The sequence below is a fragment of the Balaenoptera acutorostrata genome, chromosome 12 (genome assembly GCF_949987535.1).
Source record: "Balaenoptera acutorostrata chromosome 12, mBalAcu1.1, whole genome shotgun sequence".
NCBI lineage: Eukaryota > Metazoa > Chordata > Mammalia > Artiodactyla > Balaenopteridae > Balaenoptera > Balaenoptera acutorostrata.
Window position 1 is genome coordinate 32342860 of NC_080075.1, and position 271050 is coordinate 32613909.

Here is a 271050-nt window from a genome sequence, read left to right on the forward strand (position 1 = left end):
ACAGCATGGCTGCAGCACAGGGGAAAAAATGGGGCTAGAGGTAGGGATTCCAGGGTCAGTAGCCTCTAGAGAACGACCAAAGCCACAGGAGTGGGTGAGGCTGCTGAGGAGGTGCAGAGTAAGAAGTGAGGGCCAGGCGCTTCCCTGGTGGTGCAGTGGTTGAGAGTCTGCCTGCCAATGCAGGGGACACGGGTTCGAGCCCTGGTCTGGGAGGATCTCACATGCCGCGGAGCAACTAAGCCCATGTGCCACAACTACTGAGCCTGCGCGTCTGGAGCCTGTACTCTGCAACGAGAGAGACCGCGATGGTGAGAGGCCCGTGCACCGCGATGAAGAGTGGCCCCCACTTGCTGCAACTAGAGAAAGCCCTCGCACAGAAACGAAGACCCAACACAGCCAAAAATATAAATAAATAAATAAATAAAATAAAATTTTTTAAAAAAGAAGAGAGGGCCAGGCCAAGGGCCCTGGGGAACACTATAGACCAATCAGAGAAGGCAGGGCCGGACAGAAAAAAGGAATATTGGGCAACTGTGGTGCCATGGAAGCCAAAAACTGAAAGTGTATTAAGAAGCAGAGAACATTCAGTGCTGCCAGCTGCTGCAGAGAGTCGGGAGGATCAGCGTCCACGGATTTAACAGCCAGGGTAGGTGGGGTCCTGGTGTGAATTAGAGAAAGGTGCCCCTTCCTCAAGGTAGTTTACTTCTATCAGAAAACCATAACACACTGATTTTATTAGAACAAAACACTTTACTGCCATCTGTGGGAAAATTGTTATAATAAAGAATAAACTCATGATGTCTTAGATGTGGTGCCTGTACACAGCGCCTTGGTTATTGGCAACTGCAGTGAAAACAGTAGAATGAAATCTACCAACGAAGATGCTTTGAGCTATGGGTAGCACACTACCCAACCAAAGATGGCTTAAACAATAAGGAATTTATGATCCCACATAACAAGACCTCTGGAAGTAGGGAAGTTCCAGAGTTGGTTCTTTCTCAATAGCTTCCTGGAGAATCAGGTTCTTGCCATCCTCTGATCGACTTTCTTCCTCAGGCTTGTCCCCTCGTGATCACAAGATGGCAGCCATGGCTCCAGACATTACGTTTTTTCCACAACAAGAAGAAAAGGCAAAAGATGAAGATGTGTCTCCCTGTGTGTCCTTTGTTATTGGGGATAGAACCTTCCTAGAAACTTTTCAAGCACCCTCCCCACCCATAACCATCACCACCTTCCCCTCACATCTCATTGGCCATAAATGAGTCACATGCCTCTTCTTAAACAAATCACCGTCAAGGGTAATGGCTTTACTATGGTTGGCTTGATCTAATAAGACACCTTCCCTGAGGGCTGGGGCAGGGCTCTTTTCTCAGCACAGTGCCACAGGGGAAAAGAGAGGGGATGGCTGTTGGAGAAGACGACCCACTGAGTCAGCCACAGGGATGAAGTCAGACCACAGTGGGTGGAGGAGTGAGTGCAAGGTAAGGGCATGGAGACAGCAAGTGTAAATGATGCTTTCTAGAACTCTGTGAAGAGAGGAGAGACCATATTAGTAGGGAGACATGGAGGACAGGAAGCGTATTTTGATGGCGCCCTAAAGTTGTCTGAACTTTCTTGTCCAAAATGGACTTCATGAATGGTCCCACCACTCATAAAGCCAGGCAAGTGGGAGTCATTTGTAATTCACCTCCCATCCCAGCACCCCACAGCCCCACCCCAGCCCTAACCAGTCAATTCCCCAGGCCTCTTAGTTCTATCTGCTCAGGGTCTCTGCACTCCACGATCTCTATGCCAGAGTTTCCAACAGCAGCACTATCAGTTCTCCGGACTGGATAATTTGGGGTGGGAGGGTGTGTCCTGTGCACTGAGGGATGTTTAGTAGCTCCTGGATGCCAGTAGCACCCTCAGCCCCTCCACCCCAAGCCAGGACCATAAAAACTGGCTCCAGACATTGTCAAATGGCACCTGGGGGGCAAAAATCGGCCCTGGTTGAGAACCACGGCTCTGTGCCTTGTGGAGATTCCTACAGATCTTGGAACCATTTCTGGTCAGTGTTTGCTCTCTCTACTGTCTTTTCCACTCCCTGCCCTTAACTCTGTAACCCTTGCCCATCAGTGTGTTGTAATTACCTATCTACTTGTCTCCCTCCGCTACTCAATTGTGAGCTCTGGGAGAACAGGAACCACTTTTATACTTTTCAGCATTGTATCTCCAGAGCCTAGCACCTTGTCTGGTACACAGATGTTTCTCCGTGTGTGTGTGTATGTATGTGTGTGTATGTATTTCTTAAATGAATGAATGAGTGAATGAATGAATGAATGACTCCTGCCCTGCTTTTCAGAGTTGGCTCCTGGACTAATGGACCAGCCTTCTAGAATGGCCCTCTGCAACTGGCCACACAGCATCCTGAGCAATTGTTCTTCACCACTTGTGATCACAGACCTTATTGCAGAATTGGGTGAGATCACTGGACCCTCACCCCCTCGAAAGCCATAAGGCTTATACAGCCTGAAGCCCCACCATGTGCTCCCAGAAGACTCCTGTCTCCCAAGATAAGAACTAAGAAACCACAACTCTGATCAAGGCCAGTCCAACTTTAAGTCTTTCCGTGCTTCTTCCTTACCTCCAGAATGAAGTTCAAACTCTTCAGCTGCAGATACAGGCCCTTCAACACCCAGCCTTGCCCTGAAGGAGCCAGGCTCTCTGACAGCTGGAGATTGGTCTCTATCCCAGCTGCTCAGCACAGCTTTCCCTTCTTAGCCACTGGGCCAGTCCAATGCTCCACTCAGATGACATCCCTTCCCTGTCCCAGGGTGTCCTTTCTCTGAAACTCTCACAAGCGTTCAAATAACCATTGTTTCCTGATCCACCTTTCCCCCCATGCTGGGAGCTATGGAAGGCCAGGAGTCATATGTAACTCACTGCTATATCCTCAGAACCTGCTCTAGTGCTGCCACGTGGAATCTCTCAATAAACATGTGCTGGACATGGTATCTCCTCACCATCCGTTCCTCATTCTCCCTGAGTTTTGCTTGGTGGCCTATATGGTTCCAGGGAGAAGCTTTAACCCCAACCCTAGCCTGACAAGGGCAGAGCAGAGAGAGAATGCAAACTCTTGGTGACCTAACTGAGGAGCTGGATCAGCCCTCACCTGAAGCCAATCCCTCTGAAAGTTTCATTTCTGTAAAGCCATTATATTCCCTTTACTAGTTTAAATAATGTTTCCTATGATCTGCAACTCAAAGCAGCAAGAAAAAGCAAATGATTAAAGGAAAAAGTTAATAAGTGGGCACAATGTACCCCCAAACTCATTTAACCCAGCTGATAGTTGCACAGTATGCATTTATTTCCTCCAGCGTTCTTGTACCTGTAAGAAAAAGAGAACTTTCTTTCCAAAGCTAACACCATCCCCTCCTTCTCCAGAAGCTGGTTCCATTAATTATCCCATTTTCTCTCTTGTATCCTGGATCTATCTTTCCCTCCTCAGTGTCTTCCTCCTCCCTGCCTTCAAATATTCTCAGGTCTCCCCAGCCTCTAAAGCTCTCTCAGAACCTCCCGAAGCTGCAGCCCCAGTTCTTGCATCCTTTCACCTCCAGCCCTCTCCATGGAATCGCCAGCACATGGCCTCCACGCAGGCGGGCACGGTGGGTATTCAGGGAAGGCTCATGACCCAGAAGAGCTGGGTAACCCCAGTCCTTGCTGCCTGTTCTGTGCGAGGTGTGGCCACCCGGCTCCAGGTGTCAGGCGTCAGAGTCTCAGGACTGGCCACCCAGGTTCTCAGGGTCCACACGGAGTTGGACACCGAGGCCGTCCTCCAGCCAGAGCCTCTCCTGAAGAGAGGACCACTCTATGTTCAAGATGCAGCTCCCTCACCCAGGAGGGTTCAGGTCCTCAGCCCTGTGCCAATCAGCCCCCAGTCCTGCCAGTCAGGTGGGGACGAGGCAGGGCCTCAGTCTGGGTCCCAGCATGCAGTGAAGAGACAAGGGGACTGGAAGGCTCACTCGGGGGCCTCAGGGCCTGGGCCACGGGAACAGGCTCACAGCAGGAAATGGGAGAAGCCCTCCCGCCAGGCTGTGCTCCAGAGTTCCAGCCCGTCAGCCAACAGAGGCAGAGGCCTCTATTTCGGAAACACGATGTTTTCGTGCTCTTTGGTTTTTCTCTAAGTATGTTCTTGCTGCTCTTGTAGATGAAGCCTGACTCCTGCGAGAGATGTCAGCCCGACAGCTAATGCGATGCTCAGACCACAAGAAAAGGGTGCGTTTATCCAGTCCAGATCGTTAAAACAGGGTGAGGAAACAGAAGGAGCGAACCCCAAGAAATCCCAAGAGCATGGGAGACAAGGTCACAGCCAGGGGTCCAGCAGCCCTCCCAGCCTGGAGAGTTTTTCCGAGGGGCTCCATGTGCATAAGTAGAACCTCTTCCCGGGCGTGGTACAGGGAACTGCCCACCCAAGCAAAGATCACCGTGGGTGAGGAGATGCCTGAGGAAGGAGGGCACGGGGTGGAGGGGCGTCCCGGAAGCAGAACAGGCTGGGTCTCCAGGCAGGCCAGACATCAAGCCTCCAAGCCCCCGCCACCCCTACCAGTCTTACCGAAAGATACACAGTCCCACCGGGAACGCTGCAGAGATGGCAAACACCCCGCACACGCGCCCACCCAGACATTGCCTGCACAGTCACCCCATTCAGGTACCACAGAGACACACACACCAACGCCGCTTTGTGGTTAAAACTGTTTTATACTGAAATACACATGGGCTGATCCCCAAAAGGGTTGGGTTGGGGGAGAAAGAAATGATGAAAGCGGGGTGACCGCAGGGCTCGATGTCGCCAACACTTGGAGCACGTGCCAGTCCCTCTCTCTGGCTGCCCACCCTGGCAGGACGGTGAGGCCTGGACATCTGGAGACACCCGGCTGAGCAGGGCAGAGGAGGCAGCCAGTCCTGGGCCCGAGGGTCCTCAGCTGAACGGCTTCACCAGCTTCATGGCAGTATAGTTCTGGAGGGAGGGGGGAGAGGCAGGGACAGGTGGTGACAGCTGCCAGGGAAACGGAGCTGGGAAAGGTGGCTGATCCACTCAGCCACCTGCCTGCACCTCTCCCCCATCATCCCCCAGGCCACACTCAGCTCAACACTCCGCCCGGCCAGCGCTCTCGCTGTCACACAAGCCCACACTCTTGCCCGGGGGCCACAGCGCCTGTATTGCTCTGGCTTCTCCCCCAGTCACTCCAGGGCCCACTCCCAGGTTCTGCCCAGCTACCAAGAGGACTCTGCCCCTGGCCAGGCCAGGCCCGGCCTTTTCCATCAGACAGGTGGCCTGAAGGCACGGCTGTGCTTCTCCCCACCCTCCTCCCACACTCCCCAGCGCGGGAGCCCGGGGCTCGTTGGCCACCATGCTCCCGTCCAAAATGCAGAGAGAGAGTTGGGGCGGGGGGTATAGAGGGATGACCCACAGCGCGGGCTAGCCCTAGAGACGGGTCACCCCTGATTAAGCCCTGGCTGCTGCAGGCCTGGCAGGAATCTCCCCTCCCCACTCCTCCCCCCAAAACCATGAAAACACATACAACACAACACAGGGCTCCTAATTGGGACAGTATGTTCCCCAGCGCCGCCCAGGAAAGCCAACTCTGGAAACAAAGCCGCCGCTCCTTCCCTGCCAGATCGCCTCCTGCCTCCCCACACTGGCCCTGCTCCCGGCTGCCTCTAGGGCAGAGCTGGGAGGAATCAGACAGGCTGCCCTCCCTGTCCCCCTCCCAGGGGAATTTCCAAGAGGGTGGGAGATTAGGCCAACTGGCGGGGAGCCCCTCTGCACCCAGGCCTCTGCCCCGCAAGGCCTGAGAAGCCAGGTGATGGACGGTCACAGGTCTGGCATCCACCAGGTGACTGGGTGACTTGGCTGGAGGCAAGCAGGATATGCCCAGCTTGTAGCAAAGGCCTGCAAGCAAAAGTAGTCTGCAGTCTCAGACCCAGGCTGCCCTACAGCCCTCGCCTAGGATCTAACCCCACATGCCAGCTCTGGAGAGAGAAGGCAGGGTTGGTATTCGAAAGAGGACAATTCCTGAAGATCTCAAAGGAGACTGATGCCGCTGCTGGGGACTCAGGACACAGGGAAGAGGCTCTGATCAGGGCCTGCCCCCAGGGCCTTGGGATAAGGCTGCCCCAGGGACGAGAAAGGACCACAGGCTGGAAGGGACTGGAAATCTTCCGTCCATCTCCCAGCCAAGCAGCAGGGCCTCCTTCCCCAGGTCCCTGAGGCCTGGTCTGCAGCCCTAGTGCCTTGCAGGGGCGGGGCCCAGCTGGCCAGGGCACGGGGCCGGGCACAGGAAGGGTGGTGGTGTTGTTACTTTGAGCCCGCCCCTGCCCTCCCCCCAGCTCTTCAGCAGAAGGCTGGCTTGACATGCAGCCCCCCCCGGGGAAGGCAAAATCGCTCCCCTATCCACAGTGCTAGTCACAGCAGGTCAGCGCTGACCTATCCCAGCCCCTTCCTCACGCGACGGGAGGGCCTGGCCAAGGTCACCGGGGAGCCACTGACAGAGCCAGAACCCAGCCAACGGCTCCTGACTCCATGTGGCGCTCTGTCCCGCACAGCAGCGATGCTCAGACCTTGATGTTCCCGAGGCAGAGTCTCCTCGGCAGGCCTGGGGCCGGCCCAGGACTCTGCATTTCTTCCCAGCTCCCTGGTGCTGCCACTGCTTGCTCCTCAGACCACCTCCTCAAGGAGCGAGGGTCTGCACCAGCTCCCCTTTGCCCGCACTCCCCGGCCTCGCCTCACGGTGCGGCGTTAGGCTGTACCCTGTGCGCCCCCTCGCCCCTGGCTTCACTGTGTCTCCTCGTGGACCGACAGCTCCCAGGGGCACGGGCCCCGCCAGCCTCTCCCTCACCCACACAACACGCCCTCACCTCCCGGACACACTTCGCGCGCTAATAAGGTCTTCGCCTGAACCGAACAGCGGCTGGGTGTACTCAACGTGAGAGGAGGTATAAGCCTGAGGACAGGCCAGGTGAGGGCCACTGCGCCTCCCCAACTCGGCCACTGGGCCCTGCCCCAGGGGAGGAGACACAGGGGACCGGAAGGGGAGTCCTGGGCCCACCCCCTGAGCCCAGGTCACTGCCAGGGCAGCTACACTCCCGGCACCACACTTGCTCGTGCCCTTCCAGGGCCCAGCAGCTAACCTTGTACTTGTAATCTGTCCTCCTTTGCTTCAGGAGGGCCCCCCAGACCGAATGAGCTTCAGGCCTCCCCAACCTGGACCCGCCCCTGGGCCTCAGGCATGTCTGGCCAATGGGCCGTGAGTCGTCTTGCTGAGCCTCAGAACGGTCTCGGCCTGGCGCTGCAGGCGACACAGTCAGCAGAGACGAGGGCCCGGCTCGCGGCCCAGCTCATGGTCCTCCCAGCTCTAGACCCTCCTTTGTCACTTAGGGTCCAAGGGGTAGCCGGGGCCTGGACGTGCAAACCTCACCATCCTTTCTGCTGCTCCCACAGTTCATGATATTAGGGCCTGCAGAGGACTGTTGCATGGTTTTAACCGTCCTCCTCGTAGGAGGCGTGCTCTGCTGGTACAACGCCTTGCCAGCTACGGCGGGAGAGCGCTCTCGGGCGCCTCCTCCTCCTCCCGGAGGATGCACGAAGCAAAGAGCTCACAGGTGAGTGATTCCCAGAGCGCACCGCCCGCTGTGGGGACCGTGCGCTTGGCCGGCGGCCTGGTGCTGACCAGGGCTGTGGCCGGAACCCCAGGCCGGGAGCTGTACACAGATTGCCATGCAGCCCTGAGCTGGTCCCTCTCCTCTCTGGATGTCTGTTTCCTTCCATTCAAATAAGGGTGACATGGAGTTGAGCACACCATTCCTCTACTTGTATACGATTTTGAATTTTTCGTATTAAAAAGTTTCAAAAATGTAAAGAATATTAAAAATCAGGTATCAGCCTGGGGACACTGTGATCCCTTCAAGGCCTGAGGTTCTAGAGACACCGGGGGTGTTGCTGTGAGGAGCAGGGAAGCACAGGCAGGGAAGGGAGCTCCCGATCTTCCTCCCTTGGGAGGGGCCCATGGAGCCGGGCACAGCAGTCCCCACGCAGGGGGGCCCTGGCCACTCTTTGTCAGGCATCAGCTGGCTTCTTAGCAGGTGAAAGGGGCCCCAGTGTTTACTGTGCCCAGTGAGAGGCTCCTTGCCCGCCCCCTCCTCGCCCACACCTTGCCCCACGCCCACCCCACCGCAGCAGGCAGGACACACTTTATCAGGTCCCCGGGGGGACAGTGACACCCTCTGCAGCCCCAGGTCCTCAGCAGGTGCCATCCTCCCAAACAGAGGGCCTGCCCCTCTGCTCTGCCATCCACACCTTCCCTTCCCTTCCTGACCCAGCTCCACACCCTCCTTCTAGAAGGTTCCCCTGCCCATGCCTGCCCAAGGGGCCTCGCCTTCTGCCAACCCCTTGATTACACAGCCCCTCAGGGGCTTGCTGAGCATGCTGTGTCTCCCCATCAAGGGCAAGAACTCAGATTCCCTCACTGGACTAAGAGCTCCCCAAGGGTCTCCTACCAGACTGGGGCCTCCCCAGAGTAGGGCCTCTGTCTCCCTCACCAGACCATGGACTCCCCAAGGACAGAAGCTACTTCTCTCCATCAGACACGGGGTGCACTTTGAGGACAATGACAGACTCCCCTGAGACCAGAAGCTGCTGGAGGTCAAGGGCTGTACCTCCCACGTCAGACCAGGAGCTCCTCCAAGACAAGGGTCTGTGCCTCCCCACTCAGGCCTGCTTACCGGGAAGGAGTAGACGAAGATGCCCAAGAACAGCAGGAGAATGAAGAGAATGATGAAGAGGACGATGGCGCACCGGAACCGCCGCCAGAGGATGAACTTCATAGTCTTGTACGGGGAGGTGAACCAGAGGAAGGAGGTGTCAGGGCGCCTGTGAGTGAGATCCCAGAGGTCAGCAGGGTACCTCCCACCAGGGCTGCTCCCTCCGGGTCCTGCTCACAAATCACCCTGGCCCTCCCCAGTCAGCCCCCCAGACCTGCCCAGCCTCCAGGCCCCCAGCCCCTGTCCGCACCTGCATCCCCCTCTCCTCCCAGCCTTCGCTACAGTGTGAGCCCCGCCCGTGTTGCCCTCCTCTTGGTGCTGTCAAGCCCCGCACACCCTCAGGGACCCAGTTCTCAGCCACTCTGTCCAGGTCACCTTCCCTGCCACTCTCTCCTTCCTGACCCACGACTTAATCACAGACTAGAGATTTGGGGACTCGGCAGAGCTTCAAGGGGCTCCACGTTAGGTGAGCTATGGTCCATGAGCCCCAGATGAGCTAAGCCACTGGCCTAGATGCACGTGGCTGGTTCACTGTCGGGGAAGGATGGCAGGGAGTGAACCCAGAAAGCTGATTGTCTCTCATAACCAAGAACCTCAAATCCTTCCCCTAGGTCAGCCTCACAATTCAAAGAGCGGGCAGGATTTTGTGTCTCAGTAATGGCCGTTTTAACATCTGCTTGCGTGCTGCTGGGTCTCCTGGGTCTCTCTTGTCTTTCCACCCAGAGCCCAGCATCCTTGGGCAGGGCTGCCTCTCACTGCTCTGCCAGCCAGTGGCACTCAGGATAGCGCTACAACAAAGTGGGCTGTCTGTGCTAAGTGTGACTTGAGCTGAGCAGGCCGTGGAAAGGGACCCAGCAAATGCAGCCCCTCCCACTCACCCCCCCCCCCCCGCCCCAAACAGCCATCCTTCAGGCTCCGGTAACTGCCTTCAAGGCTTCTGCATCCACTGGATTGGGATGTAGGCCCCTCCCTTAGAGGCCTGTGAGGTAGGGGAGGCAGGGACTAGGCCCCCATTTCACAGATGGGAAAATTAAAGCTGAAAGGCCTTTTGAAAGCCACATTGACACAACAGGAGAGCCACGGAAGGCAGCTTGGTCAGGGAAAGACCTTGGTCAGGCTCCGGGGCCAATCAGACCAGGTGTGAGAATTTCAGCTTCGCCACTTTCCTTGGAATGACCTTATTTAACTTTGCTGTGATTGTTTCCTCATCTGTAAAGCGGGGATACTAATAACGACTCAGCAGGGAAGGTTCCATGACACAACATATACATGCCATGTGACAGCATGCCTGGCCTACGACCAACAGCTACCCAACAGCGCCTGCTTCTGGAACTAGCTGATGAGCCCAGCGTGTCCTGGAATGATGTCTGTCACCTGCCCCCTAACAATGTGTACCCTTGGATGAGTCACACCCCTCTCTGGGCCTTGGGACCTCTGTGCGGCTATACAGTGAGTGCCTCCTGTACTGTGGATACTCCTCCCCATCCCCTTGGGCATCAGGGGTCAGGGGCTGGGCACCAACCTTGGGTCCTCGAGCTTGGGGTTCATGTTGGGCTCATCCCGGCCCTGGCCGGCCGGCCGCTCCTCATGTTCACTCTCGGCTACAATCTCCAAAGTCATCTCCAACTTGCCCTGAGGGGACAAAGGGGACCTGATCAGAGACATAAAGGCTTGGCCCCATGGCTTGGAGAGGAGCCAGGCCAGGACAGATGTAAAGGTCACTTTATGATTTTTTTGAAAAAAAGGTACAGGGTGATCTGATCATAAAAGTACCTGCTCCTTGCAGAACACATAGGAACTACAGAAATGTATAAAAAAAGGAGACTGTCACCCATACTTCTACTATGTAGAGACAAGCACTCTTAATATTCATTCATCAGAGCTATTTTTCTTTGCAAGTATATGAAATATCACACTGTGTATATATGGTTCTATAGCTTGTTTCTTTCTTTTAGGAATATATTTTATTATATAATTATATACTCTTTAAAGTTCGCTTTTAATGCTGTATCTATGCAATGGTTGACGATAATTTATTTAGTAAACCAGTTATTTTGGTTCGTTTAGGTTGTTTCCAACTCTTTGTTGTTATAAATAAACCCTAAATTTTTAATTTTATGGGATTATTTCTTTAGGGGAGATTTTAGAAGTGGGATGAAAAATTTCAAAGGCATAAATGTTGTTAAGTCTCTAGCTATATATTACTAAATTGTTTCCCCAAATGGTAAAAATCATTAGCCTGCCCAATAGAGGTAAATGAGAGGGCCGTCTCTCTGCATCCTCACTAGCAATAAGTGTTTCTATTTTTAAAAAATTCTAATATAATACATAAAAAATGTTTTCACATTTTAAAGCATTCCTTTATGTAATTACTAGGGGAAATGAACCTTCTTAAATATTTAATGGCCACTGTACTGCTTTATGTATTATCTATGTATGCCCTTTGCTCATTTTTCTTTTGAGATATATTTCTTATTAATTGTTATAATTTGTTATACAACATGGATATTTTATTTCAAGGGCCACTTTAGGGATTGGCTGGCTGCCTGCCATTTCTAAGTACAGTTGACCCTTGAACAACACGGGTTTTAACAGCACAGGTCCACTTATACACAGATATTTTCAATAAATGTACAGTTGGCCCTCATTTGCAGGTTTCAGATCTGTAGATTAAACCAAACACAGAAGGTGGACTATGAGACTTGAGCATCCATGGATTTGGTGTCCATGGGGGCTCCTGGCACCAACCCTCTGCGGATACCAAGGAAGGACAGTAAACTCATTTACTTCCTCTGCAGAGGAAGGATGATTCTCCATGGTCCCCAGTCACACCCCTGGGCAGACCTCTGGGCAGGGAGAAGAAGACAAGGACAGTCCCTTATAGGTTCCTGCTCAAATGGGAGTGGCGTGACCCCTGTCCTCCACAGGAAGCCCAGCCAGAGGGGAACCCAGGATACAGATCACTGTGAAGGCCAAGGAGCAGAGTATAAATTAAACAGGGTCCACAGGAGATTAGGGCATCTTTCGATTTAGATAGGCTTTCCTGGGATACGAGCCTCGAGGAGACGAAGGCTGGGAACTGGCAGGGAAGAGAGACAGTGTCTTGGGAAACAGACAGGGAGGGCAGGAGAGAGGGAGAGGAACACGTCTGTGCTCAGCGATTTCTATGGACGAGTCACTCCCGCGTCTCCACCAACAAGAGGGAGCAGACTTACCGCCAGTATCTTCTTCTCACCCTCATCCGCCACACAGGGCCACCAGCCCTTCACTGTTTTCTGTTCAAAAAGGGACACAAACCACTCCGGGTGGAAAGTGTCATCCAGCTGGTCCAAGGAACACTTCTCAGCTGTCTTGGCAGGCTTGGGCATGCGGTTGAGGTCCAGCTGCAAAGAGCCTGTGGCAGAGGAGGGTGCTTTGGCCCACGCTTTCGCAGTCACTGCCAGCCTAGGGCCACCCTGGGGCTGGGCAAGTTCAGCCTCCTCAGCTTCTATCCATGGTCTTAGCCCCATGGCTCAAACTCCACTCCCCACCCACTGCCTCTCATTCCATCTGTACAGCTTCCTATCCATCTATTCATGCATGCATATGCCTGCTACTGTGCCCTGATTGATTCACCCTTAACAGAACTTCCCACCTGCTCAACTATTCATCTTACTATGCACAAATTCACTCATTCACCCATCATCTACATCCATCAACCATCAACTTTTTTAACTGTTTTTAGTGCAGTAAAATATTTATAGATAAGATAAAATTTGTTATTTTAACCATGTTCAGATGTATACTTCAGTGGCATTAATTACATTCACAACATTTTGCAACCATCAGCACTACCTATTTCCATAACTATTTCATTCCCCGCAAACAGCAACTCTGTACCCATTAAGTAATAACTCCCCATTCCCTTCTCCTCTCAGCCCTGCTAACCTCTAAATCTACTTTCTGTCTCTATGAAAAAGCCTATTCTAGACAGTTCATATAAGTGGGATCATAAAAATTTATCCTTTTGTATCTGGCTTATTTCACTTGGCATAATTAGTTTTCCAGATTCATCCATGTTGTAGCATGTATCAGTACTTCATTCTTATTTATGGCTGAATAATGTTCCATGGTATGTATATACCACATTTTGTTTATCCATTCATCTGTTGATGGACACTTGGATTGTTTCCACCTTTTGACTCTTGTGAATAATGCTGCTCTGAACACTGGTGTGCAGATGTCTTAGTCCCAGTTTTTAATCCTTTTGGGTACATAACTAGAAGTGAAATTGCTAGGTCATATGTTTAGCTTTTTGAGGAACTGCCAAACTTTTTTCCAAGCAGCTGTGCCATTTTACATGCATACCACCAATGTACAAGTGTTCCAATTTCTCCACATCCTCTCCAACACTTGTTATTTTCCATTTTTTATTTTTGTTTTTGCTTTTTTATAGGTATAAGTGTTATCTCATTGTGGTTCATCCACCAATTTTTTCATCTGCCCGCCTAGTTATCCAAGCAGCTACCTTTCTATACTGCTTCATCTACTCATCTATTTTATCCATCTTCTCCAAGAATAGCTCCATCTACTGGGTTGAGCTATATGAAAATTCTGGTATTCAACTATCTTTGACATATAAAAACAGCAATTTCATGCAGTTTCACCTAATCCAATTCCAACAACACAAAGTCAATGGGATTGGAGCATAGGTTACTGAAGGGATTAAGTGAGAGAGGTAAATCTAAAAAATATTTTCCAAGGGCAAATTGAAGAAATTCTGTAACAGGGAAGAGCCAAATCTGACTACATGTTGGATCTGTTTCTCTTACTTTAACCTTTGCTTTCCGCTGCTTTTGTTCACTAAAAGGATACTGTCTATACATAATGGCCTGCCTTGGGGAACCCTGCCCCTCTGCCTGAATGTTGAACCAAAGTGCCTTTGCTCGGGGAAATATCCGGAACCTGTCCACCTGTGGATGGCTATAAGAAAGAAGAAATTAACACATCCCCTCCTGGAGGCTGGCCATTCCAGGTGATGTTTGCAAAACTTATGGCCTTTTTACTTTACTTCCTCATCTCCTCCTCCTCTTTGTGCTATAAAAGAAACTGGCATCCAAACCCCAATAAGATGGTTATTTTGAGACATTAGTCTGCCATTTTCTCAGTCTGCCAGCTTTCCAAATAAAGTCGTATTCTTTGCCTCAACACCTCATCTCTGATTCATTGGCCTGTCGTGTGGCAAGCAGAGTGAGCTTGGACTCGGTAACAAATTTGGCAAGCCAGCCAGGAGGCTTGCTGCTTTTGGCTAGCCAGTCCCGGTCAGGGAACATTGTGGCAAGGCCTAGCAGATGCCAGGACCATTTGTCCTGAGGATCTTCCCTTCAAACTTCCCTGAAGCAGCGCCAGCTACCGCAGCACTTGGCAGTTGAAGCAAGGAAAAGACCAACTTCTACGAGTCCACAGACTCAATTTTGTACAGTTAGTCTACCCAATTCGGTAACCAGTTCATCTGTTTTGGTCTTGGTCTTGTTTTGCTTTTGTGTATCCTTTTGTGTTGCGAGTCAATGAACTCGACTTTGTAGGGTAAGTTGCTCCGGCGTGCACACTGGGAACATATTTCCCTCTCAATTTGGGCTTTTTCTTTACGGGATAAGCCAATTTGTTTGATTGGGGTACCCTATTGGAGGGGGGAATTGTTGTTGGACTCTACCTGATTTGGAGCCAGTTCGTTGGGAACTAGTTCGTTGGTTTTGTAGGGTAAGTCTACCCGATTTGGGAACTAGTTTGTTGGTTTTGCAGGGTAAGTCTACCTGATTTGGGAACCGGTTCGTTGGTTTTGGTCTTGGTTTTGTGTGCACCAATGCTAGAATTTGTTTGGGCCTTTTGTGTTGGAATTTGTTTGTGTCTTTTGTGTTTTGGTGTTATCAAACTTCTAAAAACTGGAAATACTCCATCTATCCTGAAGGAGATCCCTTTGGGGTGTATATTAGATAAATGGGCAAAACATAGCCATGAGCCTATGACTAAGAAAGACATGATGTACTATTGTAATAGGGTGTGGACCCAATATATGTTAGGATGAGAAGAATGATGGTCCCTGAATGGCTCACTCAATTATTATATGATCTCGCAGTTAGAAGTGTTTTGCAAAAGAGCAGGCTGTACCAGCAGTTTCTCCAACTGCTTCCCCCCATGCCACCAACATATTCACCGCCTCCTGTTTCCCCTACCCACGGGGATCAAATAGAAGTTCCTATGATAACCCCCAAGGCACAGGGACCTGGTTTAGTATCACCATCTAAGACCCAACAGGACACCCAATTTGGACCAGGGGCCACTTCTACAGCAGGGCAATTTCCCTTGTGCCGACATCCTGTAAGAGGCCAGGGGACTCCCTTGGACTTGAGGCATCCGATTCTAATTTCCCCACAGGAGTCCCAGATAACTTTGACAGTGGAGAACAAGTTGATTGACTACCTTCCCTATTTATCTTAAGAGGCTTGTAAATATTAAACAAAGGGGAAACAAAGGCATCCTAGGGAAAACTTGACTGTATCTTTGAGATGTAAGTGTCCTATCTGGTCTTCTCAGGAATGCTCATCTCTGCCATCTTTTTAAAATGCAAACTTTGAAAAGAGGGCAAAGTAATTTAGAAATTGACTTGTCAAGGATAAATTAAAAACCTAAGTGTCTTTTCTGTAAAAATTCAGCCATCTAGACAAGTGAACTTGATTTGTTCCATCTGCCAGAAACCTGATTTTAATCCAACCTCTTTTTGTAAACTGATGGGTTTTATGTTGCTGTACATGACTCAGGGCTGAAATTTTGAAATAAGAACTATGATGTCTCTGTTTGTTTGTGTCCTTGTATGTGTCTTTGTCTTTGGATAACATTGCTGGGGTTGATTTGCGGATGAGCTCTATTTAATTGGCTTAAAGAAGAGTAAGTTCTTACAAACCAAACAATTCTAAATACAAGAAAAATTAAGCTAAATGAATTTCGGGTTCATGTGAACTGAGAAATATTCAGTATTAATGTTTGTTTGTTGATCTAATTATTATAGACATGTCATTAGAGTCATCAGCATTAAGTATAATACTTTCATTATGCCTAGGTTTAATATAAGCTAAATAATAACTTGTTATATCTGTTGCAAATTTGTCAGCAAGGAAAGTAACTTGATGTAAAGAAACTTTTAAGGAAAGAAAATGCAAATGAGATAAGAGCTTTAGATGCACTTTTTAAAATAATTATCTTTATCTAAAATTAATCTCTCCAGAGCTTCCCTGGTGGTGCAGTGGTTAAGAATCTGCCTGCCAATGAAGGGGACACAGGTTCAATCCCTGGCCTGGGAAGATCCCACCTGCCATGGAGCAACTAAGCCCATGCACCACAACTACTGAGCCTCCACTCTAGAGTCCACATGCCACAACTACTGAGGCCTGTGCTCCACAACAAGAGAAGCCATGACAATGTAAAGCCCATGCACCGCAATGAAGAGTAGCCCCCGCTCACTGCAACTAGAGAAAGCCCACGCACAGCAACAAAGACCTAACACAGCCAAAAATAAACACAAATAAATAAATAAATTTTAAAAAAATAAAATTAATCTCTGCAGATATTCAACAACTTGAAAGTTAGAATTGTGCCAAAATAAATTAATTCATGGAAGGTTTATGGGAAGTGGACCCCAAGAAAAGAGTTTTGTACATGGTCAGGATTGACTAAGTTTAAAATAAATTTAACTGAGTAAATGAATTTTAAAAGTAAGCTGGTGAAAAACTTGAATTTGGCTTTTCTCTCTGTTAGGAAGACAAGGTTTCTTAAGATTCTGAACTGCCTCTGATAACAGATTTTAAGTTTTTCTACCTTTTAAGTGATCTGTTCTGTATTTGCCTTTGAAATCTTTTATCGTTACTTCAGCTAAGTGAATAACTATTGTTTCACAGTGACCTGCGATCCTATCTGACTGTTTAAACACTTTTGATATTTTTTTGACAAAACTTCACAAATCAGGGGCTTCCCTGGTGGTGCAGTGGCTGAGAATCTGCCTGCCAATGCAGGGGACACGGGTTTGAGCCCTGGTCTGGGAAGATCCCACGTGCCGCCGAGCACCTAGGCCCGTGAGCCACAACTACTGAGCCTGCGCGTCTGGAGCCTGTGCTCCGCAACAAGAGAGGCTGCGACAGTGAGAGGCTGGCGCACCGCGATGAAGAGTGGCCCCTGCTTGCCGCAACTAGAGAAAGTCCTCGCACAGAAACGAAGACCCAACACAGCCAAAAATAAATAAATAAAATTTTTTTAAAACTTCACAAATCAAATTATAATGAAGTTCCTTTGAACTCTAGCTAACTTTGGGATGCTTCAAAGGGCCCCTGAAACACCCCAAAGAGAGATATTAACTAATTAGGTTCACTTGGTATGTTGAATTACATGGGAAGTGTCAAATAAGTAATAAATCTTCTTAGGTTATACCGTATGGCAAATGATACAGGTATTCTAGAGATTATGTGGAGTTCCTAAAATTTGATGTGTGCTGGTAAAATGTTATCAGTCATAATTCTAGCTATTATCTAAATGTGTTGCATGTCACAGCACTAACCAAGTTACTTTGTCAATTGCATTGTAATCAGATTTAAACGTGCCTTCTTAAGTCTTTCGTCATTATAGACAGTTATGGCTTCACTCTGATGATGCCTTTGTAAAAATGCTTCCTCTTCAAGAAGATTTATGGAAAGGACTTTGGATAAACACAAGTTTCTGGCTTTCAGGCCATAATGCTGAACTGGCTAAGAAATTGAAGAAATGGGAAACCTGATGGCTTCATAAAGCTGTTAACAAGAAGGATTAGTTACATAGGACTCAGTAAACTGGTGAATATGGTTATAATTTTTACGGTTTCTATCTGAAAAATGACCGGTTTAAATCTGTGTTTTCCAGGTGTAAGGAAAACCTCCCCCTTAAGCTAATTATGACCCACAGTAATTTGGTAAATTACACCTTTGTAAGCCAAATTGTTTGTACTTTGTGTCTCCCTGCTGCACCATGTCTTTGTCAATGTTACTAGCTGCATTACTTATATCCTGTCTATTTTATAAGACTGTTGTCTCTTACAGTACCCAGTGTGTAACAAGGCTTCCAACAAAACTTCTATGGCTAAACATCTTGAGGAAATAGATGACATTTATAATGTAAAATAATTGTAATAGTGTGATTCTAGGTATGGGAAGAAGCAACAAGGGAAAATGTCTCCTGGATCATAATTAGATAGGGGATCCAGAGAATCTTTAATTATCAATAGGGCCTAATCCAAAAACTAGCACTTGGAGTGGCATAACAAGAATTTTCACCTGATCTGGGATGAGCTTCCCAGCGCTGTGGGACAAAAGTTGATCATGAAATGTCTCCCAAATATTGGTCAAAATCCTGACCAAGAGGAGAGGATCTGAGAAATTGAATATTTCCTGACACATCAGTCATTAGCGATTGCAGCCTTCCAACATGAGCCGGTGAACCCTGAGGAAACTCAGGATATGAGAATACAGGATACAGGCCCCAGATAGCTAAGGTGCATATCAAGGGAGTGATTTCAGTGAGCCCAGACTCTTGCATTTTCCCATACATAGAAAAGCGCTAAATTCCTTAACTTGAAGTGCTCCCTCCCAAGCTTGAAGCCCTCAAAATTCCCACTGAATACATCATAACTCTCAACTTTTAAACTGTGAATATTTTTTAAGGCTACAGTGTAAAGGAGACACTTTCCAGAGAGGAACAAAAGAAACAATGTTTGGAACACTGACACCGATGGACACTCCCAGAAAGATCCATCTGATGAAGCAATTAGAACGGCCATCACCCTTTCTTCCACAAGATTGTGGAATGGATATTGACAGTGGGGAATTGTAACAGGGAAGAGCCAAATCGGACTATATGTTGGATCTGTTTCTTTTACTTTAACCTTTGCTTTCCACTGCTTTTGTTCACTAAAAGGATACTGTCTATACATAATGGCATAATGTTTATACATACTATCTATTCTCAGGGAACCCTGACCCTCTGCCTGAATGTTAAACCAAAGTGCCTTTGCTCGGGGAAATATCCGGAACCTGTCCACCTGTGGATGGCTATAAGAAAGAAGAAATTAACACATCCCCTCCCGGAGGCTGGCCATTCCAGGTGATATTTGTAAAACTTATAGCCTTTTTACTTTACTTCCTCATCTCCTCCCCTTCTCTGTGCTATAAAAGAAACTGGCATCCAAACCCTAATAAGATGGTTATTTTGAGACTTTAGTCTGTCATCTTCTAGGTCTGCCGGCTTTCCAAATAAAGTCGTATTCCTTGTCTCAACACCTCGTCTCCTATTCTTTGGCCTGTCGTGCAGTGAGCAGAGCAAGCTTGGACTCGGTAACAATTCTTGAATACCATACAAAGGAGATTAGGTTTTTTTCAGTGTGGAATGCTCAGTTACTGCAAGTATTCATTGACTGGATCTATTTTTCTAGCTTTCTTTCTTTCCATACATCTATCTGCTTTGACTTAACTATCTACATCCCTCTAGAGCTACCATTTGCTGAGCACTGTATCTATCCATTAATCAGGTCATTATTCTATCCAGCATTTGTTCAACTCTATCAGCATTCATCTATCTATCCACCCATCTACACATCTCTCCATCCCTCAACTACAGACGAATGTTTATTTCCCATTTTAAATATGATCCCCAGATAATATTAAGTAAAAATCAGGATATTAAACTATATATACTATATCTACATAAAGACTGTAAGGAAACATAGGATTATTTCCTGATGGCAAAATTACAGATCTTAACTATTATTTTTAAAATAAAAGTAATAAGTACTCAAAAGAAGTAAAATATGTAATTAGAAAATACATTATGAAGGGGGAAAAAAGAAATCTCTTAATAATACTGTAAGTTGCTAAAAGAGTAGATCTTAAAATTTCTCTTCACAAGAAAAAAAAATTGTTAACTACGTAACTTATTTTGGCTATCACTTCACAATATATACAAACATCCAATTAAAAAAAAAGAAATCTATGGAGTTAAAAAGTAGTAGTTTTATTTTTAAAAACAAAAGATGATCCTGTTTAATTTTATTTTGGACACTGTTTTCTCATTCAATAAAATGCAATTTTTTGTTTGTCTTTTTAAAATTGATTTTCTAAAGCCTCACCTCATAAAGGCAAGATTGATAGACTGATGCTAAAAAAAATTATTTAGTCTGTAAACAAAAAAAAAATTCCATAAAAATGTGAAAAGCAATTGAAAACTGGAGAAATTATTTGTAATGTGTCCTTACTATATAAAAAGCTCTGAAAATCAACAATAAAAGAGGACCATCCCAAAACCATAAAAAAGAAAATCCCATCAACAATATGGATAACAAACATATTTTTAAAGTTGTACCTTACAAGTAATGAAGAAATGCAAAGAAAGATAAAAATGAGGTACCACGTTGGCAATTTTTTTTAAAAAAAGATAACACTGGCAGCAAAAATTTAGGAAAAATGGTGCCCTTAAGGCAAACAGGGCACAGGTGAGAATATAAAAATGTAAAATCTTTCTAGAGGGCTATTGAACAAAATGTGTCAAAAACCACTAAAATGTACAAAGACTCTAAAAATCTGCTTCTTAGAGTTCAGGAAAGATATGCACAAAGGGTCCAAAGATGTAAACCTAGGCTGTCACTCACACAGGAAACCCTAGAGATGAGCCGAGTACGCACCTAGGGGGGACTAGTGAGGGTCCGATGGGACATCAGGCGGGACGTTAAGCACCGTGATGCAGATACAATGCAGATGGATAACTTCTGACAGAAAGAATGTTTTTAATATATTGTTTTCCCCAAAATCAAGATCTAAGACAGTATGTGTAACATAAACCAATTTTGCTATCTATATGCCATATATGCATGTGTATTTATATGTATAAAATACACATATAACACATATGTGTTTGCTTGTATAAGATACATGCCAAAATAATAATACACGCCAAAGTGAAGGTTATCTTAGTTATATTAGTGAAGGTTATCTCTGGGTAGTGAGATTATAATAAAATAGGAAGGGGGGCTTCCCTGGTGGTGCAGTGGTTGAGAATCTGCCTGCCAATGCAGGGGACACGGGTTCGAGCCCTGGTCTGGGAAGATCCCACATGCCGCAGAGCAACTGGGCCCGTGAGCCACAATTACTGAGCCTGCGTGTCTGGAGCCTGTGCTCCGCAACAAGAGAGGCCGCGACAGTGAGAGGCCCGTGCACCGCGATGAAGAGTGGCCCCCGCTTGCCACAACTAGAGAAAGCCCTCGCACAGAAACGAAGACCCAACACAGCCATAAATAAATAAAGCACACAGGGGAATTAAAATATGTATATATGTGTGTATATATATATATATATATATATATATATATATATATATATATATATAAATAGGAAGGGGAGGCATTGCTTATCTCCGGTTTCTAATTTTGCCACAGGAATTATGTCTTCCAGAATAACAAGTCAAAGAACAAAAGTCCAGCTTGGTGCTATGATTTTGACACCCTGAATCTTTTACAGGGAAGCTGTGGAGCAGCTCCCAGTCCTCCAAGTTCAGGGGACCAGGCTCGGGGCCGGGGGGAAGTGGGGTGAAGAGCAGCCCGACGGGCAGGCAGCCCTCCTCCCCATTCCTGCTGGGGCTGCTCCTCAGGGCATCCTCTGCCGGGGCCCACGAGCTCCGTGACTTCTGCAATCACGGGCCACCCAGGGAGGGCTCCAGTGATTCGTCCAAGCCCGCCCTGCCCCCAGGTGGCAGAGCAGAACTGCAACACAGGACTCGTGACTTCCTGGACCACCTTTCTCACAGGTTCACTATTTCTCTACTGAGGTGAAATCCATGTAACAAAATGCACCATTTTAACCATTGTAAAGTGTACAACTCAGTGGCTTTTAGTATATTCACAGGGTTGTGAGACCACCAGCACTACCTAATTCCAGAATATTTTCATCACCCCTAAAAAAACACCAGACCCACGAGCAGTCGGTCCCCAACCTCCTCTCCTTCCAATCTCCGGCAACCACTTTCTGCCTCTGTGGATTACGTATTGCGGACATTTCATGTAAAGGAATCATACGATATTTGTACTTTTGCGTCTGGCTTCTTTCACTTGGTGTGTTTTCAAGGTTCACCCCTGGTGTAGCATGACCTCATTTCTTCTTGTGGCTGAATAACATCCTATTGTAGGGATAGGCCACATTTTCCCAGTGAACATTTATAGCTGTGATGGAGCTGCTACTCAGTCCAGCCAGCGGGCCCCACACCTCACCCTGTGAAGGCACCATCTCCACCTCGTCCTCCAGCCCAGCGCTCCCTGTTCCGCAGTCAGGGTTGCCGCACACTTTCCCCCAGCAGAGTCCTGGCCCCAGGTGTGTTCATTTGCTCAGTCTCTGGGGCACAAGGGCGAAGAGAGCCTTGAGCCACTCACTCACTAGACTGAGGTGGCAGGGATCCTGTCACGTGAAAGGCCAGACAGCCAGTGACGGAGCTCCTGCTTGCACTGCCTTCACCCTGCGCTCCCCTCTCTTCCTTCCCTGGGTGCAACCAACCAACATGGCCCAGCGTTCAATGCCACCTCAGCTGGCAGGCCACCCTGCTGGCCACCCTGATCACCCTGGCACTACTCTGTGTCACCGACCTCACTAAGCACCAGGGACCAGTGACCCTGAGCTCCCTGATCCTCCTGCCAGCCTTCCCACAAGGCTTGAGAGAGGCACACAAACATACAGCAGGGGTTCTGGGGCAGCCCCGACAGGCAAAACGGTGCTGACCGGAAATGGTGCTCACCCAGAAAGTCATCAAAGGAGAACTTGTCGTTGTCCCAGATCTGGAATACCACTCGGGCGCGGATCTTGCTCTCTGTCTTGTCCAGACTCCAGAAAGCATCCTGGCCCAGAGGAGAAGCAGAGGAGGAAGCAGGAGAGCAGGATTAGAGAGGAGCAGTGGTCCCTTTTAGCCTGGAAGGCTGCCTGGAGGAGGCAGTGGAGAGGGACGTCCCTTAGGGATTTGCCAGAGCCAGGTCCTGGCAGGAAGACTGCTGAGACCCCAGAGGGCCATGTTCAAGGGCCCAGGAGGGGACCATGCAGGCTCACTTGACATAAGGTAGCTCCTTTAATCCTTGCAAGTCCATGAGTCAAGGTTCTCATTGCCGTTTTACAGATGATGTAACAAAGGCTTGGAGAAGTTAAGAATTTGCCCAAGGTCTGACAGCTAATAAAAACAACATTAATATGCACTTCTTAGGCATCAGCCTCTTCGCACTATGAAATCATTTATGCTTCCAACGACCTATGAGGAGATACTATCTTGAGGAAACAAGAGCAAGTAATTTATCCAAGTCACCCAGCTGGGAAGTGGCAAGCTGGATTCCAACCCAGTCAGTCAGGTTCAAGAGTCTCTTAATCCTGCCCCTGTGATCTTGGGGACAAGGTGGGCTGGCTGGGAACCTGGGTGTCAGGGGGGATCCCCCGACACACCACTGTAAGGGGCTGGCACTGGGGGCAGTGTCCCCAGCCCACCCCACCTTCCCCTCCAAGAGCTTGCCCCGGGGCACATCGAAAGCTCCCGGCGCTGGGAAGTTCACCAGCCCACTGCTGTCCCCTCCCCGCTCCCTCAGACCAGTCAGCCTGGAACAGCACTGTCTTGGGCTTCTCTCCACCAAGGCCTCATGGAGCCGCTGAGGGCTGGGGACGGGCACGCTGAGGCCTGGATCCGCCCCTGGGTCCAGTCACTCTCAACCCAAAGGACCGTCCCTGGGGCTCTCCCACTCACACCTATTCTCTGTCCTCTCACTGTAGCTTTACCTGAGTGGCTGGCAAGGACCCACTGACCATCCCGCAGATGGTGGGTGCCAGGTCACAGCAGGGACCTGGACCCAGTCTCAGGGGGACAGACTCCACGGGAGTCGGGGAGCACTGCTGACCACACAGGGTTTGTCTGGGCCCAGGTGCCCTGTGTACACAGCCTTGGTGGCCACTCCAGATCACGCGGACCCCACAGAGGTCCCGTGACCAAAGACCGTGGCCAGCGCCCCCTGAGGAATGATCACCTTGTGAAGCAGTTGGCTGCAGCCTGGACTGCTGCCTGGGTGGGTGAAGGGGCTCAGGTCCCCACCTGGCCCCTCGCTCCCGACCCCCATCTGGTGCCTCCCCCTTTTCCGGGCCCCAGCCCTCCTGCAGGTGCCTCCCTCCTCTGGCGGGGCTTTTATGGCCAGCTCTGCAGGCCCGCCTGTACAGGACGCCAGCATCCTCCGTGCCTCTGGCCGGCCCGGTTTATGGGCTCAGTAATGAGCCAGAGGTTCAAACAGCCCCTGGTGGGAGCAGCTGGGCTGGGGCTCCAGCCTGGGGATGGCCCCCCAGGTCCCAGGCACTCATTACGTTCCCAGCCTGGGCCCTTTTACTAGCTGTTTATTTGCAGGGTGGGTGCCTGACGCACAGGCTGGCTCCGGTGGGTGTGCTGGGCTCCAGGTGGGGAGCCGGCCGGGGCAACCAGCGGTGGTTCAAAGCAGCCGGATGAAAGGAGACCTTGTACTTTACAACAGTCTCGTCTGGTTAATGGGGTCCCTGGAGGGCCTGCCTGCCAGAGGCGCTGAACCCCTCAGCAGAGGGCTGGCTCTGCAGCAGGACCAAGGAGCCCAGAGGCTGTGCAGTGCCCCTGCACTAACCGCCCCCAGGCTTAGTCCCCTAGCCCAGACCAGCTAATTGGTGCCCCACTGTGGGCACGACTCCCTCCTGCCTCCCAGGGTCCTTTCTCCCAGAGGGACCCGATGGCCCCGTCTCGGGTCAAGCCAGTTCCTCCCTCATGTTCCTGGTTGACTTCAGAACCCCTTGACTGTTCTCAACCTCCTCTTCTGACCTCTGCCACACCCCCCCTCCAGCCACCCTCTCCGGAGCCTGGCACCAAGTGGGGGGAAGTCCCGTTCCCTCAGCCCTCCCCACGCCGGGCGTGCCTATCCCAGCCTCCTCGACGCCTCCAGGCTCAGTATCCCCCATAGCCTTCTCATTCTCCCAAGGCCAGCCCAGGCCTGCGGGCCATCGGGCCAATGGGTCGGTTCCCTCAGCCCCTCTCTTCCTCTGGAACTCCACTGTGGGTCAGCTCAACTCTCTCCCTCCTTGCTGGTGTCTAAAGGGCAGAGATGAAACCCCACTGTTGCCAAAATGGAGCGCCCTCAAATTCTTTATCAGCAATCCCCGTTGGGCCCTCAGAACTGCTGGGTACCACCAATTAGCTCCCTCTCCCTCTGACTTTCACTCCCCCTTTCTCTCCTTCACTCAATAATAGCTGCTTCCCGCCTTTTGTCATTTGTCTCAAATCACCTGCCCCAGTGCCAGGAGAGTCTCTCTCTTCCTACTTTGTAGCAAGGACAGAAGACGCTGCTCCCTGCGACTCCTTGCACCCATCTCCACCTGTCACACCAGAGAGGTGGTCCCGCCTCCCATGTTGGGCAGATTGGCATCTCTCAGCCTCGGTTCCCCAGCCACGCCTCACCCCGTGCAGGGCTTGTTGAGCACGGGAGGTGGCCTGAAGAAGGGCCCGGCCGCCCTTCCCCATTCCCTCCGTCCACAGCAAGGACAGGCACTGTTTGTTTGACTTGGAGCTCTCCCCAGCAAATGCAGCATTTGGTTTGTTATGGAAACACCTTTTGATAGACAAACATGCTGAACAAAGGCAAACAAGATTAAACCTACAAATAGGCTAGGCTTTCCTTGACTGCACAGCACCCAGGGCTGTTGCTAAACTCTGCTTTCTGGTAGGCACCCCTGGGTGAAAGAATTCATTTAACCTTATTTAACCCATATTTTCTTTTGTTTGATGGTTTCAGAGTGTTCAGCGGAACATTCTGGTTTCTCTGAAGTGCAGATGATTCTGTCTGTTGGGTTAGGAAGGGGTCATGGGGGAAGGATGTAATGAAGAGAATAAAGAGGACCTAGGCAGCCGAGGTCCATTACATATTTCCCTTCTTTAAGCCACACAACCGTTCGGGACAGAAAGAGGAGTCACAGAAGCTTTGCCTTGAAGCCCTGCGCCACCTCTGGAAGGAAACGGGACCAGCAGGACCCAGACCTCCAGAGAGGCGTTCACCCTGTGGAGCAGGAGAGCACGTGCAGGTGGAACTGATTCTAGGTGGGACGCGGTAGTTAGAAACTCCAACAGAGGGGCCCTCCGCCTCCAGAAGTTGACTGCCTCACTGTGCTCTGGGGACTGCTCCCTAAGGGCAGGCTCGGGGCCACCACCCGCCTTGGGACCCGCCTATTTCAGGAGGAAAGAGTTCACGGCCCAGATGAGGCCTCAACTAGAAGATGCTAACCCACAAAGAGCTGAGGTCTCTGGAGCTGCCCCTCCCCCCGGCTGATGCACCGGGCCTCCCCAGGTCTGAGAGATACTAGCCTGGACAGTGGTCCCAGGCCCCAGGCACAGAAATGGGAGGAAGGGGGAAGCAGCAGGGACTTGGCTAAGCAACACCCGATCCTACCGGGTGGCCAGACAACCCAAACCGCAGGCCAGACAGCCCTCTGGGGCCGCTCTCCCTAGGGGTTCTGCCCCACCGCTCTCTGATGGCCGTGCTGGGTTTCCCTACCAATGTTCTCCCCACTCTGAGCCCATGGCCCTCCCTGCGGCTTGGTTTGTTAGGATTTGGACTTAGCTACATACAGTGGTTGCAGAGCTGGCGTGGGGGAGATTGTGGGACGGCAGCAATGCTAACGACGGCAATGATGGCAGAAGTAGGAGGAGTGGGCACGGTGGACATGGTGGTGGTGGCGACACTGGCAGTGATGGGACAATGGTGGTGGCTGGTATGCAGCGATGGCCGAGGTGCTTCCAACAATGGTGGGGCAGCGGTAAGAGTATGACAGTGACACGGCTCTAACCGTCATCAGGCTGATATTTGACAGCCCTGGGACTAGCGCCACTGGGGACAGGAATGACACTCACCTTCTTGGAGACAGTGCAGACTTGCTCAGCTGGCAGGTAGTCAAAAGGGAAAATGAACCTCCAGTTAAAGTTGCCTTCACCTCCCAGGGACCGATAATGCACATCTGTCTTCTGCTTGTGTTCTTCAAAGCCAACCATCCAACTAGACATACACATTTTAGAGAACATGGCTAATGAAGGTCTCCACCACAACACACAGCCTCAACTTAAGCAAACCAGGAATTAAGAAGGCCATTGAACTTGGTAAATGATAAAGGAAAAATCAGTTGATGTACCAAATGTGCCATAAATTTCAAAATGTTCTAACTTCTCTCTCGAGGGACATCCTCAAACCTTGTACGTTCAACGCAAAGCTTAATGTGGAAGAAGAAATCTGGTGGGGGTTGACCCCCCAAAGGCAGAGACCACTCCCATAAGGCCATCCTTCCTTTCTTGTTCTCCCCCTTCCCTACACCAGAGTTCCCCCTTTCCCAACCAACCACCACCCCCGAGGGAGCAGGGGCGGCACCGTGGAGTCGGGACGGGTGGGAAGGAGGGCGACTTCCTACCCTTTCACGTAAATGTCGCTCATCTTCTCCCCGGTGATGCTGAGGTCGTCCAGGATCACATCCTTGGTGTTCCAAATAATACAACGCAGGAAAAACCTGCAGAGAAGGATGACTCAAATCCCCGTGGATTTCCCACCGAAGGGTGGGCAGTCCTTGTCCGAGAAGCCAAGAAGTCAGCTCACCCAAGACTCTGCCGCGTGCCTGGCTGGACGCTTGGCCAGGCCCGCACAAGAGTGAGGCCCGAGTGGCCCAAAGCCTGGCCCAAGAGCCACCTCCTGCTCCCACCCGCAGCAACTACTCCACCACCCTGCTCAGCTCTGAGCCTGGGCTGGGGTAAGTCACCTTCTGGCTCTCCGCGGGGTGATGTTGAAGGGAGGTCCCGGCCGCCCCAGGGCCTTCGGAAACAGGTCGATCCACATCTGCAGCTTCCCCTGGGGAGGGAGACACGACCCTGCTCTCTCGCCACCCTTTTCATTCAACCAACATCTCCTGACCACCTGCTCTGCACTGGATACTTGGAGCACAGGACAGAGAAACCCCAGGCCCGGCATGGAGAGGCTCAGCACCCTGTAGGGGAGGTGCCCTCAAGGGGACTATAGGGCCAACCACAGGGGTGAGCCCACTGCCCCACAGGCCGAGGACTGGGGTAGCACCTGGGGATCAGGGGTCAGGGCAGCTCTCTGGAGACAGCGAAGTTTGCTGAGTCTCACTGTGCCAGGTGGAAGAGGGCGGGGGGCGTTCGGCCTTGGGGACGGTGTACACAGTTGTGGAGGCTCAGAGAGCATGGTTTAGTGATCGGGGCTCAGAGGGTTTCCACGACAGGAAACCACTCTACCTGCCACCCCTTAGCTCCCTCTTTCTCTGCGAGCCGGCTGTTACCTCTGTCCCCATCTTACAGAAGAAGGAGCAGGGATTGACCTAACTTCTTCTGGTTCACATGAGCATGAAAGAGCTGACATTTCCAACACCTGCAGTGACACTCTGGGGAGCTGGTGGCCACGCCGCCAAGGGGAGGAGAGCTCAGCTCCAAAGAGCAGAGGGGAGGTCCTCTGCATGTCCACAAAGGCACCTTAGTGCCACAAAGGCTGCCTCGGCCCATCTCTGCCTGCAACCTTTTCTCGCCTCCTCCTCCTCCTCCAATCCCCTCCAGGAAGCCTCCCCATGTCAGCCCTGGGCCTGCTGTCCCTCTGCCCTCCCCCGCACTGCCTGGGAGGATTCCCCTGGCCTTCCTGATGGCTGCTCTGCCTCTCTGTCATAGGCTCGCCCTGTCTGAACTACCCCCTGCCCAGCACAGGGTTGGCCATTGGGATGTCACTGACTGATGGCAGGGGAGGACTCCCTGTGGCCAGGCTGAAACAGCGAGGCGTCAGAGTGACTCGTGGGCAGCCAGAGGTCCAGCCTACACGGGGATGGAGGAGGAGCCTCATTCCCCAGGCCCTGAGGCCTGCAGGCAGCCAGCGGAGGCCAGGCTCAAGAGGTCCCCTCGTAGGCCAACAATGGTAACCATTCAGGCTGTGCAGAAACTCCACAAGGAGAGATTAGCCAAATCCCGAGGTCTCCACTGGTGCTTCTGGGATATCCAAGCTGTCCTTGGGGCGGGGTAGCTGAGGGTCAGGGGCTCTGGGGCCCGAGGGTAGAGGTCCTACCTGCTCGATGTCCGGCTGCAGGGGACTATAGAGGGGCCGGGACTCCACGTGCTCAGGGACCAGGCCCTGCTGCTGCAGGACATGCAAGGCCAGACGTTCCTCCACTGGGCCCAGGTGTGGGTTCGGGACCCTGCCAGCCTCTGCCCCAGAGAGGAGACAAAAAAGTTGCCAGGACTGAGTGAGCAGGAGACGGTAGGGGGGCCTGAGGGCCTCGGGAAGCTGCTAACCCTGCAGCCTCACCCCTAGCCCAGACACACTTCTTCTGGCCCTCACGTCTCATTCTCTGTAGGGGAAACCTCGTTGTCCACAGGCTCTGGGCTTAAAATCCAGATTCCCCATTGCCATCAACTCTACCAAGCCTCTTCTGTAAGCTCTCCTTCCTTTTTCCTACCCAATACAAATTCTCCCCACCCTCCAAAGCCCACCCCTTCCAGGAAGCCCTTCCAGATTGCTCTCAACTCTGAGGCTCCACAAGCTCTTCTCCCAGATTGGGCATCTAAGTGCTCTCAGTAGTATTCTCTGTTTCATGCAATCTCTTTGATTAGTAGCAGTAGCTAAAATAATAGCAGTAACAGAGAACACTTATAAAGCAGGAGCCAGGCACTGTTCTTCATAAATATTAACAGGGCTTGATCTTCAAAGTAACCCTAAAAGGTAAGTGCTATTATTAGCCCCATTTCACAGATGACAGACATGAAGCACCGGGCAGTCACACAGCTGGGTAGCAGGGCAGCTGAGATCACACACTCATTAGGAAAGGCGCATGACTGGATGTGAATACCCCTCCCTTCCCCTGCGTGCTTCCCAGGTACAGCTCTACCTGCCAGGGGTTGGGTCATGGACTGGTACTGTGGGTGGGGTGAGGACACGGGGGTGGCTCTGACCCTGACAAGCCTGGCCAGCCAGCCAGCAACATGAACTTGGAGCCCCCTTGACAGAGACCTTGACTGGGGGTAGGAGGGTCCACATGTGTCTATACACACGTACACACACAGGTCTGTGCACTCAGGTGTGCCCATGTTCACCAGCACAGCTTCTAACGTACACACACATACACACGTTCATCCATCAAACCTGCCCTGCCCACTTTAATAGTTGCCACTAAGGAAGCAGCATAGTATTGCAGAAGGACCACCGGGCCAGGAACCTGATTCTGCCTCTAACCAGCTGGGTGACTTTGGGCAGGTTGTTAACCACTCGTGGTCTGAATGGCCTCATCTGCAAAAACAAGGAGATGTCAGGCCTCACCAACTCTAGCTTTCTGGCTTTCTATTCCTATGAATTTATGACCATGAGCCCTGGTTCCTGTGCTTAAGCTGCTCACAGACTAGCAGAAAGAAATGAGACCACCCCTAAAACAGATGCATGTTCTAAAGGAAAAGAGACTGGGGGAGGGGTTAGGGCCTAATGGAAAGGAGCCTGGCTCAGCCATGACCTCAGAGAATCAGAGAAACGAAGAAGGAGGAGGGGGATTTGAGATGAGGGAGCCAAAGCCTCGCTCCCCTTTTACAACCTCAGCACCAGCTCTGACATCAAACATCTCTGAAACCAGCAGGAGGCGAGGGGCCAGCTGGGCCTGTAAACACCTCCGGGGAGTCTGAGCTGCTCTGGGTGGGCCGTGCAGGCCTATGAGCAACTCAGACACGCAGGGAGCACATGGCAGGACCCTCGGCATGAGCGTGAGGCAGACCCAGAGAATTAGGCAAGACGGGGGCTACAGGGCTTCCTGCCACCCTTTGGATGTATCAGGTGCAGGAGTTGTGACTGGGGGCTCAGAAGGTACCGTCAAGGTCAAGCTGGCAGACTAGTATGATTAAGTAGAAAGCTTTCTCAGCGGTGGGCTGTACCCAAACTCTGACCAGTCTGCCCACCCAAAGCCAGAAGCAGACTGATCCTAACCATGACCCTGACCCTGGCTTCAGACTCACCCCTCATCTTGTCCTTAGACAGGCCCCAACCTGGTCTTAGACTGAGCTCTGACCCTGACCCACCCTGACCCTGGTCCCACCTTGACCTCAAATTTTCACAATGGTGTCCCAGGTAAGTACTGGTCTCAAGAATACCAAGCGCAAGTTTAGTCCATCTGTGCTGCCCTGGAGAGACTCAAGACCACACCGTGCTGGTGTGGGTTGTGTCCAGTGGTTACATCCAGCAGGAGAGGACCCACAAGAGAGAGGGCGGTAGCGGGAGAACTCACCTATTTCTTCGATGGTGTATTCTTTATCCTGAAACACTACACGGTCTGTCCGGTACACGGGGGCCTTGACTCTGTGCTGCTGGCAGAACAGGTGGAGGAGCTGGGAAGGATGGAGCTGATCCCTCCACTGGTTGGGTCCAGAGCTGAGGCCCAAACACAAGACAAAGATGAGACGCTCCTGGACACTGACGGAGGCAGAGGTGTGTGCAGTGACCTATGTACCCACACGCATGGCATCACCCACCCTTCACTTTGACCGTGGGCACCCTGTGTGATTGTTCATCATGACCAGGGAGCCCATTTCACACACAGAGAAACTGAGGCCCAGAGACAAAAGGACTTCTTTACATACACATGGAATTGGAACTGAAATGTTTCCAATTTCCAGCTTTAGAGAATCAGACCCAGACAAGACCCAAGTTGGCAGGAAGTGGGTGGGGCTGGCCACACGTGAGTTCACCTTGGGGCCCAGTGGGGCTGTGTGTCCCATTGTCTGTCTCCCTCCTCCTTCCCCTCTCCAGGCCCTCAACGGTGCCTTAAGGAGAACCTGATTATAATGACCTGAGGAAGAGCTGGGTTCTTAGAGTCAGATAAGCACGTTCAAATCCTAATCCCACCACTTACAAGTCCAGGTCTCAGTTTCCGTATCTATGGAGTGGGGATAAGACCTGGGCTGACTGAGAGAGACAGTGTCTGTGCCGTGCTAGGCCCAGGCTGGCCCACAGTCAGGGAAGCAGCCAGCGCCCTGCACCTACATGCAGTAGGTCTGGGGGAGTCCGCAGCGAGCCCCAAACTTGGACAGCAGCCTGTTCTCCAGGTCGATAACCGTCTCCCCGATCTTTTCGTCTTTGGAGAGGAGGTCGTAGTCATAGAGGGTAACCTTCAGGTCCTTCTCCAGAGGCAGAGTGCAGGTCAGCTCGAACATCCTATTGCGGGGTGGGGGGTGGGGGGGAGGCGGGGGCAGTTGTCATGACGACGCTAGCTCCCAGAGGTCACCGGACACAGCGCAAACTCAAGTGGGTGGCAAGGCTGGAGCAAGAGCTAGAAAGCCACCCCTGGCCTCCTCCTCCTCTCCCGGGACTGGCCTGCAGTCCACCCTCCTCGAGCCTCCTATGGCTCTTACAGCACACCACCCACAGCACTCCCGGTGCTGGGCTTGTCTGAGTGTGTGTGTGTGTGTGTGTGTGTGTGTGTGTGTGCGGTTTTCCCAAATAATCTGAGCTGGGCATATAGCAGATACCTGCCTGATGGACCACAGAATGGACGAATGAAATGGAGCACAAGGTTAAAAATGAAGTTTCAACCGGGACACCTGGAGACAAGAGATGTGAAACTCCAGAGCCAGGTGCCAGAGCTCCAGAATTTACCAAGGGCGTGGCCTGGGATCCACTTTCCGCACTCCTGGGGCTTCAACACTCCTGCTGGAGTGGGATGAAGAGAGGATTTGTGCGGAAGTTTCTTTGAAGAGAGCTCCTGCCGTGCTCTGAGACCCCCCGCCACCGCCCACGGAGGTCAAGTGTACAAGTGCTGTCCCTTCTCCCCTGAAATGAATTCCCTGCAGGAGGGACACACAAGCCTGGCACCCGAGCTGTGGTCGAGGAAGCACAAGCAGCTTGTAGCAGAGAGGAGGTGGGGGGTACGTTCCGGAGGAGCTGAGCTCCCGTCCTGGCTGGGCACGGAACTGCAGTGCTGCCTGCGGAGAAGGGGGCTGCTGCTCTGAAGCCTGTCCCACGGGACCTGGGGCTCCAACAGCGAGAGACTGTGGGGCGGCCCATCTGAGAACGGGTTGGGGGGAATGGGAGGGGGACACCCGCTACAGGGACCCAGCACCTGCCACATCCCAGGAGCTATGTGAGGAGGGCTCAGGGGGTGTCTCTGAAAAGCCCACAGGGAAGCAAACATCTGCCACCCAAAGGGTGCCGGATGGGGCGAAGTCAGCACTTGAGATGAGCCCCTCCTCTCACACAGGCTCCCCAGTCCTGGCCCTGCAAGTATGGCGAAGGACGGCAGGAAGGGGCAGGGGGGACACTGGGCAAAGACCCTTCTCCCCTCCGCACACACCCACAAGGCGCACACGCTGTGCCCAAAGTGGACGCAGCTGCGAGAGGGAGCGACTGCCCTCCAGCCATCCGGTGCGCTCCTGATGACACATGAATGCGCGTTCTGGTTACCAACTTGAGACGGTGGGCGGACGGCAAAGTGGACTGTCTACACCTGAGCGGGAAAGTGGCCTGCCTGCCACAGTTTCCACTCAGGGAGTGAGGAAGGTCACCCGCACAGAATACATGTTTACGGGAAACTGGCAGACAAAATCAAAGTTGTGTCTGATTATGTCCCATGCGTTCTGCTGGTCAACACACGGGTGACAGAAACAAAGAGCTTCTGCTGTGGACTCACAGAGGCTTGACACCCCAAGCAGAGCAGGTGGCCGTGATCTGAGGGAGACGGTGAAACAGAGAGGGAGAGGCGTGTTTCTACACTAGCGCCCCTACCCTGCCCCGGGCCCTGCACGGTCCCGTCAGCCTGGGGCCCCATGCTGGCCACTGGGGCTCACCAAACAGGGTTCTTCTCTTCCACCCGCCATCCTCCCCACAGCCCTTCCCTCCAGTTCCAGCTTGGCAGTGGCTCATCATTGGCCAGGACTGTTTCCCCTTCAAAAATGGCATTTCCCCTGGCTGATTGGGTCTCTCTGAAGGGCCAGATGACTACAACTAACTCAAGAGACACCGGTTCATGAATCCAGTGTGTCGCTTGACAATATCGGTACATGCCTTCTCCTACAGGTGCTAGAGAAATAGCTGCCAACCTCCCTCAAGGTTCTCCTTTCTCTGCCCTAAATACGCTCGCATCCAAACAGCAAGCAAGTCAGGAAGCCTGGGAACTACTCCCGTGCAATGGGCCCTGCTTCTTCCTTCCCTCGTTCTTAGATTTTACGAAGCATTTTACCCTCTTGAGTCCACATCCTTCCACTATCTGCCACAGATGAACGTGCAACAGTAAAAGAGAATAACTAGTAAATGTAATAGGAATCCTGGATTAGATCCTGAAACAGTAAAGGGACATTAATGGAAAAATTGGCAAAATCCTAAAAGAGTCTAGAGTTTAGTTAATAGTAATGAGCCAACATCAATTTCTTAATTTTGATACATGTACCATGGTTAGGTAGGATGTTAATGGCGGAGGAAACTGAGTGATGGGTATACGAAAACTGTACTATCTTTGTAACTTTTCTGTAAATCTAAAGTTATTCCAAAGTAAAAGTTGATCTAAAAAAAAGAAGAATTAGCAAATGCACGCTCTGGGTTTCCATTTAGATTTCTGATCTTCAGGGTAATTGTTTAACTAGGAGCTTCTGCCAGGACTCGAGCCTTTAGCGCTTAAGGAAGCGCTAGCTGAGGTTACCCCCCTACAGACACGCGAGATTTAGGGAACACAGCTTCGCTCCAGGAGATGGGGACCTCCCAGTGGCGGCCACAGCGCTCCCGCTGGGCTGTGGGTTATCCAGACTGGCACCTCCACCCCAAGACCCAAGCCACCCCAACTTACTTTCCAAACACAGGCTCCAGAGTACAGGGGATGTAGTTGTCCTGGTCACTCACCGACTTCTTCCCTATGGAGATCCTGATGTAAGGATCACACTGGAGAAGGAGAAGGAAACACTTCAGCGACATAACCTTCCCAACACGCTTCTGAGGCTCCTTCACTGCTCTGCCCCTCAAAGGGGCAAGGGGGCCCACCATTCAAGAAGCTGCCACCTGCCAGGCCAGCAGCCCCATCCTGCACACCACCCCCGACGTGGGCTTCTAGCCTCGGCTCTGGCAGTGGAAGCTGGGCGCCTAAGTCCTCCATACTCCCAATCCACTGCCCCACTGGGAGAGGGCGGGTGGGGGCCAGGCCCATATCCTCAGAAACATGCCAGTTTGTGTGATATATGTGACTGGGCCAAGCTGGGGTCCTGTCTGTGACCTCTGCTTCAGCAGGTGGAAAGGGAGAGAGATGGCCAGACTTTTTCAGCCCAACGCAGCCTCCTACAAGCAGCAGCGTTCCCTCAACTAGCCTCTGGAGCAGCAAGGGCCAAAGAATGTTTACGGTCAGTCTCGGCACCAGGAAGCTTTGAAGTATATAAACTTGACCACAGCCACGTCTTGGAGGCCATCGGTGGTGCCTGGGCGGGGACTGCTCCATCCCGCCCTGTGATCTCCCAGCAGGGCATGGGCAGCTTTTCTCACCTTGAAAAGCAGGGCACCAGGGACAGGACACCAGGTCCCTACCCACAACCTAGGACACAGGCTAGGCCCGCACCTGTCTAAGGAGACAAGAGAAGACCCTAGCCTCGTACCTCTGAAACCCACTGTCCCCCACTCCTGCCTCGCCTCTTCCTCTTTCTCTCTCTTCCCAACTTTACTCTGCTCCTCCCCCCATCTCCCGGTAGCTCCAGACTCCTGCCCTCCCTCAAGCTCCCCTCCTTCACTCAGGGTCAGGACTAGAGTAGGTCAGTAAGGTACTCGCCTCAGGCACAAAATTTAAGGGAAAGACAGAAAAGCTTAGTAATCAAAATAAACAACATTTTAATGTGATATTTTAAAAATTAAAACCAATACCAACAGTCCATGATGAACAAAATATCAAAAATTTTAAATAAAGACAGGATCAGGATTGCTGATTTTTCCTTTTGCCTCAGGCTCCACCGTGGCCAGGCCAGCACAGTTACCCATCATGTTCCACCCCTCCTTCTTCCCTTCCCACCCCACAGAGTCCTGTCCCAGCCTACACCATCAATGTCCCTTGTCCTTATGCCTTATCCTTGTGCTAAACCTACACTAAGGACTCTGCTCCCAAACCTTTGCCAAGGTTTTTGACTCCTCCTAAAATATGGTTTTCTTCTCCCTCCCAGCCTATCACAACTCCATCAATCCTTAAGAATCCTATTCCTTCCAGGAAGTCTTCCCCATTATTCCAAAGTCTTGTACTGACTTTGGCCTTTTCTGACCTCCTGGAACACTTGGCCTTGATAGAACTCCAATGCAGTCACACCTCAGGTTTGTACATGTTTGTCTGGTTTCCCCACTTACTGTGAACTCCTTGGGGCAAAATGTGTATCCAAATTCTGCAGCCTCTTTGTACCCCAGCCTATCATTTATTCCAGGGGAGGTGAGAGCTCTAGGAATGTTACCTTCCCATTGGGGTCCTTGGGTTGCAGGCCAAATGCTCGGATAATGTAGATGCGGACCAGGCATTCCTGGGGCCCTTGGGAAGCCAGCTGGTGGAACTGTCTTGGGGGAATGGGGATGGCCGGGTCTTCTGGGAGGGGATAAATTTTGAAGAGGCCCTGAAAAGGAGGGGTCAACTTCAATTTTCATCCTCAGTGTCACCAGTACAATCACCACTACGTCCCTTACTCTCATGTCTGCCAGAGTCATCACCACAGCGATCACTAAGCCCAATGCCATCCCATCACCCCCATCACATTCTGCATCAGCAGCATCACCGTCCCCGCCACCACCTCCATCACCCACATGGTCACCAACCGCGGCACTGGGGTCACTACTGATGTTACTACAGTACCTCTGCCCCCACCCCCTTCACTCATTGCTGCCACTCCAGTCTTGGGCCCCCCTGGGTTAGAGACGTGTCCTCAAGGACTTACCTTAAACTCCCCAATGACAGATGGGTCTTCCATCTCCTCCTGAGTCTTGCCCCGGTAGAGCTTGAAGGTGTTACAAAAGTCAGACAGGCCCTCAAAGTCCTTCACATTCTCCAGTGCTGTGTCATAGACCTGCCATATGGGGAGACAAAAGAGGGGGACAAAGGAAAGAGAGAAAGAAGAGGGAAAGCAAGGAAAGAGGAAACATGACAGTGTTCAAGTAAAGAAAGGAGAGAAAGGACAGAGAAGAAAATGAGGGGGAAAAGCCATAAGCAAATTAGAGAACAAAGGCCAAGAGGAAGGCAGGTGGGAGAGGTGGAGGTAAGAGAGGGGGCCAAGAAGGAAGAGAGGCAGACAAGAAGAGAACAAAGGCAGACATAAAAAGGATGCAAATCATGGAGATGAGAGAGAGAAATGGGGGGGGGGGGGAGACCAGAGAAGGGAGTAAGAGGGGAAGACATTTGTTCAACGACGTTGGAAAACAGGGTTTTCTGATTAATCCAATACTCTAGATACCCGAGAGTCATCAGATACATGGTGGTGCATTTTTTGCGAATAAGATCACAGTCAAACAAATAAATGAAAAGTTAACTGACTTTTTATTTGAAGATCAAGACAGAACTCTAGAAGATTCACAAGTCAGCAAAATACTTACTGTCCAGGATGTCCAAATGGCAGTGGATCAAATACTGGGCTGAGGAAGTCTTTTGAGCACCACTTTAAATTTGTCAACTCAATTTATTTGTTTCTCTCCTCTCAAACAATGACTTTTACTTGTTAGAGCATTGCTTAGACTTAAACGAAGCAGTAGTCTTCTATTATAGATGATAAAATGTACCTAATTAATAGTGATATTAACCCACTTAATATACATGCTAAAATTGGTTATGTCTGAAACTGACTGGCAAGAGAGTCGGCCCTCCATATCTGCGGATTCCATGTGTTGAATCCGCAAATATGCAACCCGCGGGCACAGAGGACCTACTGTACTTCAGGTAAGTTCCTTTCTCATCTCGTTAAACATTTTTTCTCATTAGGCCTAGCTCTAGTTCTATCTCTTCCATGAAGCCCAAGTTCTATCTCTTCTAAGAAATAATTAATTACATGGGTGATATAGGTTCATTATTAAAAATTAGAAAATGTAAGTAGATATAAAGAAAATATTATTATTGCCTTAAATTCTGATCTCCAAAAATGACAATTAATTATTTGGTTAACATTTGGTATGTATCATTTTGAATATTTTCTTGCCATATTTATATAGTTGCATCATTTCAATCAAAAGACCAATTCTTCGAGGTGTCTATACTACCTTTTTCTCTTTTCTAGTTTCTTATTTCTGCTTCTATTTCTATTATTTTCTTCTACTATTTTAAGGATTTTTTTTCTTCTAAGTTCTTCAGTTGAAATTTTAATTACTTTGTTCCCTCTTTTCTGATAAGGAAAACACTTATTGCTATGAAATTGCCTCTGCTTACTACTGCCTTAGTATTGCCCCATTTGTTTTCATGTATAATATTTTCATTTTTCTTTTCTTGGCATTCCATAATTATAGTTTTATATTTACTTTTTGATCTTAAAGTTAGATGTGTAATTAGTTTTCTTTCTTTTGTTTTAACATAAGTTTTTAAGGCTATAAACTTCCTCTGAATACTGCTTTAACTGTAACCAGTAAGTTCTAAAAGATAGGGTTTTATCCTTGCTTCCCAGATATTCTGCAATTTCTCTTATATTTTCTCTTTCACCAAGAATTGTTAAAAGAGAGTTGTTGGTTTTTTTTAATTTTCCAGATAGAAGTTTTTTGTGCTTTTGAGCTTGTTATTAATTTCTAACTTTATGGCATTATAATCAGAAAACATTGTCAGTGTTTTGTCACTTTTTGAATTTTATTAAGATTTTCTTTGTGCTCTATCACATGGTCAATTTTTGTTTTGGGGTTTTTTTAATTTATTTTTGTTGGGGTATAGTTGCTTTACAATGTTGTGTTAGTTTCTGCTGTGCAGCAAAGTGAATCAGTTATACATATACATATATCCACTCTTTTTTAGATTTCCTTCCCATTAGGTCATCACAGAGCATTGAGTAGAGTTCCCTGTGCTATACAGTAGGTTCTCATTAGTTATCTATTTTATGCACAGTAGTGTATATATGTCAATTTTGTAAATGTGCCATAGGGGTGTCTCTATTTTCAAGCTACCAGGTTCAATCAGGTTAGTAATTACTTTAGTCTTCTATATCCTCTCATGCTTTTGTCCCCTTGATCTGACATGAACTGAGAAAAGTGAATTAAAATCTCCCCCACAAACCAGTATATTTCTGTTTCTTCTTCTATCTCTTGTAATTTCTGTTTTGTAAATATTGAGGTATTATTTAGCACATAGATATTCTCATGACCGTCATAACTAGGAATTGCAGCATTTAGCATTGTAAAGTGCCAAGCTTTGTCTCATCTAATTTGGGGGACCTGTGTATGCTCTCATCTAATATCAAGATTGTGACTTCTGCTTTCTTTTCATCTGCATTTGCCTGGCACACATTTTCCCAATCTTTTATTTTCAACCTTTATGAAGCTTTTTATTTTAGAGTTAGATTTTGCTTTGAGATCTGATTTAAATTTTGTGATTAATAAGTGATTGATATGACATGTATTGATATGACAGATATGTTTGGTCTGGTTTTACATTTGTATTATATTTACATAGTCATGTAATATGTTTATATTATATTTTCTAGTTTCATAGGGTTTTTCTAAAAATCTTTGCATGGTCTGTGTGTGTGTGTTTTAGTTTTTCTGAGAGCTAAAATGACCTGAGTTTATGCTTTAATATTATTATGTCTTTAGGGGCAGTATTTATGGGTTCCCCACTATAGCAATGATAAAATAATCAAATTTTATCTTCCTCCCTCTCCCTCTCCATCATCTAGTTTTAGACAATATTCTCTATCTTAATGTTTATATTTGTGCTGTTTGCTTATACTTTGCTTATATGCCTATTATTTGATTTGCCGATTTTATTTTTTATATTTATATATTACATATATTAATAGCATAAACATACCTTTTTAACCACTTTAAGTGTACAGTTCAATGACATTAAGTACAGTCACACTTTTATGCTCCCATCACCACCATTTATCTCCAGAATTTTTTTCATCCTCCCCAGTTGAAACCCCAAACTCACTAAACAATAACTCCCTTTCTCCCCCCGCCCCCAGCCCCTGGCAACCATCATTCCACTTTCTGTCTCTATGAATTTATTACTCTAAGTACTGCACATGAGTGTAATCATACAGTATTTGCCCTTTTGCAACCAGCTTATTTCACTTAACATAATGTCTTAAAGATTCACCCATGTTGTAACATGGGTCAGAATTTCCTTCCTTTTTTTTTTTTCCCCCCTAAATCTTTATTTATTTATTTATTTATTTATTTATTTATTTATTTTTTTGGCTGTGTTGGGTCTTCGTTTCTGTGCGTGGGCTTTCTCTACTTGCGGCAAGCGGGGGCCACTCTTCATCGCGGTGCACAGGCCTCTCACTGTCGGCGGCCTCTCTTGTTGCGGAGCACAGGCTCCAGATGCGCAGGCTCAGTAATTGTGGCTGACGGGCCTAGTTGCTCCGTGGCATGTGGGATCTTCCCAGACCAGGGCTCGAACCCGTCTCCCCTGCATTAGCAGGCAGATTCTCAACCACTGCGCCACCTGGGAAGCCCCCTAAATCTTTTTTTTTTTTTTTTCAAACATCTTTATTGAAGTATAATTGCCTTACAATAGTGTGTTAGCATCTGCTTTATAACAAAGTGAATCTGTTATACATATACAATATGTTCCCATTTCTCTTCCCTCTTGCATCTCCCTCCCTCCCACCCTCCCCATCCCACCCCTCTAGGTGGTCACAAAGCACCGAGCTGATCTCCCTGTGCTATGCGGCTGCTTCCCACTAGCTATCTATTTTACATTTGGTAGTGTATATATGTCCATGACACTCTCTTACCCTGTCACATCTCACCCCACCCCCTCCCCATATCCTCAAGTCCATTCTCTAGTAGGTCTGTGTCTTTATTCCCATCTTGCCACTAGGTTCTTCATGGCCTTTTTTTTTTTTTTCCCTTAGATTCCATATATATGTGTTAGCATACTGTATTTGTTTTTCTCTTTCTGACTTACTTCACTCTGTATGACAGATTCTAACTCCATCCACCTCATTACAAATACCTCCATTTCATTTCTTTTTATGGCTGAGTAATATTCCATTGTATATATGTGCCACATCTTCTTTATCCATTCATCTGTCGATGGACATTTAGGTTGCTTCCATGTCCTGGCTATTGTAAATAGAGCTGCAATGAACATTTTGGTACATGACTCTTTTTGACCTATGGTTTTCTCAGGGTATATGCCCAGTAGTGGGATTGCTGGGTCGTATGGTAGTTCTATTTGTAGTTTTTTAAGGAACCTCCATACTGTTCTCCATAGTGGCTGTATCAATTTACATTCCCACCAACAGTGCAAGAGTGTTCCCTTTCCTCCACACCCTCTCCAGCATTTATTGTTTCTAGATTTTTTGATGATGGCCATTCTGACCGGTGTGAGATGATATCTCATTGTAGTTTTGATTTGCATTTCTCTAATGATTAATGATGTTGAGCATTCTTTCATGTGTCTGTAGGCCATCTGTATATCTTCTTTAGAGAAATGTCTATTTAGATCTTCTGCCCATTTTTGGATTGGGTTGTTCGTTTTTTTGTTATTGAGCTGCATGAGCTGCTTGTAAATCTTGGAGATTAATCCTTTGTCAGTTGCTTCATTTGCAAATATTTTCTCCCATTCTGAGGGTTGTCTTTTCGTCTTGTTTATGGTTTCCTTTGCTGTGCAAAAGCTTTTCAGTTTCATTAGGTCCCATTTGTTTATTTGTGTTCTTATTTCCATTTCTCTGGGAGCTGGGTCAAAAAGAATCTTGCTGTGATGTATGTCATAGAGTGTTCTGCCTATGTTTTCCTCTAAGAGTTTGATAGTGTCTGCCCTTACACTTAGGTCTTTAATCCATTTTGAGTTTATTTTTGTGCATGGTGTCAGGGAGTGTTAGAATTTCCTTCCTTTTTAAGGCTGAATAATATTTCGTTGTATGTAATTACCATATTTTGTTTATTCATTCATCAGTCAATGGACATTTAGGTTGTTTCCACATTTCGTGATTTGCCAATTTTAAATAATATCTGTCAATTCTATTTATTCTGTAATATGACTATCAGTGCCCTTACTCTGTATTCCATCCTCTTTCCTCCTTTACCTAACTTTTGTCAGTTTTATCATTTCTACATTTTCAGTATATATGGTATTTACATTCTGTCCAGTTACCCTAACCCTCCCATTTGTTTCCATCTTAGGCCTAAGGTAAAATATGCTCACAACCATTCCTTTTGTTATGGTTTTCCCAATTACATCCAAGTTGAGACGGCTCCTAGATGAGCTCCAATTCATCCCGTAGGAGTCCCTCAAGACAGGCTCCTGGGAGCCATACTACCTGTCTCCTGAATGTGAATACCTGTGTGTCTGTAGCCTTTCTGCTTGAAGGGCAGCTTGACTGAATGTCAAATCCTTGGGTCACCCTTTCTTTCCCTGATGATCTTACACATGGTGCTTTATCATCTTTGGGCATTAAACGTTGTAGAGAAAGTGAAGTCACTTTGATTTCTTTCCTTTTTTAAATTATTTAAATTTTTGTGGGGGAGAATGTATGACTACCCAAAGAATTTTTTCTTTATCTCTAATGTCCAATAACTACACTAGAATATGTCCCTGGGTTGACCAATCTGGGTCAATTTTTCCTGACACACAGCAGACCTTCTAATATGCGTACTCAAGTATTCTTTCATTTCAGTGAAGTTTTATTAAACTATCAACTGTTTGTTTTAGTTCCTTGTTTTGGTTGTCCTCCTTGCAGACTCCAATTATGCAAATGTTGGATCTCCTTTCCCCGACTACTATGTTTGTCATTTTCTCTTTATTCTTTTATAACTCTTTCTTTATTTCCATTTCATTCTGTCCTCTATGCCCCTTTCTGTGTTTTCCAATGTGGCCATTCTGTCCTGTGCTCCTTCCAATTTCATGTTTTCTTCTCCTTTTTTCCTGAATCTTACTAGCTCATATTTCACATCTTCTCATCTCACCATCCCTTCATTCTTTTATTTCTGCTTGCATTCTGACCACCCTATTTCTAAAAAGTTAACAGCAAAATCTTTCATCTCATCTGTTCCTTGGAGAAATTTTTCTGGTGGGTATATATCCTCTTCTTTTGGTTAAGTTTTGTTATATATTCTCTCTTCTTTTTTTCATAGTATTTTAAAATTAATACTGTGCTATTGTTTTTTATTATTACTTGTCACTAAATGTGTTGGATTTCCTAGACCAGTTATTTCCTTTGTTCCCATAACAGAGGCAGGCTGTTCCCTACAAATATGGTTCATCTGTGTGATTCTTGTGTAGTTCCACCTTCTCTGTTTCTCTGAACCAAACCAGGTCTAAGAGGCTTCTGTCACCAGCCTGAACCTGTCTCCAAAGTTCCCATGTCCATTGTTGTGAACAAAGGATATATTTTTATATTTTACAGTGAAACTTCAATTTCGGGAATTATATTTTTAACTATCTGTTATGAAAATTTTCAAGCACACACAAAAGTAAAGAGAATAGATAAGAAGTCCCCATGAATCCATAGCCTGTCTTAAATAATTATCAACATTCTTTTATTAGGAAGTATGGGGTTTGCTGAGATCTGCTACCACTATGACCTTTCATCATTTTCATGCATCTTCTCTTCATTTACTGCCGAGTGGCTTCTACCCAATCTCAGTTGCCTTTGGACAGCCCTTACATGTATTTTGGAGTCTGCGGGTTTTATTTGTTTCCAACTTTTACTGAAAATGAAGTTTGTGGGTTTGAATGATTTCCAAAGAGAAAAAGTGAAAAATGCTGACTTATGCAGCCATGTTCATACTGGAAGTCCCAATAAAATACTTTTTAAATTTCCAAGTGGTTGGTCTTTTTGTTTAAACTTTTGTTATTAATTTCTCGTTTTATTGCATTTAAATCTGTCTTGTATGATTTCTGCTTTTGGTAACCTATTACTAACCTAATATGTGATCAAATTTTGTAAGTGTTCTCTGAGCATTAGGAAAAATGCATTTTCCATTTTTAAATTATTTTTATTCTCTATTTTAAAGCTACTCTTGCTGTAGCTTAGAAAATATTTACCTTGTTATTCAGATCTTTTATTTCCTTATTTATTGGTTGCCTGTTTCATCTGTCCAGGAAAGAGGTGCATTAAAATCACCACTGCAACTTTAATTTCTGTAATTTCATGCCTTCATTTGTGTGGGGTGTTACTTTATATATTCCTATCCATTTTTGCTTTAAGGATTTCTAAGCTTTATTGTTCCATACATTAATGTTTGGGAGTTTTTGCACTGAGATGTACATCTTTTATTTATACAAAACACTCCATTTTGTTTCCTTTGCTTTTTACTTTATTTTCTATCTGTTTCTCTTTTGTTTGCACTTACTTTATTTTGTTTGCCTACATATTTACTTTTTTAGCCATTCTAAGTTGTATTGTCTTAGATGTGTCTTTTAAAGACATTATAATGAATTTTGACTTTTGATGAAGTCTGAGTCCTTATCACTTAGTAAAAGACTGTAACCCAGTTTTATTTATTAGGAAAATTAATATTCTTTTTCTATTGTGTTTTTCTATGATTTCTGCTTTTCTATGCTTTCTTGCTGTATCTTTGTTTTCTATCTTTCACTATTGTGACTATGAGTTGTCTTTTTTTCCCTATGATAGCAATTTCCAAAATATGGGGTTTTCCCCCCCACCCATTGTGTACTCCATTCTCTCCATAATACTATAAGCTATTTTTCAAAGACCCATGTTGGTGGTGGTGGTTAGTGATCCCTAAAGAACCAGCGTTTCTTCCAGATCTGCTTTTCCCCCCAGAAACAGGTTGAATGCATTTTGGTTTTAGACAGCCCATTTTCACTTGGAAACTGTCACAGATCTCAGAGAGGTCAAGCTGGTGGGCTGGGCGCCAGTTCAGCATCCGGCATCTGAGGGAGTGGCAAGGGTGCCAGGGCCATGGGCCACCCTGGCAGGAGTCCTCATTCTTACTTGGCTTTTCTCATTTTTTGGCAAGGCCACAGTACCACATGCCAGACTTAACATGTCGGACCTTCTTCCTGGTACACAAATAGTTCTGTCTCTTTGCCCAGCCTCACACACCCACCTACCAAGTCAACAAAGAACTTGCTGCCTGGGGAGGCCTGAGCCTTCTGACTGCTGCTGCCTGAGGCCTCATCTCTGCCCCTCCAGGTCTCCAGGTACAATGACATGGGGGCATCCAACGTACCAGAGGCAGCTCTGGCCACCTTGTGAGATCACCTTCTATACTGGTCACCCACCACTCCAACAAGCCTCAAGCCCCCTTCATCTAGTCCCTGTTAGGGAGCTCCTTGGGCTTTTCTTGCATGTCTGACAGCCTTGGCCCCCTCTTGCTCTCTAGGTAGGGCTGCCAGGTTTAGCAAGTGAAAATACAGGACACCCAGTTAAATTTGAATTTCGGAGAAACAACAAATAGTTGTTAGATAAGTATGTTCTGTGCAATATTTAAAGCATATTTACACTAAAATATTATTCATTATATATCTGAAGTCCAGTGTAACTGAGCATCCTGAATTTTACCTGGTAACCCTCTCCACGACACTATGTAACTCCTTCAGGGAGTAATTTTGAGTCACCTCTGGTTATCTTTTTTAAAAGTAGTCTGCTTTTAAAAAGTATAACCGTATTTGTGGAATTTCCTCAAAATACCAGAATTTGGCTGACTCATCCCTGGTTTTGTGTTGTTTTTCAGGCTCCGGGGTTTTTTCCACAGAAACAGAGTCTACCATATTTTTATATGTGCTGGGTAATTTCTATCCCAGTTGCAGAGGTGGGGGAATCAGAGGTACATTCTCACATTGACTTTCCTTTTAATTTTAATGGAAAATTTTTATAATAGAAAAGTTCAAATAACTTTAAAAGAGACAGAATAGTATAACAAATCCCTAAGTACCCATCTCCAAGCTTTAGCAATTTTCAGTATTTTGCAATTTCAATCATCTTTAATATTTTGAACATCTATCAGAGGGTGACCCACATCATCTAAATAATTCATCCTTACTTTTCTTGAGCAATTTAAAACAGATCCCAGGTATCATTTCACCCATAAATATATATGCATGTACATATATGTATACATATATTCTCTTTCAGTTGCATCTCCCGCTGCCCAGTGCGCATGCCCAGGGACTGCTAGACTGAAGAGGACATTGTGAGGAGGGCTCACCTTTAGAGTGTCAAAGTCCTTCTCCAGGTAGGACCCGCACTTTTCCCTCTCCCCTATCGAGGCAAAGAATTTGCTCCACCAATCAATGAACTCCTCCTCCTGAGTGGGTAGAAAAAAAGAGACTGTTTCAGAAACAGAATTTGCTAAGCAAGGTTCTTCTGGACCAACACCAAGCAAGGCTGATGGGCTGGCCTGGACTGCATATCTCTCCTGCTGGTGTGAGTTCGGGGGAGCAGAGAGCTGTAACTCCCTGCCTCTCCAGGGGCTAACTGTACAGTCAGGAGAAAGGTCTTCACACCTGCTTGGTGTTGAGAGGCAGAGGCTCTCGCCCTGGCCCTGCCTACCTTCACTGTGTGATTCTGTTAAGCTCTTGGGGCCTCCCTTTTCCTTTCTGTGAAGTGGGCATAATCATCACAGGCCCCCTGCATTCCAGGGGCATACTGAGGCTAAAATCAGAGGATACATAGGATAACTCTTTGGGGGGAAATGTCAATAAAGTGTTATTTATTAATAAAATACAGTAGACCCAGGAAAACTCAGACCCCAAAGGGCTATCCTGATCCCCCCCGGACCCCAGACAAAAAAAAGCTTCCAAAATCAGAACTTAGTCTCCTGCAAGGTCAAATCAAGGCAGCGTTCCTGAAATTCAGCACTTACTAAGTGCCCATTATTCAAAAGACACTATGCTCAATGGGGGAAATTAGGTGAGGAGAAAGGAAGTTTGTGCAACACACTCTCTGCCCCTTCCTTCCTTCGCTTATTCATATGTGTGGGCAAAGGTGGACGGGCCTGTTGGGGTACACACTGGTCTCCCCGCCTTCTAAGTGTTCCTGGGCAAGGCCCTCTGGCTCTTGTGTCTAGAATGCTCCTTCAGCTGTGTTCTGTGCAGATGTCCGGTCACCCAGGGAGTCAGCAAGCTCTCTGAAGGTGGGATCATCACTCTTCCCGGCCTCCCCCAAAACCCACACAGGCCCAGGCACTGGGTCTGTGCTGCCCGTACCAGTAAAGCTCACCCAGTTCCATGGGAAGGGCCCAGGACAAGGTGTCAGGAGACCCCATTCTGGGGCCCGCTTTCCTCCTCTGTATGAGGCAGTCAACTAGGGGATCTCCCTGGAGCTTGCTCTGATTCCATAAAATGAACTGAACCCCATCATGAGTTTCTGGAAATGCTGGTGCTTCCTTTAGACCAATGCCCAGTTCGTCAAGCTCCACCTTAATAAGGGTTAGCACATGCTGCAGGCAGACCAAGGGAACTTGAACAGGTACAATGGGGAGAGCGTGGACTGAGGTTCTCAGAGTCTCCACCCATCCTGGAAGTACGGCCCTAACACCATCTGTGTGGCCAGAATATGGTGCCTAGACAGAGCACCAAGTGGGTGCCAGAGTAAGACTGAGTCTACAGAGAGTCTCTGTCTGACCAACTTACCAGGAGGATCTTCTGCAGCCAAAAAGGGGAAAAGAGGTTCAGGTGGGTTAAGATACAGGGTAGCAGAGCTTTCTGAGTTGTAATGACTCTCAAAACAGCCAGCAAGGCAGACACCAGCCGTGATGTTTTAAGTTCAGTTTGAAGAAAAAGATGCCACAGATGAATAAACATACACAGACACACATATCAAACTCACCCAATCACGGACACACAAAAGAACATATTTACACAAACATGCCCAAGAGAGATGTATATGCTGAAATGCACATATATCCCCCCAAAGTACACACGCTAACACACAGGCAAATATGTACACAGAGGTAGGAATGGTTAGAATGGAATTCAAGTTAGTTGTTTGATTCCTCTTAAGTCTTTCTTTTCTTCCTCAGCTCAGATACTTAAAGATTTGAGTTTATGACTCAGGCTCAGAGTCAGGCATAAACAGGCAACAATCAGTGTGTTTTGTACAAGGAAATGACAGGAACACGATAGCTGTGGGAAAGTCATTACATTTCCCTCAGTCTTGAAAAACCAAGTAAATTTTTTTAAAAAAAGAATATGGAGACAGAGACTCTGAGTAATATGATTAACAGTGTCGTTTAAATACACAACCATCAGGTAATCTAAAAACAGAACTTACACCTTCTTTTCCAGCACAATTTGAGCACTTAGAAAAAATTAAAAGCCACAAAGCCAATGTCAATAAAGTCCAAGGAATAAACCCATTACCAGTCACACTCTCTGACCTCAATAATAAAACTAGAAACTAATGAGAAACTCAAAAATCAAAAATCCCAACCTTTTAGAAATTTAAAGATGTACTCTTAAAACCCTTCTGAGTCAAAGGAAAAACCAAAACTAAAATCACAGATCCTTAGAAAATACCAAGAGTAAGAGGGCTATGTCTTAAAATTTGGTAGCCAAGTCTGTACTCAAAAGAAAATTTAGTCTTAAATATTCTTGCTTTTATACAAAAAGAATGAAAATAAATAACCTGATAACTCAAGAAATTAGAGAAAAGTAGGAAGATAATTTGAAAATGATGAGTAGAATTATGGAGAATATTACAACTGATAATTCAATCCCAGAGCAAACTTTCAAAAGACCAATAAAATAAACATTAGATTATTTACCAAATCTAATGTTAAAAAGTAGGTACACCATTAGGAATAAGAAAGATCAAATAAAAAGATATTATGGAGAGAATAAAAATATTAAGAGATTTGCTACACCCAAATCAATGGAAAAACCTTGGAAAATCTAGATGAAGTAGGTAACTTTCTAAAAATATATATAAATTGCCAAAATTGATTCAAAAGTAATAGAAAACATGAAGAGATCACTTCCTGAAAGTGGAAGAGATCTCAAAGAACTACCTCCAAAAAAGACATCAGGCCAAGATGGTTTCTTTGGTGGCAGGTTCCATCAGTCTCTCAAAGAATAAGTCATTCTTTGTCCCACAGCATAGAAAAAAAATGAAGTTTCTCCCTTTCATTTTGTGAAGCCTGACCAGGGGACACACACACACACACACACACACACACCCACGCACACACACACACACACACACACAATCAATCCTATTCCTGAACAGAGATATAAAGGTCCTAAATAAAATACTAACAAATAGATTGCAACAGTAGATTTTGCATGGATTAGACTGGATTATTCCAGAATGCAGGAGTGGCTCAGTATCAATAAGCAAGGAGAGAAAACCCAAATGATCATCTATAACAGAAATTTGCAAACTATGGCCCGGTAGCCCGCCACCTGGTTATGTAATTTACATATTGTCTGCCTCTTAACTACAATAGCAGAGCTGAGTAGTTGTGACAGAGACTTTATGTCCCCCAAACCTAAAGTATTTACTATCTGGCCATTTAAGAAGAAGCTTGCCAACCCCTGATCTATATAGGCAAAAAAGAAGGGAGTGTGAGGGGTTATAAAATTGTTATAAAATTTTTAGTTATTTCTAAATGAAGCTCTCATGAATTAAGAATAAAAGGAAACTTTCTTAGCATTGTAAAGACTATCTTCAAGCAATAGACAGCATTGTACTTAACAGTACCAGGCTTTCTCCCAGAAGGGAGTCTGTCTCAGGGTCCAAATCCTGCCACTCCTAGCTGTGTGACCTTGGGCAAAACTTAACTTCTCTGTGCCTCAATTATCTTGTCTGTAAAATGGAAAAATACTAGTACCAATTTGACAGAGTTACAGTGAGGAATAAATGAGTTGTATGTATAAAGTGCTTAGAACAGTGCCTAGCACAGTGCTACTGACAATAGTATTGCTTTTTTGTGTGGACCAGGTTAGCTTCTGGCCAAGGGCTGGCTCTCTCACAGACTGCCAGCAGGAACGTAGCTGGCCACAATCTTTCCAGAAGGCAATCTGGCTGCATGTTTCTACAGCCCCAAAAATGTGCCTACACTTTGACCCATCACTCCCATTCTAGAAATCTATTCAAAGAAAGTACTTATAGATATGCATAGAGATTTAACAACATTTATAACAGGGAAAAACAACTTAAGCATCTGACAATAAGGAACTTTTTGGGTAAACTGTACATCCATGTGATTAAATGTTGTACAACATTAAAAACAATGATGTAGAAATGTTTATTGACATGGAAAGTTATTCACAATGGATGAGATTTACAACAGGTTAAAAACTGAATAATGAGAATTCTTTTTAATTAAAGGATCAAACCCCAAATGTTCACAGCAATTATCTGTGAATGATAAGATTACAAATGTTTTGTTTATTCCTTTCATTTTTGGGTATCACTCAAAGTTTTCTAATTTTTCATTGTATGCATGTATTCCTTACATAATTTTAAAAATGAAATATTTTAAAAATAAAGAACAATAGGAGGATACTTCAAAACACACCACCAAGAAAATGAAAAGGTAATTCACTGAACAGGAGAAAATATTTGCCCATGTGTATCTGATAAGGTGATTTGTAACCAGAATATATAGAGAACTCACACAATTCAATAATAAAAAGATGAATAACGCAATAAAAATGAGCCATGGATTAAAACAGACATTCCTTGAAAGAAGATACACAAATGGCCAATAAGCACATGAAAAGATGCTCAACAAGATGCTCAACATCATTAGCCATCAAGGAAATGCAAATCAAAACCACAATGAGAGAACATCTCACACCACTAGGATGGCTATAACCAAAAAGTCAGATAATAACAAGTGTTGGTAAAGATGTGGAGAAACTGAAACCCTCATCTACTTCTGGTGGAAATGTAACATGTTGCAGTCACTTCGAAGAATAGCCTGGCAGTTCCTCAAAAGATTAAACAGAGAGTTACCACTTGACCCAGGAATTCTACATCTCATTATATATCCAAGAGAAATGAAAACTTAAGTCCACACAAAAACTTGTACATGAGTGTTCATAGCAGCATTATTCATAATAGCCCCAAAGTAGAAACAATCCAAATGTCCATCAATGGATAAAGAAAATGTGATGTACCCATACAATGGCACATTATTTGATAATAAAAAGCAATGATGCTGAATTGGGCGATTGGGATTGACATGTATACAGTGATGTGTATAAAACTGATGACTGATTAAAAAAAAAAAAAAAAAAAGCAATGAAGGGGCTTCCCTGGTGGCACAGTGGTTGAGAATCTGCCTGCCAACGCAGGGGACACGGGTTCGAGCCCTGGTCTGGGAAGATCCCACATGCCGCGGAGCAACTAGGCCGGTGAGCCACAATTACTGAGCCTGCGCGTCTGGAGCCTGGGCTCTGCAACAAGAGAGGCCGCGATAGTGAGAGGCCCGCGCACCGCGATGAAGAGTGGCCCCCGCTTGCCGCAACTAGAGAAAGCCCTCGCACAGAAACGAAGACCCAACACAGCCATAAATAAATAAATAAATAAATAATTTTTTTAAAAAAAAAGCAATGAAGAACTGATACATGCTACAACTTGGATGAACCTTGGAAACATTATGCTAAATGAAAGAAGTTCATATGTGGTCACAAAAGATCACATTGCATGATTTCATTTATATGAAATGTCCAGAATAAGCAAACCCATAGAGACAAAAAATAGATTAGTGGTTGGGAGGAAATGGGGGACAACTGCTCTTGGGGTACAGGATTTCTTTTTGGAATGATGAAAATATTCTAAAGTTGATGACGGGTGATGGTTGCACAACTCTGTTAATAAACTAAATGCCACTGAATTGTCTACTTTAAATAGGGGCTTGTATTTATGTGGATTATCGCAAAAAAAAGCTGTTAAAATAAAAAAGAACAGATGATAAAATACAAGCATATAACCTCTAACAGAAGAACAAAAGCAGAAACCTCAAGTATTTATTTTAAGGAAATTAAAGTTTGTTTGTTTGTTTTTTTAAAGAACTAGCAATTGACCACCAAATAGGACTTAAGTCTTACCACACTCAACTTTGCCCAGGAACTCTCAGGTGTAATTTCCTCCCCCCTCCAAGTTCCAGGTGATTTCTATGGCTGGTTCTCCTTAAGCAGACACACTGGTGAGGAGCAGGGCTGGTGACTTTCCTAACCCCTGGTAACCCCAGCTAGCCGGCTGGCTGCTCAGTGATTTCAGTCCCCCTTTTCTCCCTGCATCCTGCAGGTAAGTCCTCCTCTAATCGTCCTCATTCTCGACAGAAATGATACATGCAGCATAATCATAATTTACATCCTAGCTAGTTTATATTTGGCCTCTTTGCCCTTCCCCACTTCTAAATTCCCTTGGCCCTCTCTTGCTCCATTGTATATCTGGCCAACCAAACCTAGGTTTAAACCCAGCTCTTCCCCATCACATCCAACGTGGCTGAAAAATAGCAAACCAGAGGCTGGTCTCACTCCAAGTTCATGTCACAGCCTCAAGTGGGTCCATTGCTGTCGTCCACTCCATCTCAACTCCCTGGTCCTCTGCTCTCCCCCCGCCGGACATGAGCATTCCACACCTTCTCTTTTCCTCTCAGCCCTCTAACACCTCCTCCCTGTCGTCACTCTGGGCCAGTGACCCTGCTTCCTCTTTCTCTTAGAACAGAAGCAATCAGAAGAGACCCCACCCCCTGCAAGCCCACCAGCACCGGCACCACACCTGCCCTCCCTCTTGTTACAAATGTGCTCTGCTTGCACCCCGACCCAACGCCACCCCTGCACTCATGCCCTCTGACCCATTCAAGGACGTGATCCTCTTCCCCCTCTCCTGTGTCATCACGCTTCCCTCTCTACTGGATCATTCCCATCGGCGTTCAAACATGTGACACTAGTCCCCCATCATTTAAAAAGAAAACTTTCAAACAGCACTTTTGGCTCCCACCTACTTTCTTTTCTTCCTTTTACAGAAAAACGCCTAGAGTTGTCTACACTTGTCTCTAATTCTTGTCTTTCCATTCTCTCTGCTCCACTGAAAGTTGCCTGTCAAGGTCACCGAGGACTCAGGTCTCAAAAATCAACCAGCAGCAGTATTTGCTAGAGGCAGTCACTTCCTGTCTTTGAAACATCCCCCTTGCCTTACAGAGCATCACGGCTGTGGTCCTCCCACCCTACTGACCACGCCTTCTCAGTCTCTGTTGATTCCTCCTTGTCACCTGTGCTTTGATCATCTGAGTGGCCCGGGGCTCCAGGCTCAGACCCCTTCTCCTCCCCATCCACTCTTACTCTCTTGGGGTTCCCCTCGAGTCTGATGTCTTTAAATAACATATACACTGAGGAACCCCACGTGGAGCTCTCTCCAACCTGCATGACTCCTCTGAACTCCAGCTGCCTGTTTAACATCTCCGACTAGACATCTAATAAGCTTCTCGAATGTGCCATCTCCAGAATCCAATTCCTACTCACACCTCCCACCCACCCACCTGCTCCTTCCACAGTCTTCCTCTTATAAGCAAGTGCAACTCCGTCCTTCCAGATGCTCAAGTCAAAACCCCCGCAGTCACTTTGGACTCTTCCTCATGCCCCACATTCCATCCATCGGTGAATCCTGTTGGCACCACCTTCAGTACATACTCAGAATCAGACCGATTCTCCCCTATCACCACGGGCCTGGTCCCCATCGTCTGGATTGTTTTTTGGGTTTTTTTTTTTTTAACATCTTTATTGGAGTATAATTGCTCTACAATGGTGTGTTAGTTTCTGCTTTATAATAAAGTGAATCAGCCATACATATACATATATCCCCATATCTCCTCCCTCTTACGTCTCCCTCCCTCCCACCCTCCCTACCCCACCCCTCTAGGTGGTCACAAAGCACCAAGCTGATCTCCCTGTGCTATGCAGCTGCTTCCCACTAGCTATCAATTTTACATTTGGTAGTGTATATATGTCCATGCCACTCTCTCACTTTGTCCCAGCTTACCCTTCCCCCTCCCCGTGTCCTCAAGTCCATTCTCTACATCTGTGTCTTTATTCCTGTCCTGCCCCTAGGTTCTTCAGAACCACTTTTTTTTTTTTTTTTTTTAGATTCCATGTATATGTGTTAGCATACGGTATTTGTTTTTCTCTTTCTGACTTACTTCACTCTGTATGACAGACTCTAGGTCCATCCACCTCACTACAAATAACTCAATTTCATTTCTTTTTATGGCTGAGTAATATTCCATTGTATACATGTGCCACATCTTCTTTATCCATTCATCTGTCAATGGACACTTAGGTTGCTTCCATGTCCTGGCTACTGTAAAAATAGAGCTGCAATGAACATTGTGGTACATGACTCTTTTTGAATTATGGTTTTCTCAGGGTATATGCCCAGTAGTGGGATTGCTGGATCGTAGGGTAGTTCTATTTTTAGTTTTTTAAGGAACCTCCATACTGTTCTCCATAGTGGCTGTATCAATTTACATTCCCACCAACAGTGCAAGAGGGTTCCCTTTTCTCCACACCCTCTCCAGCATTTATTGTTTGTAGATTTTTTGATGATGGCCATTCTGACTGGTGTGAGGTGATACCTCATTGTAGTTTTGATTTGCATTTCTCTAATGATTAGTGATGTTGAGCATCCTTTCATGTGCTTCTTGGCCATCTGTATGTCTTCTTTGGAGAAATGTCTATTTAGGTCTTCTGCCCATTTTTGGATTGGGTTGTTTGTTCTTTTGATATTGAGCTGCCTGAGCTGCTTGTAAATTTTGGAGATTAATCCTTTGTCAGTTGCTTCGTTTGCAAATATTTTCTCCCATTCTGAGCTGCACCAGTCTTCTAACTGGCCTCCCTGCCTTCACCCTTGTCCCCAAATCTATTCTCAATACGACTGCCACACACATCGGAACATATCGCCTCTCTGTGCAAATCCAGTGATTTGCCAACTCGCTTGGAATAAGGCCAAGGCCCTTACAACAACAGCAAGCTAAAGTCTCTTGTGATCAGGCCCTCACACCTCCCCCACCTCACGTCCTTCCATTGTTTCCTCACTCACGCTGCTCCCGTCCCGGTGGCCTTCCCAGTCCGCGAACATCGAACATCGCCAGAGCCCTCATGCTCCTCCCATGGCAGGAAGTCTATTCCTCCCCTGGGTCACTTCATCACCTCCTTCAAGTCTTGACTGACTACGATCTGTTTTCCCCTCCTTATTCACCATATTTTAAATCACCATCCCCCTCCCAGCAATTCTCATTCCCCCTTCCTTGCTTTTTCTCCCTAGCAATTATCACCATCAGACACTCCATATATTTCATTTAGGTACTTGTTTATTATGTCCCATGATGGCAGAGATCTTTATCTTTTTTAACGCTATACCTCCAATCCTTAGAACATTGCCTGTCACATATTGGGAGGCCAGTAAATATCTGACGGATATATGAATGCCTAGACAGCGGGGGTAGGGGAGGCAGGATCCTTGGCTTTTAAATTTCCTAAAGCAGATAATATGCCATTAAAAAAATAGGTTTAAGAGGATGTTATTTCCAGCCCTTCTCCCGCTATTTACAGAGGAGGTGAAAGAGTAGAGTGGGAGAGGAAGCAAGAACCAGCGTCTGTGAGGGTTTCTGGTAAGGCACCCCCACACCCTCCGCCACAGGTTAGCCCCAAAGTGTACATGGCATAGACCCCTCCGTAACCTTGGAGATCTGGTAAGCAGCAGCCATCCAGAGATTGCCAGAGAATTTGGGGCATATGGCACTTGACAGAAGACGACTGCATGGGAGTCATGGGAGAGAGAGCCTGAGGGAGTCCTCGTCATTTCCTGTAGACCCCGGAGTGTCACAAAGGAGCTGCCGAATGGTACCGTGCTCCCCAGAAAGGCTTGAAAGGTAGTCGAGAGAGAGAGCCAGGACACCTGAAAGGGCCTTCTGGTCGAGTTAATGAGATATAGTCTGTTTGGTCTGTGTGCCCAATAGATCCAGGGTGCGCACACACTAGTGACCAGGGGTCCCTTCCTGTGGAGGTCATGACCTTATGGAAGCCCAACCCAGAATTCAGCTGCCTCCCAGGCGTGAGGACAAGGAAGAAAAATCCAAAACTAACTAAAGCTTAAACCTAAACGGTTGAAGTTACCAGGACTTTTCTGCCAGGAAAAATGTGAGCTCAAAAGAGAGATTAAGTTGAATTACAGAAAAATAAAGTTATATTTTCAACACGCTCACAGATGTGACTTGAAAATATCATTCCTGCTATTTCACTAAGCTGGCTTCTGATGGAGTTACTTCATGCCCACTTCTTCCTTCCCTTCCTCAAGAAGCCTAAGAATAAGTTAGCCCCCCATGAGAATGAGCCCCACAGAAACAGGACGGTCCTCCCATGTCTTATCCCAGATGTGCCAAAGCCAAGCCACCCTCTGGTGTTAGTGGAATCCGATAATCCAAAGCTCCAAAAGGGAAATGGTCGTACACTCTCTAATTCCAAGTGTGCTCTTGACCTCATTTTGTAATAGCTAAGCATCTAGTCTTGGTACACTACAAAGAGGAGAAACAAATGCAAATGGCTTGATTGTTGAAGTGTCACCTCAGGCTTTAGCAAGAAGTCTGGCCATTAAAGCTTTATTTCCCTGTGCCCAAGGTTCAAGGTCCCTCACCATTCAGCCAGCCAAGCAAGTAAGTCTGATCAAGGCACGGACTGGCGGCCTCTCCAATTTCAGCTAATAGCCAACATTCAGTTCCTGAGCAACCAGAGCCATGTAACAAAGACATGCTTCTCCAGGCTTGATCCAGTCTAATGGGCACCCTAATCCCTCCGAAGACCCAAATCAGCACGGCACATTCAGACCATTTAATCTCCCATTTTCATTCAGTAAGCCTGACGCATTTCATGAATATGGATGGCAAAATTGACAACAATCATTCCAAGCCTGACTTTCTGTGAAGTTAGGAAAGTTGGGGAAGGCAGGGGGTATCGCTTGTGTTCTCTTCCCAGGATGACCACTTGAATCAAAGAGAAAAGTTCATGGTCAAATTCCTTTATCACCAAGATTACAATGTTGAACCTTGGAGTCACTATAGGGAACTATACACCCACCTCCATTTTTTAAAACTAATTTTAAGCAGGCCTTCATTGCCTACGTCAACCAGAAGGTAGCCATCCTAGACTGTGTTGAAAGTAATTTCTGTCTTAGCACAAATCAGCATCATCAAGATCGTAATATTAGAACCCAACACTGGGATTAGTGTAGGCTTCGAGTTGGTGTCTGTGAAGATATTTTGTGACCTATAAAGTTCACCATGATCAACGCTCTTGTTGATATTGTCAACATCACCAGTTTGACCCCCAATGCTGCTGTCCCATAGCTCAACATCTGCAGAACTGGAATAATGATGTGATGATTCTCTAGTTCTTTAATTAATGTCTTGAGATTTAAAAACTGAGTCTGTTTGCTCACACACACATCAATACAAACACAGACATAACATATAAGTACTCACACCTCCATGTAAACCAGACAAACCCCTAGACGTGCAACGCCCCGACTCTGAACCTACCCCACCCCATGCATACTAAAAGTTTCATGCCCCCCCAAACCACACAGACTTATACCCACAGTCAGCTACCATGTTGATTCAGCAGAACTCTACACACTAATGACAAAAAAAAATCACTTAACTATCCCCACGAGTGGAACACTGGGCTTTCAGTCTCGTGTGGACACTCCCTGCAGTTCTGCCTCCATGTCTGTGGAAGGGATCACTACTCTGTTTACTCTGACTTCCAGCTGGACCAGCAGAGGTGGGAGGAAAAGGAAGACCTTTAACCAAGATGCTGAATTGCTTCCAAAAGGCCCCGTGAATCAGTGTGCCTGAAATCTGGCAAAGTCAAGCAGATGGCGAGCAGAGAAGGGTCAGGACCTGACAATTTGACTACTGGCCTGATCCAGATGGAGGGCCCAAGTGAGGTGGGAGACCTGTGGAAAATCTCTTCCAAACTCAGAAGCCTAAGGTATGTATGGGGGCCCCATGACTTGGTCCTCTGAGGACAGCATGACCCCATAACCCATGCAGAAAGTCCAAACGAATGGAATCTATCCAGCAGGGTGAATGAAAGAAGAGTGTTCAAACCTATGAAGAAAGCAATGAGACATCGCTCCTCAAAATCTGTGATGATTCCAGTAGGGCCTGAGCAAAAACTTGCCTTACCTTCGTTCTGCTTACGTAGACAGTTTTGCTTGACAGGAGTTCCAGCCATCTACTTAAGAGAAAAACTATTTTTGAAGGCCTTCCCAGGGCTGCAGAAGCATTCATCAAACTACAGACACTAATCTTAGCTATCTTAAATTCAATTTTAAAAGTATTTTGGGGGAGCCTACTATGTGCCAAAGTCAACCTACTTTCTAGTTACTGTGTGAGTTTTCATACACAAAGTCATATTACTTTTCAAATATTCTATATTTTGAACTTGCTGCTAATTCAGGCTGGTTTCCCATGCCTCAGTAAACGTAAGAGAGGTGCTCACGTCACTGGGCAGGTTGATGAACCAAGTTCCAAGCACTGTTTTGACCCAGGCTGGGGAGCGGGAGGGGACAGGGATGATGATAGGACCATCAGGGGTAGGAAGGCATTAAATTAGACCTCAGAGAGAACTTCCTGTCCTGTAGATTTTCAAGGAAAGCCGAGAATTTCCCTCTGGGAAGAGATGAAGCTTCTTCCTCGTGGACCAGGGGAAAGACCTCTTGGGAAGAGGGGAGTACGGGGCGGAGGCAGGGAGGGCTGCTAGGTGGGGGCTGGGGCCTCTTCCTCCCTGATGAGGCCCTGGAGTTCGCCAGACAAGTCTCACCCTGGGCTGTCCCCCCTGCAGTGCGCATCGAGGGAGGAGGGGTGCACCCCCGAGGAGACCACAGGAATGCCAAGCAGGGGAAAGGCGCCCGGAGCCAAGGGCTCCGGCAACGAGGATCCAATATCGGCGGGTGACTCCAGCCCCCGTAACAGGAGAGACCGTAAAGTATGTGCTCTGCTTCCCAACCAGCAAACACAGCAAATAACCAATTACTCCAAATAGCTAACAGATTTCGGCTCTGATTTCCCTCCCCTTGCCTCCCCTGTGCCTTCACTTGTCATTGGATGGGCGATTTGTATTTGCTCTGAGAAAATGAGAGAAGGAATGACTCACAAAGGAAGGTCCAGATTACACACAGTGACAGGCATCAAACCTCCCTAATCAGAACTAATGGGAGTGGGGGGAGGCCAGGCTGCACTGGCAACACATCTGAACCAGAGATATTTTTAAAGAAGTAAAGTTTTGTTACTTTCAAGCGCATACAATAATTCTTGCTAAACCAATAGTGCCAAATACATGTCCTTAGGAAACCTGCTTTAAGGAGAAGATAAGTACTTTCCTCGTTAGCACATCTGATATGTACAAAAGTACAGGTAAAAACCATTCATGTTATTAAGGTGAAAACACTGCCCCTGAAACTCTCAAGGTCAGAGGTGCAAGCACGGTGCACTGAGACAAACTGCCTTGGGCACCTTCTGGAAATACTTCCTCACTTGGGAGACACACCCTGTCATTGATTCCTTTGCTCAGAAAACCTTTGCTTCCAAGTCTTTCGATAAATTGTTGTTGGTACCCATAAGCTGCAGTGAAGCATTCCCCCCAAAACTTGGAATTAAGAGAAATAGGGCTGCCCTCGGAGAATCAGACCATGAAATCAATGCAGAGGGGTTCAGAGCAAGGAGAGGCAAAATCATCTCAAAGGGAAAGGCAGCTTCTACACTGAGCCTTAACCGTAAGCGGGTAGATTGTACTAATACATCTAGAGAAAGACTATGTCAGGAAAAAAAGGAACTGATAAGTCCTGGAAATGTAAGAGAAGAGGAGTTAGAGTTGACTGTTCACACCAGCATCATCAGGGGCAGGATCCCGGGGTTAGGGACTAAAGCTGTCCCTTTCTTTGGAGATGGAGGTATCAGTCTGTTTTGGACAGCTGATACTCAATTTCAAATCCCAGAACTCCTCTCTCCTCATTCTGATTCTTCACTCATCTCCAGTCACAACTTGGCTTCCCAACTGCTGAGCCTATAGAGAGACCACAAGCTGGATCACTATCCAAGGTCACATCCCCCAGGCAGAAGTATTTCTCACTGTAAACTCATACATTGGTAACCTTGGTTTAGAAACTTGAAAAATATGCATCTAGCCCTAAGAAAGTTGACCCATCAGGTGTCTGAGCTCACAAGGTTGAGGGTCCACACAGCCAAGACTGTAGAAACTTCCCTAGAGTAACACCCCTGTCTGGAGCCAGCTCTCCTTTATTTAAGAAACTCCTATATAGGGTTCCATAGGCAAGAACTGTGGCTCGGACCTAGCCAGCCAGCATCTGACTGCCGCAACAAACATAGAAAACAAACTCTTCAGCCCAGTAGAAAAGCCTCTGATCCTGTTTTCCTTCTTAATTCTCCCACCCTACTGGATTCCTAACTGGCAAGATAAAATTACAACAACCTTAGACGGTTTCCTTCTTCCTTTTACCTGAGTTTGAGATTAGAAGGGGGCCTATGCACTAATGGAAGAGCCATTGGAGCTCCTGGTTCTTGACAAGCAAGGACTTCCCTCTGTAAGGACAGAAAGAAAAGATTAAGGTTCAAAAGAAGGGGGACAATATGAGGACTAAGATAAGTGTTCTGTTAAAGGGTTGAGTAAAAACAAAAGAAAACAAATGACCAATTTATGGTCACAGGAAGTCTCAAGAGGATCCCATAAACAAGAAGTTAGAGCATGTGGTCCTGAAGGAACTAGAATCTGCATGAAGACATCATGACTGTCAAATTGAAAACTATAACAAAGACACTGATTTCCAGCAAAATGGCAAACTAGAGGACCAGAGAAACCCTCCAAGTAAGAACACCTAAATTAATTAATAAGATACCTTTAAAATTCTTTTTAAATGCATGACTGAGCTGATAGGAATGTAAAGAAGATCCTTGGAGGCAAATGAAAAAGCAAAAATCCAAAGAAATAAGGAGCCAAAATGCAAACTAACAGTGGGGCCCAAAAAGCCCAAGCCAAACATTTAGTTTTAAGTGAATCTGAGTTTGTAGTGTTTCCAGGCATCTGGTAAAAGTAAACACGTGTCCTCTCTGAAAGAATGTGACTTTCATCCAGGCCTCAAAGAACTCTCAGATAAAGTTCCAAGGAACACGAGTTCACAATCGAAAATAGTGAAACACATAAGAAACAAGGCACCATGAGTGAGAGTCAGCTAGAAACACCAACTGCAGATCAGACCTGTCAGGACAACAGAAAGCAGAATTAGCAGAAATAGGACTTTAAGAAAAAAACTGTTTAAAAAATAAAGGCATTAACAATATGGCAAAAGAACAAGACACTTTCAAAAATAAACAAGAAGATTTGGAAAAAAAGAACTTTTAGAGATAAAAATATTAATACTTAGGACTAGAAACTCAATAGACAGGGTTACATAACCTTTAGAAACAAGACTTAGTGAACTAGAAGACATATCTTCAGAAATTAGCCAGTGTGTAACACAAAGAAACACAAAATATGAAAGAAAGTTGAACCGACATGGAGAATAGAGCAGGTCCATTGTAGATCTAATCAGGATTTTAGAAGGAAATGAGAGAATGGGGAATATGTAATATTTGAAGAGATAATGGTTGACCATCCAGAACTAATTAAAAGTAAAAAGGCAAAAAAACAGTCCTCAGATTTAGGAAGACAACAGCACAATGGAAGCCAGAAGATAGTGAGATTAGTGAGATAGTATCTTCAAAGTGATGACTGGAAATAAGTGTCAGTGAAACTAGTATTTCTAAAATAAGAGTGAAATAAAAATATTTTCAAACAATAATTAAATAGTGAGACATGCCTGCTGCCAAACACCTGGAAAGCCACCCCCCACACACTGGGGCTGACCCTCACGCACCTGCCGGGCAATAGGAATGGCCATCATCAAAAAATCTACAAACAATAAATGCTGCAAAGGGTGTGGAGAAAAGGGAACCCTCCTACACTATCGGTGGGAATGTAAATTGATACAGCCATTATGGAGAACAGTATAGAGGCACTCAAAAAACTAAAAATAGAATTACCATATGACCCAGCAATCCCACTACTGGGCATATACCCGGAGAAAACCGTAATTCAAAAAGATACATGCACGCCAATGTTCACTGCAGGACTATTTACAACAGCCAGGGTATGGAAGCAAAATGTCCATCAACAGAGGAATGGATAAAGAAGATGTGGAAAAAAATTGGAAAAAAATTAAACAAAGTGACGACATTGCCAACTGTTACACGATCTAAGAATGTCCAAACAACGGCAGCAAATGAGTAGCTGGAGAATAAGGGAATCGTGGAGTGAAAAGAGTTTTGGACTAGGATTCGGGAGATTTGGGATTAAATATTACTTTATTTATTATCATTATGCCAATTTTAAATGAAGGAATAGAAGCTCAGAAAGTTAACTAAGTCAGCCAAAGATACCTAGCTTCTGAGTGGCAGGAATGAGATTGAAATGCAAAGCACTGAACAACTCAACTGACATTTCTCACTGCAGATATCCAACTGCCTTCTTGATATATCTTTTTAAAGTCTAACAGGCATCTTAAACTGGACTGGACAAAATAGAGCTTTGAATTTCTCTGCCTGCCCTCCTAATTCACTTCCCCACAGATTTTCCCAATCTCAATTATGGTATCATCCTATCCATTCAGTTGCTCAGGCTTCAAACTTAAGAACCATCCTTGATTTCTTCTAATTCATCTAATTCATTGGTAGGATCTGCAAGTTCTATCTCTAAAACATATCCTGCCATTAATACTGTTCAACTATCATATTTTACCCCAACTATGGCAACAGCCTCTAAATTGGTTTTCTAGAAAAACAAATCTTTAAGTAGGGACATCAGGTGCTCCTGAGAACACTTGCCTCCTTTATAGTCCATCCTGCATACAGAAGCCAAAGTGGACTTTCTAAAGTGTGATTCAGACCCTGTCATACTTCAGTTTAAAATCACCCAAAGCCTTCTCTTTATAACCAGAAAAAAAATCCACTGTCCTTGAAGTGCCCATGCACTCATTCCCCTGCTCCCCACTCTCCCCTTCATTCCCTACTCTGAGCCACGTTGGCTTTTCTGCCTCTTAGACAGCCAGCTTCTTTCTATCTCAGGATTTTGACATCAGCTTTTCCTTATCCACATATCTGCCTCCTACTCATCATTCAAGTAACAATCAAAATGTAATGGCAAAGTGACTACCTTAGTTAAAGCAACCCCCTCACTCACTCTGAATGGCGTTTCCACATTTTATCTTCTTCTTAGTGCTATCACTTCTTGAAATCCCAAGAGATTAAAGCCTCATTGAAGACATAGACCCTGTTTTACACACTTTAGTATTTCATGCCCAGAATGGTACCTGTGTATGTTTGGTGTTTAATAAACATTGTTTGATTGACTGAATTAATGGGTTATTTGCATCCTAAGGTAGCCTTTCAGAAATGGTGAACAAACTAGTGAAACAATAGAACATTCTCTTTCTAAATCCAGGCATATGGACACATTGCAAGTTTGGTTCCAGACCATCTCTATAAACCAAATATCATAATAAAGAGAGTCACATGAATTTTTCAGTCTCCAAATGCATATAAAAGTTATGTTTACACTATGTTGTAGTATATTAAGTGTGAAATAACATTATGTCTAAATAAACAATGTACATACCTTTAAAAAAAAAAAAGATGTGGTACATTTATACAATGGAATATTACTCAGCCATAAAAGGAACGAAATAGTGCCATTTGCAGAGATGTGGATAGACCTAGAGACTATCATACAGAGTGAAGTAAGTCAGAAAGAGAAAAACAAATATAATACCACTAGAAAAATGGTACATATGAACTTATTTGCAAAGCAGAAATAGAGACACAGATGTAGAGAACAAATTTATGGATACCAAAGGGGGAAGGGGGTGGTGGGATGAATTGGGAGATTGGGACTGACATATACACACTACTATATATAAAACAGACAACTAATGAGAACCTACTATATAGCACAGGGAACTCTACTCAAAGCTCTATGGTGACCTAAATGGGAAGGAAATCTAAAAAAGAGGGGACACAGTATATATATAACTGATTCGCTTTGCTGTACAGCAGAAACTAACACAACGTTGTAAAGCAACTATACTGATAAAAAAATTTTTTTAATAGAAAAAAAAAGTGAGAGTGTTTATAATGAATTGATCCCAATTACAGGAATTTCTATAGGCTCTACTTCAGGAATAAAGATGATCTCAGGAGGAGGAAGACCAGTCTACAAAACAAAACAGTCAACGTGGGCATAGCTAAAAGAAAAATCGATTACTTAAAAAATAATATTGCTTTAAAAGTGTCATTTATAGAGGTAGAACTAAAATATTGAACAAAAGTTTGTAAATTGGTAAGTGACTGGAATTAAAGCATCCAAAGTTCCTTGTAATATTTTGGAGGAGGCTATAAATACCAATTAAATTTAGACTTTGCTAAATTGAATATACGTGCTAAAGTTTCTATACTAATCGCTGAAGGAATAGAAACAATGTATAGCTTTGAAACTGAAAAGGGAAGAAGGAATGAAAAGACAGGGTGGGGGGATCTTTCAATCCAAAAAAATTTTAAAAAGAGGAAAAAAAGAAAGAGGCAGGACAGTAGAATAAAATGGCAGAAATAAATCCAAATATATGAGTAAGACACAATTAATATATTAGACTGTCCAACTCTCTAATTAAGAGCTTATGTCAGAATGTACTAAAAAAACCAGAATCCATCTATTTGCTGTTCATCAGAGACACCTAAAACATAAAATCACAGAAAAGTTGAAAGTAAAAAGAAAAAGATATACCAGGAAAACACCAAGCAAGAGAATATGGTATAGCTATGTTAACATGAGACAAAACAGACTTTAAGGCAAAACTCATTAGTAGAGATTTTAAAAGGCAAGGAGTGGGGGTTTACTACGTATCATTAAAAGATTCAATTCTCTAGGAAGATATAAGAAATCTACAGTTGTTTGTGCCTAAGAACACAGCCTCAAATATATAAAGGAAAAGTAGGCAGAAATAACAAGGAAGAACAAACATTACATCAAAGCAGGATGTTTTAATATCTCAAAAATTGATAAACCACACAAAACAAAATCACAAGAAAATAGATTTGAATAACACAATTAACATGTCTGATCTAAATGGACATGCTATATGTAAAACACATTGGGAGAATACACATTCTTTTCAAGCACACACAAGATCATTACAAAAATTGACCCTGTACTAGGCCATAAAGCAAGTGTCAAGAAATATTGCACACAGACCACATTCTCTGAACCATAGTACTGTTAAGCTAGAAACCGATAAAAAGATAACTTAAAACATAAGTTAGGAATTCTAAAACATACTTTTAAACAATTCAGGTGTCAAAAAGAAATATGACAGAAATCAGAAAATACTCAGAACTAGAAAACAACAAAAATACCACTTACCAAAACCTGTGGGATGCATAAAGCAGTACTTCGAGGGAATTCTATAGCCTTAAATGCTTACATTAGAAAAGAGGAAAGTTTGAAAATTGATGAACTAGGCATAGCACTGAAGAGGTTAAAAATATAACAAGCTCTCTAAAACTTGAAGGAAGAAGATAATAAAGAAAAGAACTAGAAACTAGAAAACAAGGAAACAACAGAGCTAAATCAACAGACATAAAAATTGGTTCTCTGAAAAAACTTTTACAGATCTGACAAATTTTGGCAAGAATAATAAAATATAACCTTAGGAATGAAAGGGAACATAAATAGAAGAAGAAAATTTTTTGAAACAGTAAGAGGTTATTATGAAAAACACTATGTCAATAATTTTTAGCAAGAAATGGATAAATTCCTAAAATATAAATCACCAAAAACGACTCACGTAGAAACAGAAAATCTCAAAGGTCCTATAAACATTTTAAAAATTTTTATCAGCAGTTTAAAATATCCCCAAGAAGAATGCTAAGTCTAGACAGTTTTACAAATGAATCTACCAAACCTTCAGGCAACAGATGTCAAGCTTTTATCATTTATTCAGAGACTAGAAAAAGAGCAAATATGCCCCAAGTCATTTTATAAGATTAATAATACCTAGATACCAAAACCTGAAAAGAACAGTATCAGAAAAAGAAACTCCAGGCCATTATCACTCAAAGATTGATGCAAAAAAATTCCTAAAGTAAATATTTGCAAACTGAACCCAACAATGCAGAAAAAAGACAGTGTAACATGACCAGGATAGATAGTTTCAGAACTGTAAAGTTGTTTCAGCATTTTAAAAAAATCTATTAATGTAATTCACCACATTAACAGATTAAAGGAGAAAAATCATATGATCACCTCAACAGATCCATAAAGAACACTGAACAAAATTTAACATCATTCATGATAAAAACTCCTAGCTAGCTAGTAATCACTCACCTGATAAATTTCATACTCAGTGGTGGAACATAAAAATATTCTATTTTATGGATAAAGAAGATGTGGTACATATATACAATGGAATATTACTCAGCCATAAAAAGGAACAAAATTGGGTCATTTGTAGAGACGTGGATGGACCTAGAGACTGTCATACAGAGTGAAGTAAGTCAGAAAGAGAAAAACAAATATTGTATATTAACACATATATGTGGAATCCAGAAAAATGGTACAGATGAACCGGTTTGCAGGGCAGATATAGAGACACAGATGTAGAGAACAAACATGGACACCAAGGGAGGAAAGTGGTGGGGGGAGGGAGGTGGTGGTGGTGGGATGAATTGGGAGATTGGGATTGAAATATATACACTAATATGTATAAAATAGATAACTAATAAGAACCTGCTGTATAAAATAAATAAATAAATAAAATAAAATTCAAAAAAATATATTCCATTTTAAATTAGAGCAGATAAGAATACTCTCTATTATCAGTTACATGGAATATTAAACTTGTGGTCCTAGTCAGTGCAGTTGGGCAAGAAAAGGAAATAATAAAAAAGAAAAAGAAATTAAAAGTACACAGAAGAGGGCTTCCCTGGTGGCGCAGTGGCTGAGAATCTGCCTGCCAATGCCGGGGACACGGGTTCGAGCCCTGGTATGGGAAGATCCCACATGCCGCGGAGCAACTAGGCCCGTGAGCCACAATTACTGAGCCTGCGCGTCTGGAGCCTGTGCTCCGCAGCAAGAGAGGCCGTGATCGTGAGAGGCCCGCACACTGCGATGAAGAGTGGCCCCCGCTTGCCGCAACTAGAGAAAGCCCTCGCACAGAAATGAAGACCCAAAACAGCCAAAAATAAATAAATAAATAAAATTAAAAAAAAAAAAAAGTACACAGAAGAATAAAAAAAATTTAAAGAGCTGGTTCTTTGGATGAAAAACAACCATAAAATCGATGAAATGCTATTAAGCCTAATGAAGTTAAAAAAACAAACAAACAAAAAACATAAATTACGAAATTAGAAATGAGGATAAAAAACAGAACAGATACAGAAGGGTTTTCTTTTATTATAGTAATATGTATACATCTATACTAATGTAATAAGCAATATCTGAAGACATCTAAGGCACTAAATTGATTGAAGAAGTAGAAAATGATCAAAGAATCCCCTTCCAAAAATGGTGCTGGGCCCAGTCTTACAAATGAGTACAGAGCAGATGCATCTTATACAATTGTATAAGGTATGCATTCCTGAAGATCTTCTAAAATTCAAAACTCATGTCATATAACACCATTTTCAAGAAAAGATGATGGGTATCCTGTTTACCAGCTAAATCATAAATACAATTCATTTGGCCACCACCTTTTAAATTACATGACTGTTAATCATTTTTAAATGTAAATTGATTCACATTATTACACATTTTATACATAAAGCAAGACTATTAAAATGTTTATATCACGTAATTTTCAACTTGCATAATTCATATTCATAAAGAATGGCTCTCATGTGTTTTCAAACCTTTAAACAATCATTCTCCTGCCACAGAGACTGTTCAAGAGCACAGGAAATGAGAGTACACTTCAAAAAATATTTTATAAAACTATTATAACCCTGATATCAAAACCTAACAAAGACAACCTAACAGTAATACTTATTAATAAAGATGCAAAAATCCCATATAATAATAACAAATCTAACTCGGTAATATATACTAGAAGTTCTCCTTACAAACTTCCCCTTAACCAGGATTAACAAACGCTACCCATTCTCTCTGCTAACGATCTAAGGTCCAGAGCAGATGAAAGCCTGCAGCTAATCTAATTTATCCACTGCAGCTCCCAGCAGATGAGCTGTATGTTTACCGAGAGTTAATTGTTTGTTCCCAAATCTGCTTATGCCAGTTGTACTAATATGGTAATTAGATCAATAAGTAAATATTATAAAAATACATAAAATTTGAATTTAAAAAGAAAGGGCATTTTATCTATGAAAATGAACTTAATGCTGTTGATTTTTTTTTAATTATGAAAATTAAGTATGAGTGAGGTCACAAAAAGGTGAGGGGGATCTTAAATGTTAAAAAAACTCCATGTTCAGGGTCTTTTGCAGCTATCATTAAGAGCTCATCAAACTTTAATAAACCTAAAGGAAAAATCATAGCTAATGCATTATGAATGTGGTTTATACTGGAAAGACAACATGACACTCAAATAGCAGATCCAAATTCAAAGAGGCCTTGGCACATGTCAAATGATTGTCAAATGAAGATACATGGATATGATTAAAAAGAAATGTTCGTGGTACTTATATCTGACTTTTAATGAGTCCCTATTTAACCGACTTTAATTAGCCAACCAACTACCTATCTTGATTGACTGCATAAGAGGACTTCAATTGTAGTCAACTATAATACCATGACCAATTGACTGATTTGGGTTTACCCCAGGAATGCAGGACAATTATACATACATATATATGAGTGTGTGTGTATATATATATATATGTGTGTGTGTATATGTGTGTGTGTGTGTGTGTATATATATATATATATATATATATATATATATATATATATATATATATATAAAACGGACAATGGAAAACAAAATGATCATCTTGATAAATGCCAAATGCCATCGGATAATACCGGTCGGCCATAAGATGTTACAGGAAAACCCGAACGAACTTTCTGGCCAACCCAATAGTAAACTCCCATATATAATTTTTAAGTTATTAATAAACTAGTAATATAGGACACAACCTGACAAAATCAAGAATATCTACCTGAAACTACCAATCATTATCATAATGGAAAAATGACAGAGACCTTCTCATTAGAATCAGTAACTAAATAAGTTTGCTCACTAGCAACTCCATTATCAAATGTCATTCTGGAAAAAGGAATAAGGTATAACTATTAGAAAATGACATGTTTATTATTGTTTGAAGAAGACAATCTTATCTACCTGAAAAACTCAACCGAATCAATTAACCACTGTCAGAAGTAATAAAGGCACTTAACAAAGAGTCTGTTTCAAAGTAAATATACAAAAATATTGTTTTTCTATATTCTAGCAATAGCCAGTTACACAAAGTCATAAGAAAAAAAAGATATTCCATTCAGATAGCAACAAATACTATAAAATGCCTAGGAATAAACTTAACAAGAAATGGACTAGACCTATTTAAAGTAAACTAAAAATAACTCCTCTAAGGGACAAAAAATAAGACAATAGGGGAAATTAAGAAATTAAATGTCCAATGATAGGGGAATAGTTTATGGATGTCCATAAAACAGAATGACATGCAACCATTTTTTAAAGAATATAAAGATATGGAAAAACAGTCATAATACATTTTAAGTACAAGAAAATGCAGATTTTTTTAAAAGTACAATATGATCTTGATTTTGTAAAAAAAGATAAAAGTATGTACATGTGCGTAAGAGATATCTAAAAACGTAGGCACGGCTTCCCTGGTGGCGCAGTGGTTGAGAATCTGCCTGCTAATGCAGGGGACACGGGTTCGAGCCCTGGTCTGGGAAGATCCCACATGCCACGGAGCAGCTGGGCCCGTGTGCCACAACTACTGAGCCTGCGCGTCTGGAGCCTGTGCCCCGCAACGGGAGGGGCCGCGATAGTGAAAGGCCCGCGCACCGCGATGAAGAGCGGTCCCCGCACCGCGATGAAGAGTGGCCCCCACTTGCCGCAACTAGAGAAAGCCCTCGCACGAACCGAAGACCCAACACAGCCAAAAATAAATAAAAGATTTAATTAAAAAAAAAAAAAAAATGCATTAAAAAAAAAAATAAAAAAAAAATAAAATAAAAACGTAGGCACATCAAAGTCTTAACAGTGCTTATCTCCAACTGGTAGGAACACAGGTGGTTTTAACTTTCTGCCTTACACTCTTTTGTGTTTTCCATATTTTCTACAATGGATAAATCAGAAAACATTTAAAATGTAGAGTGCCTCTGCCTAGAAGCCATAAAACACCCAACACAGCAATGCCTCCTCTTGGCACCAGGAATGGAGTTTAACTTTCAGCAAGTCCTATCTCTTATGTCCCCCCCTACAAGTCTGGGGCTCCCCTTGACTTCATGAGTGCATGTTGAAGGACCCTCGACCCGTAAAGATAATACCTAAGGAATCAGCCCAGGAGGACAGAAGCATCCCTCCTGGAAACTGCAGGAGTGAACTGTGGGCCCCAGCAGAGCTCTCAGAATCTGCTGGGGACAGCCAGGGTTCCGCAGTCACACACCTTTCATGCCTCTGGGAAGAGTAGAGAAAATTAATCTGCCTTTGCCCACAGAGGCCTCTTGTGTCCCACGTCCCAGCGGTCAGGGTCTAGAGACTTCCCTGTCTCCACTGGCCCATGCTACCCCATACAGGGAAACAGGATTAAGGTAAATCCCAGGATGCACCAAGAGATAATTCAGGAATGTCTGTTTCTGCAAATCTTCCCTCAGCTTTCTCCCTACCCCTCCATCACCACACAGGACAGGTAACTGTTTTCTGCCAGGGCTCAGAAAACTTCTTTCTTCCCCTCCCATCCCCACCTCCTCTGTTCCCTTCCTAACTCCTTACCCCCACTCAGCCGCCCCGGGAAAATCAAGGTGCCCACAAATAGGTAAACAATACATACATGACGACTGGATGGAGAAGACGCCATGTTAGTGGGGGTGAAGCCCGACAGACCGTCTGCAAGCTACAAATTAAACACGCTGGTTAGCAACAGGATTAGAGAAACCACTTCAGGGAAGACTGCACGGTCCCGAGGAAGTAGAGCTCTCCAACCAGGCACCCTGTGCTCTCTCTCCAGGGAGGCAGCAAAAGTTGTGGGAGAAACGTGTGCTTTGGAGCTGGACAAGTGTGACTCCAAATCCTGGCCCCATTGCTTTACCAGCTACGTGACCTTGGACAAGCCCCCTGACCTCTCTGAGTCAGCATCTCCATCTGGAGAATGGGAACAAAGCGGTTGTGTTGTCACAGAGCTGCAGCGAGTATGGATGAGGTGAAGGCCATGCACACCTAGGACAAGGTGAGGCACGTGGGAGGGGCTCAGCCAATACCTGTCTCGTGCCCGCTTTCTCACTGCCCTTGGCACCACTGACTCCATGCCACTCTCACATGCCCTCCCTGCCTTTCAAACTTCCTGACCTCAGACATACTCCAAGCTCCCCATCATCCCTGGTGGTTTCTTCTAACAGCTGAGCCACACCAACCCCTGCTTGGGCACTATTCCTAAACCAATGCAGGTTTCTGAGTCTTCTGTCCTCAAGGACAAAACCCAGGGCATCATATGGCTTCCCCAAAACCAGGGGGGCTTTAAGAGTCTCATAAACACACCACCCCTATAGTACAGAAACCTTGCTGCACTCTTTTCTGGCATCAGATCCTTGCCTGCAGTCTCCTAGTACGGTGAATCCATACTTTATAGGCTGCAGGGTCCAGGAGGGCCTTGATGGGGGTCAGGACTGAAGGCAGGGTGACTTTTTCAGGGGCCACTACAATAGTCCCAGAGGAGGTGATGGAGCTGTGGGTGGACGAGTACCAGTCTAGGTGGATGAGGCCAGGAGATGCCCTCTAGGCAGAGGAGACAGCAAGTGTGAAGGGTAGAGGAATAAAGCAGCACTGCCACTTCAAGAGAGAGCAAATGGTCCAGGAAGGCAGGCTTGGGGGATATGGCTGGAGGGATGAGGAGACCAGCTGGGACCCAGGGCTGCCAGCGTGGGACCCTCTCTTCCTTTGAGTCTGGGGCAGAGGGCTCTGGGAGACTCCCCAGGAGGCCGAGCCCCTGGAATCGACCAGATGAACTCCACGTGAAGCCCCCAGCTGCCCAGAGACTGGCCCAGCCAGGCAGTAGCTCTGCCCCTCTGGTTCTCATCCTGAACCTCACAGAAGCCTTATTGTTATTTTTAATACAGTTCGTTTTTAGAAAGGTGAGAGGGAAACCGGCAGTTCACCAGTGCAAGAGGGAGAAAAAATAAAGCTAAACATAGTGCTCCAAAGGTCTGGGCCAGCTTCCGAAATTACATGTTCCCCTTTGGGATTCGGACATAATTTGCCGCTCCGGTTCTGGGAGCACGTTCCCACCTTCACGGCGTCCCAGAGACTAAAATCGGAGCAGGTGGCTCAAAATTAGCCCGAGCTGGGAGCCGGGGAGCAGCCAACCCAGCACCCCACCCCACCGCACGGGTGTGGGGATCAGGCCTCCTGATGCCTCCTGCACGCTAGCCTGGGGTTCCCCTACAGCCTCCCAGGCCCATCAGACACACACACACACACACACACACACACACACACACTCAGTACACCATCAAACACATGCAATCAACACACATGCTGTCAACACACACACACTCAGTACACCATCAAACACATGCCATCAACACACATGCTGTCAACACACACGCACACACACACACACTCAGTACACCATCAAACACATGCCATCAACACACATGCTGTCAACACACACACACACACAGTACACCATCAAACACATGCCATCAACACACATGCTGTCAACACACACACACACAGTACACCATCAAACACATGCCATCAACACACATGCTGTCAACACACACGCGCACACACACAGTACACCATCAAACACATGCCATCAACACACATGCTGTCAACACACACGCACACACACACACTCAGTACACCATCAAACACATGCAATCAACACACATGTTGTCAACACACACACACACTCAGTACACCATCAAACACATGCCATCAACACACATGCTGTCAACACACACACACACACTCGGTACACCATCAAACACATGCAATCAACACACATGTTGTCAACACACACACACACTCAGTACACCATCAAACACATGCCATCAACACACATGCTGTCAACACACACGCACGCACACACACTCAGTACACCATCAAACACATGCCATCAACACACATGCTGTCAACACACACACACACACTCGGTACACCATCAAACACATGCAATCAACACACATGTTGTCAACACACACACACACTCAGTACACCATCAAACACATGCCATCAACACACATGCTGTCAACACACACGCACGCACACACACTCAGTACACCATCAAACACATGCCATCAACACACATGCTGTCAACACACACGCACGCACACACACTCAGTACACCATCAAACACATGCAATCAACACCCATGTTGTCAACACACACACACACACACACACACACACTCAGTACACCATCAAACACATGCCATCAACACACATGCTGTCAACACACACACACACACACACTCAGTACACCATCAAACACATGCCATCAACACACATGCTGTCAACACACACACACACACACACACACACACACCTCCCACCACCAAGCCTTTGCCCCAGCTCCTCTGCCCACCAGGAAAGGCCTCCTCTCCCCTCTGCTGTTCTAACCCCTCTCACCAGCCCCCTCGGAGAAGCTTTCCTGATGACTTAGCCCACGCTGACCTTGTAGGGCCCAGAGTCCAAGATCTTGGTGTCCCTGCTAATCAAGCATTCATCGCTTTGCTATCACTCTGTTCATCTCATCTGGATCTGCCACACAGCCCTCCTCTCTCTGTCAGCCAGAGGGGAGACATCCGAGAGCGCTCTTCCTCTTTATCCCTCCTCAACACACACATGTTCCCCACCCCACGGCCTGAAGACTTCAAGAGGAGACTCCTACCCAGGGTGATCTCTCAGAATGATAGGCAAGCGTCACCCTTGACCTGAAGGGTGGGTGCCTGAAGGTAGGTGATGTGTGGGATGGGCAGGGGGTGTCACCTCTACATGAGCCTCAAGACCCTCTAGGAAATGGTGGGAAGCCCACTCTGGGTGGCTTCCTGCACTGCTTCTCTTCCCATTTTCATCATCAGAACACCAAGACTAGTCGACAAAGACCCCAAGTTTGTTTGAAACGTAAAAGTAGAGCCTGATTCATACTCAGAGGCAGAATCAGAGACAGAGAGAGCAGCCTGGGGGGGAAGGGAAGGACAGAGGAGGCCACGTTGGGAGCAGTTCATTCACAGCGTGTTCCTGGTTGGAGGCAACACCTATCTGTTCATTATTTTTCTATATTTTCCAAACTTTATATAATGGACATATATTTATAATCAGAGAAAAATGAATATATCCTTTATCTCAAGCAGAGCACTACACGGAAGGAAACACCTCTGTGCCCCTCTCTGAGGACACCCCCAGCCTGCCCTCAGCAGGTTAGGTGTCAAGGCCATGATGCTTGCAGCAGCACCACTACGCTTGCACACACATCCGCTTCCAGCCCCCCACCCCACCTCTCACGCACACTCATGTGCACACACACCGCACACACCCACACTACCCCCATCCCCAGACTACGGCTCTAAAATCTACACGAAGACAGCCACACAGACCAAGAATACACTGTGGGGTTGCCATGCGAGAGCTGATCTCATCCCAGCCCCCCTTCTCTTCCCAGAGAAGAGTACAAGAGGCCAGGCATCTCCTTACTCCCAGAGACAGGTGCCCACCTACAAGTCCTAGAAGGCCAAGTGGACGGTTCTGCCTCATACATCCATTTCAGGTCATCTCTAGAACTGGCCGCTCTTGACGGACACCGAAACATTTCTCAAAACCTGAGAAATGCTTGGCCGTGGTTGTCAGCCAATGGCACAAGCATCAGGAAAGTCTGGGGTATCTTTTTCTAGTGTGTGGCAGCCCATCCCAGGAACTGGCGGATGATGGCGAGAAGGTTCTTCAGCAGAGAAGAGGCAACTGAGCAAGGAGACGGGAGGGACCAAAACAGAAGCCGAATGTGGCAAGAGAGCATTTGGAGCTGGGGAGGAGCCCTCTGCTGGGTCCACAGCCAGAGCTGGTGAGCACAGCGATGGGGGCCGCGTCACGGGGGGAACGAAACGGGCGGCCTAGAGACACGGGCTGGACAAACGGGAGCCAGCGAAGTCCAAATTCTGCCAGACTTCTCATCCCTCCATTCTGCAGAGACCAGGGCCCTCTATCCTATCTGCACTGGGGAAGGGGCGAGGGGACAAGAGCCCAGCCAGAACTATCTGGAAAACCACTGGATCTGGAACCCACAGCCTCCTGGATCAGCCCCGGGATGCCCGGTCCTCCCAAGCCCTGCACAGGAGATGTGCAAGACAGAGTGAGGGAAGGATTTCCCGGACCAGCCAAATCGGATCAATGATCTCAGAGAAAAGCACAATACAAAATTGCTTTTTCCCCAAGCCCCCAGCAGACCCCATCAAGACAGGGCTTCCCGAAGACTGGGACTGATCTCCCTGCGGGCCTCGGGGCTCCTTGAGAATAGGGTTATGTCTCCTCCATCAGACAGGGAGCTCGATGAGGGCAGGGTCCAAACCTCCTCCACCAGAGCAGGCGGATCTCACTTCCTCCTCTCCCTGTCGACCTCTGAGGTCCTGTGAGCCCAGGCCCTCCCCGCGCGGGCATGCCTCCACCAGCCCTAACGCCAGCTCCCCGCCCTCTGCCTGGCCAGCAGCTCTAGCCGTGTGCTCCCACCAAGAGTGCAGCCCCTGCTCTGGCTCAGACCCCGGGCCCCGGTTCACTCATGTCAACGCTGTAAGGACATCCAGCCTGGGCCTCCTTACCGTCTGCCTCTGGCTGTGCTTGTAGCCAGCAGGACCCAAGAGAGTCCCTCCCCATCTGAGTCTGTAGACATTTTGAGGGCAGCACACACAGAACGGAAATCCTGCTGGGCAAGCTCTACGCTTCCCTGCACAGACTCAGATGGCCCGCTGACGGTGGGGGTGGGGGGAAGCGGGAGCCAGCACTAGGCGCCCGGAGCTTGGGGCTAATTAGCTGCCTCATTCAGCTACGAACACCCACCCAGGCCAGAAGGTACTAGCCTTGAGTGTAGCTGAATTCTGTGTATTTGCAATTTCCATTTGGGAAAGTACTGCCTACACAGGCTGGGGGGCTCTGCCTCCGGGCAGCCCAGAAGCTCTGGGAGCCCCAAGTGCCAGGGGTGCGGCCAGAATCAAGAGAAGCTGAGAGGGGGGTGACAACCTGGAACAGAGGGTGACAACTTGGAACAGAGCTATTCAAGGCTGGTGCCCACAGTGAGGCCTTTTTCCACCTCCACTGCAGGAAGGACTGGGAGGTCTCAGCCGTACAGGACGCAGAGCCACCCCAGGGCCCAAGGTGAAGAGAGCGCTCCCCCCTCAATAAGAGATGCCACAGACCTCTTGCCATGCTGTTTGGCACTGGTGTCTGGGTCACCAGCTCGCCCTGTTGTGGAGCACATAGCCAGGGGCTGCCTCTTACCTGCCGACAGGGTCGGACACCCTTGCAGTAAGGCCCCTCTCCTGGCCCCCTTCCTCTCCTGCAGGTGGAGGGAATGGGGTGAGAGGGACCACTGGCTTGGACAAAGACCCCTCCTTCAAGCTGCCTGCCAGGTACCACAGAGCACAAGCCCATAGATGAATCTCCCCCCCAAGGAGGGTCCTAGCTGGGTAAGGCGATGGGGCTGGGGCACCCCAGAGGCTACCGGTCACTCCCCAGCCTGTCCTCCTTCTCTCCCGTTTGCTCCTTCCACCCTGATTTCCTGGGTGATTTCCAGGAGAGAGCCCTCAATGTGGCCCTCAAGGTAGTGGGGCCATTTTTCTCATATGCTTTGGGGGAAATGATTGGGTCTTGACCAGAAGACCACACACAACCTCCCCTGCAACCCCCAACCTGCTCCCAACCGGACTGAAAGCTCCTAACTGGGGCCATCCATCTGTAAGGTGTCCAGCCACCAGGCTACAGAGAGAGTGTCCTACGGAAGCCGCGTGATAAGGAAGGGAGGGCAAGGGGCAGGGAGAGGGCAAGCAAGCCAGCTCCTGGAAGGAGCCAGTGTCTGTCCCCGGGGACCCATCGTACCTGGATGGGGATGAGGGGCTCCTGGTCGTCGATGTCAATCAGCACATCTTCCCCAGGACTGAGTAAGCTCACGTCATCTGTAGGGGGAGCAGTGTCCAGGCCTGAGAGGGGGCTCCCTCAGGGGCTCTCCCCTCCTGAGCCACAAGACTCGGCCCTCGGTCTTGCCACACTTTTCACTCCGTGTCTTCCTCTTCCTCCCACCCATCCTTCCCTCTCCCGTCTCCCTTCGCTCTCCCCGTCTCCCCAGTTCTCCCTCTGGCTCCCTCCTCATCCCACTGACCCCTGTATCTCCCTCTCCCTCGGCCTTTTCTGCACCACGCCCCACCTCAGCATCGACCCCCCCAACTTCTCCTGGTGGGCCCAGCCCAGGGCCAGACGATGCCCTGAGGGAGACCCGTCCCCACCCGTCCTTCCGGTCCTCTCATTCAGGGCCCGGTAAGAGGAGGGCTTCAGGACGCGTCTCAGCTGGGAAGTCCACCTGTCCCAGCCCCCTCTGCCTCCCCGCCCCCTGTCAACAGCCCCTCCCCTACCTGGGCCGCCCTGTGGGGACGGACTCTCCTCTGAGTAAGGGTCGCACAGGAAGCTCTCCAGGGAGCGGATGGTACACTGGCCCACCACAGGCCGGCGGCCAAACTGGCGATTATCAATTACCTTGATCACGACGGGGGGACAGTAGAGCTCCTCCCTGGGCAGCATCTGGGGGGAGGGGGAGGGAAGCTCTGAGCAGCAGCCTGACCCCATCTCTGGGAGGTCTCAGAGGAAGGCGAGCCCTTCTTCCCAGGGCAAGTCCAAGGAGCAGAAAATGCTCTCAACCCACACAGAACCCCCAAGAGCCAGCAATCCAAACGGGTGGTTTGCAGGAGCTGGCCAGGGGAGAAGCCACACGCCCCTTCTGTCTGCCTCTTGAATGCTGTACGCAGAGGCCGACTTTCCCCTCACAGTTTCACCTTCCAGACACATCCAGCTCAACCTAAAGTTAAAACAAGTCTACTTTCCCTGAACCCTCACTGGCCGGGGAAGCAAAGAAGGGAGAAGTTGGCCCGGGACTCAACATTTCTCGCAGACAGACCCCCCCAAGCGGATACTCAAGAGTTGGCTTCCAGCCCCAGATTCTTCTCCCCCCAACCCTAAAAGCACTTTGAACACAACTTGAAATAATTTATATGCTCTCCTTCGGTGGCGGCTTTGGCTCAGCCAAGAGGCGGCTCCTGTTGACAGCCACTGGGCCTGGAATTTCTATAGCACTTTCATCCTGCAAACCATTTTCCTTTCCTCAGACTTGCCTTACTCTGGTCACTAGGCCCAGGCAGCCCAGGTTGCTGGAGAGGGCTGAGGCCTGCGGGCCGTGGGGGTGAGCCCCTCTGCGGGGGCCCAGGCTGGGGCAGGACCAGGTCCTGGAAGGTTTGGAGGAATCCTGGAAGCTCAGAGCCCTGGCAGGGAGCACCGGGGGACTGAGGCCGGCCCTGAGAGGGGAAACAGCCACGGATGGGTCCTTGGGAGTTCCGCGGACTCCGGATCTGAGGAGGAGGGGCCGAGCTGGCCCCCTCTGCGCTGCTCGCAGGCTTCGTCTCCTCCAGGGAGGAGACAGCATTTCCTCCCATTCTCCGGTGAGGTGGGAGCGATGCCGTGACCCACTCAGAACCCCGCAGGGAGCCAGACCCCAGGCCGCCTGGGGCCGCAAGGAAATTCTAACCACCAGGACTCCAGAAGGGGACGGCGGGGAGGTCGGGCTCACCACTTCCATGAAGAGGGTGCAGATGTCAAAGTTGGGGTTCTTCCGGAGGTTCTTGATGACACAGGACTGCACGCTCTGGCCCCCGCACTCCACCACCAGGCTGGGGGAGGACACGCTGGCCAGCTGGTAGCTCTTCATGTTCCGAAGGCCCCACGCCAGGATCTGGGGGCACGGAGTGAGGACAGCAGCTGGGAAGGCCCCAGGCCCCAGAAAGGCTGGGCCAGGAAGAGGAAGGGCCCAGCTGCCCACAATCCCCACCCCGCCACGGGGGCGGGCTCACCTCGATGGCGGTTCGCTGGAGAACCGGCTTGATGTTCTGGGGGACCATGTAGATGTTGGCCTCCCTCTGGGGTGGCGGGTAGGGTAGGTCCGTGTCCTCCGACTGCAGGGCAGCAGGTAGAATGGAGGCAAAGGCAGGAGGAAGACCAAGGCGGAAAGACAAGAAAGGAGGACAGACAGGATGGAAAGAAGGACGTGTGGAGAGACACAGAAACAGAGTGGCGAGGACACAGAAGTGGGCAACCAGGCAGACAGAAATGAGAGAGCAAAGTCAGTTTCCCAGGCACCATCTTCTCCAGGATCACAATTCTAGCACCTTGGCCCAGGGTTCAGGTGATCCTGTTTCAGATGAGCCCCGGGGCACCCCTCCTCCCACCAACGAGCTGCTCAGGGTGACCCCGTCCCTGTCACACATACACGTGTGCACACACACGCACACACATGCACTGCCCCGTCCAACCTGACACGTCCACTTCAGCCCCTCTCAGTCCCGAGAGGACCACGTGCCCTCCTGCTAGCCTGGTTCTCCTGCCTCCTGGCTCAGACCCTCCCAACCTACCACCCGCCCTGGTGTTCCGTCTCCAGCCCCAAACTCCCACCTCTCACACCTGTCCTGAGGTGTGACACATCTGAACAGAACGCTTGCACCGTGGGCCAGAAGGGGTATTTACAAATAGGAGAAGGGGACAGAAAGGCCCACCATCCACGGGCACCAAAGGGCCTACTGGGGAGGCTCCTTCACACCACAGACCAGGGATGAGCGTGGCCCGTATCAACCCTACCTGCTATGGGTTTGCCAAAAAGACTTGGGCAAGAGTCCTGTAGAAATACATAGGGAAGCAGGTGGGGCAATGGAGGCAGGTATTACCGTGGATTAGACAACTACCAAGTCTGACAGTGGTTAGGAACACGGGCTCTGTGTATGGATCCTGACTCCACTACTTACTGAGTTAAATAAGTTATTGCACTTCTCTGTGGCTCAATTTTTTTCATCCATAAAATGATTATTAAAAACTATCAACCTCCAAAGGTTAGTGTGAGGCTTGGAGAAGTTAATACAACATTTAGAAGAGTGCCTGGTTCACGTAAACTCTCAATAGGAGCCCACATGGCACCTCTGTGACAACTAGAGAAGGATGACCCTTTCTTAAAACTCTTTACTTCCACGTCAGAAAATCATCACAGGTTACTAGTTTATTAGAACGAGACACTTTACTGCCACCTACTGGAAATTGTTATAATAAATAAAAATACATGATGTCTGCACTGGAAATCGCACCCCCTTAGACCCAGTGCTCTTCTGCAGTGCACAACCTGCACATCCATACATAGAGGCCCTGACACTCAGGAAGTGTTAACTATAAATAGAAGGGCTGTGCTGCGTGCTTTACAGAGCTTGCCTCATGTAATTGCATTAATAAACAATGAAATCATTGGATTCATTCTCCAAGTGACTTGCTCTGGATTCCATCTCAAAGGATGGTACATCCATCTACAGATGCTCTGACGTAGATGGTGGGAGCAGCTGGAGCATTGAAACACAACAGCTTCCTCCCGCCTCATCACTTCACAGCCAATCCCAGCTGTCACTCCTGCCAATGACACACTGATGATGCTATGCTTCGTGACCTGGGGTGGTAAGAAGCTCATTTCTAGAATCAAACCACACCTTGGTCCTAGTCCTAACTAGAACTGAATTACAAAACAGAACAGAGTCACACATTTAGAAAACACACTTATGGCTGCTTAAGGGGAAAGGTGAGGTGGGGTGATGCATAAAACAGGAGTTTGAAATTAGCACAGATACCGTTCCATAAACCAAATATGTAATAGACAAGACCTACAGCTTCTGAGCTATTTGACCTCGGGCAAATTATTCAACCTCTGTGACTCAGTACCCTCATATGAAAATCCGGGATAATGAAACTCTTACAAAATTGGTCTGAGAATTTAACAAGAGAACAAATATAGTTTCTGGCACACAGGAGGTGCTTAATAAACAGCAGTGACTAAAATGATCATTGTATTGTTGGTGGTGCCACTGTTTTCATCACTAATGTTGTTGGTGATCCCCCAGTGACTTGAGCGGAGCTGAGCCATCAGAGGCACCTCTCAAAACAACGCCAGCTGCAGAACTATCCCTACGTCCCCAGAGCACAGAGTGAAGGAATTCATCATTTTCCTCCAGACCCACAATGCAGGTGACATGATATTTTTAGACTGGCTGAGCACCGGACGCCATCAGGAGTAAGAGTGATGAGCAGGGCTGCCACGGGCACAACTCCAGGGGGTGCTGTGCCCGTCACAGTTCACCTGAATGGTGCCCCTGAAGGCTGGAGGCAGAGCCCGCGGTGGCCTGGCTGCTATGGGGACGCCTGGCTTGGTGTCCACCCTTGGCACTCCAAGGCCAACTATTGCAACAGCTGTGCAGCAGGGGTCGCCTCTTTTTAAAAAAGGTTATGCCTGAAGGCCTGCTGGTGGCCTGCTCAAGGCTGATGCCCAGCCCACAGTGGGCCCAGGGCCAAAAGCCCATGACGAAAGAGACAAATAGAAGAGGTCAGGGAGGGAACAGCCCCGGGCTCCTGGGTGGGGAGGCGGAAAGACCAAGCCTTTCTCATATGGCTGCAATGTTGTCCTGAAATCACCCAGGAAAAGTCATGAATGTACTTCCCCCAGAACATTCCTCTCCAGGTCCCCAGACTCTGGGCAGTGTCCCTTGGATTCCTTTTTGTCCCTCACTTCCACGTCCCGCCTTCCCTCTGGGCTCCTCCAGCTCCCCTGTGAGGCTATTCCTCTCTCTGTGCAGACGCCCAGGCTCCCCACCGCAGGAACCTGCTTACAGAGGAGGACAGGGACCAAGAACCTGGAGAAGACCGGGCTCCAGTACCGTTTGCAGGAGGCCCTGGAGGAAGACGGCGGGTGCACACAGCTGTGGAGCGCCAGGCCCGGCCAGCAGGAAGGAGAGACAAGCAGAGACAGCGGTTAGAGGCGCATTCGCAGGGCAGCTTATGAGGCACAAGGCCCCCAGTCTCATTCCCAAGGCCACCTCCATCCACCATGCCGTCCTCAGGGGTCCCAGGACATCCTTGCTCCCTGCACCTTGTTGCCATTCCCCAGAATCCCTGCCTCTGCGGGGGCTCCCCTCCGCCTGCCAGCTGCCACCAAGTCCTCTGTCCCCTCCCCACTGTGCGCACCGCCCCGCCTCTCATTATCACTGCACATCTACGCCGCCACACGCTCTGGCTCCCTAACCCGGTCTCATCCAGTGCGCCCCAATTTTCCACACCATCTGCTGGATTTTTTTCCTTCCGCATTTAAAGACAGTCTCAAGATGGTATCTCGGGTCCATCCACACCTTCTCTCTGTGTCCTCTCCTGCAGCCTGCCCCCCTCTCCTCTCTCTCTTCCTGAAAAAGGCTGCCTCCATCCCCTGCCTCTCCCTCGCTTCCACACCGCCCTCTCTGCCCAGTGCACTCGCTCCACCCCTTGCACCCCCTCCCTGGAAACTTCTCTCTCCAAAATTAACAACAACCTGCTTGTAGCCCAACCCAGAGGAAACTCACAGGCGCCTATCTCTCGCCCTACCTCAGCAGCATCTGGCCAGCTGACCTCGTCCTCCTTCCTAAAGCCGTCTGTCTAGCTCCTCGCCGCTGGCCCCTCCGCCCTCTCTACCCTCCGTTGGCTGTGTCTCCCTGGCAGCCTCCCCCCGCTCCTCTGCCCAGCCCTCCCCTAGGCTTTCTGCTCCCAAACGTCTCTCCTAAGCCCCACACTCACATTCCAACCTTACCGCTACTTCATCCATGCGTCCTCCTGGCCTCTCACACTGAGCTTGTCCCAAACTGGATTGTCTAAGATCCCTGCTCTCTTCAAATGTCATCTCAGAAACCAGCCCCAAAACCTGCTCTCTTCAAATGTCATCTCAGAAACCAGCCCCACCATCCACCCAGATAGCCAAGCCAAAAACGCCACGCCACCCTTGGCTCTCCTTCCCCTGGATTGATCCCCAAGCCTTAGGGCTCTGTCTCCTAAATCTCTCCCAGGCCCACCCACCCATCTTCTTTCTTGGGTCTGGGTCACCACCATCTCTTGCCTGGATTCACCAGCATCATCCTAAGTGATCTCTTGCATCTGGTTTTGCACATCCCCTTCCAATGAATGTATGCTGTACTCTGCAGCCAGGGAAGACTTTCTAAGAATGTCACTCTCTTTAAAACCCACCCACTCAGGATGAAGTCCAAACTCCTTGACGCAGCCTCCAAGACCCCTCATCTTCTAGCTCCTGCTGACCTCTCCGGTCTCGCCTCTCACCACCAACTTTCCCCTCCGGGCCCCCAGGCAGTGATGAGCTGCCTTCCCCTTCTGAACGCCAGCAGGCTGCAGGAGGCCTCACACTCTCTTTACCTGTGAGGTTGGAGCTCACTGGTCCCTCTGTCTGAAAGGCTCTTCTGCCCACTTCATCTGGCTACCTCCTACTTGGACTTCAGGTCCACTTAAGTGTTCCTTGGAGCCCCAGGTTTAAGTTAAGCACCCCACGGTTCCCAGAGCAACTGGTCCCACTGAAAGACACATCAACCTGGGTCATTTCTGTGTGTTCACTTGTCTGTGTCCCTTGTCAAACCAGCAATTCTGCACACAGGGACAACAGCTAAATCCCCTGTCCAATAAATAAAGGTTTACGAACAGATAATTGAAGGCAGGGAGGGAGGGATGGCAGAGGGCGAATGGACGGGGGGATAGGGGGACAAAGAACCGACTCCAACATACTCTCCCATCCTTCCCAACGCTCTTGCCTGTGTCAGTCTTGCATTCTCACCAGCCCCTCCTTTCCCCGTGCCTGCTCATTCCTCCCTCTGTTTGAATGGGCTTCCTTTGCCATCTTCCAGAATCTACCCCATCTTTCAGGGCCTAGGTCAAACGCTACATCCTCCAGAAAATCTCCCCAACCACTCCAGAAACTCCTTACAACCCTACTCTCTGACTTCTTTTACCTCTAATTAAGCGACCCTGGGCTCCGGTTGCCCAAGGTCCTGACTGGTCTCCCACGTCTCACGCTTGGGAGTCCTGTGGCACCAGCCAGATGGCCACTCCTGTGCCCAAGTTTCTCAATTTTTTTCTGGTCCAGCCCATCTGAGCGGCATGAGATCTCCTTCCAGGACAGTGACTCTCCGTGGGGTGGGCTGCAGCGACCCCTATCAGCACTGCCAGGCAGGGAGGGGGTGGGCGTAGACTGAAGGCACCGCCAGGACATCCTGATTCACCGTCCTGTGTGTGACGGGGGGCTCCGAGGACCACGCCACACAATAGAAGGCTAATAAGATGACCCCTTCCATGGTGGGGTCCATCCCTTCCGTGCTCCTCCGCACCCACCCTGAATGCAGGGCAGACGTGGGGCTGCTACACTGACGGGGTTCTACAGGTGTGCAGGGCGCTTACCGAGACAGCTCAGACCAAGAGGACAAGGACACAAGGACAAATGAGGCTCTCTCCCCACTTTAAGCAGAATCCACCTCCTGCCTCCTTTCATCTATCCGTCCTGCTGGCCAGTTCAGTACAGGGAACTGAGGCCCTGAGCCATGAGGGGGGCTTCCTCTCCCAGTCCCAAGGGCCACCACACTAGACAGAAGTGCATTCCCAGGGCTGGGGCAAGTGTGGGCAGGCCCCTCCAGCCACCTAGGTCAGTGTTGTCACCAGTAGCCCACAGACCCCCTCCTCACACAGCAGGGCACAGTCAGGTGACCCTCTGGACACTCAGATCCTGGCTCCTCGGGGAGCTCCATGCGGGCGCAGCCGGGCGGGCTGGGAGGGCTCCACTGTCTGCCTGCCCCACCCAGCTCGTTAGGAACAACATGCTGCTCTAATTACACTTCCCAGGAAAAACAGTGTTTTAAATTAAAGCCTTGGGGGAGGGATAGGGGGATGGGGGACCACTGGGCTTATTTTCCTGATTGCGAAACACCAAATTTTTCCTTCTGGAGGATTTGGGGGTGCAGGAGAGTACCTCATGTACATCTCAGACTAAAAGCCATAGCCTGTTGCCTGGATTAGGAAGGGGATGGAGTGACATCTGGTTGGCCCCCAACTCTCAGCAAAAAAGCCACGGAGGACGCTCTCCTTTCTACCAGGGCATGCCTCCACGGAGCATGACAGGAGCATCAGAACCAAGGGCGATACTCCGAACCACGCCCCCTTAGGTGCTCAGGACCACAAGCCCCTGCTCCCACCTCAAGGGTTCCCAGATGGGATCTTCCTCCGCACAGGATCCACATCCTAGGAGCCCTCAATTATTAAGGAATCTGCCATCATCTCTTCTGCTGTTTGTGTGTGTGTGTGTGTGTGTGCGTGCGTGCACGCGTGCATGCTCTCGTGAGTGTACATATTTGCACACACTCACACATGCCTGTGCACTCTCCATTTCTCAGGAAATCTAAAATTGCAGTTTCTTTGAACTCATTCCCCTTGGCAGCGAAGACCGCCTTTGTTCTCCAGACAAAAAGGAAAAGAAACGAGACAGAGGGCTCAGAAGAGGCGGGGAGAAGGAGGGAGAGAGGGAGCCTGGGCCAAGGAGCAAACAGAGGAAAAGGGAAATGCGAAGGGAGAGCAGGACAAGGGGAAGAGCAAGGCTCAGGAAGAGGGGAAACAGCAAGCGACAGACAGAAAGACAGGCTGGGAGCTGGAAAGAAACCCTCCCCTCCACCCGTGAGGACCCAGGTCTCCCAGACACCAAAGCCTCAAAGACACAATGCAACAGTGCCCCTTCCCGACCAAGAGCCCCTGGAGAGGGATGCTCCAGGTGGGCAAACAGCCTGGGGGAGGGGAAATCTTGTTGCCCACCAAACTGGCCCCACGCAGTGACACGCACCCCCAGCCCGAGGCACTGCCACCTGGACCCCCAAAGAGAGCTCAGAGTCACCTCTTCCAGGAAGCCATCCCTACCGTCCTCCATCTGCTCTAGGAACGCTCAGGCTGGGTAGATGCCTTTCACCTCATTCATGACACTGTCTCCCACACAGGCGTGGGCTGTGCTGGCCAGAAGGCAGTCCCCACCGGAGAGGCCGTCCTTACACCATGCTTCAGAGTCACTTGCCCCTCTCCATTCCCTCTCTAGCCTAGGCCCCCATCACCACATCTGTCTCAAAGGCCTCCTATGCTGATCTCTCCTGCCCCTCGCTCCCCAACCCAAACGTCTCCGCAGCCAGACGGCTTCCTAACACACCCATCTGCCCTCTCTGCTCCCAGACTTTTGAGGGCCCCCGTGGCCAGTGGCCCAGAAGCTAAGCTCCAGGCATGGCTTTTCACAGCCCTCCGGGATGGCTGGAGCGCTCTTCACAGGGGTCAGGCCGGGAGTCTGGAGGGGGCTGAATGAGGGATACCAAGCAGGAGCTCGGCCGCAGCAAAGAAGACAGAAAAATCTTGCTAAGGCGTCAGGCTTCCAGCAGGACCAGCGGCAGAGCAGCAAGATTAACCTGCCTCCACCCTGCCCCTGGGGATTCTTAAAACCAAGTAGGACCCAGGACCTCGGCATGAGTCTTAGCCTTCAAGTGCAGGGGAAGAAAGAGGCAGAGCTATGGGCCCCAGGGCCAGGGCGGGAGACCTCTGCGGATGAAGGGGTCACAAGGTCACCTCCTGGGGTGGTTCCCTGGACCAGCTGATCCTCCATCCATCCTACTGGGCCTGGGACCCTTTGAACGTGCTGGCCCAGCCCTGTGCCCAGCAGACCCCCAGGACTTGCTCTCCTCTGGCCCTGCTGACCTACCCCCGCGCCTCAGCCTGTGGCCGGCTGGCCCTGTGGCAGGGCACTTGGCCCTCGTCAGGCCCTGGCCCCAAAGCTGCAGATTTTGATTTGCTTCCTGACAACAAGACCACAGCCAGATCCCTGCTCTTGGAATCTGAGCCTTCACTGTTATATATTACAAATCCAGTTATTAAGGATTTTAACTTTTTTAATAACTCATCCCTGGGCTGGGTCTTCTTCAGAGCAGGCTGTGGGTTTTGGCCACAGAACGCTCTCAATCAAGAGAGAGGGCTCCGTGCTGCTTCCCTGGACAGGACTCTGGTCCCCTTTCCAAATCGGCAGTCTTTCGCAACTGCAGCCAGAAGCAGGAGGCTGCCTGTCAGGCGCAGTTGCGGCCAGCTCGCTTGGCGGACCCCACCTCGGTCTGGGAGCCGAAGGAAGTGAGGTAAGGGGCGCGGGGCCTCTGCGGATCCCACATCCTGACCCTGAACTTCAAGTCCAAATTGCACTGCAAATGTCAAATGGTGTTCGCTCGCAGCCTGGGGATTCCCTGACGGCAGGAAGTGGCTGCCCTTTTCCCAACCCCCATCTGACCAGGGCTCTCCTTCCTGTCTCTCTGCCCGGGCCTTTGCCTCAGCTCACTCTTGAGGACCTGCTCACAGATGTGCAGGAGGCCATAAGGAAATGTGCTCCTCATCCCGCACAGCAAAGGGCATAGCCTTGCTTCATTTGGATGCAAACCCCAAACTTCTCCCAGAAGCTAGGAATCCCCAGCCTGTCCCGTTCCCTAAAGCAGCCAGGCCCCAACCTGGTGCTTGGTCCCTTGGGCCAGAGGCACGTTCCCCACTTTCTTCCTAAGCACTACAACAATGTTTGGCTAACGCCACCTCCACCAGTAAGGCTTCCTTGACTACTCTGGCCCCCTACGAACATTTTATTCTTGAAAACATGCCACTTGGTACTCAGCCAGTTGAGGTTCTGTACTGCTGTCCCGGGTGTCTGGGCAAATGTGGCTTCCAACATAGCAGCAATCCACCTAAGAGCCAGACTCACACCAGGACACACCCTAGGCAGCCCTGGATCTACGCAGAGTGTGGGAAATTAAATCCAGACAGGGGTCCATGTGACAGAGGCACACTGGAGTACCAGGAAACAGGAAGACTCCAGGGCATGGCCTTCACCCTCCCTCTGTCTCTGCCCACCTATCCCCAGCCACAGGCCACAGCTGTGAGGGGCCAGCTCACCTCTTCCAGGATCCCTGATGTATCCTGCACCTGGACCACACCATGGGACAGTCCACATCCAGGAGACGGTGGAGGGAGGAGAGGACGGAGGGTAAAAGTTTACCGTTAGTGACAAGGACCACTAGGCTGGGGCAGAGATCAACACACCAGATGTCTCCCTACAAGGAACAAACAGAAACCACTTCCCATCTAGGGTGAGGGTGCTGTGCTTCCCAGACGCGCCCTCTACGTGGTCCCTGAGAAAGAAGGTACAACAAACGTTGATGCAGAGGGACTGGTGGGAGAGGCCAAAGCATAAACCTGGAGCCCAGGCATCTCTAGAAGTGACAGGAGAAAGGAGACTGACTAACAGACAGGTGGTGGGAAGGTCCCGGACCCTGTGTAACAGTCCCAGGAGGCAGTCAGGCCTGAATCCCTGGAGCCGCTGCTGGAGATGTGGACTTGGAGAAGCAAGGAGAAGCAACCTACATGCCCAGGGCTGGCAGAGCTGAGAGCACAAGCTTGGACTGAACAGGGAGCAGGGGAGGGAGAGGGAGAGAGACTAGAAAGGGTGGGAGGAGAGGCAGAGGGTGGAGTGGGGGCAGGGGGCAAGGAGGGCGTGTACTGTCAGAACCATCTGCAAATTGCCTGGGCTCCCTGCCTCGTAAGGGGAGAAGCATCCAGACAGAGCCCACACGACCACTTCTCAAAGCTGCAGCTGAGCCTGGTCGGGCATAGGATTCCTGAATCAAATTAGCCTGGGTACCAGTAAAAGGTTTACATTTTTCATGACCCCCAGGAGAAGGAAGGGGAGCAGGGCAAAGGGAATGAAGTCCCCATAACTAGTAGAGGAAATAAAACCGGGTCTCAGTGGGAACACTGAGTTGGGAACTACGGTCTAAATCAGAGCTCCTGAAACGTGAGCACGTGTCCAAATCCCCTGGAGGGCTCGATAATACTCAGGTTGCTGTGCTGCCCTCAGAGTTGGCTTCATAGGTTTGAAGTGGGACCCAAGTTTGGCATTTCTAACAATACCTCGGGTGATGCCACGCTGAGAACCACTGGCCTAAGTCGATGGTTCTCAGCCCAGGCTGCACATTCAAATCTCCTGGGCAGCTTTGAAAGATACCAAGGCCTGAGCCACACCCTGAAAGATGGCATTTCATTTGGTCTAGGGTGAGGCCTGAGCACTGATGATTTTTAAAGCTGCCCAAGGGATTCCAACGTGCAGCCCAGCTGAGAGCCCCTGGGCTGGATAACCATGAGGTCCCTTCCATCTGAGTCTGTGATTCTTGGACTTCTCAGGGGAGAAGGGCAGGAAAGCCAGAGCTGGGCAGGGACCCCAGCCCCTACCCACCCTGCCCCTGTTGCCCCAACTGAGCCTTGCTTGGCTTGAAGGCAGGATGGTGGTAGTGTATGCCTGCTCCCCTTCCTAGCCTGGGAGGGGGCTGCAAACACCGGGAGGGGGCAAGTTTGAAGAAGCAAAGGTAAGAGCAAGACTTACCTCAAAACCAGGAATATGGTGGATGGCCGGCTAGGGTGAAGAAAAGGAGCTTTGGTTAGGTGCCTGTCACCCAAGGCCCCACCACCTTTCCGCCCTGGCCAGGCAAACACATCTCCAAACACAAAATGACACTCATGGAATATGTCTGTGATCAGACAGTCCAGGGCTTTGCAGACTCTTCCTTGGCGGACTAGGGACTCCTGGGAGGTGCCTGGTAAGTGGGTGCAGGGGAAGCCAGGTTGGCAGTATGCCGTGTCCCGTCCAGACACTTCAGCCAGAGTAGCCTCACTTCTAGCCGGCTTACATATTAGGGTTCACATCACACTAAGAGCAAGTTTGAAGATGTGGCTCTAATCCAAATCCCCGATTTAACAGCAGGGAATTGGCTGGCTGAGGCCATGGCAGAGCCAACACTGCAACAGGGGCCCTGCCCTCACCTGTCCCTGGAGTCCCCTGCCCCGGACAATTAAGCACCCTAGCCAGATCACAGAGGTCCCCCCTTCCAGAAACCACGTCAGGATATAACCCAGAGAAAAATACATCCAATGGCCAGAGGACTCAGACATAGTAACACAGTTCAGATTTCAGCTTTCTGCCCCAGTGTTAGATTGTGTCCTGATTTGGGGCTCAGAAAAGATGGGCAAAACCGGTTCCAGCAGGAGGCCTAACATCCAGAGGTGGCCCTTCAGTGCTCTCCACTAAGTGCAGGCCCTTGGTGGGGGAAGAAGAATGTATCTAAGCCCCCTCCCCTCTATCAGACCATCCCCTGCCTGGGCCCTCACCCTCCAGCACCAGGAGCTCCCTGCCGGGCCCCCTGGATCTGGATGTGGACCAGCCTCACCTTCTCTCTCTGGATGAGCTCAAAAGAGGCCAGCAGCTCACCCGCCGGCTGGTTGCCCCTAGTCAGCGGGAACCAGGCCAGCCGGGGCATCCGTTCCAGACTCGGCTGACAGATGCAGCGTCCCATAAACTCATCTGCACCCTAGACAGAGCACAGAGAAAGAAAAGTCAGCGTCCCCCAGCCCAGGGTTCTGGCGGCCTCAGAGCAGTCACCAGACCTACATCTGGCCTCCCGAACTCGGAAGGGCCTCAGAAGTCAGGGCAGTCCCTGGTGCAGACGGTGAGCTCTGCTTCCCTTAGGGGGATGCAAGGGCAGCATGAGAGTGGCCTCCTGCCACTGTTGCTAATGCTGAATTCCCATCATGGTCCAGAAGTCCCTTTGTATGTCCAACCAGCGTTCACCTTGCTTTAATTTAATCAAGCTCTAAGCCCACTGGAGGCGAGAGTGACAGCCTCCTAGCATTTCTTTAATGCCCTCAGCAGGAGAGGTGTTTGACATTCCCCAGGAATTTGTATCTCCTGTTCATTTCACCTTCAAATCCCCCCGGTCTCCACATGGGGAAACTGTGATCATGCTCATCAAATTAAATGAGTCTTGTTAAAATGATGTTTTCATCTTATCATTCCTTTACTCATGAGCCTTCCATGGCTCCCCACTGCCTAGAGGATAGAGTGACCTTGCTGACCGGTGAACTCCGACCTCGTGGTTAGCTTCCCCAAGGGCAGGGGCCGCAGACAGAACCTGGGTCTCAGCCAGATGATGCCACAGCTGTCACAAGCCTTGGTGGCTCGCCCAAGGCACTCATCGGGAGAAACCCAGGCCAGGACCGGGAGGCACCCTACCTGCAGTCACATCACTGCTGGGGACATTGCCAAGAGCCATTCTGGAGTGGCCACCAGCTTCTGCATAAACGGCCACACCAGCGGGTGACAGTCCAGCATAGACCACTCAGAGTGGTCACCAGCCACAGCACAGGGAGGGGTCCTGGAGGCTCCTCTGGGCCCAGTGTTGCCCTCTAGTCGCTGGGTCATGGAGAGGCTCGGGGAGGGGAGTCCTTGCAGAGCCCAGGCAGCCAGGACAACAGGAGCTCAGGGCAACGCGTATTTGCCAACAGGTACAGCCCCGTTTGACTATATTATCAATGAGCACAGCTCCGCTCTCGTCCAGGACCCTGGGGCCCACCCACCCAGAAGAGGCCATGGCTTTCTCCCCAGGGAGCCCTCCCGGGCACTGGCCCGAAGGGGATAGAGTACCATTTGTGAAAGAGGAGGTGAGGTGCCACTGGGAGAGCGAGGCTGTGTCCTGCCGCCCTCCCGCCCGCCCTGCACCAGCACTCGCGCCTGCTTCTGCAAAGTCCCCTGGCCCCAGCACCCTCCAGGTCCTGCCGCCTCCCGCCTCCTCCTGCCCCAAAAGCTCCTGAGATCTTCCCCCCAAAATCCCCAAAAGACCCCTCCTCCAGCTGCTCGGCCCCCACGGAGCCAGCTTTTCCTTCTAAGGGCAGAGCTTACAGGTCAGCCTCCCCAGCCCAGGCCCGCATTGCCCACTGCCAGCCAGTGGGGCACCCTCATCAGCCTCACCTTCCCCCAACCCCTGGTCACCACACCCTCCCTTCCAGTCATGGCAACTCTTTCTGGAAGCATCTGTGAAGCCCTATCCCCTCCCCTTTCATCTACTGCCACCCCCGACCCAGGCAGGGCCTCTTGGCCACACACCCCTCGGCTGACACAGTCCCTCTCTTCCAACAGCATCCCACCCCTCCTTTGTAAAATGTCGCCCTGACCCCGCCACTCCCCCGCTCCCCTGGCCTCGTACTCCTTGCTCCTCCTTCCCTGCCTGCCTTCCCCGCTCTTCCATCTCCCACTGGCCCCCGTGCTGTGCTAACACCCCTGCCTCATCCCAACACCCCAATCTCACATTTCCACCAGGGCCTGGGTCTTCCCACAGCCCCTCACATTCCAGCCCACAGCCCTCTCCCTCCTGGGAGCCTTTCAGAGCTGCGCTGTCCAATACCGGGGCCGCCAGCCGCCTGTGGCTACTTAAAGTTTAATGGATTAAAACTAAAACACAATGAAAATTCGGTTTCTCGGCACACACGGCAAGTGGCCCTCGTTTGGGGGGCACGACCGCAGAGCCTTCCCGCCAGCACACGAGGTTCTGTGCGACAGCCCTGCAGAGAGGGCCCCGCCTGTGCCTCACACTGGCTCCCTGGAGGAGACCCTGCCCGGTGGTCCCTGAGCCCCGGCTCCCACCTAGCCGGGGAACCCCACGTGAGGGGCCACCCAGCCCAGCACAAGTGCTTGCTAACTGTGTGTGAAGTCAAAGCAGCCCTCTGATGGGGAGAAGGGACCGACCTGGGATCTTATAAGCAAGTTAGAGACAGAGAAAACCCAGGCTCCTGACCCACAGCCAAGCACCCTTGCCAGATCTGTCCCCTCTCTCTGCCGTGGGCACAGCACACATGGTGGCAGTTCATTTTTAATTACTCTAAAACAGTTTTCACCACTGCCTGTGGGGTTGGGGGGGAGGCCATCAGCCCCAGCCTTGGGGAACTCCCATCTCGTTGGGGACCCATCCCTCACAGCAGCATCTCCCCTGGGCCCTGGAGAGGGTGGGCAGTGAGGGTTCGGGGGAGGAAGGTGGGCAGACTCACATAGGTGTCGTGGTCGTACAGCTCCACCACGATGCTGGCCGGCTGCTCGGCGATGCTGGCCAGCTCCCCGAAGATCTCGATCTCGTAGAAGATGAGTGTCTGGTCCCAGGTGGGGTTCAGGGTGTTCTTCACCACCACCGTCTTCTGGCTCTGGTGCAGGAAGGAGACGATTGCGTAGGGATCTGTGTGGGCCGGGCACAGAGAAGGGAGACGGGACACAACAGAGACCGTGAGAGTCACCCGCTCAGGAGTCATGCAGCCACAAAGCTGGAGCAGAGCTGTGCCTGCCACTCAGGAGCACCGACGTCCAGGCTGGAGCCCTATCCTGGGGGTACCCCCCACCTCCATCCTCCATGAGGCCAGCCGGTGGCCACCGTGGGAAGACGGGACCGAGGTCCCGGAGAGTGGGCGCAAAGATCCAGAGAGCTTCCCTTCTGGGCTCTTCCCTGGGCTGGTTGCTGGAGGCAAAATGAATAGATTGTGCATTCATTCATTCATTCATTCGTCCAACAAGCACTTACTGACTGAGTGCCTTCTGCATGACAGGCCGGGGGCTAGGTGCTAGGGGCTGAGGATACATTTGGAGCAAAACGGTAATCTATACAAACAAACATAAAACTACAATTTTGATCATGCTTTGTAGAACACATATGAGGTGCAGTGGCGTGTGAGAGAGGGATCTGGCATGGCTGAGTCTGCATTTCAGCAAGCTCACTCTGGCTGCCACCTGGAGAAGAGACTGGAGGGGGCAGAAGTGGGTGCAGAGAGACCAGTTATGAAACTACTGCAAGGGTTCAGGCAGGGAGAGTGGTGGCTTAGATGGGTGGGGGCACTAGAGAGAAACAAAGGGATTCAAGGGCTATTGAGCAGTGGGGGGCGTGAGGGGAACCCTAAGACCGCTGCAGCTCCCTGATGCCCCCAAACTACTTTCCAGCCTATCGGCCCCGGCCATGCTAGCCTGGGACCCACCCAGGAGGCATTCCCTCTGCCTGGTCCCAAAGTATCACTAGAGAAGATTCTAGGGCAGTGGTTCTCAAATGTGAGCATGCAGCAGAATCGTCTGGAAGGTTGGCAGAGACTGCTGGGTCCCACCCTCAGAGACTCCTTCATCGGGTCTGGGGTGGGGCCTGAGAATTGACATTTCTAACAAGTTCCCAGGTGTTCTTGATGCTGCCTTTCAGGACCACACTTGGAAACCAATGCCAGAGAAGGTCCCATGGGACTGAGTGCATGTAATTTGGGACAGGAGCAAAGGGCTTGGAGGAGGGGGCTCCTCCAACTTCTCTCATTAGGGGGCAGGGTCCAGTTTGCTGCCGTTTTGTAAGACTCGACGTGCCAGATGCTGAGGGCATGTGGACAGGGAAGTCTGGGGATGCAGGAGGCTGGCAGCTGGATGCTAGATGTCTGGCAGGGCTGAGCCCAAACGCTCTATCACATGCCCTATACCCTTGGCGGCTTCTCCATCCTGTAGCACCTTGCATCCTCTGCCCCCTCCAGGGCAGCCCCCACGTGACTCAAGAGGGCCTCAGCGCCAGACATCGAGAGCCGGGGTGTCCAACTGCAGTCCTGGGGCTGAGATGGGGAGCTAGCTCTTCCCCACAGAGGGGAGGGGAGCAGGCCAGTCTCTCCCTGGCCATCAAGAGTCCAAGTGGCATGCCACAGCCACTGCACAGGAGGTGGCAGACAGTGACTATCGAAGAGGTGGGAAAGTTGGAGTGGGCAATAGGAGGACTTCCATCAGGGGATGGGGTGGGGGACAGGGTCCAGGATTCTGGCTATTGCTCAAAGCGCTTGTTTTAAGGGCGGGGGGGGGTGGGGGGAATCCGCGTTAGGAAACAGAAGCTGTGGGCACTCACTGGCCGAACAATGCTGGGTTTGCCTAACAGGAGGCAGCCACCAGGCTAAGACCAGCTTGCCAGCCTTCAGGCACAAAAGCACACTGGGGTCAATCCGGGAGGGCTTCCTGTAGGAAACAGGTTTTGAACCTGATTCTGGAGGTAGAAGAGGGCAATGGGAGGCCCTTGGCAGAAGAAGGGGCAGGGGAGACATGCCCACCACACCTTGCCACGCCCACCTGGTGGGAGCCTCCCTGGCATGGGGCTCTCCTCTCCCATGCACCAGCCTGGCAGGGCTGGCCCAAGCCGTTCCCTTCCTGGCCCTGGCAGGGCCCAGCGGCGTCTGTGCATTTAATGAAACCGTCTGGCTGTGATACCATCAGCTCCAAGCTCGGCAGAGAACCTCTCCCCGGTTCCAGTAAGAAAAAGAGGGCGCGTTCCGATAAATAAAACCATATTCGAGAGCCAGCGAAAAAGCCCCTTTTGTTCCCGCCCCCTGTGCTTCCCAAGGCTTTATTTTTATAAGCGCGCGGGCCCCAGACCGACCGCGTTTACACAAAGATCACAATTGCACATTGTGGCGGCCATGCACGCTGTATTGGTGTTGGCAGCGCCCCCCACGCTGGCCCCCGAGCAGGCGACTCCTTCCAGCAGCCCCATCAGAGCAGGCAATGAGCTCAGCACTGGGGGGAAGGGAGGGGGTGGCTTTCAAACAAAAATCACCCAGACCCACACGCTCGCCCCGCCCGCCCGGGGCAGGGGGGAAAAACACACAACAAAGGCATTGTAAGGAGCAGGCCTGGAGGGCTGGGGCCTCAGACACTGGGCTACTGTGTGCTGGGGCCTGGCCTCTCCCCACACAAGGCCCAGCCCCTCAAAAAAAGAGAAACAAGGGGGGTGGGGTGCTGCTGAAGCAAGGTGGGCAGATGAAGGGAAGCCAGACGGACGCACAGACACAAGCCTCTTCCAGGAAAGCCAGGAGGATGGAGAGGCAGATCCCAAGGAGAGGTGGAGGGGAGGGGAGAGGCCAGCTCTTCCCAGAGCCACTCCGGTAGGGGAGGGCCAGCATCAGCCCTCCGGCCTCACCTGCCAAGCCACACGGAGCACCCCCGGGGCTGAAGCTGGATCAGAGCTCTGTGAGGACCACAGGCTGCCCTGGGAGCTCCAGCCAAGAACACACAAGGGTTCTACTGGACTCCATCACCACCGGAGGCCCCAGGCAGGTGACTGCTGGACCTGCAGCCCTGTGCCTGACCTCTGCTGTTCAGACCTTCCCGGAGCTCCAAGAAGGACCCTTCTGCAGTCACAAGACACTAAGCTTCCCTCATGGGCCCTCCCTCCAGCTGTTCAGACCACAGGGCAGGTGTCATGATACCCCTTGTCAGAAGAGGGAGCGTTGCCCCAGAAAGACGAAGTCACTAGCCCCTGCTCACAGGTGCCTGGGACCAGACTCCCTGACTCCCAGTCGGTGCTCCTTCTACCCGCCACGAACACGGGAAAAGAGCCCTTAAGACAGGGCGGAGTAGACTTCTAGTAATCAAGGCAATGCAAACAAAAACTGCAATACAGCAGTATGTTTCCTATAAAATTAAGAAAAATTGTTTAGATTTATAAAACCCAGTGTTGGCGAATATTTGACGAAATAGGTACTCTCCTTTATTGCTGGAAGCAAGTCAGCAACCCTTTGGAAAAGCAATCAGGCAGTATGCCCTGAAAAACATAAAACTGTTTACACCCTGTTTCCCATATTTCTGGGAATCATCCAAATTAACCAAAAAGCTATATGAACAAAGATGTTCACTCCAGCATTATTTGCAATCATTCGTTCAACATACAGTTACTGACTGACCAGCATATGGTAGGTAAGCACAGTGCTCTGAATATGAAGGTGTACGAGACACAGTCCGGGCTCTTAAGATCATGACTGCTGCTTGGAAGTGGTAACTAAACATCAGTTACAATACAAAGCGATGTGCAGCTTCACAGCGGAGTGTTCAAGGTGCTAGGGGTAGGGGCACGCCCTGGAGTCTGGTGGCGTCAAGTCAGTACCCCGAAAGGCGGTCTTCTACACCGAATCTCAAGAATAAGGAGGTAACCAAGGTGGACCAAAGAGAAGGGGGCGGCCAGGCACCCAGCACAGCACTGGCAAAGGCACCAAAGGGCACTCAGGGAACAGCGAGTCTGTCTGAGGGGGGGAAGGGAGCACCCCGGCCCCAGGGAGGAGGACGCAGGCGGGCAGATCACAAACGGCCCTGGATTCGTGCTGAGTGAGCTGGACTGAATCCTGTCCGTCAGTGTTCCCCAAAATGTGTTCTTCGCAAGGCGAGTTCTCGGGGGAATGAAAGAACGCTTAAACACGTTCAACAGGCTCCTTTCCTGCAGCCACCCCAGCCTTCGATGCCACCATGATTTGTGAATCGCTAAGTGTGCAGTGTTTCCCAGTCTCTCTCACTCAGGAACCCTTTTTAAGTGGAGCATTTCACAAGCCTCCAGCACACCTTGGAAAATAGCTTCTTAAGCTCATCGGGAGAATTCCCCCAGCCAGAGCCAAACTTAACAGAAAGCTGTGCTTCAGAAGAGGGGGTGGGCTGTGCCTGGAGTCCAGACAGAGGAAGCCCACAAGCTAGGGCTCCCCAGCCCCACCCAAGCCAGAGTCTGGATCTGGGGGAGACGAAAGCACTGGTCCCCACAGAGGTGACTTCAGCTGTGGGGCACCCATGGTTCACCAGACCTCACTGTGGCCTGGCCTGGCAGCAACGCCCCTCAGGACCACCCAACTAGCACACAGCTTTGACCTGCCTGGAACCATGAGGCCGGCAAAGAGGGCACAGGACCTTCTGCTTTCTTGGCAGACGCTCCACCCCCATAAATGAATAACTTGGCATCTGATCTACTAGCCTTCTCTCATCTTCTTCGTTAACCGAGTCGGGCCCCTGAGCCCACTGACCCATGAGACTCTCAAGGAGGAGTTTCTGGGTGCCTCAAGTTAAGGGCCATGCCCTGGAATGTGAGCTGCCCAAGGGTCCTCCCTCCTGGCGGCAGCTCTGTAGGCAGAACATATGGCTCCCTCAAACCACACCGGTGGTCGCTGGCTGGGGGACGAGGCAAAGCAGAATTCCCTGGAGTATAACAGGGCAAAGGAGACAGCGCCCTCCCCGATCCCCTTCGAGAACCATCAGTCTACAGGGAACAGCAACTCAGCTCTGACCGCTGTTCAGAGCCACAATGCTGCCCAGTAGGTACGGCACTGAGGACAAGTGATTTCTAAGTCCTCTGGAGTCCTATCTTTTCTGTTCAAAGTAGATCCAGTTCGTACTCCAGATGCTCACCCAGCAGTGGCAACCCTATCCCAATATAAGAGAAGTCATTTGAATTAAGCATCATTTCACATTTTTTTATACCTAATCACTAGGCTGGCCACACACACTCATAAGCACACAAGCACAGGCAACACTCGCCCTTCCAGTGGTCCAGAGAATTGATGCCGGCCCTCCACGCAAACCCCACCCAAGGCAAAATCCTCAGGCAGCCTGGATGGCAGTATCTCCACAAGCCTCCCTCCCCGACCGAGTTCAGTGTTATTCAACAAGTGTTTCCTGGACAATTCCTCTGTGTCCCCCACACCTTCAGCCAAGGAGAAGAAATAGACAGAGCACTGGCCTTGTGGCAGCCCCAAGGCCCACCACACAAGGGCACAGCACAGGGTCATGGGAGCCCCACTGGGGGAAAAGCCCAGAGCAGCAAGGTCAGAGCGCTTCCCGAGGAGAGCCCTCTCCGCTGCAGATGCCAGCAAGCAGGCTGGAAGATGACACCAGCGACAGACTCTGTGCCGGACCCTCCCCAGACCCCAGACATTCCTGATTCACACAGGAGTTTCCTCTGAGAAATGCCAGCCAGTGGCCATGCACAGCCTCCAGCCACCCCAGGGTCAGTTCCAGGGGAGAAACTGCTTTGGTTTAGGGTTTGGGAGTGAAAATAAACACTCTGGGTTTTATAGGTTCACCCGTGTTGGCTGCTGTTTTCCTTTCCAGCAGCCGCTCAATCAGGCCTTTCATTCAGAAGCCAGCAGCCTCTGAGGAAGCCCTGGGCAGTGCCCTCAAAGCTCAAGGGATGTTTATTTGGGGGAGGGGGTGGAGCTAGGATGGAAAGTGTGACGTCTCCTGCGGCCCCCGTACCAGGCTGACCCTGCCTGCAGTCCCCAGAGGTGCGGGTCCCCAGGAGGAGCTCCCTTCCTGCAGGGTCCACCCCCAGCCCGGCCAGTGGAGGACAAGGGGCCCTCGACCTGCACCCCACTTACCCACCCCCCCACACACAAACCTGCCGCCTACACCCCAACCTCTTACACCCTCCCCTGAAGGAAGAGGAAGCAAGACTGTGAATTAGGTCACTTCTCTTCTCCTGGGGGTAGGTGCTGATTGTCAGAAAGCATCCTGGCCAAGGTTCCCAGGAAGTCGCAGCTGCAGAGATCTCCCCCGCACTCCCACAAACCCCCGCCACCTGCCAATCCCCATGTGCTTGTTGCTCCATCCACCCTGAGCCTGGCTGTGTGGAGCTAGAGAAAAGGTCACTGAGAGGAGAGGAACACAAGGAAGCACAGCTGCTGGGGAGGAACCAGAGTGGTCCCCAGGTCGGGGAGGAGCAGGGTCCAGAAAGGAGGACAGGTGCCTGGCCATGAGCTGAGTGCCATTCTGTGAACAGGAGGTCACTCTCATAGGAGAACTCAGATCTACTCAAGTAAGTAGCAAGCACTTGGAGTGGGGTACATCACTTGTCAGCTATTTTAACTCAAGCAATTTAGTTTCTTCATCTGTAAAATGGGAATATTAAATGCCTGCTTCATAGGAGAGTTGTAAGGGGTACATGAAAAAATGTCAGCAAAGCGCCTAGGCTCATAGTGAGCACTTAGTAAGTGCTAGTTCTTTAGATATCTTAGTAAGTGTTAGTTCTTTAGAACCTGCTGCAGGTTCAAGGGTAAGTCAAGGTCCCTTCCTGGCGGAGCTCAGAGTCATGGTGGGAAGAATATGACAGAGGTAGATGGCAATTGATTTATGCAGTGGGTAAGGACTCTGAGAGAGGTGCTGGTGAGGTCCTGGCCAGGTGCTGAGGAAACAACAACCAGCTCAGCTTGGGGAAGAGTCAGAGGGCATCTGGGCTGGGTCTTGAAGGATGAGTAGGAGTTCACTGGATTAAAAATAGGGAGGGAAGGCATTCTAGGCACTGAGCACAAAGGCCAGAAATGTGGAAGAATTAGACAAACGTTGACAAAAGTTGGTGCAGCCAGAGCTAGCGGATAGAGGGGAATTAGGGAAAGATGAAACTGGTGAGGTCCAAAGGGGTCAGATCACGAAGGAGTTGTCCACCAGGCTAAAGAGTTGGGGATTTACCTGTTAGTGTCTATGTCTGAAATCAGGGGAGTGACATGACCAGCTGTGTCTGGGGTTGTGTGGAAGGTCACAGGGAGGCCAGGAGATGACTGGAGCATTCAGATAAAAGGGGCAAGGCCAGTGTGAGATGGCAGCCATGATGAGGAATAGGAGGGAACAATCTCCGAAACAGATTCAGGAGCCAGAATCAACAGAACTGGGCACCTGATTGTTACCAACCTGATGGGTGGTAGAAGCGCATTGATGTGATACTAGGACCAAGATGGGAAGTAAAGGGGGGCCTGGATCTGGGGGAGGGGTCCCAAGGAGTTCAGCTTGGACAAGATGAACTGAGGTGCCTCTGAGGCTTCCAGGGGAGACACCGAAAATGTAGCTGGACATAAAGGAACTAAACACCTGGAAGCTTCCCCAACAGGAGTGGCTACTGGGTTGCCTGGGGGACCCCAGTGCCCAGAGAAGAGAACACACACAGAACTCTCGGAAACATCAGGCTTAGGGGGCAGTAGCTGAGTCGGAGCAGGTGCAGCAGCAGGAAGCTGCAGGAGACCAGGAGAGAGGGGTGTCCCAGGGGCCAAGGCCAGGGGGCTTTCAGGAGCAGGGGACGGTCAGTAAAGCCAAAACCTGCAGACGGGTCAAGCAGGCCACCTGACAACCAGGAGGACACAGTGACCTGACAGCAGCCCTCACCTCCACAAACCCAACAAACACAGCGTCCCCCGACCCACCATGGGAGAAGCCCGGGCCATGTTCCCTGTGGTCTGAAGGCCCAATGACTCTTGTTCCCAGCTCTCAGTCCCTGGTCCCTGGCTCTCCTCCCTCCTCCCACCTACCAGAAAAGGAGTCTTTGTCCATCGCAGGCAGATCCCGGGCCTGGTACATGTAGCAGCGTAGATGGTAGCGGTTCCCGTCTGCACCGAGGAAGAAACAGATGCCAAGTGAGGGGTTGGGGGTGAACAAGATCTGGGGCTAGAGGGGAGGACAGAGGATGTCCTTAGAACGGGCAGCGGACAGAGGGGTTGGATGATAGAAACGACACGTGTACGCTGTGCTGGAGTTAGCTGTTCTCAAGATCAGGAGAGCAGACCACAGTCCAAAGGTGGACCCCCAAGTGATGTGTCCTTGGGCCTGGTGACAGCTGGGGAGGTGGCAGAGGAGGGGGAAGCAGTGGAGGGGTCACAGATGATGGGGGCAGTGAGAATGCACAGCGCCTTGAATGCTGGATTTCAGGCTTAGAGTTGACACACACACACACACACACACACACACACACACACCAAGAGACACTGACCCACTAACAAAACACCCAGACTCAGTCCTCCTCAGCCTCCACATATACACCTGACCATGTAACCCACACAAACAGGAACGCAAGGCTACACACTCATCCGTGTCACCCTGGTAGACACCTCCAAACGTCACTTACAGTCAAAGATGCAGGAAATCGTGGGTCTGTTCACGCCAAAGCTCAAGGTGGAGACAGACTTGGAATCTTCACTCCTGTCGTCCACCACGCCGCCCTGGAGATGGAGAGCTGGTCACCACAGACTCTGACCCCAGAGCCTGGGGGTGGCAGGGAGACTGGTACAGAGAGTCAGGTCCCCAGGGTCCTTTAGACAAGGCTCCTCACCTGCCCAAAGCTCTGATTTCACTCCAGGGGAGCGCCTCCCCAGACCCCAGTGTTAAGTCCACAGGGAAATTCTCCCTCTCTAGTGGAGACCAGACGAGCCAGAATGGGATTTTGAGTTGTTCCAGCCTAAGAGGTTAGAGTTTGATAGAAGGAAAGACTCGAAGGGGCTCTCTTAGAGGGAATCCAGTGGGGATCTGCCCGGGGTGATGAGTTAAGGGGAGCCCGAGTCTGGAGGGCCCTGTCTAGCATCTCTGTCCACCCAAGACATCTCTGGACACGGTGCTGGTGCCAGGGACACACAGGCACGTAGCTGGGTCCCCAGCTCTGGGGAGAAGCTGCACTGCCTCCTCCACTGTCTCTCATCAGCTCCCACTGTGCTGACGGTCAGAGGAGGCCTCAGCCTGAGGACAGGGAACAGGAGCAGAGGCAGGGTGGGTCTACACTCAGCCTCAGAAGCTGTGTGTAAACCTTGCCCTTGTTAGCACTGGGCTCTAACCACTGGGCCATAAACCAGCCTCCTTGGACCAGATGCCCCCCTCCTTGGTGTGCTGCTTCCCTCCACCACCACCTCTGCCACACCGCCGCCCCTCATCAGGGATGAGCCCCAGCGGGGACCAAGGCCCCCACAAAAACTGAAAATGTGCCAGTCACACAGCAGCCCGTCCTTCCAGACCTAGCTTTCTGTGATACCAGCTCCACCAGCCTCCCACGGCAGAAGCCCAACAGAGGGACTGCCCGCTTCCTCTGCAAGCCCTCCCCCGCTCCCCACACTGTCACCTGCCCCAGTCCCTCGCCAGTCCCTCTTCCCAACACACAAGCATGCACACCCTTGAAAGAAAACCCCGGCCTCCCCTCCCGTGGCATTTTCACCCCGCCCAGGCCCACCCAGAGCAGCCACTTCCCAAGGCCACCCTGCCCTCCACCTGGCGGCAGCCATTTCCCAGGAGTCTCAACCTCTCCCCAGGCCCTGCAGCTACATCTTCGTCCCACCCCCACAGATGTACGGCCACCTAGGTGCTCCTCCTCTCCAAACCATGCCCACCCTCAGGGCCTAGCCCCAGACCTCCAGTCCAAGAAGCCTCCCTGGGTGCCCGTCCACTGGCTTCCGATCAGCCCGCACCCAGGACCAGAGCCAGTTGCATTACCCACACTCAGGACTCGGCTCCCGGCCTGAAGCCCTCTATGGCTCTCGCCACCTGAAGGGTCCTGGTCAGACCCCCAGCGACCTGCTCCACCTTCCCCCTCCAACACCAGGGCTTACTTGCCCCAAATCCAATCGGGCGGGCCACGCTCCCCAAAGCTCATCTTAGCACACCCAGGGAAGGCCTGCCCTGGTCACTCTGTGTCGACAAGGAAATGCAGCCTAAAGGCAGGCAGAGTCATCCTCTGCTCCATCCCACAAAAGGGCCCATAAAACATATACGGGGGAAAGACATGTTCATCCGCTCTCCCAGGGGACCCACCGAGGTCTGGCTACGACTGGGTGCTCTCTGGCTCCTAGCACAGGACACCCCCCTTTCTGACAGGAAGATACAGTGACCCCCCCCCCTTTCCCTTGGTCACAATTTCAACACAAGCTCTAGAATCAGATTCCTTGGGCTCCAGTTCTGGCCCTACCATTTACTAGCTGTGTGACTTTGGGCAGGTTGCTTAACCTCTCTGCACAAGTCTCTCTATAAATTTGGGATAATTCTCCAGTATCTATCTCAGAGTTGCTGGGATTGTTAGGAAGATAAATCCCATGTTGTGTTAGCACACCACCTGCGGAGGTCATAAACCATGAAGTTACTAACTGTGCTCAGGGGTGGTATTCATATACCCCAGATTCGTTCAAAATTATTCCAGGAGCTGGAAAAGTGGACATTTCAGTGCAAAGGCACAGTCCTGGGCAGAAATCAAAATCGGTCAGTCAAGCAATCAACCTCTCTCCACACACACACACACACACACACACACACACACACACGCGCGCACGTGCACGCACACACGTGCACACACACGCGCACACATACACACATGCATGCACACAGGAGAGCAGGACAACAGGGAGGGATGCAGACAGGTGAGAACCCAAAGGCCACAGCATCTGCAATCTTCCCTCCTGGCAGGCGTGGGTCCCGGGCGTCCTGGGTTCCCGCCAGGAGAGGCCTTGGGCCCAGCCTCACAGCTCTGGCCCTGCCGCCACCCACACCAAGCCCAGCAGCTAGTAGCTCTGGTCGGAGGGTCTACGAGGCCGCATGTAGGGCCGGAGCTGGGGGCCCAGCAGGCCACTCCAGGCATGAGGTACAGGGACGCCAAGGAAAGCAGGTCAGGATGCTGGAACCAGGGTTCGGCCAGCCCCCAGGTGCCACGAGGCTTAGTGCAGGCAGCTCAGGGCGCCTTGGTCGAGGGGAGGGCAGGCTCTGTAGCCCCTCCACCTCACCCTGGCCACACATATGCCCCACACCAGCAAGTAGGGCGCTGAGGTGAGCGCGGGGAGGGAAGCCGCCTCCGGCTCCCACGGGCCCCGTGATTCCTCTCTCCCACCAGGCGCCTGCAGGGACCTCCACGCTTGCGGGCTGCCTCCAGGGCACATGCCCACTCAGCGCGCACCTCCTCCAGGTGGCCCCCCAGCCGCGTCCCGTCAGCAGCGGTCCCACCCAATGGCCTCTGTCCGGGGCTTTGGCAGCGCTTTCTGGGTCTCTGTCCAAAGGCAGGGCCGCCTGCCTGTGATGCAAAAAGGTGTCCCCCTCCCTGGGATTTCCACAAGGCTGAGGCCAGGTACCTCAGGCCCAGCTCAGTCCTGGCCCACAGCAGGCCCTGGCACCAAGAATGACACCCTTCAGAGGCAGAACCAGCGCTCCCTCGGGGTGGCCCCGAGGGGCTGCCGAGGCTCCTCCACCTGTCCTGTCTCCAGAGGAGGGGCCCACAGCCGCTCCCCCCGGTCCACAGGGCCTCTGTCCGCCCCCACCCCCATCTGCCGCCCTTGCGTGGCCCTGCCTCCGCCTCCCCTCCCCTCCCTGCTCAAGGAGACAGACAGGGGTTGCTGGGAAGAAGCTAGGAGAACCAGGACGACACACACACCTAGAGTCCCCAGTAAGTCCAGTCCCCGCCAGAGGAGCCTCAGCCCTGCAGTCAGCCAGGTTCCCAGGCTGGGCAGAATTCCACCCACACAGCAGGCCAGCGCCTTTACATCCTCTGGCCCACTGGCCCTCCCAGGGGGGGACTTGGGCTCTCCACGCATCCCCTTCAGACCTTAGGAGCAGAGCAGAGGCCGGCCCCCCTCCCAGCCCGGCGGCAGCCCCTGCGTTGAGTCTCCAGCAGTCAAGATGCTCACTCCCAAACACCACAGCCTGCTGCCTCCACACTCAAACCAGCTGAACCCCCAGGGTCCCCTTTCTCGCCCTCAGGCCTCCTGCACACAGTTCTCTCTGCCCTGCTCTTTCCCTGGCTTTTTCCTCAGACATCCAGTCTCACCTTCAGGGTCACCCTGCAAGGATGAGTTAGGTACACCTCCCGTGTGCTCCCACAGAGCCCCAGATTTCCCCCTTACTGCATATATCACCCTCCATTGTAAATGGAGGTGATGAATGAACAGGTAAATACCTGTTCACTGTCTGCCCCTCCCACAGAGAGTTCTGTGAGGTTCCCCCCATGTACCCAGCATCCAGCAGAACCCCTCACACACAGCGGGTGCCCAATTAATAATTAGAGAATGAGTGAATGAATGAATGAGCACACACCTTTCTGGGGAGAGCTGATGACAAAAGCCAGGTCAGGGGATCAGCCTGTGCGTTAACACAGATAATCCAATGCCACGCTTTTTCCACTTTGAAGCATATTTTTGGCTTTCACACGTGGACATACATGGCTCACGTTTGGGGAATTTCTCTCAAAGCAAACAATGAAGTCTCATGAAAAGCTGATTTGGGAGCTTCTGGGAAGCATCGCCCTCCCGTCAGCCTGTCCCTCTGACATGCCACTTGTGTTTATTGAACACCTACTTTGTGCCAGGCCTTTCCCACATTCGAGTTGGAAAATAGGTATTGCTGCTTGTGGAGACATAAAATGTCACCTCCCCAGAGAGGCCTTCCCTGACCAAAGGTCAAAAATCATGTTCACATCCACACCGTCACATACCCCACCCCACACAACCCAACCCCACATAACAGCCCTGTCTACTCTCATATTCAGCTTTACTGTTCCTCATAGCACGTATTACCCCACACATTTGCTATATTAACGTTTTTGTTCATTGTCTCTCTGGCTCCGTGAGGGCACTGCTGTGTCCCCAGAACCCGCTACGATGCCTGGCACACAGAAGCCCTCAGCAAATATTTACTGATCAAGGAATAAAATCCAAGTTGAGCCCCAGTCTCTGTAGGTGCCTCTCCTGTCACATCATCACCCATTTTCTGGAGGGAACTGTTTGGGGCTAAAGGAACTTTCTGGGCCGAGCCTGACTTGAGGGAAGCACCCCCTGAGAAAGCGATGATGTGGGCAGAGGGGAGAAGAGAGGGTCAGTGGAGGTGCAGCAGAGATGCTGTCCTTAGCATCTATCGTCACAGCAGAATCCTGCCGACACCTTACCACCTTACAACAGGGACTGTCGCTGCCTTTGTTCTCCAGACGGGCAAACGACGGCACACAAAGGCCAAGCCACTTAACGATTGCGTGGAGGAAGAGCGGCCTGCATCTCCCTGACATTGCACAGCATGTGCATAGAGTAGACGATCAGGGCGACTCATTCATTTTACAGACCCTGAAGCTCCGACATAGAGAACATCAGGCTGCCAGTCCCCGGGCATCGGGCTCCATGTCAGGCACCAGGAAGGGGGGTGGGGGGCAGGTGCCTGGAGCTCACAGTGTGGGTCGGAGGAGGGTAGCTGGGGGTGCCTCAGGGAAGCCTGAAACTCAGATTCCTCACTGTAAAGTGGCCATCGTGGTAACACTCAACTCGATGGGCTACTGAGGAAAAGGCAGGGGTTTTCAGCCTTGGCACTACTGACATTTGGGGCTACGTAACTCGTTGCTGTGGGAGCTGTCCTGTGCATTGCTGGATGTTCAGCAGAATCCCTGGCCTCTACCCACTAGATGTCCATAGCTGCCCCCTCCCTCTGTTGTGACCACCAAAAATATCTCCAGACATTGTCAAATGTCCCTTGGGGGACAGGGTGGGGGATAGAAATTGTCCCCAGCTGAGAACCACAGGTGGAAATTAAATGAAACGTACCCACAGCCCTTGACAGGTCCCTGGCACATAATCAGCATTCATCTCACCAGTTTCATGCTGAACAATACCTTCCCCCGCCTTAATCCCTGCCCTCTGGCTTTAAGTTTGGAATTCATCACCATCCCTCTGCCACAGGACCTTTGCACTGGCTGTTCTCACCACCTGGAATGCCCTCCAGACAAGCTAACTTGAGCTCTTCCCTCAACTCAGTCATCACTGAGGCTTGGACACTTCTTCGACTGCCCTGCCTTTATCAGCAGCCCCTACCCAGCCTCTCCTAGCATCTCTCCTGCATCCATCTTTCCATGTGTATAGGTAAGGCATGCACGTTCCTTTATCCCCTGCACCTGACCCCAGTGTCTGGCACTTAGTAGGCATTCAATGAAGATTTATCGCATGAAATGAATCACCAGCATCCCCGCCCTAAGGCATGTGCACAGCACTCAGGCCTTAAGTCCCAGGGAAAGGGACAGGAAAGTGTGCATCAGACAGCAACCTCACACCCTCATGGGGCTCAGGGTCAGATGCCACCAGAAAAAGAGAGAGTGATGTGGGCTCACTTACACCCCAGGATGGGGCCATTTGTGGGGTGGAATGGAACAGGGTGGGCCCTTGGAAGGTCCCATTCAGGAAGGTTTCCCGGAGGAGGGGAAAGAAGAGGGGTGCTGGAACAGGGGGAGCAGTGACACGCTGGAGGTCTGCCCCCCTCCAGAGCTTAGGGAAGGCTCGGCTAGAGGGGCAAGGCTGGGGCAGGGCGAGGCCGGGAGCGGGAGGGCTGGCTTCCCTCTGCTCTCACTTGGTGCCCTGAGCAGAACCAGGCTGCAGGGGTAGCTAAGGGTCTGGTTTCCACCCACCCACCCTTCACCCCCACTCCGCACTCACACTCTTCCCCAGCCCCAGGCCAGGCTCGGGGCATTGAGTTTCCCACAGTCACATTCCTCCCTCCATAGCTCATGCCGATGTGACTCGCAGGCCGGGGCTGGCAGCCACGCGGTCTGTGGCCACGCACTTGGTCTTGTGGCTAGCTGTGGGAGCGATCCTGCTGCTTGCCCAAGGGGACTGGGGGGCCTCCAACCCGCTGTTGCCCCGCTGGCAGCCACGGCTCCCTGGAGGTGCCCGAGCTCAGGAGGGTGAGGAACTCTCCTTCCCAGATGCCAGGGCTCCCCAGGGGTCCCCCGAGCCAGTGGCCAAGCCCACCTTCTCTGCTGAGAGCTGACCTCCCGGGACCCTGGCCGCCACACAGGGAGGAGGTGGGCAGGTTCTGGGAAAACAAGGAGTCTGTGAAGGGGACTCCTCGACCCACCTAAAGTGGATCCAAGACCGAGCAGCAGACCCCTGGCGTTTCTGAGATTCTTTCTGCACACAGGCTGTCACACACATGCCTCCTCCCTCTGGCACTCCCACACGGGGTCTAGAGGTCTGGTTCAGGATCTATAAAGCGGAGGCACCGAGGAGACAGAAGGGGCCAGAGCAGAGGAGGATGCAGCAAAAGGACACAGGCTGAGCAGCGGGGCTCCCCAGGGCTGAGTAAGAGGGGGACAGAAACACAGAAGCCACACTCACGGCGGTCAGGAAGAAATGGAGACTCGGAGGTAGCTCCAGGGGCCACCAGGGCACGCCCTGCCCCAGCGGAGTCAAGCATATCGGTTTCAGGGGCCAGCCACCCTCCTCGCCTTACAGGAAGGACTCAATTCCTATGTCTGATGGATCCAAAGAGCACAGGTGACAGAGCTGACAGGAGGGGTGCCACTATGCAGAGCCCCAATCTCTTTCTTTATGTGAACAAGATCAGAAGACCCCCGAGAGCAGCAGGTGCTGGAGCTGGCTCTCAGGGCTCATGAGAGATCATTAAATTTCCAGCCATTTGCAAGCCATTTGTTAAACACAGTCACTTGTAAAAATTAAATCATATAAATTTGTAATTTCAGAAATTATTTCTAAAACCAAGGTGATAAATATTCAAACACATCACTTCCAAATTCTTCCACTACCTTTTACTGTTATCTTGCTCCCAAGGTGATTTACATCTAGAGTATCTGTGAGGTGGAAGTACTATATAAACACTATATAATGGTGTGCTACTGCCCATCTCCTCCTATCCCCACATTCTGTGATCTCACGTTGAGACCTTGCAATTGACCATGGCAGGGATATTTATACCATATCAGCAAATGCTACAAGTAGAGCTGGATTTGTTCTCTGGATTTTTTTTCCGGAGAGCCAGTTGTTAAACGTCGACCAGCACAGGCAGGCCTCGGGTGACCTGCCAGGATCTCTTCTTCACCATCGGCTCTGCTGGGACACCCAAATAACAAATGACAATGTAGAGAAGAGTGCTATAAACCTGTGCAACCCAGCCATTATCCATAAGATTTTTCACAATATTCAACCAAGGAAACACCACTAAAATAATTATTACTTGTTTTCTCTGTGCCTCAGTTTGTTTCTCTGTAAAATGGGAGCACTAATAAAATCTACCTCAGGATTATTGGGAGGCCTAAATGAGATAATACATGAACAGGGCAGAGGGCACTGCCTGACACACAGCATATGCTCTAGAACGGTTGACAAACTTTATCCATAAGGGGCCCGAGAGTAAATACTTTCACCTTTGCCAGCCACGTAGGCTCTGTTGCAACTACTCAGCTGCCGTAGCAGCAGACAGCAGCCGTAGACAATGTGCACATGGATGAGCATGGCTGTGCTGATATAGCCCTGTTTACACAAAAAGGCAGAGGGCCAGACTTGGCCAGTGGGCCATCATTTGCCAACCCCTGCTCTGTCAGGGGAGGTGGTTATTTTTGCTGTGTTGTTATCACCTCCATCTGACAAGTGAGAAAACTGGGACCCAGAGATTCATGTTTTCCTTCAGGATGCATGGGAAATTTGCTGGTAGAGCCCGGGATCTCCCAGGACCCCCGCAGGGCTCTTCCCAGCTCCTGCTTCCCCATCAGAACTCAGCACCTGAGCAGGGATCTGAGGCAGGACAGGACTGAGTGCCAAGTCAGGGCCCCGGAGAGCCCACACCCATGTCACTGCCCTGACTGCCCTGGCCTCGGCTTCCAGGGAAACCCCACACAGGCCCACAGGCCAGGCCAGAGGAGAACCCTGTAAAAGAGAAAACTTGGGAACACACAGCCCTCTCTTCCTAATCAGGGCTGATTGCAACCTTAAGTGGAATAGCAGGCGAGTGTGCAACCCCATTTAATTTACAGCTGGAGCCAGGGCTTGAGAGCAGCTGCGAAACTCCTTGCAAAGCTACCGGCCAGCCCCTGGGGAGCCTGGGAGTGGAATTAGGAAACCTGGAGAATCCACAATGCCACGTGTGGGCTGGCACGAGTGCCTGTGTTTGCATGTGCCTGTGTGTCCCTCTAGGCTTTCCAGGTCTCTGAAGTCTGCAGAGGACGCCCGAGCAGGTTTTAGGCCATGCCAGAGTGCCTCCGTCATCAGGACAACTGTATGTCCTTGTTTGCCTAGCTTATGCCTATTTTCCAACATGACTTTTAATAGTGTCCAGACCAGACAATAAATTATAAGGTCACCCTAGCCACTGTGTACACAGACCCTCATGCGTGTATAATGACACACAGGGGGCACAGTAACACACACAGTCCATGCTTGCCTGTGTGCTGGCATTTTGTCTCAGGTACACAGACACACAAGTTTCAGTGGACGCACGCAGGCTTCAGTATCCAAATCTTGGGTGAGATAGACCCAGAGTCCACATATTTAGAGGATTTACTCAAATGGTCCTTCTGTGTAATCCTCCGGGGGCCCTCAACCTGCCCCGTAGCACAATGCCAGGTGTGGAGCAGGTGCTTGATTAGGACATTCAAGAGACAAGAGCCGCCTTCCAATGGCCCACAGACCCAGCCAGGGGTCTTGATTACTTAATAAGGCAAACCCCTTTCACCTCTCAGGTGCTGCCCTTGCTCAAAGAAGCCACTCTAGGAAGCATGCCTAGGTGCCCCGCACACCGGGATTTCATCCAGGTCCAGAGGTGGCCCCTCCCCCACCCCCCACATCTGACCTCCTTTTCAGCCAGTTCAAATCCCAAATTCCTCCTCTCTGGCACCAGCGTCTCCCTGACCCCCTTCCCAGCACTTCCGACTCCCAGCTGCCCTTCCCTGCCCCCTGACTGGGGCTGGGGATGCCTGTCTCTGTGGGTCCTTGGCACTTCAGGTCAGGACTCAGGCCCCTGCCAACCAATTGGAGGCTTCCTGGCTGGGGGCAGTGGTGCCAACTCCCCTCTAGCTGCCCAGCTGCTTCAGGGAGGCCAAGCTGCCTGGCGACAAGACGAGGAGGGGGATGCATCCAGCCGAGGGCTCCAGCCAGCCGCCCATGACGCTCCCTGGGACCCCACTCAAGGGTCCTCTATGGGGGAAGGACTTTATGCCCTCATAGCAAGTGGGGGGATGAATCTGGGGAGAGAGAGCAGAAGAGCCTGCTCTTCTGGCCTTGGTTCTAGAACCGACTCATGCCGTGCCACTGGGCAAACTCCTTCTCAGGCCTCAGTTTCTTCTGGGGCTACATTAGGGGCTCAGAGTTGTTCTAGAGCAGCACTGTCCAACAGAACTTTCTGTAGTGATGGGACTGTTCTGCACTGTCCAATATGGTAGCCACTACCCAGGCGTGGCTGTTGAGCTCTTCGAACGTGGCCGGTGTGACTGGGGAACTGAATTTTCTTATTTTAATCACTTTAAATGTAACTTTAAATAGCCACACCTGGCTAGTGGCTTTCATATTAGACAGTGCAGTTCTGGAACCTCAGTCTCCCCAACTGTAAAATGGGTATAATCATAGAATCCAGCCTTCTGGGGTCCCTGAGAGGATGAAATGAGACAATGCACGTACAGCTCTCAGCCTGGTCTTCGGCACGAGGTAAAATAGATTTCTGTAATTCTTACCCTCTTTGGGATCCTAGATTTTCTTGAGAATTGGAGAAAACCATGGACTTTACATCAGAATTTACCCACCACAGACACACACATGCACACTGCACACACACGCATATCACACATGTGCACACTCCACATACATCCATACACACATACACATCACACACGTGCTTACACATCAGACACACGTGCACACACAGATCACACATGCACACCCACAACTCTGCATCCAATTTCAAGCAGCACCAAAGCCAGATGGCGAGTGCTTTCGAACATGAAAGTTCCTTCCAGCTCTAAAAATCTCCATGACTAGGAGCACATGTGGCCGAGTCTCCATCTCCTCTTCTCCCTGCCCAGGCTCAGGCATCTCAGAAAACCCTTCCAGACACGCCGGGCCAAGCACAGAGACAGGGCTCTGGAAAAATCCTCGCGCATGGAGGGCAGGCCCAGGGCAAGGGCCACAGGATGGATTCTGTGAGCTCATCCCCGGCAGCCGTCACCAGGGTTCTCAGAGAGGCCGGTGGCGTCAGGAGGGGGTGACTGGGTGGACGCCGGCGGTGGCGGTGGCGGCGGCAGCGAGGGGTGTGGGGCAAGGAGAGGGAGGCTGGATGGAACACGCTATAATAGCAGCTTTGTGCTCCGCTTCCCAGCTCCCTGGGAACGCCAGGAAGATTATGAAACCCGGTGTCTTTGGGAATGCCAGGATATTAGCTGGAAAAAGAATAATACGAAAATAAAATAATGCTCGGGATGGAGACAGCAGACGATTAGCAGACAGAGCCAGGGCCTCCCGCTCCGCAGAGGAAGCCAGGCTTGGCCCCGGCAGAAGGTTTCAGGGAGAGGCTGCCCGTGCTAATGAGCAGACTGGGCCTGCCTTCCAGTGAGACGTCTTCAGGAGGGGAGCTGGCAAGTGAGGCCCAGCTTGCTGGTGGACGTGTGGGCCAGGGGACGGGCAGTAGGAGGCAAGGGGGCGCCACAGGCCTGGCCCTTGCGCCCAGACGTCCAGAACTGTCAGATTACCAGGAAGCCCACCTGGCCACCACCCACAGTCCTGGCCTCCTCCAAGCTCTGCCTCCCCAGGTCCTCCTCCAAGAAGCCACCCTCATTAGGCGCTGTCACTCTGGAATGACCCTTAGTCTGCCCTCTAGCACTTCCGAGATGCAGATTCTGTTGGGTTTATTTGCATTCACACGTGAATATCCCTCTTCCTAATCAGACAGGGGTTTCCCATGAGCCAGGCCTCCACTATCAGGTGGAGGATCACTGGAAGAAAAGATCACTTTCTCCCCACAAGGAGCAGGGAGAACATGCCACCTGTCCCTGCCTCGCTCTCTAGGGCCCTGGTGACACACCTCCAGTCAGGAATAGACACCCCGCCTCCCTCAGAGAGGCACCCGGTAGTGGCCGATGTGACTGCCTCCCTCATCTTCGGGATGCACTGTGCACCCGACATCCTTGTTACTCAGAGATGGTCCTTGGACCGGCAACATGGGCATCACTGGAGGCTGTTAGAAATGGAGACTCTCGGGCCCCACCCAGACAGCAGGTCAAGAGCATGCGTTTTAACAAGATCCCCAGATGGGCCTTATATTCATTAAAACTGAGAAGCACCTCTGTACATGGGTTATGTCCTTAATCCTTATGATGGACCCATACATGTAGTGACATTCATAAGTAACAGAGTCACTAAAGGGACAAGTGACCTTTCCACAGCTGAAGCAGAGGAAGCAGAATTCAAACCAAACCAGTGCCATTCAGAAGCCTCACCCACCCCACCACACTCCCGCCAAGTGAATCGGCAGGCATCAGTGACCAGTGGGCAAAGGCCAGTACCCAGAACAATAGATTGGTCCTGGCACCCAGAAAACCCAACCATCTGCCCCAATGATGCAGGGTGGACTCTAGCCCCAATGCCTTGCTGGAGCATCAGTACATCCCAGGATGAAGGACAGCAGACTTACGGATGGGAACCCAGGCCATCCTTGGTCCTGGCAGGAAGCATGTAAAGGTGACCATGGAAGGAGAGAGTGTGCGTGTGAGCACGCGTGGTGATGGGGGCTCATTTGCTCAAGTAGAGTGGTCCAGACAGTTTCTGTCCAAAGGGCCTGTGGTCCTGTCCAAGTGCTGGTCACACCTAAAGACTGTGTCCAACTCCAGGTTTGTGGATCCAGCCGTTCTAACCACTGTCTGCCTCTGGCTCCCTACGTCAGCAAAGTTCCCCCAGGACTCTGGGCTTCACTACTTTGGTTTCTTCCACATTTCACAGGCGAGTCCCATCTGCATCACAATCATTCACCTTCCCACTTGACATTTGATTTCAATGCTCCCTCATGACATTTTTCTCCCACGTAAAGAATAAACGGACTGGTTTCTCTGTTCTGGGAAATGGCCCTCTTCATTCTCCCGGTCACCGAGCCATGAAAGCTTGGCAGTGGGTCCGCCAGCCTTGCTCGTCTTCTTCCCCTAGATCCTTGCCAGCCCCAGAGCCATCCACGCTTCCATCCACGGGTCTCTGGGCACCTCCGGCCTTGCGCCCTCTCTCCTCCCAGCCCCCTCGCCTTACAGCTGATGCTCAGCGCCCACGCCCCCAGCCTCCCTGCCCCGGGGCCGCCTGGCAGGCAGCCGCCAGATCCACCTTCCTCATACAGCACTTCACCGTGTGTGTCACACTTGCCAGGGCCAACCGTGAACTCATCGCAGCCCCAGGCCCACCCCGCCCCGTGGCCTGGCGATGGGAGCGGCCCTACCGTCCACCCAGCGGAGCCTCTGATGCCCATTTGACCCTTCCCTCCCCAAGCCCTACTACTCCACCTCCCTCCACTTCGGTCCCTTGGCTCCCACCCCAGATGGTCACATCTTCCCAGATCCTGATGGTCTCCTGATGGGAGGCTCTCCGTCCCCAGCCATCCTCCACGGCTACTTGATTAATGGTCCTAAAACCCAGCTCTGACCAGAGCACTCCTCCTCCGCTCAACAACCCACACTTGTTCCCTGCTGCTCATTCAAGAGAAGAGTCCTGTGGTCGTCATCTATAGCTCTGTGTCCACCACCGTTTGGGGTTTTTTCCTTTTCAGATGCTCTTCTCCCCAGCCTGTGGGGCTGTCAACCACAAAAAAGGGGCGTGACCCAGAACGGTCATTCAGAACATTCCGTTCCTCGCCCTCAGGCTCAGGGGCTGGTGTGGGCACGGGGCCAAGCAGAGCCAGTCAATCGCACACGAGACAGTACTGGCACTACTGAGAAAGTGCACTCTCGCTCTGGGGTCTCCAGCTGTGAGGAAACAGAGGATGCCCGCTGGGCTGTGCTAGCTGTAAAGGTGGCGTCAGCCTCTGTCACAGGCACCATCTTTGCCAATGACATGGAAAGAGCCAGTGTGAGAACGGGGCCAAGACAGAGGAGCGAGTCGGGGAAACTGTGTGAGCCCCTAGTTCCTGCCAGGCCTAATGCCTGATTCACCTCGGTGAATCAGATTCCCAGCAATCTGAGCCCTTAAGCTCTTTTTCTCTCTTCAGCCCACTTTGGTTGTGTTTCCATCGGATGAAAATGAGTCCTGGCTCCGTAGAAGGCAAGCACCCTCAGACCTGGCCCTGCCTCTGAGGCCTGCTGAGGTCTTTATTCCCCGCTCCTCATCCGGAACCACACAACCTCCCCCAGGCACTGCCCTGTGCCCAAGCTAGGCCCCTTCTGACAGGACAAGGAGACTCCCGGCTGCAGCTGCTCCAGCCTGGGTGGCAGTTCCAACCCCCACCTGAGCACCAGCTCAGGGCCCCAGAGAGCCCAGAGCTCTGCCGTCTCCTTCCAGCCTCCTCACCACTTGGCCCCCAAGACCCAGGAGGGGCTCCCTCCAGAGCCTCTGACATCATCTGGGCCCCGGAGGGTTTCCTCTCCCATACTGGCACCCCTGGGAGTGATGGAACCTCCAGGCCCTGCCCACTACCCCTCGGGGCCACTGCCGGCCTCAACTCCCTTCTCTGTAGCCATCCCATCGGGTCAGGGGCCTGCCCCACTGTACTCCTTGGCTGAGGGCTAAGACCCACTGCTCCTCACCCGGACGAAATGCTCATATGGACACACGCGCGCGCACACACACACACACACACACACACACACACACAGCTGGCTCACACGGACACACGCAGATCCCATCAGCCAGTGAAGCTGGTGGGACCTGCTCCCCTGTGTCACAGCCCAAAGCCCCCTCAGGGGACGGGCAGTCCTACCTGGATGTCAGAGGAGGTGTCTCCTCCCGGATGTCTCACTCCCAATGCTCGGAGCCCCCGCACCAACAGAGTGGGGGACAGGCTACCTCCTGGCCCCGAATGTCCCCACTCAGACTGTCCGGGAAGGGTCTGCTCATCTCTTTTGCGGAACACATCATCCTGACCTGGATAACCTTGACCTGACCCCCATTCCACTGGCGCCGGAAGCACTCTCTGAGGCAGGACAGCCAGCCTGGGGTTTGGTCTCTGAGGCTCATCTCTCCCCAAAATTCCCGAGGATGCCCACAAGATAGCCTCCTCTCAGGAGGACTCATGTCCAACCAAGGACATTCAGGGTCACTAGACCTCTCAGGCTACTCCCTTGGACCGGGCCAAAGCCTCCCAGACCCACTCCCCAGGCCAGCCAGCCTCTTCAAGAAGAGCCAGGTCCCTTGGCCCCCGTCACAAGTCAGACCATCAAAAGGCCGGGGCCCTCTCCCCTGGTCCCTTCTCGATTACCAAAAAAGCAGTGGGTCTTCTGGTGCCAAGAAATGAGCTATTTTATTTTAGGAGGACACCCAGACTGGTGTCCACTTTCCCCACACGCAACCCCAGAGGAATGAAGCCAAAGTCCTGTCCCGGGGTCCTCTGCACCTCTCCTGCGTCAGCCCCGAACAGCCCTGGGAGACCACGCTGCACCCCACCAACCCAAGATGACCACTGCCACGTACCAGGGCCCCCTCGAGGGCAAACACAGCTGCAGGCCCCGTCTTCTCCAGTGGTTCCATGCGGCGGCGCCAGCGGCGGCGGCGAAAGGCGTCTGTCTTGCGGTACTCCAGGTGGAACTTCCAGCCAAAGAGCGAGGCGTACTCCCAGCCCTCACCCTCCGCCTCTGCCTGCCTGTGCTGCATGGGAGAACAGGGCAGACTCAGAGGCCACTTGGCAGGTTGGCGGGGAGTCCTGGGTTGGGCTCCAGCTGTGCCCTCCCTGCCCTCCACGATTCCCCCCCACACACACCCCACACCATCACCCTCCAGGCGGGAAAACCTGGGAGGGCCGCCCGGAGGAGGGGGCTCTGAGCACTTCCGCAGTGACAAGAGCCCCGGGTCAGGAAATCAGGAGGAGAAGAGGCTCCCTAGGCTGTGGGGAGGTCCAAGGAGCCAAGAAAGGAAGGTAGGTGATGAAAACACCAGCCCAGTGATGAAAACACTGGGCTTTCGGTTTGTTTGTTTATTTGGATTCTGGGTGGATTTCACGAATCCAAGGTTTTCTTGTCATTTCCTTTTTCTTCTTCATATCCCAACTTATAAAAGTGGAAATGGGTCTGCAATTCAGAGGCAAAATGAAGAGCCCACTTCCCAGCCCCAGGCTGTTTCTCCATGAGGCTAGGCCTACGTCAGTGTGGACAGACCCCCGCACTTCTTCTCAAGGGGTCCTTTCCCAGCCTGGGGGAGCCCCGGAGGCCCCTTCCCATCCACCTCGTGACCTGAGATGATCCTCAGGTCAGGCCCAGGCCATGAGCTCGGTGACAGTGCCAGTTCTGGAGGCCAGCTGCGTCCCTCTCCAGGAACGATGCTGGTGGTGAGGGAGCAGGCAAGGCTTTGCCTCTGTCTCCTGGGTGCCCTCACAGGGAGAGTGGAGTCTGGTTCATGCCACCAGGAACAGCCTGCTGCCCAAAAGCCTTGCCTCTCCTGGGACCCAGTGACCTTCCTCTCTAGATTCACTGTGACCAAAGAGAGAGGAAGGGACTCGGGTCATGCCAAAGGCTATTCCCGGACTGGGGGAGGCCTAGTTCTCGAGCCAAAATTCCAACGTGTGCTTGGGAAGGAAGGACGCAGGCCAAGAGGGTTCCAGGGAGGCAGGCCCTGAGGCTGTGCACGACATGGGCATCTGTGTGACCCCAGGAGCAGGTACAGGCACTTGTGTGCTCATACAAGCTCACTCTGCACCTGTCTGTGTCCCAAGAGTATCTGGGCACGGCCGTGGGCATGTGTGCTCACACTGTGTACATGCCCTCTGGTAAATGCTGACCAAGCCCACCCAAGCCCCTTGACCAGCATCCCCCTTCTCCAGGGAACTGGCAGTGCTGGAGGGAACAGGCTCCCTCCAGCACGCCCCCAGCAACCCCCAGCCAATGACTGACGGCTAAGACCGTACACACCCCAGCCCCCTTGCCTGGTGAGGAGCATTCTGTGGTGCTCCAGGCTGAGCCCCTTCCCAAACCACAGCTCAAGCCAAAGCTGACTTTGCCTGAGACCACATCCTTGCCCCTGGCACCCCTGAGAGTACTACCTCCATAAACTACAGGCAGCCGAGTCCCTGTCTCAGACTCTGCCCCTCGGACACCTAGCCATAGACACACTCTAGGTATGCCTTTGCACCTTCCAGGTCTGTGCGTGAATTCCAAGTGCATCCCCTGGCTTGGTCATGGGCATTTGGGTGTTTTCTGTCCGTGAGCATCTGTGTGAGTGCCGGGTGCGATCTGCGAGCATCTCGAGTGAGCCCGTGTGCCTTGTACATGTCCCCTGCACAGAGGTGTGCACCTGTGCCCAGCTGGCCTCCCCTCCCCAGGGCCTCACCCCTACCCACCCCCCCACCCACCCCACCCCCACCGACTGGGCTCACCCTCTTCAGCGCCTCCATCTGGCTGAGGTCCCTCCTGCGCAGGCGGACCCAGCGCCGACGACGGTGCGTGTAGTACATCTTCTCCGCAGGGACCCAGTGCCTCGGCTTCCGGTCCGGGGGGATGGTGATGCTGTACTCCCAGCCTGGGGGAGAGGTGCCCATCACTCACTGCCTGGCTGTTCCCCGTCTCTCCATCTGGGGTACGTTCACAGACTTTCAAGTGGCCACTGACTCCCAATTTGTACTTTATAGCGAGGATTCACCCAGGAAGTCCCCCAGATGAAGGAGCCCAGTGAAGGCCAGAACCCCAGGCCCAAGGGGCCTGCACTCAACAGTGCCCCCCTCCGGCACACCTCGCGAGTCTGCCGGGTGCTCACTGGGCTCCACGTGCTGCCCACCTTGTTCGTCAACGGCCCGATTGAGGTCCGTGGACCACTCTTCATCTTCCCACTTCCAGCCCAGCGGGCACTCGATGTCATCCTTGGGAAGCACCTTCTCCCCGTTCTAGGGTAACACAGGCCAGGCGAGCATGAGAAGAGACAGATGTGATCAGGGAAGATGAGAAGATGCAACCTGACAACATACATTCTAAAGCCCCACGTGTGACTCGGGCTCGGTGTCCTACCCTTGCCAGACCTCACACACTGTCCCTCTGGAAACCAGGGCATGGACGCTGGGGAAGTGGGAGCAGGGGAGAACATTCCTCTTCTTTCAGTCACAGGCCCCTCTTGGGCCCAAATGTCCAGGCCTCCAGGAAAGCAGAGCCCACCTGCCCCCAGAGCACCCCCTTACCACGTCCGTGTAGTTGTCGCTCATGTAGATCCACTGGCCTCCAGGGAGCCGGGTCTGGTTCTCAAACACCTCTTCCACGAAGCTCAGGTGGCCCGCATCGGTGTCATGAAGCAGGCTGTGGGCAGGGGTGGGTCAGAGCCTCTGCCGAAGAGATCCCCGGCCGTCCACAACCCCCAGCAGAGCACCCCAGAGCCTGAGCCAACCTTCCTGTGTCAGCCTCACCCCAACTAACAACAAGAGACATGAGGGGAGAGAGAGGAGGGGCAGCGAGTCAAGGGGAGACCCAGAGAGACACTTGCATACAGAAGAGAAAGTCACCACCAAGATAAAGAAAGAGAAAGGGAAGCCAACTGAAGACATCGAAAACCCAGTGGGTAGTTGAAGCTCAATAGATAGTTGTAGAAAGGTAAAATGTTACCGAGCTATATACTTAAGATTTGAGTACATGACTACAATATATGTTACTCTTCAATTTAAAAAAAAAAAAAAAACCAAACAAACAGTTGTTGAATATCAACCAAACTGGAAAAGAGAGAGAGGAGAAGGAGGGGGAGATGGCGATGCAGATGGAGAAGGACGAGGCTTTTCTGAGGGGCACTAAAGGAGGGATTAACACGCAGAGAAGGGAGCGGGCTTCCTATGGTATCTTGGAGGAAAAGGCCGTAACCAGTGGACACAAAGTCCACTGGAGGCCAGCTTCGGTTTAATCATAAAGGACTTTCCAATCATTAGAACCCTTCCAGAAAAGAACGCTGCCTCGCGATCCCCCAGTCCTGGGAGAGTTCAAATGGAAGTCGCTGTGACCAGCGTAGGGGGCAGTGGCAGTAGACAGAGGGATGAATAGAGCCGAGGCCCTTTCAGAGAAATGGCTGGGGCAGACGGGGTCCCCAAGCCCTCCCTGTCCACGACTCACGTCTTCTCTGGACACACAAACCAGTCTCCAGCCCAGGCCCAGCCAGCTGAGGGGCGGAAGCTGTCCTTGGGTAGCTTGATCTTGCCCGTGACGTCAGAAAATTTGGGGTAGGTGAGGCCCGTTGTGCCCCAGTTCCCGACCAGAGCCAGCTTGGTCTGGTTCTCATACTGGAGAGTGAGCAACAGAGAAGTGAGTGGGGCTGCGGTAGCTTTGGGGCCGGGGGTAGGGTGGGCAGGCGGTCAGGCACTCACGGTTTCAGCAAAGACGGAGAGCTTGCCCTCAGCAAACTGGTTGAACTCCTTTTCATCCACAGAGAGCCCGAACCACAGCCTGACCCGAATCTGCACTGGCATCCGGGCTCCGGGCACCCCCTCCGTTGGATACTGGATAGCAGAGAAGGAGAGAAACCCACAATCCCCTTCAGGGTCAGTATGTCTCGACTTGGGGGAGACTCCAGGCCTGAGCATACCAGCCTGACACCCCATCAGGTATGTGCTCTGTTGGAGGACTTATCAGAATTTCATGGAAGAGGGGTGTATGACTAAGAAACCCCCCCACCGGCCAAGATTCCTTCCCATCACAGGAGAAGACTGCATCCTCCCCATCTAGATGCTCTCTGCAGAGACGAGCCATGTCTAGACCAGGAGCCCCCATTCTCCCCTCTCCCACCACATCCTCATTTCTGTTCTCTTCTAGAATAGCATTCATTGTCCAATGGAACTTTCTGTTACAGTGGAAATGGTTTATATCTGCACAGTCCAATGCACTGACCCTATGTGGCAGTTGAGCCCTTAAAATGTAGCTGGTGTGACTGAGAAACTAAATTTTTAGTTTTATTTAAGTTTAATTAATTTAAATTTAAATAACCACATACGGCTACCATATTGGATGGTGCAGTTCTAGAACATGTCTTTATAAGACATAGAAAGGTCTGGGCTTCGCTGGTGGCGCAGTGGTTAAGAATCCGCCTGCCAATGCAGGGTACACGGGTTCGAGCCCTGGTCCAGGAAGATCCCACATGCCACGGAGCAACTAAGCCCATGCGCCACAACTACTGAGCCTGCGCTCTAGAGCCCATGAGCCACAGTTACTGAAGCCTGTGCACCTAGAGCCTGTGCTCCGCAACAAGAGAAGCCACTGCGATGAGAAGCCCGCGCACCACAATGAGGAGTAGCCCCCGCTCACCGCAACTAAAGAAAGCCCGCGCGCAGCAACGAAGACCCAAGGCAGCCAAACATAAATTAATTAATTATTTTTTTTAAAAAAAGAGAGATAGAAAGGTCTGAAAGGGGAGAAGGTTAAAGCCTCTCCCTTCATTTTCAGTTTTTTTTTTTGTGGGGGGGGGGGTGGCTGGATGTTAGTGTATCATATGATATCCCTACCCTTTTAAGTGCTTATCAGCCTGTTAACCACTATTCACTGGTCTTCAACTGCTTTTTATCCTGAAACTTTCAGAAGCTCTGCCAAAATGGAATAACCACAACAACCCAACAAAAAAATTTATTCTCCACAACTGCTTCACCATTTGACTGAAATCAAGGGTCAGATACGGCCTGAAGAGCAGAAGTGCCTCACTTTTAGAATAACACACAGTCCCTTAGAGGAAGTAATACATTAACTACCCAGGCTTCATGTGTGTGAGCTTAGAGGAGTGTCTCCTCTGGGACATGGAGCTGAATGAGACGAGAAAGTCTTGGTGGGTTCAGAGGAGGAAAGGGAGGCTGAGGTAAGGGCTCTCTAACTGGTAGAGGAGGCCTGGATCCCCGGAGGGAGAGCCCAGGCCGGGTAAGAGGATCAGCAAGGGGTGTCATGGAAAGGCATCAACAGTCTCACCCTTCATCCAGCCTCTCTGCCTTTGCTTCATCCTCGGTGAAGCCTGGAGGAGCCCCTGACCCCAAGTGTCACCCCCCAGAAACCTCCCCATGACTGTTCACTTCAGTGTCCTCTCTCCTGGGGTGGTTAGCAGCCTTTTCCCCTCCAAACCACCAGCCCCAGGGAGATGGCAGGAATGCCTGACCCCCCTTTCTCCCTCCGCCCCCAGTCTCTCCCCTGCCCTCCCCCAGACAGGGCCAGCCTGCTGGACCCAAAATAGCAACAGCAAATAAAGAAATGTCTAGTTTGGGGCTCCTCTCCCTCTCTGCTGGTGCTCATTTTTTCCAACTTTGGTTTAAGTTAAGAAACACCAATGTTTTCTTGGTCTCTGCTTGCTGCCAACATTTTTGTAGAGCTTGCTCAGGAGCTACTGGCGGGGCTCATAAACTCAGTGGGGAAGACTTCGAGAAACAATCCTATATCTTTTTTTTTTTTTTCCTTGCTTGGGATCAGGGAAATTTTTCAGTTTGCATTTCCCCGAGGCTGCAGGGCCAAGAGGTCAGAGACTGATCCCGTTCACGGGCATCCACCGGGCCCACTCCTGCAGCCCCACCTCCCCTGTAGCCTGACAGCCCTCCCTAGTTAACCCCATTCAGATGTGACCGCTCCTTGACTTCCTTTCCCATCTGCCCTAGCAGGCAAGGAGCTGGCTTGGGAGGGAGGAAAGCAGCATGCTAGGAGGTTAGGATCTCACAAGGAACATGCCCGAGGTGGGAGGGGCAGTGACACCCCTGCCCTCTTTCTAGGCAGAGCCGGCTCTCCTCTGAAGTACCAATGACCCAAACGCAGATATCTGATCATCCCTGGCCCTGCGCTGGCCTCCAGTCATGGTGCTCGTAGAGCCTCCTCTCCCCAGGGGGCAAAGGAGCTCCCCAGAAGGAAAAAGGGAGAAGAGGAGAAAAACACTGATATTCATTGATTACCTAGTTCCAGCCAGACCCTTGACCTGTGTTACCTAATTCCATCCTCAAAATTGTGATCAGGGCAGCCCGATCTTTGTTTTATAGGTGGGAAAACAGCATTCAGAGAGGCTAGACAATCTGCCCAAGACCACACAGGATTCCAGCCAGCCCTGCAACCTGTCCGCACGCTCCGGGCCTTTGAAACCTGTCTCCTCTGCCCACCTCAGGGGGCAGCAAGAATGACTGGTCAGGGTACGAATGGGTCGACCAATAGCCACTCAGAGGTTCGAGGCTAAGGTTAGTCCACAGTGACTTCATGGAAGAGGTGAGATGGAAGGAGGTCCTGGTGTGGATGGGAAGAGAGACGTGGGAAGGGAGGGTTGAAGGCCAGGCAGTTTACGATGCCAGCGGAGCCATCTGGAGTCAGCCATGCGTGGTGAGGGACGGCCCTCCCCACGGGACGCTCCCCTGGGCCACGAAAGCCACAGCTCAGATTTCCCCGAACTGTGTCCCGACCAAGCAGCCTGGGCTCTGTGTCCCCACATGAACCCAGAGAGGAGGACGGGGGCCTCCAGGCACCTGCTCACTTCCCTGTTACCCACCCCCCTAGGCTGAGAGAAGATGGCGGGAGGACAAAGGGCAGGAGAGGTGGGGCGGGGTGACTGGAGGGACAGATTACCTGCTCCCAGATCTCTGATGGAGCAGAGCCATAGGCACAGCCGGTGCCCAGACCCCAGCCTTCCCCCGGGGAGGAACCTGAACCCACGTGTGCCTCCACCTGAAGCCACACCCTCGGGAGGGGGGAGGGGGGAGGCAAGTCTGTGCCCGGGCTCCTACAGGCTGGCGGTGGGAGCTGAGGGCTGAGGCCCCCCACCAGGGAGCTGGCTGGAGGGGAGCACAGCCTCGGGAGTCAGCCCCTCCTTCGTTACCAGCACCCCTGGTTCCAATTCTCACCTGCTCCCTTTCCAGACCAGGTGCATGGGGTCTAGGGACTTTGTGGGGAGAGGGGAGAAGGGAAGTCTTTTTACGCAAGCCCTCGGTCCCTTCCAAGAGCAGAGTCTAAAAACGGAGTCTGACAGAGAACAGGAGGGGAGACAGAAGGGGTGCAGACCACCCTGGGGGTGAGAAAGTATGACCATGACTTAAGGAGAAACAACCCACTTTCAGAAACATCGTCTGCAGCTTTCCACAATTCTTGCCACAGTAGCTGGTGCCCCGTCGGGAGAAGAGGACCTCATGGGCGGGCACCCGCTGGTACGCCACCCGCTTGTCACCCTGCAGCATCCAGATGACGATGTCAGGCAGGCTGTTCTGGGGCTGGAGAGAGGGTGCCAGTCAGGGTGGAGATGGTACCGCCCAGCCCGCACCCTCAGCCCCCTCTCCCCAGGCCTCTCCTCCCAGTTCCCACCCGCAGCCGCCCCCTTGACCTCCCAGGGCTGGCGGGGCACCCCTGTCTTCAGCAGCTCTGAGCCCCCAGGGGTAGGGCGCCAGGCTGCCCCTGGCTCACACGAGGAGCCCGCCAGGAATTCACTAAGCTGCGTTCACGTTTTCTAGGAAGAGACACTCCTGCCTGGAGCCCCAAGTTCTTAGATTCCCTCCACGGGGCGGGGGGGGGGGGGGGGGTGTGGTTAGATAGAGGCTCCCGGTGGGGAGACATCGGAGGATCTGATTTGACCCTAGAGATGACATTACACTTAAGGTGTCACCCCCTTCCTCACCCCTGAGAGCAGAAGCGAATCCACAGAAGGGGTGCGCCTTCCCAGAGGACACACGATCCCTCCTCCCTCTAACAGTGGGGACCCTGGGGGTCTGGCCCTTTTCTGGGCCTGCTGACACTGGGCTCTGAAAATGGTGACTAACCCAGACTGCAGGACCCTTGAGCCCCTCCGAGCCTCTAGGCGTGAGAACTGCTCCCAGCTGCCACGCTCAGGAGAGGCGGCCAGTTGGCTAAGCCCATCTGCTCCCAAGGCTGCTGAGCGGTGTGGTCAGTGGGGCGGGGCTGGGTCTCGAAGCCAGGCTCCTGCTGAGAGCTGATGGCTGGCACCTTCCCTCAACACCTCCTAGGCTGTGTCGCTTCATCCCTACAGCAAGCCCAGAGGCAGGCACAGGTGAGGAAATTCAGGCTCAAAGAAGTTAGGAACCAGGGTTTTCTGATTCCAAGTGTATGTTTCTAACCACGATACCAAGGGTTCTCAAAGTGTGGTCCCCAGAGCAGCCGCAGCACCACCTGGAAACTCAGTGGAAATGCAGATTCTCAGGCCCCGTCCCAGACATGCGGGATCAGGTGGGGCTTGTACCCTGTCTTAACAAGCCCTTCAGGGGATTCTGACGCACACTCCAATTTGAGGAAGGCTCTCTCCGGTTTCCCTCACAGTCCATAGCACCCGTTTCACCTTAACCACTCCCAGCCATAACACAATCTGCGTGAGAGCTCCGGGGTCTGGGCCAAGATGTGGAAGGCAGCCTGTGACCCGCCCAAGGGGATGATCCACAGCCACTGCCAGGGGTCGTCCTGGGGCTGAGCGACACAGTGGCCCCCAGGTAACCGGCCACACGTCCAAGGCCCCGCTTGGGGACGAGCCAAAGCTGACTCTCAGGGACCAACATTTCAGGCTGCTTCCCCCCCTGAGCACCCCTTCCACCTCCTGGACCCCCTTCTCCCCTTCAGCAAGTCGCTCCTCCAGAAGCCACTCGCAGGCCCTGCCCTTCTCTGCACACTCCTTCTGGGGAGATCCTTCCTCACCATCCCTCTCCCTGGGGGTCCCAGGTGGCTCTGGCCAGGGTGGGCAGCAGCTGTGTCCACCTGTGACATATGAGCAGACCTTTCTCCTCATTCTGGACAAATCTGCGGCCCGCCTGCTTCCCTGCAGAGCTGGATGGGGGCACAGGGGTCAGGGTGTAGATGCAGAGTCACTGCAGGTGCAGCCGCCTCAGGCCTGGGGCTCAGGGGCATCCAGGAGGGCAGGAAACACAGGGTCCCATGAGAGGCAGGTTTGAGGCCAGGGGTAGACAGGTTGGTGGGGAGAAGGAGTTGGGTCCCTAGGGGAGCAGCCCCTGGCACTGAACCTAGAGCCGGGAGCCCTGGATTCTGGTCCCAGCTCTGTCTCTGACGTACTTTGGCAGCATTTATTAAGCACATTTATCGAGCACATTTGGGGGCATTTATCGAGCACCTACTAAATGCCAGGCTCTGCTGGGCCCTATAACACCCAGTATCCCGTTGCATCCTCTGGCCTCCTTCTGTGAATGGGGACACGGAGGCTCAGAGAGGTTAAGTCACCTGCCCAAGGTTACCCAGCAATGGAGCCAGTGTGGATCATGGTTCAGACATTCCCCACGTCCCTCCCAGTTCTGACGCTCCAGGCAGGAAGGAAGGCCCCTCTCAGCGTCAGCTACCTCATCTGCCAGGGCACGGAGACGCAGGAGCCAGTCCTCAGCCTGCTCCAGGGCGGTGGGGAGTTCACTGTGGCCGAGCTTCAGGGCCTGGGCCGCCTCAGTGATCTGGCTCAGGTGACGGGTGCGCAGGTGGTACAGGTAGTGGTCCAGGTGGGTGGCGGAGGGCGTCTCTTGGACATTACCCAGGGGTTGGCTGTGACGGACAGACAGACGGCATGTGCCCGACGAGCAGGAGCCCGGCGCTCGCCCAGGCCCAGGTGCAGGCAAGCACGTACACACGTGTGCACAGGCCCCCCCAACGGGCCTCACACCCTCAGCCTGCCTGCTGGCTGCGGCGTGTGCCCTGGGTGCCTCCTCCAGCCATCTCCTCCAGGAAACCTGCTGCAGCCATACTGGCCAGTATGCCTCCTGCTCTGAAGCGCCCCAGCCCTTTATTCTGGGGCTGCCTGTCTGGAACCTATCCTCAAGCCTCCAGTGGTGTGAGTCCCCTCTGCCCACCTGACTGTACGTCCCCAGAGGCCCAGTGGGTCCCTCCCTGCCCCCGGCGCCCTCCTAGAGCAGAGGCGCAAGCACTAGGTTGCCTTTGGCTGAAGCGAATCCATTCTGTTGTACGCACACGTTCTTCAAGAAGGAAATTTATGGACCCCTGACAAGCCACTGCAGACGCCGTGGGGAGGCCGGCAGCCAGCAGTACAGATGTGTCGACCCAGGGCGGCCGCACAACACCCCTCCCAGAACCCTCTGCTTTGGGAAGCCTCTGGAGAGGAGCTGGGGGTACACGCAGTCCCAGAAACACAGCCTTAGGCCTCCAGTCGGGGGGTTGGGCTTAAACTCAACCTCATTTAGAGGCGGAGAACTCTGACCACCCCCATCCAAAGGATGGGCTCCCTCTCTAGGATCCCTAAAAGCCCTTTACGTGGCTCCCCCCGGCCATACGAAGCCCCGGGGTCAGTGAGTGCACACGCAAGGGTCACACAGCATGGAGTGGGGTGGGCGGGGGGCGTCTGTGCTCTTCCTCACCAGGCAGGACCCTCTAGATCATGCCTGCTGGAGGGTAGGGGGGCTGCCCCCCCCGCCCCCCGCTAAGCCCCTGACTCCCAAACAGGACATCAGTCAGGCCCGCTCGCTCGCCACATCTGCTGCCCCACCTCACGCTCCCCGCCCCACAGTGTCTCGGCTCCCGGCTCCCGGCTGATTTATTTTTCTGCCAATTTCCCCGAGCTATGCAGAACCAATTACCGCCGAGTGCAGCGGCACTGCCGCCGCCAGATACACCACTCTGGCAGGCCCTCGGCGCACTACATTTTTCCTGTTATTTTTTTTAATTGAATTTTTAGGGTGGGGGGAGCAGTACGCAAACTCCATCTCGGGAAACTTAAGCCCCGGGGCCTGTCTCAGGTCACGTACTGCACACCCCGTAGTAATATAATATTTACTGCCCCGAGGGTGCCTCGGATGGGGCTGCCCCAGGCCAGGAGAGGGGCGGCCTCCATCCCCAGCCCACTCGAACGCGGCGGAGGGGCATGTTCGGTGGGTGAAGGGGGGCCTGGGCCAGAGTCCTGGGCTGGGCCTGCTGGGAAGGGGGCGTGAGTGGGCCCTGAGGGTGGGGGCAGGCGGGTCTGGAGTGGGATATGGGGAGGCAAGCCAACCAGGGTGATTTATGCTCCCGGCCTGGGTCGGGAGCTGAGAGGGACTGCCGTGCAGACCACCAGAGGGAGACGTTCACGGAGGCTACCAGCCCAGCCAACACGCCCCAAGAAACAGCCAGGACCCGTAACTGCCACAAACAAGATGTCTCAGCCCTTTCTCACCCCAAAAAGCCCAAAACAGGGTACAGAAAGAAAGGGAGACCTGGGAGAGGAGGCTAGATGACACTGCCCCAACCCCAAGCAGGGGCAGTCGCCCTGCCAACCCTGGCTGACTTGGAAATGGCAGGCGGGCCCCGGGCAGGGCTCAGCCTAGGCTGGGAGCAGAGCTGGGCTGCTCGCAAGGTTGCTGCCTGCCCCTGCGGTGAGTGGGTGCCTTTATCAGGGACAGCCGCCTGGGAGCGGACAGTGTCCAGCCTGAAAGATAAACTGGCCGCTGGCTCATTCATTTCACTCCCCACGAGCAACAGCTCTGCTGGTCCTGGCTGGAGGCTGGGTCCAGGGATGAGACCCAGCCCTGCCCTCAGGGAGCCCCTGGAACAGACAAGCAAGCAAGCTAGATCCCCCCGAGCAGCCTCAGAGTCTGGAGTCCTTCCTGGAGGAAGTGGCCTCAAGCTGCACTGGCAGGGCCAGCGGGAGCTAGCGAGGCCAAGAAGGGCAGGAAGGGCGTTCTGGCCAAAGGAGCAGTATGTGCACAAGACAAAGGCTCAGAGGCATGTGGGAGTTGGGTGGAGGGAGGTGGGGTGGGGGCGTGAGCCAGCACAGAGGCTCCGAAGGGCTAGAGGGTAAGACTGCTGAGGCCCAGAAGGCAGGCAGTGGGGACAGAGAGGCCCATCCATCAGAGGAGAGCTGCAGCTTTTCCTAAAGGCAACAGGAGCCACCGCAGGGCTGAAATCGAAGTGGCACGGCACAGTTTCAGGAAGATCACAGAGAATGAATTGGATGCGCTGGTGGACACCCAGGTGGAGATGTGCAGCTGGCCGTTGGGTCCGTGGGTTGAGAGATGAGAGGAGAAGGCTGACCCGGAAGAAAAGAGTGGGCGCCCCTGGCCAGGGGGAGAGGGGCTCCCAGGGAGATGAGGCAGGAAGGGGTCTGAACAAATGAAGGACACTGATGGTGGATGTTGGGCAGGGGCTGGCTGGAGGAATGGGTGACAGCCAGGTCATCTATGGCAAGCTGGCTCATGTCCTCCATGCCCAGCTGCCCTGCTATCAGCTGTGACGCTCAGCACAGAGCAGGCCGGGGGGCGGGGGGGTGGAAGCTCTCTTGCTGCGGCCCCAGGGCTATTAGTGGCCTCAGGTGGTGCCAAAGGAACTGGTCCTGAGGCCCAGTGTTCTCCCCAGGGAGCCATGCATGCGCTCCTGAGGGGATGGGACCCTGCTCACAAGCCCTTGACCTGGGACCCGGGCTCCCCAGGAGGGCCCTGGCCACCGTCTACCCCCAGGAGAATGATTCAAGGGGACCAGGCTTTGGCATAAGCATTTTTAGCCAAGTCCACCAAGAACATAGCCCTGAGAGAGCGGAGTGACAGCCCAAGACTTGGGACCCACCCATCTCAGATGTTTCAGGCACCGCAGACCTGCCAAGGCCCACACCACACATGAGTCACAAGGAGAGAGCAATGAACCGAGAGCTGGGGCCCACCCTCTGCACCCGAGGCTGTCAGGCCGGGCAGTGGGGCACAGACAGTCATTCTGCAGCCCTCCCTGCTGACCGCAGCCCCGTGTGCCCCTCTAGCCTCGCTCTGACCTCTGACCTCCAGACCACAGATGCCCACAGGCACCTGCCACTCAACATGGCCAGCCCTGAACTCCTCATCCTCCCCCAAACCTGCTTTTCTCCCGCTGACTCCCTCCAGAAGCAGCTCTGCTCTCCACCCACCTGCTCTGGCCAGAGCCAGGGAATCATTCTGGACCTTCCTTGGGCCCTCACACTCCATCCACCATCAAAGCCTGTCTAGTACAGAGCAGCACAGCAAGGGGGCTCAGCCCCTTCCTAGAGGCCTGAATCTGGGCAATTCACCTCTCCATGCCTCAGTTTCCTCATCTGTAAAATGTGGAACATTCTACTTCCTACCTCATGAGATTTTTATGATTAGCTAATACATGTGAAATTCTCAGAACAGCACCTGGCGCAGAAAGTGCTCCTTATGAGGCTGTTACCACCATGATGCCTCCTGAAGAGTCCACGCTGCCCTCTGCTTCTCTCACCCCATGTCCCCACGTCGCTGCCCTCTGCTTCTCTCACCCCACGTCCCCGCGTCCCTGCCTTGGGTGAAGCCTTCGTCTGGTCGCCCCTCATCACCACCCCCAGCCCACCTCTTACGCTGCAGCAGGAGTGGGCGTCTGAATCCCGGGAATCCCTGTGCCTCAACAGCCCCCGGGGCTGAGCTTGCCTTAGCAAACCCTGGAGGTCTGTCGCCCTGCAGCCCCAGGAGGCAGCAGGCATTTTGGGCTCCTGCGCCTGTGCCCGGCAGTCCGCTCCCCAAAGGCTGACTCCTTCCCCTCCGGAGTTCACGTAGGGCGTCCCCTCCTCCAGGAAGTGTCTCTGATTTTGATTTGAGTAAGATGCACCTGCTCTGAGCTACTAGGGCACATGCTTCAAGCTCCCAACACACTTTCCTTCATTTGCTCACTTCTGCCTCGTCACCCCCAGGAGGGCTTGAGGCAGGGTCATTTCTGATAAAGGTGCACTTCCCAACTGGGGTACAAAGGGCCAGAGGGGTACTGTGGCAGGCAGCCAAGGTCACGGATTCCTGATTCGCAGCATGAAGGCATTTCTCATGCATTCCTGACAGGGGCTGGGACAATAAGATTTAGAGGGGGCATAGAATACATTTGCATATATTTACACTTAATCCCATAGAAAGTAGAAAGATGGCTGTTTATTATTAAGTCCATTTAATAGCTGGGAAAACTGAGGTCCAGAGAAGTGAAGTTGCCCAAAGCCACAAAGGTGGTTAATGGGATGAGAATCTAAATCTCCTCACGTTTCTTCTTCTCAATAATAATTACAGCTACCGTTTATTAAATACTTCCTAAGGGCCAGTCATTTTGCTTGTGTGATATTATAAAGCAGTTATTCTTAATGTCAGGTTGAAGATGAGGAAAGCAAGGTCCAGAGCAGGTGAGTGGTGAGCTCCAAATCACCCAGCTGTGGAGGAGACGCTCAGATGCTCCCCCTTCTGCCGGGGCCCTGGGACCCAGAGCCCCCCCATTCTCCTTCACCCCCCCAGTGCCCCCTTTTCCTGAAGGTGACAATCAGCCGTGTTAATAGAAGGCTAAACAGAAACTGTGGTCCCCGACATGGCCTTGGGGGAAGGAGGGGTGCCGTCACTCCCACCAGCCAGCTCCTCCTGGAGATTCCATCAGGGAAATAAGAGGTCGGGGATCAGAGACACAATGCTCCCCATTCAGGTGAGCCTGGCCGCCCCGGGCCCACAGCTGCCGCCGCTGCAGGGAGATTTATGACCTGCTCTAAATGTCACCTTTTCAACTCCCTGCGCTGGCTCCACCACCTTTGGACTCAGCATGGGCTGGACTGCCGGCCAAGCATGGCTGGGGAGACGTGCAGTCGCTCACCACCACACACGAACACTCCCGGGGAAAGGGCCCGGCCGGGCCAGGAGGGGAGGGCGCGTGGGTGCCAGGCACCCCCTACCTGCAGCCTGCGATGAGCTCATCCATCAACCGAGCCACCAGGGAGTCCACATCCTCGGCAGAGCGCTGCGCCTTCAGGGCCAAGTGGACCTGCTCCAGGCCGGCTTCCTGTGGAACGGGCAGGCAGGGGTTGGGAGGGTCACCGTGGGACGGACCCCTAACCCCAGGCACTGTCACCACAGCCCGGTCCCACCAAAACGAGAGAACGGTTAGAGCCAAGAAGGCAGAGCCCAGACCCCACAGACCAGCAACTGTCTTGGCTCAAGAAGCTTCCAGGATTCCCCACACCAAACAGATCCAAATTCCCAAGCCTGGGACTCCCACCCCACGGGCTCTCCACGGGTCCCCGTCAAGCCAGGTCTAAGGTCTCACAGGCAAGTGACCTTGCAGCTGGCCCCACTTCCCCGCCTGGCACCCTCTCTCCTTTGCAAATCCTGCCACCCAAGCAGGCTTGGGTCCCTCCTCCTTCCTTCGGGAGCACTCAGACAACCTGCAATAGCGGGGCTGCCCTCTCCAAACTCCTGTGGCCAAGTTGTGCCCCAGTTGCATCTGGTCTCCTGCACGGAGCTCTCCTCCCTGGGCCTCAGGCCTGAGCTGGGAGGCGGAGATCTCTCACGGGACACCCCTCAGGCCAAAGACTTGCCCCTCAGTCCCCCACCCCCTTCCCCACCTCAACCTTCCTGAGCATGTTCCGTGTGCTGCACCCTGGGACTACCATGCTGGGAACAGACAGGCCCTGGAAGGATTAGCCAACCCCTGCCCGCAGGGAACAGCTTGGAGAGAACAGCTGGCCCAGAAGATGCTGGACTTGCACAGCATCGACTCCGACTTCTCCCAAACTGGGTATGGGCTGGTCCCCTCCCTTCCACAGAGCTGTGGGTCTCAGGGAAAGTGTGGTTCACCACGGCCCCTGACCGGGGCCTGCATCCCCTCCCAGACACTCTAAAATGCCCACACCCCCCCCTTCCCTTTCCACTTTCCCTCCTCACTGTGCTCCCCTCCTCCACCTGCCCAAGCCTCTCCAACCCCCTTTCCTCCACCATGCTGCCCATCGCAGGCCCCAGCAGCATGGCCACGCCTGCCTCCCCATGTCCCCACGGGCCACACACCTCGCGGGTGAGCCTCCGCCCCAGGCGCACACAGAAAGGGCTGGGGACCACCACCAGGATCGCCCCATCCTGGCCTCTACACCTCTGCCCACTTTGATTCTCCTCCGCTCCCTGGCCAAGCACCAGGCCTGCAACTCCCAGCCTCCACCATTAACCCCCGGCCACATCCAAGACAGGACTCATCACCTGACCTCGTAGAGCCTGTTCTTCTCCCCAGCTTCCCAATTCCCCAGCCACCGGAGTCCTTCCTCACAGCCCCTCCTCCCCAGTTCAACAGACCACCAAGTCCTGGCAGCTCAAGTCCTTCAGTTTTTCCCCTGAGGTCAGCTCCTTCCCAGAGCCAAATCATGCCCCCCTGGACCCCTGCAAGGACATCTTAACCAGCTCCCAACTCCCCTCACTGGACGCGGCCCCCCTGCTGCCATGCGATGCCTTCCTGCTGCTCCTCGGCCCCTCTCCCCTCCGAGCCCCCTCCCTAGGGGCTCCTAGAGCGTCACCAGAATGTGAGTTTGAGTCTCTGCAGGAGGGGGCGGGTGAACCCACACTCTGCTTTACTAAGCTGACTCGCGAAGGCAGGCACAGCATCCTGTTCATGTCTACCCTCTAGCTAGAAGTTTCCAGCACAATCCTTGCTGTGGCAAGAGTCAAAGGCACTTGATGAACGAATGAATGAAGGAATGAATGGGTGGTGGCTCTGTCCTCTGCTCCCCGCTCGGTTTCTCTCAGCTTTTTCTCTGTGCTGCCTCCTACATCAGACTGGGGGCGCCCCCAGGGCTGTGCTCCCTCCCTCTCCTCTATTCCCAGTAGGCAGGACAGGATCACAAGCCCGGCCTGGTCAGGTTTCAGGGGACCCCCAGGCACCATGAGGTCTGCAGGCTTAGCACCCACGGAAGCAGGTCTGAAGACACCCACCAGGGGTGCGTGCACAGGTTATGGTGGGTGGGGCCAGCTTCCACTCACCAGCCGGTCGGCGATCCTAAGCAGCTGGTTCTGAGCCTCGACTCTGTGGCTGATGTCCTCCCAGTAGGATGACAGCACCACCACGGGCTTCACGTTGCCCCAGGGTAAGTAGTAGTAGTGGCATCCTGGAAGGACCCAAGGGCCTGGTGCTGAGCCGGGAGCGGAGTGGTGCGGGGACCGAGGGGAGGACGGATGCGAGCACCTGCTCCCCCACTGAGAACTCCCGTGGATAGCCGTGGCGCGGCCAGTATCCCCCAGTGCCCAGACAAGGTGCCAGAGTTCCCTTCCCGCGTGGAACAGGTAGCTGCCGCCCTCATTAGGGCTCCTTAACACATCAAAACCGAGGGGCTGTTAGAAGGGCCCTGGGAATCCCACACTCTCCGAAATCTCTATGCCAAGCCCGCAGCCGCCCTGTGATAACTGACCGCCACAAGTCAGGATCAATGCTGACCGCTGCTGGCTTCGAGAGCCCAGTCTATGGGTCCCAGCAGGGATGCACCTGGGGATGAGCAGGGGGAGGCGGCACGGGGGGGAGCAAACCAGGGGGTCCCCCAAACAGGTGTGCCCAGGGCCAGAGCCTTTGGGCGAGCCTCCAGCAGCTTTCCCCAAGGGGGCAGGATTTAGGGCTCAGCCCCCTGCGCAGTGGTCTGGGTCCCAGCCAGGCGCGTGGTCTCTGGCCTCACCATCAAAGACCGCCCGGCTGTACTGGGTGGTGGAGGCCAGTGGCAGGCAGGTCGTGTCGAACTTGTTCCCGTAGTTCCCGATGCTGACCTCAAACTGGACTGCGTCGTCAACGTCCTGCAACATGGTGGCCGAGTAGAAGGCGGCAAAGAGCGAGTATTTGCGCCTCCGGAGGTATTTCTGGGGGCAGAGAGGGCAGCGGCGGGGTCAGGGGGAGGAGGGGAGAAGACACCAGCATGGGGAGGGGTCCCATGTCTGGCAGGCCCTGGCCATGCCTGGCACCCAATAAATCCTGGCTGGACGGATGGGTGGCAAGTGGTCCAGCTCTGCACCACAGCCCAGATTTTGGTCAGTAACTGAGCAAACACATTCCAGGCCTGTGTGTTTGGCCGTGTTCCTCTAATAAGGTCCACGCCTCCAAGGTCATGCTGCTCCTTGATCCAAACAAACAGCGATGGCACCGCCACCCCGGGGAGCCTGGTCTCCCGCATCTGCTGTTCAGAAGGGGCCGAAGGCTCTAACCCACCATGCCCCCGCCCAGAAAACCCACCCTGCACCACTCAGGCTCTCCACCATGCCAGCCAGCTCTGCGGCAGCGCAGGCTGCCACGTGCGTGGGGTGAATGAATACCATTGTCCCCTCTGGGCATCAGGCACGGGGCTGAGGACATGGCAGGCACTCAACCACACACCCCAGCCTGAACCCAGGTGACTTTACGATCCCCTTTGTGGAAGGCAGAGAGAAGAGGGATTATACGACTATGCTTTTAGATAACGTACACAGTGATAACAGCTAACACTTACCGAGTGCTTACTGCATGCAGGTATGAATTACTTTAATTCTCACAACAATCTTATGAGGTGAATATAATTATTACCCCCACTTTACACATAGGGAAACTGATACAACAGCTAGGTGGTCAAGTCAGAACTCAAACCAGCACAGTCTGACTACAGGGTCTGAAAGTGTACACCACCATGAGGACTCCATACATTTGCCTCCTGGACACAAGGCCCAGCTCCACCACTTGCTGCTCTGCTACATCTGAGCCTCAGTTTCCTCATCTGTAAAATGGAGATACTCATAGCAGCCACCTCAGAGGTGCTGGGAGGACTCAATGACATCAAGAGTGTCACCAGCATAGTGTGTGACACAGTCAGTGATTAAAGGGTTAGCTATTCTTACATTATCATTATTAATAAAATAGCCTCTCATTGTGCATTGAGCTCTAGACTTTAAAAACCTTCATTTATCTTCTTCGAGCCTCTGAACATTCCTTAGGGAGGCAGGGTAGGTGTTGGGTTACTCTGAGGCCCAGAGGCGTGAAGGCGCATGAGTGTGGGTGGAACTGAGCCCTCCTCCGCCAGCCCCACTTGGCCCCTCCCAGGGCCACGCCCCTCACCTCCACCCGAAGGATGTCATCCGCAGGGAGATCTTCCACCTTCTGTTCGCTATGCTCCACCAGCTTGGTCTCCAGGGAGAGCAGAAGCCGGCCTCGGTAGGCCACACCTTCCCCCTGAGAGGGGAGGCTGGGTCACCAGGAGCAGGGGCGATGGAGGGGAGGAGGGGAGGGAAAGAAGCCTGATCTGGCCCTGGGGTCAATCACCTCCCTGGCAACCAGGAGGGCCCTGAGCCACACCCCATCACTCTGCAAGTGAGGAAACGGTGGCCCAGAGAGTTCATGGGACATGCCACCCTGATGGTCAGCACCAGAGTCCAACTTAGCCAGGGAGAATGAAACCTGAGACAGATGGCGGCTGGGCCCACAGAGGCCAGGAAAATTAGGGGGGGCGGGGGGAGGGGGGGTCAGGCTGGCCCTGAAGGAGAGGCAAAGGGAAGGGAGCGGGAGGGAGGAAGGGGCCAGGAGGGGGTCAGGAGGAAGAAGGGTTCTCTGAGGGGGTGGTTGCCAGGCCCTGGGCCCACTCAAGTCCTGTCAGGCCCTTGGAGTCCAGGCCAACCGCAGACACTGCCCAGGCCAGGGGGGAAGACCCTGCATGCAGGCCTGGGGATCTGGGGGCTGTGGGTTCCTGTCTGACTCACCTTGCCCGTGTTGAGCTCTGCATAGGGGTCCGGGAAGCCAGTGAACTCCCTGGGGCTGCCGTAGAGGTTGACATAGCAGGGCCCGAAGGTGGGGAGGAAGCCCAGATGGTCATCCACTGGGAGACACAGATGCAGATCAGAGGGGCCGCCCAGCCGAGATTTCTAGCACTCAACCCAGCCACCTTCGGGCCGGAGACCATCCCCAGCCCTCAGTTCCTCGCACATGCACGGGATGCAGGCCCCGTAAATGTATAAAGGATAGTGACACCCATGAGAGTTGTCTCCCATAAGTCCCTTTAATCCTCACCACCATGCTGAGATGTGGAGATTTGCATTGATTTTATTAGTCTCATTTTACAGATGAGGAAACTGAAGCCAAGAGATGCAAAGGAATACACGACTACAAAGAGGCACGACCCGAAATGGTCTAATCTCAAAGTGCATGCACTCAGCCAGCAGGCAAAGCTGGGGCTCAGGGGCCTCCACTGCCCTGCCCCTCTCAGGCCACATACCCTGTCCTGCATCCCCTCTTCATCCTGCACTTACATCTGTGTCTCAGGCCATCTGGCCTGTGGGGAGGCACAAAGGAGGCCCAGGAGCCTGGTGACCAGAGACTCCATCTCTCAGGTGCCAGGGAGGGGGCCCAGCTTGATGCCACGCACACACAGGGCAGCCCCCAGGCACATGTCTCCTCCACCCTTGTACCCTTATGAAGTTGAGACAGACCATCTAATAGCCTTGACTCATCCTGGCATCTCCTCCCCTTCCCTACATTGTGCAAAGAACGATCTTTCAGTGGAGCAAGTTGGAGGAGAGTTTGAGAATTATACTAGTGATGAGGGAAAATCTTTTCTCCACATCATTTCCATCCTTTTTTGGAGGCTCTCTTTTGTTAATGTCATGACTTTCCAGCTGACAGCCAAGTTTCCCAGGACGGGACTTCACTGGCCAGATTCTGAGAATCCTGAAAAGCCAGGGTGCCCCTTCCAGAGGAAGGAGGAAGAGGCCATTTCCAGAATGGCAAAGGTGGGAGGTGGGTCCAAGAGCAGGTACCATCTGGGATGCTCCAATCCATAAGATCATGGGTGGGGCAAGGTAGGCACAAAATAAATGGCCTCAGCAAGGAAATACTTGAGCCAGACCCAAGGACTGACTGCAAACTCTTGAGTGCTCAGACGCTGGGGGTGAGCTCCGGGGCTTGAGCCCATCCCTGAGGAGTAAGATATTACCAACTAGAAGACAGGAGCATGCCTTCCCCCAGAGCCCTGCACCCAGCATCACTCGTCCTCCCGTCCCCAGCACACGCTGGGCTCTGGCATTTGGGACAGGGGTGGGAGGCCTGATGGAACTGTTGTGAGCATTACTAATTATCTGTACTAATCATCTCGATTATAATTTACCTTGTAAATTTCAACTTCAAGAGTTTTCAACTCACCCTGGCCTCCTCCTCCTGGTCCCCAAGAGGACTTACACTGCCCCTGCCTCATCATGTACTCCCCTGCCTGCTCCACCCCCTCCCTGCTGAAGAACTAAACTCTTCTGAGCTCCAGGGCCCAGCAGATTCTGGAAGGGATTCAGAGAGTGGGAGGGAATTGCCTTTAAAGCATTCCAAGCAATTTACATATTCAACCACGTTTGAGAGGTAACAGCCAAAGGTAAACTGGGATTGTGGTGGGGAATCTCAATCCCACCTCAGGCAAATCAAAAAATTCCCGGCAACCAGTGCCCTTGCCCCTCCAGAAAAAACCTCAAGGCCCACTCCCTTGTCATTCCGGAGGTGGAAGCACGTACGGTCTCTGGCTGGAAGAGGCGTGACCACACCTGCAGGCTCCTCTGAAGCGTAAAGAAATGGAAAAGGAGTTAGGATGGGCATGGCTGGGTAGAGGACGGATTAGGTGAATGGGGCATGTGGATGGACAGTTGGCAGACAGACAGATGGAAACGCAGCTCCTGGACGGGGAGACAGATGTGGCCCGAGACCCCAACCCCAGCCCAGCTGTGAATTTATCACACATTAAGTCAACAGCATGCCCCCCTCAGCCAGACACAGCCCCAGTGCCCTCGTGAGCACTCGGGTCTCTCCCCACTGGTGTCTGCCTACATGGTTGTCAGTTCTGTTTGCCAATTGGAAATTGGACCAGAAACTTGACTCAATACATTCAAGAAATAACACACGGACTTCCCTGGTGGCACAGTGGTTAAGAATCTGCCTGCCAATGCAGGGGACACGGGTTCGATCCCTAGTCCGGGAAGATCCCACGTGCTGCGGAGAAACTAGGCCCGTGGGCCACAACTGCTGAGCCTGCGCTCTAGAGCCCACGAGCCACAGCTACTGAGCCCGCGTGCCACAACTGCTGAAGCCCACGTGCCTAGAGCCTGTGCTTCTTCACAAGAGACGCCACCGCAATGAAGCCTGCACACTGCAACGAAGACCCAACACAGCCAAAAATTAATTAATTAATTATTTTTTTTTTAATAAGAAAGAAATAACACAGAAAAGAAAATGTGCTTTTCCATATTATACCCAGATAAGTGAGGAAAACAAAGTACAGATGCAAAGAAAGGGTGGGGGAAACGTGAAAGGGCCAGAGCTAGGCAGTGAGGCACACCCAGCGGTCCCTGCCACAGGCAGGTTGACTGCCCTGAGTGGAAGTGTTTCAAGGCACAAGATCTCCACCTAGTGGTTATTTCCAGTATTACCACTGAGGGCACCGTGTTGCATTTTCACAACAGCAGGCACTGGGATCTGGCTTTTGACACCTGCCGTTTCAAATGAACCACAGTGCCAGGCACCCTCCATTAGCTAAAGGTCCTACTCTTGGGTATACCCTAAATGCTGGTGAGGAGTGTCTAGAAATAAGAGAAGCAAGAAAGGAGATGCTCTGGCATACTTTCGGCCTCTTGGAATCCGTCCCTCGCTTATAGGCAGGTACAAGATGCCCCCAAAGGAGTAGGCAGCCCTCGGTCTCCTTCCACGGTCCTCTCCGATTCTGCCTCTACCCACACTCTGACCTTCCCTGTCTCCTCCTCCAACCATCTAAGTGTAGCCAAGTCTGGGGTCCTGATTGACCTGGGGTTGTGTTTGGTGAAACCCTAAATTATTTTCATTCATTGATCACCTTTACCTATTGGTCTCCTTCAAAAAACAATACCTACTGCTATTTTCCTATAGCTCCATGATCAGAGTTAAGAGGCAAGAGCTGAGTAAAACATTGTGAAGGAAGAATGAGGAGAGACACAGAAAGAAAGAGCGTGGGGAAGAGAAGAGGGAACGTGGAGCCTGGATACGAGGACAGGGCTGACCAAGTGAGCCCCGAGGGCAGCACGGAGGGCAGTGAGGCGAGGCTCTGGGGGGCCTGAGGCCCTGGGACCCACCCACTTAGCTCTCCACAGCAGGCCTCAGCTAGGAATGCCAGCTGGCAGAAGTCAGAGCTGCAGAAACCATAATTCATGGCCATTTTCATATCCACAGGAATAGGTTTTCATCAGTGGGGGAGCGAGGCCTCTGGTCGCAGGGGAGTTTCAGCAACCACAGAGGACCGACACGGGCACAGCTGCAGCCCCAGGAGAGCACAGCCAGGGCCCGCCGGAAGGAAACAGATTCCACTTTAAGCTCCTTCCAAATGATTACAAACAGGCCCGGTCAGTTATCTAGGGCTAATGAGGCCAAGGTCATAGTTCCGACCCCCGCGTGCTTCTTGCAGAAGCAAACATGGCTTTCCACCCACAGACCAACTCTGAATCCTGGCTGCAAACTAGTGCCCAGCCCAGACACAGATGGCCCCTAGTCCTACCAGCCATCTGAACAATACGTGCCTCTGGTGGCTGGGAGGACCAAGTTAGGGGGCTGCAGAGTAGCCTGGTTCCCAGCCACGCCTTTTCACTAATTCCCTCACTCATTCATTCGTTTGTTCAGCACACCTAACAGGCCCAGTGTAAGGCATGCTAAGACACGGCCCTGCTGACAACTGAGGCCAATGGCTCCTAATCTGGGGGCAGGGTCACAGGTCTCCGGGTGCTGAGGATCATCCTGGGTCCTTCCCCTGTGTCTGCAGACAGCTCATAAAGTCAAGGGCAGAGTCACCAGTGAAGCCAACCAAGACAAAGCCTCTATTTAGTCCTCATCACTCTTCTGCCAAAACACAAGTGTTCTGGTGTGTTTTCCCTAAGCCCAAGGAATAGGGGCTGGGGAAGCCCCAAAACACAGATGAATGCTCCCAGTTCTGTAGCCTGAGCAGCCCAGCCCAGCTCCCTCACCTGGGGAAGCCGGAGGGCAGGCCCTCCCAGCCCGGGACCCCGCGTCTCCTGGAGAAGCTGAGGCCATTACCTGCGGCCAGCACCTCTGCCTCTCAGCCCATCTCCCACGCCCACGGCTTGGCTGCCTGACACCAGCCCGCGCCAGGCAGGAGGAGAAACCAAGAACTGCTGGGAAATCCTCATCATCTACGTTCCAAAGACAAAAAGAAACGAACTTTGGATTTCGTAGCTGTGGAAAAAACTGCCTGAGTGCTATTTATGTAGCACGATTTTCGTATGTACAAAGTTATAAAAGAATCTGTGTAGGTTTCATGGGTCTCATGTTCCTGTTACCTTCCGAAAGTACTGCAGCTTCTAAGAAAAGCACTCCTTGTTAAAAAACAATTTTTTTACTAAATGCTTTGGAGCACAGGGTCCAAGGAATACTTAAGTATGCCCAGGCAAACTTGTGGGCAGAGGTGCTTAAGAGGCTAGTGTTAGGTCCTGTCCTAGCTGGAAATCAAAACAAAACACGAACACAAAACCTCCTGGTTGGATCAAATAATCCGGTGAACTATGAGGCCAGGGAATATAGAGAAAGAACCCATTTTTACAGTTTGGTTTAGTTTGGGTTTTGAGAGCAGTGGGGAAATCAAGGGCCATGCATCACCCAGATATTCAAGAACACCCCAGTGTGGAGAAAAACACAAAGATCTGAAAGCTGGGGTGACATTCTGAGGTGGCCTCAGGACAAGTGGGAAAAGCTTGGCAGGGAGAGAGGCAAGGGCTAACTTTCCGGGCCTAGAGAGAGCTTGGGAAGAACAGCTCCAGTTTGAGCAGTAAGTCTAACTCTTTTATTGCTACATAGATCAAGCTATTTAACTGCACATCTAAAACCGGTTAGCTGGTGGCAAGAAGATTCTCATTTAAGCCCAAAACGATCTGTGGGAGCCAGTGGTCCCTGAACCACGCGGGGTTGCCCATGGCCTGAGCGCCATCTAGTGGCCAAATAAACATCTTTCTCACGTTCCCATTCAAATATTCATGATGACCCTGGAAAAGATCAAGGTCAACATCACCACCAGACGTGAAGACTGATGGGGTCACAGGGATCTAAACTCTCCCTCAGGTGGCTGACAGCTGGCGCAGCTGTAGCCTCATGAAACAGCAGCTGTCGGAAAACAGTCGGAAGGTCACTTTGTGCTGTACCAGCGTCTGTCCTTGGACTCAGAGACAGGAATGGTACCAGCCAGGAAACTGGAGAAGAGGTTCCTTCCATGCCAGGAGTTCTGATCCACGAGGAGCCTAGAATACCCTCTCTCCCACCCACTCCCATGATACACTGCCCCCCACCTCCAGTCTTTCTACCTCTACACACAGAAGAAGCACTGCACCCTGGGACCAGCAGTTCCCACAGTTGGGAGGGGGAGGGGCTGGGGCAGGAGGAGCCCACATGGCAGTGACTTCTGGAAGGGAGTTTTTGTGTATTCCACCAATTACAAGTATCAATGATGAAATCAGAATGACAGAAAGCAGCTAGATGTTAAAGCTGAGTGAGGGCACCTGGGAGTTCATTGTAGAATTCTTTACTTTCATGTATGTTTGAATTTTCTATAATTCAAAGGGTTTTTTTTTTTTTTTAATGTTTCAGAGAATCTAGAAGGGATTGGTCAACTTCAAGAGTATTAGGTGGAATCTTCCAGAAACTGGGCATGCTAACCTGTCCTCCAGATAAAGATCTGAGAAGATGGGTGGACAGAGACCCACACATCCTGTCTGTGGAAAGACATCAACACTGACCAGATCTTGTGAGAGTAAATAAAGGGGGAGGGGGAAAACAGAGGGCCAACCAGTATAGGGAAACAGGGAGGAAACAGCATCTGTAAGATTCAAGAGAGGGTTCACCTGAAATTCTCAGGAAACGATTTGGAATCCTCGGTAGAGTGCAAGAAGACATAGTTTTTGTGGAACAAAACAAAACTTGAGGGAGAGAACAAAGAGGAAAAGGAAAATATAAAAAGAAAGACAGAGGGAAAAGAAGGCATGACAAGAAACTAAAAATGCAATAGTCAATTTTAAACCACATGGGAAGCAGTAAAAAGCAGAATTGGTACAGTGGGAAGAAAAATCAGATTAGGGATGCAGAAAGCCAGTAGTAGCAATACTAAACAACAGACCTTACTTTGGGGTTTATTATGTACCAGAATGTAACATTTATAATCTCACTGGATCCTTACAAGAACCTTACAAGGCTGGGACTGGTGGGAGGAGACTGGAGCAACTCTCTCAAGCTGCCTGGTTCCAGAGGTCCCCTCTTACCCCTCTCGCGCAGCCTGCCTTCAGCTGCTCAGGTAAACAGTGTAAGAGTAAACGAAATCATCCCTCAACTCAGATTTAAGGATTCACTATGTCTCAGACAAAATTCAAGGAAAAGAGTCCTGCACCTAGGCAGATCAAAGGAATTTTTTAAACTGCAAGGAAAAAGAGACATTCCTACAAACAGCATCTAGTCAGAAAAAAAAAAAAAGACTACCTACAAAGGAATCAAATCAGTCTCGGAAAACACACCAAAATAAATTCAAAATAGATTAAATATTTAAATGTAAAAAATAGAGAGAAATATAACCTTGGGGTTTGCTGAAGGCCAAAAGCATGACATATGGAGCAGAAACCATACTTCCATTATTTAAATAAGAAATATTGAAAATAAACACAAGAAGTTAACTAGAAAGTTAGAAAGGAAACAACAAAATAAGTCTAAAGAGAGTTAACGAGTAAAAAGATGAGAGAATAAAAAAATTAGAAAATATTAGAATTAATATCTAAATCCAAAAGCAGATTCTTTGAAAAGTCCAATAAAGTAGGGAGAAAAAAAAAACTTCTAACAAGCCTAGTCAAGAAAAAAGAAAATTCAAACATATTTCATTAGAAATAAGAAAGTAGAGAGAATTGTTTAAATTATAAAAGATTACTCCACACAACACTATAAGTAAAAAAATTAGAAGACCTCAGTGTAATGAATGTTTTTCTAGGAAAATGTAGATTAGCAAAATTAACTATAGTAAAAGTAACAAACTAAAAATACCAATGATCACAGGAGAAACTGAAAAGGTTTTAAAGAGCGAGTGCAACACCCACTCAAAAAGGGCACCCAGCCCATATGGTTTTATGGGTGAATTCTTTCAAACCCTCAAAAGACTATATTCTTATGATATATAAACTGTTCCAGATGTTAGAAAAGACTTTAAATCTTTCCAATTAATTTTACAGAGCCAGCATAGCCCAGATACCAAAACCTAAGAAGTAATAAGCAGACATACCAATTAAAGATAATAGAAAATCAAGCAATAGGCCCAAGAACACATTTAGGAATTTAGTATGGGATAAAAGTGGCAATTCAAAACACAGGGAAAAGATTATTCAATATATAGCATTGGTATCACCAAAGAACAATTTTGAAAAAAGTAATGTTAAACCCTTTCCTAATTCACTAAGGAAAAGATTAATATATTTGGCTATGTAAAATTTTTTCATTTCCACATGTTAAAAACTATAAAATGATAAAATAAGATTGACAAAAATTATTTACAACATATATGATGGGAGAAAATTAGCCTCCACATACATACACAACTCTTAAAAAAACAATGAGAAAAAGACAAGCACACCATCAGAAATACAAACAAAAGCATGAATAGGCAATTTACAACAGAATAAATTTAAAAGTATATAAATATATATAATTTGTAAGTGTAAGATAATTATCAAAATATTTTAAAATTTACAGTGGTCAACTTTACCAGATATCAATGAAATAAAATTAAGGCAACAATGAAATTCACCCAACAAATTGACAAAGTTCTTTTTAAATACCATTATTTTGCATTTTGTTGATGAGGGTGCAGCAAAATAAGCTTGAGTGATTAGAGTGTAAATTAGTCCAGTCTTTTTGTAGGGCAATTTTGATATATACCAAAAGATTCAAAATGTTCAAATCTTTTTAAAATATTTATTTATTTTTTTACTTATCTATTTGGCTGGGCCAGGGCTTAGTTGTGGCATGTAGGATCTAGTTCCCTGACCAGGGATCGAACCTTGGGCCCCCTGCATTGGGAGCACGGAGTCTTAGCCACTGGACCACCAGGGAAGTCCCTAAAATGTTCAAATCTTTCAACACAGCAATTCCACTTCTAGGTATTTATGCAAAAGAAAAATCACGAATTACATAAAGATTCAGCTACAAAAATATTCAATATCAAGTTAGCTGTTTATAACATGGAAAAATTAGAAAACACCTAACTATTCAACATTTAGTTAATGTGGACTATGGTGCATTCACACAATGGAATGTGTGTATTCATTTAAAATTATACTGTAGAAGAATATTTAATAACATGAGTAAACATCTATGTTGTATTGCCAAGTGACAAAAAGCAATTTTCAAAACAATTGAAAATTGTTACAAAGCAATGCTTTTCATGTACATACATACAGACAAACAGGTCCCAGAATATTAATATTTACCTCTTATATGGGAGGGTAGGCTTATGGATAATTTTGTGAGTAAATTTTATATTGTTCTTTCAGACTGTCTCTTTTAAATTGTACAAAATGATCATGAACTACTTTTTCACAGGCCAATGAAAGCTATTTCAAAGCAGAAGCTGCTAGAACACAGTCAACCAACCTAGAACCCAGTGGATGGTGTGGCCACAGCCACCAATATCATCTGCAGGAATGAATCCTCTCTATGCCATTCGGTGGTGTATCCCACCATCCGAAGTGGGCCCGTCCTAAATGCAAACCCATCTCTCTCACTGGCCAGAGCCCTTCTCCCTGGGAAATGGGCAGCAAAGACCTTATAATCTTTCCTTTTCTACAAACTCTCAAGACAGTAGGGGTGGAACAGGGGAGAGCATGGGGGGCCAGAGGGAAGCACAAAGGGGGAACGTACCTTCTATTTCTCCTCCAGAGGCAGAGATTTTCGACATACTCAGGTAGGTGGTGGCCACAATGTCGTTGTGGGTGAGGCGGTCCCTAGAGCAAAGGGGCAGAAAGGGAGTGAACAGGGGAGGGAGATTGCAGGCCACAGCCCACCCAGGAAGGAAACGACCTCAGTTATACATCATTAGGGGTCCCAGTCTTCACACGGGGTATGTTATGGAGGCCTAGTAATCCTAGGCAAGAAGAGACTGGAAAGAAAGTGTTACTCAAGACTCCTCTAGGGGGGACCCAGTCCATGTCCCCCGCCATCAGCATCCCATCAGCCAGGCTGGAGGTCTGCGAGCACAGCTGCAGGTTGAAAGGGAGGAGACCTGAGGCAGGAGGCAGGGCAGGGGAGCAGGAGGCCGCTCAGGGAGCCAGACCCCCAGGCCCAGGGAGAGCAAGGCTCTAGGAGCCAAGTCATACCCGGACCAAGGAGAAAACCAGATGACCAGGAAGAAACTATCTCCAAGGCCACAGTCTTAATTAGCTTATGGTAGCTAATGCATAGCTCTTTTTTGTATCTGATTCTGAATGTGACAAAGCACTTTTAAACCCCCTTATCTCCAAGGATCCCCACAGCAGCCTTGAGGAACAGGTACTCTTACTAACATCTCTTTTGCATGGATGAAGAAACTGAGGCTCGGAGCCAGAAGGTCCTTGCCCGAGGTCAGCCTGGGAGGGAGGGGCAGAGTCAGAACTGAAACCCTGGTGTCCAGACTCCAGGTCCAGTGCTCGCGCCGTGGCCCACGCGGCTTCTGTCTACAATACGAGGCCTGTCCTGCCTCCCAGAAGAAGGCCTCTCCCCTCCCCAGCCAGCATAGGGGACCATGGGGAGAAGCTTGAGGACTGACTGTCTTGTGCAGACCCTTCCTCTGTGCCCCACACCTGCCCCACTAACAATCATATACTGTAATAGCCAGCATTTATTGGACGCCTCCTGAGAGCCAAGCACTGTGCTAACACTGTCACGTGACTTGGCTCATTTAATCCTCATGTTGGCCCTATGAGGCAGGTTCTGCAATTAGCCCCAATTTCAGATGAAGAAGCTGAGGTAGGCAGGATGGCAAAGCTGGGATTTGAGCAGAATATGCCTGACACGGAAACCAGAGCTATGCTTGCAGCAACCTGCTGCTTCCTTGCCAGGCTAGACCTAGAGTTCTCAATCCAGTGATTTTGACGCCAGGACATTTGGCAACGTCTGGAAACATTTTTGGTATGGAGGGGAGTGGTGTAGAGAGGCCATGTTTGTAGCCAAACATCCTACAATGCACAGGACAGTCACCCACTGCAAAGACTTTTCCGGTCCAAAGATGTCATAGTGCTGAGACTGAGAAACGCTGGATGGGGCAGGATCTATCTCCTTCTAGAAGGTTCTCCACGTGCATCTTCCCTCCTCTTGGGGCCCAGTAGGCCCTCTCTCCCTGCTGTGCATCCTTTGGCCACAGGAGGCTTCAGGAGATGACACCCACGCGCCACATTGTGAAAGACCCGCCTGGGCATGGCAATTTCATTTTTCTTTTAAATCTTAAAGCCATGAGATACCAGGAATGCTGCTCCGTTCCTTCCTCTCTGTATTTCCCAGGGAGGTGATTAAGCTTTAAAGTTTTCTCTCAGGGCGGGGGCTACATTAGGAAGAGTGAATTGTCAGCACAGATCTGTATCCCTTTTCCTGGTGAATGACGTTAATATGAACTGGAAAGTAAAAAATTCCCTTAAACATTTTACAGTAAGATTATCAATACCAGATAATGGACAGTTGATGACACTTTTAAACTGCCTTCATGGCCAACCCCTAGAAAAGACCAGCCCTTGGAGAGGAATAGGATTTCTCACCTCTGGTCTTACCTGAATCTGGTGAGAAGGGAAAGAGAATGGGAGGAGAGAGATTTTGTGTCAGGTTTTTTTGGGGGGGGAGGGGGTAGTTTGGGGGGTTTTGTCTTTTAATGAAAGAAATTCTTTGAGAACTGAATGGAAGATTAAGTTACAGAGAAAAGGCCATATGGACCATATCGTATTTCTAGGATTCAGGTAATAACACAAGTTTATCTGAGTTTTCTGGGAAGAAAGCACTTTTCTGGATAGGAACTTGCAGCAACAGAATGCTTTCTGGCCAAGAGTTGGGTTTTGGGGCTTGGGGTTGCTTTTGGAAAATACAGCAAGTCTGAAAATAGACTCACAATAAAAATGCCACTTCAGCCTAAACCAGAGAGGCAACCACCAGATTCGGTAATGTGTTTGGATTGTACAGTATGCAGACGCCTCACACGGCTCACAAGGACTCGGGCGAGGCCGTCCCCAACACAGGGGACGCGGCGCCCTTGTGCACGCACGCCCGCGTGCATCCACTTACACTGCCACGCACAGGCACGCACCCAGCGCGCGCACGTGTGCACACACAGCGAGGTGAAGGATGGCTCTGTGGACGTAGAGCACATTGCCCCCAAACCACCTCCCACAGAGGGCCCCAGAGGCCTCTCCCTCCTCGCCCCCCTCGCACTCCCTTCCTCTCCTCTAATTCGCCCAAGCTGTCTTCTCTCGGGCTGGGGACCTGGCGCACACTTTAATGGCTCTGTGGCCTGGGGGTTTTCCCTAGTCTCTCATTATCCTCCTGGCTGGGGGTGCCGTGGGCCTGAGACCAAAGGACAACACGCTGGGAACCGCACAGCCAAGACTTTTTGGGGGCAGAGAAAGGACAACTCTCTCTTTTGGGAAAGCCTGATGTAGGGAAGGTCCTGGAGATCGCGCGTGGGGACTCCTAACAGCCCTCGGGCGTGAGAGAAGGCTCAACGCGCAGGGGTCGGCGCGGCCCGGTGGTTAAGCACAGGGGCGGAGGGAGCACAGGCTTGTTCGAGCCTGGCCTCGGCTGCTTCCCAGCTGTCCCCTCGTGCAGGGTACTCAGTCTATTCAAACCTACTCCCTCATCTGCAAGGTCGGGCCGTGCCTGGAGTCAAGGTGAGTGTCAGGTGAGGTCGGGCCGTGCCTGGAGTCGAGGTGAGCGTCAGGTGAGACACGCATGTAAAGTGCTCACTGGGAGGAGGGCCTGGAGCACACAGACGCTCAGCAAGGGTTAGATACTCATTTTCTAAGATGACCGTGTGGCTCTTGCCCTCCCCTGCTGCAAGCCGGCAGTGGCATCCCCTGCTTGGGTAACCGGACCCACCTCCCCAGCCTGGAGACCCGTTTCATCCTACCAACACCTGGAGTATCACAGCCCACCCTCCTGGAAGCTCTGCTCTTTCCAGCTTCCATGCCTCTGCTTATGACCCTCTCTTCATTAGAATGCCTTCATCCTGAACTTCCCAAAACCCCACCTCCTCCAGGAAGCCTTCCTGGCCCCTCCTGGCCTCAGGGATCTCTGGTTCCTGGAGCTGTTCCAGCCCCGCCTGGCTGCCCTCGAGCAGGGCTGTAAGCTTCCCAACAGCCCACACCCTCTCCTTCTCTGGCCTCCCCCAGAGGAAACTACCTCACCTGAAACAGACTCTCCCACTTCATGCAGACTGAAAAAAAGGAAACCAAAGGACCAAGTGACCCCTGACAACAGCCACCTCTAAAGATCCAGGACGCAGAACTCACCAGTCTATGACACGAATCCTCATTTTCTCACACATGGAGGGAAACTAAGGAGGGAAGAGAGACAGGTTGGGTGGGGTCCTTCTGAAGAAGCAGAAGTCTGGGATGCGGGCGGGAACTGGGTAGGCTGGGAGCCCAGGTCTCCTGGGGTGGGCTTATGGGGGTGAGGCTCACCATGGCAGGCACCGTGATGTTCTGGTTCCACTGAGGGTTGGCCGTCTTCTCCAGGATCTTGCTGCAGAGCTAGAAGACACAGAGCACAGGTGGATGGAGCTTTGAGGGGACTCTGGGCTCCCTCGGAGACCACCACACCAGCCAGCAGCCATTCTCTGCCATGCTGGCCACCCTTTGGGCTGGGCAGAAGGCCCTGGGGGGTCATGGAACCTGGTGCAGTGGGCTCAGACACAGGGAATCTTTCTAGAGACAAAGCTCAACGGTAGGTCAGACCCAATGGGGCATGGGGTGGAGGGAGTTAAGAGGGATAGATTGTTTGAATGTCACAACTCTTCTTCCTTATCTCATACCTCTGGCTGGAAATTCTCCTCCCTCACCTCCCATTATGGCCATGACCCTAAATATGGGGCCCTGAGTCCAGACCAGCTTTCCCAGGAGTCCTAGAGTCTGAGGCAATCCCCTTTGCCCATCAGCCCAGATCACCTGCCCCTTTGGAAGACTGTGAACCCAGGAGATTAGAGATGGAGGGAGGGGGAGAGGAAAGGGGAGCTGGAGGGCCAGGGCAGGGGGCCATGCACCTGCATCTGAGAGAGGAAAATTCAGTGAAGACACAAACCTCATAAGCCACAGTCTGCCTCCAATCAGCCCTGCTCATAAGACTGGGCTTTCCACAAACAAGAAACCTAGCAGAGGTGGAAACCAGATCCAAACCAGCGGCTCGTGTGTTCTACTCTGCCCTGGGAGTCCCCAGGGAGGCACCAGGTCCCTTAGCCAGCCCAGGGCATCCTGTACCCACACAGGGCAGCAGGTGAAGGCTCTGCTTCAGACATACAGATCCTGGAAGGTGTGTGTGTCCTACACACGGAAACAGTGAGCAGCCTTCCTCAGAGCATTTACTGTGGGCCCTGATTGTGTGAAGCATTTACATGCATTTTCTCATCTAATGAGCACCTGACCAGACTGGGGGCTTTGGGCCCTCCATCAAATGAGGGTGTGGCCTCCCTAGGGGCCAGGACTTGGTCTCCATCTCTGATCCACCCAGTACCAGCCCCTGTGCCCACCATCCCCTCCTCCCTGTGAGAAGAGTCCAGGCAAAGTCTGGGGGCAGGGATGGGTGATGGGATTTGGCCCTTGTGTGAGCAAAGAAAGGAGTAAGGAAAGAAGAGATCCAACAATCAGATGGAACAAAAGGCAAAGTGGGACACACAGTTCTCAGGAATGGGTACACAAAGGGCTGTAAAGCACACAGAAAGATGCTTAATCTCCCTCATAATAGAAGAAACAAAAACAAAATGAATGAGATACCATGTCTCATCTATCAGATTCACAAAAATCTCTAAAGCCTGACAGCCCTCTCTTGGCAAGGCAATGGGGAAACTGCACGCCAGGATTTTGCTGGTGGGAAAAGAGAACAGCCCAACCCCTCCAAAGGGCAACTGGCCACTATCTTTCAAAATTACAAATGCAAATGCCCTCTGACCTACCAGTTCTACCTCTAGACAGTATCCTACAGAAAGACTTGCACGTGTGCAGAATAACACGTGTACGAGGTTATTCACTGCGGCATGGCTCCAACTAGGGAGGATGTGGAACAACCCACATGTCCACCAACAGAGGACAGATTAGATAAAGTGTGATCCATCCACAGAATGGAGCACTATGTAGCCCTAGAAGAATGAAAGAGCTCTGTGATATGAAACAACTTCCAAGTTATATTATTAAGTGAAAAAAGCAAGGTGCAGAACAGTGAGTATCATGTGCAACCGTTTGTGTTAAAGGGGTAAAAGGTACGAATTTGTGGTCAGATGTGTGCAGCATATGCATAATTAAGCCAGAATGATGCAAAATGATGGATGCATAAATGTATATGGTGTGCATAATAAATGTATTACCTAATTCAAAACTTAGATGAACAAAAGTTTAAAATAGGAAGGAAGGAAGGAAGGGAGGGAAGACTCTTTAATCAGACACAGCTGAGAGACCCTGGCAACATCACTCCTCAGCTCCCTGGACAAGGCAGCACAGGTTGTCCCCACCCTCCCCCAGCCCTGCCACAGGTAGTCGAAGGCCTCCCCAGCAATCGCTTCCTCCGGGCTGCCCTTGGAGGCTCCCCGTGAGAGAGCCACCGAGATGTGGGTTTGGGAGCCTGAACGCAGCAGCTTCCCCCCACCTAGGCCAGCACTGCCTCTGGCCCTAGAAGTCCCCAGCTGCCTTCCCACACCCTGCTTCACTCCCCGCACTCAGCCAAGGCAGCACCAAGCTTCCTCTCCTCCTCCTCCCCCCCTTCTCTCTCCCCCTCCTCCTCCTCCTCTCTGAGCCTTTTTATTTTTTAACCCTCTTTCCCTTCCTGATGGAGTGTATTTATTACACCCTTTCTGGAGGGCTATTTGGCCACCTGTATCAAATACTTAAAAATAAGCATGCCCTCTGACCCAGTTCTAGAAACTTTCCTATGGAAAACCAATCAGAGTGTAGACAGAGTCCTGTACACTGATGTTTGTCACAGAGTTGTTCATAAAAGAGGAAAATTGCAAAAAAAAAAAAATCCAAAAATAGATTAAAATTTATGTTATATCGTCTCATGGAATATTATGCAGCCATCAAAGCCATCAAAAAATTGATTTCAAAGACTATTTAATAACCTAAGGAAATGTTAGGTGATAAAAGCACTTTACCAAACCACACAGATATAGTGGATTCTCATTACTGGCGGTAGTTACACATTCTAACTACACATTGTAAGTCACCAAGGACATGAGCTGATGAACACTGAAGCATTGCTCCTAAGAGAAATACAGGGTTAGGGTCCTGCAAGCCTCTGTCACAACATTTTTTTGTCAACTCCCCAATTACCTTGTTTTATGTGTGTTTCTGTTTCAAAACACCATTTTTTTATTATATATTGTGGATTCATTAACATTGAACTCACAGCCAACAGCACTCAAACTCATGCCTGAATGAAGCTTACCTAATAGATAGTTTCTCCATAAGGCACGTCACAGCCTTCTTACACAGAGAAATACTAGACAGCATTTCAGCACTACACTCCGGAGCCATTGTAAACACTGAAATCACCAGCAAAAAGCCCAAAAAATGCAAAAAGCATGACACTAAATAGACCAGGAAAAGGACACATTTACACCATGAGAGCTGAAACAAGAAGGGAATCACATTGTTTCAGCTCAGCTGGCAACATGCACCTCAGCTGACTCAAATTGCTCACAGCTTTGCAAATGATCACCAAAGCACCACAGGGATTAATTTTGGGTTACAAATAAATTTTAGCGAGTAGGCAAATCTGCAAATACAGAATCTGTGAATAATGAAGTTCAACTGTATTCTGAATCCAATTTTTTTTTCCCAGTGGGGCGGGGCAGGGCCAGGGTTGGGGGGGAGCGGGTGCAACAGAGAGAAGGAGTGAGAGCTACAGGGAGGAAAACATACTAGCAGGAGATATAAACAAATGTTAACAGTGGGCATCTCCAAGGCGGTGTGCAGAAATGTGCTTAATTTTTTTCATTTTCCTTGCTTTTCTCTGATTTTTTCATCTTTTTATGATTAATAGGTTTTACTCTTGGAAAATAAAAAAGTTGCTTTAGTCTCCCACTCTGCCCTCCAAGTACCTCCCCTGTCCTTGCCCTATACCATGAAGAAGTGTGATATGTGTGTGTGAGTGCGCACACACACAACCGTCTATCTCGGTAGCTTGGCCAAATCAGGTATGGTTCACATCTTAGATAACAGTGCCACCAAGTGTCCATTAGAGGAAGTGCAAAGAGGGCCAGGCTTGGGTGAGTAGGCACACAGAGGACAAATCCCCAGGGCTTTTCATTTCAGAAAAGGATGAATGAGAAAAAGTGACACACCAGAGACAGAGAGAGGACAGGCAGGATGACACAGGCGATAAAGGTAGCAGAGAGAGTTGGGGGAAGCCATGACGAGGTGGCTGGGGCAGAGAGCAGGGGACACAGAGACCCGGGGACCACCAGAAGATGGAGGGTCTCAACTGCCTCCTTCATAAGCCCCTTCCTTCTAGAGGGAAAATGGAGGGTACAACTTCATTCAGGAGCCCAGCTACCCCCCAGTCACCTTTATATATTCCCTTGCCTGGGCCAGGTCCCCTACCTCTATCACCTTCCCCAGACATCTGCACCTTCCTAGAAAAATCCCCAGGGCCAGCCAAGGGCATCTCAGAACAGAAGACCTAGAGAGATCACGGTGCTGGCAGGGACCCAGTAGCAGCTAGGAGCACCAGAGCTCTGCGACTCAGCTCCAAGGAAAGCCACTGAATTTGAAGGCAGGTCGGTCTTGGTTCTAGCCATCATCAAAGCACCCTACCATGTTGGGAATGTGGAAGAAAAACAATCTTGAGACATGACTTTCCCATCTGTCAAGCTGGGAAAATTGATCCCGGTCCTTGCAGTAAGTGTTCAGCAGGACTGTCCAGCCAACCTTCCTGCTTCCTTCCTGCCTTCATTCATCCCGTCACGGTCCCTCCTAAGGGCATCAGACTCTGAGCCCAAGCCCAAACAAAAACTGCACTTCGGTAAGACCCACAGTGAGCATTTACACCCCAGTGTGAATGAGTTTAAAATTCATGTTACCTCTCCCACAGACATTTCCCCTGAGACCCTGTCTTAGCCTGGGATGGAGGAACAGCTCAAAGGCGCTCCCACTGGCCAACAGCAGGACGGTTCACACATCCAGCACCATAACAACTGATTTTAACACACTGAATTAATAAAAAGTATTAGGGGCATATTAACACTCAAAAGGGAAGAGGGGAGGGGAAGCTCTTCTTTACAAAAAACACCAGCTAATAAAGAGAGAAGGAATGATAATGAGGGAATCGCCGCTTTGCACCCCAGGTGAATGACTTGTTCAGGCAAGGAGGTCAATGGCTTCGTGGACCATTAGGTAAGAGGTTGCTGGGAAACAGGACATCAGCACACATCGAGATATCGTCCACAGATAACCGGCAAAGTACAAAGGTGAGCGTGTGCTTTGACAAGGGAGAGATCTGGAGACACCACCTAAACCAAGTAATCAATCATTACCAATGATGGGACAAGCTGACATTTTGCTTCCTGTTGTGATGCAATACGACATACGAAACATCACCCGTGATGCGTTCTTGCCAAAACAGTTCATTTGAATGCAATCTGGTCTTGAGACCTAACTTCCAGTTTATAGGAAATACAGGGGCCAGAAGAAGAAGTTAAACAACAACAGAAGGAAACAATGGGACAAATACAGGACATGGACAAATGGCTTGGGCTTTTCAAAAATGCAATGTTGTGGGGTGACAAAAATGGGAATGATGGAGGTGGGTAAAAGACTGTTACAGAAGAGACTAATGCAGAGCATAAATTCCATAAATTTGGGTCTTAGATCAAAACAAAATTAAACCAGCTCTAAAAGACATTTGGGGGATAATCAGAGAATATTTATATGAGCCAGTATCTGACAAGAGTAGGAAATAATTGTTAATTTCCTAGGTGTGATAATGTTATTGTGGTTACAAAGAATTTTCTTTTTCTCAGGAGGTGCACGCTGAAGCCTTTAGGGGCAAAGTGTGCAACTAGGTTTCAAATGATTCGGGGGCGGGGAGGAGTATCCACAGAGAGAGAGAGAAAGTAAATGCAGCAAAATGTTCATAACTGTTTCATCTAAGTGGAGGCCATACCAGGGGGTAAGTATTCACTGAACCATTCTTTCAACTTTTCTTTAGGTTTTTAAATATTAAAAAACTAAAGTGTTTCAACAGTGTCTAATATTGATACACAGTAAAAAAATAAAAATTTTAAAAACTAGAAAGATAGGCCCCAAACATAAACTTTGTATGATGCCTTATGGATAATGTTACTTTTTTCTGCATTTTTCAAAATTCCTTAATAAATATGTGCATCGATAATAAAAGAAGAAAGAAAAGAAACATAAAACGGGGCAGGGGGGAGAGGGGAGGAAGAGTGTGGACTTCAGGTAGCAGGCAGAGGAAACAAGCTATCCAAGGCCTTCCTCCTGTTTGTGAGATCACACCTGGGCCTCAGTGATCCAGCCCCTGACCTCAGGGGTCCCTTTGTTGGTGGGATGGGCGGGCAGATCCTACGTCTTTCCAAAATGAATCTAAGAAGAGATTAAGTGAAAAAGAACACTGCAAAGTGCTGTGTGAATGGGAGCCCACACCACCTCCATCATCACCCTAGGCTTTTAGCGTTTGTTGTTAAGCTTGTAAATGCCTCCCCAGTTGTCCTATAACACCTGCGTGTCTCCCCCTTCCGGCCTCTGCCTCTGGAGTAAAGCAGAGCCGGCTGCACCCGCCCTCCACTCGGCTCGGTTCAAAGCCCTTCTCCTCCTAAAGCCCTTCTCCTCCGCCCGTTTCCAATTTTCCTGTTAACACCCAAGTCATCCGACTCAACTCGCCGGAGCCTGGCGCTGCGGCCGGCCGGTGGACCTCTGGGCCAGGACGGCGGGGCCCCAGAGGGCGCGACCCCACCCTGCCAGCTCCCTGAGGTCGGCACGAAGCTCAGAGGCACCACGGCAGTGTTCCGGGAGCCAGGGTTCCGGGAGCCGGGTAGGAGGCTGCGCCTTCCGGATGCGTCATTCTCCCCTATTTCCAGTATTTCCACCAGTCTCTGCTCTGAGGTTACAGAGTAAACGAAATCGGGCTGTTTCCCCGAAAGTCAGAGGAACAGATGCTAACAAACACCCGAATGCAACGGAAAACGAGCTAAAAGAGGGCCGTGCAATCGGCCTCGCGGAGCCCCGAGGGCTGAACTAGCCCATCAGGCCTGTGTGGGTGACAGAAGCTAAACCTTGAACGATGCAACACACCTGGGGTGGAAAGGGCCAGGAAGGACCCCGGAGTACACAGGCCCGGGCAAAAGCTAGAGGCGTGACCGCAGGGCAGACGAGAGGACACACGGGCGACGTGCGGTCTGTGTGGTTTGCACCCGCACGCCCCCCCCACCCCCACCACGAGCGAGCCAGTGGGGCTGAAACCCGCTCAATTCGGCGCCGCTCCAAGCGGGCTGCAGAGCTGCGTCCGCCCAGGAGGGGGCGAGATGTTCCGCATTCTCGCAAAGACTGTACAAGCTAATACTGGCCATGGAGATGAGGCGAGAAAGTTCGGCTGGGTGAGACCTGGTCAAACAGGTTTATGCGGTTTGAACTTCATTTTACAGACAGGACTGTGTTTTACACTAAATATGCTGGTGGATTTCTATGGGGAGAACCCGGACAAGAGAACGGACCCAAGGCTGTTGCGTTGCCCTGGGGAGAGATGACAGTGACTAGGGGCATAGAGACAGGAAAGGACCTCGGGATTTTTGAAGGCAAGAGCTAGGGGTGGCACGTTTGATGTACGGCGGTCAAAAAAGAGGGACGAATCAAGGCAGGCCCACATTTTCTGCCTTTGATGGTGGTACCTGATTAGGATGGCACTTCTGGAAGTGGGGCGGTTTGGGGCAGCAGATGACTCCTTTAAAGGGCTGGAGGGGCAGAATATAGAGACCTGAAGCGGCATGGGGAGCTCTGCGTCTGAAGAGAGGGGTCAGAGTTAAATAGAGCTGTGGATTCCTCTGTGGCGAGGTGATGGCTGAACCCTGGGAGTGGCTGAGGCTTCGAGGGAGAGCCTGGAAAGTGGGCAAAGCCATCCCTAAGGTGGGATGGAGGGAGGGGCCCAGGCAGACATCAAGAGGGACTGGAGCAACAGCCCTGCCTCTGGGCAGGAAGGAAGAGAGGTACATGATCCCTAGGGCCCCCACCAGTGTGGCCGAAAGGAGTCTGCCCAACTCCTGCCACAACTTTTTTAAAATAATCATGTTTTCACTGCATTGTTTTTAAGTTTCCCTATCATTGTACCTTCACATCTGGTTTCCTGACTATTACTTAATTTTCCCCCAAATATTCCTCTATCTATCCACTGTCCATATGTCCTCTCCGTGTCCATCCCCACCTATGTGTCTGTCTCACACACCTGAGCAGACCTGTCCTCGTGCGTGTGCATCGCAGCCCCAGAGAGCTGGGCCTGCGTGTCTCACCCCATGTCCCACAATCAGCCCCCCATCCCCGATGTGCACATGCCTCTGATGGGGGGCACTGTGTGTGCCTCACTCTGTCCTGCACATCCAGTACCCATCCACAGGGACACCCAGTCGCCACCCTCCCACAAATCCTCTTGTTGACTTGCCCCTTACCATTTTCCCTGCAAAGCTGACTTCCACGAAGGGATCCACCAAGTTCTTCTTGTTACTCTCAAAGCCAAAGATCTGCTTCACGTTGTCCATTACGGCATCGTCCACTGAGGAGAAAGACATGCTGATCACTGCCCACCTGCTCTCCCATCTTCAAAACCCCCACTTCCCACCTGTCTCCCCGCAGTCCTGGGACTCCCTGAGAGACACGCCATGGACCCCTCAGCCCAGGGCTCCTGGGAGGAAGAACCATCTCAGAATAGCATCTCCTGAGGGCACTGCGCTGCTTCCTTGCCCAGCTCCAAACAGCTGGTTCACTGTCCCCCCCGTTCTCAAAGGCTTTCAGGACAGGTCCAATTGATCGACTGATTAGAAATCTACATCTCTAAGAGCAGTAAATCATCCAGAAAAAGACGGGAAGTTGGGGACTTCCCTGGTGGCACAGTGGTTAAGAATTCGCCTGCCAATGCAGGGGACATGGGTTCAATCCCTGGTCTAGGAAGATCCCACATGCCACGGAGCAGCTAAGCCCGTGCACCACAGCTACTGAGCCTGCGCTCTACAGCCCACGAGCCACAGCTACTGAGCCTGCGTGCCACAACTACTGAAGCCCGTGCACCCAGAGCCCATGCTCCACAACAAGAGAAGCCACAGCAATAAGCCCGCATACCACAACGAAGAGTAGCCCCCACTCACCGCAACTAGAGAAAAGCCCACGTGAAGCAACGAAGACCCAATGCAGCCATAAATAAATAAAATTAAATTAAGTAAATAAATAAACTTTTTAAAAAAACTAAAATGAGGTATCACCTCACACCGGTCAGAATGGCCATCATCAAAAAAATCTACAAACAATAAATGCTGGAGAGGGTGTGGAGAAAAGGGAACCCTCTTGCACTGTTGGTGGGAATGTAAATTGATACAGCCACTGTGGAGAACAGTATGGAGGTTCCTTAAAAAACTAAAAATAGAACTACCATGCTATAGTGGGAATAGCAATCCCACTACTGGGCATATACCCTGAGAAAACCATAATTCAAAAAGAGTCATGTACCACAATGTTCATTGCAGCTCTATTTACAATAGTCAGGACATGGAAGCAAAGTTAAGTGTCATCCATCAACAGATGAATGGATAAAGAAGATGTGGCACATATATACAAGGGAATATTACTCAGCCATAGAAAGAAGCAAAATTGAGTTATTTTTAGTGAGGTGGATGGACCTAGAGACTGTCATACAGAGTGAAGTCAGAAAGAGAAAAACAAATGCCGTATGCTAACACATTTATATGGAATCTAAAAAAAAAAACATGGTTCTGACGAACCTAGGGGCAGGACAGGACTGAAGACATAGAGAATGGACTTGAGGACATGGGGAGGGGGAAGGGTAGGCTGGGATGAAGTGAGAGAGTAGCACTGACATATATACACTACCAAATGTAAAACCGATAGCTAGTGGGAAGCAGCCGCATAGCACAGGGAGATCAGCTCGGTGTTTTGTGTCCACCTAGAGGGGTGAGATAGGGATGGTGGGAGGGAGACGCAGAGGGAGGAGATATGGGGATATATGTATATGTATAGCTGATTCACTTCGTTATACAGCAGAAACTAACACGCCATTGTAAAGCAATTATACTCCAATAAAGATGTTAAAAAAAAGAAAAAGAAAAAGAGTAGCCCCCGCTCATCACAACTAGAGAAAGCCTGCTTGCAGCAACGAAGACCCAATGCAGCCAAAAATAAATTAATTAAAAAAAAAAAAAAAAGACTGGAAGTTGTTACAATAATATCCCATTACTGGTGCCTGTTTGACATTTTCCTTTATATACATTAGCACAGTGATTTTCCTGAGGGTAACCAATAAGTCAATTGTTTAAAAAAAAAAAGAATATTTAATCTATGCTGCTTCAAACCAATATTTTACTGAATTAGCCCTATTTTTTCCATATGTATTTACGGATGATAGATGTGTGTATGTATGTATGTGTATATATGTTATGTATAAATGTACATATGTATATGAATGAGAAAATGAGAGGAGGGGACAGTTAACAATTGTATACTAGCCAATGTCTACATGAATACAACAGATAACAATTAGCAAATACTTATGTTCTATTTACCCATCTATTTTTCTTTTATTTACATTTAAACAACATTTCAGAGAATTCAACATAGTCCCCTTCACCTTGAGCAAAGCAAACATTTCTATTTCCCCAGCCCCCTTTGGAAGCTCACCAGCCTCACTTCTGCATAGTTTCAACCGACAAACGCAGAATGTTCTAAGCCTGTATTTTAATGCCCATTACTTATTTAAAGGCTTTCCCCATGATTTTGGTTCAATTAAACTTGTGCAGAAGGAACCCATTTATTGGTGTCATTAGTCAAAGCAGAAACCCTCAAGCAATTAGCTTCATGGAAAACTCGTAAACAGGGACCCAAGTAGTCCCCGACTACTTGTTCTCGTGAACTCTGCTATGGACAGCACCTGGCTTAATTCTGCTAATGCATGCTCCAAAATAGTGGCTTATAGCCCGCAGCAAGAGAACTACCAGGGAGCATTTTTAAACTACCAGTGTGTAAGCCCCACCCCAAACCAAGTCAACCTGGAACACTGGAGGAAGGGCCCAGGCATCTGCACTTCCTTAAAGCTCCCAGGATGATTTAACTGCAGCCTGGGTTGACACCCACAGCTTTAGAATATTCAGCATAATTCCCCCACATTTACTGAGCACACAGGGTAGGGCTAGTACGGGGTTAGTCACTGTGAGAAATCAGGCAGTGGCCACAATGGCCTTCCTGGGATGAAGAGGACATGGCCACAGCTAGGGTGACCCACTGTCCCAGTTTACCAGGGAATGAGGACTTTCTGGGATGTGGGACTTTTGGTGCTAAAACCAGGACAGTCCCAGGCAAACTAGACACCCATGTGTCTCCACTCAGTGGAAACACTGAGCCCTTCTAACATTTCAGCAACTGCTTCCCCAGCCCAGGGTCTGCCAATTTTCAGGCTGGGGCTTCCTAGAGGAGAGAAAGAAAATCAGTGGAATCCAGCCATGAGCGCAGAACAGAGAGTTGAATTGGTGCTGACTCCCCTGTGAGAGTCAAGAAAATGGGTGCATGGAGTGGCCAAAGAGCCAGACAAGGCCTAGCGGATGCTGAAACAGAGCCCAGGGGCAGCTAGTACTCAAGATTTCTTGCATCTCTGTGACTCCACCAGCATCAGTATTACTTCTCATTAATTCTGACTGTTTTTCTGTTAAGAACAGTAAAAAGCCTTGGGAAACCTAGAGAGGGTGTGAGGCTTCCCCAGGCGGCAGAGCAGAGGGAGAAATGGGCTGACACGGATCTAGTAGACCCTCGGGGTGAGGAAGCCAGGCCAAGCGGAGGCAGACAGGGAGCAGGGGACCAGCCCCTCCATCTCCTTCCCCCAGGGAGCTGAGGCAGCCCAGCCCAGTGTCCCCCCTCACAGTCACCCAACGAGGGCACCAGACTCACTCTGCGGTAAATCTTCGGCCCTGAAGACCTTCAGGCAGAAGTGCGCTCCGCGGAGGGCCACGCCGGTCGGCCTGAGCAGGTTGCCTTCAATGTCCTCCTTGTCTTCAGAGGGGTCTTTTCTCTCCAGCTACAACACAACCCAATATGATTCCTTAATGTGCCTTCGAGCACAGTGTTTTCCCTTCCTTTTCTAAGAGCTCAACCAACACACTTAAATGGTGCATCTTGGGACTTCCCTGGTGGCACAGTGGATAAGACCCTGCTGTGCTCCCAATGCAGGGGGCCTGGGTTCGATCCCTGGTCAGAGAACTAGATCCCACATGCATGCTGCAACTAAGAGTTCATATGCCGCAACTAAGGAGCTGGCGAGCCGCAACTAAGGAGACCACCTGCCGCAACTAGGGAGCCCACGTGCCGCAACTAAGGAGCCCGCCTGCCGCAACTAAGACCTGGTTGCAACTAAATAAATAAAAAAATAAAATTGTTTTAGGAAAAAAAGCATTCCTCAGTCCAAAATTGCACCATTCGGGTCATGTTTATAAATAAATAAATAAATAAATGGTGCATCTTGAAGAAAGGCAGATCTCGCCCTGCCACTTCCTAGCCTGTGATCTCTGACAGATTCCTTACCCTGAGACTCTGCTTCCTCATCTGGACAGTGGAGACAATGACACTGACCTCCCGGGCTGTGGGAGGATCAACTTCAATAACGTGTAAATGCACGTGGCACACCGGCAGGCACTCAAGAACCGCAGTCTCCTTCCCATTCCACCCATTAAAAAATAGCACAGAGGTGACAGAGGTCTAGGCCAGCCACCGTCTTCAATAACGTCTGTTCATTCACCCAACAAGTATCTACTGAGTGACTACTAAGTGTCAGCATCACCCTGAGGGGCAAGGGCTGTCACAGTGAACAAGGGGGACAGAGGTCCTGCCCCCGTGGTGTTCACCTTTCACAGGGAAAGCAGACCTTTAAGCAAATGAATGTAATAGCATGTGCTGAGTATTATGATTAGAACAGTCATAATAAAAATAATATTTATTGATTGTATACATGCTCTCATTTAATCCTGACAGCAACCCCCATGAGCAGTGGGTCTCAAATGTGGCTATACATTAGAAACTGGAGAATCAGTGACTTCTAGACCACTGCTGTACCTTCCAACTAAAATGCAGATTCTGGTTCAACAGGTCTGGGGTGGAGCCCAAGACTCTGCATTTCAACAATTGCCCAGACGATGCCAATGCTGTGGGGTGCAAGGCCCTAGGATACCCCACTTTACAGATAAGCTAGATGAGGGTTACCATAGGCTGGATGCAGAACCAGTGGGTTTAGAAAGAACAGAGCAAGGGGGCTTGTAACTCTATTGAGGGGAGGGCGGGAATAGTGTTGGTGATATGCCAGCTTGGAGACCTGGATGATGGGATCCAGGCAGGGGCAGCAACTCATGCAGAGCGAGGGCTAACTTGGCAGTTTGAGGAACAAAAGATCCACGTGCTGCACTTGGGCAGGTGGGTGGCAGAAGGATAGGGGAGAGGTGGCATCAAGCCATGCCCAGCAGCTCACTCCTTGGAAAGCTGCCTGGACCATCCTCACTCAGTCCACAGGTAGAAACCTGCTTCAGAATCTTTGCAGCAAAATTCTCCATCCCAGAATGCCTCATGTCACCCAAGTGCTTGTGAAGGAATTAATTCTGCACTGATTTTCCTCAGCTCACACCTGAAGAAAATGATCATCTCCTCTGCTTTCAGTCATCCTTAACACTGCTCATTCCCTTAGACAACAAGCACTGATTGAGCACCTACTGTGCACAAGACCTGTACTAGGCAAGAGGGGAGATAAAACAGTTCATATCTATTATTTTGTCGCTGACCTCAAGAAACTGAGTCTCGGTGACAAAGATGGACACATTAACTAAACTAACAAAACATGGGGTGGTGACCGAAAGGAAAGACCAATCAGTTTCCCTGGAGGACAAGGCAGGCTTCGTGGAGGAAGTAGCATCTGAATTGGGTCTTGAAGAACAAACTGGTTTTTGGTAGGCAGAGAAGGCATCCCAACAGCTGAAAAGGCAGGGAGAGGGATGGAAGTGCATTCTGGAAAGGGTCACATTGTCTGGTGTGGCCACAGTACGGAGTCCGTGGAAGTACGTCCCGGCAAGTGGCACTGCAAAATCAGCCTGAGGCCAAATGTTCATGGGCCTTGAATGTCATGCTAAGGATTCTGGACTTCATCCTGAAAGTAACTGGGAGGCAGGGTGGGTCTCCGGCAGTTTTTTAAGAGGAGACTCACATGATTGTGCCTGAGTTTAAAGAAGATGATTTTGGTGGTAATGTGGGGTTAATTGGAGTTACAGCAGCTGAACCTACATCTTCATTCACATAGAGGCCCAGGTAAGATATGATGGGAGCCTGACCTTGAACTCTGGTCTTGGGATGAGAGAGAGGAGAAGCGTGCACTGAGGTTGTCATGCCAACAAGACTGGCCACCTGTGTGCGTGTGGACTGACAGATGTGGGGCTGAAGGATGAGGAAAGACGCTCTGGCCTGGGGAACTAAGTGGATGATGAGTGCCATTTCCCAAGATGTCACCTAACACAGGACGGGAATCAGGTATGAGGAGTGGGCAGCGAATGACACTGGGTTTCTATATGTGAAGTTAAAGGGGCCTAAGGGACATGTTCATGTGCTTTGGTACAGGCAACTGAAACTGAGCGTCTGGAGCTCTGAAGATCCAGGCTGGAGATGAGCGATTTAGGAGCCTCAGGTAGACGGAGACAGGCTTCTCCATAGACAGATAGATGCACTGCGAAATCAGACTGAGGCCAAATGTTCATGGGCCTTGAACGTCATGTCAAAGGCACAGCAAAGAAGCAGGCAGCAGAATTTTATCAAGCCACTGAATCTGAAAGATCCATTCCAAAAAAAAAAAAAGGAAAAGAATGAGGGGAGTCACGGATGCCGAGGGAGAAGAGAGTTTCAAATAAGACGTGGGCTCCAGAATCAAACGCTGTGGAGCAACAGAGCAGATTAATGAGAGAAGAGCTCCTGGGACTTCACGATGGATGACCCTTAGGCCAGTGGTTCAGGGAAGGAGGCGGTGGGAAGCGCGCTGAAGGGGTGAAGGAGTGAGCATCTGGCAAAGGACTGGAGAAGAGGGACACAGGGTACTCTCAAGAACTTGGTGACCTTGGTGATGGCTGAAAGGAAGATGAAAGCAGCTTGGCGGGGAGGGGTGGGGAGAAATGGTGAAGGCAAGGGTGTTTTGAGATGGGGAAATCTGGAGTCTGGCACAGACCAGAGGGCAGGAGCCAGAGAAGAGACAGGAAGAACAAGACGGGGGTGGTATGGAGGGCATGAGCACATGCAAAGGAGATGGGGAGTGGGGAAGGGAGGGAAGATGAAGGAAGATGGGAGGTGCGCCGACGACCCAGGGAGCTTCAAGCACTCACATCACTCCCGCTGTGCAGCTCTGTCTCTCTAAGGGGGACCGAGGCCGGAGCTTAAGACCAGGAAGTTTTTTGTTTTTTTTTTTTTTAAGTTTTTTTGGCTGTGCCACGTGACTTGCAGGATCTTAGTTTCCCTGACCAGGGATCGAACCCGTGCCCTCGGCAGTGAAAGCGCAGAGTCGCAACCACTGGACCGCCAGGGAATTCCCGACCAGAAATTTTGGAAACAGCCACTGTGGAGGATGGGATAAGAAGTAGACCTCACCCAAGTAAAGGAAGACGTTGACAGCAACTCCAGGTGACTTTTGCCACCAAAGCTGACCAAGGAGTGGTGTGGACAGCGTGTCGTGGGGAGGGTGGGGGACACGAGGTGTGGCAGCAGACCCCAGAAGCTAGTGAGCACAGAGTGTGCGTGAGGATCAGGGATGGGGGCCAGGCTGCAGGAGGGAGTTGATGGGCTGGGAAACTGAGAGGGGTCAGGGCTGTAACCTCAGTGAGGAAGAACTGCCATTCACTGAGGGTGAGGGAGGGAAAGAGGCAGGAAGAAACTGGTGGAGAGAGCAATTTCCAAGCTCAGGGTCTGAAAGGAAGTAAGATCAGACGTTGATGGCTCATCAGCAAGGACACATCAGACCTCAGAACAATGGCAAAGATGGGAATCTGCCAGCAAGGACCCTCCTGCACCAACTCTGCCTGTGCCAGGGGTAGGTAACAGCCCAGAAGACCAGGGGAAATAACCAGTGAGGCAGGCTTCAGAGAAGAAGGCAATCTACAAGCAATAAATGCCAGAGAGGGTGTGGAGAAAAGGGAACCTTCCTATACTGCTAGTGGGAATGTAAATTGGTGCAGGCACTATGGAGAACAGTATGGAGGTTTCTTAAAAAACTAAAAATAGAGCTACCATATGATCCAGCAATCCCACTCCTGGGCATATATCCGGAGAAAACCATAATTCAAAAGGATACGTGTATCCCAGTGTTCACTGCAGCACTATTTACAATAGCCAGGACATGGAAGCAACGTAAATGTCCATCATCAGAGGAATGGATAAAGAAGATGTGGTACATATATACAATGGACTATTACTCAGCCATAAAAAAGAATGAAATAATGCCATCTGCAGCAACATGGATGGACTTAGAGATTGTTATATTGAGTGAAGTAAGTCAGACAGAGAAAGACAAATATCATATGATATCGCTTACATGTGAAATCTAAAAACATGGTACAAATGAACCTATTTACAAAACAGAAATAGAGTCACAGATGTAGAAAACAAACTTAGGTTACCAAGGGTGGGGTGGATAAATTGGGAGATTGGCATTGATAGATAGATAGATAACTATCTTATAGATAACTAATAAGAACCCACTGTATAGCACAGGGAACTCTACTCAATACTCTGTAATGACCTATGTGGGAATAGAATCTAAAAAAGAGTAGATATATGTATATTTATAACTGATTCACTTTGCTGTACAGCAGAAACTAACACAACATTGTAAATCAACTATACTCCAATAAAATTAATTTTAAAAAAAAGAAGAAGGCAATGCTGAAGTTGAGAAGCTACTGTGGGAAACCAAAAGATGGCCGCTCCTCCCATCCTGAAAGCCACAAAGAGCTGAAGCAGAAAACAGGGGCTTCCCTCTGAGTTGGTCTCAAGAAAAGTGGTTTCATCTGGGAAAAACAAGGTTCTGATCGATGGGAAGAGGAGGAAAGAGTGTTTTAGGAAAAGGTAATAGATTCAGAGAGTCCACGTAGAAGGAAAAGGAGCAGGAAGGCACAATGTCTGTCTGGGCTACAGAGGGACATGGGATGAGAGATCAGGGGAGATGCCCTTGGGTGGAGCTGGTCCACCTGAGCTCCATTGGCCCCTGCAGGGCACCCGGGATTCTCCTTCCCCTAACCCTTTCCACAGCGGCTTCTTGAGCTCTCGTGAGCAGCCAGCTCCTCGTCCTTAACAGCCTCATGGAACTTGCCCTCCGCCTCCATGATCACATGCGGCTTTCCCTGGGGATTCCACCTCCCCAGCCCTCCTGGAGACCTGCCTTCCCCCCTCCTGCCTCTCCCACTCCTCCTGGCTCACCCTGCCTTGATGATCTCAGTATCTGCCTCAACTTTTGCGTATTTGATTTCCAATTCTCCCATGAGATAATCAACATCCACGTGGACAAGTCATTCACCAACACAGTCCCTTGTCCTCCACCAACAGCATCTTAATCTCCCTCCCCTGCAGCTGCTAGAGAGATGGCCATATCTCAAACCTCCAGCCACTCAGAACCAATCCTCTAGGAAGACCTTGACCTTGAGACCCTTCTCTAAAGACAGCCTTCAACCTATCCACCTCCTCCAACCCCCCTCACACCGAGTGAGGCACCCAGCACAGAGCTTGGCACACAGAAGGCACTCAATAAATGTGTGTTCCCTAGCCCTTCCCTATTATTTGTCCTCCTCATCAGCTCTATGCCCAGTCCTCTTGCATCCTCCCCGCCAGGCTCATCAGCTACCTCAGTCCTGTGCCTCCACCACACCTGCCTTGTCCACACCTGACAGCACCTCCATCCTACCCCCCTTCTGCTTCCAGGCCGCTGAGTATTATGAGGTCACTCTCCCATAAAGCCTCCAGCCCAGAGTGTCTGCCCTTGTGTCTGCTCAGAAATCCTTCTGTCTTGTGGTGTGTGTGCATACATACACACACACACACACACACACACACACACACACACACACAATGGAATATTACTCAACCATCAAAAAAGAATGAAATAATGCCATTTGCAACAACATGGATGGACCCAGAGATTATCATACTAAGTGAAGTAAGTCAGACCGAAAAAGATGAATGTCCTATGATACCGCTTATATGTGGAATATAAAAAAAAATGTTACAAATGAACTTATTTACAAAACAGAAATAGACTCACAGACACAGAAAACAAACTTATAGTTACCAATATAAATGAATAAATAAATAAACAAATAAATATTTTTTTAATTTTTTTTAAATAAAAAAAGAAATCCTTCTGTCTGTATCTAATTAACCCCTTGTTCCTCAACAACTGTTCCAAACCTTCTCTCCTCTCCCCAGACATACAGAGATGCTGATACTTCCCCAACTCTGAAAGCCTTTCTCATTCTTACCACCTCCAACTTATAACTTTACTTACTGACCGTAAAGATGATAATGATATATTCCTAGGTGATAAAATTCAGACTACAATACATTACAGAGTGAGTGATCTCACTTTTGCACCAAAAAAAAAAAGAAAAATATACACGTATATCCTTCTGGGAGAATATGCAAGAAGGTATTAATGACGGTTCTCTCTGATGGGTAGAATTATGAGTGATTCACTTTTTATTTATGCTTTTCCACATGTTCTACATTTCTCATAATTGCCATGTATTCTTTTAAATCAGAAAAACTAAAGTTTTTTTTTGTTTCTTCATTTGGTGCCTCCAAGGCCAGGCGGAGGTGCTGTGAGGGGGACGAGGAAATGTACTCACGGGGGCTTCGTCTCCAGGCCCCAGCACACAAAGGCTCACTTTCAGGTAGCCTCTGGCCCCAGCAGAGAAATCATCCAGGTCCGAAAGCAGCAGCCACTTCCTGAGATAAGCATGTCCTAAGAGAGACAACACCCTTGGTGATCCCAGAATTGGAAGGACCCAAGTCTACAACCACCTCCAGGAGCCCCGGGTGGACTCCATTGGATGAGATGAGGGACTCATCTACCCAGACATGGGGGAAGCACTCAAATTCTAGAATAAAATGTACCTTGAGTGTCCATTTGGGTCCAAGTCAGAAATGTTAACAGAAACCCCTATCAGAGGCTGCCAAAGCCAGACCCCCGGCCATTTTCCTCCCCTTCAGGAAGTGACCAGACCACAGCAGAGACCAGGGTGTAGAGAAATCCTAGACTTGGCATCCAAATGACCCGTCCCGTCTGGAGGCACCCCGGTCCCCAGCAACCCTTGCTTGGGCCTTCCAGATTTAGCCCCCCAGCTGGGCCAGCTGAGACCCACGTGAGGGTTCGATCTCCCTGGGGGCCTGTTTCACCCAGAAGATGAAAGCCTGTCCTCTCTTCATTCCTGCAGCCTCACCTCCAAGATCAAACCCCACCTCTAAATTCTAAAATCCCCTAGAAGGAAAGATGAGTGTCCCAAATGGGTGCCCCCATTCAGCCTCCAGAACCCAAATGCAAGGACCTGCCCAAGGGGAGGAGAGGGTGACTCACGGGGCTCTCGGTAGATGCTGCCCACGTCCATCTGAAATCAAACAGAAGGAGGCACACGTCACACTCTTGTCCCCAGGGTGTTAAATAAAGTATGATGCATGATACCAACCCATTAAAAATCATGTTCTGAAGAACATTTGGAGACATGGGGAAATGTTCACCTTCTGATATCACATGGAAAGAAAGTGGAATACATTTTGATCCAAGTTTGGTAAAAGTATATCTATGCATAGAAAAGACAGAGCAAAGGAAACACACCGAACGCTAACTGTACTACCTCTGGGTGGTAGATTTGAGTGATTTTTATTTTATTTTTATTCTTTCCTATATTTTATAATTTTCTATTAAAAAAATGACAGATTAGTCAGATGTTGACGGTAGGAGAGGTTATGCATGTGTGGGGGGAGGAGGTATGTGGGAACTTTGTACTTTCCACTCAGTCTTGCTATGAACCTAAAATTGCTTTCAAAAACTACAAAGTTTTTTTAAACCATGGATTACTTTTATAATTAGAAAAAAGAATACTTTTTTAACCTAACCCTTGGGTTCTTATAACAATATTAGAGACTCAAAACATAAGATCCTGTAACATAAGTGTTACAGAATGACTCCAGCACAAGCCCATTCTTTTAAAAAAAACTGCTTCTCCAGAAAAACAGACTCCGTTTTCTATCTTGTGACTACCTCTTGGAGAAGGGGCCATATTTTATTTGGATAGCAAGAGGAGGGTCAAATAAACCTGTGCCTTTTCTTTCCATCTGATAAATGCTTATTTCAAAATGAGAAAATCAGTAAGAATGACATTAAAACACCATTCGTGAAGGTCTCCATTACTAGTTGCCTTTACACTATGTAATCTGTTAAAACCATCCTATGACGTTGGTTCAAGGTCCTCTGCAGTGGAGTGTTCACTTCTGCACAACTGGGACAAATGAGGGGGCAGGCTTCCCAGATCTCTCCACTGCCCCCCACCCCACTCCACCCCATCCCCATGGACTCCACGTCTGGACCCCACTCCCAACCCAGGTGAGCCCAGGGCACAGAGCGCTGGCGTCACGCTGGCCCGAGATGGTCCGAATTAGGAGGAGGTCTGCCTAAACTCAGGTCCCACGCTGTCTTTCCAAGATGTAAGAACAAATGCGAATTTAAAAAAGAAGCTGAATCCTCCCTGTTGGAAACAAGGGGAGAGATTTCCCTCTCCCTCTTTTTGTCAGAACATTTTCATTGGAAAACTTAATGTAAGTACTTTCTCTATCTCTTTGAAATGTACCTTTTTAGAAACCAAATAAGCCTTTCGTCAGCTTTATGATCCAGGAGTGCCTTTCTCCAGGCTCTCCCATCTCTGGGAAAGGGAAGGGTCTACCTTAACCGAATTGTAAATCTACCCCCCATCATAAAAATGTGAGCTTGCTTTCTGTCTTTTCTTGTGGATAAAGTCAATTAGCAACCACAGATGGTCACCCCAATTACCAGGTAAATTTAGGATGAACTATGTGTGACTGAGGGTACTATCCAGGCCGCTAACTCAGGCACTAGTTATTGTTTAGTTATTGTTTATCTTGAGAATATATATGGAAAGGGTTGTGTCTGCTTGGCTCTATACAAGATTACTTTCTGTCTTTGCAATCTCTTAGTGGATGGCCCGTGATAGCATCATATTCTGGTTTAATGCTTATTCAATAACAAAAGTGCTTTCTTTCTCTACTACCTTTGTGGAGAGGATTTCTGGGTTAGGAGAAGATCTTGTTTTGTTTTTTTCATTACATTTTCCCCAACACAGACCAAGACAGACAGGATCTCTGGAGCACCAACCCTGCCCATCATCGACAGAGCTTCCATTAACATGGTTAAACAAGAACTGACTGCTTTCAAAGAAAATAAACCGTTACCCGGAACTCCCCAAGGAAAGCATCTGTCCGGAGGGAACAGGAGTCCACCACCTGGAAGGAAAGACAAATTCAAACTCTCATTCACTAGCAAAGGTTGACCCAGACAGGGACCAATCCAACTGCTCTTCCCTCCCAAAAAATAACAGCCCACACTCCAGTAGCACTTGCTCTATCCCAGAGATTGTTACAAGCAATGTTTAACCCTCACAAGAACCCCATGAGTAGGTACTATTATTATCCCCATTCTACAGATGAAGAAATCGAGGCACAGAGAGACCATTTGTACAGAATCACACAACCCCTACACGGTATAGGCAGGACTAGAATCCAGACAGTTTAGCTCCAGAGCCCACACTTTTAACAGCTAAACTATACTGCCTTTCAAAGGAAAGGGGGAAAAAAAAGAGCTGAGGTCCAGAGAAAGAAAATCTTGCCAGAAGCAGGCATATAGACAAACAAAATAAGATGAAAATCAAAGCTCCACTGCAAGAATTAGTTCAGGACTCTGGCCTAAGGCACCTGACCCTGAACAGCGAGGACTCCGCACTCGGCTGCTGCTTGCATCCGAGCTCAGAAGGCAACCCTGTGACCAGGGGGGGCGAGGCTGTGAGCTGCTCCCCATCATCCAGGCTCGGGTGGGGGGTGGGTGCCTGACCCACACACACTCACACTCACACTCACACACACTCACACATGCACGCTGAGCCCACAAAGGGCCTTCGGGGGCTGCCACGTACCGTGATAAAGATGGGTTCGTCAAACAGCTCCGCGGGAGAGTCAAACACATTGAAGAAAAGAGTCTGTTGATAATTCAGGGTGAAAGGGGGACAGATGAAGGCCCGCTGAGCCCGGGCGGGAGGGGACTGCCGCCGCCCAGCCTCCAGGTCTGGTCCACACAACAAGTGAGCAGTGGTATCAGCCCAGCACCGAGCTCTGGGGATTCGACCTCACGGAGGTTGTCACCTCAGGGACAGGGTGGGTGGCCGGCCCCACGGGATGATGGGGATGTGGAGCTGGGGGAGCCCAAGGCAGGAGTAAGAGCAGGAACCCTCCCTCCAGTTCCTCAGATAACCTACTCAGGAACTGACACAGCTCTCCACCCAACGCTAGCGCCATGTGCAAACACTGAATGAACTGCCAGGCATCTGCCGTGTGCTCCCACCAAGGTCCTAGCTCTAACCCAGGGTCTCCCACCTCGTTGAAGAGGGGGCTATTTCCCTTGTGGATCCGCGTCCGCTTGGTCTGCCCAGCTGCAGTGACCTTGACCACAGGCTTGATGTTCACTCCCGGCAGCTGGCGTCCCTCGATCACCTGGACCCTGATCTGAAAGTCAGGAGGGGGCATGAGCAAGAAAAGGGAGAAGTCATCAGGCATCCACCCCCCGCCCGAGAGAGTCAGGAATCTCAGGGACCACCCTCACAGCTGGCCTCTTGGGACAGGTATTAAAAAGGAATTAGGGGATTCCCTGGTGGTGCAGTGGTTAAGAATCCACCTGCCAGTGCAGAGGACATGGGTTCGAGCCCTGGTCCGGGAAGATCCCACGTGTCGCGGAGCAGCTAAGCTCACGCGTCACAACTACTGAGCCTGTGCTCTAGAGCCCGTGAGCCACAACTACTGAAGCCCGCGAGCCACAACTACTGAAGCCCGCACACCTAGAGCCCGTGCTCCGCAACGGAGAAGCCACCTCAAGAGAAGCCACCGCAACGAGAAGCCTGTGCACCACAATAAAGAGTAGCCCCCGCTCGCCACAACTAGAGAAAGCCCGCATGCAGCAATGAAGACCCAACGCGGCCAAAAATAAATAAATTAAAATAAATAAATTAAAAAAGAAAAGAAAAAACGGTCAAATAACCAAAACAAAAGCAATATTCCTCAAAAATAAATAAATAAAGGAATTAGGAAGAACACTGTAAGAACAGTATCTTCCCACCAAGGTCCCTTGCATCTATAAAATCCCATGGTTCCACATAAGAGCTGCCAGGCTGCCCCAAGTAAGCTGCCAGCGGTAAATCCCAGGGCTGGGCTGAGGATCCCACCCCCGTTCAGTTCATGCACAGCCCCACCTCAGACCCCTTGAGGCTGATGTTTCTGTGTGGCTTGAATATTCCTCACTGACAATCCCCCTAGAGGTCAAAGTTACATAGTGATGTAACCCCACTTTATTCTTATGTAGTATAAGGTGCAAGACAGAATGTCTGACATTCTGAGAAATGAGTTTTCTTCATTCAACTGTCAGTAAATGAAGGTTTCAAGAACATCTGTGCTTCCAAATTGAGGCAAAATATTTAAAAATAATACATTTTAAAGTATTAAAACTTCCATGAAAAAATACGATGTCTACTGGTTCTAATTTCTAATCAGCAGTTATTTCTTTATTAATCAATTCTTTTTAAAAAATAAGATACTATAGAATATATTATCAATGGCAATGGGAAGGGGGTGAGTGATTTTTATTCTCTTCACTGTACAGTATTTTCCAAATTTTCTACCAAAAAAAAGTATTAATTTTCTAAGGAGAAAAAAAATAACACGTCTTGTGAATAATAATAAAAATAAGTTAGAATTTTGTCTCTCAGGCAAACATAGTGGTTATAACTAGAACTTTTGCTGAAATTACCACAATTTAGAACTGAAGCATATTTTTACAATTGGTTTCATTTAATAAATAAATATTTAAGTTTCCTGTTTTTAACTTTAATAGTAGTCCTGAAGAGTTAAATATCATTAAATGCAATTACATCAAAATGGAAAATTCTGTAGAAAAGAAAAAGAACAAGCAAAGGACCCAAATTAAAAGGCAAATTAGGGACTTCCCTGGGGGTCCAGTGGTTAAGACTCTGTACTTCCACTGCAAGGAGCCCGGGTTCGGCCCCTGGTCGGGGAATTAAGAGCCCACATGCCACATGGTGCAGTCAAAAAATAAATAAATAAAAATTAAAAATTTTTAAATAAAAAAAAAAAGGCAAATTAAATGGGATAGATTTTTGGATAAAAAAATGTCCAAGGGTTAATAGTCATCGTTTTATTCTGTGAAAAACTTGAACAAACTCAAATTGCACATGACCTTCAGAAAAATCACGGCTATAAATAGGGGAAATGGATAGAGGGAGAAAAAAAGATAGGCAGAGCTTCTCAGACTTGGGGATCCTGTTCAAGTGCAGATTCTGATTCAGTGGGTCTGGGATAGGCCCAAGATCCCGCCTTTGTGACATGCTTCCAGGTGACACCCGTGCTGCTCGCCCACGGACCACACCTTGACCAGCACGGCACCGGCTGGCTAGGGCAACTCTGGCTGGGGAAGCAGATAACAGTGTAGTGATGCTGATTCTGCAGTGACCCTTTTTCTTCCTTTTTTTTTTTAAGAGCAAAACCATGGGCTGCGCAGAGGCTTTTTCTAGAGGCCCCAAGCCATGGCCTCCCTATCTAGCATTTGCCCAGGACCCAGGGGAACCAGACTCCCACCTAGGAGAGCCCTTAGGACCTTCCCCACGGCTGGACAGACAAGTTTTGTGCTGGCATCAGCGGCTGCTGCTGGCTGAAGGAGGAGACTGCAGTCACCTGGAAGTCCTGCGATTTGTCCGACAGCAGCTTTCTGGGTGCGGGCGTGCTTCTCTTCCTTCTTCCCCCGGGGTGGTAGGGGGGAGGATGGGAAGGTTGCTTCTTTGGGGTGATGGGGGCCCCTGGGCCCGGAGCCCCGTTCTGGTCCAGGAATGGCTCGGCCTCGTCTCCCGTGAGCCCCTGGTCCTCAGTATCCTCCTCTCCTCCTGTGTCTGGAGGAGAGGGTGTTCATGAGGCTGGGTTCCTCCGGCCCCTGGGAGGATCCTCCATCAGGCACCCCGATGGAGGACCCAACAGCTGAGCACCCACCTCCCCTTGCCCTCTATTTCCCCACCACTCAGCCAGGATGGATGAGGGAGAAGAAGAGGAGCTTCCAACAGCTGACACTTGAGGGTGGTCAGTCCAGTGAGTCGACAGGAGGAGACAGAATGGCCCCAGCCCTCCCCACCTCGTCCTGCTGGATGAGCCCTTCTGGCCACGTCGTCCCACTCTGGGGAGCTGACAATGGCAGCAAGCGAGCCGGTTACAGGTGGTAGGATCGGGACAGCCCGGCCCGCGTCTCACCCGTGGGGGCCAGCCACTTCTTTCCAGAGTATCTTGTGTCCACGGTGCTGTCACTGAGCAGGGACCAAGTCTCAGCCCGGCTCTGTCCCCCACCTGGCACACGGGCAGGGCACAGCCCCAGAAGGGGAGGAGGGAGCTGGTGAGGGAAGCCAAGCTAGGGCCCCCCCCCCCCCACCAACCCTGCTCTCCCCGCCTGCCCCGGCCTGGCGCAAAGCTCCGAAACAGGTGCCGTATCTGTCCAGACTGTCCCTCTCTCCACCTTCTGGGAAGGACTGGGAACTGGTCACCGCTAGGAGCCTTCCCCGAGTGGCTGGAACCCAACTCTGTCAGATTCACCTCAAAAGTGGCCCCAGAACGTTCAGGGCCCTCAGCCTCCCCACCCTCGGTCACCAGGAACACCCCCTTGCTTCCCCCCTCAACCCCAGTCCAGAAGGATCTCCCCACCTCCGAGCTCAGACAGTGCCACGTCCAACAAGAGGGGCCCTGTCCCGCCTGCCTCACCAGGAGCCCTACACGGGCCCCAGGACAGGCTCAGGGCACACCTGAGACGGGCTGCCGGGTGTCATGCTGGGTTTGCCTCTAGCTCCCTTCACCACGAGAGAAACGCTAGAATCTTTCCCACGGGCAAGACCCCACCTGGCCCATCTATGTGGCTTCCTGTTCACCCCAGCAGGCTGGACTGTCACACCCAGGCCCAGCACTGGGCAAGCCAGCCACCCTGGGCCGGGTCCTCACTCCACAAGGCCAGGAGAGCTAAGTAAAGAGAACTGAGGCAACCTTGAGACTTAGACAATTCAGTCTGCTCACTTCACAAATAATGAACTGTAGGACCAGAGAGGGAGTGACTGGCCCAAAGTCACACAGCTACTTGGCGTCAAAGGCAAGACTGGAACTCAGGTCCCCTGACTTCAGCCCAGGGCTCTTTCAGGGAAAATCCAGCTCTTTGGTCACATGTCATTGCTAAAGGCCTACGGAGTGCCAGGGCAGGGAGGCATCCAGCTCTGGGGAGTGGGTCTGGCGTCACCTAGGATGGACCCCATCTTAGCACAGGCCTACCTCTAAAACTCCCACCCCTCTGGAGCTGCAGAGGGCAGGGTGCCCAGCCCTGGCACAGTCCCCTTCCTGAACAGCTGGTGCTAGGAAGGCATCTTCACACTAATCCTAGCGGCACCTAGGGAAGCCCGCCTCCTGCCCCTTTGTTTTGCAAGACAGAAGTCAGCTCTCAAGACCCCCCACCCACCCACGGCCTCCCTTCTCCAGGCCTGGGCAGCCCCCAACATGAGGAAGGCACCCCCTTCTCAGACTCGGGTGCCACTGCTAGGCTTCTCCCCACGGGGCCCTGCCAGGGTGAGGGTGGGTTTCTCACCAGCCACCATATCCATGTCAGGCAGAGTCGGGGAGGGTTCCAGAGGCATCGAAGGTGGGAACGTGGGCATGGTTCCAGGGAGAGGCGTGTAGGACACCTGCAGGACCAGTGAGGCCTGGAAGAGATGGGGGAGAGAGGGCAGCAGGTTAGTGTGTTGGCCTCCGACCACCACCCTCCAGCATCCTTCCTGTTCCTTTCGTCCCTCCACCAAAAATGGAGTCTGGTTTGCAGGAAGTTGTGGCCCCATCAGCATAGTCAGGTGCTAAAGAGCATTGAATCTGGAGTCAATTCCACCACTCAGAAGCTGTGTGACTTTGGCAAGATCTGTAAACTCTCTGTGCCTCAGTTTCCTCGTCTGTAAAATGGGGGTAGCGATAGCAATAGCACTTTCTGCATAGGGTCAAATGAGGATTAAATTAGTTAGTAGAATGCCTAGTAAGCTTCTATAAGTGAATCAGCGATCGAACCTCACCTGCAGGATTTTTCAACTCTCAGCATAGGCCCATCTTCCGGAAAAAGCCCCCTTGGCCACTCTGCCCAGCCAAGGGTCCTCCCTTGTCTATCTACCGACAGCTCGGCCTTGCTCTGCTCAGGCCCCAGCTAGCACTGAGAGGGTCTCAGGGTGCTGCTCACCTTTCTGAGCCCTCTTCCCTCCCAGAAGCACCCCTGCCCCCCATCTCACCCCCAGATGCTCCGGCTTTGACCAGTGAGAGGAGAGTGACCCATCACGCCACTCACATGGACAGGGGAAGGCTGCCTTGTGCTCCCACCCCACCCGAGCCTACCAGGAGACCGGCACCCTTCAAAGGGGCACCCGGACCTGAAGAAAAGGTACAGCCATGGCGCTCTCTAGTCTTGCTGCTCCCAGGCCGTGGAGGCCTGGCCGAGCCTTCCCTGATACAACAGGTCCAGCAGATGTCCTGGGGCAGCCTTTTAATCGATCAAAGTAATAAAAACTCCAAAGTAAGAAAGTTTGGAAATTACAAAAACCTTAAAGAAAAATGTAAAAGAAAACAAACTGCCATAATTCCACCACTATTCACATTTTGATATAACTCTCTCCAATCTTTTTAAATGAATAACGTACAGCTCTGTTGTACAGCAAATGCTTGTCTTTTACTTAATATTAGACAGTAAGCATTTCTCCAAATTTTGATAAACCCTTTATAAACATAACTGTAAATGATGCATCTTCTGAGCTACTCAGCATAATTCACTAGACATCTATCTCTCCTGAGTAATATTAAGGATGTCCGGAAACTCCTGGAGCGAATCCTGGTCCTGAGATGGAAGGAGCTTAATGTCCTGAATGTACCCAGCTCTGCAGCTTGAACACTTCAGGATGGAGCCTGGGCTTGGGCAGCCGGGCTAAGGGAGGGCAGGGTCGGGGCGGGGGCGGGGGTGGAATGGGCGGGTGCTCAGAACACCGAGGAAGGAGGCTGGAGCCAGCTCCCCATCCCAGGAGACCTAGGAGGAGGCCCAGGAAGTCAATGAGACCCTTTAAGTCCCAGATCCAAGGCATTGTCCTAACAGCCATGCAGTTTCCTGAAGCACCGCCAGGTGTCGCCACTTGAGCAGCCAGGGCGCCCGGCACCCTAAGCTCTAGTAACACGGACCACAGCCTCCCAGGCGGCCCCAGATAACCAGACCCGCTCACAGCCACGCCCATCTCCCTGAGACTCCAGGTCTGAGGTGGGCCTGGGAAGCTATATTTTCCTTCACTTCATCAAAAGGCAATTTGGGCTCTTCGGAGCAATAACTAATTCCAGGGTTAGGCCAGGGAAGGTAGAAGATGACCCTGGAACCTTTTTGTGCCAGAAAACAAGGAAGTACTCAGAAAATGATTTTTTTAAAAAAATGTCGAAAGGACACAGAAGCCTCCTTTCAAGGGTTCCCACAGGCCAAATCTGGTACAACTTAAACATGAAAATAAATAATGACGGTAACAGACTAAACCATTGAATAAAATAGGAATACGTGAATCCATATAGAAATTAATGAATAAATACAACAGGAGGACGCTTTTCCTTACAGTGGAATGCCAGATGATTAACACAGAAAAAAATTAATAAGTGATTTAAGATATCACCATTTAGCAACCATCAAAACGATATCCAACCAAGAAATAACAATGGGTGTCAAACCTGCTGGGTAAAAATTGGATATGGAACAAAGTATTTACAGAGTCAGAAAATACCTCCCCCTCCCCCAACCCCGCTCGATTCTTACTCATTAGAAAAGGGAATGGATTCGTGATTGGTGGAGAAACCTAGCAAATGCCAGTTAATCAAACGATCCAGGTTAATCACACAGGAATGAAACAAATCAAAGTCGTGCCACCCTAGGACACAGTGGGGGCAGCACAGCATCACTGTGTTCTATTCCTGCTAAAGATTAATGACCTAAATCTAATCACGAGGAGCCATCAGGCTAATCCAAACGGGGGACATTCTACAGGACAACTGGCCTGTACTCTGCAAAGTGTCAAGGTCACAAGGTTATAAAAGTCAGACTGAAGAATTCTCCCAGAGGAAAGGAGACTAAAGAGACAAAACGACAAACACAACACATGATCCTTAATTGGATCCTTTTGTTATAAAGGGCACTGCTGATAAAACCGATGAAACTTGAATGAGGGTCTGTGGGTTCGATGGTAGTGCTGTGTCAACTACCAGCAAACTACAGCTGTGTTAGTTTCCTCATTTTGAAGGTTTCATTGTGGTTATTATGTAGGAGAAAGTCCTTAATAAGAGAAAATACACACTAAATTCAGGGTGAAGAGCCAGGAGATAGAATCAAATGCTTTAGGACAAAATATTCTTTCAACTACTCTTGCAGCTTTTTGCTGAATCTTAAATTATTTTAAAATAGAAGGTTTTAAAAATCTGAGAAATCTGCTTCTGCTATAACCACAGGAATCTCACTCAGCAGAGACAAATAAAGCCCCCTAACACTTGGTGGCTGAGGTCCTCTGACCCTGGGACCAGATTCCCTTGAAGAACACCACCTATTGCTTCTTGGGGCTCACCTTGTCCAGCCCCCGTCCTTCACCACCTGGGGGCTTCTGGTATGTCATCTCTGTGCTCTGTGCAGAAGTGGAGCCCTGGGAGTGTAACTGCTCCATGCCATGGCTTGGGTGCCATTAGCGTGGAGGTTGAGGAAGGAACAGCAGCCCCTGAATCCCAAGACCACCCAGGTAACCCCTCCCCCCACCCCACCTCACCCCCGGAGTTTCCTGAGCATCAGGTCCCTCCACACTGAGAGACCCCCAGCAACCTCCTGAAGGTTTGGCAACATGCCAGTAGCTCCAGGAATGTGAACAGACTTCCAAGACAGAGCCAGCTCCACCTTTTACATGGCCATCAAGAAACAACAAGAGAGAGGAACCAAGATGGCGGAGTACAAGGACATGCTCTCACTCCCTCTTGCGAGAACACCAGAATCACAACTAGCAGCTGGACAATCATCAACAGGAAGACACTGGAACTCACCAGAAAAGATACCCCACATCCAAAGACAAAGGAGAAGCCACAATGAGACACTAGGAGGGGCACAATCACAGTAAAATCAAACCCCATAACTGCTGGGTGGGTGACTCACACACTGGAGAACACTTATACCACAGAAGTCCACCCACTGGAGTGAAGGTTCTGAGCCCCACATCAGGCTTCCCAACCTGGGGGTCCGGCAATGAGAGGGGGAATTCCTAGAGAATCAGACTTTGAAGCCTAGTGGGAATTGATTGCAGGACTTCAACAGGACTGGGGAAACAGAGACTCCACTCTTGGAGGGCACACACAAAGTAGCGTGTGCATCAGGACCGAGGGGAAGGAGCAGTGACCCCAGGGGAGACTGAACCACACCTACCTGCTAGTGTTGGAGGGTCTTCTGCAGAGGCGGGGGGTGGGGGTGCTGTGGCTCACCGTGGGGACAAGGATACTGACAGCAGAAGTTCTGGGAAGTATTCCTTGGCATGAGCCCTCCCAGAGTCTGTCATTAGCCCCACCAAAGAGCCCAGGTAGGCTCCAGTGTTGGGTTGCCTCAGGCAAAACAACCAACAGGGAGGGAACCCAGCCCCACCCATCAACAGTCAAGTGGATTAAAGTTTTACTGAGCTCTGCCCACCAGAGCAACAGTCAGCTCTACCCACCACCAGTCCGTCCCATCAAGCCCCTTAGATAGCCTCATCAACCAGAGGGCAGACAGCAGAAGCAAGAAGAAGTACAATCTTGCAGCCTGTGGAACAAAAACCACATTCACAGAAAGACAGACAAGATGAAAAGGCAGAGGGCTATGTACCAGATGAAGGAACAAGATAAAACCCCAGAAAAACAACTAAATGAAATGGAGATAGGCAACCTTCCAGAAAAAGAATTCAAAATAATGATAGTGAAGATGATCCAGGACCTCGGAAAAAGAATGGAGGCAAAGATCGAGAAGATGCAAGAAATGTTTAACAAAGACCTAGAAGAATTAAAGAACAAACAAACAGAGATGAACAATACAATAACTGAAATGAAAACTACACTAGAAGGAATCAATAGCAGAATAACTGAGGCAGAAGAACGGATCAGTGACCTGGAAGACAGAATGGTGAATTCACAGCTGCGGAAGAGAATAAAGAAAAAAGAATGAAAAGAAATGAAGACAGCCTAAGAGACCTCTGGGACAACATTAAACACAACAACATTCGCATTATAGGGGTCCCAGAAGGAGAAGAGAGAAAGAAAGGACCAGAGAAAATATTTGAAGAGATTATACTCGAAAATTTCCATAACATGGGAAAGGAAATAGCCACCCAAGTCCAGGAAGCACAGCAAGTCCCATACAGGATAAACCCAAGGAGAAACACGCCGAGACACATAGTAATCAAAGTGGCAAAAATTAAAGACAAAGAAAAATTATTGAAAGCAACAAGGGAAAAACGAAAAATAACATACAAGGGAACTCCCCTAAGGTGAACAGCTGATTTCTCAGCAGAAACTCTACAAGCCAGAAGGGAGTGGCATGATATACTTAAAGTGATGAAAAGGAAGAACCTACAACCAAGATTACTCTACCCGGCAAGGATCTCATTCACATTCAATGAAGAAATCAAAAGCTTTACAGACAAGCAAAAGCTAAGAGAATTCAGCACCACCAAACCAGCTCTACAACAAATGCTAAAGGAACTTCTCTAAGTGGGAAACACAAGAGAAGAAAAGGACCTACAAAAACAAACCCAAAACAATTAAGAAAATGGTCATAGGAACATACATATCGATAATTACCTTAAACGTGAATGGATTAAATGCTCCAACCAAAAGACACAGGCTTGCTGAATGGATACAAAAACAAGACCCATCTATATGCTGCCTACAAGAGACCCACTTTAGACCTAGGGACACATAGAGACTGAAAGTGAGGGGATGGAAAAAGATATTCCATGCAAATGGAAATCAAAAGAAAGCTGGAGTAGCAATACTCATACCAGATAAAATAGACTTGAAAATACAGAATGTTACAAGACACAAGGAAGGACACTACATAATGATCAATGGATCAATCCAAGAAGAAGATATAGCAATTATAAATATATATGCACCCAACATAGGAGCACCTCAATACATAAGGCAACTGTTAACAGCAATAAAAGAGGAAATCGACAGTAACACAATAATAGTGGGGGATTTTAACACCTCACTTACGCCAATGGACAGATCATCCAAAATGAAAATAAATACGGAAACAGAGGCTTTAAATGACACAATAGACCAGATAGATGTAAATGATATTTATAGGACATTCCATCCAAAAACAGCAGATAACACATTCTTCTCACGTGCACATGGAACATTCTCCAGGATAGATCATATCTTGGGTCACAAATCAAGCCTCAGTAAATTTAAGAAAATTGAAATCATATCAAGCATCTTTTCTGACCACAACGCTATGAGATTAGAAATGAATTACAGGGAAAAAAACGTAAAAAAGACAAACACATGGAGGCTAAACAATACGTTACTAAATAACCAAGAGATCACTGAAGAAATCAAAGAGGAAATCAAAAAATACCTAGAGATGAATGACAATGAAACCATGAAGATCCAAAACCTATGGGATGCAGCAAAAGCAGTTCTAAGAGGGAAGTTTATAGCTATACAAGCCTACCTCAAGAAACAAGAAAAATCTCAAGTAAACAATCTAACCTTACACCTAAAGGAACTAGAGGAAGAAGAACAAACAAAACCCAAAGTTAGCAGAAGGAAAGAAATCAGAAAGATCAGAGCAGAAATACATGAAATAGAAACAAAGAAAACAATAGCAAAGATCAATAAAACTAAAAGCTGGTTCTTTGAGAAGATAAACAAAACTGATAAACCATTAGCCAGACTCATCAAGAAAAAGAGGGAGAGGACTCAAATCAATAAAATTAGAAATGAAAAGGAGAAGTTACAACAGACATCGCAGAAATACAAAGCATCCTAAGAGACTACTACCAGCAACTCTATGCCAATAAAATGGAAAACCCGGAACAAATGGACAAATTCTTAGAAAGGTATAACCTTCCAAGACTGAACCAGGAAGAAATACAAAATATGAACAGACCAATCACAAGTAATGAAATTGAAACTGTGATTTAAAATTTTCCAACAAACAAAAGTCCAGGACCAGATGGCTTCACAGGTGAATTCTATCAAACATTCAGTGAAGAGCTAACACCCATCCTTCTCAAACTCTTCCAAAAAATTGCAGAGGAAGGAACACTCCCAAACTCATTCTATGAGGCCACCATCAGCCTGATACCAAAACCAGACAAAGATACTACAAAAAAAGAAAATTACAGACCAATATCACTGATGAATATAGATGGAAAAATCCTCAGCAAAATACTAGCAAACAGAATCCAACAACACATTAAAAGGATCATACACCACGATCAAGTGGGATTTATCCCAGGGATGCAAGGAGTCTTCAATATACGCAAATCAATCAATGTGATACACCATATTAACAAACTGAAGAAGAAAAACCATATGATCATCTCAATAGATGCAGAAAAAGCTTTTGACAAAATTCAACACCCATTTATGATAAAAACTCTCCAGAAAGTGGGCATAGAGGGAACCTACCTCAACATAATAAAGGCCATATACAACAAACCCACAGCAAACATCATTCTCAATGGTGAAAAACTGAAAGCATTTCCTCTAAGATCAGGAACGAAGCAAGGATGTCCACTCTCACCACTATTATTCAACATAGTTTTGGAAGTCCTAGCCACGGCAATCAGAGAGGAAAAAGAAATAAAAGGAATACAAATTGGAAAAGAAGAAGTAAAACTGTCACTGTTTGCAGATGACATGATACTATACATAGAGATTCCTAAAAATGCCACCAGAAAACTACTAGGGCTAATCAATGAATTTGGTAAAGTTGCAGGATACAAAATTAATGCACAGAAATCTCTTGCATTCCTATACACTAATGATGAAACATCTGAAAGAGAAATTATGGAAACACTCCCATTTACCATTGCAACAAAAAGAATAAAATACCTAGGAATAAACCTACCTAGGGAAACAAAAGACCCGTATGCAGAAAACTATAAGACACTGATGAAAGAAATTAAAGATGATACCAACAGATGGAGAGATATACCATGCTCTTGGACTGGAAGAATCAATATTGTGAAAATGACTATACTGCCCAAAGCAATCTACAGATTCAGTGCAATCCCTATCAAATTACCAATGGTATTTTTTATGGAACTAGAACAAATCATCTTAAAATTTGTATGGAGAGGGCTTCCCTGGTGGCGCAGTGGTTGAGAGTCTGCCTGACAATGCAGGGGACATGGGTTCGAGCCCTGGTCTAGGAAGATCCCACATGCCGCGGAGCAACAGGGCCCGTGAGCCACAACTACTGAGCCTGCGCGTCTGGAGCCTGTACTCCGCAACAAGCGAGGCCGCGATAGTGAGAGGCCCGGGCACCGCGATGAAGAGTGGCCCCTGCTTGCCACAACTAGAGAAAGCCCTCGCACAGAAACGAAGACCCAACACAGCCATAAATAAATAAATTAAAAAGAAAAAAAAAATTTGTATGGAGACACAAAAGACCCCAAATAGCCAAAGCAGTCTTGAGGGGAAAAAACGGAGCTGGAGGAATCAGACTCCCTGACTTCAGACTATACTACAGAGCTACAGTAATCAAGACAATATGGTACTGGCACAAAAACAGAAACATAGATCAATGGAACAAGATAGAAAGCCCAGAGATAAACCCACAAACCTATGGTCAACTAATCTATGACAAAGGAGGCAAAGATATACAATGGAGAAAAGACAGTCTCTTCAATAAGGGGTGCTGGGAAAACTGGACAGCTACATGTAAAAGAATGAAATTAGAACACTCCCTAACACCATACACAAAAATAAACTCAAAATGGATTTGAGACCTAAATGTAAGACCAGACACTATAAAACTCTTAGAGGAAAACATAGGAAGAACACACTTTGACATAAATCACAGCAAGATCTTTTTTTGATCCACCTCCTAGAGTAATGGAAATAAAAACAAAAATAAACAAATGGGACCTAATGAAACTTCAAAGATTTTGCACAGCAAAGGAAACCATAAACAAAACAAAAAGACAACCCTCAGAATGGGAGAAAATATTTGCAAACGAATCAACGGACAAAGGATTAATCTCCAAAATATATAAACAGCTCATGCAGCTCAATATTAAAGAAACAAACAACCCAATCCAAAAATGGGCAGAAGACCTAAATAGACATTTCTCCAAAGAAGACACACAAATGGCCAAGAAGCACATGAAAAGCTGCTCAGCATCACTAATTATTAGAGAAGTGCAAATCAAAACTACAATGAGGTATCACCTCACACCAGTTAGAATGGGCATCATGAGAAAATCTACAAACAACAAATGCTGGAGAGGGTGTGGAGAAAAGGGAACCCTCTTGCACTGTTGGTGGGAATGTAAATTGATACAGCCCTTATGGAGAACAGTATGAAGGTTCCTTAAAAAACTGAAAATAGAACTACCATATGATCCAGCAATCCCACTACTGGGCATATACCCAGAGAAAACCATAATTCAAAAAGACACATGCACCCCAATGTTCATTGCAGCACTATTTACAATAGCCAGGTCATGGAAGCAACCTAAGTGCCCATCGACAGAAAAATGGATAAAGAAGTTGTGGTACATGTATACAATGGAATATTACTCAGCCATAAAAAAGAACGAAATTGAGTCATTCGTTGGGACGTGGATGGATCTAGAGACTGTCATACAGAGTTAAGTAAGTCAGAAAGAGAAAAACAAATACCGTATATTAATGCATGTATGTGGAACCTAGAAAAATGGTACAGATGAACAGGTTTGCAGGGCAGAAGTTGAGACACAGATGTAGAGAACAAACGTATGGACACAAAGGGGGGAAAACCGCAGTGGGGTGGGGATGGTGGTGTGCTGAATTGGGCGATTGGGATTGACATGTATACACTGATGTGTATAAAATTGATGACTAATAAGAACCTGCAGTATAAAAAAACAAAACAAAAAAAACAACTAATACTAAACTTTCTTTGGGTTATTTGTATGGAAATATGTTAATATAAATGTTTCAGACATTACATGAAATTTCTAAAAATTCTAAAAATCTTATAATGTTATAAGTCATAATTCTAGTTATTACTTTAAAATGTATATCTCAGAAGTAACTAAATTTCCTTGTCAATTGCATTATTATGAACTTTCATCAAACCTTTAACCATGGTCATTTTTAAGTCTTTTGTCATTTACAGACAGTTCTGGGTGTACTCTGATGCTTTCGCAAAAAAGTTCCTATAAAAGGGTTTCATCTTCAAGGAATTCATGGAAAAGACTCTGACAAGTACAGGTTTCTGGTAACTGACTACACTGCTGAACTGAATGAATAAGCATTTTCAGAACTCTAATGAAAAACTGATGAATTCATAAAAGTGCTAACAAAAGATCAAGATGAAAAAAAAATTAATTACATGGGACTGAGTGAACTGATGAGGATGATTATAAATTTTGTGACTTTCTGTTTGAATGAAAAGAATAAAATCTCACAAGGACTCAAAGGCAAAAAATATACAAGTCAATTTTCACTGCAAAGTAAAGGAGCTGTTACAGTGGAGGATTACTGGCCTGAATGTCAATATTATGACATAGTATGAGTGTGTTTCCTGTTTGGTAATTGCAATCATTGTTGCTTTTGTTGTGGTCATCCATTTACAATGCTTGGTGCCAGTTTATTTATCTCTTGTAAAAATAAAATACAGTGTGTGTGGGAAAAAAAAGGAAACAACAGGAACATCCCTGGCAGCTTCTGAGGATCTGGAACCCAGGATCTAGAATAGATCTCGCCAGCAGGGGGCAGGCTCCAGGGTCCACTGCTTCAGGACCAGAGCTGGTTAATACTGGAGGCCTCTAGCTCTACTGAGATCTAAAGGAAAGGGGGCATGTCTGTGGGCCCCACTCAGGGTCAGGACCTCCCATCCTCACTGGGACATCATATCTCATAGCCTGTCTCCTTCTCCAGACATAACCAGAGCTGAGATTTTCTTTCTGTGGGATGTATGTGAGCTCCACGTTCTCCTAGACCATGACTTTGGCCCATAGCCCCCGGTAGGACCCTCTTTAAGGCCCTCCACATCAAGGTGCTCCATCCGACAGCCCTGTCCCTCAGGTCCTCAGCCCCAGCACCACCATGCGTACATCCTATCACAAGGCCACTGCCAGTCAGTCACGTGTCCATCAAACACGCTGCCCTGGAGCAGATAACTTCACTCACCCATGTTGCCATTCTGTCAACAATATCACAGAATTTTGGAAGGTCCTGTGTGGCCCCCAGGCTAAGAGGGCCCAGATAACTTCACTCACCCATGTTGCCATTCTGTCAACAATATCACAGAATTTTGGAAGGTCCTGTGTGGCCCCCAGGCTAAGAGGGCCCAGGAAACCAGGACACCAGGACAGGCAGAGACAGAGGACAACGCCATCAGATCCTCCTACAGGTTATAGGGCCAAGCTCCCAGGTCCTTCGCCCACCCTGCCATGTTCAGCCCCGTTGCTTGCTGCCTCCTTCCTGGGCTACCGCTCTCCAACACTGAGCTTAGCCGGACCAAACCCTGGACCAGCCCACCCACACTGCCCCCAACACACTTCATGTGCCTGGGTCTTATTTACCTTGCCCTCAGACGACACCCAGCAGCCGGCAGAGGGTAAGATGTGGCCCTGAGCTGAGGCGGGGCTGGTCGGCAGCATCTTCAGACCACCTGAAGGAAACTCAGGGATTCACCAGAGCACTGTGTCTGCTCACCTCGGCACCTGCTCCCAACACACAGGGCCCTCCTGCCTCCCCGACCCACCCCGCCAGTGGGTTTCACGTGTTTTGTCACCCAGTGGGTTTCCCTTCCTGACCTAACTCTGGTATTTAAGGCTGAGGAGATTCCGTCATGGTTTTCGTGGTGTATCATCCACACCCTCATTAGCAAGCTGCTCTCAAAATACATTTGTGAGTATGTTGCTTCTTTCCTCCATGTGTGTCCAGCACCCTCGTGGGCCTGGAGACTCCCCCAGGACAGGGGTAGTGTTTTCCCCTTCAGTCTAGAGGCATCTAGATAATTTTGACATCTTCTCAGGGCACACAGCCCAGCACGCCACATCTGAAGGGACTTGGGTGACAATACCGAGTGACAGGCAGGTGGAGCCCACAGGCCAGCCTGCAGAGGCCCCTCCTCCTCCTCTCAGTCCCTCTGGGGTTTTCTAAGGATCCCACAAGCCCTGACTTCACTCCCCTCACACCATCAGCAGGTTCCTCTGGCCCTCTGAGGTCATCCGAGCTACAACCAACAGGGGATGCCTGGCAAGCTCTGCCCATCGGACTCAGCCCAGAAATCGGCCTCAGTAAAGGGCCAGTGAGAATCCACAGCTGCTGACAGGGCTCTCTGTCCCTTCTGAGCAAACCCCCAGCTCTCTGTGCTCCCAACTGCCGTGCAACTAGCCCCAGGCCCCGGGTGGGGAGCCCCAGTTCAGAGGGTCTTGGGACCTGCCTGGGGCTGCAGTGTGACTCAGCACTATCACAGGGGCTAGAAGATGGTCCTGGACCCTCTCCACAGGCCAGAGCTACCTCCTGGGCTGCAGGGAAGGAGGTCCCATGCTATATTGTGATTTATAAGACATATATATTTGGTCATTGAGATGACCAAAATATATTTTTCATATATATTTGGTCTTTGTCCACATTTCCTGGCTCACAGCTTCCAAAACTCTTGGAATTTCTTAAGTGCTGAGAGTGACGAAGGGGGTCTCTTGTTATGTTAATGGAGTGACTTTTGGACCCCGCCTAAGGATGGGGCTGGTTGCCAGGAGGACCAACTGTGCGAACAGAGGGTTGTAACTTCAGTCCCACCCCCAACCTCCAGGGATGGAAGAGGGGCTGGAGGTTGAATCAATCACTGATGGTCAATGATTTAATCAATCACGCTTAAGTCACGACACCTCCATAAAAACCCAAAAGGCTGTGTTTCAGAGAGCTTCTGTGTTGGAGACTGGAGAGAGCTGTGCTCCTGGAGAGGGCATGGAAGCTCTGTGCCTCTTCCCCATACCTCGCCTGTGCGTCTCTTCTGTCTGGCTATTCCTGAGTTATACCCTTTTATAATAAACTGGTAGGGCTTCCCTGGTGGCACAGTGGTTAAGAATCCGCCTGCCAATGCAGGGGACACGGGTTCGAGCCCTGGTCTGGGAGGATCCCACATGCCGCGGAGCAGCTAAGCCCGTGCGCCACAACTACTGAAGCCTGCGCGCCTAGAGCTTGTGCTCTGCAACAGGAGAGGCCACTGCAATGAGAAGCCCGCGCACCGCAACGAAGAGTAGCCCCCGCTCGCCGCAACTAGAGAAAACCCGTGCACAGCAATGAAGACCCAACGCAGCCAAAAATAATAAAATAAATAAATTTTAAAAAATAAAAAAATAAATAAACTGGTAATCTAGTAAGTAAAATGTCTCTGAGTTCTGTGAGCCACACTAGCAAATTCACTGAACCTGTGGAGGAGGCTCTGGGCACCTCTGATTTATAGCCAGTTGGTCAGAAGCACAGGTAACAGCCTGGGCTTGTGACTGGTACCTGAAGGGGGGTGGGGGGCAGGACTGAGCATTTAACCTGTAGGATCTGATGCTATGGCCAGGTAGATACTGTCAGGATTGAGTTGAATCGCAGGCCACCCAGCTGGTGTCCGGAGCATCGTTGGTTGGTGTGGAGAAGCCTCCACACACACATTGGAGGTGGGTCCAGGAAGCTAATTTACCCCAGCTCCCGGAGCCCGTGCTCAGCGCCCACCCATCACCTTGTGGCTCTCACAGCCCCTTCCTGGAGACGTGGTGTGTGACAGAGTGGCAAGCTCTGCAGACAGCCAGGGGTCCCAGCCCAGGGAGGAGAAGGCAGCCAGCTCCCAGCTGGCGCACGGGAAGTGCAGGCAGAGCGCGGGAACACAGAGCGAGAGGAGGAGAGGTGCGGCATGCAGGGAGTCAGAGCCAGGCTCGGCCCCATGGTCAGGTGTCTCAGGGGCTGGGCGCGCCTTTGAGCTTGGAGGGGAGCAGGTGCAGGAGGACTGGCAGGAAACACCAGCGTCGCAGATGCAGGGAGGGCGCGAGTGAGGAGATGATTGAGCGGCCCAGCCGGGAAGCGAGAAACCCCGGTTGGAGGCACTGAGGGCCCGACACTCAGCAAAGTAGGCAGCGCTGTCCCTGAGACGCCGTGGAGAAGCACCAAGCAGGTCCCCTGACTCAAAATACCTCTTTCCCCAGCTGCCTCGATGCCTGCCACTCCCCCATTCGTGCTCTGCGTCTCAGAGGAGCCAGCTCTGGCCCCCTTCAGGATCCCTAGAAGGGCAGCTCAGCAGTCCCGGAGCCCTTCCCGACTACAGGGAACATTAGCAGACTGAAGGGCTCCAAGGGAGGACAAAAGCGATTCAGGAGGTGATGGAGGCAGGCTCAGCGAACCCTGCACTGAACCAGAACGTTCTACCAGTGAGCACTGTCTGAGAAAGGGATGAATTCTCTGGGAAGTGGCATTTCCCCACCAAGGAAGCATCCCAGCCATCACTGGCCTAAGGCACCTTAGGAGAAAATGCCAGCATCAGAAGGGCAGTGAACCAGGAGTCCATTCAAGTCCCTTCCACGACTGAGAGCTCAGGACATGTGCCACCCGATTCGTGTCCCAGTCTGGACGCCGATTCACTGTGTGACTTCAGTCACTCACTCTCTTTCTCCAGCTCCCAGTTCCCAGCAGTGGTTCCATTCAGAGCTCTGCCCAGACCGGCCACTTCCTGACTCACCAAGCCAGCCAAGAGCCCCAAGCCTCACACACACACACACGCACGCACACGCACGTGCACACACCCCACCGGGCAAGGTAGCCACACTCTGTCTGAGAGACTCCCCAGGGCCCCGCCGGGAGGAAGCACTTCCAGACTGTTAGTTCCCGCACTGCATCCTGGGAGGTGGGGCTGACCCAGAGGGACGGTCAGCAATTCTACTGACCGTGAAGAAAGAACCCCGCAGGGTATATTTAGCTCACTAAAAATAACGGGAGGCCAGAGATGAGGGCTGGGAATTGTCTGGGAGGACTGGGAGAGCCCTGGGAAGGTTGGCGGAGGAGCAGGAAGGACTATGGAGGAAGGGAAGGGGGTCTGACAGGTCCTGGTGGGCGGGGGGGTGGGGGTGTCTGTTCCCCTTCCCTTGTGATCTGTGACTCAGATGACTCAGATATCCCGGATCTGGAGAAGGCGCTTGGATGGTGAGGAAGGGCTACCAGGGAGGTCGAGGCGCCATAACCAAGGCTGCCGAGAAGCTTGGGAAGACCTTGGGTTTCCAGTGAAAAACCAATCCCGGGAGGTGACCCAGGGGCAGGCAGCTGCTGTGAGGCAAGTCTGACTTGAGCCCTGCGGATGGGGCCAGGTCCCTCCTCTTCCCCTCACATCCCTTCCACCCGTGAGCCCCTCCCGGGCACACCGAGCTCCGGCCAGGGCGGGCCGGGCCTGGTTGCTGGGGGTTGGACTCTGACACACCACTGGGGTCAGGAGGGCAAAGCCTCAGACAGAAACCGGCCAGATGCAGAGGCCGGTGGACACTTACCCCTGTGGGCTGCTTCTTGGTGTCCAGCAGCGGGGCATTGAAGCTGGCAGACAGACTGGGGGTGGCAAGGACCTCCCGGAGTGGGACGTTGGCCTCCCCCAGGAACCTGAGAGGAGAGAAAAGTAGACTGTAGAAAAGCAGCCAGATGTGCCCAGTTCCTCTCCCGTATACCCTTCACCACCGCCACCTCACAGACACCCCACAGACAAACTGATCTGCCTAGAATGCCTAGGACCCTTCAAGGCTCCCCCAGAAGCCCTGCCCCCAGTTACCCCATCACCATCCCTGGAAGACCAGGCCCCTCTCCCTGCACGAGAAGGACAAGAGCCACTTTCCCCCAAGGTCAACTTTGACCCCTTCTGCCCCGCCCCCCCCCCAAGAGGCCCAGCCCTGCCACCCCATCTGCCTGGGTTGTTTTGCCCATCAGACCTGAACAGTGCACCAGAGCAGCATCTCCTGAAAGCAGGGGCAGTTGCGCCGCCACTGCATCTGCATTCTCCTCTGCCTCAGCAGCTCTCCTGACCCACAGCTACACAGACCATCTACACTGCTTTCCCAGAGCTCAGCCAGCAATGATGATAAACGAAAAACACACAGACCTTCCTATCTTCAGGGACAGGGAGAAAGGAAAATTGGGGCAGGGGAGGCATGCCCCACTCCCAAGAGACTATCACCCCACACACACCTGAGGCCGCATCTCTGACTGAGGGGAGGGGGCCCATAGATGCACGGGCTCTTAGGAAAGAGAAGGTCACCACCTGATGTTCAGTGAAGGTACCCTTCAAAGAGTGCCAAGGAAAAAGGTTGTGTCCCTAAGCTAAAAAGTGAGCAAACTGCCTCCTGAGCAGCGGTAGGAAATCAGGGCAGCGAGTGGCCTGTGTCAACCAGAACTGTTGTCCAGTGCCTACATCAGACTTGGGTGTGCTTCCTGCACGTTACTGCCAGGACACAAACAATGACCAGCCACAGGTGTACTCTCATCATTTGCTTGTTAATTTTTTGTTTTTCCGCTGGATAAATAGCACACCTATTATCTGGGACCTTCCTTTTTCTGGTCTCTATAACAACTGATTTGAATATGAGTTTTTATTACTGATGAAATAAAACTTCCATCTTGACCTAATGGGCTGATTATTAAAACTGGCTGCTCACAATGAGGTACCACTTCACATCCATTACTACTATCAGAAAACAGAAAACAACAAATGCTCACGAGAATGTTGAGCAATTGAAACCCTTGCACACCATTGGTTGGAATGGAAAACAGCATGGCGGTTCCTCAAAAAAATTAAATATAGAATTACCAGGACTTCCCTGGTGGCGCAGTGGTTAAGAATCTGCCTGCCAATGCAGGGGACATGGGTTGGAGCCCTGGTCCGGGAAGATCCCACATGCTGCGGAGCAACTAAGCCCACGAGCCACAGCTACTGAGCCCACACACTGCAACTCCTGAGCCCACATGCTGCAACTACTGAAGCCCACGCCTAGAGCCCGTGCACTGCAACGAAGAGTAGCCCCCACTCACCACAACTAGAGAAAGCCCACGCGCAGCAACGAAGACCCAACACAGCCAAAAATAAAATTTTTTTAAAAAAACACTACAAAGCTTTTAATAAATAAATATAGAATTACCATATGATTTGGCAATTCCACTTCTGGGTAAATACCCAAAAGAATTGAAATCAGGGACTCAAAGAGATATTTGTACACCCAAGTTCATAACAGCATTATTCACAATTGCCAAAAGGTGTGAGGCAGGAGATAGATGGGCTCCAGGTTAGACATTTACAGCCAGCCTCCTCTTTACACTTCCAGATAGAAATAACAGAAACAGGGTAAATAGCTGGACTTTGCCTCCCGTGGACACTTTAAGATAACAGTAATGGCAGGGGCAGAGAGGAGCTGAGCCTTGCCCAGATAAGAGACAAAGAGACCACATTTTTCTGATTCTCTAGGTCAAGGAGGCCTTCCTGACTACACATGCGCAGAAAGGCTCCTCAGGGGTCAAAAAGGGAGGGGCGCCACCCCATAGTAGGAGACGTCAACCTACGTATAGGCCTCTTCACTAGAATCCAACTTGGCTGAGAGATGCGCATACACACAGAGGAGGACCCTGAGTTAAACCAAATACAGACACAGAGCCGGGCAAAGCAAGATGATTGGCCAGAGGAAACCTGGACGAAATGCCCCATAAAAGTGATTCAAACTACCACGAGGGCGCGACTCTCTCTCTGAGCCCGCCCCTGTGAGTCTATTCACATGTACTCTTTTTCCTCCTAATAAACACTTTGCTTATTTCACTACTGTCTGCCTCTTTGTGGAAATTCATTTCTACAAAGCCAACGGGCCAGGGCCTTGTCACTGGCCACTGTCCCTGGTGGTCTAGTGGCTAGGATTCAGCGCTCTCACCGCCGCGGCCTGACTTCAATCTCTGGCTGGGGAACCAAAATCCTGCTTCAAGCTGCTGCAGGCCGAGGCCAATACCAAACCTAGATTTAATACCGGGTCTAATCGCAGTTTCAACCTTTCCCAGAAATGTAATCTTAATAGGCCAGTCTAGAATGTTCTGGTCAAGCACCAGAAAGGTAATCTGTCTTGTGGGCCATCTCCACCCCACTCCCACCCCACCCAGAAGAAGACGAGGCAATCTGCATGATAAACCCTTGCCATTCCCCACCCAAAAAAGTTGATGTCCTGAGTTAAAAATAACCCTTCATATTCTTTTGTTAATACCTTCTTGCCCCACCCTCCTTCTGCCTATAAAATCTTCCATTTTGCACAACCCCTTGGAGTGCCTTTCTAGTTGCTAGATGCGACGCTGCCAGATTCATAACTCATTGAATAAAAAACCAATTAGATCTTCAAATTTACTTAGTTGAATTTTGTTTTTTAATAGGACTAAAGGGAGAGATGTTTGCTAATATTCATTCCAGGGTTCTAACACCCCTCATGATGCTAGGAATCGAATTTTCTAGAATTTGGACTGGTTTGTGTTATAGTCCTTTGCAGAACAGAGCAGGCTTGTACCGTAGCTCACTAAACTGGGCCTCCTGGAGAGTCTCCATCCCAGAGCCAGTGAGAGGAAGGCCCCTGTCATCAGTGTGTTGACTGAAGTGTCCTTAGGACCTGGGCAACGTCAAAAAAAGCAGACAGTAGGTGCAGAGAACCCCTGAATCCATGCTGTAAGCAGATGGGGTAGGGGGTCCCCAGAGAAAGAGAAGCAGGCATGGCCTCCTTGACATAAGAGAAGCCATTTTTGGCCTAAACCATTTTGTGATCTAATCCTGGCCACAGTGCTAGTCCTTGAATAGATCTCAGTAATAATGATCTTAAGAGAACAGAAAGGACAAACTTATCAAGGCAAAAGTAACAATAGCAAAGATAACAAACCAGTTGTGAAGACTCCCAGTTCTATTTAAATGGCAAAGACTAGCCTAAAGCACTTTCTTGAGCTGTTTGTTCAGAATTTAAATCCCCCCTGAGGCACTCAACCACCAGATCAGCTGGAATCTAAGACATGGTGACGTTGACCTTTTCTGACCTTCATGCCTTCAGTCAACTAAAGCTTGGACTCTGCCTACTGCCCAAGCCCCTTCTCGAATATGCATATACCCATAGCTTAAAACTTCCCCAATTTTGCTGTTCCGGGGAGACACTGCTTTGGGAAGGGTCCCCAAAGTTCTCCTTACTTGCTGCAAGTAATAAATCCTTCCTTCTCCCGGTCTTTGACTTGGTTGTGTCTTTTGGCTCGACACCCACCAAGAGGCAAACCCAGTTTCTGGGTAACAATGCGACACTGTGAAACTGGGGCAGCAGAACGGAGGGACTTGCTTGAGCAGGTTGATGGTGGATCCTGCCCTAGAACTTGTGAAAGGAAAATCAAAATAGAGTTGGTATTGGTAAGAGAGCTCTATAAAATGGAGCTGGGAGGCCATTAATGAAGTGTGACTTATATATGTCTCAGCCTGGATGGAATCTGACCTTTTGACCTGATGAAGTCATCCAGAACACCTGCCGGAAACTCCAGATATTTATCGGACCCTTTCCCTAAAATAACTCAGGAGAATCTATCTACTTATAGACCCCTACCCTAAAACAACCTGTGATTCTTATAGCACAAATACTTTCAGATCCTATCACAATTCTCGCCAGGCAACTTTTAACAACCTCCTGGCTTTTTGTCTTTATAAGCCCCTCTTTCTCCCAATACTTTCACAGGTACCCGAATTTGCGTCTCCCGAATTGCAATTCTTAAAATCCCATATAAACTATTTTCTTATTTGCAGCCTCCTGCATTATTTGTTGGTTGACAGACTTGGCCCCCAGATTCCCAGCGGCAATTCCTGGCAATTCTGAGGCTTCAGCCTGGGGCGGCGGGAGGCAGGGCCGGCAGGGGAGCGGAGGGATGGCAGACCTGGCGGTGCAGACAGCTAGTTTGCCGGCGGGCCCCCGGTTCCGGACCCTGGAGGCTGCGGCCAGAGCGCGGCGGGTCAGGGCGCAGAGCGCAGCCGGCGCTCCTCCCTCGCCGGCATCCCGCCCGCCCAGGCCGCCGTCAGGGAGAATTCCCGGAAGCGGGGCGGGAACAATGGGAGGAAATGCAAGAGGAAGCGCCGGCCCCACCCCTGCCAGCCCAGGCACCTCCGGGCGGGAGGAACCGCGGCCAGCAGGATTGCTTATTTCCTCCCTTAAACGTCTTTCTGGGCCATGAAACACCCCCACTTGCCACCCCTGCATAGGCCCTGAGGTCAGTCCCTCCGAGGGCCTGAGCGGCTTCAGAGGCCTCCACTCCGCTAGGAGGTAAGGCTGGAAGCAGCTGCCTATCCCTAAGCCTAAGGAGCAGGCTGTGGGCTCACGCTCCCGAGTCCGAGAGAGGCAGAGCCTCCCCTGTGTGGGCAGCCCCGCCGAACTGCGGGGAGGAGGAGGGAGGCAGGAGGAGGGAGGGAAGGGGGACGGATCTGAGGCTTGACCGCGATCGGAAACCCTGACGGCCACTTTTCATTCATTCATTTCACGGAGGACGGAGAAGATGTGGTGTTATTCAGGGGGCTCGGACCTGGGAGGGTCCAGACCCTTGAGGAGACCCATCCCATCCTGAGACCAAGGCTGAGACACAGACCCTAGGGCGCCCCGGCCTTCTGCACATCAGGAATGCTGCACACGGTGGGTACCAACCAGTGGCCCAGTGTGGCAGGCAGGATTCAGTAGCAGTCAAATGAGGCAAGGACGGGCCTGGGGGGGGTCCTGCACGGGCTGCCTGGGAGCAAGCTCTGAGTGTGTGTGGAGCCTGGTGGGCTGGAAGGAAACCCTGTGGGCCTCGGCAGCCTACTGTTAGAAAAATGCGCTGCCCAGCCTCCCCAGACCTGGTCATCCCTCTTGGCTGTGCTGTGTTCCCAAGCCACTGGAATGTGAGGGCAAGAGAAGTGTGGGGTCCGAAAGACTGCTGCTGCCATCCCAAAGACAGAAAGCCAGGTCAGGAATTAGCACGGGGGAGGGAGTGCAAGGTCAAAGCTGCTTCCTTGTTGACAAGGCACACATTCTTCCTCGTGGAAAAAGAGCTGGTTCCCAACTTCATCATCCAGGAAGTTGCTGTCCTATCAGAAATGGGAGGCGGTGACCGCCAAGTCTAAGCCTTAAGTGGGAGGGTTCGAATTAAGGTGGCCAAGTAAGTTGATTTAACAAAGCACAAAGAAATCTAAACAATTTTATTTTAAAACATCGGGCCATACATGGGAAAAGAATCTAAAAAAGAGTGGATATATGTATATGTATAACTGATTTCGCTTTGCTGTACACCTGAAACTAACACAACATTGTAAATTAACTATACTCCAATAAAAATTTTAATAATTAATGAATTAAAATTAAAAAATGAAACATCTGGACATTTTACATCACTGAAAGATCAAAACACAAGAGGCAACCCAAATGTCCATCATAGAAAACGGGTAAGTTAAGTATAGACATACAACAGAATACTATACAGCTATAAAAATAATGGAAATGTTACATTGTAAATTTATAATGTATGGAAAATCTTCAACGTACATTGTTAGGCGTATGGATCAATGGAACAGAATAGTGAGCCCAGAAATAAACCCATATACCTATGGTCAATTAATCTTTAACAAAGGAGGCGAGACTATACAATGGGAAAAAGACAGTCTCTTCAGCAAGTGGTGCAGGGAAAGTTGGACAGCCACATGTAAATCAATGAAGTTAGAACACACCCTCTCACCTTACACAAAAATAAACTCAAAATGGCTTAAAGACTTAAACATAAGACATGACACCATAAAACTACTACAAGAGATCATACACAAAATTTTCTCTGACATAAACCGTACCAATGTTTTCTTAGGTCAGTCTCCCAAGGCAATAGAAATAAAAACAAATAAACAAATGGACCTAATCAAACTCACAGGCTTTTCCACAGCAAAGGAAACCACAAACAAAATGAAAAGATAACCTACAGGAGAAAATATTTGCAAACGATGTGAGCGACAAGGTCATTTCCAAAATATACAAACAGCTCATACATCTCAACAACAAAAAAACTAATTGAAAAATGGCCAGAAGACCTAAATAGACATTTCTCCAAAGAAGATATACAAATGGCCAATGGGCACATGAAGAGATGCTCAACATTGCTAATTATTAGAGAAATGCAAATCAAAACTACAGTGAGGTACCACCTCACACTGGTCAGAATGGCCATCATTAAAAAGTCTACAAGTAACAAATTCTGGAGAGGGTATGCAGAAAAGGGACCCCTCCTGTACTGTTGGTGGGAATGTAATTTGGTATAGCCACTGTGGAAAACAGTATGGAGGTTCCTCAGAAAACTAAAAATAGAATTACCATATGATCCAGCAATCCCACTCCTGGGCATATATCCAGACAAAACTATATTTCAAAAAGATACATGCATCCCTATGTTCAGAGCAGCACTATTCACAATAACCAAGACATGGAAACAACCTAAATGTCCATCAACAGATGAATGGATAAAGAAGATTTGGTACATGTATACAATGGAATACTACTCAGTCATAAAAAAGAATGACATAATGCCATTTGCAGCAACATGGATGCAACTAGAGACTATCATACTAAGTGAAGTAAGTAAAAAAAGAGAAAAAGAAAGACAAATACCATATGATATCACTTATTGTGGAGTCTAAACTATGACACAAATGAATCTATCTATGAAACAGAAACAGAATCAGGAACATAGAGAATAGACTGGTGGTTGCCAAGGCAGAGGGGGTTGGGGGATGGGTAGAGTGGGAGGTTGGGGTTAGCAGATGTAAGCTTGTGTAGAGAGAATGGATAAACAACAAGGTCCTACTGTATAGCACAGAGAACTATATTCAATATCCTGCGATAAACCATAATGGAAAAGAATATTGAAAAAAAGAGAATGTATATATGTATAACTGAATCACTTTGCTGTACAGCAGAAATTAACACAACATTGTAAATCAACTATACTTCAATTTTTTAAATATTGATTAATTTTTTTTTTTAAAGATGCATTGTTAAGTAAAAAACCAAAGTTCAAAAAAGTGTGTATAATATACTACCTATTACTTAGAGTGGTCAGATAGATAGAAAGTGTAATGGTGTTTGCCAGAGGCTGGTGGGAGGGGACAATGGGGAGTTATTGTTTAATAGGTATAGAGCTTCAGTTTTACAGATGAAAAGAGTTACAGGGATGGATGGTAGTGATGGTTATAAAACAATGCGAATGTATTTAATGCCACTAAACTATATACACTTAAAAATGGTTAAGATGGTAATTGTTGTGTGTATTTTACCACAATACAAAAAAATCTATTTTAATAAATAAATATACTACTTATTATGTAAAAAAGAGGAAAGTCAGAATTTATACTGGTGATTAAGCAATAATATGAGTGATACAGAAGAAACAAAGAACAATGGTTACCTATGGGAGAAAGATGAGAATTGAGCAGATGGGGGAACAAAGGGAGAACTTTTGCTGCATTTTTTAAAATAGAGTCTGCTTTTATAACTCCTTAAATTTTTTTACTAACTCAAAAATTAAATTTAAAAACAAAGCATAAAAACTTTTTAAATTTTATAATTTATTCATTCAACAAATACTTATTTTGCATATCAGACAAAACACCGAGCCTGCCCTCATGGAACTTACATTCTACTAAGAGCTACCTGCCTCCTGACTGAGTGTATATTAGACACTCTACATGTATAGAGTGTCTAATATACACTCAGCGGTTAAACTGCCACAGCGTGTAAACCAACACTAGGGTTTCCCTGGTGGCGCAGTGGTTGAGAATCTGCCTGCCAATGCAGGGGACACGGGTTCGAGCCCTGGTCCAGGAAGATCCCACATGCCGTGGAGCAACTAAGCCCGTGCGCCACAGCTCCTGAGCCTGCGCTCTAGAGCCCATGCGCCACAACTACTGAAGCCCGCGCGCCTAGAGCCCGTGCTCCGCAACAAGAGAAGCCACTGCAAGGAAAAGCCCGCGCACCACAACGAAGAGTAGTCCCCACTCACCACAACTAGAGAAAGCCCACGTGCAGCAAGGAAGACCCAACACAACCATAAATAAATACATAAAGAAATAAATTTATAAAAAAAAAAACTGACACTAGCCCTGTGGGGTAGGTACTGGTATTAGTTCAATCCACCTTACAGATGAGGAGATTGGGACTCGGAAAGGCATTTCGCTTGTCTGATTTCACACAAATAACAGACAGAGCCAGACTCCAAAAGCCTTGCCTTAGACCCTATCCTGGACCAGTGGCACACCTCAGAGCCCCATGAGCACATCATGAAAGACACAAAAAGACCCTTGGTTTGCTTCATACATGGAAAAGAGAGCCCAGGCTATAAATCTGATCTGGTTCAACCTTTTTAAAAAAATCTAATTCCAAGCTGTATTAATCATGCCTTTTTATTTTCAATATTTTGATGTTTTGATATCTGGGGCTTTGCTCACTTTGGAGGGGCTGCCCCTCCCAGGACTAGCCAATTCCTAGAGATATAAAGGACTCACCTGCAACTGCACCTTTCATATGCAAACCAACCAATCCAGAGCCCACACCCCCACCACCTTCTCTAGTGAGCACTCACACTCAGCCAACATTCCCCTGCACTGAAAACCCCAGGGCCAGGTACCACATGACTTCACATAGCCCCTGCACTCCAGAGCCTGCTGAAATTATTCAAACTAGCCAATCCTAAACCCGCTTACCCTGCCTTGCCTGTTCTTTTCTGAGGAAACCACAGTAAAGGCTCTTGCCCATGCTTTCCCATCCCTCCCCCTGCCTCCTGACTGACCCCGGTGCTTCCCCATGTGGCCCCCATGGTGCAGCGTGCCCCCTCCTCTGAGGAACTGTAACGAACTATCCTTTCAATGGCAATCATCTCCTGATTTGTTGGCCTCACCATACCTGAATAATAATAAAACCTACATTTTAAAACACAAGCCTGCTAGTTCTTTGTTGGGGAGATCAGGGGTGAATGGTCATTTTAAAGAGCTCAGTAATTGTACTCTGTAGATGGGCTACACTCTCCTATGAAGAGGAGGTTGGGAGGTCTAGTAGTCTACACTATGCATTTGGAGCTTTCAGAGGGTGCCCTTGAAGTCTGGGCCCTGAGGAGAGGGAGGAAGGGAAGGGTCGAGTGTGCGGAACAGGTCTGGCAACAGGGCAGCTGGCTGAGAGACCCCAGGAGAAACCAGCTAGTCAGAGAGAGGCAGCCATGCCTGTGGCAGGGATAGCTGAAGGACCTAAGAGAGACGCTCTTCCATTGAAAGTGGCCTCCACACCTGCAGACCCTCCATCGGTTACCCCAGGCCTTCCCATATGCCATGGTGCCACGAGCTGAAGAATGAACGGGTGAGGCAGCCGAGGTGCAGCAGCCCAGAGAAGACAACATCCCCAGGTGCTAGGAGCTGTGGTAGGGAGCAGTTAGATGGGAGAAGTGGGTGCAGCTCACACTGACACTGACCAATAAGTGAATGTAAGACAAGCCCCCTCCCCAAATGCCCTGAAGGAAGGTGACCCAGGAAGGCTGGCAGGACACAGTTCTTGCTCTGTTTGGTTCATGGGACACCCCAGGTGGCAGACTCTGGGTGTCACACACACCAACCATGGTCTTCACATGTTGAGTCACTGCCAACATTTTTAAACTATACCTTTCAACCTATAGCAACACTTTGAAAAATTCTTCCTCTCAACTATCTTCCAAAAATAAATTTTATCATAGAATGATGAAGAATAAGAGCTCTCGAGTCATCCTACCTGGGCTGGAACCTCAGGTCTGCCATGCGACAGCTCTTTGGCTGAGCACAAGCTACATAACCTTTCTGAGGCCTGTTTTCTCATCTGTAAAGGTCATTTTTTCATTTGACAAATATGTAGTGAGCACCTAATTATTGTAGGTATTGGGGATACTGGTTACACAAAATGGACAACCACCCCTGCTCTGTTGGAGCTTCACAGGAATAGTGCACACTTCAGAGGGTTCTTGTAAAATCCAAGTTCACATACCTAACACCCCCAACTGTGTCTGGGACATAGACAGTGCTTGGCAAATGTCACCCCACTCACCACCTTCCCGTCCTCTGCACATACTACCCCACCAGATTGAAGTGAGGGCCACATTAGATCATGACTGTCATAATGTATGTAAGAGGTAAGATTTATTTTTGGTCACTCCTGATGGTAGAATAGAAATGAGACCCTCAAAATCTCAGGGAGAGAGACTGTGGCTCAACAGAAGGAAGGACTTTCTAACATTATAATCCAGGCCCTGAATAGGCCTCTTCCTGACTCTAGCTCTGTCCTTGAAGGATGGAGGAGACTCCCGCAGGCCTTTCAACTCTGGATGACATACCTGCCAAGGGGGGAGGCTCCAGTGAGATTGTGGGTGACCGATGACCAGTGCAGGCACAGGGTAAGGTCCAGGCGTGACAGCAGTGGGGTTAGACAAGCACCATCACTAGGGCCCCCTGCAGGAAAGGCTTACACAGCCCAGACTGGTAAATGTGAAGAGAGTGCTGGCAATGGAAAACCAGTTCACAACCTTCACGGTAAAGACTGAATCAGTCAAGCAAGAGTCACCTGTGGATGCTAAATCTAGAGGGACATTTTGATGAGGAGCAGGATATTTGCAGGGTCTTAAAGTGTCTCTTAACAGACTTCAAGGAGGAAAAAAAGAACAGTAAAGACACAATGGAAAAATCAGACAACACCTTGACAGGTGATTGAAATGAATGTCACCAACGAGGGACACCATGCACCTCCAGATCCTGAGATAAACACAACACACCTGTGATGGATTCCAGCCAGGAGTCAGTAACCGAATCTGATCATGAATCTAATCATGAGAAAGACATCAGACAAACCCAAAATGAGGAATATTCTATTTTTTTAATTGGGGTATTGTATTATTCAAAAATGTAAATTGTCCTAACTGTGGAAATGTCCCAAAGTAAAGGAGGCTATGGAAATATGATGACGAAATTCAATATGGGTATCTATACTGTGGGAAAGGGAGGGGGAAATGCTATAAAAGACATAATTTGGTCAATTGATAGGATCAAAACACAAACAGTCGATTAAAGTAGGCAACCATGTTAAATTTACTGAAGTTGGTAACTTACTGTGATTATGTAAAAAAATATCCCTGCTCTTCGGAAATATACACAGAAGTATTTAAGGATAAAGGGCCATGATGAATATAACTTACCCTCAAATGGGAGAGAGAGAAAAAGGGAGGACGGAGGGAGAGGAGAGAGCGAAAGAGAGAGAGAATATTATAAACCAAATGGAATAGAACATTATCAATAAATGAATCTAAGTAAAGTGTGGGGATGTTCTTCTTTTTTGAAACTTTTCTATGAGTTTGAAATTATTTCCCAAAAAAGGCTCTAGAAAGGTCTCCATGTGTCAGTTTCTCATTCTTTATCTTTTGAACTAAGAAAAAGAAGTGTCAACTAAAAATATATATATTACAACTCAAACCCATTCATCACTGACTCAGCCGCACCTTCCTCATTAGATTGAGTGAGTCAGCACAGCAGGAAAGTCAGATAGCCCCTGACCTTGCAGGACACACACACACACACACACACACACACACACACACACACACTCAGGGGAAGTTTAAGGACACCGGTGAGGAGACACCATGAGCTGCGGCCCCTTCAGCCATGTGTGCCTGGCCGTGAGGGGCAGGAAATGAGAACAGCCGGACGTAACACACACACACACACCCCCCAGCCCGCCTGGCCTCTGGCAGACTTCCTGCCAGTATCTGATCCTCCAGGGGCTGCCCAAGGGTAACTCTAAATAGTTTTCCACTTCATTCCAGAGAAAGACAAAAGAAAAACTATTCCGAAACTCAGGGATGTCCCGGATAGAATCCAGGACAAAATATAGTTATAAAAATCCTTGGAAAATAAGGATATGGTTAATGCTTCCGAGGATGCTGAGAATAATGGGATGGTGAACTGTAAGTATTCCTGCCTCAAAACTGCCTCCCAAGGATTCCGGAGGCCTGCCAACTGGCTTGCTGAAACCTGGAGGCTGAACATAGGCCTACTTTCCCCAATTTCTAACAACAGCAAACTGCCTCTCTGCCTTTTTAAATGTCTATGCGCACGGGCCTATTTCGGGGAACATCCATTCCTGTGTAAGAATGACACCAGGACAAAGCAACCAATAGACGACAAGCAGAGAGAAAATACCATCCACACTTAAAACAGGCCGAGGGTCAATATTCCTAAGAAGATTCCAAATGTACAAACTGCCATGAATTAGTTAGAAAAAAACAAGCACCTCAAAGTATTAAGATAGGCAACTGACAGAAGAAGACATACAAATGGGCAATAAACACATGGAAAGATGCTCAACTTTACAAGCAATTAAGGAAACACAAATTATAAGATACCTTTTTTCCCCCATGGCACTAGCAAAAATAAAACATTGACGGGCACTTTTTTTACACTGTCGGTAGACATAAATCAGGACACCTTTTCTTGGCAGAATTGATGAAAATGTCATCCCATTTCTAAGGACCTATCCTAAAGGAAAAATAGTATAAAAACATAAAAACGTTTGGATAAAGATGTTCAGTGGAAGGCCAGGAAAGAAACTAAATACCAGTCAATAAGGTTACAGTGGGATAAATTATGGTGCACTTACACCGTGGAATACAACACAACTACTGAAAATGGGGTTGATCCATATCCACTGGCCTGGGAAAATGGTTCATGATAAAATGACGAAAAGCCAGATGGGGACCAATATACATGGCGTGACTCATTTTTGTGTAAGTAAATGAATACACTTGTATATAAACAGATGCTTGCAGATACTTAGGGAAAGTTGAGGAAGCTATATACCAAACGGTCAACAGTGGACACCACTGGAGGGAAGGGAAGGAGCGGATAGGGGAACATGCATTTTTTCCTTTATAAACTTTTAACAATGGAGCTTACTTACGCTTATTATTTTATTTTATTTTTTTTGGCTGTGCCACGTGGCATGCGGGATCTTAGCTCCCCGACCAGGGATCGAACCCATGGCCCCTGCAGTGGAAGCGCAGAGTCTTAACCAATGGACTGCCAGGGAAATCCTGGAGCTTACTTATGCTTATAAAAATATTCATAATTTTTATACTCTTGTGGGGTTTTTTTTCAAATAAAAAAGAATGTGTTCATAATCAGGTACAGCACGTGTCCAGACGGGCCATGCGCTTGCTGTAATGTTCACATACTGGTGTGGTTTCTGTATGTGCATCTATATGGATCCTGCTACAACCAACAGTTCCCATGTACTGGACACCTTCAACGTGCCAAGCACAGGGTAGGCATCTGACACGTACGCGTTATACAACAACTCTGCATTGTAGGTACTGTGATTGCCTTTGTCTTGATGAGGAAACAGAGGTTCAGAAAGGTCCAGGTCAAGGCAGTGACAGGATGAGACCCACTGCTGAAAGTGGGGCTCCCGAGAGAAGCCTTTGACCCTCACTCTCATGCCAGCCACCACCACTGCCCTGCTCAGCTACGTAGACAACCTGGGGGACCAAGACCACCTGCCCCTGCCAGGATGGAACCCCTCGACCACATCAACTCATTCCAGGTGTGAGTCAAAGGCACCCACTGGCCAGATCTGCTCCCGACCTTCCTTACATTCTTGCACATGACAGACTCACATTCAGCTCCTTTCTAGCAACCCCCGCTTTCCCTCAATAGATTAAGCCCATTGTCCCAGGAGACACCAGGACAACCCCTACCTCCACCCTGGGGGCACCAAGACCTACTCCAGGGTCTGCAACAGCCCTACAGGAGATGGTCACCTACGTCAGGAAGACCCACCGTTCCCAAAACATCTCCTCACAGCCTAGCGTGGTGCCGAAAGGCTCACCGTTAGCGCTTTCATTTTTGGTCTAAGCAGAGTCTGGGAAATAAAGCACCATCGCCTACATTCCTAAGAAGGAGCAAAACGTTAAGCCACAGGCTGCCACCAACACTTCAGTATGAATGAGTGAGTCCGTTTTCAAACCACAGCTGGCTGAGAGCAGCCTTTGATGGGAAAGGGCTGGGGTCAGTGGGACTCAAGCAACTGGGGCAGCTGGGGGGCAGCACAGGGGAGCTACAGAAAAGAGGATGTGCCGAAAGGAACTGCCATTTAGGGAGCAGCCCTCTGTGGCAGGTCCCTGAGATGTGCTTTTGCACTTGATTTAATACTCCCTAAGGAGGAGGAAACAGGCTCAGGGAGCTGAGCTGAGGACCTGCCCAAGGCCACAGGGCTGTTGAGTCTGGACCCTAGCTCTTCCCAAAGTCCATACTCATTCCAGCTCATTCCGGGACCAGCTCACGGGGCCGACGTCGGGGTGGGAGGAGGAGCAGCTGAGGAGGAAGCACAGGGAGCAGCGGTGCCCAGGGAGGTACCCGAGCTGCCTCCTGGGCCCCCGTCAGTGGCAGACGCCATACTGACAACCCCAATCGCAGGGCAGGTGAAGGCAGGCAAGGCTCTGTGTGTGGCTGAGAGAGCCCTCAAGGCCCCACTTTATAGAGTCACCAGGTCGCCGATTCACTCTTTAGAAGAGTGAATCACACTCTTCTAAAGAAAATGCTATTGTGAGAGCCTAAGGGAACGCTTCTTTAAAGGCAGTAATGTGCCTTCTAGCTGATTCTTGGTGTAAATCTGGGTCTCCTTCTGTACTGCTTGATTGAAGGGGGGGCGGGGGGACAGCCACCCTGGAATAGAGCTGCCAGATCAAGTACAGGATTCCCTGTTAAGTTCACCTTTCAGATAAACAATGGGTAATCTCTTAATATAAGTATGTCTCATGCAACATTTGGGACATTCAAACTTAACTGAGTGTCCTGTATGTTTCTCTATTGAATCTGGCCACCCTACCCTGGGCCTGGCTAGGCCTGGGGCCAGTGAATTATGGTGGTGAGGGTGAGTATCATTTTAACCCTGGTGGTTTTTTTGCTTCATTTTTTGGGGGTTTTTTTGGCTGGGCTGTTAGGCTTGTAGCAACTTAGTTCCCAGACCTGGGATCAAACCGGGCCCTCGGCAGTGAAAGCGCAGAGTCCTAACCACTGGATGGCCAGGGAATTCCATAACCCTGGTGTTTTGACAGATGGACATTTTGACCCCATGGAAACTTTTGCTCCCATATTTACATTTACCAAACATTTAAATAAAAAAATTTTAAAATACACATACATTAATTAATTTCTACTGGAAAGGCATTTTTCAGAACAAATTAAATTAAGCCCATTTAATTTGTTGAGATATTTTCTATACAGTGTAATTAAACTCCTTTCTTTTTTTAATCTTCATTTTTATTTTACCAAAATTATTGTCACTGGTAACAATTATTTTCTGTTTAAATCTCCCAACACAGGTTTGGTGCAAAGTTTTTTGGGAGGGTTTTTTGTTTGTTTGTTTTTTCATTTTTCGGGTCATATCAAGCTTTATCAAATATAGCTCTCTTGGGCTTACCTGGTGGCGCAGTGGTTGAGAATCTGCCTGCCAATGCAGGGGACACGGGTTCGAGCCCTGGTCTGGGAAGATCCCACATGCCGCGGAGCAACTGGGCCCGTGAGCCACAACTACTGAGCCTGCGCGTCTGGAGCCTGTGCTCCGCAACAAGAGAGGCCGCGACGGTGAGAGGCCCGCGCACCGCGATGAAGAGTGGCCCCCGCTATATATATATATATATATATATATATATATATAGCTCTCTTCCATTCTTGAGTTTTCTTTCGTGGAATTAGTTCTATGAAGTCTGATTCTCTCAGGTCAATGTTTACAGTTACCAACAGGATTCTTCAGTCAGTTTTTCATTTCCTTAACAATTTTACCATGTGCCGTTTTGCCCATAATTATTGCATGGTAATCATTTCTACCAATAACCACATCCAGAAGCTATGGCAAGAATTATATTTATTTCTTAGTTAATCCATGAAAAGATTGAGAGCCATTCCTTGCAGAAGTGCCAGCATTGCTCTCATGCCCTGGTGCACACTGGTCTCCCCTGGGCAGTTTCAGGAAGTGCTGCTGCCTGCACCCGACTCCAGCCTCTCCTTTAATCAGTTTGTGCCTAGACACTGATCTATTGTAAAGCTCCCAGGCCATTCTAAGATGCACCCAGGGTTGGGGCACTCTTCTAAAAATCTAGAGCTGCTCTGTCCAACACAGTAAGCTGCCACTACGCACGCACATGAGCTATTCAAATTTAAATTAATTAAAATTAAATAAAATTTAAGATTCAGTTCCTCAGTTACACTAGCCAACACGGAACGGTTCCATCATCTCAGAAAGTTCTACCGGGCAGCACTGGTCTGGAGTGCAGACGACTGGTTCTCACTCGCTAACACCTGGGAGTTCGTAATGATGCACAGGTCCCGCTCCCCATCAATTAAGTGAGAACTTGCAGGCGGGGCCAGGCACTGGCATGTTATGTCAAAGCTGCCAATGATGCTATTGTGTCTCATAGCCTGGATTGGGAACTTCTCAGCTGAACATCCCAGGGGTCAAACAGCTGGTCAGGGATCAGGGTCAGCTTCCCCTCCAGCGTCCTTCTGAGAAGCCCAGAGTAAACAGGAAGTTGTTGAGTGCAGCCTGGGACACTCAACTGAGTCCAGGACCCAGCCTAGCTGGGTTTGCACGAGTGTCTCCCATCCAGAGGAGTGAAGTTTCCTTTTATGTGCCTTTGAAACCTGATTTTAGCAACACGGAGTTGATCCACCCCTGCAGTTGCTTCAGGATGGGTGGGGTGCAGAATGGCCCAGAGACAGTATCCAGCCCGAGGTTTCCCTGCTGAGAGATTCCGAGACCCCACTCCAGGCCAGCAGACCAGGCTGGCATAATGAGGTCACCCAAAACTGCCAATGGTCATCGGGGAAACACAGAAACATCAAAAATCCCAGAAGCCCTGGGGAAAGAGAAGAGGGTGGAAGTGGGGGAGAGTCAGAGGATAGAAAGAATAAAAGGAGAGGGGCCAGGAAGGAAAAGGAGTGAAACCACAGACCTGTGGAGACAGAGGTGCGAGTGAGGGGCTGTGAAGAATGAGTGAGGCATTGAGGGGACTCTAGAAACAGGTGGAGGCAGAGGATGGAGGTTCAGAAGAGGGAGAGGAGGAGACAGAGGGAGACTGTGGAGGGCTGGGCTGCACCTTGCTCGGAAGAAGACCCAGGAAGACCCTTGGTGGGTTCACAGCCCACCCAGGACTGCCAGGAAGGAAGGAACTGCTGCATGACGACCCTGTGGACCTCCCTGAAACCGAGGGCAGTCAGATGGCAGCGGTCACCGTCACACCTGTTATCTCCCTATTTGCTTCCTGACCAGACACTGCCAACTGGAGGGTAGTGAGTAGGTGTTCTATGTAAAATGTTCATTACATTGAATTCACTGATTTTTTTTTCCCTTTTCTCTTTTAGAACGTAAAATGTCATATGGTTGCTCTTGCCACTTCCTGGAAATGCTTCTTACTTCTACAGCGTTAGACTTTTTAATACTTTTAATTAACTGGGATTCTTTTCTCACATTTCATGAGCAGCATGAACATACTGTGCGGTCTAACCATGAGGGCCTTACAGAAGCACCCTGTGGGTACCTGCCTCCCTCCCGCTGCTCCACTGGGTTTACCCTCATGCATCTTCCATCCAAGCAAACTGCTCTCCAGCCTGCATACCCCACTGGTTCCGAGGCTCCGATAACAAAGCTAAAATTCTATTATTTCTGAAATTCTTCAGATGTTTGTGAATGTAAGTTTAAATTTAGTTGAATTAAAATTTAATTTTTAATTGCTAGAAATGCAAAATTGAGACAAATGTTTGAAAAACTCAAAGATTACATTCAAGTAGTTATCAGAAGGAAGTTTCTGGTGAATCGGGAAGCTTTGTGAATTAGTTCTTCTGCAAATTGCTGTTTGAGGAACTGATTTCCAGCACACCGGCCTCTCAGTGACCTACCTGGTCATGTGGGAAACTGGTGTTCAGGGAGCTGACTTGCCCCCAGGAGCCAGAGGACACCCACAGGGGCCAACGAGAGGGCTCCAATGTGCGAGACAGCCTGCCCCTGCTGTGATCTCCAACCCACAGAGCCACGCCGGCCCATGTGTGGCACTGGCCTGCTATCACCCCGAGGGCTAGCCTGGCCCTTGAATTGATCAAAAATATGTTCTCATCCCCTGCTGCCTTCATGGTCTTAGAAATCTCCCCACAGGGCCTGAAAAATACTGAATGTGACCATGAAAGTGAAACATGCGTTCCCTCTGCATGCCTTTGCCTTGCTACGCTCTCTCCAGAAGGGCCCAGCACCTGCCTGGGGCTTCCGGGAGCCTCTGAGAGGTGCAGGGGCTCCGTGATTCTGACCATGTTGCAGACCTGCCCTTCAGTCACAGCTCTGCCATCAGTAGCCTTTGAGGAAATTAATCTCCTGGAGCCTCAGTTTCCCTCCGTAATAATGACAAGTATAATAGTAACACCTAACGATTAAAAAAGATCTTTTATATAAAGACTCAGCACAGGGCCAGACACTTGGCTAAGCTCTTGGTAAACATCAGCTGTTGTGGGTTTGCTATTATTATCCTCAGCCTGGTGTCAGAGGCCCCCTCCCAACCTGGCCCCATTGCTCCCTTCTCACTGGGCTGCACAAGTCATGTGACTGAATCCCACGTGTAAGGCCTTAGCCTGCTGCCCTCCATGCCCAAACAGTGGAAGGCCCTCCCTTCCTCTCCTCTCTAAAGCCAACCCTGGCCTCCGAGTCAGTCTGTGTGGCCCTCCTCCAAGAAGCCTTCCAGGACCACCCAGAGTCCAGCATTGCTCCTCCCTCACCTGTAGGTCCACCGTTCATGCTTGTCAGAAGCTGCCTTTTTTCCATGAAATACCTGTGTTGGGGTAACAGTGTGAACGAGTTCCAGCCCCTGCCCCTGTGCACATGGGGGCTGCTGAGGTCCAGGCTGGACAAGAGGGACCCCAGATGCCCTGGACCCACACCTTTTAGCCCTACCTTGGGAGGGCCCAGTGGAAGCGCCCCCACCCTCCCCACACGTACCACGCGCTGCCCCCACGGCCAGCAGAGACACAGAGAGACCGTGGTGGTTGCATTTTTCTTCCAAGCTTTTTAAGATTTCAAAATTTCCAGCTGTCTGGCAGGCTGAGACCCCTGTCGGCCTTCCCCAGGTCTCTGAATCCTCCTTCCTTCCCTCTCCCACTCTCGCCCCGCCAGGGAAACACAGCCCGGCCCCAGACACCAGCTGACCCAGTTCCCAAACAAAGGCTCTACTGTCAGCAGGTCACAAAACAGCAAGCCCATGCCCGATCCTCGGGCCCAGACCTCAGCGAATGGCACCAAGAGCATGAACCCACCCCTGCCGGCCCCTCACACAGCTGCACCCCGTCAGGCCTAGCAGGGACCGCTGAAGCCCCACCCTGACGTTCAAGGTTCGGCCCTGAGCGCTCTCAGGCTGTGTCTCCCGGGTCACCCTACCCACAGTCAACAGCGCCATCAGTCTGCAAGCTGGCTGGCCCTGCCCACCCTGCCACCAGCACACACACGGCCCAGGAGCTCCATACACGAGGAAGGACCCATCGCCCGCCTCGAGAGCCTACTTTTGCCACCACAAAACTTTGAACTCTGCCCCTACTATTCCCCCTCCCTGGAAACCATCCCTACTACGTACATGAAATATCACCAGAAGACACTGCCACAGGATGGTGGGCAGTCAGCGTGGGTCGTTATTACTGTTCCGACTTCTAAACCACAACTCTCACCTCGAGTCCCACCTCTTCCATGAAGCCATCGCTCGGCCCGCCTCGCGCCATGTGCCACTGCCCTCCCTAGCCTGTGCTGGGCAGGGAGAGAGGGCCGTGCCTGGCACCTCAGGGCTGCAGCAGGACCCAGAGAGCCTTTTCTTCCCTGCTCCCTGGGACACAGGCTGTCCGGGGAAACACATGCACATCTGATTCTAGCCCATCTTCCTTCCCTGCCACTTGGGAAGCTCTCAGATTTACCCACGGCTGAGTTCCCGAGACTGCAGCCAGCCCTCTCCCCCAGATCTACCACCGGGCCAGGCCCACTAGTGGCAGGTCTTCACTAAACACCAGCTCTCCAGAGCCCACATTCTGTAGTCTACATCCACCACGACCCTACCCATACACACCCACAGGCCAGAGTCCCCCTCACCGCCTCACCTGTTCCTCCCCATCGTCTCATGGTCTTTGACCACCACTTGAAGCTCGGAGCCCTGGTCCAGGGGGACACCCTTGAGGTCCCACTCAAAGCCCTGGAAGAAAAAGAGAAAAGATGTCTTAACCTATGGACCCCTAGAAGAGACTGTGTCTGGTTCCCACAGGTCCCCCTCGGGCACTGAGCAGGCATCTGTGACCACTACTGGTGAAGGGAAGGACGCAGGAGTGAAGGGATGAGTAGCAGGGTCTCAGAGCTTCAGAAGGGACAGCGAGAGCTGAAGGCAGCAGAAGAGGAGACCAGACACCCATGACCCCCTCCCCAACTCAATTCCACCAGTCACCAGGAGCACAGCTGGGAAAAATTCCAGGTGACCCTGCAGGGCCCTCAGGGACCAAGATCAGTGTGCTCATGGGGCAGCCAGGCACCTGGTGACAGCAGGCATTAGTGCCACACTGGTCTCCAGAGACCCCAGGACCCTCCTCAGAGCAAAGGCACCCCATGCACCCCAACCCCATCCACACAAGGATAGGGCTTCCAAAGACCACCAGGGCGCCATATAAAGAAAGCTGGTTGACTAAGTCTCGAGCAAGAGCAAGTTATGTAGCAGATGGGAGCCAATTCTTTTGGCAATTAGAGAATGGCAAATCTCTGCGCAGATAATACCCTGACCAGCAAGAGCTTGAGCTGGTAAGCAAATACATGAGCATCTGCCAACATAGATTTAGTGATTAAAATTGTTAAAGGCTATTGCAACATGCCTTAAGTAAATCATTTGCACAGATGATTTACTGCAAATAGGCAATTATTTCCTATAGTTTAAATTACCTAAACATTGTCAGTTTTTCTAAAACAGTGTATTAAATTTAACCCAAAGGAGAAAAAAAAAAAAGAAAGAAAGAAAGCTGGTTGAGAGGGCAGAGGCCAGCAGGAGCCAGAGGAGGACCTGATGAATCAGGGAGGGCTGTGGGGAGGAGGTGGATCTGGGCAAGGACAACGGCCTGTGTAAGGGAGAAAAAGCAGCCCTAAACACCCTCTTCCTGGCTGGCCAGAGCTGAAAGAAGCAGAGACAAGGAACCCCTCACTCCTCTCCACACCGTACCCACATCACAGGGGAGACCGCCGGCCAGGCCGCCACCCCTCCTCCCAGGTTCCTGGTGCCAGGAGGATTTCGTTGGCACCCCGGACCAGAGCCCCTCCTCTCCATGACAACACCACTGAGAAAGCCGCCTCTGCCTGAGCCCCCTGACTCGTCCCTGCAGAGACAGTAGCAGCAGAGGGAGGAAAGGAGGGAAGGTGGGAAGCTCACATACCTCATTCCACACGGGGTTCACGTTGTTCTTGATGACTTTGGTTCTCTTCTTCACCCCTACGAGAGACACAGAGGGAGAGTGAAGAGACGTACCCCAACGTGTGCCTTCCCCAAGTGAGGGCCAGTTCCAAGACCTGCACTGCAGCTCACCCGCCAAAGGAAACCTTACAAAACCCACGAGTCCCCGAGAATCCCACCAGTCTGCAGTGAAAGCCCAATGCCAATCACACACATCTCTCAGCTCTGGGATGGACAAACAGCAGCCCCATCAGAAGGACTGTTTAAAGGAAAATACCCAGCCTGACTCTTCTTAATGAGTTTGTTATGGTTACTCCTGACTTTCTAAATAAAGTTTTTAAATTGTAAAGTTTCTGATTCTCAGAATGAATGATCTTCATAGAAAATATTCCATTTTTCTTTAAAAAAATCTATCTCCACATATTGTATGATTCCATATATATGAAATGTCCAGAATAGGCAAATCCACAGAGACAGAAAATAGATTAGTAGTTTCCAGGGCCCTAGAGGGAGATGGGAATGGCAAGCGAATGCTTAATGGAGATTTCTTTTTGGGGTGATGAACTGTTATGGAGTTAGATAGTGATGGTGCTTGTACAACATTGTGAGTATACTAAAAACCATTTATACTGTACACTTTTTTTTTTAATTAATTAATTTATTTATTTATTTATTTTTGGCTGTGTTGGGTCTTCGCTTCTGTGCGAGGGCTTCCTCTAGCTGCGGCAAGCGGGGGCCACTCTTCACTGCGGTGCGCGGGCCTCTCACCGTCACGGCCTCTCCTGTTGCGGAGCATAGGCTCCAGACACGCAGGCTCAGTAGTTGTGGCTCACGGGCCCAGTTGCTCCGCGGCATGTGGGATCTTCCCAGACCAGGGCTCGAACCCGTGTGCCCTGCATTGGCAGGCAGATTCTCAACCACTGCGCCACCAGGGAAGCCCTATACTGTACACTTTTAAATGATTAAAATGGTGACTTTTAGGGTCTGTGAATTTCACCTCAATTTAAAAAAAATCCACCTCACTCTCACCTTGAAGGTATCTATCTGAAGCAGGCTGTTCTACCTGCTCGTGAGGGCTGGGCCTAGGAAATGCAGAAGGGCTTTGAGATAGACAACAAGAAGAACTAACACTGTGATGGCTGAGAAGAGCCACAGTGCCCCAGGCAGCAGACTGCTAAGCGCTCCCTCTGGAGTTTGGGCCTAAGGGGTGAATGAGGGGCACAGAAAGGGCTAAACACGTCTGGCTCTTCCATTAAGCATCAGAACAGAAACGATTCTGTGTTCAATGGACTATTAAAAGTGTTCAGCCCGGGCTTCCCTGGTGGCACAGTGGTTAAGAATCCGCCTGCCAATTCAGGGGACACGGGTTCGAGCCCTGGTCGAGGAAGATCCCACATGCCACGGAGCAACTAAGCCTGTGCACCACAACTACTGAGCCTGTGCTCTAGAGCCTGCGAGCCACAACTCCTGAAGCCCGTGCACCTAGAGCCCGTGCTCTGCAACAAGAGAAGCCACCCCAGTGAGAAGCCCGTGCACAGCAATGAAGATCCAACACAGCCAAAAATAAATAAATAAAAATAAATAAATTTTAAAAATAATTTTTTTAAAAAAGTGTTCAGCCAGACACAGAACTTATATTTGGGTTGGATCTGAAAGCTCACCGGTTCAACCCCGCCTGTGCAAGACCCTGCAGTAAGAAGCCTTTGGTCTCACCTGGACTGCTCAGTGTTTACAGAGTCCTGTCTGGACCATGAAAGCCCCTCAAGCCTCTGGAAACATCTCCCAGGACCCCCGAGTCTTCCTCTGAAGCTGAGCATTGTCCGTTTCCCTTCTGTAGGGTCAGCCCCCGTGGCCCGGTTCAGAGCATGGAGAGAAGGGGGGAGCAGAGGTGGGTCAAGGACGCAAGCCAGGTAGGGGGAAGGATTTGGAGGAAGGAAACAACAGAGAAAGGAGCAAAGGAAAATCCAGGAGAAAGAAACATCTGAGGGAGGATCAGTAGACTTAAGGCAAAGATTCAGCCCCACGAGCCCCCTCAGAGATCCTGAGAAACCCCCACCAGTGGTAGAGGGTGAGCCCCCAACCCCTCTCACCGCCTGCTGCAAATCACTGTTGTGGGAAAAGCACGTGGACTTTGGAATGACACAGACCACCACAGAACACTTATTTTCTGGGAGACCCTAGGGCAGCAGTTCTCAAATTTTTGGTCACAGGATGTCATTCTTAAAAATTATTGAAGCAGGACTTCCCTGGTGGTGCAGTGGTTAAGAATCTGCCTGCCAGTGCGGGGGACACAGGTTAGAGCCCTGGTCCGGGAAGATCCCACATGCCGCGGAGCAACTAAGCCCGTGTGCCACAACTACCGAAGCCCGAGTGCCTAGAGCCCATGCTCCACAACAAAGAGAAGCCACCGCAATGAAAAGCCCGCGCACCGCAATGAAGAGTAGCCCCCGCTTCCTGCAACTAGAGAAAGCCCGCGCAGCAACAAAGACCCAATGCAGCCAAAAACAAATAAATAAATAAAATAAAGTTTAAAAAAAATTATTGAGGGGACTTCGCTGGTGGCGCAGTGGTTAAGAATCCGCCTGTCAGTGCGGGGGAAACGGGTTCGATCCCTGGTCCAGGAAGATCCCACATGCCGCAAAGCAACCAAGCCCATGTGCCACAACTACTGAAACCCATGCGCCTAGAGTCCGTGCTCCACAACAAGAGAAGCCACTGCGATGAGAAGCCCACGCACCGCAACAAAGAGTAGCCCCCGCTCGCCACAAAGACCCAACACAGCCATAAATAAATAAATAAATAAATAAACAAATAAACAAATTTATTTATTAATTTTAAAAAAAGAAAAACTTCCATAGAAAAAAAATTATTGAGGACCCTAAGGAGCTTTTACTAAGGTAACTTGTATCTATCAACTTTTACTGTATTCAAGGTTAAAACTGAGGCATTTAAAAGTATTTATTTAGTAATTAATATTATATTAACAATAATAAGCCCAGTACATGCTAACGTAAGTGATATATTTTTATGAAAAATAACTAACTTCCAAAACAAAGGAAACAGAAAAGTGACACTGTTTACATTTTGCAAATCTCTTTAATGCCTCACTGGATTCTCATTATCCTGTCTACATTCAGTCCATTGAGATGTCTTGTTTTAGTTGACATCTGTGAAAAAAAACCCAACCATATAGTTGGAGATGCATTTTAATAAATTTTCAGATAATTGTGGATCTCCTTCTTTGATACTGCACCAAAACTCAATAAGTAGTATTTCTTTATTTTTGGCTGCATTGGGTCTTCGTAGCTGCGTGTGGGCTTTCTCAAGTTGTGGCGAGCTGGGGCTACTCTTCGTTGTGGTGTGCAGTCTTCTCATTGCCGGGGCTTCTCTTGTTGTGGAGCACAGGCTCTAGGCGCATGGGCTTCAGTAGTTGTAGCACGTAGGCTCAGTAGTTGTGGCTCGCGGACTCTAGAGCGCAGGCTCAGTAGTTGGGACGCAGGGGCTTAGTTGCTCTGTGGCATGTGGGAGCTTCCTGAGCCAGGGCTTGAACCCGTGTCCCCTGCATTGGCAAGTGGATTCTTAACCACTGTGCCACTAGGGAAGCCCTCAATAAGTAGTATTTCTTAAACCTAAAGGTTAGCTGCAGTGTGAAATCTGAAAGCAGAGTGATGAACATTTTGTACTCTGTTACATTAAAATCCATTGTCCTATCTTGCATTTTGAATAAATCTTTTATCCACACATGATTCTGTAATATCTTGCATTGCTCATTTGGGAAGTTTTTACTCACTGAGTTATGCAGACCTTCCAAATGTTGACACATTTCACTATATAATACTGAAAAATCACATTCATTAATATCACCATCAGTCTCATCAGAAAAGTCATTAAATACTGGGAAACTGGAAGACAGAAGCTTTCTAAAATTCCAATTTTTGTTTGAAAGCTCAAATTTTATGATGGGCAACAAATGATAAATGTCAGCTTTTAAGGTGGCAGGCTCACTCACTCATGTTCAAGAGAATGTCTATCAAATGCCCAAGTCTGAACGATCATAGTTTGTCAGTCATTCTTTCAAGTAAAAACAGTATTCCATTAAAAAAAAAAAAAAAAAGCCTAGTTCAGCATGCCACTCAAGCGGTCACACAGTGCTTTTTCTTGCAACAATCATCATTTTCCAGGGTGCAGCAGAATGCTCTGTGCATACGTCCCATCTCAACACAGAAAATATTACAAACACGTGTAACTCCAGGATCAAGATTAATAAAATTAATATTTGCACTGCTTTATCAAGGTCATTCTTCAGTAAAACTGGCTTTTTTTCCCCCAAAAACTGTGAGTAAAGCCAGTAAAACTGGCTTTTTTTTTTTTCAAATTACATGAGGGTGAAAAATACAACTAGTACAATTTGGTGCCAAAGCCCTCATTAGTCTTAAGGCACCAACAGTTTTACCTTCCAGTGCTATTGTACCAGTTGTACAAATATGGACTCAGTGAAAATGGCAAATAGCATCTTAGTGTTATTGTGGAAATAGCTTTAACCTTGCTGACCTGCTCAAAGTCCTGGGGATTCCCCCACAGGTCCACGTACCACACTTGAAGAACCTCTTAGGAAATTCATTGAACATGTTAGTTTCCTCATCTGTAAGGTCATAATGATACCTCCCTACGGGACTGTAGTGAAAATTAAACAAGATAGGATGACTGAGCTGCCTGGCACACAGCGCGCTCATTAAATGTGAGTTCACTTCCCCTCCCCTCCCCTCTGTGCCCCATTCTGATGCATCTAGTGAACTCCTACTGATCCTTCAATGGGCAGCTCAGTTGTCTCTGCTCGGATAAGCCTCCCCCGACTCTCCCAGACAGAGATGGTTGCAAGCTGTGACCACATGTATCGAACAGCAGGACAGCTGTGTGCTTCTATGTCTGTCTCCCCAACTAGAGGTGAGCTTCAGAGAGCAGACACCATGCCTCCCTCATGTTAGGAACCCTAGAGTATAGCAAGGTGCCCAGTAATCGGGTGCCAAATGAATGGGTCCTTTTCTTTCCCAAGTTGACTGCAAGTTCACTTCCTCACTAGAGGACAGAAGAGGAGGGCTCTTCTCAGGGAACGCCAGAGACTGCATTCACAGAATGGCTACATGTCAACAGACAGAGGGGATGAAAGAAAGTACAATGGGGGGCAGGTGTCCTTGGCGGGCCCAGTTATCTTCTTAAAGGTTGCCCAGGCCTGCCCTGGCTGAGTCATTCTGAATCCCCGTGGGGGCCGTGTTGGTGTGGCTCTTGCAGAGGTTACACACATGGCTTTGGAGTCATTCAAACAGCAGGCACTATTAAGTGAACTTGTCACCTCTCTAAGGTACGGCTTGTCACCTCTCTAAGGCCTTATCTCCCTTGGCAGTAAAATGATAATAATAAAGAGTGTCTACTATCAGTTTTGAGGGGATAGGAGATGCTATCTAAGTGTTCACTTCCCCTCCCCTATCAACTTTCCATGACCTACAGGAATAACATGGAAAATTCCATCTGCAGCCTCTCTTGAATTGGCCACTTGGAAACATATCCAGGTGCTCCTGGCTAGCAGCAACTAAGCAGTGTCTGTGTGCCAAGCCCTGTGCAAAGTGTCTTTTAAACATTTTCTACTTCCTGCCTTCCCTGAAGTTGAGGACAAAGGCCCTCTATGGGATTTCACTAAGTCCCGGTTAGAAGGGCCAACTCTGGGACCCTCTGGATGACATGAAGGGAGTGGTCACTGATAGGCTCTACAGCCCCAAAGAAGAGCCAGAAAGAAATGAAACATTAACCCGGCACAATCACATGACTTACAGACGCCAAGGAAGAGGAAGGCAGGCTGCTAGTTAGGAAACAGTTCCTTCCTCATCATGGATTTAGACCTGTCCTGTCCTTGATCATCAATTCTGGCCTTGAGAGATGTGGCGCTATGTCTGTAAATAAACAGACTCAATAGTTAAAGATACAGGAGAGCTCACAGCTCATGCTGGGGTGGTGGGAGGGGATTACATTCTCTCCCCAGGTTACTCTGCAGAACTGGGGGCCAGCAGGCATCCGTGAGACTCATGCTGGAGCCCTAGGGTGTGCCGCCAGACGGAATGACTCAGTGAAGAGGAGTGAACCCGCCATGGGAGGACTCTTCCAGGCCCCATGCAAATTCTTCACTTGTTTCCCCAGCCTACCCACCCCAACTCAACCCACACTCCTAGACCGGAGTCACCCATGGCTGTAGGGTAGTGTTTTTCTTTTTCTTTCTCTTTTTTGTTTTTTGACCGCACTGCACAGCATGCAGGACCTTAGTTCCCTGACCAGGGATCGAACCCGTGCCCCCTGCAGTGGAAGCGCAGAGTCCTAACCACTGGACCGCCAGGGAAGTCCCTAGGGTGGTGTTTTTCAAACTGCAAATTGGGACCCATTAGCAGGCCATGACATCAATTGAGTGAGTTGACCAATATGTCTTTTTAATGACAGAATAGACTAGAGAAGAAAATTTCAGAGCACATCTTTCGTGTAAATGTACTATAACTCGAAAATTTTGGTTATATTTTCACATACATACTTATGGGTGTACTAAGTCTTGATGTAAAATATATTTCTTGCTGTGGATAACAGTCCCAAAAGTTTGAAAATAGTGCCTTAAAGGAAGATTGTCAGAGGAGAACTGGCGAACAAAGAAATCTTGGCCCTTGCGTGTCGAGATCCCAGGTGTGTGACAGAAAACGACGTAGCGCACCGTCCTGGTCCCCCACTGGGGCCAGTTTTGATAGAGACCATGGGCTGTGGGAGGGGATGTGAGAAGGAGCCTCAGAGATAGGCGCAAAGTGAAGGTAAGAGGACAGTCCACCCTGCCCAGCCAGCGCCTGGGCCCACCTGGCCACACCCCGATCTCTGGCAGAGCCAGCGGGCAATCTCCCTACAGCAGAGATAAGGCAGACTCCCTCCCCCAACACGATGATAAGGTCAGGGTACATTTCGGAAGCAGACAAAATGCTTGTCTTTGTAACACTGATTCAATGGACTCTTTGGGGCTGGTGGGATCACAGAGAAGACAAATGCCAAAACAGGCACTTTCACTGAGGGTGCACATCACAGTCTGTAACCTGCTCCCATGTTTCTAATGCCTGTCCAAAGAGGATTTACAAAAAGGCTGAGAAATACTGGTCCATTTCCCATTGCATCTCAAAGGCACCAAGGCCCAGATATCCACTGACAGATGAAGGATAAACAGAATGTGGGATATACGCGCAACGGAATATTGTTCAGCCTTAAAAAGGAAGGAATTTCTGATACATGCTACCACATGGATGAACCTTGGAGACATCATGCTAAATGAAATAAGGCAGTTACCAGGGACTTGGGGAGGGGGAAATGGGGAGTTATTATTTAACAGGTATAGATTTTAGCTGGGGAAGATGAAAGGGCTCTGGACATGGATGGTGGTGATGGCTGCACAACAATATGAATGTAATTCATACCACTGAACTGTACACTTAAAAATGGTTAGGATGGGGCTTCCCTGGTGGTGCAGCGGTTGAGAGTCTGCCTGCCAATGCAGGGAACACGGGTTCGAGCCCTGGTCCGGGAAGATCCCACATGCCGCGGAGCAACTAGGCCCGTGAGCCACAATTACTGAGCCTGCACGTCTGGAGCCTGTGCTCCGCAACAAGAGAGGCCGCGACAGTGAGAGGCCCGCGCACCGCGATGAAGAGTGGCCCCCGCTTGCCGCAACTGGAGAAAGCCCTCGCACAGAAACGAAGACCCAACACAGCCAAAAATAAATATAAATAAATAAAAATTAAAAAAAAAAAGCTTTAAAAAAAAATGGTTAGGATGGTAAATTTTATGTTATGTGTATTTTAACACAATTTTTTTTTTAAAGTCCAGGTGGAAGATGGTGAGGACACAAGTAGCAGGCCTGGGGTCTACTGACAGGCACCTGGGTGGGGAAGGCAGAAGTGGGGGGGAGCAGACCACATCTCAGATTCTGACAGGGATGCATGAGTGCTGGTGGGGCCGTTCACCTAGAGAGGGAGCAGAGAGAAGAAGAGATGGGGCATCTGGGACTCCCAAAGAGAGAGAGACGGGCTGTGTCTGCCCACCAGTCAGGTAACAGGACCCACTGTCAGAGAGGCAGGGCACCTTCAGATTGTGCAGGCAACCTCAATGCAGTCTCTCATTTAGTCCACAAATATTTACTGAGGACTTGCTCTGTGCTGGGCACTCTCTTGACACCTCATTAGAATACCCATCAGAGGGATTTCCCTGGTGGTGCAGCGGTTAAGAATCCACCTGCCAGTGCAGGGGACACAGGTTCGAGCCCTGATCCAGGAAGATTCCACATGCAGCGGAGCAGCTAAGCCCATGCGCCACAGCCACTGAGCCTGCACTCTAGAGCCCGAGACCCACAACTACTGAGCCTGCGTGCCAAAACTGCTGAAGCCTGCGCGCCTAGAGCCTGTGCTCTGCAACAAGAGAAACCACAGCAATGAGAAGCCCGTGCACCGCAACGAAGAGTAGCCCCTGCTTGCCGCAACTAGAGAAAGCCCACACGCAGCAACGAAGACCCAATACAGCCAAGAATAAATAAATTAATCAATTTTTTTAAAAAAAGAATACCCATCAGATAAACAAAGCGATAGGAATTCAAAGTTACCAGCAGAAAACCAAAAACTGGTGGACGAGAGAAATGGTGGTAAACGGAGAAAAGGTAGCCCTGGCTTCTGCTGAGGGAAGGCCTGCTTTACTTCTTGGCACAAATACCGCCTAACAAAAAGGGTAGGAAGACTCTGATAACTCTGATACTTGCCCCACCATCTGTGCCCTGACTTAAGCCTGCACACCCCTAGACTGGGCAGCAGTCACTCCCTGCCTTCCCTAGCAGAGCCCTACTCTTCTCACCTCAAGAACTCCCACCTCAATCTCCATCTTTCTAAATCTTAACTGAAAACATACTTTCCAGAAAATGAGTAGTCAGGAAGGGGTGGTGGCAGGTGGATATACTGTGATGGAATGCTCTCTGAGAGGGGTAGTCTTTAATATTTTAGGTAGTCTTTAGATATTTTAAACATCTATGACAACATCTTAATGTCCTTAATATGTAAAGAGGACTCACAACTAATGGAGAAAAAGACAAACATCTCTTCCCTCCCAAACTGGGCAAATTAAAAAGCAATAATTCAGTAAGAAATAAATGCAAATAGGCAATAACATTGAAAAGTCACAAATACTATTTGAACCTAAGAAATTGTTAAAAATTTGCATGATAATGCTTTGTGTTAGCAGAATTATAAGAAAACAAGCCCCCAAACTCAGCTAATGGGAAGATAAAGTTGGTACAGACTGTCAGGATAGCAATTTGGGAAATGTGGCAAAGCCTTAAATATGTCTATAACCTCTGACACAGCAACGCCACTTCCAGTATTTACCAAAAGGAAATAGTTAAATAAGTGGGCAAAGATTTAGTCACCAGGATATTTCTCATAGTGACAGTATAATTTAAGCTTTGGATATAAATATTTAAAAAATTGATACAACCTAAACATTCCTTAATAGGGGGTTGATTAACTGAATTATGGTGCATCCATGTAATAAAATAAAACTTAGAAGGTGTGTAGAAGAATATTTACTGATACAAAAATGCCCCTGGCTTCTTACTGAGTGAAAATGTAAATATGCAAACATTTGGAAAAAAGATATCCGGATGGGATTATCTCTAGGGAGGAAGGCAAGGGGTCTGGGGACTTCTGGTGGAGGGGTAGGACCGGTAAGGTTCAATCCCTTGACCTGAGTGACAGACATGGGTGTTCCCTTCATAATTTATCCATTAACGCAGGGCTCCTCAACCTTGGCCATATTAGCTTCTGGGGCTGGATAAGTCTTTGCTGTGGGTGTCATGGAGCTGTCTTGTGCGCTGCAGGACCTTTAGCAGCATCCCTGGCCTCTGCCCACAGTAGATGCCAATAGCACCTCATCCTCCCACCCAGTGGGGACAACCCAAAGCGTCTCCAGACATTGCCAAACGTCCCCTGAGGAACAAAATCGCCAACTGAGAACAACTGCATTAAAGCGTACATTTATATTTTATGTACTTACTTAGGTGTTAAATTTCACACTAAAATTGCTTTTTAAAAAAAAGAGAAAAAAGAATCTTGGAGGAAATAGGTCAAATTGTTGACAAGTTAATTTGAAGTATAAGGATGGGGGGCTACTTTTTACTTTTGTCTCATCCTTTTTTACATTGAGTACATGTTACGTTCACCTAAAGAAAACAGGCTATTTTCCATGCTTTAAAGTAACATTTAATATTCAAAAAGCTAGATTCAGAGAGTCCAGTGTCCTTGCAGCTCACCTTCCCTATACAGGTAAGTCACGTGGGCCCACCTACAGATGGTTCTATAAGATCCCCCAGGAGATAGATGAGAGGGGAGGGGGGAAGGGAGAGAGAGCGACTGGAGAGACGCGGGGAGAAAGAGAGGACTGGTGGGAGGAGGGAAAGGGAAGGGGCAGTAATGACTCGGGTTCTGGCTGGTGAGCCTGGAGGAAGCAGGGTAGAAAGTCACTAAGTGGGGGCACAGGAGACCCAAACTTCAAGGAAATAAGACGTTTGAGCTCCAAGGGAACAGGGATCTGGTTTTGTTCTTGGATGCATCCCCAGCCCCTCGAACAGCACCCAGCATGTAGTAGGTGCTCAATAAATATTTGTTCAATGAACTAAAATGCATGAATGAAGGGATGTAAATCATGACATTAGAGGGTGGGAAATGGGCAGGGCAGAAGAGAAGTACAGCTCATTAAATGCTATAGGAAATGAAGCTGCTCATTCACGCAGATGGTCAGTCAAAAATCTCTACCATGGCCCAGGTACTCATGGTAGTTAGTCATGCTAACTAATTAATTAATACAAGAACAAAGGGATGATAAGTATTCATTAAAAGCCTCTATCCTAAAGCCCTGAGAGAGGGAACACATAAAAGGGCCCTCAGAGTCCAGCCTCCCAGAGTTCATAGTCTATTTTGGGAGGCAGGTCCTGAAATTACATCTGAGCCTGGAATGCCGGGAACAACTGTGAGACAAGTGGGCCTGGTCAGGCCCATGCTCCTCAGGCTCTGCTCCGAGTGGGAGCCCAGCACACAGTGCGGAGACTTCTCTGCAAGCAGGCCAGTCCCCTCTGTGCCATGATGTGTTCTGATAAGGCTTCTCACCCCTGATTGCGCTTCCTGTACATTTGGAGATTTTTTAGAAACACCTATATCTGGGCCCCTCCCCCCAGAAGTTTCACTTCAAGAGAGGAGGGACAGGGAGTTTGGCAGTGGTCTTTTTGAAAGCTCCCCACACAATTCTGATGTGCAGCCGGGGTTGAGTACCCCAAGCTAGATGATCTGTAAATTCTGGGCCTGATTCTAACAGCCCCTTTACCTAAGCATCAACTCAGCCCCAAAGTCCAGCATGAATACCCCTGTAGGGTGGGGGAGGTCCCATTAATTTCACCTTTCACCACATCTCACATCAATTTCTCTCAAGATGTGGTTCCAAACTGGCCTGCATCAGGTATGGAAATGCTCATTCTTAGGTCACTTAAACCTGCTGCATCAGAACCTCTATGGATAGGACCCAGGAATCTGTCTTTCAAGCACAATCCCCAGAAGATTCTCAGGCACAGTAAAACATGAGAACCATTGCCCCAGACTGTTGAGAGTCCCAGGCACATCTGGAAGATGGTGAGTAACTGGGCCAGAAAGGGCACACACTAGAGAGTACCACCTGTTTGCTCTCAGCACCAGGCACCCTGATGAATAGGACAAGATGCCGCCCTCAAGGAGTCCTGCGATCCTAATTATGGAGCAAAGTACTGAGCACAGCCCGGCTGGGGCGAGTGCACTAGCAGACCTAACAAGGTGCTGTGCATCCAGAGAGGAGAGACTAATGATAGCCAGGGGAATCCTGGGTGCCTTCCTGGAGGAGGTGGCATTGTAGCTGGGCTTTGAAAGATAAATAGACTTTGAACAGCTGGAGATGGTACATTCCATTATATTTCAGTTTTGCTAGGAGCTCGTCAGTGCAAATAAATAGTAAGGCATTATAAAGGGAGGGGAATGCAGAGATGGGGAGAGGACAGCAGGTGCATGTGCTCGGAGTACCTGGGCTGGGGCAACAGCCAAGAGGGACCTCAATTGATTTGGACTCAAGGGCACTGCCCACTCCAAGCACTCCCTGCCATGACCAGGACACTTCCCCAGGTTTCCATTTCCTTGTCTGCAGAATGGGGAGATTAGTAGCTACCACAAAACCGTTAGAGAACCAGGGAAAGAGAGTGGTGAACAGATGCAAAAGAAGTCCAAAGCATCTAAGAGACCCAGGCTGATGAAGGGCCCTGGGCTCAGGGTCCTTGGGGAACTTCTTTCCCAGCCAGTGTTGGCCCCATAATTTCCGCACAAGAATGGCTTAGGCAGAATCTGAACCTAAGGGAGAACTAGGGACCTTGTCTGGACGCTGCATTTCATAGTAGGCACCCAGGAATATCACCGATTAATGAAAACAGAAGAGTTTTCTAAACTGTTTCGACTCACACTTTTCAAAAAAGGAATAAAATGTAAATGGTCCCACAACAAAGAATAAAAGCTACAGTTAGTTCTCACTTTGCCAAATTGTGTCTTTCATCTACGGTTATCATCATTTCGGGGTGCTTGGGGAGCAGATGGCGATCGTGGGTCAGAGCTAAAGAGCCCCCTTGGTGGTCCCACCTTTTTCTAACCTCCTGAAAACACCAGCCACTTGCCCCTCTCCGTTTGACCACCTTTTGCGCCGCACACATTTTTTAATTCCACAAAACCACAGGATACACCTCGTGGTAAGAGGAAAACCCTCTCCCTTTCCTTAAGTATCTTTCTCTGCAGAACTGGGGTCCTGACTCACTGCCATTGTTCCTTCTCTTAATTTTGACAGATCCTTCCTCTTTCCTTTCCCCTCCTGAGATACCTCCTCCCGTGGGAATGTCTGCCTTGAGGCGGAAGTTAAGGGTGCCTGGTGAGAAGGGGGAGGGGGTTGAGTCCTTTGGGGTGTTTGCCCCAAACAGAGAGAGACCCTCTCTTGCCTAAGTACCACAGGCAGGCATTTAGGCTCTTTGCATTTAAAAAACTTCCTTGAACTCTCAAAATTTTTTGTATCAAGGCCACATCCGCCCTATTCTATCCTTTTTCCTCCCAACTGAGACACGGCCGATTCAATATGGCCAGTGTTGAAGAAAGATGGACGAATGAATGAATGAAATCAAGACACAACTTTCACGGTCTCCACGCCCAGTTTTTAAGCGATCCTATTCCTCTCTCTTCCGCACCCATCCTCCAACCCCGCCCTCATCACTGCCTGCTAAGGGCTCGCACGTTATTCCCTCTGGGCTTCGGTCTTAAGAAAGTGGTAACTGTTGACCTATTATGACACTTCTGGTTTTCCAAAATTTCTGAGCACAGTGGCATTTATCGTGCTCGGTTGCATCCTCCTCGCCCCCTCTGCAGAAGATAGGACCGAAATTTCTCTGAGATTTCTGTCCTTGCTGACGGGGAGGAAACTATGGCTTGGACTACAGTTAGCGCCGGAGCCGGGGCGGCAGACCCGGCGGTGCGCGCGCAGAGTCGGTGGCGCGAGCGCACGGGCGCGACGGCCACGGGGCTCTCACCTCGGAAAGTCAGGCTGGCGACCGGGTCGCTGCGCCGGTCCTTCTTCACACTGGGGAGGTTGCTGGCCCTCACCAGCTGGCAGCTCAGCATGGTTCGGCCGGCCCCCACCGAGCAAGCGCTCGGCTCCGCGGCAGCCGCACCAGAGGGGAGCGAGCTGTCGCCTCCGCGGGAGAAGTCCCGGCGCCTGGGAGAGGCCGCGGCGAGGACACCGGACACCCACTGGGTGGACCCTCCCCTCCGGCCCGGGTCCGGATCCGCCCTGCCCGCAGAGGGCGGGGCGGGCCAGGGGTCAGCCCGGCGCCGGCGGGGGCGCTGGTCCCCTCCGCGGGTCCCCGCCCCCACCAGGAATGGAAGCGCAGCTGACGCGGGGCGCACGGCTCGGCTGCGCAGCTGGGAAGCGTCGCCCGCCCGCCTGCTAGCGGGAGCCCGCACCGTCCCGGCTACCCGCCCGGCCAGCGCGCCCGGGCCCCGAGCGCACCAAGGCCGACTTCGCTTCCGCTGCTCTCCTGCCCGAAGCGCCCAGGGGCAACTGGGTGCGAAGGCGGGAGGTGGGGGAAACCCGGCTTCAGAGACCAGAGTGTGTCCGCGGGAAACTGCAAGCTCTGCGAGCGCTAGAGGAGGAGAGGGCCGAGCGGCCGAACGCGCGCTGCGCCCTGAGCCCCTGGCGCCCACGCCACTCGCCTCGGCCCACCTTCCCCCTCGACCGCCCTCGGTGCCCCGGAGGCCCGAGAGACTCCAACGCTCGAACTCTCGCGAAGGGCCTCTGAGCCTTCTCCAGAGCAGTCCGGGGTCACTCGTCTCCGGAGGCGGAGGTCTGCATCCTGCCCGCTCGGTACCCTGCCACATCCCCAGCAGCAATCTCTAGGTCCCCTCGCCCCCACCGTGAGGGGAATTGCCTAGAGAGTGAGCCTCGAGCGGTGACAGCCTTTAGCGCGCGTTCCCATTACGTCTGGTTCCTTTCCAGCTGATGAACTTCTTGGCCACAGGTGGCTTCTCACCTCTATACCCCTACATTGCAGCGCCGAGCACCCGACAGGCACTGTCCCTCCTCCCACCTCCCCGGTCCTCACTAGCTTCCTCACTCAGCCTCAATTCAGTGACTAGTTATCGTCATTCTGCTGCACAAGATCACAGCTCTCTTTCTCTTCTCTTGTTTTGAAGATCCAGCATTTTCAGGTGGCTAAACAACAACGTGGTGAAATCCAGCTCTGCCTGCTCCACCCCAGCCCGCTAAGCACTAAAGGTGTTGGAGAATAACACAGCTAACCTGCTGGCCTCACCTGTTATTTCCCACCCCTGACTCTGGTGGATCCTGAGTGCTGACCGGCAACCACACTACATCTCCACAGCCCCTTCAATCTCCCTCTCTCCTAGACAACAATTTCATACTTTTCTCTCCCCAAACCTACAACATCCCATCACCATCCTTGCTCTTAGTTTGCTTCTTATATGCAAAGTAGAGAATTTCCTCAGGCTCCCGGCCTCCTAACTCCCATCAGCTTCTGCCCCCAAATCTTTTGCTCTTTCTCCTGCTGTTATAAATGAATCATTCGTACTCCTAAGCCCCCCTGGGCACTTGGGCACTAGATCCTACCCCCCTCACCCACTCGATGACAAGTCTGAGGCTGTCCTCTCCCCAACCTTAAAGGCTGCACCTTCTCTAGCTGGCTTGCGCCCTCTTCCTCCTGACTCTACCACTCTCGCTGGGTGACCCCACTAACCCTCATGATGAGCTGGACATTTACTTCCTCTCCAACATCCAAACTTCCTCCCTCTCAGCAGAAGCCGACTATGCGGGTACTACCCCCAGCCCTAGCTCCAGATCCTGACCTATCTGAGACTATCTCCTGGCAATAGCTGTTGGTCCAGCGATGGCATATGTCCCGAGATGTTCTTCTGGAGGGATAACTTATCCTCCGTGAATGAACAAGCCCAACTCCCTCTCCTGCTTCGTGAGAATAAGGAAGCATGTAGATCCAATGGCCGGCCAGCTCTAAGATGTAGCAAACACCAAGGACGGCAGACCAGAGAGAAAAATGGAGTCGGCCTGGGTCCAGGGTGACTGTGGAGCTGTCCACTCTATATGCCCAGAGCCCACCAGGTCTCTGGATCATACTGTGGCCTGGTACTAACAGGGCTTCCTCCCAAGAGGACTTGTATCGGGAATAAAAATCACTTTAAGACTGTTTGTTTATTACTAAAGTCTTTTTGAGGTAGGATTTCACTTACTTGCAGCCTAAGTCATCCTTACTGACTTTGGTACTATCTATGTGCCCACAGCATCCAAATACCTCCACCAAGGCATTTCCACCACCACCCTCTCCTGCCTGGGCTGCCTCTTAGCTGGTCATCTCTGGTCCATTATCCACACAGGAGCCAAGTGATCTTAAATATAATCAGGTCCCTCCCCTCGTAAAACCCCTCCAAGGCCTCCCATGCTCTTGCAGTAGAGCCCGGCTCCCTTTCCTCTGCATACAAGGTAAGACCCCTCAGCCCCTCACTCTCCAGCTCCAGCTCCAGTGACTTCTCAGTTTCTGGAACATGCTGAGCTCCCTCCAAACTCCCTCCAAGCTCTGCTGTCACCTCCACCTGCACCTGCCTTCCCAACTCTCTTAAAGGGCCACCCCCACTCACTCTTCAGGCCTCATCACTTCCGTGGGAAGCCTCTGACCTCCTGGTCTAGGCTGGGTCCTCTGGCAAACAACTGCACAGCAGCACTTTTCCTTCTTAGCGCTTGTCCCAACTGTAAGCAGTAACTATTTGTTTAAGTGCTGGTTTGATGTCTAGCTAGATGGTGGAGTCGGTCGATGAGGGGAGAGCCCAAGTTTGTCTCAGGCAGCCAGGTGTTCCCAGTGGATAGGAAGGGCTGGCCTGGGGTTGGTGTGATGGGCATTGTACTTGGCTCCCCAGTGTCCCTTCCACCCCGTGATGTTAAGTGTGCTGTTCTCAAAGAGGATAGTACTGCCCCCTAGGGGGAATTTTGGATCTGATGATTGAGGATATTTTTTACCATCATAATAATTCCTGACTTTGCTGCTTTCCCCAGCACACCACACCCTGCCCCCTAGCCCTGCTCTAATCGGTCAGAGGTGGCACAGGAAATCTGTAGGGGCATATCTAATATTTCCAGAGGAATATTCCAAGGGACTTTTGCAAACCCTTGGCTCATGTCCAAGGAACAGGGTCTCCACACACCTGCTCAGTACACCAGAAAAGCAGCAGCTGGTGGCCTGAGCCCTGGACACTTCCCGAGGCCTCTTTTCCCATCCCAACTTCCAACTTCCCAGTCTGGCTGCCCTTCACTTCTCCCTGAAAGGATGGCTGACTCTTCCCTTGGAGATGTCATCCTGGGGCCTGGTGCTCAAGGGGGCTTCCTCCCAAGGGGACTTGCATCAGGAATGCAGCTCTTGTGGACAGTGTGCTGAAACGTCAACTTGTCCCCCTCAAAGATGTTCTCCCCTCCTGCCATAGAAGTGTTCCAAGGAGCTTGACCTGGAAGCATGGTCACCCACATAAATAGACTACATTTCCCAGAACTCCCTCAGAGCTGGATGTGGCCAGGAAACCAGGTGATGACCGATGCGATATGAGCAGGAGGGCTATGTGTTCCTGCCCAGGCTGCAGTGAAAACATATCCCAAATCATCATATCCAAAATTCCCCCAAGGGGACAGTACTATCCTCTTTGAGAACCACTGGCTTAGCCTTATCATGGTGTGGAAGGGACACTGGAGAGCCAAGTACAATATCCACCACACCAACCACGTTGTCAAAGGGACCACGGGGGATAGCAGAGAAGACAGAAATGATCCGGGGGCCTGGACAGCCCTGTGGGTCAGAACTTTACCAGCCTGGGCTGCCTACACATCAACCATTATGTGAGTGAGAGAGACCATCGTGCCCCCTACCATCAGTTAGGGCTCGCTAACCAAGAGCCCGGTCTGCATCCTACCTAAGGCCCCAGGTAAGGGCGGCTCCTCGGCATCCGGGACAACTCCAGCCCCACTGCAAAGGTGACAGGGCCAGCTTAGGGGCCACTGTTGGGTAGCAAGTGGGTAAGGGTGGTCTCGGGTGTCCTCGGCCTACAGCGGCTTGAAGCAGGATTTCAGTTCCCGGCCTGAGATTGAAGTCAGGCCACGGCAGTGAGAGCACTGAATCCTAGCCACTAGACCAGTGGCCAGTGACACGAAAATGAATTTCCACAAAGAAACAGAAAGTAGTGAAACAAGTAAAGTGTTTATTAGGAGGAAGAAGAGTATGTGTGGATAGACACACGGGCGGGCTCAGAGAGAGAGTCGCACCGTTGTGGTAGTTTGAACGACTTTTATGGGGCATTTCTTGTGGGTTTCCTTTGACCAGTCATGTTGCTTTGCTGGTTCTGAGTCCATATTTGGTATATCTCAGCGTCCTCCTCTGCGGGTGTGCGCATCTCTTAGCCAAGATGGATTCTAGAGAATAGGCCTATGGGTAGGTTGACATCGCTTACTGTGGGGTGGCGCCCCCTCCCTTTTTGACCTCCAAGGAGCTTTTCTGTGCATGTGTAGTTGGGAAGGTCTCCTTGACTTCGAGAATGAGGAATATGTGGTCTTTTATCTCTTATCTGGGCAGGGCTTATCTTCTCCTCCCTCCTGCTATTTTGGAGTATCTGTCCACAGCGGACGAACTCCGGCTGTTCAGCCTGGGACTCATCTATCTCCTGCCTCAAGGGGACCTGCTTTGAAGCTGAATTTGCATAGCAAGCCCAGTTTTTACTTACAATTTCATGTTAAGCGCAACGGACATTTCAGAGCTAAAAGAGGTAAGGGGGGGAGGGGACTAAAGCTCTCCCCTGCTACCCCATCGGTGTAGTCATGGGTAGGTGCTGACTGATGATCTCAAGTGAGAGGAGACTGGCTGCCTGTTCCCTGGAGAGTCCAAGCACCAAGGTCTCCCAGATTAAACAAAACACCATCAGATGCTGCCACTGGTGTCCCCTGGGACACATCCAGCACATAGACCTGCTGACTTTGATCAACACAATGTTTTATAACAAAATTGTACTTTAAACATTAGGAGATCTGGATTTATAGCATCCCTTGAAAAATCAGAGAAGCTGGCACACGATCCCTAATTTCCTGCCTAACACTGATCATCTGGCACCTGCAGCCGGGAGCATGCATCTCGGCTCGCCCTACTCGCTACCACTCACCCAATATGCATGCGCTTCTCCCTCTGGCCTTAGTTACGCCACTTGCCATGCTCCCATGGGCATGTGGGTTTGTGACCCTCTCCTGTCACCTATATAGGGTCTTTCCTCCCTGCCAGTCAAGGAGGAGATACTTCAAGGAGAGCCCCTTCTTGCTCTTGGAGTTGGTCTCCTCTGGCTCAGTTCTCCTAATGTCTGGGGTCTTGTTTTTTCCCAAGGCCTGACATGGGGTATCCAGAATGCAAATAAACCTTGCCCTCTGCTTCCAATAACAACAACCTTGAGACGGACACTCTGCATGTGAGCTTACAGGATTCCTCAGGGCACATTTGCCAAAGTCCAAAAACTTACAGGAGTACGGATGGTCCAAAGCATCCTTCTGCCCTCCCCCCTCACATTCATTGAAGAATTTGTGTCCCAAGGATATCCCAATCCGACCAGCTGGGATTAGAGAGGCAGTCACATGTCTACCAGGGGTGTCGGGGTGTAGACTGCACAGACAGCAGTGATTCTGGTTATGGCCATGGTCATGTGACCGACTGCCTGGGAAGAACTCTCCCATAGCAGGAACAATCAGACAGCCCTGCGTCCATCCCAGTGCACCCTTTTCTAGCCATGTGTCCCAAGGCGTGAGATTTGACCTTTCAGAGTCTGTTTCCACTTCTGTGAAATCAAGAGAATGCTACTTCACAGAGCTGTTGGGAGGATTAAAGCAAACACTAAGGTTTCCAGCCCAGTGCCTGCCTGGCGCACAGTAGGTGCACAATAGATGTTAGTGCTCTTCTTGCTAACATTTCAGCCTAATGAGCCAATCTGGAAAGAGACCAGCATGCAGGAAGTAAAGAAAGAAACAGATTTTGGCCTGGGGAGAGGGACTGAGAAGGTTTGTGGGCTCAGGGAGTCACTGGAGGGATACTTTTTCCAAGAAAGATCTAGCCCGATGGTGAGGGTCACAGCCAGCCGTCAGGCAAGTGGACATATGTCTTGGCCTCTGAAGGGACTGCTCCAGGGGGTGTGGGGGGAGCAGCCAGAGGCGACAGGACCAGGGTCCCTTGGGGCCGAGGGGATGGCCACTCACTTCTCAGCACATTGTGCCCAGTCTGGTAGGACAGTAGATGAACCAACAGAGCTGGTGATAGGCCGGACCAGGCAAAAAAGATAGTGAAAGGCTTTTTGGATGTGTGCAGTGATTTCTTAGTACATGTACAATACATGTTAACCATAATAATAATTATAATAAATATATGTATAAACATATATAATAATAGTAAAATAGTTAACATGTATTTAAGTGCCAGGCACTATTCAAAGTGTATTATGTGGATTAACACATAAACTCTTCAGAACCATCCCTCCAAAGCAGGTACTATTATTATCAACACTTTATAGATGAGGAAACTGAGACACAGAGAGGTTAAGTAACTTGCCCAAAGACACACAGCTGGAAAATGACAGTGCTGGGATTCCAAATCGAAGGTCCCAGGCAGTCTGGGTCCACAGCCAATACTCTCAGCTACCGTCCTTCTTTCATTCTTGTTCTATGCTCTCATCCCACTGGAATGTGACCAAGGCTGCCAGCTATCTGCACTCCTGAGCCCCTCCACCCCACTGGATTGGCTTAGCCTTGGGGCCTATGCTTAGTGCCCCCTTTCCGGAGGCCCCCAAGTGCCTGCCACACCCACTGCAGGCTGCCCACCTCAGTGCTACATGATGCATGCCCCTAGCCTTAGCTTATCAGTCCCTGAACAGCCATCACAGGCCTAACAGAGGCCTTGAGATGGCCTAGCACAAGAGTACTGCCCAGAGGGAGCAACCTGGGCCAACTGGTCCTACGAGATGCAGAGAGGGTGATGCAGAGGGGCAGAGACCCCTCTGAGATAAGAAAGCATCCTCCAGACCAGAGAATGAGAGTAGGGATGTCAGGGCCTGAGGGAGAACGAGAGTGGGTGGCAGCAGGGACAATGTGTGAGATAAGGCAGGGTGTGAGGGGGCCACGTGCAGACTGAGACTGGGCTCTGGGGTGTGAGCCAGACCTGGGTCCACTCCTGCCCCTCCACCTTTTACTGCTTGTCTCTTATAAATCAGAGCTAAGACCAGAGGGAAATGGTAGAGCAGTTAAAGATGGGGTTCTGGAGCCAGATTGTGTGGGCCTGAATCCTGATTCCACTAATTACTAGTGTATGACTTAACCTCTTTTTGGTGTAGAATGGGGGTGATAATGGTTGCTACTATATATGGTTGATAGGAGGATTAAGCGTCTACATATAAGGGCCTGGTACAAATTACAACTCGAACATGACAGAACTCATAGTAAGTGAGCTCTATTTAGAACAGTGCTTACACCTAGTGAGCACAGTATCAGTTAAATATATCTCACAGCATCATTGTGCTTAATGAATGACCATTCTCTCTCCTTGTGATGAATACACTTTTCAAAATTGGAATCCTCCATCTCTGGGTCATTCATCATACACTGCGCTCCCTGCAGCCTTGCACTCCCCCCTCCACTCTGACTCAGCCCATGCTGCGTACCCCACGCACAGCCCTCCCCTGTTCTGGCTCAGGCCCAGGGTGCCTCATGTGTGGGCAGTGCATGGTATGCTTTCCAAAGCACTTTCTTATTCATGAGCATGGACGTTGAGAACAACAGAGGGCGTGATGATGGGGGTTGGGGGGGTTGCTTTGGCCACTGTGTGACCTTGGCCAGGCCCCTGCACTTCTCTGGGCCCATCTGTTCATCTGTAAAAGGGGATGATATCCCTGCCCATTGGCCTCACAAAGCTACTGTGAGCAGGAAATGAATTTATGCATGCGCGGAGGCACCTGTGAAATTATGAGATACTACAAATAGGTAGCCAAAGGAGGGGGTCTATTGGCCCCAAGACTAACAGGTCTGGGAAAGCCAGATCCAGGCCAGCTGGTGCGGGAAGCCTTCCCAGAAGGGTGTTTTGCTCTGAGAAGTGTGCTCCTGAGACCAGAGCCTTCTGTGTAATCATTCACCAACCTGGCCCTGGTCGGGAGAAGGAGGGTGAGCAGGCCTGAATGCCGCAGGGAGGCCAAATTTGGACATGAGTGAAGAGCTTGGCCAACACGCAGGAGGTGGACTGCGGCCAGGGGTGGGGGAGGGGGGGCCTGCGCTCCCCATGACTGCTCGGCAGTGACTGTGATGGCTGGGAGTGGGCGGGATCCAGAAGGCCCCCTCCGAAGGCGGGGGACACTCCTGGTCAGCACAGTGTACCCTCTTTCATCGCCAGGGAAGGGGGAGCCCACCCGGAGGAGCCAGGCTGCAGGCGAAGGGGAGGACTGCAGACTGACAGCAGACAGACAAACGGGGGGAAGGGCTCAGTCAGGGCGAGGATACAGGATGGGGCGATTGCTCCACAGGCGGCCCTGGGAGCAGAAATGACGACAACAGGATTTCCTCTAGGTAAAGCACTTCTGGGGTGAGAAAGTGCTTCCCCTTTCATTATTCATTATTCATTCTTTCCTTTGTCTTGCTAGGGTTCTGAGCTTGGTCTGGGTAGGGGCGCCATGAAGGCTGAGTCAAGTGTGTTGTCCTGCGGGAAGGTGTTGGGAGCTGGGGGTGTGGTCAGAGAAGGTGGAGGAAAATCTGGTTCAGGCTGAGTGGACGCCAGAGGAGATAAGACCCCTGAGAACAGAGGCAGGGGCTCCAAGGTGACCCTTCTTGCATTTCACTTGTGCACTGGACAGCTCCAGAGGGTGCTCAGCCCTCAGGGGGCCCTGTGCCAGGCGAGGGGTGCTGGGGCGGGAGTAGCTGCTTAAAGCACAGGGTGCCTGTTTTCCCTCTGGCTGCAATGTATCCTCCCTCCCCTCAGCCAGGGGGCTATTTACAGAGTGAATGGTGCTCCCAGGAGGCCTGCAGCTCTCAGCCCAGGGCCCTCAGCCAGGCTGCTAGTCCGGGCCATGCAGATGAACCACTGGCCTGGCCTGCCCAGAGCCAAGGTTTCAGAGAAAGCGTGCAGGCCCCCGATTTGTGCCCTCGTTCTCCTCCTGGAAACACCTTGATAAAGCTCATTTCTGAAGGCAACTGTGGGAAACTGGTCAGAACAGGTCAAAGCAACGCGTTAGGAAAAGAGCACAGCTAGAGTGTCACCTACCGCTCCTCCTACCCCCTTCGGTGCACACTTCTTTCCAGGCCAAGGGCCCATTCAGCGACTCCTCCTCGAGAAACCCAGAATCTCACACCCAGGAATGTGTGTGTGTGTGTGCGCGCACGCACATTGTTATGGACACATGCCTGCGTTCTGTGAGTTTCTACTCCTTGGAACTTGCAGGTGTCACATGCACTTCAGGTGTGCATGTGTCCGGGAGCACATGGGCACATGGGCGTCTGGGAACAGGTAGATCCAGGAGCTCGTGAAACTGAAAGGGAATGTCTGCTGGATGGCCAGGGACCAGCCGATGCTATGATTGCCGGAGGCCTGGGATGTAGCCAGATCTCCGGGGGAGAAAGGGAAAGACAGGTAACAGAGGCTGAGAGTGAACCCACAGGGTGGGTGGGGAGGTGGGCTCCCACACTCCTGCCCTCTGGTCCTTCTCCCTCAGTATGGCTCCAAACCCACAGACCCAGCTGTGTAGACCCCAGCTCTAGCTCCACCCAGAGGGGGGTCGCAGAGAAGCACACAGGCCCATCCGTCACCTCCTGGAGTAGTTCATTCATCACCATGAAAAGACCTTCCTGAGGGAGGTCTCAATCTGATAGGGAAGCAGGCTTCCCTGCTCAAGGTAGCCTCAATCTGATGATGGAGCTACCACCCCCAACATGCTAAATTTCCCGCATCCTGTGCCCAAAGCAAGGGTAGGATCCCTGGACCGATGGGCGATGCCTCTGCCCCCAGGGGCTGCCTGCCTGCCGGCCCAGCCTGTAATAGAGAGCGAAGGCCGAGGAGAGCCGCCAGGCCCCGGCCGGCCGGCGCGAGGGGGGGGGGGGGCGGGGGGGAAGAGCTGGATTGCAAATAGTCCGGGGACCAGTCTTCCGGGGAGAGGCGGGGAACCCTGCAGTACAACGCTTTGCAGCACACAACCCGGAAAGGCCTCTTTTAAGAGATCCAGAGAGTGCGAGGAAAGATGCTGGCCCCGTCTTCCAGGTCCCTCTTAGCCCCAACCCGGGCTCAGCTTCCAGGCCGCTCAGCCACCTCTCCCTCTTGCCTCAATTTCCCTCTGAGTCGCCTCGCTCCGAGGGTGTGTGTTTTAGCAACACTCAGAGTCAATCTGGTCTGGGCGAGGAGTCTGGCCTCTCATGTCCCGGTGCTCTCCGGGATGGAGAGCCGCGGCGTCTCCTCTCCGACCCCATCCTCCCCTCCCGGGAGGGATCGCGGGCCCCTCCTACCTGCAAACACCGCAGAGCAGTAGGCATCGCTGATGTCGGAGTCCGGGGTGCGGACGTTCTCGGCGTAGAGGATGAAGACCCTCAGCATGACCGGCGGGAGTCCGGGCCCAGTGCGCCCAGGGCGCGGAGAGGGCTGGGGAAGGTCGGGGACGGTCGAGGCGCAGCTCGAGGGTTCCCTCACTGGAGAGAGCTGGCGCAGGGAGAGCGGCTTGGATCACTGGCTCCCGGCTCAGAGCAGCGGCTCTTAAAGAGGAACAGGCCAGTCCCGGGCTGCTCCAGTGGGCTCCACTCGGTCCGCGCCCCGGCTGCGCTCAGCCCGCTTGTCAGCGGGTGCTCCGAGGAGAACAGGGGCTTCTGTTCCCCTTCCACCCCCGCCGCCCTACCCGGTCTCGGCTAAGCTGTAATTCAATGCTCCGGCCGCAGACTCTCCCAATGACACGGCATTTTGCACCTGGCGGTGGAACAGCGGACTGGGCGGCGGCCGCGAGGGCTGAGGACTGGACCGGGGCTCCGGGCGCCCAGCGCAGTTCAGATCTCGCTCCTGGACAGGAGAAAGGCTTGGTCCCTCCCCTGACCTTCCACCTCCGGCAGTGCGCGACGCCAAGCCCGTCGCCTCCTCCCGCCGCGGGGATTCCAGCACTCTCCCTCGGAGCCAGCCGGACCGCCCCGGGGACGCGCTGGGCAGCAGGCGCAGGGCCGGCGCTTTCGCTAGGGAAGACCAGAGCTGAGGAATTTCATTGACTGGCAGCGCCGGCTGCCTTAAAAATTTTGTATCCCTCTTCTCTGGTTGTAAAAACAACACATGCCACTTTTAACACAAAATCATAAAAGAAAGAAATCACTGAGTCTGAAAAATACAGTATTAACATTTGTTTATTTACCAGCCCAGACTTTTTCCTGTGAATTGCATGCATATATGCATGTAAATTAGTCTTTATTGTATACCTGAGATCAGAGTGTCTGTGCAGTTCTGTGTCCTGCTTTTTCATGTACCATTTTCTTGCATCATTAAAAATTCTTTATAAACAATTTTTTTCAATAGCTACCTAATTTTCTATCATATGAATGTCTTAAATTCTCAAAGCTTTCTCCCATTGCTGCACATTTAGACTCTTCCCAGTTTCTTACCATCAGAGTAGTGAGAAATCATTTTTCATATAAAAACTGGGATATAAACCCATCTTGAGCCCCCCTCTGCTTGTTCCTCAGATGGGATTCCTAGCTTTGGAATTATAAGGGCACAGGACATGCCTTTTTTTAGGTCCTAGTACCTGTTGCTAAACTGCCTTCCGGGAGCTGTGTGGACCCACTCCCAGCAGTTGGGTGACTCACCTTCTAAAGTGGGCCACTTGGATGGGTGTGGGTGTGCAGCTGTCAGCAAAACTTCTCCCCCAGCAGCCCATGGGGGTAGCACACACTCCCAGGGCAGGAAGGGTCAGCTGCTGACAGGGGGCTGGCTTTGCCTTATATAAAGGTACCAGGAGGTAGCAACACTCCCCCAAAGGTCTGTGATTTTAAGATCAGAATAGCAGACACTGGGCTTCCCTGTTGGTGCAGTGGTTGAGAATCTGCCTGCCAATGCAGGGGACACGGGTTCGAGCCCTGGTCTGGGAAGATCCCACATGCCGCGGAGCAACTAGGCCCGTGAGCCACAATTACTGAGCCTGCGCATCTGGAGCCTGTGCTCCGCAACAAGAGAGGCCGGGATAGTGAGAGGCCCGCTCACTGCGATGAAGAGTGGCCCCCGCTTGCCGCAACTGGAGAAAGCCCTTGCACAGAAACGAAGACCCAACACAGCCATAAATAAAAAATAAATAAATAAAATAAAATAAATAAATTTAAAATATATATATAAAAATAAAAAAATAAATAAATCTTTAACGGTTTAAAAAAAAAAAAAGAATAGCAGACACTGTGGTCACTTACAGTCCTCCTGCTGCAATCTGTGCCTCTTCTTTGCCTCTAGCACAATATGTGGTTGGGGGAAAAGTAAAATGAGGGGGCTTAAATTTAATCATTCATTTAACAGGTATGTATGGAGCCCTACAACATGCCAAGCACTGTCCTCGGTGACAGGGACACAACGGTGAACATAAGTGACATGGTCCCTGTTATGGGCTGAATTGTCTTCTCCCAAAATCTGTACATCGAAGCACTAACCCCAGTTAAGAAGGTGATTAAGTTAAAATGAGGCTCTTAGAGTAGGCTCTAATCAGTACAACCTGACAGGTTCTTATAAGAAGAGGAAATTTGGATACATGAAGAGACACCAGGGAGGCATGCACACAGAGGAAAGACCATGCAAGAACACCACAAGGAGGGGGCCATCTGCAAGCCCAGGAGAGGGGTCTCAGCAGAAACCAGACCTGCTGACTGACAGGTTGATCTTGGACTTCTAGCCTCCAGAACTGTGAGAAAACAAATTTCTGTCGTTTAAGTCACCCAGTTGGTGGTATTTTGTTATGGCAGCCTGAGAAAATTAATATAGTCCTTGACCTCACGGAGTTTCCACTTCAGTGGGGGAAACTGACGCTTATCAAGTAATCAAGCTAATCTTACACCATTACAATAAGTGCAATAAAGGATAGAAAATGGTGGTGTGTGAGAGCAGATAGTAGGGAGCCCTCATCTCATCCCCGGACAGTGAGAGGTATTTGAGATGAGATCTGAAGGCCAGTTAGGAGTTTACTGGGCAAGACTGAGGTTGGGGCAGAGGACAAGAGGGTTCTCAAGAGAAGGAAGGAAACGCTCTGGGTCACGGTCCTGGGAAGAGTCCAGGAAGAAAGAACATCCTGACTGGAGTGCAGATTGGGGGGGAGGGGGTGTTGGAGGAGGTGAGGTTGAAGAGAACCACACAGGGCCTCTGGGAAGCTGCCTAGGGCCCGCCAGGTCCAGAGGGATGACAGGATCTGGTTTACTTTTCAGCATTTCTGGCTGCATTGGGGGGAATGGGGTGCAAGGGGCCAGAGTGGAGGTGAAGAGGCCAGTTAGAAGCTATAGCAGAGGGTCAAAGTGAGACATGGCGGTGACTTGGCCCAAGGTGGTGAAAGTGAAGATGGAACGAAGGAAACCTGGGAGGAATTGGGAGGGACGTTCTGTAAGCAGGTGGAGTAGATCAAGCTTCTTGCTGCTGAACTTGGCCTTTATGTGTTGCTGGAGAAAAAACCTTTGGATGAAGTAATTGGCTGATTCATTCATTCATTCAACCAACGTTCATAGGGTGCCTCGTATGTGGCAGGAGTTTGCCAGATTCCAGTTTTAGAGAAGGGTACCAAATAGGGAGTAAAACTTAATTTCATTGAGAAGAAGGGCAAGAGGCCCTGTTGATCTAGGGAAAGTCCAAATTATGTTCTATTTTTAAAGAAGTACAGTTTGGCTCTATTCAAATGCATAAAGTAACATGAACCTGCTGCGAGGCAGAGCTAAAATTGGATCCAAGAAGCACTTAGCTGCTTGCAAATACAATGTGACTAAAGTGATTTGAGAAGAACCAGTTTTCTTTATAGGTTAAACATCCCCTTTGCAACTTCTCTACACTGTTTATTCATGCAGCAAGTCCTCTTTTATGCATAGCCACACCTGTACAGATATGAACCCCTGGTGGGAATGCCCCTCCAACTTTATTCCTCAATATATAGGACATGTTTGGGGTGTCTTCTCTATTTAAAAGAACCATGTTCTCTGACACCACCCCTCTGGAGACAGGGAAAGACACCGGATTCAAGCTGAAGCAATTTGATGATCTTTCCCAAGAATCTGGAACTGGAACTGAGATGCTAGCTTCTGTGTGTGGCTGGAGCTCAGATGAATAAAACGGAGCCTCAGAAAGAGCTCCATGCAGGGAGAAAGTTCTGCAGTCAGAGAAAAAGAGATGATGGGGGAGGGGGGAGGGGACAGAGAGAAAGAGACCCTTCTAGTTGTTTCTGGATCCCATCCCTCATGAGTCTTTCTGCCCATGAATTCTGAGGTGGCCTTGGAGGTGAATATGCGTCGTTTTTGGCTCCCAGCTTTCAACCTCTCCTTCCTAAAACGCCCTCTCACCACTCCTCGTAAGTGGTCCCAGGGAGCAGAAGTGCCTTCCTCTCTAGAAACTTCAGAGCCAGGGCCTCACGCTCCCTGTCACTGTACAGTGTGGCCCAGGCTCAGCCAGATGGACACTCTCCCAGGACTGGAAGTAAGTCCTTAGGAGCTTCAGGAAGTCAGACATGGCAGCTGCAGTGACAGCAAATGACCAGCCTTTTCCTGCTGTAGGACGAAGGATCACAGCTGTGACTCCCGCTGCCCTGAGTTCTATTTCTTTCCCAAGCTGAGACTGCCAGCTTCCCTCCATTCTGTGAGCCCCCAAGGCTCCCCTGTAACTCTCTCGATTCGGATGCCCAGGTTTGGTTGCTATTGCTAGTAGCCGAGAATCCAACTGTATCCAGTGTCTTTATAGTGAATCCCTCCACATCTTGATTAGGGTAATTTGAAGCACAATTCTTTTTTTTTTTTTTCTTTTTTTAAGATTTAATTTTTATTAATTTTTGGCTGTGTTGGGTCTTCGTTGCTGCGCACCAGCTTTCTCTAGTTGTGGCGAGCGGGGGCTACTCTTCGTTGTGGTGCGCGGGCTTCTCGTTATGGTGGCTTCTCGTTACGGTGGCTTCTCTGGTTGCAGAGCGTGGGCTCTAGGTGCGCAGCCTCAGTAGTTGTGGCTCGCAGGCTCCAGAGTGCAGGCTCAGTAGTTGTGGTGCATGGGCTTAGTTGCTCCACGGCATGTGGGATCTTCCTGGACCAGTGATCGAACCCATGTCCCCCGTGTTGGCAGGAGGACTCCTACCCACTGTGCCACAAGGGAAGTCCCTGAAGCATAATTCTGTTTCTTGCTATAAAAGATCCTTGGCTATGACTTTCAAGATATATTAAGCACCACTAGTGTCTTATATTTCTGCCTATCTTCTCTGCTTTGGAACTATGGTTGGAATCAGACCAGGAAAGAAGCAAAGCAGTGGAGGAGTGGAGAATGTGAGGACTTAGAGCTTTTTTTTTTTTGGCCGCACGGGGTGGCATGTGGGATCTTAGTTCCCTGACCAGGGATCCAACCCATGCCCCCCTGCAGTGGAAGCACGGAGTCTTAACAGTACTTAGAGCTTTGAAGTAACCCAGAAAGAGTCCTCAGAGGGTAAAGTAAGGTCTACGGGTGTGTGTTATTGTCAGGGGGATTATTGTGGGCTGGGGTCCATCCCTTACTTGGGATGAGAGAATAACCAACTGGTCTGCCATGTACAGTTGCACAGGTAGTGCCCTGAACAATGATACATGATGACCCTCGTAGACCATAACCAAATCAAAGTCAGGATCTCTAGCTGAAGGTACTAAATAGGCAGTCAGTCAGCTTCAGCTCAGGAAGTCTCTAAAGATGAATTCTACTCTGTAGATAGCCTGGCTGACATGCAGAATTTATACATCTTCTTGTATTGGGTTGGCCAAAAAGTTTGTTTGGGTTTTCCGTAAGATGTTACAGTTTGGTTTCTCCTCTGGGAAAGAAAGTAAATAAGTAGAACCCTTCCCAACTTAGGCAATTTAAGGAAAAATTATTTGAATCTTCAAGGTCAACCTATTTTTGCTTCTATGAGCTCAGGTCTTCTGGGACCACATGCTCTGTGTTCTGGGCAGAGGAAGCCAGTGGGTCAGGTGTACCGGGAACAGAAAGTGGGGATGGTAACAGTGTTAGCTCCCACTTACCACATGACTATTGACAGATTTATTATCTCTGAGCCTTAGTTTCCTCATCTATAAGATGAATACAATCACAGTTTGCAGTGAGGATAAAATGAGAATAAAATGCATGTAATGTAAAACACTATTTTAAGGTTTTCCAAAATCAAGGGTGCCTCCCTTTTCTGGCCTGGATAGGGATTTTTTTTTTTTTTTTATCACAGCAGGTTAAGCAATTACAACATATCAGGATACAGAGGCTGCTCAAAATATTTTATTTATCTTTTATTTCCTATCAAATGCAGAGATGTCCACTCTGTTCCTGCCCTCTGCTGAAGGTGAGATCTGTCAATTGTCTGGATTGTCCAGGGCCAAGGGGTGGCCTCGCCTTGCTCGATCTTTGGGGGCTAACAACAGAGGGTGCCTACTTTCCACAGCCAAGTCAGAAAAGTGCCTCCACAAAGATATATTCATTTCCTAACCTCCAGGACCTGTGAATATTACTTTACATGGCAAAACATGTGATTAAGTTAAGGATCTTGAGAGGGGGAGTTTATCCTGGATTATCCCAGTGGGTCCTAAATGCAATCATGTGTATCCTTATAAGAAAGAGGCAGCGGGAGAAAGGCAGGTGCACACAGAGAAGGTGATGTGAAGATGGAGGCAGAGATTGGAGTGATGGGGCCACAAGTCAAGGAATGCCAGGCAGTCACCAGAAGCTACAAGAGATAAGAACAGATTTCCCCCCAAAGCCTCCGGAAGGAGCATGGCCCTGCTGACACCTTGAGCTTGGACTTCTGGCCTCCACAACTGTGAAAGAATACGTTGTGTTGTTTTAACCACCACAACTGTAACAATTGGTTAGAGCAGCCATAGGAAACTAATGCACCAAGCCTCTGACAACGCACGCAGCCAGACCATTATTGAAAAGGGCTGGTGTTCAGACCCCCTTTTACTGCTTGTTGTTTTAGGGTAGAAAAGGAGAGTCAGCTCTCCAGCCTCACTGAGACACCATGCGACAAGTCTGATACCATTTTCCAACAGAAAACAGAAAGAAAGAAGAGAAGCAGCGACAGATTTTAACAGAAGAGAGAATGTGTCAACACTACATGACTTGCACATTCTCTGCCACACAGGTCTCCGCCAAGCCTGCGAAGAGACACAGATCCCGCTCACACTCTGGTCATCTCATCTGCTTACGCTGAGGAGAAAAACTTACGGTAATGTCAGAAGGTTTCAATTTTCCATGAAAGGGACCTTCCTGAGAATCTACCATGATAAACACTTAGTAAGCACCCAATAGACAGAGACTATTTTTATCCATTCAGGCATGGCTGCTACACCGAAAAGGAGTGCGCTCAGAATGGAGGGGTGGGGTTCCTGTGGTCTCTGAAATGCCCCCTGGAAGCCCCATCCTGAGCACGGAGTGGGAACAGCCCACCTGCTGAAGTGCGGGGAGCACGGCCTTGGGACCAATGTGAGCAGGTCGGTCTGTAAGCACGGTCCTCCTTTCACATCAATGCCAAAGGATGAGGAGTCTCTAGAGAGGATGAGAGAAACACACACACACACACACACACACACACACACACACACGGGTGGGGCAGGGCGTTGGAGGAGGGGAGAGAGCACGAGTGCACTTCTGAGGAGATCCAAACTAAGGTGATGGAGGAAAAGGACAGGAATTAAACTTTTTCCAGAGTGAGGCTATCGCATCTTCTGGAAGAGGCTACAACATCCCAGGATGCAGCAATCTTAGCAAATGGGAGGAAACCTGTTCCGGGCCCCAGCAGGGGGAAGAGGCAGATGGTGGTGCTGGATGGCTCCCTGCTGAGGCACAGAATAAGGGCCTAGGCAGAGCTGATGCCCATGAGGAGAAGCGGGTGGGAAGGGCTCCTTCTGTGCATCTCTGGGCAGAGCTGAGCCAGAGAGCTTTCTGAAGCTTACATACCAAAGGACTCCTGTGGCTATCTGGGGACACACCACCAGGAAAGGCCTAAAGAATAGTTCCAGGACTTAAGAGGGCAACAAACTGTTGGCATTTTCAGTGTGTCTTCCTTGCCTGAAGGCTGAGACTTTGGAAAAGAAAGGACACCAAGAGAAGTGAATATTTGACTCACCAGCATTTCTTAAAGTGTGCTCGATCTGAAGGTTTCCTGCATTGGAAGCGTCTTGTAAAAAATGGAGACACCTGGGTTCCTCTGTACTCCTAGACCTACTGAATCAAAATCTCTGCAAAAGGCCCAGGAATCTGGCTTTTAAAAACTCCCCAGTTATTCTTATATGGACCAAAGACCAGGAAACACTGATCTAGGTAGTGTCAAAGCACAGGCTTTGGCTCTTTGGATCACAACCTTAAATGCCAGGTGAATGCACTCCTGAATCCAGAGGGTGTACATTTCACCAGGACTGAGAAGACTATGTTTGTCTGGAGATTGGCTTGAAGTGGCAAAAGAGAGCATTTGGGGGAGGGAGAGAAGGTGAGGGAGATAATATTCAGCTAAACACTGTAAAACCAGTAGGACAAGAAAAGGACAATGGCAATAGTGTAAAAGGATGACTCTGGAGTCAGACTACCTGGATTCAAACCTTCACTCTTCACCTTCTAGCTGTAGAGCCTTGGGCATGAGAGCCTACTTTCCTGAGACCTCGGTTTCCTTGTCTGTAAAATGGATACTATAGGAACATCTACCTCATGGGACAAGTGCTTGTGATGATTAACTGTTATGTGTCAACTTGACTGGGCTAAGAGATGCCCAGACAGCTGGTAAAACATTATTTCTGGGTGTCTGTGAGGTTGTTTCTGGAAGAGATTAGCATCTGAATCGGTAGGCTAAGTAAAGATCACCCTCACCAGTGCAGGTGGGTATCATCCAGTCCATTGAGGGACTGAATAGACTGCTTAGAACAGTAAGGCAGAGGAAGGGCGGATATGTTCTCTGCTTGAGCTGGGACATCCATCTTCTCCTGCCCCCAGACACCGGCACTCCTGGTTCTTGGGCCTTCTCAGATCAGGACTTCCACCATCAGCAACCTCCACTCCCACCCCACCCGACTCCTTCCTGGTTCTTGGGCCTTTGGGTTAGGACTGGAACTGCACCACTGGCTTTTCTGGGCCGCCAGCTTGCAGACGGCAGGTCATGGGACTTCTCAGCCTCCATTAAGTGCAAGTGCCAATCTTTCATAATAAATTTCTTTCTATGTATTTATATTTATATCCTGCTGGTTCTGTTTCTCCAGAGAACTCTGACAAATACAGTGCTTTACAAACATTATATCTGCCTGGTGTATAGTGAGCATTCAGTAAATATTAGCTAGTTATTATCATTGTTTTATTATTATTACTATTGGAATGTGTAGCTATTATTCAATTTCATAAAATTAAAACTTTAGAAATGAAACCACAAATAATATTTATGGTCTCTAACATCTGTAAAAATGTTATAAGCTGTCTTAGTCCATTCAGGCTGCTATAACAAAATAACATAGACTGCGAGGTTCATACACAGAAATTTTTACTTGCAGTCTGGAGGCTGGAAGTCTCATATCAGGGCGCCCGCGTGGTTGAGTAAGGTCTCTTCTCCGGGTCACAGACTTCTCATTGCGTCCTCATGTGATAGAAGGAGGCTAGGAGTATCTCTGGAGCCTCTTTAAAAAGCACTAATCCTATTCATGAGGGCTCCACTCTCATGACTTAAACACCTCCCAAAGGTCCCACCTACTAATAGCATCACCTTTAGGGGTTAGGATTTCAGCACATGAATTTTGGGGGCCACAAACATTCAGACCATAGCAGAAGCATTTATGGTTTTAACAGTAGAAGTATTTACATAAACCCAACAAAGTGGTGAAAGATAGTCCTTGATCAAAGCAGCATAACTACCAGAGGGCAGGAGAGAGAGTCCTGCAGATCAAGAAGACGTACCCCTGCATGGAAATCCTCACCAAGACTCATGCAAGAGAGGCTCTAGGTGAGGATTATAGGAGAGGGGAAACTGGAACATATGATTACTGGAGATGATGATTCTAGTGCAAGGGCTAGCCCAGGTGGTGAGGAGAGACTTCTACTCTCTGGACATTTGGGGGAAGTTACAGTAGCTCAGCGATATGCATCTAGTAATATCTCGATTTACCTTAGGGACCATTCTATTGCTTAGAAGATGAGCTGAAAAAGAAGGAACCCACTACATGGAACATAATCCTGGCCAACGAGAAAGAACTGGTTGGAAAAGCAGGCACAGAAGGAAGCCTGGGGAGAATCAGCTTTGGGATGAATGCTATCCAGGGCAATGACTGGTTTTCAAGGCTCATACCCTGTGCTTTCAGTAGGACTCTGTCTTTCCACAACACTCTCTATTAACCAGGCTCCCTCGAACCCACTTAACTCCTTGATCCTGGCAAATCCCCACCCTTCCCAAGAGCTTTCTTTTTATAGAGTCAGCTTAGGAATATAGTTGGCTTGAGAAAAACAGAACTGAACCAAAGGTCCTACTGAGACAACAGAACAAACCACGCTGCAGTACTTCCCATCCAGTCACAGTACTTCACAGTTGCTCTTCTCTCTTGCCCAATCATTGCCCAATATCTGATCCAGAGATCATATTCTATTAGCACCCCTAACATTTGACAACACTTTACCCTCCAAGGTGATCCTCTTTAAGCCTAGGCTCTGAGATCAATCTTTACTAATATTCAAGTCCCTTAGTGGTTTTAGAATTGGGTACTTATCAGAGCATCCTTAGTCTGTTACACCCAGCATATAAAATAATAGGAGAAATAGAGATTTTAAAAAAAGAATCACCTGCTATAGTCTCCACCTCTGTATCTGGTAACAAGGCCTATGTTGATAATCAAGTTTAATTTTTCCATTACTCATTCCATCTTCTGCATAACCCTCTGCCAGCAGGAACGCTGGGCAGATATGAGTCCTTGCTGGTCCTGTCTTTATCAGATTGCCACAGTTTTCCATTGACCAGGGCTATTGGGCAAGTGAGTTGTAAGAGGCACACTCCCATGAAACTCAGTTTCCCCCAGTAAACAGGACCAATTATCCCATCAGGTGCAATGATCTTTTTCCCTTCCTGTTCGTCCAGTGGCATGAGGAACCCCAAAAGGTGAAAGGGCAGTCTCAGCTTCCAATTCATTCTGGTGTATGCATTCTTCTCTTAGGTACTTCCAAAAAGACTGAGGCCAAGGTCACAAAGATGGGAAATAAAAATCCTTCAAGTGGGTTAGTGGATATAATAGTGAGAGGGAACACCCACACCTTCACTCCTTAGTTCCCAAACCTATGCATTCTGGCCATGGGGGAGATGGTACCACATATTGGCCTCTGTCTAAAGTATATAAAGCGGGCTTCCCTGGTGACGCAGTGGTTAAGAATCCGCCTGCTAATGCATGGGACATGGGTTCAAGCCCTGGTCCAGGAAGATCCCACATACCTTGGAGCAACTAAGTCCGTGCGCCACAACTACTGAGCCTGTGCTCTAGAGCCCGTGAGCCACAACTACTGAAGCCCGTGCACCTAGAGCCCGTGCTCTACAACAAGAGAAGCCACCGCAATGAGACGCCTGCACACTGCAACGAAGAGTAGCCCTGCTCACTGCAACTAGAGAAAGCCGGCGTGCAGCAAAAAAGACCCAATGCAGCCAAAAATAAAAAATAAATAAAACAAAAGGCTACAAACTGCAAAAAAAAAAAAGAAAAAAAAAGTATATAAAGCATCTGCAGGACAACACCCATACTTTCCAAGATGTTGTCTCCAATTTGTGCCATAACTACTCTAGCAGGTCATTCCGCCTATCAGCCACCTGCTTCTGGGTTATGGAGCACACAGTAAAACCTGTGAAGTCTGTGGGCATAAGCCCATGGCCCACATGTCCGTTTACCAAAAAATGTATCTCCTTGTCAAAGTGAGGTTGAATGTTATTCCATGGTGATGGATAAATCCATCCATAAGTCTACAAATGTGGTACTATCAGAAGCCCTGAGTTCAGAGAAGACAAATCCAGACCCAAAACGTGTATATCCCTGGTGAGGACAAAGCATTGTACCCTCCATGATGCGAAGGGCTGAATATAGTCAACCGGCTACCAAGTGTCTGGCAGGATCTGAGGGGAATGTGTCATATCCAGGCTCCTCACCCTTACCTTATCTATGACACCAGATGAGGAACTACTTCAAAGCTGCCACAGAAAAGAAAAAAAGAAAAAAAAAAAAAAGCTGCCATAGAGGTCTTCTGGTTCTCCATGCCTGTTGCTTTTTTTTTTTTTTTTTTAAAGGATTTTCTTATTTATTTATTTATTTATTCACTCATTATTTTTGGCTGTGTTGGGTCTTCGGTTCGTGCGAGGGCTTTCTCCAGTTGCGGCAAGCGGGGGCCACTCTTCATCGCGGTGCGGGGACCGCTCTTCATCGCGGTGAGCGGGCCTTTCTCTATCGCGGCCCCTCCCGTCGCGGGGCACAGGCTCCAGACGCGCAGGCTCAGCAATTGTGGCTCACGGGCCCAGCTGCTCCGTGGCATGTGGGATCTTCCCAGACCAGGGCTCGAACCCGTGTCCCCTGCATTAGCAGGCAGATTCTCAACCACTGCGCCACCAGGGAAGCCCCCTGTTGCTTTTTTTGTTGTTGTTGTTTGTTTGTGTTTTTTGGCCATGCCCCATGGCATGTGGGATCTTAGTTCCCCGACCAGGGATCAAACCCATGCCCCCTGCAGTGAAAGCCTGGAATCTTTACTACTGGACAGCCAGGGAAGTCCCTCCATGCTTGTTTTAATTGTATGCTTATAACTTTTCTCTTTTTCTCTAAATATGCTAACTGGGGCCATAGGAAACCAGGTAAATCTAGAATCTTTATAATCACTATTGTTGTCACAGTGACTTAAGTGCCACAGACACTTCGTCTTCCAAAGCCTGCCCTTAAACTTCATTCCTTGATACCACTGGTGATAATTGGAATAATTGTGATGATACTGCATACCAGATTACCATGTCCTATTCACCCCTGGCAAAGAGGTTATGTATTACTTGAATATATGACCAATGCAACCCCAGAATCCAATTTTTAAAAATTTTCACTTTGAAATAATTATGGATTCACAGGAAGTTGCACAGAAATGTACAGGGAAGTTCTGTGCACGCTTCCCCCAATGCTAACATTTTAAGCGACCATAGAACTATATGAAAATCAACAAGTGGTATTAGTACAACCCATAAAACTTTTTCAATTTCACCAGTTATATATGCACTCACTTGTATGTGCATATAGCACTATACAATTTTGTTATGTGTAGCCTTGCATAACCACCACCATGATCAAGATAATCAATTGCAATATCAAAGACTATTTCATGTTACCCCTTTATAGTTACACCCATCCTCTCTCCCATTCTTAATCCCTGTCAATAACTAGTCTGTTCTCCATCTTTATTAACTGCTATTTATGAATGTTACATAAATGGAACCATGTGGTATGTATCCTTTTGAGACTGGCTTTTTTCACTCAGCATAATTTCCTTGAGGTTCATCCAAGTTGTTCTGAGTATCAATGGCTTGTTTTTAGTTGTTAAAGAGTATTTCATAGTATGGATTGACCACAGTTTGTTTAACTATTCATCCACTGAAGGGTATTTCGGCAGCTTCCCTTTTGGGACTATTACAAATAAAGCTACTATGAATATTTGTGTACAAGTTCTTGTGTAAAAATAAATCTTCGTTTCTCTGGGATAAATGCCCAAGAGTACAAATGCTGGGTCATATGGTAAGTTCATTTTTAGTTTCAAAAGAATCTAACTATTTTCCAGAGTGGTTGTGCTGGTGGGCAATGTATGAGTAACCAAGTTTGTCCGATTCCTTGCCAGCATTTGGTATTATCACTGTTTTTAATTTTAACCATTCTGATACTTGTGTAGTGATACCTTGTTATTTTAATTTGCATTTCACTAACAGCTAATGATGTTGAATATCTTTTCATATGTTTATTTGTGATCTGTATATCCTCTTTGGTGAAATGTCCTATCTTTTGCTGATTTTTGATTGGATTTTTTTAATTTTAAGTTTTGAGACTTTATTTTTTATTTTATTTTTTAAATTTTTTGGCCACACCATGCGGCATGTGGGATCTTAGTTCCCCGACCAGGGATGGAACCTGCCCCCTGCAGTGGAAGAGCAGAGTCTTAACCTCTGGACAGCCAGGCAAGTCCAAGACTTTATATATTTTAGGTATAAGGCCTTGGTTGGATATGTGATTTGTAAATATTTTCTGCTACTCTATAATTTGTCTTTATCATCCTTTTAGGTCTTTTGCAAAACAAAAGTTTTCACTTTGATGAAATCCAATTTATCCATTTTTCCTCTTTTGGATTTTACTTTTACTTTTGGTATCAAGTCTAAGAACTCTGGCCAAGTACTAGATCCTTAAGATTTTCCTTACACTCTTTTCTGAAAGTTTCATAGTTTTGTGTTTTACATTTAAATCCATGATCCTTTTTGAGTTTTTCATATAAGGTGTGAAGTTTAGGATGAGGTTCAGTTTTTTGCTGATGGATGTCCAATTGCTCCAACACCATTTAATGTAAAGTCTACTCCTATTCCATTGAATTGCCTTTGCTTCTTTGTAAATAATTAATTGGGTATATTTGTGTGGATCTATTTCCAGGTTTTCTATTCTGTTCCATTGATCTATGTGTATTTCCTTCTGCTAGTACCATGCTCTTTTGATTACTGCACCTAAATGGTAAGAATTAACATTAGAAAGTGATTTCTTTCCCTTTATTCTTCTTTTTCAAAATTGTTTTGGCTATTCTAGGGCTCTTCCCTTCCCATATAAACTTTATTTATTTATTGAGATATAGTTGATGTACAATATTATATAAGTTTCACGTACACAATGTAGTGATTCACAATATTTAAAGGTTATATTCCATTTATAGTTATGATAAAAATATTGGCTATAATCCCTGTGATATACAATACATCGTTGTAGCTTACTTATTTTATACATAGTAGTTTGTATCTCTGAATCCCCTACCCCTACTTTACCCCTCCCCCCTTCCCTCTCCTCACTGATAACCACTAGTTTGTTTTCTCTGTGAGTCTGTTTCTTTTTTTGTTACATTCACTAGTTTACTTTTTACATTCCACATAGAAGTGACATCATACAGTATTTGTCTCTGTGTCTGACTTATTTCACTCAGCATCATGCCCTCCAGGTCCATCCCTGCTGTGGCAAATGGTAAAATTGCATTCTTTTTTTTATGGATGAGTAATATTCCATTCCTATATATATTACATACATGGCATAATATATATACACCACATCATCTTTATCCATTCACCTGTTGATGGGCATTATGTTGCTTCCATATCTTGGCTATTGTTAATGATTTTGCTATGAACATTGGGGTGCATGTATCTTTTTGAATCAGTGTTTTCATTTTTTTCTAATATATACCCAGGAATGGAATCGCTGGATCATATGGTAGTTCCAATTTTTAGTTTTTTTGAGAAACCTCCCTACTGTTTTCCACAGTGGCTGCACCAATTTATATTCCCACCAACAGTGTACGAGGGGTCCCTTTTCTCCACATCCTCTCCAACATTTGCTATTTGTAGACTTTTTAATGATAGCTATTCTGACAGATGTGCTATCTCATTGTGGTTTTGATTTGCATTTCTCTAATAAGTAGCGAAGTTGAGCATCTCTTCATATGCCTTTTGGCCATCTGTATGTCTTCTTTGGAAAAGTGTCTATTCAGGTCTTCTGCCCATTTTTCTAATCAGGTTGTTTGTGTTTTTTTGATATTGAGTTGTATGAGCTGTTATATATATTGGATATTAACCGCTTATTGGTCATATCATTTGCAAAAATTTTCTCCTGTTCAGGTTGCCTTTTTATTTGTTGATGGTTTCCTTTGCTATGCAAAAGCTTTTAAGTTTAATTAGGTCCCATTTGTTTAATTTACTGTTTTTCCCTTTGCCTTAGGAGACAGATCCAAAAAAATATTTCTATGACTAATGTCAAAGAGTGTTCTGCCTATGTTTTCTTCTAGGAGTTTTATGGTTGCAGTCTTACATTTAGGTCTTTAATCCATTTTGAGTTTTATTTTGTATATGGTGCTAGAGAATGTTCTAATTTCATTTTTTTACATGTAGGTATCCAGATTTCCCAGTACCACTTACTGAAGAGACTGTCTTTTCTCCATTGTATATTGTCCCCTCTGTCATAGATTGACCATAATCCAGTGTGTGGATTTATTTCTGGGCTCTCTATTCTGTTCCATTGATCTATGTGTCTGTTTTTTTTTTTTTTCCTCCCAATACCATACTTTTTTCTTTTTAAGATTTTTTAAAATTTTATTTATTTATTTATATTTTGGCTGCATTGGGTCTTCATTGCTGTGCGCGGGCTTTCTCTAGTTGCGGCGAGCGGGGGCTATTCTTCATTGTGGTGCGTGGGCTTCTCATTGCAGTGGCTTCTCTTGTTGCAGAGCATGGGCTCTAGGCATGCGGGCTTCAGTAGTTGTGGCTCCCAGGCTCAGTAGTTGTAGCTTGTGGGCTTGAGCGTAGGCTTAGTAGTTGTGGCACAAGGGCTTAGTTGCTCCATGGCATGTGGGATCTTCCCAGACCAGGGCTTGAACCCGTGTCCCCTGCATTGGCAGGCAGATTCTTAACCACTGTGCCACCAGGGAAGCCCTAAGATTTTTTTTTTCGATGTGGACCATTTTTAAAGTCTTTATTGAATTTGTTACAACATTGCTTCTGTTTTATGTTTTTGTTTTTTGGCCACAATGCATGTGGGATCTTAGCTCCCTGACCAGAGATCGAACCCACACCCCCTGCATTGGAAGGTGAAGTCTTAACCACAGGACCACCAGGGAAGTCCCAATACCATACTGTTTGATTACTGTAGCTTTGTAGTATAGTCTGAAGTCAGGGAGCATGATTCCTCCAGCTCTGTTCTTCTTTACAAGATTATTTTGGCTATTTAGGGTCTTTTGTGTTTCTATACAAATTTTAAAATTATTTGTTCTATTTCTGTGAAAAATGTCCTTGGTATTTTGATAGGTATTGCATGGAATCTGTAGTTATCCTGGGTAGTATGGTCATTTTAACAATATTAATTCTTCCATTCCATAAACACTGTTTATCTTTCCATCTATTTGTGTAGTCTTCAATTTCTTTCATCAGTGTCTTATAGTTTTCTGAGTACAGGTTTTTTACCTCCTTAGGTAGGTTTATTCCTAGATATTTTATTCTTTTTGATATGATTGTAAATGGGATTTTTCCTTAATTTCTCTTCCATAGTTCATTGTTAGTGTATGGAAATGCAACATATTTCTGTATATTAATTTTGTATACTGCAACTTTACCAGATTCATTGATGAGCTCCAGTAGTTTTTTGGTGGCGTCTTTAGGATTTTCTATGTATAGTATAATGTCATCTGCAAACAGTGACAGTTTTACTTCTTCCTTTCCAATCTGGATTCCTTTTATTTCTTCTTCTTGTCTGATTTCTGTGACTAGGACTTCCAATACTATGCTGAATAAAAGTGGCAAGAGTGGGTCTCCTTGTCTTGTTCCTGATCTTAGAGGAAATGCTTTCAGCTTTTCACTGTTGAGTATGATGTAGCTGTGGGCTTGTCATATATGGCCTTTCCTATGTTGGAGTGTATTCCCTCTGTGCTCACTTTCTGGAGAGTTTTTATCATAAATGGATGTTGAATTTTATCAGAAGCTTTTTTCTGCAACTATTAAGATGATCATATGGTTTTTATTCTTCAATTTGTTAATGTGGTGAATCACATTCATTGACATGCAGGATATTGAAAAATTCTTCCATCCCTGGGATAAATCCTACTTGATTATGTGTATATGATCCTTTTAATGTATTGTTGGATTTGGTTTGCTAATATTTTGTTGAGGATTTCTGCATCTATGTTCATCAGTGATACTGGCCTGTAATATTCTTTTTTTTTTTTTTTTACAATTTATTTATTTATTCATTTATTTTTTTTGGCTGTGTTGGGTCTTTGTTGCTGCTCATGGGCTTCCTCTAGTTGCAGGGTGAGCAGGGGCTACTCTTCATTGTGGTGTGAGGGCTTCTCATTGCGGTGGCTTCTCTTGTTGCAGAGCAGGGCTCTAGGCGAGTGGGCTTCAGTAGTTTTGGCACACAGGCTCAGTAGTTGTGGTGCATGGACTTAGTTGCTCCGTGGCATGTGGGATCCTCCTGGACCAGGGCTCAAAAACGTGTCCCCTGCATTGGCAGGCAGATTCTTAACCACTGCACCACCAGGGAAGTCCCTCATTTTCTTTTTTTGTGGTATCTTTGTCTGGTTTTGGTATTGTGGAGGGGGGGGGAGTGATGCTAGCTCCGTAGAATGCATTCAGAAGCATTTCTTCTTCTGCAATTTTTTGGAATAGTTTCAGAAGGATAGATGTTAACTCTTCTCTAAATGTTTGATAGAATTCACTTGTGAAGCCATCTGGTCCTGGACTTTTGTTTGTTGGGAGTTGTTTGTTTTTGTTTTACTGTTTCAATTTCATTATTGGTAGTTGATCTCTTCATATTTTCTATTTCTTCCTGGTTCAGTCTTGGGAAATTGTACATCTCCAGACATTTGTCCATTTCTTCTAGATTGACCATTTTATTGGCATAGTTATTCATATCAGTCTGATTCTTTGTATTTCTGTGGTGTTGGTTTTAACTTCTCCTTTTTCATTTCTGATTTTTTTTTTTAAATTTGGGCCTTCTCTCTCTCTCTTTCATGAGTATGGTTAAAGGTTTATCAATTTTGTTTATCTTTTCAAAGAAACAGCTCTTAGTTTCATTGATCTTCTCTACTGTTTTTTAAGTCTCTATTTCATTTATTTTTGCTCTGATCTTTGATTTCTTTCCTTCTACTAACTTTGGGTTTTGTTTGTTCTTCTTTATCTATGCTCCTTTAGGTGTAAGGTTAGGTTGTTTATTTGAGATTTTTTCTTATTTCCTGAGGTATGCTTGTATCACTATAAACTTCCTTCTTACAACTGCTTTTGCTGCATCCTATAGATTTTGGATCGTTATGTTTTTATTTTCATTTGTCTTCAGGTATTTTTAAATTTCCTCTTTGATTTCTTCAGTAAGCCATTGGTTATTTAGTAGCATATTGTTTAGCCTCCATGTGTTTGTGTTTTTTGACAGTTTTTTTCTTGTAGTTGATTTCTAGTCTCATAGCATCGTGGTCAGAAAAGATGCTTGACATGCTTTCAATTTTCTTAAAAATTACCAAGAATGTGATGTGAGCTATCCTGGAGAATGTTCCATGTGCATTTGAAAAGAATGTGTATTCTGCTGCTTTTGGATGAAATGTCCTACATACAGGTATTAAGTCCATCTGACCTAATGTGTCATTTAAGGCCTGTGTTTCCATATTGATTTTCTGTCTGGGTGATCTGTCCATTGATGTAAGTGGGGTGTTAAAGTCCCCTACTATTATTTTTACTGTTGATTTTTCCCTTTGTGTCTGTTAATATTTGCTTTGTGTTAATATGTTGGGTGCATATATATTTACAATTGTTATACTTTCTTCTTGGATTGATCCGTTGATCATTATGTAATGTTCTTCTTTGTCTCTTGTAACAGTCTTTATTTAAAAGTCTATTTTGTCTGATATAACTATTGCTACCCAGGCCTTCTTTTGATTTCCATTTGCATTGAATACCCTTTTCCATCCCCTCACTTTTAGTCTGTGTCTTTAGATCTGAAATGAGTCTCTTGCATGCAGCATATATACATGCACTTGATGTTGTCCCAGAAGTCTCTTAAAACTGTCCTCATTTCTTTTCATTCTTTTTTCTGTTCAGCGGCTGTGATTTCCACTACTCTGTCTTCCACTCACTGATCCATTCCTCTGTATCATTTAGTCTACTGTTGATTCCTTCTAATGTATTTTTCATTTATGATTGTATTCTTCGTTTCTGTTTGGTTGTTCTTTATATTTTCAAACTCCGTTTAAAAAATTCTAACATCTCACTCTGTGCATCCATTTTTCTCCTGAGTTCTTTGATCATCTTTATGATCACCACCCTAAACTCTTTCTTGGGTAGATTGCCTATCTCCACTTAGTTCTTCTTTGGGTTTTATCTTGTTTCTTCCTTTGGAACATGTTCCTGTTACCTCGTTTTGCCTAAGTTGCTGTTTTTATATTTATGTATGTGGTAGATTGGTTACATTTCCTAACCTTGGAGAAGGGGCCTTTTGTAGATGTCCTCTGCTTCCCAGCAGCACACTCCTCTCATCACCAGAGCTATATGCTCTAGGGGTTCCCCGTATGAGGGCCATGTGGGCCTTTCTGGTGTCTGTCCCCAGTGGGCGGAGTTGGGGCCTGGGATCTCTGGTTAGAGGGCCCTGGGGGTCCCAAGTCTGGTGCCTGCACAGTGGTGTGTGGGGTGGTGTCCTGGGCCCTCTGGTGGGCAGTGCCATGTCCAGGGGCAGCTGTGGGTTCAGGGGGTGGTGAGGCAGCCTGTCTGCTAGAGGATGAAGCTATGTCCATACACAGTTGCTTGGCCTGAGACATCCCTACACTGGTGCCTACAGGTTGTTGGATCAGGGTGGGGCTTAGTCTTGGGGCCAATAAGCTAGAGGGAGGATTCCAAAATGGCACATGCCAGCACTAGTGTCCATGTGGTAGAATGAGCTCCCCAAAATGGCTGCCGCCAGTGCCTATGTCCCCACTGTGAGCTGCAGTTGCCTCCTGTCTCTCTGGAAGACTGTCCAAGATCAGCAGGTAGGTCTGACCCAGGCTCCTATCAAAATACTCCTTCTGCCCGGGGTCATGGAGCATGTGAGATTTCGTGTGCATCCTTTAAGGGTGAAGTCTCTATTTCTCCCAGTCCCCTGGAACACCCTAGAGTAAGCCCCACTGGCCTGCAAAGCCAAATGCTCTGGGGGCTTGTTTTCCCAGTGCAGGACCCCCAGGATGGGGAGTCTATTGTGGGGCTTCAATCTCTCACTCCTTTGGGAGAACCTCTGCCATTGTAGTTATTCTCCCCTTTGTAGGTTGCCCAACTGGGGTTACAGGACTTGACTACATCACATCTCTGCCCCTCCTACCCACCATGTTGTGGTTCCTTCTTTATATCTTTAGTTGTAGATTTTTTTCGGGTAGGTTCTGGTCTTTTTCACCAATGGTTGTTCTGCAAATATTTGTGATTTTGGTGTGCCCAAGAGAGGTGAACTCAGGGTCTTTCTACTCCAGCATCTTGGCCAATCCCCCTCCACTGTTTCAGCTTTATGTGTCCCACATATACTTTAGAATAAGCTTGTATATGTCTACAAAAATAAACAACTTGCTGGGATTTTGACAGGAATTGCACTAACCTATAGAACAGTTTTGGGGAGAATTAACATCTTAACTGAACTTTTCAATCCATGAACATAATCATCTCTCCATTTATTTAGGTCTCCCTTAATTTCTTTCACCAGCATTTTATAATTTTCATAATATAGATCCTGTACATGTTTTGGTACATTTACACCTAAGTAATTTTCTTTGGGGCAATTGTAAATGGTATTGAATTTGAAAAAAAAAAAATTTGGTTTCTACTTATTGTCAGTATATAGAAAATGCAATTCATTTTTTGTATTGCTCTTATATCTTACTGAACTCATATAATAGTTCTAGAAGTTTTGTTGTAGATTCCTTGGAGTTTTCTATGTAGACAATCATATCATCTGCAGATAGCAATAGTTTTATTTCTTCTGATTTTTTTTTCTTGCAGTGGCTACAATTTATAATACTATGTTGAATAACAGAGGTGAGAGTGGACATCCTTTCATTGCTTGGGATCTGAGAGGGAGAGCATTGTCTTTCAATGTTAAGTGTGATGCTAGCTGTAGATTTTGGGGGGTAGAGCCTCTTTATGAGATTGAGGAAGTTCCCATCTATTTTTAGTGTACTGAGAGGTTTTTTTGTTTGTTTATTTAACCATGAATGGGTGTTGAATTTTGTCAAATGTCTTTTCAGAATCAAAAGCTATCATATGGCTTTTTCCTTCCTTAGCCAGTTGATATGGTGGATTACATTGATGAGTTTCCAATATTGAACCAGCCTTGCATATCTAGAATAAATCCCTCATACAATGGGCAGGAAGTATTCCTTCTTCTACTTTCTGGAAGAAATTGTATAGAGTAATTCTTTGAATGTTTCAAAAAATTCTTCAGTGAAACCATCTGGGCTTGGAGTTATCTTTTTTGAGTGTTTTAATTATAAATTCAATTTTTAGGATTATTCAGGTTCTCTACTTCATCTTGGCTTAGTTTTGGTAACTTGTGATTTTCAAGGGACTTGTCCATTTCTTCTAAGTTGTCGAATTTGAGCAGAGATTATTCATAGTATTCCTTTATTCTTCTAATAGCTGCAGTGTCTGTTGTGATATTTCCGTTTTCATTCCCAATATTAGTATCCGTGTCTTCTTTTTGTGAATCTTGCTGAGGTTCACCAATTTTATTATTTTTTTATTTTTTATTTTTTAGTTTATTTTTTATTTATGGCTGTGTTGGGTCTCCGTTTCTGTGTGAGGGCTTTCTCCAGTTGCGGCAAGTGGGGGCCACTCTTCATCGTGGTGCGTGGGCCTCTCACTGTCGCAGCCTCTCTTGTTGCGGAGCACAGGCTCCAGACGCACAGGCTCAGCAATTGTGGCTCACGGGCCCAGTTGCTCCGTGGCACGTGGGATCTTCCCAGATCAGGGCTCGAACCCGTGTCCCCTGCATTGGCAGGCAGACTCTCAACCACTGTGACACCAGGGAAGCCCAGGTTCATCAATTTTATTGATTTTTTTTTGAGGAACTAGCTTTGTTTCATTAATTTTCCCCTCATTTTCCTCTTTTCAATTTTATTAATTTCTGCTTTATCATTTCCTTCTGATTACATTGGGTCTCTTTTGCTCTTCTTTTTCTAGCTTCTTGAGCTATGAACTTATTTCTTCTACAAAGTAAGCACTTAAATATCCCTCAGTACTTCACTAGCTGTAGCCCACAGATTTTGATGTTTTCATCTTCATTCCTTTTTTTTCCCTTTGAAACGTCATCTTTGACCCATGGATTATTTATAAGTGTGCTGTTTAATTTCCAAGTGTTTTGTGATTTTCCTATTGTCATTCTGTTGTTGATTTCTGTTTGATTTCATTATGGTCAAAGAACATATTCTGTATTATTCTAATTGTTTTAAATGTGTCAAGGTTTGATTTATGGTCCAGATTATGGTCTGTAATGCACATTCTATACTTGCTTGAAAACAATGTGTATTCTGCTGTTGCTGGGTGTTCTAGAAATGTCAATTAGATCCTGGTGATTTGATGATTTTCTTCAGTTCTTCTGCATACTTGATGATTTTCTCTCTAGCAATTCTATCAATTGGTGAGAGGTACTGAAGTCCCCAAGTATAACTGATTTTTCTATTTCTCCTTTTAGTTCTACCAGTATTTCCTTCATGTATTTTGAAGCTTTGTTGCTTGGTGTTTAAACATTTAGGATTGTTACATCTTCTTGGTGGACTGATCTTTTTACTGTCAAGTAATGTTTCTCATTGTCTCTAGTAATACACTTTGAAGTATAATTTATCTGATGTTAATATAACCAGTTAAAAAATTAATGTTAGCCCAGTTTTGAAGGACAGTTTCCTAGAGCCACTTGCAGTACCAATTATTCTAACAATCTAGGCCTCATTAAGAAATAGCACACTGATATTAGGATAACGTGAGGAAGGTTTAATAAAGAGTCTATTGACAAAGTGTGGAGGCTATAGGGTAGTTCAGCACCCTAGGATGAGTAACAGTAGTTACTAGTTACTGGAACCTAAAAGGAGAGAGAGTCCTATAAAGAATGCAGCCTTGATGAAAACGTTGATTCCTGGTTGAAGAACAAAGCCAGACTGAGGTGATCCTGCAGAGAGAGAGAGCCAGGAGAAATACTCTGACCTCACTTACTCTGCTGGATTTCCTGCCATGCCTCCTCATTATTCAAAACCACTCAGAAGTGGACAGGCAATGGATGCTGTCCACATAGGTTAGCCTCCTGGGGCAGAAAGCAGGGTGGGAAAGGGTAGAGAGTGGATCTGGTAGGCCAAACAGAAAATATCTAACAGTTCCTTACCTGAAGGACCCTGAAATTTTCTCTTGGATTTACCTCTAGGTTTTTAAGACTCAAATTCTAAAGAGAGGATTATAATAACTAGAACTATCTAAAAATGGAACTGGCCACAATGGGAGCACCCAGGCCCTAGAAGTACTCCTTGAATGGACAGCCATTCCATTGAGGGAATGCCATGGAGAATTTCGAGCATCTGAAGACTGGCCTTGGTGACCTCTGATGTCCCCCCAGCACTGAGATTTTGCTGCCAAGACGGCTGCAACAAAACAGCCTAAAAAGTATGGAAACTAGTCAGTGTGGAAGTCCTAACCACTGGCATTAGGAATCAGGTTGGAGTACAGAGAAAGTAGACTGGGGTTGTCCATGGGACATGACAGAGGAGGCATTGTGTGTGTGGATGTTTCAAGCAAGGCTGGGGAGATGAAAGGGACAGGAGCCTAGTGGAATCATCCACAAATGAACAAGGAAAGCAGCAATATCACATTAGACAAAAGATGGAAATTAAACTGCTGCCTTACATCAGCGCCAGAGTAGATGGCATGTAAAGGTGTGTAAATGTGATTTTCCTAAATATGGGATTTCATCTCAAAAGTGTGCATATTTTCCTTTGACAATGGGATAAAGTTCAAATTCCCAACCTCAACATCTAAAGCTGTGAGTTTGAGAGAAAGCTGATAAAACATAAGAAAATGGATTAGCTCTCAGAACTGAAAATCCAGAGGTAGGGTGGCTTCCATGTTGGTTCCCAATGGCAGGACTACTTAGAAGAAAAGGGAAAAATGAGTGCTTCACAAGCAAGCAACAGCAATCACATGTACAAGCCCTCCTAAGTACCTTTCATTCCCACCTCTAAACCTCACTTCCCCACAATAGCAACTCCTCTCTCTCAGGTCTTGGAGCTACACTATACGTCCATTTAATTGACATGCTGAACAGAAGAGATTGGAAGTTTCAAATACTTAGGTGCCAAGCTATTCTACTCAAGGAGAAAGGCCCCGGGTGAACACGAGGAAGGCATGATTTCTGCCTTCCTTCAAGCTGTTGGTCACAGGTGCCCCTTTTGGCATGTGCAGCCCTCCCTGCTAAGTGTAATTCAAAGTTTAATGACACACTGTATTTCTTAAGTAAAAAAGGCCTGAAATACAAGCAAATTACTTAATCAAGGGCTCAAAGAAGGAAAAGAATAGAGAGATTCAATAGTGTTCTCTGTTTAATTCAGTTTCCTTATGTTTAAGTGTTCCTCAGGTTTCTAACTAATATAGCTTTGAATGTCCCGTTAGAAAAACCTGGCTGGGTCACACTTACCAAGAGCCAGCAGCTCACTGCAAAGTATGGGGACATTTCTACAACTGCAGAGTGATTATACCTCGGTGCCAAAGTTTGAACTTCACCTTTGCAACATCCCTCAGGTGTCTTCACCCCTTCCTTCCCTGGCTGGGGCAGCTTACCACAAGGGGTTTTCCTTGGGAAGGTGGTGGCAACAGGTGTGTTGGAGTTGGAGGACTGAAAATAAGAAAGTTCCAGACCACAGGGCCATCACAGGGTAGATAACACCTGAGTGCAGCTCCCAGTCAATCCCTGCAGTGGCTGTTATAAGCCAGGCCTCTCTTCTCTGGTCCTTAATACATGACTAGGATCAACCCGGGGGCCTACACGCACCTGGAGTCAAGAAGTTGTCCTCACTGCAACCAAGCCTGGTGAGAGGTGGCGCGTTAATTACACTTCCACCCAAGCCTCTGGCTAGTCTTTTCAAAAAGGCACCAGCAAACTCCAGGTGCCCCTCTTGGCCACTCAGAAGCCTTTCTTTGTAAGTCAGGAGAGACTCAGAAGGCTCCAGCTGTTCCACAGGGCTGAGTCACCACAGATGCAGCAGGGCTGCCACCTCTAGGCAAATGCAGCCCCACTGGCAGGGGTGTACTAAAGGCAGGGCAATGGGTATAGTCTATTCCATGAAGGCCAAATTGGGGGGGGGGGTCTGTAAAGTACTTAAAAATAATAAAAACTGAGTACAACTGCTTTTTATCATCATCATTTACTATAGGCAACTCTATACAATATTAGTGATAAAATACCCCACCCCACCAAAGACCAGAGACCACTCCTACCAGTGAGCTACCAGGGTTTTCCACCTTATCCACTAATGCTTTTGCAGGTAACTGAAACAAAATACTCCATACCTATGCATGGAAGGCCATCCTTCTTCCTTCTCTGATTCCTGGTCCTACCAATACAGCTACATTGCTATGTCTATCTATGAACTTCTCTTCCTCATGACCCCAAGGGGTCTAACCAGCTGACCAGAACTCTGGAGGGTGAAAAAGAGCATGGCCTCTGGGTTAAGATGCACTGGTTTCCAATTCCAGTGCTATCACTTGCTAGCTGTGTGGCCCTGAGCAAGTCATCACCTCTTTGAGCCTGCTTCCTCATAAGTAAAATGAGAATTACCATAGCATCTATTTCCTAGGATTATTTTGAAGATTAACTGAGAAAGCTATAACACATTTAGCACACTGGCACATAGATAGGATTCATATTTCACCTACTCCTAGGTTATGAGAATTAAAAACTACCAGCCCACACTCTACCAGACAACATTCTTTTTTTCACTCCTGACTCCAGTTCCAATGTCTAGTTTGATAAATGAGCTCATCTTACATAAGTGAGATTTTTTTTTTCACACAAATTATTTACATGTCTATAGTAACTAGAGTTGTTTTCTCACAGGTTATATTACTCTTTCTGTAAGAGACTTAAATTTAAGAAAAGCAAAATCTTCAAGTTTAGGGCCCACCTAAGAGTACAAAGAAGCTGGCCACGTGAGGATGTGCTAATCAATTAATTTCAGTTCATGCCTAAAGTATCCAACACTTTAGTTTAATTGCAATGTATAGTCTAATGACATATAATAAAATTATTGATATGGTGGGGTCCAAGTCTACCATCTTTCTGTAAGTTTTCTATTTGTCTCTTTAGTTCTTTATTTGCCCTTTCCTTTTTTTTGGGAGGGGGGTTAGATTATGTCTTAGTAATCACTTTATCTTCTCTGTTGACTTTTTAAACCTACCTATTTATTATTTTTTTTAGTGGTAGACCACTAAAAAAATATATACCACTTCACAAGTAACATAAAAACTTAAAACAGTGTAATTCCATTTTACTCTCTAACCTCCCCCTTTGTTGTCATTTATTTTACTTTTCCTTTTGTTAACTCTCAACATCTATACCTCTCAGTAAGCATTTAGCATAGGCAAAGTTGTCAAGTATCTTTTTATGATCTTGTTCTAAGACTTTGAAAAAGGACAGAAACATTATTTATATACATATACACACACACTTTTTAAAAAAAAGTTCAGCACGTACCTCAGAAGCCTGTAATGTTTTGCTGATGAAGATTCATAGATGTCAGAGCAGAATAAAGTGGTAGAGAGTAAATCATAGAACCTTATTTCCTTTTTTTCATGGAGTCTGGGGCATAGAATGTGTTATCCATTTCCCACTCTTTCCTTGTAAATCTTCTAAAAGTCTTCTTATAAAACCACCCCTTTAAGAAAAAAATACTAAAGTTTTATTGAAAGGTATACTACTCTTCAGCTCATGGAACGTATTGTAATTTAACTCCAGCAGTGTTGTGACCTGTAAAAAGTTCAGCATCTGGCAAATCCCCTCCTCCTATGTTTACACAGGATTCAGATATTTCCTGCCTCTCCTCTACCTTCAACCTCTGTTCTTATTGTCACTGGGTCTTCATTTAGGTTAGCAATCATTAAAGGTATAAGGTATTAAAAACTGATTATCCCATGGGTATGAATCTGCCTACATACATAAAAAATATATTACAAAATTAACAAAGAAAGGTTACTTATGTCAGGAAGGGAAGCAACAGAATGGAGACAGAAGCTAGGCTTCTTTGTCCTATAAGTGTGACTTTAGAAGCATGTAAAAAGTTTTACGTAACGCAAAATTTAATTGAAAAAGGTAACCCTTAAAAATCAAAAATGAAATTAAACAAACCTCAATGTTAATCTAGATGGCAGCATAACTGTTAAAGAACTATTCCAAGTGACCTGAAAGCCCTATAATTTGAATGTATATCCTTACTAGGCTATACCCTAAAGGCAAAACAAAAGCAAAGATGGAAAAAAAATTTTTTAATGTTTATTGGAGTATAGTTGATTCACAATGTTGTGTTAGTTTCAGGTGTACAGCAGTGAATCAGTTATGTATGTACATATATCCACTCTTTTTTAGACTCCTTTCCCATATAATCGATTACAGAGTATTGAGTAGAGTTCCCTGTGCTATACAGTAGGCCCTTATTAGTTATCTATTTTACATACAGTAGTGTGTATACGTCAATCCCAATCTCCCAATTTATCCCTCCTCCCCCTTATTTCCTGTTAACTGTAAGTTTTTCTACATCTGTAACTCTGTTTTGTAGATAAGTTCATTTGCACCTTTTTAGATTCAACATATAAGCAGTATCTTATGTGTCTTTTTGTGTCTTACTTCACTCAGTATGGCAATCTCTAGGTCCATCCATGTTGCTGCAAATGGCATTATTTCATTCTTTTTTTTACGGCTGAGTAATATTCCATTGTATATATATATACCACATTTTCTTTATCCATTCCTCTGTTGATGGACATTTACATTGCTTCTATGTCCTGGCTATTGTAAATAGTACTGCAATGAACACTGGGATACACGTATCCTTTCGAATTATAGTTTTCTCTGGATATATGCCCAGGAGTGGGACTGCTGGATCATATGGTAGCTCTATTTTTAGTTTTTTAAGGAACCTCCATACTGTTCTCCATAGTGCCTGCACCAATTTACATTCCCACCAACAGTGTGGGAGGGTTCCCTTTTCTCCACACCCTCTCCAGCATTTACTGTTTGTAAGATTCTTTGATGATGACCATTCTGATGGGTGTGAGGTGATATACTTCATTGTAGTTTTGATTTGCATTTCTCTAATAATTAGTGATGTTGAGCATCCTTTCATGTGCTTTTTGGCCATCTGTATGTCTTCTTTGGAGAAATGTCTATTTAGGTCTTCTGCCCATTTTTGGATTGGGTTGCTTGTTTTTTTGATATTGAGCTGCATGAGCTGTTTGTGTATTTTGGAGATTAATCCCTTGTCGGTTCCTTTGTTTGCAAATATTTTCTCCCATTCTGAGGGTTGTCTTTTCGTTTTGCTTATGGTTCCCTTGGGCGTGCAAAAGCTTTCAAGTTTAAAATTTTCTGTTTTTAATAATCACATTGTTGGTTATGGTCTTGGTATTGTTATTCTGATGTCCTTGAGAATGAGAATTCCTGACATAGGACAAAGAAGATCTAGACTTAAAAGAGCTAAATAAAAACTTGTAAGTCCGAATTTGAACCAGAAGAATCAGTATGATCATGATGCATTTTATCTTAAAAACAAAACATATACTTCCAAGTTCCAGCCACTGAAGAGCAATAACCAAACAGAAGCAATGAACACCCTAAGTAGACACTGTTCCTTAAGGAAACAGCTGACTTCAGATTTGGGGCAGGAGGTATTCAAGATGAGCCTGCAACATCTTCATAGATAGATAGGAAGGAACCTATTAAAATTAGTTGTGTCATGTTAAAAGGAATGAGGAGTCAAATCAAAAAGGCCAAAAATGGAACAACTGAGTATCAACAGGCTGATACTGCAAAGGTTTGTAACATCAAATATGTTAAAATTCATTAACTCAAATTAATATTTAAATAAAAAGAATTTATCACGATCAGTGAATGCCAATAAAACAACTTATTTTTGGGGGGAAAAAGGTAAATAAAGGAAAAGCATCAAATATGTATCATGTCTTTTTTACATAAACCATACCCACTGAGTAACCAAACAGCAGATGAGGGGAAGTTCTCTTTTCAGACAAGTATCCTAGTTTATACTAGAAGAAATACAGAATTATAATATCAATGTTTCACAATCCCTAATGACCAAGTGCATCAAAGCTCTAAGCATCAACTGCTACCAAAATCCCAAAGAAAAACAGGTATTTCGTGCCTCCTGATCAGGAAGACCACACACCATCTGAAGCAGTCTTGCCAAAAAGAAAGGAAATTCTGATCAAGGTTCTGTATTCAACTATCAATTTATAAGAGGAATATGTTAGAATTCCACTGTATAGTTGCAATCAACAAAACCCAGGCTGTGTGAAACCCTTCAGCAGTGCTTCTCAAACTATGTGATGGATCAGTTTATTTTTCACCCCCTAATTTCCAATCTATCACAGACTGATACTTATAAATATTTTTTTAAAAATAAAAAATGCAAAAACATGCAAGCCCAATTTTTAAAATTATTAGATTCAACAAACACAGCCTCTGTCAAATGGCGATGAAGTTTCTAAACACTTTCAATTTCTGGACTAGTACCAGACAGTTCGTGGACTGGCACTAGATCCAAAGACCACATTTTGAGTAGCATGGCTTTGCAAAACTGAATACCTCGTTTCTTCATTAAATAAATTACCAGAAGAGAGTCTAAAAGACCTACCAAGCCAGCAACAATGTATGGTTCTTATTTTGATCTTGATGCAAACATAGTAAAAGAAAACAAAACTCATTTATGAAAGAGTAGAAAATCTGAACTGGATTTTTATTTATTTATTTTGGCTGCACTGGGTCTTCGTTGCTGCGTGCGGGCTTTCTCTAGTTGTGGCGTGGCGAGTGGGGGCTACTCTTCGTTGGGGTGCACGGGCTTCTCATTGTGGTGGCTTCTCTTGTTGCAGAGCACGGGCTCTAGGTGCGCGGGCGTCAGTAGTTGTGGCACGCGGGCTCAGTAGTTGTGGCTGTGGGCTCTAGAGCGCAGGCTCAGTAGTTGTGGTGCACAGGCTTAGTTGCTCCGCGGCATGTGGGATCTTCCCAGACCACTGCTTGAACCCGCGTACCCTGCATTAGCAGGCGGATTCTTAACCACTGCACCACCAGGAAAGTCCCTGGATTTTTATTTAAATAAGGAATATTTTTAATGATATTATTGGTTATTTTAAGAAGAATCCTTATCTTTTAGAAATACATAATGAAACATTTATGGGTAAAATGACATGCTGAGATTTACTTTAAAATAATATGAGAAGTGAAAAAAGTAAATATATAAATTGATAACTGCATTGATAATTACTCAAACTAGATAATTAGTATATATAAATTACCCTATTCTTTTTCAAATGCTTGATATTTTCTACAATCAAATAATAAAACATTAAAATAAAAATTTAAAGTTTTAAAACCCGACTCTCAACACATTCTTTTTCTTTTTAAAGAATTCAGAAGGAGCAGTTTTGGAGAGGCAAACCTCCACAGCATTCTATGCCAGAAAGGGTAAAAGAATCTAAATACCTTTATAGAGGTGTTGAACACAACCTTTTCTTGCTTTGGTGTCTAGATAATGATAGAAACTATGCTGAAATGATAAAAGTAAGCTGCGATCCAATTATATACCTTAACCAACTAGTAAGCAGAAACTGCTATGTAAATGACATCCCATATGTGTAGTGTGAATAAAGGGAGGGAGGTATTTCAAGGTTTTCTGGAAAAGTCTAGAACACTTCTAAGATTATATGCAAAAAAGGTAGGTTTATTTAAAAAAACAAAACAAAACAAACCTAAAAATCTTTTGTATTTGGAGCCCTAAGATAAAAATTCCCAGTCTTAACTGCAAGCAACAGCAGAGAGGAACATTATTTACTACATATAGTGAACCATCAACATGTGTCACTAGGATAAAACACACAAATCACCTCTACTATACTTTTATGCTTTAGCAGTTCCTTTTATTTTAATTTAGAATCCCAATATCCAGATAACTAATTTGAAGGAAATAAGAGTTTCACATTTAAATTCTTAAGATTAGGGAGTTCCCAGGTGGTCTAGTGGTTAGGATTCAGTGCTTTCACTGCCGTGGTTTGGGTTCAATCCCTGGTTGGGGAACTGAGATCCCACAAGCCACGTGGTGTGGGCAAAAATAAATAAAAATAAATTCTTAAGATTAAACACCAAGGTTGATCCAGGCAAGATTAAAGAAGTTCCTAATTCCTCTGGTTTTAAAAGCTTCAGAAGCAGCCCCAGGAAAAGATTCTTTAAGAGTCTTATTTACTCTACTGGTGTGTTTTTTTTGGGGGGGTGGTGGCAGGCTGCACCACACAGCCTGTGGGATCTCAGTTCCCAGATGAGGGATTGAACCCAGGCCTTAGCAGTGAAAGCGCCAAATCCTAACCACTAGAGCATCGTGGAACTCCCCTACTCTGCCACCTTAACTTGCCAGCACCTTATACTCCAACCTTTTAAGAGCTCTTCTCCCTCTTAGTACCTCATTCACCTATATGGTTTTAATTACAACAGACTCTTGGCATTCACAAGCCATCCCTCTCCCCACCCCATTCCTTACTCTGTGGCGCGTAGTATTTTATCATTTTGCTCGGGCTGTGGCTAAGTGCGAACTGAGTGTGCAGTGAGTTTGGTGAGCAACAACAAAAAGATGTTGTGTTCTTCACTCCACTCTTGCTGACTGTGAGCTAACTCTTGTGCTGTGATGGGAGTAAGAGATCTAAAAAAGTAGTTGTTTTTTGTTTCCCTCCATTCACCCTCTATTGTTAATTGGTGCATTCTAATCTAAAGAGATAAAGAATCAGATACTAAAAACTCTAAGTCAGTAGGCTTATGTCTGAAGCATGGCCTCATCTAAAACTTTACAGTAGAGGGCTGTGTCCAGCACCTAACAATCCAGTGAATTATTTTTTTTTGTACCTTTACAACTCCCCACATATTAAATAATAATTCAAGTGGTTTAAAAAGCAATTCTTGTGGTCTACAGAAAGTAAAGGCTACTTTGTCTTTGTAGTTTCAAGTTAATATTAAATGACTTGCTAGGAGCCACCTTAAATGGGTCCTGGCAAAAATAGCAGATGTTACCAGACGCAGGAAAAATATCTTTCTAACCCATTAAAAAAGTCA

The 271050-nt window shown here is 48.9% G+C and overlaps 1 protein-coding gene across 15 annotated transcripts; it reads right to left on the bottom strand.

The window, feature by feature from the left end:
* Nucleotides 1–4717: 4717 nt before the first annotated feature.
* On the bottom strand, nt 4718–238810 carry DYSF (dysferlin). Of its 15 annotated transcripts, none has more exons than XM_057558082.1 (57): nt 238243–238810; nt 214007–214062; nt 212699–212790; nt 191982–192087; nt 176813–176927; nt 175447–175539; nt 174883–175094; nt 172519–172647; nt 172062–172124; nt 171325–171375; nt 169436–169466; nt 168708–168823; nt 161749–161875; nt 158253–158356; nt 150055–150123; nt 149884–149927; nt 146279–146361; nt 138880–138921; nt 137089–137204; nt 136451–136564; nt 135051–135228; nt 134368–134492; nt 132300–132406; nt 126994–127186; nt 124759–124914; nt 121075–121206; nt 120824–120990; nt 119911–120025; nt 119517–119622; nt 119119–119261; nt 117225–117398; nt 101981–102074; nt 101388–101465; nt 93339–93520; nt 90689–90829; nt 89848–89877; nt 88365–88394; nt 82277–82318; nt 79391–79492; nt 79111–79272; nt 77906–78071; nt 77376–77452; nt 46187–46285; nt 36811–36939; nt 36337–36492; nt 34710–34801; nt 31919–32089; nt 31164–31306; nt 28967–29106; nt 27663–27751; nt 27321–27416; nt 26773–26914; nt 22627–22726; nt 12015–12193; nt 10322–10431; nt 8761–8908; nt 4718–4996 (listed from the first exon to the last, which is right to left on the bottom strand). In XM_057558082.1, the coding sequence occupies exons 1-57, from the start codon at nt 238328–238330 to the stop codon at nt 4958–4960; spliced, it is 6384 nt and encodes a 2127-aa protein (XP_057414065.1). In that variant the 5' UTR covers nt 238331–238810; the 3' UTR covers nt 4718–4957. The 15 variants fall into 15 exon arrangements, with proteins under 15 accessions (XP_057414065.1, XP_007175584.2, XP_057414069.1 ...); XM_007175522.2 differs by lacking the exon at nt 238243–238810 and adding an exon at nt 227708–227925; XM_057558086.1 differs by lacking the exon at nt 175447–175539.
* Between the last annotated feature and the right edge of the window lie 32240 nt (nt 238811–271050).

Bases quoted from the DNA above. Each gene is read 5' to 3' on its own strand.
- DYSF (XM_007175522.2), bottom strand. From the start codon at position 227,798: ATGCTGAGCTGCCAGCTGGTGAGGGCCAGCAACCTCCCCAGTGTGAAG. The intron at 127,187-132,299 runs GTAGGGGGTGCC...TGTCCGTCACAG, and splicing joins GAGCTCATCGCAGGCTGCAG to CCAACCCCTGGGTAATGTCC. The intron at 121,207-124,758 runs GTGGGTTGTTTC...TCTGCTATCCAG, and splicing joins TGCAGACGATGTTTCTGAAA to TATCCAACGGAGGGGGTGCC.